This window comes from Bos javanicus, chromosome 25 (genome assembly GCF_032452875.1).
Source record: "Bos javanicus breed banteng chromosome 25, ARS-OSU_banteng_1.0, whole genome shotgun sequence".
NCBI classification, from domain to species: domain Eukaryota; kingdom Metazoa; phylum Chordata; class Mammalia; order Artiodactyla; family Bovidae; genus Bos; species Bos javanicus.
In genome coordinates, this window is record NC_083892.1 from 26,106,550 (window position 1) to 26,377,063 (window position 270,514).

Here is a 270,514-nt window from a genome sequence, read left to right on the forward strand (position 1 = left end):
CTAGAGCATGGATGGGCTCAGTAGTCATGGTCCACAGGCTTAGTTACTCTGCAGCATGTGGAATCTTCCCAGACCAGGGATCGAACCTGTGTCCCCTACTTTGGCAGGCAGATTCTTATCCACTGTGCCACCAGGGCAGTCCCCTTCTTCTCTTGATGATTAATGTCAATGACACATTTTTGCAGGTTGCATAATTGGATCTTTGTTCTTTAGAACGGATTTCTCAGGGAAAAATTCATCCCATATTTGCAAGACCATTCACCATTTTTTATGACCTATTTAGAAAACCACACTTTCTAACTCGGACTTTAACATTCATGAGGCATAGCAGGGTTAGCAATGTTTGTAAAACACCTCAAAACCAAGCACAAACCCAGGAAACACACCAAAGATTAAGAGATAATGCTGATGCTGAGTAATGCTAAAATGAGTGCACATAATTCCATCTGTTGGTTCAGGTGGAGTTGGCACGTGCTTTTTCTTGGTTACAGCTTGGCTTTTCCTATAAAGGTTTATGAGTTGAATAAGTAGAGAAAATTATGTGCTTTGACTTGAAATTAAAATTATGGTATAACATTGCAGCACGTATTCAGAGGCAAATGCTCGAAATGTTCACGATTCATTTCCACAGACTGTTGAAAATGGTGACCCCTGGACTGACAAGTATTGACTTTTCTACACTTTCTCTCACTGGTTCTCTCCTTTCATAAATGAGTTCAGTCTTAAATCTATTACATAACCTAAAAGTAGCTGCGTGTGTTGGTAAATGAGCTTCATATTCATGTTTCCAGCACTGCTAAGCCCTTGACAACATCTTTCTTTTCTTTAAAATCCACTTAGGATGCTCAAAGATCAGGTATAATCCTGACATCCTGAAACTCTACTTTTTCACTCATGCTGCAATCCAATGACATCACTAACACCAGCCCGGGAAATAGTACAAATTATCACATTTTATTTATATTTGTAAATGTCTTCATCAACATTGAATGTGTAAATGTTTTCTTGCAACACTCTGAAGCTGAGTGACATGATAAAATGCTTTCTTCTGGCAGAAAATCCAATCTTATTATCTTACTTTTCAGAATCTCATGTCTTATATTTAAGTCTATAAGCCATTTTGAGTTTATTTTTGTGTCTGGTGTGAGGGTATGTTGAAAGTTTCCTAATTTCATTGATTTACATGTGGCTGTGGGTGTCCAGCTTTCCCAACACCACTTGCTAAAGAGACTGTCTTTTTCCCATTGTATGTTCTTGCCTCATCTGTTGAAGATTAATTGATCATAGATACATGGGTTTATTTCTGGGCTCTCTATTCTGTTCCATTGATCCATATGTCTGTTTCTGTGCCAATACCAAATGCTGTTTTGACTACTGTAGGTTTATAGTATTGTCTGAAGTCTGGGAGGGTTATGCCTGCAGGTTTGTTCTTTTCCTCAGGATTGCCTTGGCAATTCTGAATCTTTTACGGTTCCATATAAATGTTAGGATTATTTGTTCTAGTTCTGTGAAAAATGTCATGGGTAATTTGATACGGGCTGCCTTACATCTGCAGACTGCTTTGGGTAGTATGGCCATTTTAATAATGTTAATTCTTCTAATCCAAAAGCATGGCATGTCTTTCCATTTCTTTGACTCATCTTCAGTTTCCTTTATCCATGTTTTTTAAAATTAATTAATTAAATAATTTATGGCTGCGCTGGGTCTTCACTGCTGCTTGCAGGCTTTCTCCTGTTGCAGAGTGGGGGCTACTCTAGTTCGCTGTGCGGGCTTCTCATTGCAGTGGTTTCTCTTGCTGTGGAGCGCAGGCTCTACGTCCACGGGCTTCAGTAGTTGCACCTCCTGGCTTCTAGAGTGCCAGCTCAGTAGTTATGGCACCCGGGCTTAGCTGTCCCACATCATGTGGGATCTTTCTGGATTAGGCATCGAACCCGTGTCCCCTGCACTGGCAGGCGGATTCTTTACCACTGAGCCGCCAGGGAAGCCCCACAGTGTTTTATAGTTCTCAGCCTTTCACCTTCTCGGTCAGGTTTATTCCTATTTTATATTTTTTGGATGCATTTTTTTTAAATATTTATTTTTGGCTCTGCTAAGTCTTCACTGCTGCAAGCAGGCTTTCTCTAGTTGCAGAGTGGGGATTACTCTCTAGTTGCGGTTCACGGGCTTCTTGTTTTTTTTTTTTATTTATTTTTAAACTTTACATAATTGTATTAGTTTTGCCAAATATCAAAATGAATCCGCCACAGGTATACACGTGCTCCCCATCCTGAACCCTCATCCCTCCTCCCTCCCCACACCATCCCTCTGGGTCGTCCCAGTGCACCAGCCCCAAGCATCCAGTATCGTGCATCGAACCTGGACTGGCATCTCGTTTCATACATGATATTTTACATGTTTCAATGCCATTCTCCCAAATCTTCCCACCCTCTCCCTCTCCCACGGAGTCCATAAGACTGTTCTATACATCAGTGTCTCTTTTGCTGTCTCGTACACAGGGTTATTGTTACCATCTTTCTAAATTCCATATATATGCGTTAGTATACTGTATTGGTGTTTTTCCTTCTGGCCTACTTCACTCTGTATAATAGGCTTCTAGTTGCGGTTCACGGGCTTCTTGTTTTGCTGGCTTCTCTTGTTGTGGAGCACAGGCTCTAGATGGTCAGGCTTCAGCAGTCATGGTGCATGGGCTTAGCTGCCCCATGGCACATGGGATCTTCCCAGACCAGGGATTGAATTGGTGTCCCCTGCATTGCAAGGTGGATTCTTAACCACTGGACACTAGGGAAGCCCTTGGATGCCTTTTAAAAGGGACTGTTTTTTACTTTCCCTTTCTGATATTTCATTTTTTTAATTTAAAATTTATTTATTTATTGGTTGTACTGCACAGCTTGTGGGGTCTTAATTTCCTTACCAAGGATCAAAACTGGGTACCCCGCAATGGAAGCACAGAGCTCTAACCACTGGATGATAAGGGAATTCCCGTGATATTTCATTGTTAGTGTAAAGGAATGCAACAGATTTCTGTACGTTAATCTTGTATCCTGCTACCTTGCTGAATTCATTTATCAGTTCTAGTGGTTTTGTATGGCATCGTTATTTGTATGGCATTGTTCTAGGGTTTTGTATGGCATCGTTATTCCTTAGAGATTTATACATTGGAGGAAAAACTATAAAGGCAAGCAAGAAGATGGTTTCATAGCACTCACAGTGGTCATTATAATTCCGGAGAAGGGACCAGCCTGGGATTGGACTTCTGGGAATACTGTCAATATTTTATTTCTTGACTCAGGTGATATATTTTTTTTAAATGTACATTTCTACAATAAAAAGACAAAATACTTAGGGAATGAATTAATGGGGCCCAACACAGTTAATGGAAACAGATCCAGACCAAGAATATTAGAACACTGGAGCCAGGGAAAATCTTCATAGGTTTCCTAACAATCATGAACCAGAATGGAAATGGATTTCTCAATGCTGACAACAGAAGCCAGAAGCCAGAGTTCTGTGTTCAAAATACCAAGGACAAATCATTTCCAATCTTAAATTCTCTACCCATGCTATTAAGTATGAAAGTAGAATAGAGACATTTTTAGACATACAAAGTCTCAAAACTGTATCCTTCTGTATCAAGGTACTAGAGAACATACCCACCAAAATAATAGATAAAGCAAGAAAGAGGGAGATATGGAATCCAGGACACTAGGAATTCAAAACGAGAGAGACATGAAGAACCAACCACTCCAGATTGAAACCGGTCAGAAGGCTACAGAGAGGTATCTTTTAGAAAACAAAACCAGAGACTTCCCTGGTGGTCCAGTGGCTAGGACTCTGTGCTCCCAATTCAGGGGCCCCAGGGTTTGATCCCTGTGTAGGGAACTGGATTCCACATGCTGCAACTAGAGTTTAAGTGCTGCAACTAAAGATCCTGCATGCTGCAACTAAGACCCAGCATGGCCAAATGCATAAATAAATATTTCTAACAGGAAAGAAAAAAAAAATAGAAAAGCTAATGTGTTTGAATGTAATGAGATATTTACACCTCAAGGTAGAGTTAAATCAGGAGACATAAGAGACACGGGTTTGATCCCTGGGCAGGGAAGATCCTCTGGAGGAGGACATAGCAATCCACTCTAGTATTCTTGCCTGGAGAACCCCCATGGACAAAGGAGCCTGGCGGGCTACAGTCCATGGGTTGCGCAGAGTCGGACACGACTGAGGTGACTGAGCACACATATAACACAAACAAAACCACAAAAAGAGGACACAATTATTAACTCAGTTGCGGGGGAGAGGGAGGAGCAAGAAGTACGGGAAAAGCAGTCATAGTAACTACATGGTTCACCTGTGGCTACACACAGTTACAGTGACGTGAACTCTGAATACGGAGGTAACCAAATGGTGTGCGATATAGTAACATGGCGGGAATGAAGGTGGCAAGTACATGAAAGATGAAAGAATTAAAACCCCAACTTCCAAAATAATCATAGAAAATGCCTAAAAGCGAAAATTCAAGAATCAATAATAGGGGCTACTTAGATTTATTCTATTTAGATACAGAGAGGAAAGAACCAGCTAACAGGGTTGAATCTAGTACCTCTGGGGAACATAATATGATTGACAAGGGAACCCATTTTTCATAATAAGCCTCACAGAATTCCTAAACATGTGCATAGGTACCTTTGGAAAACACACAAACAAACCTAATTGAGATGGAAGAGAATTCTCCCACTTTCTGTATGTCTGCATTTTTATAAAATGCATGTATATATACATATATATATGTGTGTGTGTGTGTGTGTGTGTGTATATATATATATATATTTTTTTTTTTTTACCAAAAGATGTTTTAAGTAATCAAAAGAAGAAATTGGTTGGAAAATATTTCTGGTCACTGACTGAGTAACCTTCCATCCAGGGACATACATTTCACCTTTATAAATAATTATCTGCAAAGCTGAGGCAGTTTTAAAATATGGCCCCCAAGTGTTTTTTTAATGACTTAAAACAATATCTATTCTCTTGAGCTTACAATTCTGTGGGTGGTGGAACAGTTCTTCTGAGCCATAAACTCTCTGACTTTCCTCCCATCAAGAGGTGGGGTCAAGGGAAGTTCCCTGTAGCCTGGTGGTTAGGATTCCAGGCTTTCACTGCCATGGCCTGCGTTCAATCCCTGGTCAGGGAACTGAGACCCCACAAGTCATGCAATGAGGCAAAAACAAAAAAAAAGGTGGAGGTCTCGTTTCCTTCCCTGAGTCAGAGCTGGCTGTGACTGCTTCAACAGAGTGTGGTGGAAGTGATGCTAGGTGACTTCCAAAGATGGGCCATTAAACGTCATGCAGTTTGCACCTTGCTCAGTGGAATACTTGTTTCTGGAGTTTGGAGCTTCCAGATAAGAAGTCTAGTTACTCTGCTTCAATCATGCTGGTAAGGACACCCATAGGCACTGTGGTAGAGCCTGTCCTTCAGCCAGCCCAGCCCAGGCCACAGTCATGTGAGTAAAGAAGCCATCTTGGGGACTTCCCTGGCAGTCCAGTCATTAAGGCTGAGCTTCCAGTTCGAGGAGCGTGGGTTCCACTTCTGGTCAGGGAATCAAGATCCCACATGTCTTGAACTGAGGCAAAAAAAATTTTTTTTAAAGAAACAAAGAAAAGAAGTCATCATAGAAGTGGATCCCCCAGTCCCAGCTGTTCCAACCCCAGTTATTAGAGTCGTCCCCAGCTGTTCAGGTCATTCAAGCTGAGACTCAGCCATCATGAAATGGAGTATAGTATATGCCTTTTCCAAATTACTGACCCACAGAATCAATGAGAATTTTTTTAAAAAATGTTTTATACTACTAAATATTGGACTGGTTTGTCACAGAGTAATTGATAAGTGAAATAAAAGCTAGTGACCGTAGCAACATATAATTATGTATTAATATACTCAACATGAAGAAGACAATGCCTACAACCATTACGATGCATAAATTAATCATTAAGTGCTAAATTAATGAATACGTATTTCATTGCATGTACTAAATAATTTTCTCTTTATATTCCAACACAAAACTGATATGTATAATTTTAACTATCAAGAATATCCAACCAAAAACAAAAAAAAGTCATTCCTTCATCCCGTTTGGATTCTGATGATGATGCAATGGGAGAACACTGAAAGGAACTAAGTTGTAAAGGAAATTCTACCAGAGAAGATAGAAGAGCTACCTACTCAGGGATAAATACGCAAGACTGGTATAAACCTTTAAGAATATTGTCAGAATGGGTGAGATTGTGAAGCATGCTACAGACAACAGAAAGGGCTTTGAAAGCTTTATCTGGAAGAAGAAGAAGGAAGAGATAGGCCCATTGCCTAGGGTAGATGGTGTAATATTAACAGATGACCAAGAGAAAGCAGAACCTCTCAACTTTCATTCGGTATGCCTTCTATAAAGAAAATGATGCTTAAGATTTTTAAATGGTTTAAGGTTGTGGTTCAGAGGAAACTAAAGCTCCCAAAGTAAAGAATAATGATAAGAGAACACTAACTCGATTAAAGTGTTCAAGAACCCAGATCTGCATGCAGGCTTCCTCAGGGTGCCTAAAGATACTGGAGATATGGTTTTGGAACCATTGGAGACAAACCTTGAGAAATTTTAAGAAATAAGTACTGGAGATAGGCAAACACTTTCAGGAAGTTTTAAAAAGTGATTTTTAAAATTATTAATCAGTGACTTTGGTACTAATCTCCTGGACCAGGTTCTAGATTCTATATCCTTCAGACAATTTGTGAGCACCAAGTAGTGGGGACAGTGAGAACTTCTCATGTTAAACAAAGCTCATTTCCCTTTTTCATAGGGTTATGATAGGGTTACCACACTGTGAGACAGGGGGACCCTTTAGCAACTGAATTGCCCTCTACCTTGATTTCAAGGAAGAAGCACAGTGTTTCAGGACACCGCTGCAGATCATAGAAAGGGACCTGGGCACAAGTTCAGGAATTCGGTGGGTCTGTAGTAGTTTGAACGTTAATTTAATTAAATGTTTATTTTGGTGATGTCAGAAAAAGGACCTATGAAAACTCACTCCTACATAAAATCAATAAAGAACCCAGCAAAAATTGTCAGAATCAACTTTTTAAAAACTCTGTAAATGAGCCGAAGGTTAACAGCAACTTGAAGAATGCTGATTCAAGAAAAAATGGCAGAGTCTTGGTGGAAACAGTGAGCTCTGTGACATTTTAATTCGCTTGAGTCCTGTCTCCAGCTCTGTTGCTATCTTGTAAAGTAACTCACATTTCCAGTGCAACCTGGCAGAAACTGGAGGGAATAGAAAGGAGCTGAAGGTCCTGACAAGTTTTTAATTTATTTTAATTGAAGTAACAGTTGAATTACAATAGTGTTTACTGCTATACAGCAGAGTGACTCCATTATATATATATTATTTTTAATATTCTTTTCCATTATTATTTATCAAAGTTCTTTCCAAGTCTTATTTCCAAAGAATTGTCATCATTGGCATTGTCTTGTGGTTCCTTGGGAGACCCAACTTACAAGGCTATCTGTATTTGACTTCACTTGGAGCTTGCTCAGTGTGAAAAATCCTCTTCTCAGGGGACATTTGTCAAAAACACTTAAAGGCAAGTGTTTTAACTTTGCAGCCACCTAAGGTAGTAGGTAGCTGTTAGGGCAAACAACAGACTAACCAAAAAGCTTTAGAGGAAATGCTAGGGGAGACCAAACCCTCTGAGATGACGGTGTGAGGAGGTCTTATATGCCCATTCCCCAGAATAACAAGTAAAATTGATGAAAATTATTTTTTTTTAAAATGTAGTTTCTGGAAATTGTCCTAATGGCACATAGCCAATGAAGAAACATTTATTCAAGAAAATCTACTAAAAGTTGGTAAAACTAGGAAGAGTCTGCAGCATTTGGGCCTAACTAATTCCCTGAAACTACCACAAAATTGCACTCATCTCACATGCTAGCAAAGTAATGCTCGAAATTATCCAAGCCAGGCTTCAACAATATGTGAACCATGAACTTCCAGAAGAACCACAGATCAAAATGCCAACATCCACTGGATCATCAGAAAAGCGGAAGAGTTCCAGAAAAACATCTACTTCTGCTTTATTGACTATGCCAAAGCCTTTGACTGTGTGGATCACTACAAACTATGTAAAATTCTTAAAGAGATGGGAATACCAGACCACCTGATCTGTCTCCTGAGAAATCTGTATGCAGGTCAAGAAGAAACAGTTAGAACTGGACATGAAACAACAGACAGGTTCCAAATCAGGAAAGGAGTATGTCGAGGCTGCATATTGTCACCCTGTTCATTTAACTTATATGCAGAGTACACCATGAGAAACGCTGGCCTGGATGAAGCACAAGCTGGAATCAACTGGAATCAGGATTGCCAGGAGACATATCAATAACCTCAGATGTGCGGATGACACCACACTTATGGCAGAAAGTGAAGAACTAAAGAGCCTCTTGATGAAAGTGAAAGAGGAGAGTGAAAAAGTTGGCTTAAAACCAAACATTCGGAAAACTAAGCTCATGGCATCTGGTCCCATCACTTCATGGCAAATAGATAGGGAAACAATGGAAACAGTGACAGACTATTTTGGGGGGGGGCCTCCAAAATCACTGCAGATGGTGACTGCAGCCACTATATTAAAAGATGCTTGTTCCTTGAAAGAAAAGTTATGACCAACCTAGACAGCGTATTAAAAAGCAGAGACGTTACTTTGCCAACGAAGGCCCGTCTAGTCAAAGCTATGGTTTTTCCAGTAGTCATGTATGGATGTGAGAGTTGGACTGTGAAGAAAGCTGAGCGGCAAAGAATCAATGCTTCTGAACTGTGGTGTTGGAGAAGACTCTTGAAAGTCCCTTGGACAGCAAGGAGATCCAGCCAGTCCACCCTAAAGGAAATCAGTCCTGAATATTCATTGGAAGGACTGATGCTGAAGCTGAAACTCCAATACTTTGGCCACCTGATGCTGACTCACTGGGAAAGATCCTGATGCTGGGAAAGACTGAAGGTGGGAGGAGCAGGGGATGACAGAGGATGAGATAGTTGGATGGCATCACTGACTCAATGGACATGAGTCTGAGTAAACTCCAGGAGTTGGTGATGGACACAGAAGCCTGGCATGCTGCAGTCCATGGGGTCACAAAGAGTCAAACGTGACTGAGCAACTGAATTGAACTGAACTGAATTCCCTCCCTCCCACCTTCCCCCAGCTCACCTTAAAGGAAATTCTGACCCAGGTTGGTGTGGCAAAAAGACAAGGCTCCCTTTCCCCTCAGCTCCCTATCAAACCTTACAGTATCTCACCATGAGGCACAGGCCACCAGCATTTTTTTAACCCCTCCAGCTCCAAGCTGAAGAGGCTAAATTTCTGGTGAGTGTGGCAGAGAAGTAGGGCATTCCCTTCCCCCATGCAAGCCCTACTCATAGGATGAAGGCTCCGTCCCTGGTGTGATGGTCCAAGGATGCCAGGGCCCCAATTGCCCTTATCCCAACTTGCCTGTAGAACAGAGATCCAGTGGTGGGAGAAACATGCCAAGAAGACCAGAAGCTACAGCAGCTAGTACCCAAAGTAGTAGCTGAGAGACTCTGCCCAGGGAGAGACAGCCCATAGAAAAAAAGAGACTTGAGATTCTCCCCAAAAGGAACTGACTTTATTTCAAACTTAGTACAGGAAAGCTCAAGCGTAAGCACACTATCAAAAAAAAAAAAAAAGCTTCTTAAGGACCACAAGGCCACTTAATTCACAAGAGAGAACCAGGGGAAGAGACAACTAAAAAGAGCCCTCCTGGGGTAAGAACAGACCACAAAGGCCAATCTTAAAACCTATCCCTGCCCAAATTTAACAGAATCAGACTGCTGAGCAATATATGCCCTGAAGTGAAGTGAAAGTTGCTCAGTCATGTCGGACTCTTTGCGACCACATGGACTATACAGTCCACAGAATTCTCCAGGCCAGAATACTGGAGTGGGTAGCCTTTCCCTTCTCCCAAGGACCTTCCCAACCCAGGGACCAAACCCACGTCTCTCACATCACAAGCAGATTCTTTACCAGCTGAGCCACAAGGGAACCCCAATATACGCCCTGGGCATTGTCAAAAACAACAGAGCAATCAGCCAGTAATCCGTGGAGGCTAACTGGCAGTGTGTATTATCAAATGAATCAGACAGCTTACCAGAGAAATAAAGAAAGTGACAAAGAGAACTTGCTATGACCCTCGTCATCCCAAGGTGACAAGAGCTGAAACAGAAAGGCAGAGTCCAAGGTTGTGCCCTCCAAGGCACAGGACCAAAGCTTTCACGCTGAGGGAAAACTAACTAAAATAGCCAAGTCAAGTCACAAAACAAACAGCAAACAACAACAAAAACAACCCCTGGGAGGCAGGGGGAGAAGGAATCAGTATTCAGAATTGCTATAATACCTAAAATGTCCAGTTTTCAACAAAAATTGTGAGACATGTAAAGAAAAAGTGTGATCTACACACAGGAAAAAAAGAAAAAAAAAAGAGCAGGCAACAGAACCTGCCCATGAGACAAACTAAATGTCAGATTTAACAGGCTTCAAGGTAGGTATTATAAATATGTTCAAAGAAGTAAATGAAGTATGCTTAAACCAAGAAAGTATGATGATGTATCATTAAATAGAGACTATCGAAAAAGGGATGGAAAATTTTTTAAATAACCAGTTGAAATTCTGGAGTTGAAATGTACATTAACCAAAAGGAAAAATTCATTATAAGGGCTCAAATGCAGCAAACTTGAAGATAAATGTATAGAGCTTATGGAATCGAAAGAACAGAGAGACAATGAAATTAAGAAAAGTGAACACAGCCTCAGAGAAATAGGGACACTTTTAAACATACCAACAAACATGTAATAGGGGTACCAGAGGGGAGGAGAAAGAGAGGAGAAAGGAAAAAACATCTGAAGAAAACTTAGACTTACCCAATTTGCTGGAAAATGTAAATCTATATCTCCACGAAACTCAACAAATCCCAAATAGGATAAACACAAAGAGATCAACACCCAGACATATCACAGTTAAAGTGCTGAAAGATAAAGAGAAAATCTTGGAAACAGCAAGGAAGAAAAAAAAAGGTTTATCACATGTAAGAGGGTTACGATATGATCAACAGCTAGATCTAATTGTAAGAACTAAAATGATAAAACCCTTAGAGGAAAACATGGGCATAAATCTTTATGACCTTAGAAAATACAACAGTTTCTTAGATAAGAAACCTAAGTACAAGCAACAAGAGAAAAACTACATAAATTGGCGTTCATAAAAATTAAAACACTTTGTGCTTATAGAAAATGAAAAGAATTTACTGAATGGCAGAAAATATTAATGAGTCATTTCTCTGATAAGGGTCTAATATTCAGAAGACATAAAGAACTTTTACAACTCAACAACAGGAAGAGAGACATCCCAGTTTAAAATGGACAAAGGACTTGAATAGACATTTCTCCAGAAAAAGATATACAAATGGACAGTAAGCCCAAAGCCATCAGAAAAATGCAAATAAAAACTACGAGATATCATTTTATACCTACTGCTACTGCTGCTGCTAAGTCACTTCAGTCGTGTCCGACTCTGTGCGACCCCGTAGACGACAGCCCACCAGGCTCCCCCGTCCCTGGGATTCTCCAGGCAAGAACACTGGAGTGGGTTGCCATTTCCTTCTCCAATGCATGAAAGTGAAGAGTGAAAGTGAAGTCGCTCAGTCGTGTCCGACTCTTAGCGACCCCATGGACTGCAGCCTACCAGGCTCCTCTGTCCATGGGATTTTCAGGCAAGAGTACTGGAGTGGGGTGCCATTGCCTTCTCCGTTACACCTACTAGGATGAGTATAAAAGTATAATAACAATAAAAAAAGACAATAACAAATGTTGACAAGGATGCAAAGAAATGAAAACCCTCACGCACAGCTGGTGGTAATGTTCAGTGGTGCAGCTAGCATGGAAGGAGAGTTTGACAGTTCCTCAAAAAGCTAAACAGAGTCACCATACGATGCAGGCTTCCCAGGTGGTGCTGGTGGTAAAGAACTCCTGCCTGTTCAGGAGACGCAGGTTCAATCCCTGGGTCGGGAAGATCCCCTGGAGGAGGACATGGCAACCCACTCCAGTATTCTTGCTTGGAGAATCACATGGACAGAGGAGCCTGGTGGGCTACAGTCCATGGGGTTGCAAAGAGTTTGATACAACTGAGTGACTTAGCATGCATGCACACACGTACCCCATGATGCAGCAATTCTACATATACCCAAGAGACTAGAAGACAGACATTCACATAAAAACTTGCACACAAAAGTTCACAGCAGCATTATGTATAATAATCTAAAGTGGCAACAGGACTTCCCTGGTGGCTCAGTGGATAGGAGTCCATCTGCCATGCTGGGGACACAAGTTCAATTCCTGGTCCAGGAGGATTCCACATGCCATGACGCAACTAAGCCCACGTGTCACAACTACTGGGCCTGCGCTCCACAACAAGAGAAGCCACTGCAATGAGAAGCCCACGCGCTGCAACAAAGAGCAGCCCCTGTTCGCCACGACTAGAGAAAGCCCACACAAAGCAACAAAGACCCAGCACGGCCATAAATACATAAATAAATATTTTCTAAATTAAAGAGGGAACAACTCAAATGTCCACCAACCGATGAATATATAACCAGTTATATAACCATCAGTTACAGTTATATAAATGGGGCATCCCCATGCAATGAAATATCATTAGGTCATAAAATAAGAATGAAGTCTGACATAGGCTAAAGCCTGGGTGACTCTTGAGAACATGCTAAGGAAAAGAAGCCAGCTGGATAACGGCCACGTAGTACATGGTTCTGTGCATATGAAATGTTCAGAAGAGGCAAATCCATAGAAACAGACGAGATCAGCTGTTGCCAGGGGATAGGGATGGGGGGAAGGGCAGTGACACAACCCTGCAAATATACTGAAAATCACTGCACCGTACACTTTAAAATGATGAATTTTATGGTATGTGTTATATCGCAATTAAAAAGTTGAGTGTTAATATGCATAAGAATGTAATTTAATCTAAAAATATACTAGGCATAAGAAGTCAAACATAAACACTACTTTGTGATTCCATTTATATGAAATCCTAGAAAAAGCCAAACTACAGTGACATAAAGTAGATAGAACAGTGCCTGGAGAAGAGGATCACTAGAAGGGGGCTTTTTAGGTTGAAGAAATTGTTATACATCCTGACTGAGGTGACTGTTACATAATTGTATGCAATTACTAGACTCCATCAAGGCCATATAGTTTAAGTTTTTAAAATATTTAGTTTATTTATTTGGTTGCCCCAGGTCTTAGTTGTAGCCTGTGGGATCTAGTTCCCCGAACAGGGATTGAACCCGGGCCCCCTGTGTTGGGAACTCGGAATCTTAGCCACTAGACCACCAGGGAAGTCTCTGTATACTTAAAACGGGTGGATTTTATTGAATGGAATTATAATTAATTTTATAATTATAATGTATTAATATATACTAATTGTAATATTAATTTTAAAACAACAAACATTTGATGTCAGATTAGGGAGTTACCTCTTATAATAAAAGACATCTAACATCTGTATTAGAGGAGCGAACGGCAACCCACTCCAGTTTTACTGCCTAGAGAAGCCCATGGACAGAGGAGCCTGGTGGGCTATGGTCCCTAGGGTCACAAAGATTCAGGCACAACTGAAGCAATTTAGCACGGATGCAACATCTATATACTTTTTTCAGTTTAAAACCTGCAGATTAAAAAGTCTCCCAGACTTTACTAAATCTCACTTTGTGAAGTAAACAGAATCCATTTACGATCCCAAATTTGCATTTGATGAAACTAAAGTTTAGAAAAGTTATGCCACCCACCCAAGTTCACACATAAAAACATTTAAAGCTCAACATGCCTACAGAGTAAGCAGTATACCCTCTTTTGCAGATGAGAAAACTGAGGAAGAAGTTAAGCAACTGATAAGTGACAACAGGATTCACTCTCCAGTAGTTTGATTCCAGAACCTGAATTTTTGTTCTGCTTTTATTTTTTAATTAAAGGAAAGCAAAATGACACAGGTCTGGTAACATACAACTGCAGGCTGAATATGACCTTGGACCACCGGTTTTCAGCCTCCAGTGAAGAATTAGATAGACAGAGGTGTCCTAGGCCTGACACTTATCACATGTGTGATCTCAAGGGTTTCACCCACGCTTTCCACCCCAGCTTCCCAGATGTGAAAAGATAATATTGGTGACACTGGTTTCACAAGGCTTGTGTAAAAATCAGAAAAGATCACTCGGCCTCCAAAATCTAGCACTTGGGAGGCACTCAGTTTCCCCCTTCAATTTAGCCCTTGCCTACCTAGACAGTGTATTAAAAAGCAAAGACATCACTTTGCTGACAAAGGTCCGTCTAGTCAAAGCTATGGTTTTTCCAGCAGTCATGTATGGATCTGAGAGTTGGACTATAAAGAAAGCTGAGTGTCAAAGAATTGATGCTTTTGAACTGTAGTGTTGGAGAAGACTTTTGAGAGTCCCTTGGACTGCCAGGAGATCCAACCAGTCCACCCTAAAGGAAATCAGTCCTGAATATTCACTGGAAGGACTGATGCTGAAGCTGAAACTCCAATACTCTGGCCACCTGATGTGAAGAACTGACTCATTGGAAAAGACCCTGATATTGGGAAAGATTGAAGGCGGGAGGAGCAGGGGATGAAAGAGGATGAGATGGTTGGATGGCATCACTAATTCAATAGACATGAGTTTGAGTGAACTCCGGGAGATGGTGAAGGACAGGGAAGCCTGGTGTGCTGCAGTCCATGGGGTTGTAAAGAGTCAGACATGACCTAGCGACTGAACTGAACGAAACTGATAGTTTTTCCAGTAGTCACGTATGTATGTGAGAGTTGGACTATAAAGAAGGCTGAGAACCGAAAAACTGATGCTTTTGAACTGTGGTGCTGGAGAATACTCTTGAGAGTCCCTTGAGCAGCAAGGCGATCAAACCAGTCAATCTTAAAGGAAATCAGTCCTGAATATTCACTGGAAGGACTGATGCTGAAGCTGAAACTCCAATACTTTGGCCACCTGATGCAAAGACCTGACTCACTGGAAAAGACCCTAATGCTGGGCAAGATTGAGGAGGAGAAGGGGCGACAGAGGATGAGATGGTTAGACAGCATCACCAACTCAATGGAAATGCATCTGAGCAAACTCTGGGAGACAGTGGAGGACAGAGAAGCCTGGCATGCAAAGAGTTGGACACGACTTAGCAACTGAACAACAACAAGCAGCCTGGCCCTAAGGTACTCAGCACATGTTGAAATAATATAACCGGAGCTTCTGCAGTTAATAGGAGTACACCTCATCTCTCCGCAGTTCTAGAAAGTGAATTCACAGAGGCAGAAAGAGAAGGGAACTTGCAGCCCCCACACTTCTAATTACAGTGTTCTATCACTTCACAAATGAATCTCTGACAAACTGTGATAAGTCTCACGAAAGAAAAAGGACACCACGAGGGAGGCATATGAACACTGTATATTTTAGAGGTTCAGGGAGGGGCTCTGTGTGGAAGAGAATAAAATATTGGACCAATACAAAGGAAGCAATACTCCTTTCTACTCCCACTGGTCAGGCTACATATAGAAAATGGTATTCTATTTTGGGTGCTGTGTTTTTAACAGGAACACAGTCAACCCTGAGCTCATACAGAAAAGCGCATCCCAGCTGACGAAGGGTGTGGAGGCCATTCCAGAAATACTTAATTCTCTCTTTTAACAAATATTTATTGAATGCAAAACACCTCTTGGTACTGGAGAGGGTTGAAAAGTAAAGACACTAACGTTCACAGCTTTCAAGAAATTTTACCATCTAGTAGGAAGAGCAAGATGAGCCCATAAATAAATATCATACACATTTGCTCTAAGACATAAGAGCTGCAGACGTAGCATGTATAGCAGGAGCATACCAGGAAACACTTCATAAAAGGGTGGTGTTTGAACTAATCCTGGAAATGGAAAGGAGTCCTCTTTTTTCTTTTTTTTTTTTTTGGCTAGATTACCATCCACAGGGTCTCAAAGAGTTGGACACAACTGAAGTGATTTCACGAACACACGCAGTTTCTAATACATGAAGAAGTGCCACAAAAAAATTAGTATGAGGTTTTTTGGATTTAAAAAAGAGATCAGTACTTAAATCTTAATAAATTATTCACTGTGTTGTGATGCCTATTTCTGAACACTTCCTCCCTTCTCAGTCTGTGCTGCAGAGCTGAGTTAGTTGAAACGAGACTGTTCATTTGTGTTGTTACTCTGGGCAAATTACCAACTGGCCTCTCCTGTGACCTTCACATCACAAAGAGATGAGAGCTGGTTTAAGATTTAGTCTAGGGACTTTCCTGGCGGCCCAGTGGTTAACACTCCATGCTTCCAATGCAGGTGGCACAGGTTTTACCCCTGGTTGGAGGACTAAGATCCCACGTGCCACGCTACCAAAAAATAAAATAAGACTTAGTCTGGCTAGATCCAGAGCTAGAGCAGCCATTAGAAAAACTTTAACAACGCGGTGAGCTGGAGGAAATGATTCTAAAGTTCCTTCCAACTCCACAGTTCAGTGAGCTGCTGCTTTTTTTTTCTGTTAAATGTTTATAGTATCTACTTCTAGAAGGACAGTCAGAGATAAGGTACATAATAGTGCCTGGCACAGGCTTCCTTGGTGGTCCAATGGTTAAGAATCCCCTTGCAATGCAGGGGACAGGAGTTCGATCCCTGATCCCAGAAGATCCTACATGCTGTGGAGCAACTAAACTTGTGTGCCACAAGTACTGGGCTCTTGTGCTCTAGAGCCTATGCTCTGCAACAGGACAAGCCACCGCAATGAGAAGCCCCTGCACCACAAGTAGAGAAAAGCCCTTGTGTAGCAGCAGAGATCCAGCGCAACCCCAAAAAATTAATTAAAAAAACAAGTGCCTGGCACAGGGAACTTAATGGTTAGGACTCAGTGCTTTCACTGCAGGAGCCCAGGTTTGATCCCTAGTCAGGGAACTAACATCCTGCAAGCTGCCGAGCACAGCCCCCAAAATGGAAAAAAGTACAATACTGACGTCTCCAACTATAAAAGAAGTGTCTAGCACAGAAGAGTTGTTTAGTCTCTATTGAGTACCAGTCTATGGAATAGACTGAGAAATCCCAATCCAATCTCCAGGAAAGTACCAACCTCAGCCACTAGAGGGCAATCTCAGTCACACGGCTCGAAATGAGACTCAGATACCGCTGAGGTGGCAGGCACCCCTCCGGATACACCAGCCTTTCCCATGCCGGGAAACTCACTCCTACTCAGGAAACCTGGCTCCACGCTGAACTCCATGGTGTTTTCTCTGAGTCACTATATTCTCCTGTAGTTGCAAAATGATCTGGCAAAAGTCCCTGAAAGGCTTTTTGCTGCTTACTGAGTAACATCCAAACTCCTTGTCGGAATCAGAGGCCTTCCTCAACGTGGTCCCAACCTACCTCTCCAGCCTAAACTCCCCTTAACCCTTCATAGTGCAGACATACTGGACAATTCGTGCTCCTGCCTCCGTGCCGTGGTTACCCTGCTCCTTCTTCTTGAAGCCTTTGCTTTATCCTGACCTTCTGAAACTCTGCTCCTTTTCAGCAATGCAATGCTACCTGCTCAATTATCCCCTCCTCACTTCTATAGAGCAGCAGTCCCCAACCTCTTTGGGACCAGGGACCAGTTCCATGGAAGACAATTCTTCCACGGACCGAGGGTAGGGAATGGTTTCATGATAATTCTCATAAGGAATGTGCAACCTAGATCCCTCGCATGCGTAGGTCATAGCAGGGTTCACGCTCCCATGAGAGTCTAATGTTACCCCTGGTGTGACAGGAGGTGGAGCTCAGGCAGTAACGTGAGCACTGGGGAGTGGCTGGAAATACAAACGAAGCTTTGCTCCTTGCTAGCCTGTCCCTCACTCCTGCTGTGCAACCTGATTTCTAACAGTTGCGGGAGATCCCTAGAGTGATCTTGCCCACCCCTGAGTTTACCCTACATATTACATCCACCCATTCTGGATTACAGTGATTTCTGTTTGTGCATCTTCAGTGGAAGAGAAACTCCATAAGTAGAAAGGCCAGTGGGGTAATGTGCCCAGGATAACCCAAGTGGCCTAAATGGGATTCTAATCCAGGCAACCTGACTCCAGAGAGCTCTTGCTCTTAACTACTAATTCACACTATCCGGTAATCTTTTATCAGCCCCAGTTCCTAGCTCAGAGCTTTGCACACAGTGCCAGTCAATAGCTTATCAAATGAATAACACCACCAATAAAAAAAAAAAAAACATTGATCTAATTAGCACATCTTGAACCTTCACTGACTTGTGGGTTACTGGGAACTAGCAACTCTCAGTGTTAATAATCTGAATTAGAATGCCTGACCATAGATCTAATTATGAGCAATTTCAGAATCATAATTACTGTTCCATTTTGTCTCTTGATCTTTAATGCATCCAAGGACCTACTCCCAGCTTCCAAGGAAAACAAAAACAACGTGAATACTTACTGAAGCCTAGGAGATGTGTTTTGTGAAGCTCCCAGCTCACATTTTCACTGTGAAGTGATGGAGATGGACTGGATGGTCTCTGAGGGCCCTCTCTTCAGTTTTAACAGTCTGGGAGACAGAATGCAATTAAAAAGAACTTCTGCCTGTGTGTCAGAAGATACATGTTAGTCTCAGCTCCTCAACTCTCAGATTTCCCATTCTGTAAAACTTGATTCACCTATTCCAAAATTTCTGAGTGTCTACGTTTGACTGTAGGGATGGGGGTGGGTGGGGGCTACAGCAATGAACAAGACAGACATGGCCCCCTGCTCATCCAGCTCAGAAAACCAGATGACACCCACACTGTGGGGTTGTTCTAATGAAGAAACTGACTTGGACCAAATGCTGTGTAAACTATAAAGTCTAGCACAGGAGCAAAAGATGATGATCTCGACAGGGTTCCAATTTTTGTCAAACCCAAGGACAACAAAAATGTTAGCTATCCTGCTGTTTCTGGGTAAAGCCTGAGAGTGTATTTTCACCAAATCCAGTCCACGAATCCCTCACCTCTTCCCTACGCCTCCGTGTAAAGGTAGGCTGGGATTATCTGTCCTCAGGATACAAGCACTGCCAGGTTGCTGAGGTCCGGTTCCCAGCCCACTTTGACAGGTCTCCACCCGAAAACCATTAGGCAGGGAGTCAAGAAGCCTGGGCTTTCCAGCAATCAAGTCACCTTCAGTTTCCACATCTGTGAAAGAGGCCACATGTGTGAGGAAGCCACCTCCCACGGCTACTATGAAATAAGCATCGTATCACTCAGCATTGGGCCTGGCTCCAGGAGGTTCCACCTCGAGCCCCGGGCCACTCCTCGGGCTGAGTGGGGGCAGCGGGGCCACGTGGCCCGGTCTGGGTCCCGGCTCCAGCACTCATTTGCTAGGTGGCTCTGGGTGAGGTCACCGGGCCGCCCTACAGGTCAGCATTCGGTGAGGGGGTGGGGGGAGGGTCTGGACAGTCTCGAGACTGCCCTGGGGAGCTTCTACGTTGACTGGAGCAGACGAGGCCGACAGGTGCCAGGGACCACAGCCCCAGCGACGGGAAAGCGGTGCGCGCGCGGCGGGGAGGGTCACGTGATGCCGCGGGGGCGGGCGGGGGCGGGGCCTGGCGCGCGCGGCTCCGCGGGTGAGAGGGCGGGCGGGAAGGGGCGGGGCCTCGGGCGGGGCCGCCGGGGGGAGGCGGGCGGGCGGGAGGGGAGGAGTGGAGATGGCGGCGGCGGCGGCGGCTCAGGGGGGCGGGGGCGGGGAGCCCCGGGGAACTGATGGGGTCGGCCCGGGGGTCCCGGGGGAGGTAGAGATAGTAAAGGGGCAGCCGTTCGACGTGGGCCCGCGCTACACGCAGCTGCAGTACATCGGCGAGGGCGCGTACGGCATGGTCAGGTAAGGGGCGTTCAGGGGGAGGGGGCGTCTTTGGGGAGGGGGCGGGGAGGGGTGCTGAGAGCTCTCTGGGCCTTGCGGACTCTGAGCATCCTGAAGAAGCTGGGGCTTCGGGAGGCTGAGGAGCGTCCCAGCCAGAGGGCCTTTGAGTGCTTTCTGGGGGAGGGGGTCACTGCGTAAGGTCTCAGGAGAGGAGGTTTGGGAGCTTTGAACCGACTATTCAATAATGAAGGGTAGGGCATCTGAGTGTATGTGGGGGAGCTCTGGGGACCTTGGGGACCCCATAGACACGGGGTGAGGAGAAGAGAATTAGTCTTCTTGGGGAGGTGATATCCTTAGTGAAGGAGGAGAGAGGGTCCCCTCACTGGGGAGAGGATGCCCTGGATCACCCCCTAGTGAGGCTTGCCAAGGAGTTTGGGAAAAAAGAGCAAAGCTCAGGGCTGGGCGGGGTGGGGTGGGGCTTTGGGCCTGGGGCCAGGGACCCAGTGAGCCATGAGGGGTCCAGGAACACCTTCCTGCAACTTTTAGGAGGGGTCTGTGAGTTCTCCTATCCGCACTGGGTGCTCTGGGCCTTTGTTCATCTGGACATAGCTCTGCTGCCCAGGAACCTCCCCCTGACACCCGCCCCGGCCCTGCCTCTCCCTTCTCTCCAGTCCCTCCTCCGACTCCCTCCTTCTCACTGTATTTGCCTCATTGTCCAGTCCTCCACATCTCCCACCCGCTGGACCTGTCTTGGCTTGAGGGAGCCCATCGTGGGAAGGGGAGGATGAGGGGTCAGGGCAGCTCAAATGGAAAGGGTTGAGGAGAGGGGAAGTCAGTGAGCGGTCAGTCTCTTCCTCTGTTTGTGAAGTCACCGAAGGGCTGCCTGGCTGGTCCCCAGCTTTCTCCCTGGAGATCCCAGGCCTTCACAGCAGGAAGGAACCAGCATTGTTTATGACTGGCCAGAGCCCTCTCCTGCTCCCTCCCCGCCCTGCCAAGGCCTGGGTGGGGCCACCAGGCCTGGACACCAACATCTCTCTGGCCCTCTCAGCTCAGCTTACGACCACGTGCGCAAGACTCGAGTGGCCATCAAGAAAATCAGCCCCTTTGAGCATCAGACCTACTGCCAGCGCACATTGCGAGAGATTCAGATTCTGCTGCGCTTCCGCCATGAGAACGTCATTGGCATCCGAGACATTCTGCGGGCACCCACCCTGGAAGCCATGAGGGATGTGTATCCTTCACCTGGGCCAGACGGCTGGCCAGGCCCAGCCTCAGAGCTGCGCTGGGAGAATGGGGGCTTGTTTTCTCTTCCCTTCTTCCCAACCTCCCTCCAAACAAACCCAGTAAAGGAAACTTTCCAGCGGTCAAGAGGCCACAGAGTAAGAAGGCAGGGAGGCCTCAAATGAATCCTGGCCTGCTGTGGCTAGGCAGTGTGGCCTTGGGCAAGTCTGTTCTCTCTATCTTGGCTTCGTAGGGGGCTGGGCAAGATGGGCTCTGTGGAAGCTTTGTCCTCTGACATCGGCAATTCTGTGAGGAGATCCAGCCTCTGCCCACAGTCAGCTCTTTTGTTTAACTGATGGCAATTCTTGTTTCTCTGGGTCCTCGGACTGGCAGGAAGGCAGGTGGGAAGAACACTGCCCTGTTTTGAGGGCCTACTGTGAGTCTGGTGCGGCTCAAGCCGAGTGCTTTGACATTTTCTATTCTAACTCCCCGCTGCCCTAGGAGATGGGTCTCAGCAGCTCCATTTCAAAGATGAGGAAACTGAGGCTCAGAAAACTGAAATAAAATCAAGTGCTTCTGTGGCTGCCTCTTCCCCTCCCCCAGACGAGAACCTGTCCCCTCTCTGGGCTTCCTGCTCAGAGTCCCACCCCAGTCACCTGTGGACTTGTACCTTGCCCAGGGAGGAACAGACCTGCCTTTGTGGCCACCCCCCACCCCCCCACACACACATTGCTCTCCTAGTTTATGGTTCACTTCCTGCCTGGCTCTGTTAGGAACTTATAACACCTATCAGCTCTCCCCTGCCCCACCCACCCCCACCATCCCAGTCCTCCACCCAAGTGTGGTGATCTGTACTGCACTGTCTGCAGCCCCCACCACAAACTGTGGGCAGGAAACTTCCACACTCACCCTCAGCTTGTCGTGTGACCTTAACCAAGTCACTGCAGCATGCCGGGCGTCTTCATCTTTAAGATAGCAGGGTTGGTCCAAGTGTTCTCAGAAGGCCCTTTTGAGGCTGACTCTGAAAGACAGCCATAACTGAGTCTTCCAGAAACAACCCACATGGCGTTTATTTGTTTATGTTTAATTCTTTTTTAATCTTAGAGTATAAAAGGACATTTACTCCTCTGTCTTCAGGTGTAGGGCCAAGCCCCCGGAGTAGGAGCGTGCCACTGGGAAGTTTCTCCTCATTCGTCTTGCACAAACCATCCCCATAAGGCAGGCATTTATTTTTAAGCAAACATTTATTGCCTGCCAGATGGTGTTCATACATAATCTCATTTAACCTTCTCAATAGCCATGTGGCTCAGGCTTTTATAACAGCAATACTAGTTCACGTTTGCCGAGCATTTACAACGTGCCAGGCACCAAGCTGGCTGCACTGCCTGGGTCATCTCTCAACTAATCTTTACCCTCACTCTCTAGAAAGGTTTTTTTTCCCCTTACTTTACAGATGAGGAAGAGAGGCGCAGGCAGGGCTTGAGTTCCTAAAAATGAATGAGCAGTGCAGGAATGGTTGACTCTGGCAGGTGAACTCCAGAGTTACTGCTCTTAGCTGGGACGTTCTCCTGCTTCCCATAGTTTATTATCCCCATTTTCTCAATAGGGAGACTGGGGCCACAGAACTGAGATGCTTTGCTCAGGGTCACCAGCTGAGATCCAGCAGAGGCCTTGAGCTCACCTGCTGAGTGTGGGCCTTGCCCAGCTCATGATATGAGCTGGCAGATCTGTTGAGTCCCAGGGGCATCAGCTGGAGGGATGTGAAACCTGGTCAGCAGAGTCTGTTCTTCTTAACCAGTTGCCTCCCACTGCCCCCACCTGGGGGCCCTCTGGCACCCACCTCAGCTACATCGTACAGGACCTGATGGAGACAGACCTGTACAAATTGCTCAAAAGCCAGCAGCTGAGCAACGACCATGTATGCTACTTCCTGTACCAGATCCTGCGGGGCCTGAAGTATATCCACTCCGCCAACGTGCTCCACCGGGATTTAAAGCCCTCCAACCTGCTCATCAATACCACCTGCGACCTTAAGGTCTGAGGGTTGCGTGCCTGTCTCCTTCTGCCCCTGGGGTCTCAGGCTTCAGGGTGACCAGTAGTCCCCTTCCCACCATGGGTAGGAGAGACATGGCGATATGATTAGTTGGGCCCAGGAGGCCTTGAGCACTGAGCTCAGCAGCCTGGTTTGCATTCTAGATCTGTGATTTCGGTCTTGCCCGGATTGCTGATCCCGAGCATGACCACACTGGCTTTCTGACGGAATACGTGGCCACACGCTGGTACCGGGCTCCAGAGATCATGCTTAACTCCAAGGTAGGGGGCCCACCCACCTGTGAAGGGAAGAGACCGGATACCGGAAAGCCCTGCAGCCACCTCTTGAGTCCAGCACTGACCCTCATGATGCAGGAAGTCTCCCCTCTGGGCCTTGTCACACTATTCTGGTCCTTGGGCTATGGAAAGAAACAGGATTCACTCCCCAGGCCTCTGCCCTCTGCTTCCCTGGCTGGTGTTGACCCTAGGGTCAGGGGTGCTGGCTTGGCCCAGGAGCCCACCACTTTCTCCTCCCCAGGGCTACACCAAGTCCATCGACATCTGGTCTGTGGGCTGCATTCTGGCTGAGATGCTCTCCAACCGGCCCATCTTCCCCGGCAAGCACTACCTGGACCAGCTCAACCACATTCTGGGTAGGGGGGATTGGCCAGCTGAGTGGGAGGGAAACTCGCTTACTGGAGGTGAGATTTCTATAGGGTCAAAGTTCCCAGGTGGCTCAGAAGATAAAGAGTCTGCCTGCAGTGCAGGAGACCCGGGATCCATCCCTGGGTCAGGAAGATCCTCTGGAGAAGGAAATGGCAACCCACTCCAGTATTCTTGCCTGGAAAATCCCATGGACAGAGGAGCCTGGCAGGCTATATATAGTCCGTGGGATCACAAAGAGTTGGACACAACTGAGCGACTTCACTATTTCAGGGTCAGTGAGTCTGCGGGAGTCAGGTCAGGGGGACCACCATGTGTAGTCCAGGAGCCCCTACAGCATTCACAGTGTTCCACTGAGTTACAGATACTGTCCCCATTTGATAGATGGGAAAAGCAAGGCTCCATACACCCCACACTTAGGAAGTGCTTGGGCCAGGATTTGAACCTGGGGCTGCCAGATCCAGACCCCCTGCTCTTCACCCCCATAGTATTGACTGGGAGATAATGGTTGGCCTGGAGCAGGTTGGTGGAGGGCTCTTATTCTTGGCTCCTTCTGTTTGCAGAAGGGAGAGATTGCTTACCACGTCACCTGCCTTACCCACAGGTATTCTGGGCTCCCCATCCCAGGAGGACCTGAATTGTATCATCAACATGAAGGCCCGAAACTACCTACAGTCTCTGCCCTCCAAGACCAAGGTGGCCTGGGCCAAGCTTTTTCCTAAGTCAGACCCCAAAGGTGAGAGAGACTTGGGAACTTGTGTGATAAAAACTGGGTGTAGAGGAAGGTACAAGAGCCCAGCAGCTGTCTGGGATACAGAGGCCTCTGGACCAATAGGCCTCTGAACACAGAGAAGCCAAGTAGTGCTTCCGAGAGCTTCTCTGACCTTCCCTTTGACCTCTGACCCCTGAACTTCCTAGCTCTTGACCTGCTGGACCGGATGTTGACCTTTAACCCCAACAAACGGATCACAGTGGAAGAAGCGCTGGCTCACCCCTACCTGGAGCAGTACTATGACCCAACGGATGAGGTGGGCCAGCCACTAGTGGCAGGGCTGACAGATGGACAGGGGTCTTCCCTCAGTCCCTGCCCTGAGCCACCTCACTTCTTTGCCACCGCAGCCAGTGGCCGAGGAACCTTTCACCTTCGACATGGAGCTGGATGATCTACCCAAGGAACGACTGAAGGAGCTCATCTTCCAGGAGACAGCCCGCTTCCAGCCTGGGGTGCTGGAAGCCTCCTAACCTGGCCGGCTGCCTCTGCTCCTGGGGCCTGGTGAGTGCCTCCCCTGCCCCTGCACAGATTCACCCTGAGACCAGAATGCCCAACGCCTCCGTGAGGTCACAAGCCTGCTCACATCCACGAGCCACGTGTTTGGTGGCAACAGAAGGGCTAGAGCCTGCCTCGGCCACAGACCTGCGGTCCCCAGCCCCGCATGTCTCCCCCATGTCAAAATCTTGCAGACTCCAGCCCCAGGTCACGAAGGGCCCCCCTTACCCACCTGAGGAAACGGAGCCAGGGTTTGGCTCCCCCAGGGCAGGCAGAGAGGCAGGGGGAGCAGTAATTGCTTTGGGAGGAGCCAGCAGCACCCAGCCTGACCCACATGCCAGGCTTCTTCTCACCTGGTGTCCAGGTCAGCAGTTCACACACCTGCGGGAACCTGGCTGGGGCTACACCCACACTGCTGTGCGGACCTCCTCTCATTTCCTGTCTGTCTTTGGCCAGCTGTAACCTGATAACAGCAAGGCAGACACACCCGGGTTCAAAGCCCAGCTCTGCTACTTAATAAGGGCTGTGTGATATTGTGCAAGACACCTCACCTTGCTGGGCCTCAGTCTCCTGGAGACAACCTGATAATGAGAGCAAACTCCTGCAAGACGTTTGCCTGTATCGATTCACTTAGTCCCGATAGCAGTACCTTGAAATGGGTATTAATATCACCCGCACTGACAGATAAGGAAAGCCAGCTGCATGCCACTCAGCCGCAAGGTGATAGGAGGGAAGTGAGGGTCGGGGCTCTGGCAGGTCAGCCACTGGTGCTAATGGTTCCTTTCCTGCCTGCCTTTTTGTCTAGGCCCTGCCTCCTGCCTGCCCCTCCCCTGCTGGACTGTTAGAAAATGGACTGTGTGCCCAGCCTAGACCCCCCCGACAGCCCAGGTCGGGGTGGAGGGCGGGCCTGGCCACCTCCCTTCGCTTTGCTCAGGCGTCCTGCCTCAGGCAGGCCAACACGCCCTTCCTTCCCTCCTCCCACCCCCACCCCCCTGCCCCGGACCTGAGGGGCTCAGGTGGCCCCAAAGCAAATTCCCCTCTGCTGCTCTGCCTTTGTCTGCCCGGCTCTCCCAGTCTCTGGTAGTTCTGGAATCCAAGGGCTCTGGTTGCCTCGGACTGACTGAGGGGCGGTGGGGGAGGGGCGAGGAGGACACGAGATGGGACTCAGGGTCAGCTCTGCCCCTCTGGCCTCGTTAAAACCCCACCCTGTTTTCCCTGAAGGAACATTCCTAAGGCTCAAGGGCTAGTACCCCTGAGGAGCGGGGGCCCAGGTCTCAACCCCTCCCCTACAAAGCTGCCACATCTAACATCCCTGCTGCTTCCGTGTGTGGGTGAACAGAAGTGGAGGTGGGGGCACGTGGAGCGCCCAGGGCCCCCGCCCACCCCTGTGCCTGTATCTAATATATAAATATAGAGATGTGTCTATGGATGGTCCTGGCTCTGTCTGTGTTCGCCGACACTCTGACCCTCACCCTTGCTGCCCTGAGCGCTGCCTCTCCAGCCCGATGCTCTACCTGGCATGGTGGCCTTCGGGTCCCCCACTGGCCAGGGTTGAGGATGGGAGTGGGATCTAGACTCCTGGACAGAGTGGGGTCTTGTTGTTCGGTCACTAATTCGTGTCCAGCTCCTTGCGACCTCAAGGACTGCAGCCTGCCAGGCTCCTCTATCTTCCACTCTCGCATGGAGTTTGCTCCAATTCATGTCTGTTGAGTCGGGGTCAGTTTCCCCCTTAGTCATTGTCCTGTCCCCTCTCTAATAGCTTCCTGTCTAACTGGCTGGAGGTGATTCGAGAGTGACTCAGGGACACCCTGCACACCCCCAGATTCTCTGGAAACGGCAAAGAGTGTATATATACTCTGGCAACAGGCACCAGCGGGAAGGCAGAGTGGTAGTGGACCTGCCAGGGGGAGGGTTGACTTGATTTCCCTGGTGTGGCCACGGAGACAGGGAGGCTGGGCTGTGCGAAGGGCCTGGGGTACGAGGCCCAGAGCTGCCTGGTCTCTTCTGCCTCTACCCCATCCCCAGTTCAGCCCTGCAGTCTGGCCTCAAGCCAGCAGCAGGCTCAGCAGGTCCCTAGGGGTGTGGTGGCGGCTGGTGGTGGAGCCAGCCTACATCAGCCAGGCAGTCAGTGAAGCAGCACAGTTCACCGGGAAAAGCTGAGTTCCACGGCTCCCAGAGCCTGGAGAGGCGGCGTGGCCATGAGCCCTCTGCTGTACTACGCCCTGCCCGCCCTGGGCAGCTATGTCATGCTGTCCTTCTTCTTCCTGCGCCGACCTCGCCTGCTGCACACACCCTGGGTTCCAGCCTTCCGTCCCCGCCTGGGGGCCCACCGTGGAGGTGAGCTGGGCTGGGGTAGGCACGGGGTGGCCACTCCTGAGGATGGAGTGAGGACTGCAAGGCAGGTGGACAGCAGAGAGGGGTAGGTCCCAAGGGCAGGATGTTAAAGGGAGGGCAGAGTTCAAAGTAGGCGGAGATAAGGATGGCAGGGCAAGAAATGGAATAGGGAATAAGAAGCCGTTCAACCTGTCCTGACTGGAAGTGATGAGACAGGGGACAGGGGATATGCGAGGAGGGAGGCCAGGCCCCAGGAACCCACGCTAGCTGCTCCACACAGGGTCTGGAGAACGCCTGGAGAACACCATGGAGGCCATGGAGAAGTGAGTCCACCTGCCTGGCTATGCTGCTGGGTAAGGTTGTGCCAGCTGTGTGAGGCATGATCCTAAGGGGTGCCATCCACTTCCTGATCTGGGTGACTGGAGCTCCTGGGAGTTTGCGCAGTGCACCACCTGCACATCCAGCCGGACCTGACGTTCCCCTCAGCCTCCCCACCACCCTGCCGTCTGGCTCATCCCTGTCCCCCAGCCACTTACTAAGCTTCGCTCTCATAGCTCCATGGCCCAGCGAGCAGACTTCCTGGAGCTCGACTGCCAGCTGACTCGGGATGGCGTGGTGGTGGTGTCACACGACAAGAACCTGTCCCGCCAGACAGGTGTGAACAGGGACGTGGGCAGCCTGAACTTTGAGGTGGGCTTTGCCGCAGCCCCCCACTGTGCCCAGAGAACCAACTCCCCTCCACACCCCTCCTGGTGACTTGCTCCCTGCCCTCCCTAGGACCTGCCCCTCTTAAAGGAAGAGCTAGAGGTCTACTTCTCACCAGGTAAGAGCGTGGGCTGCAAGCGCTGGGCTGAGCCTACTGGAGTGGGGTCCCGGCCTCAACCTCCTGCCCCCTCTTCTCCTCTGCGACCGCCCCCACCCCAGCAATCCTCCTCCCATCCTTCTCCCCACCACCCCCAGGCCACTTTGCACGCGGGGCCGACCGGCACATGATGCGTCTGGAGGACTTGTTCCGGAGGTTCCCACGGACGCCCATGAGTGTGGAAGTCAAAGAGCGAAATGAAGAGCTCATTCACAAGGTGGTGCTGCGGGCAGGGGTGGCTCGGGTCCAGGGCTGGACGGAGGCCTGACTCCCCCTCCGCTCCCCCTCCTCCTCCCAGATAGCATGCCTGGTGAGGCACTATGACCGCAACGAAATCACCATCTGGGCCTCGGAGAAGAGCTCCATCATGAAGAAATGCAAGGCTGCTGTAAGTCCCCATCCCGCTCTGCACCTCTGTGCCTCCCCAGGCAGCCTAGGCCAGGGGGGTCTGGGGATGCTGGAGGAGCCCTGAACAGGGTCTCCAGGGGTAGGGCTGCGGGAGGCAGGGGAAGTGTGTGAGCAGAGTCATGCCAGAGGGACAGGGCTTGGAACGCTGGGCCCAGATGTGGCTTTGCTCCTGCAGGTGGTAGGGTTTCCTGAATGTCAAAAATTGTTTCTCCCACAGCCCAAGCCTCCTCTCTGCTCCCCCTGGAGCAGATTGATCCCCCTTCTTACTTCCTCTTGTTTCCTAGAACCCTGAGATGCCCACCTCCTTCACACTGAGCCGAGGGTTCTGGGTGCTGCTGTTCTATTACCTGGGGCTGCTGCCCTTCATCTCCATCCCCGAGAAGTTCTTCATGTGTTTCCTGCCGACCATCATCAACAGGTACCTACTAGGTCCCCGTCTATCTTCCAAATTCTCCCCCAGGCTTCTGGCCCCAGAAACCTGAAATTAACGCATCGCTAATCAACTCTACTGTGATATAAAATTAAAAGTTTCAAAAAAAGAGAAATACCCACCACCTCAAACCTGATTGTGCAGGGTCCCATGTAGAGCAGGAGATCCCAATGTCCCCAGCTCCCTGACCACCCTCAAGGATCACCCACAGGGGCTTTTGAAGATAATGGTTCTCACCAAGGATTCGTGAATACCAACCCCCCAAAAAAAACTTCTCTGTAAATGTGTGATAATGTGGATGGAGTTTTAGGACAAGGGTGCATTTATTCATCCATTCATCCAACAAATGTATCTTGAATGCCTACTCTGTTTTACATGCACTTGCACTAGTAAATAAGACCAGCGTGAGTGGGGTAGGGCCCTCCAGGAGCTTACAGTCTGCTTGAGGAGGTGGTTATTAATTATAGCATCACTCTCTGATTCTCAAACAGAAAGGCATTTTCCTGCCTGGAGATAAGGATTAACAAAGTAACAGCTGAGCAAAGTAGCAGGAATTTGGATACTTGGCCAGCTCTCTCTCTGGGACCCTTCTATTGCCTTCTGAGCCCTCTCTGTAGCTGTCCCAGTGCTTTCTGCTCCCCTCTGTTGTCTTCAGGGAAGCTCCCAGCCAACCCCCAACCCCCACCCCCCATCCCACAAAGAGATCATTTTACTGCAGAACTTGGTGTATATCACGTTTTATCCAGGGTTTGCAAGGTGTTTTCACATCCTTTAGTTTATTTGAGCCTTACCTCTTACCAACCCCAGGAGATACAGGAATCATGACCCCACAGGACCCATGGAGGATCTGAGGCTCAGAGAGGTTCTGTAATTTGCCCAAGGTCACACAGCACACAGACCCTGCTCCTGAGCACTGTAGCAGCCTCTAAAGTCACCCCTAGAGTGGGGCAATCAGGGACCAACAGCTGACCTGTGAAGTGCTGTCTGGCCTTGAAATTGGTCAGGCCTAACCATGAGGAGCTCCAGACTGCCTATCCAGTTTGGGAATCTTGCTGGGTCGTGGCCCCAGCCCCACCATGGATGGGCTGTGTGACGTTGGGCAAGTCACTTTCATTCTCTTAAGTCTCTGTTCTTCTGTAAAACAGTGAGGGCAGAGGCATACCCTCAAAGCATGGAGTCAGGGTCACTGAGTAGTGGGTGACTTATTCCTCTGTGCAACCTCAGAGACTCTTCCAGAAGGAGTGGGGTGAGGCTGCTCGAAGGGTCACTACCACCCCACCCCACCCCACCCCTGTGACAGAGAGAGACCCAGGGGCTGACCACACTACCACCTCTCCACAGGACCTACTTCCCGTTTTCCCACCCAGGGCTGAATCAGCTGGCGGCTGTGGTTGCCAAATGGTGAGGTGGGCGAGAAGGCTGGGTGGGGTGTCCCCACAGAGACCCATCCCCGCCCTTCCCCTTAGTCCCCTCTCATCATGACCTTTGTGACCCTGCTGCCCTCCAGGCTCATCATGAGGAAGAGTCTGATACAACACCTGCAGCAGCGAGGGGTGCAGGTGAGCAAGTAGTGGTTCACAGCGTGGGCCTGCTGGCTCTGCTGCTGACTGGCTGGGTCACTTGGCAGGTCACTGTCTGAGTCTCGGTTTCTTAATCTGTAAAATGGGGATAATGGTGTTTTAAACTCCTGTGGATATGTAGGCAATACTTAGTAAGTGCTTTATAAAGGCTAGTCATTGTGATGATGATGGTGTATGGAACTGTCCCAATCCCTGATGAGGGGGCTGGGAAGAGACCACGGGGTCCAGGGAAAGGTCAGATCAGCCCACCCCCTCCTGTCCCCGAGCATCAGCTCTGACAAGGCCATTTAATTAGCAGACCTTGGATGAGAACTGACTGTGTTGAGACCACAGGCATTGTGGTCCTGGGGAAGGAGCAGAGAGTGTACCATCATGGGCAGGGGAGGAAAAGCAGGCATTACAGGGGCAGCCAGTGGGCAGAAAGGGGACAGAGTGCTGTTATCTGTGGGGCCAGAGAAGACCTAGAAGAAGTGAGCCGGCTCGCAGGGAGGGGAAAGGGAGAGTGTCTTGGCAGGAGGCTCAGTGTATGGGAAGGTCAGGAGAAGCAAGAGGCCAGCAGAGGAACTGAGGGGTCCCACTAGCCTACAGTCTGGAGAAAGTGGCACCAGGGACCTGGAGAAGGTAGCCCAGGAACCTCAGTGAGGAACTCAGACTTCAACCCAAAGGGAAGGGACGTTTTTGAGGGCCTTAAGCAGGGGAGAGACCTGATTCAATGGAGCCTTGTCGAGTGAGGGTCACGCCAGCCACCACGTGGAGGAGGGATTGTGAGGGCCAGTGTGGAGGCAGTCACTGGGTAGCTGATGCTGCCACTGACGGGACTGGGGCTTAGGTGGCAGCAGCGAGGATGGATGGAAGGGTTAAGTCACAGACAGGCCCAGACTCGGCCACTGATTGGATGTGGGGGTGAGTGAGGCCTGGGGATGACATAGCTCTTTCAGATTAGGCCTTCTGCTCTGCCATCTTCACCGTAACTCCGGACAGTTGGACTGTCATTCTGATTTGTCAAAATAAGAAACTGAGAGGTCCAGCCAGTGACTTAGCCCAGGCTACAAATACTGTCTCCACCTGCTTCAGTGCCTGCAGGAGAGGACTCAAGAGGCAGGGAAGATGCAGTCTGAACAGCAGCAGATAGGGGCAGGTTGGGAGATATGGGCAGGCTGGTAAATGTTCCACTACCAACTTGGGGGGCTAGGGGGAGGGGAGCCTTGATTTGAACATTAGGTAATTTCCTTGCTGTATACACGCCCACCTTGGTGGATTTCAGGTTACCAACCTGAATTCACTGAACGGAGTTGGGAAGAGATATATCATGTGGTAGCATGATATATTATATAGCATTTCCATGTTACACATTCGATAGAGGTAGGTGACTTCCAGAACATGGAATCAAATGTAGTAATCAGGAAGTGATGAGTTTTGAGTGTTGATTACCTTTGTTTTGAATATAATTTATTGAATTGTAAGTTTATATAATACTTAATAGTGATTGTGTTTAGACTTCCCTGGTGGTCCAGTGGTTAAGACTCGGCACTTCCACTGCAGGGGGTGTGGGTTCAATCCCTGGTTGAGGAACTGGAGATGCTCCCACCCCCTGCCAAAAAAAAAGGAGGGTGTGTTTAATAACCAGTTTGCAAAATTCCTGAAAATGTAGGGATCAGTTCCAGCATCTGGATACAAGGGGGAGTGCCCGGTAGTTGTTGGGAAACTTCAAGCTCCTCCTTCCCCCCAGGTGGTATTTTGGTGCCTTAATGAAGAGTCAGACTTCGAAGCAGCCTTCAACCTGGGGGCCACTGGCGTCATAACTGATTACCCAACAGCCCTGAGGTGCTACCTGGACAGTCGTGGACCACCTGCCCTGGCCTCCTAACCTAGAGGTTCCTCATCCTCTCCTCTGTTTCTCTTCTCCAATAAATATATTCTTCTCAGCCACATCTTTGTGCTTGGGGGGACGGGGTGGGGGTGGGGGGTAGATTCTAGAAGACTACAAAGATGGCAGCTTGTGACGGAAGAGGCCAGCTGAGGGCCACAATCTGAGGCCCTCAACCACCCTGAGCCACTGGTTCCACGACATTCCAGTTTGAGAGTAATGCCACACCCTATGCCAACCTGGCCTCCACTGTACTCAGGAATGTCGCTTGCAAGGCCCCCTGCACCTTCAGAGCCACAGACAATGGGTCCATTCTCCTGAGGACATTAAGAGCCCCAAGCACACAGCAAAGGACCTGACTTGCCCCAGCAAGTCCATCTGCCCATCTGCTACCTTAGCCATTCCAGTGTTCCATTCCCAGGTCTCCGACTCCAGAAGCTTCTCCAATTCCTCCACCCCCTGGAGCCCTACTACCCTATTCATTTAATGAATCACGTATTTCACAGATTATCAACTATAGGCCAGGCTGGGTACTGGGACCAACGCAAGGACCAAGACAAGTCTATATGGCAGACACATGTTTAAACATTTTCATTTTAAACCCAGTTAAGAGGTGAGAAAGGGGACAACAGTTAACCCAGCCTGATAACCCTGCAGGGCATCCGAGGAGGCTGCCTGGAAGAGGGGACACACAACAATAGGAATGGGCTTGTTCTGAGGCTCTGGCTCCCAGGGTTCTAACACGGATGGATACCTTTAGCTTTTCCCATCCGAGAGTCTGTCCCTAGTGCTATATAGCAAGAACCATGGACCAAAGTGAGAATCTCAACTTCTCTTTATCACCTGGATAAGCTCTGGGGAGCTGCTGGACCTCTGCGGACCTCAGCTCCCCGGGAAAATGGAAACAATAGCAGAAGCTACCTCCTCCGATTGCTGTGGGGTTTAAGGGAGTGGGCACGAGCGGTGGGTAAACGTTTGCAGATAATTATGACTATTGTTTTCCGGGGCCGTGCGTCCAGGCCAGACACCATCTTCCTCCTAATCCTAGGTCAGGTCAGGTATCTCAGATCCTCGCCCCTTCGAGGACCGCGGGAGGCCAGGTGGGCGACGAGGCCCGGGCCGTGGGGCAGGCCGGCTGGGTTTCGGGCCGCAGCCGCATTTCCGGGCCGGCCTGGGCCGGGAGCAGGGGGAAGGGCAGCCCAGGCCTGCGCTGGCCACTGTGTGACGCGCCCCCTCATTTGCATACTGCACGCCGATTGGTCACGGCGGCCGCCGGGACCAGAGGCCGGCCCCCTCCCCCTCCCGCCGCAGCGGCGGCAGCAGCTGGTCTCGGTGTAAACAAGTCGCGGCGGCTGCGAACCCGGGCCGGGGGGGACGGCGCCCACCAGGAGCGCCCCCCTCTCCCAGGCCAGGCCACCCCGGCAGACCGGACCCCCGCGCGCCCAGGCGAGGTGAGGACCGCATCGTCAGGGCTGCGCGTCGCCCCGCGCCCCCGCCCCGGCGGCGAGGACTGCCCCTTCCCTCGGCGCCCGCCCCCCACCCCTACTCCCCAGGTGAGCCCCGGGGTCTCAGGTAAGGCTCCGCGATGCAGGTAAGATCCCCTTGGCATAGGTAAGGCCCCAGCGCCCCCGGGTAAGAGCCCCTCCCCTCCTAGATGACCCTCCACCCTCAGTGAGGCCTCCTGCCTTCTCCAGGTGAGGGATCCTCTCCCCAGGTGAACTCTCTGGACCTCAAGGGAAGTCACCCCCAACCCCTGCAGTTCAGATGAGGTCGTAAGGACCATACAATCCCCAACCCCTTGCAAGCTACCCCTAAACGAAGAACTGACAGTCATCTATTCTGGAGCCCCTTCCTCCAGTTTCAATTGCTAGGTCAGCAGGGGTGAGGCCGAAAGCAGGTGGGTGACTCATCTGAGGCTCCTCCTAGCCTCAGTTTCCCCATTGATGCAACTTGAGGCCTCCTCCATGAGTCAAAACTGAGAGCTCTGGCCCCTGGAGAGGCTGCTGGCTCTGGGGAGAGAACACAGCAGCCAAGTGTGACAGAGAGAGTCCCCGTGGCCCAGGGCGTGCCTGCATGTGTGTAGCCAGGGTCCTGACAGCCCACTCCGTCCCCTGCAGGCACTGGGCTCCCTCTGCTCCCCGTGGGCCGCTCCCCGCGTGGGGCCACTGCCCCCGGCCCCCGCCATGGTGCGGATTTCAAAGCCCAAGACGTTTCAGGCCTACCTGGATGATTGTCACCGGAGGTATAGCTGTGCCCACTGCCGCGCTCACCTGGCCAACCACGACGACCTCATCTCCAAGGTAACCAGGTCACAGCTGGGGCTGGAATGGGAGACTAGAGGGGCTGCCTGGCAGCTCCCCACCAGTAGCCCTGACACCCCTTCCTCTCTCCCTCCCACCCTTTAGTCCTTCCAGGGCAGTCAGGGGCGAGCCTACCTCTTCAACTCTGTGTGAGTATCTACTCTCCCGTCTTCTTTTCTCTGACCTCTGTTGTGAGTTGTGACCCCTGCCATCATACTGAGACTCTCAAGAGTCTCCTGGTTTGGGTAGGAAGCTGTGCTCCCCCTTCTCTTGAGTGCTAAGGACAGATACAGTTGGATCCAAGCTAGAGGGGGGCTTTGTGATGGAGGGACCCTCCCTGGGACTGCTCCCGTGTCCCCACAGGGTGAACGTGGGCTGCGGGCCAGCCGAGGAGCGGGTGCTGCTGACAGGCCTCCATGCTGTCGCTGACATCCATTGTGAAAACTGCAAGACCACTTTGGGCTGGAAATATGTGAGTCAGTGACCTCTGACCTCAGGCTAGCCTTTGACCTGACCTCACATCACCTCCTCCTCACAGGCAGTCATCTGGTAATCTTTCAGGGTGTACAGGTCCAAGTCACCCAAGTCAAACTTGTCTTTTCTTCCCTTGACCATGTTCTCTCCTCTCACATCCTACAAGGGCTTTTAAGGTTTTTCTCTTAACTCATACTTCTCCTCGCAGCCACGAGCATTCCCATTTTTGAGATGAGGATATAATCACAATGACTGTTTATTGAATACTTATGTGCCAGGCACTGTTACATGCTTGGCATATCTTATCTCATTCACTCATTACAGCAATCCTGTAGGTAGTCTGTTATTATCTCCACTTTACAGAAGAAGAAAGGAAGGCCCAGAGATGTTAGGTAACTTCCCCGAGGTCACACAGCTGGTAAGTAACACAACAGGGACCAGAATCCTCATTTTCTCTCTCTTTTTTAAACTCCAAACCCTTGACCCCCAGCTTCGTATTGCCATTCAGAGGATCAGAGAAGTTGCCCCAAACCCCACAGCAACGTAGAGTTTGGGTCCATGAGCCTCCTTTTCCACTGCCCTCATCACCACTGCTGTTCTTCAGCGTCTGATTTCACTATCCTCTCATTTCCTTATTGGTAGTGGAAGATAAAGGGACCCACTGACACCCAAGGTTGTTATGGGGATCAGATTAGATGTAGCAAAAGGAGATGCTCTTGGGAAATTGCGAGGGACAGGAATCCTCGGGCATCTCTTGGAGCTGTAGTGCCTCTGGGAGGTGAATGCCCCAGGCAGAGACAGAAGCGTGCGGCCCTGCCATAGATTTGCTCTGTGTTCCTGGACAGGTGGTTTGCCCGCTCTGGACCTCTGTAAAATAAAGAAGTGGCCTAATCCAGAGGCCAAAAATTCAAGTGCTTGCAGAGCCAAGCAGATTCTGTGGATCTGCAAAAGGGGCAACGTAGATCTCCAGAGGGGGACATTCTGGCCAAATGGAATGAGCACGACCTTCCCCATGTTTTAGTATCTGAAAGTTATTTTTATTAAACTCTCTGTTGGTTGAACAAAACATATGCATAGGCCAAAATTGGTCCTGAGGCTACCAGTTTGTATTCCCTGGAACTTCTGAGAAGCTTCCATATCCTCTCTCTGTTGGAGCCAACATTAGTATTAATACTTGAAAAGTACCTGTCACTCAGAGAGTTCTGTCTATCCCCTATTAGTGAGATACCTGGCCCTGCCATATACCAGCTCTGTGTCTGTGGGCAGGTGGCTTGGTTTCTTGGGTGATAGTTTCCTCATATGTAAAATGGGGCCCATCATATTCACTCCCCAACCCCTACCCTTTTGGTTAGGCCCTGCCCTACCTCCAAGCATAACAGCCTCTTCCCTCCTTTCAGGAACAGGCCTTCGAGAGCAGCCAGAAGTACAAAGAGGGGAAGTACATCATTGAACTCAACCACATGATCAAAGACAACGGCTGGGACTGACCCCTGCTCCTGACGCATGTGGCGCCAGCCCGGCCTGGCCGCCAGGGGGCGCCACTGGCTTCCCTTCACCCGAACGGAGCTCTGGACCCTCAGGCCCCCTACAGAGGAAGGATCCAGCTCCTGTACATATATTTTATTGCATGCACTGTGACCTTGGGGGGAGATCGGAAGGTGGACAAAGTGGACGACACCCCCGCACCTCCCTGCGATCTGGCTGGCTTGGATCTCGTTTTTAAACCCCTTCCTACCCCGCCTGCCCTCTAGATATGGCCTGTGTGCTGCTCTCTTGGCCCCAGTGCACCATCTGCCCCGTGACGTTCTCCCACCGAGCCCCTCTTACCCTACGCGTGTCTGCTCCCCTTGTTCTGTAGCGTTTGTACATAATAAAACAATGGAGTGGAGACAGCCCCAGGCTCATGTGGAATCGGGAAGGGGGTACTCAGATGCGGATTCCTGCCTCTATAGACCTGTTCCCCTTTGAGTCCCGGAGGCATGGGGTAGGCACGGCGGTCAAAGGTGGGAGCCTTCGCTTCTGGGACTCAGCTGTCTTCTCTAGAACCCGCGACGGATCTCACTGCTGGCAGAGATCCCGGAGCCCTTTCTAGCTCGTTAGGCCTTGACCTCAGCTGATCGGCATCTTCTCAGCCTAAGCGTTTTGACGCCGCCTAGGGGCAGCTCTCCTGGGAGGCAACCGCGCAGCGGGTTTCACCGCCCACCTCGTCTCAACTACAGCTTCCAGCGGCCCCAGCGGCATCCGCCTGTCCCCTTCGCGCCGAAGGTCGGCGCTAAGCCTGCTGGGTAGTGTAGTTCCGAGGGTTCCCCAACGCGGGACCTTCTGGGAAACCGGGACGTCCGCGGTCAGAGACCGTCGAGCTGTGAACGTCTCTAAACTTTTGAGACTTGGCCGAGGCTGGAGGTTTTAGAGAATGGGAGCAGGGAAGGACTCCAGCGTTCAGGCCTCGGCTGCGGACTCTTCGAGGTCCCCAGTGCCCCGCGTAACAATAAGCTTAGGCCGCGTCCCTCCAGCCCTGCTCCTTCCCTCCAGTCATGCTTCCTCCCTCCAAGTCTCGTCCTCCAAGTGAAGTGGGGGGTCACCTGCCAGAAAAGTCTGGGGCGCCAAGGTCTGCCCTAGGATTCCAGGCTCCATCCCAGCGTCCAGGCCCCGCCCCTCAGTAGCTTATCCCTAGCCGGGGCTCCCCCCGTGGGAACGGGGACCAGCTGGCCGGAAGCGCCAAACTGCGTCCCTGTCGAGCCCCGGGGATCAATCAGGCCGAGGAGTTAATTATGTAATGAGGGGGCAGGGGGTCGGGGCTAATGAAGCCTGGGGGGAAGGGGAGGAGGGGAGGGTACCCAGGTATCCGGCCCCCTCTTGGACCCCTTCCAGGCCCCAGGGGTCTCCACCCCGGCCTAACTCCAGGGCCCCAAAGAGGGGAGGGGCTGTGATCCTGGATCTGGAAGGGGCTGAGCTGTGAGCTATAAAGGGGGCATCTCTCAGCACTGGGGCACTGTAGGCAGCGTGTCCCGAGGCCAGACAGGACTACTCCATGTACCACCCACGAGAGTTGTACCCCTCCCTGGGGACTGGCTACCGCCTTGGGCCCCCCCAGCCTGGAGCAGATTCCAGCTTCCCGCCTGCCCTGGCAGAGGGCTACCGCTACCCTGGTGAGCAGAGAGAATTGAGTTCGGTGTAAGAATTGGGGTGGGGGCTGTGGCCCTCAGCTGGCCCCTCATTCTCCTCCCATCTCCAGATCTGGACACTCCCAAACTGGATTGCTTCCTCTCTGGGATTGAGGCTGCTCCCCGAACTCTGGCAGCTCCCCCACCTCTACCCCCGCTGCCCCCAGCCCTGGGCACTGAGCCGCCGCCCCCTTCAGCCCCAGAGGGCCTTCATTCACTCCCTGGAGTCAGCCTGAGCCTGGAGAACCGGGAGCTGTGGAAAGAGTTCAACTCCGTGGGAACAGAGATGATCATCACCAAAGCTGGGAGGTGAGGGGGCTGGGCCAGGGTCAGAGAACCCAGTGTGTTCCTGGTGAGGGAAGGGCAGAGTTCCTGGGGATGGGGCTAGTGTGGGGATTTCTAAGGGGGCTAGACCTCTGCCTGAGTTCAGAGTGTGACTGTGGCCTGGGTCAGGGGTCATTCTGTGGCAAGGGTCAAGGGTCAGTCTGTGGTCTGACTGGTTTAGGAACTAACCTATGGCAAGGGTCCTAGATCTTTCTGGGCTAGGGACAGGAAGTCCAGCTGGGCTTTAAGTTAGTATGTAGCCTAGATAAGGGGTCAGTCTGCACCTAGATTCAAGATTCAGACTATAACGGGGGTCAAGGGCCAGCCACTGACCAGCATCAGGGAAATCTGGCCAGGATCAGGGGTCAGTATGTGACTAGTTCTGGGGTCATCTTGTTGGCAGGGGTATGGTCAGTATGGTCAGTGGGTCTTTCTCTAGCCCAGGGACTCAGGCACTAGCACGTGAGTCCTCTTTTTATTTTCTCTGAAGCAAGTTTGTCCAGCAGCTGTAGATTCTGGTGCTGAAGATGAAGTAAGGAGACCAGGGTGGGGAGCAGAAGGCTCCTGGCAAGATTTCTGGGGGGAAAGTGTGTCACTCCTGCTTCTGCAAGTGGGTTTGAGGGGTTAGGGGTCCAGACTCTGCTCCTACCCTGCTGTGTGACTCTGGTCACATCACCTGACCTGTCTGTCCTGTTTCTTATCTGTAAAATGGGATGAGACAGGGCTTACAGCTCTAAGATCCTGCCTTCTGAGTTCTGATTCCACGTTCCTCGAGTCTCTGTGACAGAACTGGATGAGCCAGTGACTATGCCACCTTGCTGGTGCTGTGCTCACCCCTGACTAGTGGGTAGCTCCAGGACTCTCTGGTCCCTTCCCCCATTCCAGGCGCATGTTCCCTGCTTGCCGAGTATCAGTCACTGGCCTGGACCCCGAGGCCCGCTACCTGTTTCTTCTGGACGTGGTCCCGGTGGATGGGGCTCGCTACCGCTGGCAGGGCCGGCGCTGGGAGCCCAGCGGCAAGGCAGAGCCCCGCCTGCCTGACCGTGTTTACATTCACCCGGACTCCCCTGCCACTGGAGCCCACTGGATGCGGCAGCCTGTGTCTTTCCACCGTGTCAAGCTCACCAACAGCACACTGGACCCCCATGGCCACGTGAGGCCCAGGCTGGAACACCCCCGCCCCCGCCCCCCCCCCCGCCCCCGCCATGAGGGTTGGAGTGGGACCAGGGTAGGGAGTCACTCCTCTTTCTTCCCTCCCAGCTGATCTTGCATTCCATGCATAAGTATCAGCCCCGCATACACTTGGTGCGGGCAGCCCAGCTCTGCAGCCAACACTGGGGGGGCGTTGCCTCCTTCCGCTTCCCGGAGACCACGTTCATCTCTGTGACAGCCTACCAGAACCCAAGGGTGAGTGACCCTGCTGGAGCGGGTGGCATCACCCTGCCCTGGCTGCAAGAGTCTTGATTCTGGGTGTACAGCATCCTCCCCCCACCCCCCACCCCCAGATCACGCAACTGAAGATTGCAGCCAACCCCTTTGCCAAGGGCTTCCGGGAGAATGGCCGAAACTGTAAGAGGTGGGCATCATTCACTCATTCAGTCGTTGTCATCAAATGTTTACTGGCTGTGTGCTGGGCACTGTGCTGGACTCCTGGAACCCAACGTAAGTAAACATGTGTTGTCACTCACTGATCTGACAAATACTTATTTAGTACCTGCTTATGTGCCGGGCACAGTTCTAGGCAGTGAAGATGCAGAACAAACCAAAGCCCCTGTCCTCATGGAACTGATACTCTAGTGGGCAGAGCAGACAAGTAAACAAGAGAAGTAAATATGTTAGGGATATATATGTGGGATAAGTTCTATAGAAAAAAAAAAGGAAGATCAGGACTGGAGAGATGAGTCCTGGAAAGCCCTCACTAAGAGGACGTTTGTGAAGACTCGGAGGAAGTATGGAAGGGAACCATGTGAGTATCTGGGAACATGCCAGGGGCCTGGGGTAGGAGCATGCTACAGTATGGCTGGTGTGGAGTGAGAGAGGCAATAGGGAGCCAGATTATGGTGGGCTGTAAAGGTTTGGTTAGGACATTAGCTTCTTCTAACTAACCCTAACCCCTCAGAGCTGGCCTTTGCCCTCAAGACACTTAGAGTCAGGCAGAAGAGATAGATATTAACTCAAGGATCACCCTGATGAATGTCACAGTCTCGCTCTTGACAAGTTATCAAGGTAGCCCAGTGGAAAGAACCTGTCTGCCAATGCAGGAGATGTGAATTTGATCCCTGGATTAGGAAGATCCCCTGGAGAAAGACATGGCAACACACTTCAGTATTCTTGCCTGGGCAATCCCATGGACAGAGGAGCCTGGCGGGCTACAATCCATGGGGTCACAAAAGAGTCCGACACAACTTAGCAACTAAACAACTGCTGTTTTCTAGTCATTTAATTCTCTGTCCTTCCATTCCTTCTTCTGTAAAATGGGTATAATAATGGCACCTACCTGATAGGGTCCCTGGGTGAAGTGCCTGGCACCTGGTTTAAGCGCCATTATTACCATCATCATCACCATTATCATCATCACCATCATCATCACTGTCCCCCAGGGAGCGAGATGCCCGTGTGAAGAGGAAACTGCGGGGCCCAGAGCCGGCAGCCACAGCGGGCTATGGGAGTGGAGGTAAGTGTCGTTCCGGAGGTGATGGGACCAGGCCTGAGATGCCAATCCTCCTTAACCCGCTCTGGCCCTTCTGTCTCCCCAGATGCTCCAGGTGGTCCCTGTGATTCCACACTGGGTGGGGATGTTCGGGAGTCAGACCCAGAGCAGGCCCCAGTGCCTGGGGAAGCTGCCCCTGCCCCAGCTCCTCCCTGCGGTGGCCCCAGTGCTGAGGCCTACCTGCTGCACCCTGCCGCTTTCCACGGGGCCCCCAGTCACCTTCCAACCAGGTGAGTGGGTCAGGGGCACAGGGCTGGGCTGTTCCGGGCTGAGGTGGGGGGAGGTTCCCTCTCCCCTGTCCTGATATCTTTCCGCTCTTCAGGAATCCCAGCTTCCCGGAGGCTCCAGACTCTGGGCGCCCAGCGCCCTACTCAGCCGCCTTCCTGGAGCTGCAGCCCGGGCCAGCAGGCTCAGGATACCCAGCAGCAGCACCCTCAGCATCCTTTGCCTCGCACTTCCTCCAAGGGGGCCCCTTCCCACTGCCCTACCCTGGGCCTGGGGCTTACCTAGATGTGGGCTCCAAACCAATGTACTGAGCCTTTGCTAAGCCCCCTGCCTGCCTCCCTCCCCATCTTCCAGTTCCCTTCCCCCAGGCCTGTTGCCCCCTCACTTCCACTACCCCTTCCCCCACACCAAATGGCTGCCTTGGGCCTCCCTCACCCCACTTCACACTTTGATTTCGCTCCCACCCCCCTCTGGCTTCAAAGCTCTGGCTAAGCCGCTGGGAGTCCAGCTGGGGCCAGCTTCCCCTTCCAGGCTCTCACCTCGGTGTGAATGGAGGGGGCTCTGCCTGGCCAAATGGGGCCTGGGACCAGCACTCCCACCCCCAGCCTCACCCTTGGGCTCTACAAGTCCTACCCCCTCTCCCCAGGGCGAGCCACACGGGTCTGTTCTCAGGTCCAGAGTATTTTTGTTAATAAAACTCGAAAGACATCAGTGCTCTGGAAACACTGGGCTAATGGTCTTTGGCCCTGAGTGGGGCTGGGTGAGCAGAGGTTTTGTGAGGAGACGCAGGCCCCAATCAAGACTTGTCATTTCCAGCTGCTTGACCTTGTGAATCTAAGTCAATGCTTGGGGTCTGCTTCCTCTTCAGAAAGATGGAGAAATCTGTCTTGACATGCCATTCTGAGAATTAAATGGGGCTGCCTGAGAACCCAGCCCTCTCTCTGGCACTCAGGAAGCCCCCAGGAGCGATCACTGGCACTGGACGGGGACCAGGAGGCTCTGGGCAAGCTGACTGGCTGAGCCTCACCTTGCTGGCAGGATTAGGGTTCTGGGGCATCAAAGTCCTGACACGAATCCCAGGTCCCAGGCTGCTCATACCCAGTCAACACCAACCGAAAGACCATTTTTCTTCTTTTATTAGAATTTTTTTCTTTTTTTTTTTGTTTTTCTCAAAATTTTTATCTAAAAACAAACCAAAAAAAAAAAAAAAGGAAAAAAACCCAAAATTATTGGAAACTTCATGGTTCAAGTGGGGAGACGGGAGGAGGAGCATGGAACTGAGGCTCCCAGCCTCTCCAGAAAAGTCCTCACCCTCGAAGTGCCCTCTTTTGCAGGGAGAGCAAAGCCGGGGACAGGCCCCCCAACGCCCAGCCTCCATCTGAAGAGGGCAGAGTCACAGTGGTCCGGGGGCCGGAGGGGGGCAGGGCCAAAGGGGTCACAGGAAGTAGTCGGCCACGGGCTTTTTGGAGGGGATGCCCCGTGTCTCTTGGGGAGCGGCCTCGAAGATGATGAAGTCTTTCTGGAGATGCTCGTCCAGCTCCAAGATGGCTGCCACATTCCCACAGCTGGAAGGCGGGGGAAGGCAGGGGCAGCAGTGTTAATAGAGTGGCTCAGCCTGGATCCCTACCTCAACCTCCCCAGCCCAGGCAGCTCACCGGTAGCAGTAGTTGGGTGCCGACCACACAGTGAGTACAGTCTCGTTGAAGTGCCACTTGTAACCTTCCATCACCAGTTGGTGGGCACGGCAGATCATGTCAATGTCGTTGGCTGCATTGAACTGGGCCACCACGTCACTGCCAAACAGGTAGCCGGCCCCACGGGGGCTCACGCCCCAGCCTGTTGTGTCTGAGGCAAGCAAGGGACAGGATGGTGAGAGCGCATCCTCAGGGCTGCCCACTGCTCTTCGCAGAATAGCCTGCCTCCCTCCCCCAGTGAGGCCTGTGCAGCAAGAACACAGGGCCCAAAGGTATTCTGAGGCAGCCTCGGGACAGGACAGCAAACGCTGAAGCGGATACGCTCCAAAGAAGAAAGAATTACCTGATAGTTGGAGCCGCCTGATTATCAGAGTGACCATCTAATTTACTGTCCAAACAGGTACATGCAAGAGTGAAAGGAGGTGCTGACAGTAAGCACGCTGGACAGCACCTGTGACTCAGGGCAGCCCAGCCAGCAGGGAGGTAGGGACAGGGCAGAGAGGGAGCGGAGGCTGGTGTCACATGTCACAGCACAAGAGGCCCAGACTGGTGCTGGGAGGCCTGGCTCTCATCTCGGCAATGCTCCATACTAGCTGATGCCCACAACACGAGGGCTCCTTGTGTGTACGTGCTAAGTCACTTCAGTTATGTCTGACTTTGTGACCCTATGGACTGTAGCCCACCAGGCTCCCGTCCTTGGGATTCTCCAGGCAAGAATACTGGAGTGGGTTGCCATGCCCTCCTCCCGGGGATCTTCCAGACCCAGGGATTGAACCCGCATCTCTTACATCTCCTGCACTGGCAGGCGAGTTCTGGGGGCAATCATTCTGGGAGCCTGATCCTTGCAGAAGCCCCTTCACATTCAGGAAGCCGATGATTCACATTCAACAAACCCCTGAAGTATGACGTACATGCCCCCCCCCGCCACCCCCTAGCTCAAAGCACCCAGCTACCCTCATCCCCGCTCCTTATAGAGGATGCCAGCCCATTGGCCATCAAGCACCAATGCCAGTGAAGACCAGCCCCGCTCTGCCCCAAACTCACCTGCCCGGGGCCATCCCTTCCAGGCACCTGATCTAACCACAGGACCCCCTAGGTCATTCAGCAAACTAAGAGCAGAGCTCTTGACCTCACCTTCAGGGTCGGACCAGAGCAGGTCACACATGGGCCCGTCGTGGGGCACCTCTTGCTTTCGGTCAATTGTCCGGATCTGGTCCAGCGTCTGGATGGAGGGGGAGAGCCCCCCATGCACACAGAAGATCTATGGGGAGAGCAAGACTGGCTCAGGCCCAGCACCTCTCCCAGCCCTCCTGTCCCCAGGGAGCTACGCGGCGGGCCTACCTTGCCATCGATGATGGCCGACAGGCTGAGGTAGTCAAAGATCTCAGTGCAGTAGCGCCACACGGTCACCGAGCCGTACTTGCGCAGACACTCGTCATAGAAGCCGTAGACCTGGGTGATCTGACGGCTCTCATGGTTGCCCCGGATCAGGGTGATGCGGTCAGGATAGCGAACCTGGAGGCAGTCACCGTGCAGGGCCTGTCCCTCCCTCCTTGACGTCCTCATGTCTGCCAGCCCCGCTCCATGCTCACCACCACCACCCTGGTCCAGATTCCGGTCATCTCTGCCCGAATCGTGCCACACTCACTTCACAGGCGCCCCGACCCGCCTCCAGAGGATGCAAAGTTGAATCCTCTCACACTCCCTCCCACCTCCCACTTCAAGTACAAACCTAACCGTCCCTCCTTCATCCACCAGGTACGGACCAAGCCCTTAGCAAGACATTTAGAGCACCTTGTCATCTGGCCTCTTACAACCTCTCTCCCACCAACGGATACTGTATCCAGCTGAACTCCACTCCGGGCCACTTTCTGAACAGGGTGAGCCTCTCTTCCTTCCCGCTATGATGCCGCCCCCACCTCGACCTCATCAGATGCCCCCAAGTCAAGGAAAGCTGCCTGACCACCCAAGCAGAAACGGTCCATCACCAGCAGCACAGCTCAAGAGTTGGGGGTGGATGGGGCAGGAGATGAGGGCAGAAAGGATGCAGGCAGGTCAGACCAGAGGTGACCCAGGTCTTGGCTCCAGAAGCCAGGGAGTCCCACCTTAAGTGCCAGCAGCAGGAGAAACGTTTCGACGCTGTAGAAACCACGATCCACAAAGTCCCCCATGAAGAGGTAGTTAGTCTCAGGGACATCGCCACCCACCTGGGGAGGGAGGAAGAAGGTTCAGCTTGGTCCTAAACTCTCCGCAACCCACTGCAGCGGCCCACTTCCAGTCAAGTTGAGGCCCTTCTTCCACAATGGGCCCACCTAACTAGAGGCCTCTGACTCCCAACCCTGTCACCAAAGTCTCCACTCTCAACTAAAGGGGTCTTGCAGTCACCCCCTGGTCGCCTTTCCTGGCGTTTCCCACACTCACTCTGAACAGCTCCTTGAGGTCATAGAATTGTCCGTGGATGTCGCCACACACCTGGAAGTGAGGAGGCAGGTCAGAACTCACAGTCTGAAAGCCCTACTGCCAGGGGCTGTCCTTCAAAAACACCCTACTGCTTTACTTGTTTTTAAATTTTGGCCTCATTGCATGGCACATGGGATCTAGTTCCCACCTGGGATTAAACCCACAAGCCCACAACTCCTGCAGTGGAAACACAGAGTCTTAACTACTGGACCACCAGGGAAGTCCTGGCTTCATTTGTTTATGGGTAAGAAATGGATTTATTTAGAGAAACACACTCCACAGACAGAATGTGGGCCATCGCAGAGGGCAAGAGCCACCTGGAAGTCCCTGTTTAGAAGATCCTTATCAGTCTCGGCCGAGCCAAGTGTGTGGACGTGCGTGCACGTGTGCGCATGTGCTCAGGCACGCCCGACTCTTTGCAACCCCATGGACTGTAGCCCACCAGGCTCCTCTGTCTGTGGAATTTTCTAGGTAAGAATACTGGAGCCGGTTGCCATTTCCTCTTCCAGGGGATCTTCCCTGGATTGAAAGCCTCTACTTCCCAGAGTCGAAAATCTATTCTCCCACCCCAATCCCCTCATCCCACTCTGAGTACCAACTATTCTGTGGGCAAGAGCTAAAGCAAATTCTTTCCAGCTAGACCTGCAGCTCCCAGAGGACCTGGCCTCCTCCTCTCCCTACTCCCTTCCAGGCACCCAGAATAAAGTCACTGATAACACACAGGAACATGTGGAGTTCACTCACTCACCAAATTAGAGTCCTTCTGCCCAGACCAAGAGCATCCCTCCAGTGACTCCAAAGACCATGCCCACAACTGCCATTTCTTCTAGCAAGGCTCTCTTGAAGATGGGGCTCCCAGGGATGAGGGTAGACCCTGGAGCCCACAAGACTAAGGAGGACGCCCACAGGCCTAACAGACCACGCTAGGCTGTGGAGGGACGGCGGGTACTCACTGTGACTGGGGAGTCCACCCTCTGCACGTTGCTCTCCTCCACCAAGATCTCTCTGGAGACAGAAGACCAAAGTTACCAGAGCTGGGCCAGCCCAACCCAATTTCTGACCTTTTCTGCAGGGCAAGAGAGGATAAGGCTTGAACCTCCATGGGCCAGGTCGGAGGTGCACAATTCCCCCAGGCGAGGCTGACCACAGCCCCCAAGTTCGAGACCCTTCTGTGGTTCCCTGCAGTCGACAGGCCAAAGCCCCAGCTCTTGTTCAGCATCCAAGGCCTTCCCAAGGAGTCTGGGACTTTCCTGGCCTTGACCCTCCTGGCTGCTCCCTTTCACACATCTGGCAACGACTCCCAAAAGACAGAGCTCCTCCTCCTGTCCACACAGTGCCTTGGCTGGGCTCTTAGAGCCCGTCTCTCCCCACCCCAGGGGCCTTCTTCCCCTAGAATGTTCTTGGGCACAAGAGTGGTGCCCTGGGCAGGCCAGCCATCGGATCCACCTTCAAGGCGACATGCTGTTGCCACTCTTCCATCATTCAGAGGAAGCGAGAACTCTGTTCCCTCTTTCCTTGCAGCGTGATCTACTTCTGCCTGAACGAGCTTGACACGGAAATCACTGTCCATTACGGACACCCAGCTTTAAGTAGCGCTGTGCTTTTAGATTTCGTCCTTGACGATCACAGGAGCCGAGGACACTGCAGTTCACACCATGTGCCAGGTCAGTAGTTAAAGACTTCTGCATGGATGATGCGGGCACTCAAGCCACCACCCTCAAAGGCAGGTGCTATGATGATTCCCACAGCTCAGATGAAGAAACCGGCTGTGGTCACACAGACAGGAACTGAACCAAAGCGGCCTGCTCTGGGGTCTGGCTCTTATCAAGTGAATCTGATGTGGGAGGCACCTGCTCAGCCATCACTCTCTCGGCCAGTCCCTTCCCACCAGACCAGAAGCTCCCTGGGCTCAGGGTGCACTGCGTAACTAAGGCAGCTCCAGGGAGGTGTGCCCTGGTTTCCAGGAATGGGAAGAGCCGCTGGTGGTGATCCAAGGGGCCAGAGAGCAGCCAGGCTCTCCCACCTGTCCTGCATCTTGTACCAAACATCCTCATACCACTGCTTACAATACTTTTCCAACTGACTTGGGAGGTTCTTTCCATCCTCATTGGACAAAGAAACTGAGGTTTAGAGAGAAAAGGGGCAGGATCCAGGTCACAAAGCTGGAGGGTGGCTGGAACTCAGAGAAGAGATCTCCTGAGACTTTATACCAGCCCTTTCCACAGACTCGGTCAAAACCTGCCTCCATGCCAGCAAGGCCTCAGCGCAATGTGGGAACCAGGCCCTGGCACCAGCCCTCTCAGGGCTCACGCTTGCTCACTTTCACTGCTGACCACTGACCAAAGAATGAGATGCTGTCTCTGGATATGCAGGATCTCATCTGAGCTCTGCAAGAATTGCAAAGACTTGGAGACTTAAGAGTGACTGGACCAGGGTCATACCATTTACAGATGACAAAGCTATACTTCATCCTGAAGACCACCTCATTCAAAACCTTCTGCTGTTCTCAACTGCTGATGTTTTTAATAGGAGCAAATGCAGCTCCCAGGCCTTTGCAGTCTCAAGGTCTCAAGTCTCGGTATCCACTGGGCAAGCGAAAGTTCTTGACACCACCAGTCTCAGCCTGGGGCCCTGGTTGGTCCCCAGGAGGCCACAGCCAGATGCTTGAGATGGGCCTCTTCCAGACTGGGCTTGGAATAACAGTGGCCATCTCAGGCCCGAGCCGAGTTCCTCCAAGCTCCATCTCATGAGCTGGACAGGGCCCTCCCACTCCTCAGTAGCACCCTGCTGCCATTCACAGAGCCTACATGTCTGCCAGGCTGTCAGACGGCTGTAGTGAGCGTGGAGGACAGTCAAAGACCTGGATCCAAAACCAGCTTCTCCTCCGATCAGTTGTGAGACCAGGGGTAAGAGGCTCAGTTTCCTCTTTTGTGAAATACTCACCTCTGCCCTGCCCACTGCACAGGGCTGCAAAGAGCAATGAAGACTGAACACATAACTTCTGTTGTTCTGAAAATCCCACACTATCCAAGCGTTAGCTATCATCACTGCCACACCGATCCAGGCCTTGTGAGAGGCATGAAACTTACAGGAAGAAGAACAGTGCCAGGCAGCAATGAGTTTAAGTTCCTAAAAAAAATGCCAATGAAGACTGAGGGAGCAGGGATATCTGAAAACATCTTGGGGCTACTCTGGTCAGGGAAATCTTGAGCTGGCAAAACATGAAGGATCACAGACGAGCATTTAAAAGGGGGCCCTGTATGTTCAACAAACCCACACAGGCCCTGCCTGGCCATGACAGGTCTTTGTGAAGCAAAACCAAACAAAGAGCTCAATGGCCACTTTATCGGTGGCCTCAGTCAAGTCACTGCCATGGCTTCCTATTCTGTAAATGGGGAAAATTATTCCAACTTTGTAGGACTGCTATGGGAAGGAAATGGACATAAGGTCTTTGCCAGTATAAGGCAAGGTGAACAGCGGGTCTGTTGTTAAAAAAAAAAAGTGAGGTAATTCTGCTGACCCCTTCCACACAGTTCTCCAGTGTGTAGAAGCCACAGACAGTTCCTCAGGATGCAGGTAACTGGTCTCCTCACAGCTGCCCACACCCTTTAGACCTCTATCCCTGTTCTCCTCCTGCTGTGAATGCCCTTCTTCAGTGGGCCTGCCCCCATCAGCCCTCCAAATTATTTTCAGCTTTCAAGGCCAGCTTTTCTAGTAAGTTCTGTCCTTATCAGCACTGCCCTCTTCCCACCAAGTAGGAACAATAACACCTAATGTTTGTCTAACACTGACATTTAACCAAAACCTAAACACATTCCAAGCACCAACATACTCTTTACAATCATCTTAGTAAGTACTATTATCTTGCTTTAATATCTCCAGAAGAAGAAACAATCTCAGAGACCTCAAGATCACCAACATGGCTAGGAGGTGGTAAAGCTGAGTCCAACCCAGTGCTGTCACATTCCAAAGCCTGGCTCTTAATCACTACCTCATCCTACTTCCCACAGAACCCTTAGTTGGGCCTCCCTTCACACCTTGCTTATTTCTCCTCTGGCTTATTTACTACTATTTCTTAGGCTCCCACAATCAATATGAGTAATCCAATCCCACTTTCTTGCATTATGGCCCGAAAAGGGACAAGACAGGAAAAACTGGCTTTAGGATCCATCCTTCAACTGTTGAATATGAGAGTCCTCACCGGTAAGATGGGATCAATTCCACCCACCTTTTAGGGCTGTTACTGGAATTAAAAGAATACTATAAACCACAGAGGCTTTAGCTTTCCTGCCTTGAACTCCTGTTCTTGCTGACACCTCCTTTTACCATCTTATTCTTCGAGATCTATCCCAAAGTTCAGTTCCTCCAAGAGACATTCTCTATTCCCCGCCCCCCGACAGGGTTGTTCCCCTGAGCTTCCTAAGTATTTTCTATACTTAACTCCACTGAAAGCACATCATCTAATACTTCAAGTATCTTTATCCAGGCCTGACCTCACCCAACAGGCTGGTAGCTCCTGGAGGGAAGAGGCCCTATTCTGCTCCTCTCTGGAAAGCTTCCAGGATGAGCCAGGCCCAAAGTTTTCAGCTGGGTTTACCCCAGGCCGAAACCCGAAGTCTCTCTTCCCCGGAGCCAGCGGGCTCACCTGGCTTTAGCGCACAGGGCTTTGACTTCACTCTCCTTGATGAGCTCGCAGCGCCGTAGCTGCTCGATCTGCCGGTCCAGGTCGCTGATCTCCGCCATGGCCCACCCCCCCGGCGCGGGTCAGAGCCGGGGCCGCCGCCCCCTCCGCACCGCACAGGGGTCTCCTGGTAAAGGCGAAGATGAACCCCCGGATCAGAGTGTTCCTAGGGGGCGCCGGGTCAGCGGGGACAACTCGATTCTGGAGCTGGCCCGGGCCCCCCCACCCCAACTCCCGCCTCCCCTCACATCGGCCCCAGGGCCCCCAGCGTCCCGCAGCCCGGGCCGCCCCCCGCTAACTCCCGTCGAACTCCGCGGGCCCGCGCTGGGGACGGTGGCCTAGAGGGTTCTCCGACGATTACCGCCGCGGCGACTCCGGCTCTGGCTCTCGGGCTCCCTCTCTTCCTCCTTCCCTTCGCTTTGGGCCGCCGCCACCGCCGCTTCTACTTCCGGCCCCGCCGCGGAAGCAGCGGGAGACCAGTTCCGCCCCGAGCCGGATGTGGCGTCATACACACACTCCCCCTCCCTCGCCGCGCCCTTACCCCACCCCCTCAAGCCTAAGACGGGCAATTAGCCCGAGGAACCGGATGTCGGCAACGAGCGGGCGGAAGTGGTGGTAGGCTAAGCTGATTGGCACCGGGAAGGCTGATAGGGACCTCAAACTCAGGGAGCTGGGGCACCGCCTTGTAGCTTTAGGTTACAAGTTTTTGTTTACCTGTTTTAATGGACCTCCCCCCTAGTAGCTAAGTGATAAAGAATCTGCTTGCAATGCAGACCTTGGTTCGATCCCTGGGTTGGCAAGATCCCCTGGGGAAGGGAATGGCAACCCATTCCAGTATTCTTGCCTGGGAAATCTTATGGAGGAGCCTGGTGGGCTACAGTGCATGGGGTCGCAGAGTTGGACACGACTGAGCTACTAACACTTTCACTTTCCCCCGTTACAATCCGTGAGAGATGGAACTTGGTCCTGTTCACACTTGCAGCCCATTGCTTACTTTGAACAAGGCTGGACCCAGTTGGCATACACAAGTATTTGTTCAGTGGGTGAAGGAATTCCAGTCTCTTTCCAGGGTCCCAGAGAAATCTCTGCCCTGGGGACCTCGGAAATTAGAAGCCAAAAGGACTCCACGTTCCCCACACCAAGTGTATACCTCAGTCAGCATGACCTCCCTGATTCCAGAATGGTCCCTTGAACTCAGCTGCTTATTGTCTGCAGTTTTGTTGGTTGTTTTGAAAGGGAACCTGGCTAAAAGAGGTTAAGTAACTTGTTCACAGTTGCATAGCTAAGAACTCTGGATTTGAATCAAAGTTGATTTGAACCCAGGAAGCTGTGTCCTGAGTTCTAATTTCTTCACCTTCTGCCACTTACTCTTTCTGGTGTTCATGTTGTCGTTATAATAAAAACACCTTATACTGGCATTGTAAGTCCTCTGCTTCCCTAGTTTCTTGCTGCAGGCAGAGGAAGTGACTGGTCTTTAAACAAACTTCTTGGTGCTAGAGGCCTTTTGGAATGTCCATTTTGCTATCTTCTATGGCCCCTCAATTTTTATTTGCTTTACTTCAGACTGTTTCACAGAGAGCTGAGTGAGGCTAGGTACAGCTGGCGGATTTGAAGGGACACTAGATACAGTTCGGTTTTGGATGTAGGCAACAGATGCAAACGTGCAGAGAAAAGGAAAGGACAAAGTTCTTAACTCCCAGGAGGTGCTAGGTTTCTATGTAGATGACTCTATAGGGCTTCAGTAGGCGCAGAGATCAAAAAGATGAAAATTTTTTTTCTTCCTCTAGAGTGGAGCTCAGACAGTATAGAGTTCACATCAGGAAATTTGGGCAGTGGCAGGACTAATGCAGTCCCTGGCTATGACTAGAATCTTTAATACCTGAAAAGATCTGATGTCGTAAGTGTACTCCACAGCCTGGGTGAATGGGCAAGGGTTCCCGGCATGACATAGGGTAAGTGCAGGACCCTCATTCTGGCTGCATTGAATGCAGAAGCCACAGAGGTTCAATTCTTAACCTGGAACCTGAGCGCCACAGTTCTGTTGGTACACATTTGTGTGTCTGTGTTGTTGATGTGGGTGTTAGGATCCCAGGTTCTTCAAGGGGTTCCACAGCTAAGAAGTCAGCCCTTCTCCTTTTAAAGATGGGAAGACTGATGAGCTCAACAGCATTAAAGATATGCATTCATAATCTTGTTTCAATCAATAAATTTCCCAGCAAGATGTCCTAAGGGAGAATTGGGAATAATAGCCTATTCCTTCAGAATACTTATCATGTTGCCCAGTTTACAGATTCAGGACAGCTTACTTTTTGTCAGTGGCTATTTTTTTGTGTATGTCACAGGGGCCTTCTATACCTATGAGTTCTGGGCCTAAAACTGAGGCTGAGGCTGCAGCCTCCTAAGAATGGCAGTTACACACACACTTCCTAACTGTAAAGGCCTTATCAGATGCTGCTGGTAGAAGGAGCAGAGCACTAGCTAGTTGGAAGAAAATCCACAAGCTTTTCTCATGAAGTCCCGGGTAAGCATCAAACAGAGTACTAAAGGAGCCCATCTCCTTCACCCACTTTTCTGCTCCAGAAAGAAGAACATAAAGCAAGGGCTCTTTCTTCTCTGAGCTCTGCCACCTCCCCCAGGCCTCCCCTGCCCTAGAGACCACAGACATGCACACCAGATTCCCCCTTAAATAGCTGTTTATTGGCAGTAGGCTGGAAACGGTGGAGTTAGCGTACACAGACAACACCAGGCACCAATGTCACAAGGAGGCAAGAGTGACGGGAAAGAGCAGCCCGGAGCCCCAGATGAACCCCCTCTTCTTCAAGAGTGAGTGTGGGAGGGGACGGGGCCTGGAGTGTTGAGGGGGCAGCCTTAGAACACGTCGGCTTAGTAGGCGTGGTTAGAGATGAAGAGGGACTCGCTGGCTGCAGCCCCTGCCTTACCACTTGGGGTGTACTTTCCTTGGCAGGCAAGGCTGTTGGCCTAAGAGGGGAAAGGAGCCAGAGTGAGAAGGTCCCTTCTCAGAATCCCATCCACCCCAGCACCCTGCCCGCCTCCTGACCCATCCTTACCAGGGCTCGCTTGACATATTCTTCCTGGGCAGCCTTCAGGTTCTCCTTCTTTCCACCCCAGGCCTTCAGGGCAGAGGCCTGCAGGGCTCGGCCATAAGAGAAGGTCAGGGCCCACGGCTTCAGCAGGGGGCACTTGTTGATGGCATTGAGGTTGATGGATGCCTCCTCCTCACTCTGGCCTCCGGACAGGAAGGTGATCCCTGTAGAATGAGGGGGTGACATGGGGAGAGGGGTTATAGTCAAGCAACCCAGGGGACTGGAAGGAGGCCCTAGAAGCTGACCTGAAAATCAAGACCACATGGGCACAAGGATCACGGCTAAGTCCATCTACCTCCCAGAGGTCAAGATGAGGAATGGGTCTCACCAGGGACAGCGGGGGGCACTGTGCGGCGCAGCGCCGTGACAGTTGCCATGGCAATCTCCTCGTGAGAATATTTCTGGGTGCAGGCGTGGCCTGGGGTTACCATATTGGGCTTCAGCAAGGTGCCTTCCAGGTAGATGTGGTGGTCACTCAGAGCCTTGTAGACAGCAGCCAGCACCTACAGCAGGGTGGGACCGAAGTGGGGTGAGGTGGAGTTGGGGGATGAGGGTCACCCCAGGGGCCCCGGCCCAGCTCCCTAGCCCACCTCACTGCCCAGGCAGGCAGGCCACCTACCTTCTCGGTTACATACTGACAGCGTTTCAAGTCATGGTCCCCATCAGGGAGGATCTCGGGCTCCACGATGGGCACAATGCCATTCTGCGGGGTGAGGGAAGGGTAGCAGTGAGGCCTCCTAACCCAGAGCCCCGCCTCCAGCCCTCCACAGCTATTCACCAAGATCTTATCCCCAGGACTCCTGGCTACACAGCCCTCCCCACTTCAAAACAGATTGGAGGAGATTAGCTGTCTCCACAGATCCACCCACATAATGCCTCTTCTGCCCTTCTGCTTGCAGAGCCCTTCGTGGACGCAAGCCTGGAGCTTGGTGAGGATTCGGAGCCTTGGGGTAAGCTGGCAGGTGGGTGGCGGGGTAAGCTGGCAGGTGGGTGGCAGGCCAGCTGCCACACTGGAATGGAATTAGGTGGGACGTGGCCTGCTGGGGACCTACAGGCCCACCTGCTGGCAGATGCTGGCGTAACGCGCCAGGACGTTGGCGTTTTCCATGATGGCAAGGGAAGAAGGGGTGTGCTCCCCGATCTTCAGCACGCAACGCCACTTGGCAAAGTCAGCTCCGTCCTTCTTATACTGGGCACAGCGCTCCGACAGCCCATCCAGCCCTGAAGAGGGGATGGAGGGGTCAGAGCCAGCCAGCGGAGGGGGCAGGTGGCTCCCACATGGCCTGGGCACCCAGAGGGGTACTGACCAGGGTGGGCTGGTTGGTAGGGCCAAGAGCTAAGCGGTTCTCACCTTGGGTGGTAGTCTCGCCATTTGTTCCTGCCAGGGGCACCACACCTTTGTCTACCTGCGGGGGTGGAGGGCAACAAGATAGGATGGGAGATGGTCTCTGGTGCCCTTTTTTCAATCTTTGATCAGGGAACTAGATCTCACACGCCGCAACTAAAGAACCTGTGTTCCGCAACGAGGATGGAAGATTCCGTGTGTCGCAATGAAGACCGAGCACAGCAGATAAACAGTATTTAAAAAACTACAAAAACTCTTGCTCTACAGCCTTTTTCTCCTCTGTAGCCCCACCCTGTCCCAGCTTTACTTCATCTCTCAAGTATCCTTCCTGGTTTGCCAGTGTTTCACTTAGCCATGGTATCTGGTCCCAAGAGGCAAGATACACACAGATAAGCTTGAATTCTACCACTTACTAAGTGTGAGCAAAGCACTTCATGGCCTTGAGCTTCTGGTTTTTCAATGATATAAACATAACCTGTGGCTTTTAAAGTCACAAAGATGAAAATGCCAAGCAAGTCCCATAAGTTACTGGCTTCTTACACACAATTTGGAGGCGATCAGGGCAGACTCCACCCAAGTCTCCCCACCCAGTTCATCCCCACCACGACCCCTGCCTGTTATCCTGGATTTCCTTGCCCCTCATCCATCTCACTGGGCTTCCCAGGTGGTGCTAGTGGTAAAGAACCCGCCTGCCAATGCAGGAGACACAAAAGACGCAGCAGGTTCAATCCCTGGGTGGGAAAGATCACCCGGAGGAGGACATGATAACCCACTCCAGAATTCTCGCCTGGAGAATCCCATGGACAGAGGAAGCTGTGGGCCATGGTCCATAGGATTGCAAAGAGTCGGACATGACTGAAGCGACTTAGCACATGCACATTCGTCTCACATCTCCCACCCCAAGGCCTAGCCCCCTCACCTTGATGCCCACGACGCCGCCCTTGGCTTTGATAACTTGGGGGAAGGGACGCCCATCATCGGCCTTCTGGTAGAGCGTCTCGTGGAAGAGGATGACGCCCCCGATGCAGGGATTCACGCGGTCGTCGGCAGTCAGCAGCAGTTGGCGGTAGAAGCGCCGGTTCTCCTCAGTGTTCTCGGTGCCAATGGACTGCAGTCGCTTGGCAATGCTCCCTGGAGGAAAGCATCACATGGGAATTAAAGGGGTCAGCCCCTCAACCCCACCCCGGACCCTCCTCCCCCTGTGCCCTGCCCGCACCAGTGGACTCATCTGCGGCCAGGATGCCCTTGCCCGGAGCCACAATCCGGTGAGCGATGTCACAGAGCTCCTTCTTCTGCTCCGGGGTGAGTGCTGGGTATTGGTGGGGCATGGTGCCTGTCAGTGCCTGGGCGGAGGAGACACATGGGGGAAGGCTAGTTAGTGGAGTCTTCCCCTGGTCTCCCAACCAGCAGGGCCCCTTGCCTGGAGGTCAGGGGAAAGGCTCCCTACCTCCCCTGCCCAACTCCCGGCAGGTATCGGGTCACTTCCTGCCCCAGGCTCTCCCTTACACCCAACTTCCCTATAGTAGGCCTGCCTCCTGTACCTTTCCTAACTCTGTTTGTTTCTGGGTGTTACCCAGCTGAGGGTGGGGTTGTATATTGGCATCTGGCCTAAAGGAATAGGCCAGAGCCATGGACAGGCAGGTCATGTGGAAGCTGGACCCTTCTGGCTTGCGCTGTGCCATGGGGGTCACCTTGCCTGGAAGCAAAACCAAACCGGAGTATTTTGGAATTAGAAGTTGTGCTGAAGGCAGAAGGCCCAACCTCCTCATCTGTAAGAAGCCAGAGAAGGGGAAAAGGCTGTTTCAAGCCACACAGCAACCCAAGGGCCTGATCTGAGATTAGAACTCAGATCTCTGGCTGCGACAAGAGTGTTCCTTCCAATCCACCTGAGATCCCAGGGCTGGCCCAGGCTCCATTGCCTCAAGGACACCCCAAGGTCAGGCTGCTCCCCCCAAGGTGGGGGAGGATGTTAGGAAAAAAGTGGTGGTATGGGGTGGTCCTCGGAAGCCCAGAAAAGGGCGGCGGAGGAAGCCTAGCCCGGGGTGAGGGTGGGGGGAGGAAAGGAGTGAGGGTTGCCCTCACTGCTCATGCAGGGTAAGAGAACGTGGAGGAGAGGCAAGCGCCCCACCCCTTCCCCTGAAAATGCTCCTGTCTGCTCCGCGGCTGCAGCTGTTCCAGGCTCAGAATCAAGGTCACCCGATAAGGAAAGATAGGGAAAGTGTTAATGGGGCATCATGCGCTGCCAAGGGATTTCCCCTCCTGGCCAGGGGCACCCGTCTCCCAGGACAGGGACCAACCACCCGCTTTTGGGAACCCTGAGGCAGTAAATGAGCTGGCTCCCACCCCTCGATGCCTCCTAGGATCCCTGCAGAGGCAAAGGGGCCATCATCTTTGCACCCGGAGTCCTAACAAGAAAAGGGGAGCGAGGAACGGCCCTTCATCTTGCCTGGCTTCCTTCCTCCCCGCTGTGACTCAGCGCGCGGAGCGGTCGCTACGTTGCGCAGCAAACCCAGGGAGCTCAGGCTGGAAGAGTCCGGGAGGCCCGGCTGGGAGCAAATGTGTGGGTGGTGGCGGAGGAGGAAGATGCTGGGGCCGCGTTGGGGGGCTCCGTGCGGACGCCCGACCCGCGTCTGCCCCCGGGATCCTTCTCCACGACCCCCTCCCTGACCTTCGCACGTGGCGAGAGGCGCTCACCTGGCACAGGAAAGGGGCGGGCTGGCGGGGCGCAGCGGTGGAGGGCTGGCGGAGTGGACTGAGGGGGCGAACGCGGCAATCGTCACCAGGACTCTGGTTCGGCGGCGCGTTCCAAGAGGAACGCAGCCTATTCTACTCCCGAGGCGGGGCGCAGGGGCGGGCGGGCAGGAGGTGGTTCCCGGCCTTATAAAGGCACCGCTCCGCCCCTCGCCGGGTTTTTCCCTTTGCAGGGGGCCGGAGGCGCCCAGGCGTCCAATGGCAGGCGAGGAAGTGTGCGAAAGGCCGCCCCCGAAAGGCGAAGCCGGGAGGCGGCGCTTGGGCGGGGACTGTCCGGCGAGAACCCGAGCCCTTCCCCCTCGTTCCCCCTCGGACGTGACTCGGGCCACATCCCGCGGGTCGCCAGGGCCCTCCCCTCCCTCCTCTCCTCTCCCGACCCCCCTCCCCTCCTCCTGGCGTGCTTCGGGGCGCCGTGACTCAGCCGATTTTTGGGCCCCGGAGGAGATGAGAATGGGGTGGGGTCGGAGGAAAAGCGGGTGGCAGAGCCCGAAAATAGCGAGGCTCAGCTTCCCTCCCGCAGGCCTATCGGGCGGCCCGGGGCAGCCCCAGCTTCCGGCGGCACTGAGGCAGCGAGTGTCACATTGTAACCGAATGCAGGGGCCCGGCGACTGCCCGCCCCGGCTCAGGAGAGGGCGGCGCGGGCAGGCTCCCGGAGCGCAAGCCGGCGGCAGTTCCGGGTGTCCCGCCCGGCGGGTATCCCCGCCGCGTCCGCGCTCCATCCCGGCAGGTCCGGCTCCCGGGATCGGGAGAGCCAACGTGGCCCGCGAGTGCGCACGCGCCCGCCGCCCTCCCGCGGAAGCCGGACTCGGCGGGAACCCGCTCGGGCCGCCACTCGGCCCGAGCAAGTCTGGGGATGTGAGACCAGAGTCCTTGCAAAATTCCCTGGCGCCGACTTCCCTCTCCAAAATCAAATCCGTCCCCGGCTGTCGGCCTCCCAGATCCTTTCTGAGCCTCCCCATCCTACCGGCCGGGTCTCCCCTCTTAAATCCCGGAGCCTTCAGCCCAATTCCAACCCTGCTCCGTCCGACTGGCGCCCACCTGTGAGGAGGAAGCCAAAGGAGCGGGCGAGCCTGGTCAGCAGCGAGTGAGCCAGGCCCCGCCCGGGCTGGGTTATAAGGCAGCTACCCCCTCCCCCCAACCGACCTTCTCCGGTGACCCCTGCCCTTTGCTCGCCATAGATCCCCTGGCAGGGACCTATATTTAGGGAAACCTGAAGCCCCTGACATTCAGGCCAGCGTGGGGCCTAAAGTGAAGGATGGGGAAGAAGCTTGTGGGCCTGCCTATTTTGGGGGTGGGGGGAAGGGCCCCCTGCCCACTCACCGGTACTTCAGAGATTTCTTCCTTGGAAATCCAGACTGAGGCCCTCAACAGGCTGTCGAGAGAAATAAATCTCTGGACAGCGATCTGTGAGGAAGGAAGGAGGGGTAAGAGGACTCAGACCTGTGGCCTTCCTTGCCTCCTCCTCAGATACCCCCTCCCCTGACTCTGGGCCTCACACGGGCTGTCCTGATTCTTCAGAGGCAGAGCACACAGGCAGGCACTACACTCACACCTCAAAATAACCAAGAGTCCATGGACAGGGTGTGCCTGGGGTAACCCTACATCCTGATAGTCAAGGCTCAAGTTTGTCCCATGCTCTGGATGGTGAGCAGTGTCCCCCAACCTCACCTTCAAATATGATCAGTTACTTGGGGAGGGGGAGTCAAGGGCAGGGGGACCTGCTGGAGCACCAGCCCCTCTCTCTTCTGGCCCTGCAAAGGGGCTGCCGTCCTGCTCGCCAAGGGCTCTGTGAGTCCCGCTCTGCAGGGAGCCAGGCTCTCCACTGCTGGTTCCCAGGTCGGTGAGCTGGGCAGGCCATTTGTGGTTCCAATGGCCTGGAGAAAGGTGTCCTGAGTCCCCTCAGGGAACAGGGCCTGTGGCCCCTGGGGGCTGGCCACTCTCCAAAGAGCAAGGACCCGGGATCGTCATCGGAGCTTGATCTCAAAGCAAAGGCAGTTGAGGCTCTGGCAGTCAGGAAGTTGGCACGCGCAGGCACAGTCGCAGAGCGGGCAGCAGTGAGGGCAGCGAGGGGCCCAGTCCTGCGGGAGAGGAGGGTGGGGTGAGGGAGGTGGGCGAGGGAGGGGGACCAAAGCCTGGAGCTGTTTCCTTTTCAAGGGAGAAGGGAACAGAGAGGCCTGGAAAGTCCCACTTGCCCAGTGGATCAGAGGGTACCATCCACCACTCATGGGAACAAATCAGCTCCTTGTGATGTTGAGAAATTAGCCAGGAGGCAATGTTCCTAACAACTGGAAGGAGCTGGAAGAAGCCATTTGTGGGGGAGGTCATTTCTTCTAGGCTTCCCAGTTGGCACTAGTGGTAAAGAATCTGCTTCCCAGTGCAGGAGACGCAGGAGACTCTGGACACTCGAGTTCCATCCCTGGGTTGAGAAGAGCCCCTGGAGGGGGGCATGGCAACCCACTCCAGTATTTTTGCCTGGAGAATCCCATGAACAGAGGAGCCTGGCAGGCTATATAGTCCATGGGGAAGCAAAGAGTCAGACCCGACTAAAGCAATTTAGCATGCATGCACATCCTTTCTTTCTTCCCATCTTATAGATGAGGAGACTGAGGACCAGAGATCAGTTAGCCCTGGCCCCACCCTTACACCCCAATGTTCAGCTCAGAGATGGTTCTATACCCTTACGACCTCATATAATTGCAAGTCATTAAGACAGGGAAAGCACACACACTCTATGATGAAAACCACCTGCTGGTTTTGTGGATTTCTTTCTTGGCCTGAGACCAAGCTGGCTGTCATTCACCCTCCATTTCTGAGCACCTACTCTGTGCCAGGCACAGACTGTGTCCATGAATGATTTTAAAGTCTTTCTAGTTTTCCTGAAAAATGGTAATTTTCATATTTAATTTTTTTTTTTACTATTTAAAGGGAGTCACATTTCTTTATCAGAATCTTGAGTAGAGGGCCTCCTTACAAAAGAGGAAATGAAGGTTCAGAGAGGGAGTGATCATGCAAAGGAATATATTAACTAGGGAAGGGGGCTGGGATAGGTCTGGGCCTGCCTGCTTCCAGCCCTGAGATCCCGCTTTGATCCCACTGCTTCCCAGGGCGGTGAATACCAACTTCTTTCAAGCTTGCCTAAGGCAGGGACAATTCACCTATCTCCACTGACCTACCAGGGGACTCAGGCTCAGCAGGTGCCTGAAATACAAATGAACGTTGAATGAATGAATCAATCAAAGCATGTCATTTTTCCCTCTAGGCAAAGAAGAGGGGAGGCAGAAAGTCTGCCTCTCATGGAATAGGAACAGCATGTCCTTAGAGACAGGAAGGGAGAACCGGTCTGCTCCAGTCCACTCCTCTCCTGCCGTGGGACACGGACGATCTGCCACTGCTCCAGGCATGGACTGGAGTCAGGCCAAGTGGCTGGAGTGGGTCACACCCAGGATGGGTGACAGAAGATTGGCTCCTTGAGGCCTGAGGCAGGGCTAGTGACAGTCACAGTTGCACAGCTCAATCAGACTCCGGGCCAAGCCAGGAATAGGGAAATGACCTTTAGAAGAGCTGAGGTTTTGGGGTGCGGTGTCAGATGACTGGTGAGATCAGATATCACTAGGGGCTCCGGTGAGGGGAGGGTGCATTGGCCCCTGCCAAAAGAATTCTCTAGGAGGAAGCAGAAGTATATCATGGCGGAGGGGAGAGAGCGAGGCGGCTTCCTTGTGTGTGATGGGGTGTGGTTTGGGGGCGTCTCTGGGGAGTCCTGCTCGGGGCTGAAGTCAGCTCTGTGGAATTTTGGAGGACTGCACCGTCAATCTGTGTGCAGAACTGGGGGCTGAGAGAGGCCACACTGCCCTCACCTCAGAGAAAAGGGTATTAAAAGCATTTCTTGGCTCTGGCCCCCTGGCAGGGTTTGGCTCTAGTCATTAAGAACTAGCTAATGGATATTTCGACTCTTGCCGGCAGCCCTGTGGCTTCTGCAAGGAACCTGCTTTTTAAGCCCTTTTTAAACAAGGGCTCTGCATGACCGTTAACCCTCGTATTTCTCTAGTTTTTCACTCTGATTTCTTTCACTCTGGGGTTGTAAAGGCCGGCCATCGTTACTGTTTGGAGCTCGGGGTTTGAATCTAATTCAGGCCCAGGTTTGGCCGATTTGTGATTTGACCCTCAGTTTTCTCATCTCTTGGAGAAGGGAATGGCAGCCCACTCCAGTATTCTTATCTGGAGAATTCCACGGACAGAAGAACCTGGCAGGCTACAGTCCATGGGGTCGCAAAGAGTCGGACACAACTGAGCAATTAACACACACACACACTTTTCTCATCTCTGAAATGGATTTAGGAAGTAGAACACCTCCTTCACAGGGTCACTTGGGGAATCAGTGGAAGGCATGAAGCATGGTGCCTGGTACACAGTGAGTTCTCACCAAGGGGAGCTCTTCTGGTCACAGCTCTCACCCTTGAGCAGTATGATGAATACATATGTTGCACTCTAACCCTGCACTCTAACCCTGGTGTATGTGTCTGCCATGTAAGAACTTGCTAAAGATTCGCAAATTTCAATCTCATTCCAAATCTACTGGGCATGGGGCCCGGATGCCTGGCTTTCTGTTTAAGTCTCATCCCTGCTTTTGATCACACCCGGCGCTTAAGAACCAGAACTGTCCCGGATTGCATCATTTCTCACACTCGAATGTCACTGCCTACTTATTTCTCTCTGTCCTTTGCAGGAATGTAAGCCCCATGAAGGTTAGGGCCACACCTATCTTGTTTCCACTGCACCCCCAGGGCCCAGCACAGTTCCTCAACAGTAACTTCAGAAGTCTTTGGTAGTGTGAAGTGTTAGTCTCTCAGTTATGTCCGACTCTTTGTGACCCGGTGGACTGTAGCCTGCCAGGCTCCTCTGCCTATGGAATTCTCCAGGCAAGAATACTGAAGTGGGTAGCCATTCCCTTTCTCCAGGGGATCTTCCCAACCCAGGGATTGAATCTAGGTCTCCTTCATTGCAGGTGGATTCTTTATTGTCTGAGCCACTAGGGAAGTCTCAACTCTTTGGTAAGTGGATAAATAAATGAATGAATGAATTAGGCCCTCATGACACACTTGTGAAAGATGTAGCGCAGTTGAGTTTCTCCCATAGAGAGAAAGAGAAACCTGGGTTTTTGTCTTGGCCCGGCTTGAGGCCTCTGTGTGCCCCAACTTCTACAGCTGTGAGAGGCAAGGGCTTTGGAATATTTGCAATTGCTTTTGGTACCATAAGGAAACTGAAGAATACAGAGGCCTTACTGTGCTTTGTGGAAAGACAGCCCAAGGATGGAATGACCCCACCCCACCATTCATTATTCTAGAACCTGTCCCGGCTCTGGCAGAAGCTGGGTAGGATCAGGCCCTGTAGTTCTCCTGGCTTGGATGCCCCGCAGCCCTGGAGGGGGCAGTGAGAGGAGTCAGTCCCTCCAGACAGCACACCTCATTCTCAGGGAGGAGGAGAAGCCCTTGACCACTCCCTTCCTACAGACAGAAGGTGAAGGGAGTGGGGTCCCCAGGGCAGGGAACAAGAAATCATTTGTAAATAAGCATTTTCTGTAAAATAGGAGGTTGGAGGACCCAGGGTCTTCTCCTTTTTCCCCTTGATCCCTGGAGCCCAAGCCCTGGGCCTCGTCTCTGCGCTACTCCTGAGAAATCAGAAGCAGATTATATCTGAAAGAGGAGAACTCCTTGCCCTGCAATTGATTTTGAAACTCAAAACTCCTTGCAGGAATTTGCAACTGCAGTCTGCCCAAGTTCTGCTTGGGCTTTTCCCCTCACTCTTACCTCCCTAGGGAAGGTCCCCATTTCAAGGGCAGGAGCTTTGCTGTCTAAATCTCTGAGCCCAAAATAAGCATGGCCTAGGAAGGTGGTCAGTGACACTTAACATCTTTAAAGCCACAAATGCAAAAACAGCCTGTCCTCTGTGAGCCAGGCTTCTCCCTGAAGGTTCTGTTTCAACACACGATGGAGCGAGTTGCTCTGCGAGACTGTCCTGTGGAACACTGGAGAAGCAACTAAATGCCCCTGAGCCAAGTTATGCCCCCTGCAAAAGGAGGTTAAAAGAATGGACGGGTAGCCAAGGTGTGATGTCAGGTTAAAAAGGGCAAGTGGCAGTTGGGAGGAAACAGTAGGTGTGGCATACATTTTGTAAAAAAGATTTATGTGGTTGCACCAGGTCTTAGCTGTGGCATGTGAGATCTAGTTCTCTGACCAGGGATCGAACCTGGGCCCCCTGCACTGGGAGTGCAGTCTTAGCCACTGGACCACCAAGGAAGTCCCTGTGGCATACATTTTTACCCACAGTGAAATACAACAGTGATATCACTGTATGTGTATTAGTATATAAGGGACACACACCAAACATAGTAACCTTGGTTAGCGGGCTGGCTTATAAAGTAACTTGTACTTTCTATGTATTTCTACATGTATACTTTGTAATCAAAAAACATATGTACATATGAGTTTTAAAAATACCCAGCTCTGGAGATTGTTAATGAAGTTGCACAGTATCTAGAACATTGTACTCACTCCAAGAACAGAAGGAGCTCTGTCTGCTTTAACTACCATTTTCAGAGGTCGCAGTATGCCCTGCATGTTACATAGGTCACCCTTCTCCAGCTACTGCCCTGTTCTTCTTTCTCCAAGTAGCTTTCGTTACCAGAAAATATCTGATATGTTGTTGTTTTCGCCTGTCTCCACCTGACCCAGTACCTGGAACTAGGCCTGGCCTAGAATAGGTGCTCCGTAATAAATTTTGTTGAACCGAAAAAGAAAAAAAAAAACGAATGCACTGAGAGTACCAGGATCAGGACTCAGGGGCCAGGGGCCAGGACGAGAACTCACAGCTTCGGCGGGCTGGGGGCAGCAGGCATCCAAGTAGCGGGCTGCGCTGGGCAGGGGGAAGTCACAGGCTTCAGCGCAGGTCTGGCAACAGTCTTGGGGCCTGGAGGCGCCTTGCTTCCTGCAGGGAGAGCTGCAGTCTGTGCAGCAGCCCTGGGCCTAGGAGAGGGCACCGCTCAGGATCCCGGCCAGGTGGCGGGTTGGGAGGGACAGCTGAGTCTCGGTTTTGGAGAGAGGAGCCAGAGAAGATTCAGCTGGGGAGAGGAGAAGAGGGTCTCCTGGCCCAGGTGAGAGGCCGATATGGAGACTAAATGGCAAAGGTGTCTCAGGGTAAGAGCCTGCAAATGGGGGGACAGGCTGACCTCTTCCCCTGTCAGGGCCCACCCTCCAGCCCCCACCAGGCCCCTCACCAGCAGGCAGTGCCTGGTCAGCAGCACAAGACCCAACAGCAACAGATAGATGCCCACGGAGAGCACGACGATGGCCGGGATGGGGAGCAGCAGGGAGGGGCCGCTGACGGGAGCCGGGGTTGGATTCCACGGGCTAGAGGAGGCCTGGACAGCACAGGAAGAAAGGGTGACGAGACGTGGAAGGGCTGTGGGGACACGGAAACACCAGGAGGGACAAAGGAGGTAGCTGGGAAACAGGGAGGAACAGCCACCATGTGGTGCGGAGAGAGTAATAGGGCTACACTGTCTGGGCCAGGAAGAGCCCCTGGAGAAGGACATAGCAACATGCTCCAGTATTCCTGCCTGGGAAATCCTATGGACAGAGGGGCCTGGTGGGCTACAGTTCATGGGGTCGCAAAGAGTCGGACACGATAGCAACTAACATCTTCATCTTCGTCTTGTCCCCAACCCTGCCTTTTCTCTCGTCATCCCCATTTCAGCGCCATCAGAGACCTGTTGGTCATTCTAGACTTTTCCAAGACTTATCGCTCTTCCTTTCAGAATGCCTCTCCAAACAGACCTCTTGTCTCTGTTTCCGTTGGACTACTCTACCACCCTTCAGCCCACAGTACTGGTCTCTGTCTTGCACTCTGCAGTTATGCTCCTTTCCATACCAGCTGTCCTTGAGTATCCCTCCCTCCCTGACAGTCCATCAGTGGCTCCCACTGACTCGGTCCAAACTTCTTATCTCAGTGACAAAGGCTCTAGTCTAGCTCTGCCTGCCTCTCCCTCTGTCCTCCATTATACTCCAGCCATACTGAAGTCCTGGCAATTCCCTGGCCTCTCTTTCACATCCACGTCTCTGCCCACGCTGTTCCTTTTTCCTGGGATGCTTTTCCTCCTTGATTTCCTAACTCCTCATCTTGCCAGAGTGTGGAGTGCCCTGCCTTGGCAAGGCCACCCCTGCACTCTTTCTGTCTCACAGCTCTTGTCCTGAGCTGGAAGGGTCTATATTGGGTAAAGAGCTCCAGTCCAGGCGCCAAGGAAGGCAACGTCAGGGTAAGTTAGGGGTGCCGAGGGGGCCGCGCCAGAGAGGAGTACGGGGCCTAAGACTCACGTCCATGGAGCAGGACACCGCCGGTCAGTCCAGGAGCTGCAGGGGAGAGAAAGTCCTGGGCCTCAATGACTGAGAGGGGCCATTGGGCTCGGGTGCCCGTTCTCCTCCTCCCATTTCCCCTTTGGGGAAACTGAGGCCCAACGATGGTCTCTGGTCCGAACAGTGAGGATCGCGGGTATGGGACAGCACCTTCTTCGAAGGCCCCAGCCCGACCCTCCGTTTTTCCCTAAACCCCGGGCTCCCTCCACCGACCTAACCCCATCACCTGCGCCCTCGGGGCCACAGGCAGGTCACGGATTCCGCGTCTTTCCCGCTCCAATCCGCCGTGGCGGCTGCACCGCCCAGAGGCCTCCCGCCGCTTCTCGCTGTTGCCATGGAGATGAGAGCACAGCTCCTACGGCGGCCGCCCAGACCCAACATTCCTTCTCCGCGCCTCGCTTCCCTCTTCCTATCTGTGGGCACCAATTCTTTGTAGTAGCGATCCGCTGGACTTTCCCGCACTTACTGAGTAGAAGGGGCGAGTTCCCGCCGCTACACGCCTGGCTCAGATCTACATCGTGTGCTGGGTCCTGCAGCGCCACAAAGGCCAGACTGAACCCCCGGGCTTTGCCGCCAACTGGCTGTGTGACTTCGGCCGAGTCACCGCGCCTCGCTGAGTCCATTTTCTTCTCTGTATAAAGAGGAAACGCCTGCCTCCCAGGGGTATTGTTAAAATCAGAGCTACTTCTTAATGGCATAGAATTATCTAATATTTTTTCAACCTGACCCCCGATCTTTATTGACAGTGCCCAAATTTAAGATTCATCAATCTGATCTCTTCACCCTTCATATCACTATCAGGGTGATTTCCTCCCATCCAGGTCAGATCTTGTGGCTTTTCAATTTTTAACCCCCCAAAGGGTTCCCCACTGACTCCAGGGTAAAGCCCAAATGCTTTAGCCGACTGTCCACACCATCCACTCTAGGTACTGTCTATCTTCGGTTTATTTACTTATTTATAATTAATTTATTTATTTGGTTCCACGAGGTCTTAGTTGGACAGCTGCACGTGAGATCTAGTTCCCTGACCAGGGATGGAACCCGGGCCCCCTGTATTGGGAGTACGGGAGTCTTAGCCACCAGACCACCAGAGAAGTCCCCTGTTGTTATTGTTTAGTCCCTAAGTTGTATCCAACTCTTTGCCACCCCATGGGCTGTAGCTCACCAGGCTCCTCTCTTCATGGGATTTTCCAGACAAAAATACTGGAGTAGGTTGCCATTTCCTTCTCTAGGAGATCTTCCTGACTCAGGGATCTAACCAGCATCTCCTGCTTTCTTTACCACTGAGCCACCTTGGTTTATTCATTCATGATGTATCCAACAGGGTCCCAAGCACTGCTCTAGGCTTTGGGACCCTAGCAGAGACTAAGGCACACAAATTTCCAGCCCTGGTGTTGCTTATTTCCACTGATCAGATCATTTGTAAACAAAATTGTTTTGTGCCCCATCAGCTCATTCATGTTTCCATCATTAGGTCTGCTCAAGGTTCCTTAACCGGTGTATAGGGTTTCATAGCCGCTATTCCCTCTACATAGAACACCCTTCCGTGGTCTCCCCTACCCCATTCCCCTACCACCAACTAACACCCTCATCCTTTGAACCACTGCTCAGTTTTGCCTCGGGGTGGTCTTCCTGCCTGCCTTAGGCAAAGGTGACTGCTTTGGGTACCATATACAGACGGCTGTTCTAGCACTTATCACAAGGTACTGAAATTCTTCATTTTACTGCCTGGCTCCTCAGTTAAGACTGCAAGTGCCTGGGTCTGATTCATCTTCATATCCCAAGGCCTAGCATTTAGTTTGGCTTTGGGGGGGCCTCCACTGAGTACTTACTGATTCTATGAATGAATAGAATCAAACCAATCAGGTAATGTTATCCAGATGCCCTGGTTCCCTTGGCTCTTCAGGCACTTTGACCTCCCACTTTCTTGCTGACCTTTTTGATTATCCACACGTATGCTGTGCATATGCACACACACATGCACACTCATGTAAGCACACCTCCCTCAAAGAGGCCTCAGACCTCACCCTTGGTTACTGCATCCTGGCATGTTCCCCTGAAAGCAACCCAGTACACCTACTTCTGTGCACATTCTCTGCCCCGATATACCTCACCATGGCTGCTGCCTGAGGAGTTTCCTGCACCAGGAGGCAGCCACAAAAATGGCCAGGGTCAGGACTTCCCTAATGGTCCAGTGGCTAAGACTCTGAGCTCCCAATGCAGGGAGTCTGGGTTTGACCCCTGGTCAGGGAACTAGATCCCACATGCCGCAAGGAAGTTCATATATCACAACTTGGGAGAAGGCAATGGCACCCCACTCCAGTACTCTTGCCTGGAAAATCCCATGGACGGAGGAGCCTGGTAGGCTGCAGTCCATGGGGTCACTAAGGGTCGGACACGACTAAGCGACTTCACTTTCACTTTTCACTTTCATGCATTGGAGAAGGAAATGGCAACCCATTCCAGTGTTTTTGCCTGGAGAATCCCAGGGACGGGGGAGCCTGGTGGGCTGCCATCTATGGGGTCGCACAGAGTCAGACACGACTGAAGTGACTTAGCAGTAGCAAAGATCCTGAATGCTGCAACTAAGATTGAAGATCCCACATGCCACAACTGAGACCTGGTGCAGCCAAATAAATAAATATTTTTTTTTAAAGGAACTTCCCTGGCAGTCCAGCGATTGGGACTTTGCCTTCCAATGCAGAGTACACAGGTTCAATCCCTAGTCAGGGCGCTAAGATCCCACCTGCCTGTTGGTCAAAGTGCCAAAACATAAAACAGAAACAATATTGCAACAAATTCAATAATGACTTTTAAAAAAATGACCCACATCCAAAAAATTTGGAAAAAAAAAAAAGAAAAGGAAATTGCCAGGGGAGAGACCTCCCTGGTGGCCTAGTGGCTAAGACTCCGAGCTCCCAATGCAGGGGGCCGGGTTCGATCCCAGCTCAGGGAACTAGATTCCACATGCTGTAAACTGAAGATCTCGCATGCCACAGTTAAGACCCAACAGCCAAATAAATAAATATTTTAAAAAGAGAGAGACTTCCCTGGCAATCCAGCGGCTAGGACTTTGCCTTCCAATACAGGGGGTGTATGAAATCACCAGGGTCTGTGCCCCTGGTTCCCAGGTCTCCCCTTACCCCTCGACCACACTGAGAAGGTCCCACTGGCTCTGCCACCCCAGCCCACTCAGAGAGAGCTTCAAGTCCAGAAAACCCAAGTCTAGCTGTTCCCAGTGTCACCTCTGTTGAATCTAAGTCTGGGTCAGACTGCCTGCTTAGGGCTGTCTTCTCGTCTGCCCTTATCTTTGCAGAATCCTGAGACCCAAGATGAAACCAGTTCCCACCTCAGACCAGGAAAAGGCTTCAGGTGACACAGGGCCCCGCCCTCCCTTCACCTCCTGCCAACAGAGAGATGTCAGCCTTGGCAAGACCTCTGGACACATCCATGGGCTGCAGTGGCCAAACTCGCCATGGATGGTATTCTGTTCTTACCACGGGCGCATACATTATGCAGGAGGGTGGACAGGGCACCAGGGCTGCTCTTTGCAAGGCAAGCCAGGAGGAGGGGGATGAATGCACTCCTTTGCCAGGGCCCCACTTCTACCCACATCACACCATTCCCTGGAGGCAGGGAGAAACTGACTTCACAATAGCCAAATAGCCATAAGACCTCCCTTTACCTAAAGTTCAAAGCTGGCAATATCAGATAGCCTCACCTGTAGTTTTACACTGGCCCTGGGAAAGACAGTAAAAGATTGTGTCCTTCCATTCACCGTGCGGTGGGTGGGGGACCTGAGATGCAGAGAAAACCCAGGCAATGAAAGACACCTCTGCAGACCTGGGCTTGGATGTGGGAAGGGAACCTAGCAGTTCTGATTTTTATCGAATACTTTCAACTCCCTCCTCTGGACATCAGATAATATTGCCTCCCAGAGATGAAGAAGGGGTTCATCAACCTCCTCATTATGAAAATGAAAGATCTATGCTTAATTACTTCTTATCACTGAGGGAATAAGAAGCTGAGCTGAGTTAGAGCATCAGTAGAGACCTCTTCACAGCCTTGGTCTTCTTTCATCCTAACAGTAAAATGAAAGTGGAAGAAACTATCATTTCCAAAGTTTCTAATGTTACAGATAGAAACAAATTAGGACTCAGTTGAAAAGGAATTTTAGAACCAGGCAAGATATAGGTTTGAATTCTAGTTATGTCTCCATGTGTCTAGGTGACCTTGGGCGAGTCAGTTGACTTTCCCAAACCTCAGCCTTCCCCTGGCAAATAGGGATTACATAAGAAACTGACAAGGTTCATTGTGATGATTAGAAGACAAGTATGTAGAGCAACTGATACAGAAGAGGACTCAAAAAAAAAAAAAAAAAACAGAACGACAGGGGGACTCCCCTGGCGCTCCAAAGGTTAAGACTCCACACTTCCGCTTCAAGGGGCACAAGTTCAATACCTGGTCAGGGAACTAAGATCCTGCGTGCTGCAAGGTGCGCGCATAAATACATAACTAAGTGAACAACAGAACCATTAACGACTGTCACAGTGAATATTTACAGTGCCACACTGGAACTGTGTTTCCATACATCTCATTCAGTCATCCCCGAGCCCTGTGTAGAGGGCTGCTCTTGTCCTCATTTTGTAGATAAGAAGCCTGAGGCTCAGAGGAGTTCAATCACTCACATAGGTTCTCCTGGTTAGTAAGTGACAGAACTAAGATTTGAGCCCAGGCAATGGGACTCTGGGTATTCAACTGAAGCTCAGAGAGGTTCTGACACTTGATGAAAATCACACAGCCAACCCATGAGAGGAAAAAAGGGTCTGGATGCTTGATTTTCTCACTTTATCTCACCTGTTGTGCCCTTTTCTATTGTACAGATGAAGACTGGGACTGAACTTGCCTGAAACTAACTTGGGACAGATACCAAAAAAAAGCACTAAATAATAAATGATCTGGCATGCTGGCCAGGACGCACCCCAGAGCACAGGGAGGGGGAATTGAACCCTTTCCTGGGTATCATGTGGGAAACAAGCTTATCGTTTACTTATTCACAGGCTTTGATGATAATCACACCTGCACACCTCCGCAGGGCCGAGGCGGCACAGCACCCAGGCAAAGAAGATGTGCGAGTCAGCATATGGACTTAAAGGAGGCTGAAAGAGCGGGGAAACGGTAAACTCCAGGTCCAGGGTGAACTGTGTGACAGGTGTGTGAGGTCCCCTTGGGGGGTGAGAGAGAGACTCACCTGAGGGGCCAGGCTGGGGCAGGAAAGCTGCGGCTGAAGTCGTCGGAGTCTTGATGGGCACGGTGGCAGTGCCACCCCTCGCTGCCCCTCTCCCTGAGGGCGCTGCCAGCTGCTTCCAGAGGCACTGGTAGCTTGGGACTGCACCCCCAGCCAGGACTGGCTGGTATGTGGGCCTTCCTTCTCAGGATGTTCAGATACTCCTAAAACTCCCAGACAGGGGACCAGGGTGTGTGGAATGCGTCCCATCTTGGGTTTATTTTAGATCACGAGTCCCCAACCCCTGGGCCACCGACCAGGTACTTCCCATCAAATCAGTGATGGCATTAGATTAGAAATATTGTGCACAAACATATAATGAGCTGGAATCATCCTGAAACCACCCCGCACCCCTCTAACCCACCCTATCCTCCCCCGCGCAACCCACTCTCCCCCTCCACCTCCAACCCCCTGGTCATTGGAATAATTGTCTTCGACCAAACCAGTCCCTGATGCCAAAAAGCTTGGGGACTGCTGTTTTAGATGGTACACCGGTCAGAAAGAAAGCGTGTGTGCACAGGCACACACACACACTCACCTGAAAGCCATTCTCTTTCCAGTTCTCTTTCAACACGTCTGATTATTCCAGGACAAAGGCTCCTTTTGCTGCCAGAAGCCCTTTAACACCTCTCTATCCTTGCTTGTCTTGTCTTGTTTTTAACAAAGAGAGAGAAGGCCTCGGGCTCAGAATTCTGAGCGTGGGATGATATCTAGCGAGAATGTAAGAACAAGTTTTTTCATTTTATTTTGTTTACCTTATTTACAACAAGTGATATTGGTTTTCAGTTTTTTCAGTACTGATAAAATGTTTCCTTTCAACAGACGTGGTTAAAAGCAGGTACTCTGGAACCCAGACTATAGGTTCAAATCCCAGCATTGCCACTTCTGACCTGTGTGACCTTAGGCAGGACACACGACCTCTCTGTGCCTTGATTCCCTCATCTGGAAAAGGAAATTAATAATGACATCTCTAATGGGACTTCCCTGGTGGTCTAGTGGTTGAGACTTCACCTTCCAATGCAGGGGGTGAGGGTCAGATCCCTGGTGGGGGAGCTAAGATTCCACGTCTTGTGGCCAAAACAAAGCAAAACATAAGACAGAAACAACATTGTCACAAATTCAATAAACACTTAAAAGTGGTCCATATAAAAAATTTAAAAAAAATAGTATCTCCCTCTTGGATTATTGTAAGGATTATATTAGTTAAAATATGCGAAGGGCATAATAGTGCCTGACATCTGGTATATACTGTGTGTGTGTGTTAGTCACTCAGTCGTGTCCAACTCTTTGCAACCCCATGGACTGTAGCCCGCCAGGCTCCTCTGTCCATGTAATTCTCCAGGCAACAATACTGGAGTAGGTAGCCAGTATAAATGTTTGTTATTATGAGCTTATATGTGGGGGAGGACCTGAGGCTTAATGAACACTTCTTTGGAAATCTCACCATTTCCCACCTGAGAAAGTGAAGCCTTGGAGAAGATGATTAAGCAGCTGAGCAAGGATCTGGGTTGGTCTCTGGATTCCTAATCCATTTACCAGCCATCTCAATCTTTGATAATTAATATCACCTTGCAGCCTCAGCTTATTCATGGACAGAGTGGAACTAGTACTATCTCAATGGATGTTGGGATGCTGTGTGTAAAGATGGTTCAGACAATGAGTTGCTATGATATCTCCTTGAGAGTCCCTTGGACTGCAAGGAGATCAAACCAGTCAACCTTAAAGGAAATCAGTCCTGAATATTCACTGGAAGGACTGATGCTGAATCTGAAGCTCCAATACTTTGGTCACCTGATGAGAAGAACTGACTCATTGGAAAAGACCCTGATGCTGGGAAAGGTTGAAAGCAGGACAACAAAGGAACGACAGAGGATGAGATGGTTGGATGGCATCACCGACATGAGTTTGAGCAAGCTCTGGGAGTTGGTGATGGACAGGGAGGCCTGGCATCCTGCAGACCATGGGGTCACAAAGAGTCAGACACGACTGAGCAACTGAACTGATGATGTCTCCTGTGCATTCTCAACAGAGATAAGAGGGTAGAAATTGGTTCAGGGGTGGGGATCTTTTAAATATTGATATTCTGGAATGGATAGCCATTCCTTTCTCCAGGGGATGTTCCTGACCCAGGGATCAAACCCTGGTCTCCTGCATTGCAGGCATATTCTTTTCCATCTGAGCCACCGGGGCAGCCCTATATAAAGCACAGATATATAGGTGCCTACAAAGGTCCACATAGTCAAAGCTATGGCGTTTCCAGTAGTCACGTACAGACATGAGGGCTGGACAATAAAAAAGCCTGAGTGCCAAAGAATTGATGCCTTGAACTGTGGTGCTGGAGAAGACTCTTGAGAGTCCCTTGGACAGCAAGGAGATCAAGCCAGTTGGTCCTAAAGGAAATCAACCCTGAATATTCATTGGAAGGACTGATGTTGAAGCTGAAGCTGCAATACTTTGGCCATAATAAGAAGAATTGACTCATTGGAAAAGACCCTGATGCTGGGAAGGATTGAAGGCAGGAGGAGAAGGGGTCGACAGAGGATGAGATGGTTGGATGGCATCACCGACTCAATGAACATGAGTTTGAGCAAGCTCTGGGAGTTGGTGATGGACAGGAAGGCCTGGCATGCTGCAGTCCATGGGTTCACAAAGAGTTGGACACAACTGAGCAACTGAACAACAAATACAGTATATCTATGTTATCAAAAGTTCATGAAAAATGGTCATTAGGAAACAGAATGTCTAAAAAAGGGTGGGGAAGCAATAGTGAAAAGAAGTTGAGAAATACTGCCCTTAACCAGCAACTCGGGTTGCTACTCATAAGTGGGTTGTGAAATAGGCTTAATGGGCCATGATAAGCAATTTGGGAGATAAAAAATGATAAAAAGGGAAAATGATACAATATAGTGTGCCCTGCACATAATCAGAATCTGAAAGTATTGTGAGAAAGTTTGGCATGTGTGTGCATGTGCTGAGTCATGAAATGTGTCTCTCTGTAAAAAAATGGTGAAAGCCATTGCTCTAAACCACGGTTTTTCTTTTTCTCCCCTCCTTACTTATCTCTCTCAGGCAAGCCCATGCAGCCTTGGACTGTTTTACTCTGAACAGGAAGAACCTGATAAGGAAAGAAACGTGGAAGAGAATGCCCAGATTCCAGTGAAACTAGGGCCCAACCTTTACCAGCTCATGGACTCTCCCCTTCCTCAGTCTCTATTCCAGGGTAAGCCCATGGCTGCAGAGGGCGACGACTGGCCCTCCGCACCAGAGGGGAAAATGGCTTCCTCTTCACTGCCTCCCCTAATATTCCTCCCTCTGCCTCCCTTGTCTCCTTTCCTCTCTGCTCCCACCTTGGAGGGCAGCAGTCCTGTTGACCAGGGTCTGAGTCCCAGCGCTGCCATTTACTGCACAATCCCAGAACAAGTCATCTAACTTCTCCGAGCCTCAACTGGACAGCTATAAAATGGGGGACATTTTTCAAAAGACTGCAGTGATGCTTAAATGGGATAAAGTATATTAGTATTTTAGTGCCTTGTGTTCAGTGAGTGCCCATGTAGCTAACAGGCTCTGAACCCAGGTTATCCATGTTATCTCTATTTAATCCTTGAAATGAGCTTACACAGGAACAGGGAAGGTGACAGGGCAGACTTGCGTCAGGCTATCTGGTTTCAAACCTCAGTTCTGTATCTTTCACATAGTTCTTTCTTTGTGACTGCGGTGTGTCCCTTTTTAAAAGGTGCCTTCCTCATAACCCCACATAATGATTTCAGTTTACATTATTAAAGTGGCCAGCTGGGAAATATAGTTTTTTAAGTAAGTACACTTCAGTCTCCAGCAAAATAAGATGTTAAAGATGGATACCGGTTAGGCAACCAGAGTCTCATTTTCAACAGTTTTATCTTGCTCTTGATTTAACCTTTAATTTTCAAAGGCCCATCCAGAGGAGGAAATATGGAGTAAACAAGTAAGAACTGTTAGCAGAGATAAGCTCTGAAAATGTGGATGACATGTCTAAATTGTGTTCAGTGATGTTTTGTTCCTTTTTTCTCTTAACCTTTCAGTTTCTTTAGGAAAATGAGTTTATGAGTTTTCTATATCCATTTAACATGAGAGACCAATACATTCAGAAAATATGGTTGAAAAAAACCATATTGCATAACCTTGGAAAAGGTACCAGTTCTCTCCATGCCTCTGTTTCCTCACCTGTAAAATGGGTACAATAATACTCCCCATCTGCAACGTTGTTTTGAAAAAATGACTTAATATTGCTAAACACTCAGATCAGTGTCTGTATAATTAGCATTTAATGAGCTGGCATTATTATCCTAACTTCACAGATGAAAGAATTGAGGCCCACAGAGATTAGCCAACCACCACTCAGGGAATGGAAGAGCCTAAATTTGTTTAACGTTTTAAAAATTCTAGGAATTTCCCTGGCAGTCGAGTGGTTAAGACTCCGTTCTTCCACTGCAAGGGGTAAGGGTTCCATCCCTGGTGGTTAACTAAGATTCCACATGTCTCTGGGCACCATTAAAAAAAAAAAAAATCCAGTTGACCTTAAAATGCACATAGGAGGTTTATGTGTAAATGCCCACGATCTATATAAGGGCATTCCCAACCCCTCAGAAGGCTCCCTGAGGTCTCTTCTCAGTACATCCCACCAAGTTAAAAGCTGTTCAGATTTTTCACGGAAGTTATTTTGCCCATTTGCAACTTCGTCCAAATGGAGCCATACGGTATGTTTCTTTTATTATCCATTATCCGTGGACTCTGAATTTGAAATTCAGATGCTCCCACCCTAGGACCTGCCATCTTAACTGTTATCCTATACCGCCTGTTAAAGCACTGACTGCTTGGGCTGCTCTCATTTCCCCCACCTCCTCTTCCTGTCCCCTCGTTCAGCTCTACCCTTGAATCCTAGTTGTCCTTCAAACCATCAACGAATTCTAATTGATCTGTTCTGTGTTAGACGGTTTCGCCCCCTCTGCCCCGCCCCCAAGCAGGCCCCTCTGCCATGAAGCATACGATAGGGCACATGTGTCAAGAAGTGGGCCAATAGGAAGATGGCATTTTCCAAACCGTCCACCAGTCCACCAATAGGAAGGTGATGTTCCCGCCCCCTCCAACTGCCTCTGTAGAACTGCCTCCACCTCGTGCCCTTGCAGTTTGACGCCTTCCTTGTATCCTGAAAGGGTCCCCTCAAAGCTGCTTAAGGGGTGCAGGATGGCAGGCCTTTACTCTCTTCATCCTTCCTGGGCCTTTCCCACCCCTCCTTTCCCTGGAGTGGATGGGAGAAGAGGCTCTTCCAGACAAAAATAACATATATGTAAATGTTTTCAAAGGTTTTCCTATTGTTTGTTTGCTTTTTAAATGGGATAATACTTAGAGTTTTCCTTTTAAAAGAACTTTTTTTTTTTTCTAATTTCGGTTATCTTTACAGTCTAAACACCCGCCTCCTCCTTTTTTTCCAATTTCTGAGTGCAGATGAAAGTCACCAGCCTCCCTCTCTAGCCTCCACCTTGCCCTTCCCAGGTGAGGACCTAGGAGAAGGGAGAGGAGACACAAAGAGGTTAGGGTGGGAGGATAGAGCTTGGATGGGGTGAATTAAGAAATCACAGGCACATACTTAGAATCGAAAGAGAAAGAAGGAATTTTAAGGTGTGAGATGGGCTGGGAGGTATAGACCAGCTTCTTTGATTACAAAGAACATAAATTAATGGAACTGGATTGATAAGACAAAATTAGGATGTCCAGTTGCTCAAGGATGAGGCATATTTAAAGTGCAATAAGGATCTCAGATCAGGAAAGAGCTATGCCTGATGGATTTTGATGGTTACAGAAAAATGCATCCTATAGGCCACTGAGTTATAGGGATTGGCGGGGATGTGGTCTGTGAGTCTGAGGGACAATGTGCTGAGGTGTTCTCCCAGCCATCTTACCTTCTCTACCCCAGACAGGCATGCCTCTGCTCTTTGTCCTGGGCTGTATCTTCTTCCCGCTGAGCTTTGCTGTCCTCTGCTGGGGTCTGCAGAACCATTCCAACCTGCGGATGGAGAAACAAGAGGCTGTTTTGGTGGCATCCAAGTAAGAGGACAGGGCAAGGACATCCTTCCTGGGGCCAGGGCTGGGGAAGCTGGTCTCCTACTTCCAGGAAGAGTTAGTGATGAGAGCAGAAGCAGGCTGTGTGTGTATGTGAGGGTGGCTGGGTGGGCGTATAGAATCGAAAGACACTCTCTATGGGATCTCTGGTTTCCCAGGTGGTTCAGTGGTAAAGAATCCGCCGGCCAATTCAGGAGATGCAGGAGACTCGGGTTCCAACCTCGGGTCAGGATATCTCCTGGAGAAGGGAATGGCATCCCACTCCAGTATTCTTGCTAGGATAATCCCATGGACAGAGGAGCCTGGCGGGCTACGGTCCATGGGGTCACAAAGGAGTCTGACACAACTTATCCACTAAATAGCAACAACAATGGGATCTCTTGCAAGCCACTTAACCTCTCTGAACTTCAGAGTCCCCATTAGTAAATGGATTTAACAAGAATACTCACCTTCCATTCTTCATGGAATGTTGTGCGAGGGTAAGGTGAATTCACATCTATAGAATAGGGCTAGGGAATTCCCTGGCAGTCCAGTGATTAGGCTTCAGTGCTCTCATTGCCAGGGGCCTGGGTTCCATCCCCAGTCAGAGAACTGAGATCTCATAAGCTGAGCCACCTGGGAAGCCCTGCATGGCCAAAATAAAAATAAAAATAGTTGTTGCAAACTCCTTCAAGTGACACAAGAGATATAGGCTCTGTGCGGACTGCCTGAGCCAGAGGACTACGTTTATCCCAACGGGGGCAGCAACTGCTAGGCTCCAGCCAAGCATCATGGAATTAAAGTGTGGCCCCAGTGTTGTCTGATCTTCTCATTTTTTCTTAAAAGTTGAACTTTTTATTATTATTCCTGGGTCAGGAAGATCCCCTGGAGGAGGGCATAGCAACTTACTCCAGTATTCTTCCCTGGAGAATCCCATGGACAGAGGTGCCTAGCAGGCTACAGTCCATGGGGTCCAAAGAGTTGGACATGATTGAAGTGACCTAGCATGCATGCACACTACAAATTTATGGTCTATTTGACAAAGATTAGTAAAACACTGGTGAACTATCCCCAAACCTTAGGGAGGAGGAGGAGCTGGCAGAAGGCAGAACTTATAATAGCTAGGTGTCTGAAAGACCCCCCCAAAAAAAAAAAAACCCTACCTGTTTTAATCTCTGCTATCCAAAGTGAAGCCACAGCCCCTTCACCAGGTCGGTGGTCCTCAACCCAGTAGTCAGGGTGGCTCGCTGTCACCTGTCCTCGCCCGAACGCAGCACCATCCTGAAGCTTTGCCCATCTTTGGCTTTGGCCCTATGCAAACATGGGTTTGAAAGCCAGCTTTGCCAATTCTCATAGCTGTATTATCTTGGGCAACTTTTTTGTCTTCTTTTTTTTTCTTAAATGTCTAAACCTCAGTTTCTTGTTTGTAATATAGACAAAGATGCTATAATCTGGGAAGGTTAAATAAGAATAAATAGAAACCACTTCACCCCGCGCCCAGTACATAGTAAACACTCAGGAAGTTGGGTCCCTTTTTCCTTTAAGTGAAGCCCTGAAGCCAGGAAGCTAGGTCCACTGTTGACTCTTAACTTCTTAACTTCTGCTGCCTAAGGCCAGAGACTTCCCAGGGTCTGTTTCCACAGCAAGCCACTAGAGGGCAGCACAAAATAGCAAATCCCAGTCCTTTGGTTAGGCTTTGGACAGGGAGAGGCAAATCGTACAGTTGCTATGGAAGCATATCTTAGGGCAGACTTGGAAACCAAAGTATGGTTTTGGTAGCAGGACCCCACGTCATGCAGAAGTCTACGGGGAGGTTGAGTTCAGGATGAGAAGGCCGAATTCTAGGGAGGCGGCATGAAAGTGTGAGAAGCTGCTCAGAGGCCGGTGTAGTTCTGGCTGAGTCTCTGAACTGCAGCGAGACCGTGGCCAAGGCACTGGGCCTCAGTTTCCTTGCAGTGGACTGAGGGGCTCAAATCAGGGGCCTTTCCCCCATGGAAACTGGGCTGTGAAGTTGCAGAGGAAGGGGAGCTGGGACCATCATAAACCTGACGAGGAAGAGAGTGACCAGGGCCTTGAGGAAGCCAGGCAGCCTGAAGGACACAGGCAGGGGCATCCTCGGGCTTGAAGTGAGTTTTCGGAGACACTGTGCTTCCTCTTCAAAGCCTGCCACCCAGTATGAGAGGGCTCCTGTCTTCTTAGCTACCTGGTCTTAGGGAGAGTCACTGAAAGCCTCGGGACTATTGCTTGACCTGCAAAAAGGAGATACATGCAGTTACCTCAATGCTGTTACAGTAGTTAGAGGTGGTCACGGGACAGTCTCGCAGTGGAGTTGGGACCCAGAGGCACCTCATGTTAAAGTATGTGTTGTTTTGTTTTTAGTCGCTAAGTCATGTCTAACTCTGAGACCCCATGGACGGTAGCCCCACCAAGCTCCTCCATCCATGGGGATTCTCCAGGCAAGAATACTGGAGTGGGTTGTCATTTCCTCCTCCAGGGGATCTTCCCAACCCAGGGATCGAATCAGCATCTCCTGCATTGGCAGGCATGTTCTTTACCATCTGAGCCATCAGGGTCTTATACCTCAGAGTTTTGGAGGTCTCTGAATCTGATACTGTGTTAAGGTGTATTTTTATTCCCATCCATTCCCTAAACTCAACTTTCCGAGACAGCGAGCTGCACTAACTTCTGGTCCCTTCCCAGGGAATCTTCTTACTCTCTGTGGGAATGGGTGCCCCTAAGCTGGGACCCCAAGGCAGCTGAAGAATAAGTATTGAGAGGCCTTGGCGGAGGAGGAGATGGCAGGCATTTGCAAACTGCTGGTGGGAAACGGGCTCAGGCCCATCTTGGGGCCCAGGGCCACCCTCCCAGCTGGCCAAGGAGCCCCAGAGGAGAGCAGTCCCGCCCTTGGCCCTTGTCCTCAGCAGCCCCCTGTGCCTGCCGCAGCGGCTGTCTCTTTAAGGGCCTCCCCCTCCCTCTTTCTCTGCTCCCCCCATCTCTGTCGCAGCCACTGCTGTGGCTCAGAGCTGCATGGGGAGACGCCGCTGCAGGTCCGGTTTCTGGGTGTCTGGTCGGTGCCATCAACTCCCTCCTCCTCCCCCCGCCCTCCCCAAGCTGGTGATTTCCCCTCCCCCCGCCCCCTCCCCGCCGAGGGGGCAGGGGGCTGGGCCCGAACTCTCCATAATGCCCCGGGGCTGCCTCTGGGCCGGGCCGCGGGCACTCTGGTGGCAGCGAGAGGCGGGAGAGCGGTGCTGACCGCTGACCGCCTGCCCGGCCGCTCCTCGGTCTCCCTCCCCTCCCTCCCTCCCTCCCCTCCCCTTCAGAGCTGGCACCACAGTCCCACCCCCACCCCCACCCCGCCCCCTCGGGCCCTCCCAGCCTCTCCACGTAAGCCCCCCCCCCCACCTACCTCGCTCCCTCCCCTCCCCCATCCGCAGCCTCCTCGTCCTGTCCCCTCTCCCTCTGTCCTCTCACCCAGTCCTCTCCTCCCCGGCTTGCTCCCAACCCTCTGGCTGGCTCTCTCTGGCTCCCTTGCTCGGATCCTCCCCTTCCCCCAGTCTCTCCCATCTCCCCAGTCTCCATCTAACTCCCTTTCTCTGATCCTGGGCGGGTAGGGCTCTCCAGTCCCATCCCCTCCCCACCCTGTCTGTCCCCTTTGTGCCCCTTTCTCTTCTTCTCTCTCCTTCCCCGGCCTGGCGTCCCTTCTCCACCCCCATAACTCCCTTCAGCTCGGTCTCCCAGCCCTTTCCCGGTTGCTTTCGGGCTTCCTGCTGGAGGGCTGAGCCACCATGCTGACCCCCATGGTGGCCGGGGGGGTGGTGTTCCCCGGACTCTTCCTCCTCTCCAAGAACACGCTCCAGCGGCTGCCCCAGCTGCGCTGGGAGGAGGCCGACGCGGTCATTGTCTCAGCCAGGTAAACTGCCTGCCTTCCCTCCGCCCCCTCCCCTTCCCAGGCTGCATGGGGATGGAAGGGACCCTTGGCCGGATAGGGACCAGGGGCTCCTGAAGTGGTCGGTGGGCTCTGCCTCCAGCTTCCTTCTCTCTGCGCTGCCTTACTCACTGTCCCAGGAGACCTCATCCAAACCCAGCCATCTGGTCTACTAGGATTCAGTCTGCTCTGCTTCCCTTTGCCATTCAGCCTCCTACCCTCCAAAACAGGGCTGGCATGTGACCAAAACATTCCTATAGGATACTAGGGAACACAGGAAGGAGCCATGTATCATTGGGGGGGGGGGAGTTGCTGTGTCTGGGGCAATGAGGGACAGATAAGTGAACGGTGGAACTCTGCACAGTCCTGGAATGCGGGCCAGAGTTGGGGAGGGGAGTGTGGTGGCTGGCAAGCAGAGAGCGGGAAAGTAGCTGGGAGGGGAATCAGGGGCAACCGAGGGGCCAGGGATGACCCACGATGACTAGGCAGCTGAGAGGTGTAAGAACAGGCCCAGGGCTCCCCCCACCACCCTGTGCTGTTACCCCCTGACCCCTGTCCCTTCCCTGGAAGGGACCTTGTTATCTGCCACTGGTTCTCGGCATTGTCTCACCTCACGATGACCTCCTGGGTGTCCTGAGAGGAAGGCAACTCCGTAGCAGTCCTGGAGGCTGAAGTGGTGGGGCTGAGTCCCAGGCGAGGCAGCCTGGGGAAAAGATGGGCAGGGAGCACCCGAGAGGCACAGAAGCTGGACAGTAAAGAGGAGGAACCAAGGGGCACATCTCCCTCCTTTACAGCTACTTCCTCTTCCTCCTAGGCTAGTGTCCTCTGTCCAAGCTGTAATGGCCTCCACTGCTGGCTACATCGTCTCCACCTCCTGCAAGCACATCATAGATGACCAGTAAGTGCCATGAGACCACCACTTCCCCCATTCCAGCAGCCTATATGCATGTGACCCTTGAGTGGGGTACAGATCATCCGGGGGACTCCCTCAGTGAACTCCAAGCCCTTAACTTGGGCTTGAGCAAGTTAACTACAATAGCTGCAACTCAACACCCCGAGACAAATTTATCCACATCCTGTCCTTAAAGGTCAACACCAGGAGGAGGAGAAGTGGGGAGCAAAAAGGATTCTCAAGGCAGCTCCTAGGTTTCCCAGCCTCTTGGATCATAGTAGGTTCTGAGTGTCATTTCCTCCCCGTCCTCCTCCCACTCTTTCACCCCCTCAGACCCCATTTCCAACCAGTACCCAACTGGGGTGCTTCCCTACTCGTTCGTGCCAGGCTCACCCCTCATCTCCTCCCAGAATCCAGGTGTCCAGTGCCAGCTCCGTGCGTGAGAGGGACAGATGACACAAAACAAGGCCACCAATGGTTAGACAGTGGGGTGGGGAGTGAAGGGTGAAGAGGCCAAATTTTGGCACTCAGAGCCGATGCAGTGCCTGGTGCTTGCCAAAAGAGCCCAGGCCGGAGACGTGGGGCAGGAGGAGGGAGGAAAGGGGCCCTGTCCGTGGTGCTGACGGGCCAGCTCAAGGTGGACCCAGGCTGTCATTGCTGCGAGTTGCCTGGGAGGGTGCTGATGATGCCCCATGCTTAACTTCTGATCCTGTTCCTCCTCTCTGGTGGCTGCTGAGCCCTGGGGACATGGTCTGGATGACCTGACCTAGAGGTGTCTCCTCTTTCCCTTGAATTCCTTCATCTGCGGAGTGAGGTCCACCCCTATCTGGAAGGGCTGCTGCAAGGAGGAACTGACTTTGTGTCAGAAGCCTACAGCAGTCCTGGCCATACAGAGTGGATGCTAAACTTCTTCAGACCCCCCCCCGCCCCGGGGACTTGGCTTCCTCCTGCCCTTTTCCCCCATTTCCCCTCCTGAGTCCAAGAGGAGCCTGGATCCTCCCCCACCCCCACGTTCCCTTCTCTCACCTTCTCACAGAGGTCACCTTCCACCTCTTACATGTTCTCCTCCCCGTCCCCCTAGTCCGTCCTTGTCCCTCCCCACTTAATCCTCAGGTAGGTGGGAGGATCAGGGTTAATCCAGGGGCAACAGCTGTTCCTACCTCTGAGCACCTAATTGCTGAAGAGGGTGGGGATGGGTTTAACCCTTCACACCAGAGCCCAGTGGTGTCACCATGTCTGCTGTGGCTGACTCCCTAGGCCACTCTCTGCTCTAACTTCTCTCAGGCCATTTGGACCCCTTTCCACCTTCCTGCCTTTCATCTCTAACCTGGGCTGCCGCTTCCTCTCCTCTCTCTCTCCCTCCCTCGCTCCTGGTCACGCACTCCAGCATGGCTCTCTGCTTCTTTTTTCCCCCAAAATCACCCCTTCCAGGCCAGCCTTCCCCAGGGTTCACCTTCTCCTTTCATGTCAACCCTGGTCCTTAGCTGGCCCACCCCCAGGTCTCACTCCACTTCTCCCTTCAGCAGCCCCTCTTATTCAGTCCTCATATTTGCGTGCCTTCCAGCTGACTTTGTTTTCATCTATCTGCCAAGCCTGGGGAGTACCGCTGGGTTTGCCTCTTAGACCTCCCGCCCCCACCTTGAACCTGTCACAGGACTACAGACTTCTGAGAATGCACTCCATGTGCTGACTCAAGAAGAAAAGTGCAGTGTTGCATATTCATGCACTTTTCATTTTTGTTTACTCTCAAAGCACACGGAACTTTCTCTGCTCTTGGCTCCTTTTGCTCAGCGTTTTCTTCTTAATGCTTAGCTGTACCTGAAAAAACAAGAGGTGGGGCCACATTCGGGCAGAACAAGCAGCACTGACAGCATCACCAGTTTCCATCCCAAATCTTCTAGAGGGCAGCAGGGCTGAGAGTGAGGGCTATGGAGCCAGACTTCTCATGTTCATCCCTTGGTCCGGTGACCTAGCCTCTCTCACCTGTAAAATGGGGTGACAGTCATACTTACTTTTCACAGGCTTTTTGTGGGAAGTAAATAAGTTTGTGCTTGTAAAAGATTTAGAGTATTGGAATAGGGCCCTCGTGTAATAAGTAGTCGATTAATGTCAGTCAAGGCTTCCCTGGTGACTCAGACAGTAAAGAATCCGCCTGCAATGTAGGAGACGCAGATTTGATCCCTGGGTCAGGAAGATCCCCTGGAGGAGGAAATGGCAACCCACTCCAGTAGAATTCCATGGACAGAGGAGCCTGGCAGACTATAGTCCATGGGGTTGCAAAGAGTCGGACACATGACTGAACCACTAACACTTTCACTTAAATGTCAGCCAGTATGATCTCTCCCCACCATTCCTACCACTTCTGCTGTAATTTGTCCTGATCTCTGCTGTCTCTTAGAGCTGGTCTGGCCTGTTTTCTCACTCTGTCTCAGCCCTCAGTTCTGTGACTGTCTTTTGGTCTGTCTGCCTTTTTCTCCTAGCACATTGCAGAGAGACAGAATATGAATGAATTAATATGAAAAATGAGTGAGAGGCTTCCCTGGCAGTCCAGTGGTTAAGACTGCTTGCTTCCACTGCAGGGGGCACGGGTTCAGTCCCTGGTCAGGGAACTAAGGTCCCACTTGCCATGTCGTGTGGCCAAAAAGAAAGAAAGAAAAAAATGTGTGCATTCTGAGCTCAGTCCGGGTTTGAACCCCAGCCCTATTGCTTACCAGCTGAGTGATCTTGTGATCACTTGGGCAAGTTTCTTGCCCTCCACCTTGGGATTCCATTGTGTCATTTGAGAGTCTACTTCTGTCTCAGGGTTCTTACAAGTATCACTGGAGATTTGACTCCTGTGATGCATCCAACATAGCCCCCAGCACTTGGCAGCTGCCTGTCCATCTCCTTCCCTTATTGACCCCACCCCTCTCTCTGCCCGACAGACACTGGCTCTCTTCCGCCTACACGCAGTTTGCAGTGCCCTACTTCATCTATGACATCTATGCCATGTTCCTGTGTCACTGGCACAAGCACCAGGTCAAGGGGCACGGAGGGGACGAAGGCAGCACCAGAGCCCCGGGCAGCACCTGGGCGGTGGCACGTGGTTACCTGCACAAGGAGTTCCTCATGGTGCTCCACCATGCCGTCATGGTGCTCGTGTGCTTCCCGCTGTCGGTGGTGAGTGGGGGCTGCTGGGAACTAGGGCCCTGTGTCCTGCTTATGCTGGTACTGCAGGAGCCTAAGAAGCCCTGGGTCCAGGTCCCCGCAGGATGAAGTGCCCCAGGGAGGGTTTCCTGAGCTCCAGCCCGGCCCCAAACAGCAAGAGGTTAGATCATGCCCAGCTGTGATGTTTTGGAGCTGGTAGCTCAGTTGGTAAAGAATCTGCCTGCAATGCAGGAGACCTGGGTTTGATTCCTGGGTCAGGAAGATCTCCTGGAGAAGGAAATGGAAACCCACTCCAGTATTCTTGCCTAGAGAATCCCATGAACAGAGGAGCCTGGCAGGCTACAGTCCATGGGGTTGCAAGAGTCGGACACGACTTAGCAACTAAACCACCAACCACCACCACCACACACCACTGCAGGCTTCCCTGGTGGCTAAGATAGTAAAGAATCCGCCTGCAGTGTGGGAGACCTGGGTTCGATCCCTGGGTTGGGAAGATCCCCTGGAGAACGGAATGGCAACCCACTCCAGTATTCTTGCCTGGAGAATTCCATGGACAGAGAAATCTGGCAGGCTTCAGTCCATGGGGTCGAAAAGTATCAAACATGACTGAGTGACTTTCACACACATGTACACACACCACTGCCTCTGAGACTCAGGGCTTCCCAGGTAGCACAGTGATAAAGAATCTGCCTGCCAGTGCAAGAGACACAAGAGATGTGGGTTCAATCCCTGGGCTGGGCAGAGCCTCTGGAGGAGAAAATGGCAACCCACTTCAGTATTCTTGCTTGGAAAATTCCATAGACAGAGAAGACTGGTGGGCTACAGCCCATGGGGTCACAAAGAGTTGGACACAACTGAATGACTGAGCACACACACATGCCTCTGAGACTCAGTATCCTCATCTGTAGTATCATGGATATCATCTCACCTGCAGGAAGGTTGGAGGGATACGGGGGGTTAGTGCTCCCAGATTTGATACTGTTCATCTGTGCTCAGACTTTCAGAGTGAAGCATCTCCAAAAGGGACAGAGAGGAGACAGGGAAGGAGGACAGGTGTTGCCAGGAATCCAAGCTCAGGCCAGGCTGTTTCCTTCTCCTCTCAGGTGTGGCGTCAAGGGAAGGGAGACTTCTTCTTAGGCTGCTTGCTGATGGCAGAGGTCAGCACCCCCTTCGTCTGCCTTGGCAAGATTCTCATCCAGGTGAGAGGGCGCTGAGGGTTTACTAGCTTGAAGGGAGGATCAGGGAAGGGTTGGGCGCTTTTAGGAACCGATCTGGGATTATCCCCTGGTGGCTTAGTGATAAAGAATCCACCTGCCAATGCAGGAGACACGGGTTCAATCCCTGGGTCGAGAAGATCCCCTGGAGGAGGAAAAGGCAACCCACTCCAGTATTCTTGCCTGGAGAATTCCATGGACAGAGGAGCCTGGCGGGCCACAGTCCATGAGGTCTCAGAAGAGTGGGACAGGACCTAGCAACTAAAAAACAACTGGGATTTTTTAAAGGACAGGTGGAGTCAGGTCTGGGAGGGGCTATCAGGTAGGATATAGGGGAGCTGTCAGGGCAGAGGGAGAGGGGGAGAGGGGGCGGGTCCTGGGGCCCCTAACCTGGCCCTGTCCCAAGGAGGGAAGGCCGGTAGGTGGGCGGAGGGGGAGGTGGCCCAAGGGGCTGAGTAGGGGGCGTGGCCGGAGGCCCTGACTGCCCGCCCCGCCCCCGTGTGCCTTCCCCGCCCCTCTCCCCGCCCCTGTCTTCCCGCCCCGCCCCCATGTGCCTGCCCCTCCCCTGTCTTCCCGCCCCGCCCCTCACCCCGCCCCTGTCTGCCCGCCCCACCCGCAGTACAAACAGCAGCACACCCTGCTGCACAAAGTGAACGGGGCCCTGATGCTGCTCAGCTTCCTTTGCTGCCGGGTGCTGCTCTTCCCCTACCTGTACTGGGCCTACGGGCGGCACGCGGGCCTGCCCCTGCTCGCCGTGCCCCTCGCCCTCCCTGTCCACGTCAACCTGGGCGCCGCGCTGCTCCTCGCCCCGCAGCTCTACTGGTTCTTCCTCATCTGCCGCGGGGCCTGCCGCCTCTTCCGGCCCCGGGGCTCCCGGCCGCCCTCTCCCTGTCAGACCCAGGACTGAGGGTGGGGCCGAGGGCGGGGGACCCTCCCCATCCCACCCCCATCCCCACTGCGTGGGAACAGGGCTCTGGGGCCGCTGGGCTAGGAGTGGGAGCCAGGGGCCTCTGGCCCTGACAGCCCCCCGGAAACTGACAGATGGACTCCGACGGGGTCGGGTCACGTCCCTTCAGGGGCTGGGGGCCGGGACCAGGGGAGACCGAAGGCAGGAAGAGGGGACCTCTCCCCACAGTGCCTGAGCCGAGGGGTCGACCCCCTCCTGCATACCCCTTTCTCCATCACGTCCCCTGGGCCCTGGAGAAGCGAAGAGGAAGAAGGCGCACCCCTTCCCATCCGCTTAGGGCTTTTGAGGCTGTGGGGGGTCTGAGGGGACCAGGACTCAAAGAATTGTGGGGGAGGCCCTGCTGCCAAGGCCGTCCCAGCCCCCCTGCTGCAAACTCCTCTGGGAGGGAGGCGACACCCCCTCTAACGTCCCTGGTCTAGTCATCTCCACAGCTTCTCTCCAAGGGAGGCCAGCCTGAGGAATCTTATTTATTTTATTTATTTATTCAAATTTGTTGGGGTGGGGGGAGGGAGGTGGCTGCTACCCCCCAGCCTTCCCAGTGCTGAGCAACCCCGGGGGGCAAGTGGGAGAGCACCCAGCCCCTTCCCTGTTAAGCTGACATCTTGCCCCTGGGCCCTGGCATGTCCCTGGTGCTACAGACTTCTCGAGGCTTTCTCCAGTCTGGGGTCGGGGGGACCCTGGGAGGTGCTTTACAGACTGCTAATAAAGACATCAGCGTGAACGCCACCAAGGCCCTGTCACCCAGTTCTTTGGGGTTGGGGAGGGATCAAGAGTCTGGGGGCAGACAGCGCCATAACAGGTTGACTGTGGGACAGGGCAGGTCCCCCCAAGCTGAGCAGTCAGGGAGAAAGAAGCAAGGACTCTTATTACATCAGCAGGAGAGGAGAGCAGGCATGGGTGCCCAGGGCAGAATCCAGGGCTCTCCTCTGGCTTTTTAGGCCCCTTTCTCACAGCTCCTGTCGGGTGTGGAGATCAGAGGTTGGTGGTCACGCTGCCTCCCTGGGCTTTGGGTCCCTCAGCCTCTTCCCTGCAATGCTCTGGTGGGCGGTGGGTGAGGGGGTGAGGGATAGGCCTTACATGTGAGTGCAGAACTGGAAAAGCAAGAAGAAGAAGGCCACCAGCAGAGCACCGACCAGGATGTGATGGAAGAGCCTGGAGTCAGAATCTGCTCGACAGTGACGGGGAGACAGGGGACCCTGGACTTGACTCCAACCGAAGGGCCAAGGGCGGACATCCTCCAGGCTCTGGCCAGGAGGACAGCCCCTTCTCAAGCTGGGTCATACCTGAGTTAGCAAAGATGACCGGTTTCTCTCCAATGAACTGGGCCACGGCCAGGAGCCTGGCTTGGTCTGAGTCTGGGTAATCAAAGAAGTCAGGTCTGTCTAGGAAGAGTGGAGATTCTGCTCCCCGGCCCAAGGCCTTGGCACTCTCCAGACTGGGTGCTGGGGACACAGAGCGAAGTCTATGAAAGAGCCAAGCAGAGCCCTGAACCCCACCCAAGAGGCTGAGACAGACCCAGGGCCCTGCCAGGCCACACAGCCTTCATGTAGCTGTGGAGGGCCTTGATTTTGTTCCCAGAACTTCTTAGGGGTTGGCTGAGCCCTCCATGAGAAGGCCTGTGCTGGGCAGGGAGGATGGGATAGAAGTGTGGAGAACAAACAGAAGAGCCGAGGCGTGGCCTCCCAGCCTCTGGGGGCGGGGGCCGGGGTGTGGGGGTCGGTGGCGGCATTGACCCCGATCCCCAGCCTTCCTCCTCCCCACCTGATTCTAGGGGCCCCAGCCTGAGCAGCCATATCCACACCCACACCCACTGCCCTGGCCTCATCACCCCTCCACTCCTGTGAAGAGGTGAGAGTTCTGTGATGTCACAGCCCAGAGCCATTCTGATTACACAGTCTAGGGTGAGGGGAGAGAGGAAGTGCTAGGATCCAGGACCCTCCCCCACAAGCCCCTGGATTCAGAGGGGAGAGGTTGGGGCTCAGAGAGTCTTCGGGTTGATGCTGTTGATAGAACAGTAAGAGTGGAAGCCCCAGGATTTACAAATGAGGAGCTTGGTGGGACAATTTGCTGAAAGCCAGAACTGAGGAAAGCAGCATTTGTATAGCAGGCACAGTGGATTGGTGCGGGGGGGATGGAGGACAAGGCTAAACATCTCCAGTTACCCCCTTGGATCGACCGCAGATAGCATTTATTGAGCACTTGCCACGATGCCAAGTACTTTTCATGGACTGACTCATTTAACCATCATAACATCCTCTAAGGTAGGTACTATGTCCTCATCTTACAGAGGAGGGAGCCAAGACAGAGAGAGGTGATGTAGGCACCACACACTTCCAAAGGGCACCTATCTTTTTCCCTGGGCCCCCTCCTTGCCTTGTGTCCTCAAATGCAGGGGCCCAGGGATCTCCCGCATGACCCAAACTCCACCTCTTGGTGCTCCGCTGAGGACAACGCTGGGGTTAGCCACCTAGAGAAACAACAAGCATCTCCACTAGGTGGCAGCAGTGTCTATGTCTGCCTGTCTGTTTCTCTCTCCTTACCTAAGGAAGACACGGCTCCCAGTTTCCAAGCCCTCCCTCATCCCATCAGGTTGCCTCAGGGGGAATGGCAGGCTTGGGGGTGGTCAGAGGAAGTCCCCTGACCCATCTCGGGGCAGGTCTCTGGTCACGCCTAGAGGCTTCACAGACTCCCCGTCTCTGGGTAGGCTCCCCCACGGTCCATTCTGTTTTCCCTTTCTGGTTTCTTCTTTTCCTTTATATGTCACTTTCCAACAGTCACTTTCACTCTTGTGGGCTTCCCTCAGCGTAATAGTTAGCTTCCCTTCGATTGGCAGGTAGGCCTGTCTGTCAAACATCTGTCCCGCTCCATCCAAGCCCAGGGAGACTTCAGGGTCTTCTTGGTTTTGCTACACAATTGCCTGTTCAGCAGTGTCTGACAAGTTCTGTGACATGCCCCAGTCAGACATGTGTCTGCGGTGTGTGAGGTCCTCTGTCCTATGGAAGGAGGCTCCTTCCTCCACTGGATCCCCACCTTCATCTTTCCGACCCTCAGGGACTACCCACCTATTCTCCTCACAGCAACCCTGGGAGGTACTTGTCAGGGTCAGCTTCTACTTCCTAAACAAGGAAAAGGTGCAGAGAGAAAAAAGAGGGGAAAGGAGGAGGCCGACTAACATCTACGGGGCCTTCTGGGGAACTGGCTCTGTGTCTATGTGCTCAGTCATGTCCCACTCTTTGTGACTGCATGGACTACAGCCTACCAGGCTTCTCTGTCCATGGGGTTTTCCAGGCAAAAGTACTGGAATTTGTGGCCATTTCCTTCTCAAGGGATCTTCCTGACCCAGGGATTGAACCCTACATATATCTCTTATCAGAAAAAGGAAGTGACTTGCCCAGTGTCATGTGAGGGGCATCAGGGACTCAGCCTGATTCCTAGCTCTGGCCCAGGGCTCCCTCTGCAGGCCTGTAGGCAGTTGTCCTCCAGGACTTAGCTGGGAGAAGGGGTCCTGGGAGAAGGGATCCAGACTCTTTATTTAGCCTTTGGAGTGAATTTGACAGTTTCCTGAGTTGCCTCAAAGGAACACAGCTGCCCTCTCTGCCAGAAAAGGCCCTTTGGACACAAGCAGTGAATTATCCATTCATTTATTCATCCAACCATTAAATAAATGTATCGAGCTCCTGTTATGTGCTGGACTCCATTTATGGCTTAGATAGAAATCACCAGGGCATGGTCTCTGCCCTGGGGGACCACAGGGGAGAGAGAACTCAGGGATGCACATTATTTGAGTGTAGACAGACTAACCCTAAGAGGCTGTCTACACTTGCTGTCATTGCTCACTCAGCTTTAATGTATCCTTCAAACTCTTCACAACTGGCTTCATCCCCACCACTCCACTGAAGTCACTTTCGGTGGGTGCACCAAGGACCCCATAACTTGCCAAATCTAACCCTCACTTCTCTGTTGGTTCTGACTGTCAGCAGAGTGCGCACATTTTTGCCTCTAGGCACTCACCGATTTTCTTGACTCCTCCCCCTCTAAGCTGCTCAGGCTTGGACCTTCTCTTTTCTATCTATACCCTCTCTCTCTAGGTGATCTCATCCAGTCGCATGGCTTTAAATACTATCTATATGCTGGTGACTCACAGATGTATATTTCCAGCCCGGCCCTCTCCTCTGAGCTCCAGACTCCCCTACCCAACTTCCTGCTTCATGGCTCTGTCCAAAAACATCTCAAACTCAGTAGATCCCAAATACAGCTCTCAATTCTCCTATCCCAAACCTGTGCCTTCTTCCCATTGCAGCAAACAAGCTCGCTGTTGCTCTAGATGTTTTGCTCAACATAAAAACTTAGGAATTGCCTCAAACCCTTCCCTGTTTCTCTCCTGATAAACCCATAATCAAGGCCTGTTGCTTCAGGACTTCCCTGGTGGTCTGGTGGCTAAGACTCTGCGCTGCCAGTGCAGGCAGCCTGGGTCTGATCCCTGGTCAGGGAACTAGATCTTGTGTGCTAAAACTAAGAGTTCCCATGTAGCAACTAACAACAACAACAAAAAATCCAGCATGCCTCAGCTAAGACCCAGCACAGCCAAATAAGTAAGTAAAATATATATATTTTAAAAAGAACTGTTGGCTCAATTTCCAATCTAAATCTCAAGTTCATCTACTTCCCTCTTCTCATTCAAGCCAACCCCATGTCTCATCTGGCTTATTGCAACATTTTGTGGACTGCGTCATCTCTATTCACTCTTCCCCCATTGAGAACAAACCAGAACATATGGAGCCACTACTTAAAACTCTCCAGTGGCTTCCCTTGAGCTTGTTACCCTGATCGGTGAGTCTCTTGTCTACCTACCCACTTCAGTTCTTTCCCAGCTTCCCTTCCTTAGCATACCCCAGCTTTTGCATACACCTCTGCCTCCCACTCTCTTGCCCCCTACTTGGCCCAGAAATTCTTCCTCATCTCCCAAGTCTCAGCAGAGACAACACTTCCCCTGGGAAGTGAACTTGAATTTTCTGACCGTCCCCCATCACCACATCAGTCTCACTGCACTGGAGTTGTCTGTGTATTTGTCTATTTCCCCTACAAGCCTGTGAAGCTAGAGATCATCGATCCTGGTCATAGCCATAGCACCACAATATAGAGTAGGTATTCAATAAATATTTATTGGCTTAATGGATGGATGAAAAGCCTTTCCACCTCTAGACATACCAGGGCTCAGCACTGTCTGCATGCCCCCTACAACCAGCCAGAGCTCCAGCCTCATCCTCACCTTCCTGCAACAAGGCTTTCTGGAGGAAGCAGGTGTGGGCTTCTCGCCCAGCTTGCCCCTCCTCTCACTGCAGACCTAGGTCTGCCTTTCCTCAAACTCACCAGCTCTGATCATGGATAGCATCTCCCTTAGTCCTGCCTCCTTTCTTATCCTGGAGAAACTCAAAGGAAGCCTTATGGCTGCTTTTATTTTAAAAAGATATTATTTCAGGGTTTCCCTGGTGGCTCAGTAGTAAATAATTTGCCTGCCAATGAAGGAGACACAGGTTTGATCCCCAATCTGGGAAGATCCCACATGCCGTGGAGCCACTATGCCCGTGCACCGCGACTATTGAGCCTGTGCTCTAGAGCCCAGGAACCACAACCACTGAGCCCACACCTCAGCTACTAAAACGCAGGTGCCCTGGAGCCTGTGTTCCACGGCAAGAGAAGCCTGCGCACCACAACTAGAGAGTAGCCTCTGCTCCTTGAAACTAGAGAGAAGTCCAAGCAGCTGTGAAGACCCGGCACAACCAAAATAAATAAATAAAATTATTTTTTAAAAGATGCTATTTTAGTGTATTCTTTTGAGTAGGTAACATACGCACATGGTACAAAATAAACATTTCCTATTCCTGCCCTCACCTGCCTCATGACAGCCTCCTCAGAGGTCACCATAGCTACCATTTTCCTGTGCAGCCTTCCATAAATTTATGCACAAATAAACAAACATATATAAGTTCTCTCTCTTTTTTTACTCAACGGCAGTATTCCATTCATGCTCCTCTGTAGCTTACTTTTTTCAGTTACCATGAGATTGTGATGATGATTCTGTATAAGTACATAAAGAGCCTGCTTGTCATGGCTGCATGCTATTTCATTGTGTGGAACTGTGACATGACTGATTGAATCAGGTGGACATTTAAGCTGCTTCCAATCTTTTGCCATGACAGATAGGGTGCAGTTAATAATCTTGAACTTCTATTATTTTGCTCATGGGCCAAATCCTAAAAGCGGAATTACTGGATCAAATCTAACAGTGGTTACAGAGATGGTACCCATTTATCCACAGCCTCATCAACATTGTGTGTTAACGTTTGCTTTGATGGTTACCATGTGATCAGTGACAAGTGGTATCTCAGTGTAGTTTGGTTTAACATTTCCTTTACTTAAAAAAAAAATGGGGTAGGGACTTCCCTGGAAGTCCAGTGGTAAGGCTCCATGGTCCCACTGCAGAGGACATGAGTTTGGTTCGGCAACTAAGATCCTGCATGCCACACAGCACAGCCAAAAAAAAAGGGGGGGAGGGCGTAAAAAATCCATATATGAATAGTTATACTGGGTTGGCCAAAAAGTTCATTAGAGTTTTTCCTTAAAATGTTACAGAAAAATACGAACTTTATGGCCAGCTCAATATCTTAGCCATTTTCAAGCACCAGATTCAGCAATACTAAGTATATTCACATTGATACACAACCTAAAATCACAATAGTTAATGATGACAACCTAGTGCCAGGCCCAGCTTGGGACAGCCTCTCTCCCTCAGTGGTGGTGAAGACAGAAATGTAAACAGGCATGACATACCAGCATCACCGGAGCTGAGGCTGTAAGAGCTCAGGAAGCTGGGGGCTGAGCTGGGGGTGTGGGGGATGTGTCTTAGGAAGAGGGGGTCCAAGGTGCCCTCTGAAAAAAGGAAAGATCTTCCAGGCTGAGGAACTTGGGTGAACAAAGTTCTGCCTGACTGAGACCCAAGTATGTTCTAGGAACTGCAAGTAATGTTCCTGAAAGCCAGCAAGATGAGTAAGGGGGATGAGATGGGAGAAGTCACAGTCTTAGGCCTTGAAGGTCACTGTGAGGACTTTGTCATTGGGGGTTGGCAAGTTTGGGACGGAAGAGAGCCAAGATCAAAGACTGGAGTTAGACTGACAGGTAGGTGCTGGGCTCAGGTGAGAGAAGGAGAGGAGAAGGAAGGCCTGCAGGGATCTGGGGCATTTAGAACGAAGCCCTGTGCCCCTTTGCACTTGAGGGTCAGACTGCAAGTGGGAAGGTGAGAGAAAGTGGATTCCCAAAGGAGATGCCAGCCCTAAGAAGCGGACATGGATCCTCGGGAGCTGGGTTGGGTCCAAGGAAAGAAGCCTGACCAGTCAAAGGATAGAAGCGTGAGGTGAGCCACAGCCTCGGGCCTCAAACTGTGAGGTTTCTCAGCCGGCGGCCGGGACGCGAGATCGCAAACCAGTGACCGCAGGCGGATCAGATCCCCTTCCCCAGCCCGCTCCTGGGTCATTGCGGTTCTCTAAGCCCCGCCCCACAGGCCCCGCCCCTACGGATATTGATAGGGGAGGCTAGACACCCTCCCCCCTCCTCTGCAGGGGAGGGGCGTGAGGACTGGAGTGGTGCGGGGTGGGGGCACTGGTAGGATGATCCGGCGTCGCCATGGCAACTAGGCCGGTGGTCTGCCCTGGGCTCGGGTCTCCAGGGAGGAGTTGGGGAACACCGGGCTGTTCTCGCTGAGGGTTCCTGGTGGCGCAGGTTGTCCGTGTGTTTGCAAGCGTGTGTCTGCGAAGTTCTCCGGGGTAAGTGTGCCAGCGCGTGTCTGGGTTTGTGCATGACTGTGAGCGTGCGCACGTGGGCACAGGCGTGTGCGCGGGAGTGTCCGTGCAAGATGCGTGTGCCAGCCTGCCCGTGAGTGTGTGTGCACCCGGGTGCGTTCCTTAAGTGTGCCCGGGCGGGCGCCGGCGGGAGAGTCCCGCCCCCTCCCCAGCCTCCGGCCGCCCCTCCCCGCCCCCCGCCGCCCGCGCTGGCTGCCTCCTAGCTTCCACCTCGCTCACCCCCTCCTCCCCGCACTTTCCCCGGCTCTCCCTCCCGCTCGGCTCAGACTGCCGGACTCGGCGCTCTTCTCGCCGGCCGCCCTGGGAATCGCCGGCCGCCACCGCCCAGCCCGCACCCGCTGGCCCCCCAGTGCTTGGGCACCTGTTGGAGGCGCACAGATAGGTGCTGGGGGCTGGGCTGCCGGGGACGAGAGGGTGAGGGTGAGCGTGTGTGTGTCAGCCTGTGTGTGCCTCCGGGGGGTATTCGGCTCTCCGGAGGCTGCAATTCCTGGCTCCGCTGGAGATCCGATCTCAGGAGGAAGCATCTGAGGTGGGGGTCCCCACCTTGGGCCGCAGGGGATGGGGGACCAGCCAGCAGGCAGACCCTGAGGTTGAATGAAGGGACTGTGGGAAGTGAGAACCTAAGGGGCGGGTGACACCCAGACCAGACCAGCGCCTGGTGCAGAAGGATGGCCAGAGCCTCAGAGAGGGAGAGGAGGGGGCCTACGGGGGCCGCTTGAGGGGTCGGCAGGGCCCAGAGCAGACAGAAGCCCAGAATGAGGGGCAGGAGCTGGGACAAGGACAGGGGACAGTCTAGAGGTAGGTGGGCAAGGCTGTGCTGGAGCCAGGACCTCTCTTCAGGGAGTGGCTGCCAGCCTGGCCCCTGGGGGAGCACAGCTCAGGGTCTGGAGGTCCCAGGCCTCCTTGCTGCCCCTCGGCTGGCACAGGCTGCCCTCTCCCTCAGTGCCCAGGAAGAGAGGCCAGTGAGGGCCCTCAGACCCCGGTGGTTGCTGCCTGGCCCTCAGCCAGCAGATGGGAGGTTTGAGGACTCAGCCAGCCCAGGGCTCACGCTCTCTCCCTCCCCAAGCTAGGGGTGCTTCATGAGGGGCCGCAGGGGCGACCGCATGGCCATCAACATCCAGGAGCACATGGCCATCAACGTGTGCCCGGGGCCCATCCGGCCCATCCGCCAGATCTCCGACTACTTCCCCCGCCGGGGACCCGGCCTCGAAGGGGGTGGCGGGGGCTTCGGAGAGGCCCCTGCTCATCTGGCCCCCCTGGCCCTGGCCCCCCCGGCGGCCCTCCTTGGGGCCACCACGCCCGAGGAGGGAGCCGAGGTGGACAGCTACGACTCGGATGATACCAGTGAGTCTGGGGGCTTGAAGGGCCCAGGGCACTCCTGGGGGCCTCCAGGCTGGTGGGAAGGGCCTGGGCTCTGCTGGGGGTGGGGAGGCGGCGGGCACTGCTGCCACAGCTGCAGTCGGAGTGGAGATTACAGCTTCAGCGAGGCTCAATATTCAATATTTCTGCTGAGACACTCAACCACCCACACAGCCCCAGTTGCAGCCCAGCCAGGGACCCAGACGCGCACAGGCTCGCGGGCTGACAGCCGCAGACATGCACACACCTTCACAGCTGGTGCACAGACCGGGGCTGCCCGCCCGTCTCACACACACCTTGTCTTTGCGCACTCACTCAGGTGAGCTCTTCCCTCTCTTCCTCCAGCCGCCCTGGGCACGCTGGAGTTTGACCTTCTCTACGACCAGGCTTCCTGCACTCTGCACTGTAGTATCCTCAGGGCTAAGGTGGGTGCTCCCTGCCTCCCCCTGCTGGCCTCCTATCCTGAGAGGGGCGGGTTTCCATTCTCCCTTCCCTCGTGTCCGACTCTTTGCACCCCATGGACTCTAAAGTCTATGGAATTCTCCAGGTCAGAGTACTGGAGTAGCCTTTCCCTTCTCCACTCCCTTCCCTTCCCCAGGCCTAATTCCTGCTCCTCCCCTCCAGCCCCTAAGTGTCCACGCTGTAGAGAGACAGAGAGGGAGAGGGTAGGTGGGTTGGCAGGCCTGGAGCTCACAGCCGTCTCCCCTCTCATCCTCCCCAGGGCCTCAAGCCCATGGATTTCAATGGCCTGGCTGACCCCTATGTCAAGCTGCACCTGCTGCCTGGAGCCTGCAAGGTACTGGCTGGCCTCTCCCCTCCCCTAGTTCCCCAGCTTGTGGGTTCCCAACCTTCTCCAGCCTCTGTGAGTCTGGAGGACATGTACTGTGAATCCTTCATCCCCTCACCTAAGGCCAATAAACTAAAAACTAAGACTCAGAGGAACACGCTGAATCCTGTGTGGAACGAGGACCTGACGTATAGCGGGATCACAGTTGATGACATCACGCACAAGGTGCTCAGGTGAGGGGTCCATCCTCCTCGGTCCCGAGCATTCCAGCTCAGCACCTCCTTGGGGACAGCTGTCATTGGAACCTTCTTTGGTTGGTTGACCCACCTCCCCTTAAGCCCTCAGATGCTCCAGAACCATCAGTGATTCCCCAGCCCCTTCAGGAACAGGCCAAAATGTTTCCCTGACTTTCCTGCCACCCCCCTCCCCCAAATATCTCCTACTGCTCCTCCATGGACTGCCCTCTTGTGAGGGTTCTTCACTCCTGACCTTTGTCTGCTGTGCCTCTTCCTGCCTCCTCTCTCTGCCGGCCTGAACCCCACTCATCATCCAAGGCTCTGCCTCCTCTTGCAGTCTTTCCCTGGACACTGGGATGCCTTCTCAGTGTCCTGACTCAAGTCAGACCTATGCAGCCCACTGTTGCCAGTGTCTCCCTCGTCTCTAAGGAGTGAGGTCTCAAGGGACAGGAATGGGAATGAAGTTCAGGGAGGTTAAGTGCTCAAGGTCATGCTGTGGCTGTGTGGCAGAGCTGGGAACTGAACATTCCTACAGGATAGAGCTGCTCAAAAGCATCACAGCTGAAGACAGGGCAGGGGGCTGCAGAGGGGGATGGATGGAAGTAAAAGCAGTATATTTTTGTTAAGTTATTTGGTTCTGTCAGGTCTCAGGGGAACTTAGTTGCAGCATGTGGGATCCAGTTCCCTGACCAGGGATGGAACCCAGGCCCCCTGCGTTGGGAGCATGGAGTCTTAGCCACCGGACCACCAGAGAAGTCCCAAAGCAGTATCTTTTAATTCCTGGGCTCATGAGTATCTTTAGGCTGGCTCCTGCTCCACAGAGTAAAGGACAAGGGCTCTGCGGGGGAGGGGTGGGCTCCTGGTCCGACTGCGCAAGGCTCCTCCAGGCCCTTCTGGCTCTGACGTCCTGGTCTCGTGACCCATATTCACCAGTGCACACCCTGTGCACGTTCAGTTGGATCCTGTCCCCAGGCCCTGAATGGAGGCAGTTATGTGTGTGTAGGGCAGAGGGGGCAATGTTCCCAAGATTTGTGAGGGTTTCCTCAGCAAGCTGAGCAGGTCCTGATGGGCAGGGGCAGCCTGAGCAGCTGGAAAGCAAGGGGCTGAGGCACAGGCAAATCAAAGTACTCTCCTCAAGCTCCAGGGCTGGTGCTGGAGACAGCTGTTTTACAAGTGAGGGGTTTGGTGACTCAGACAATAAAGGATCTGCCTGTAATGCAGGAGACCCAGGTTCAACCCTTGGGTTGGCAAGATCCCCCAGAGGAGGAAATGGCAACCCACTCCAGTATTCTTGCCTGGGAAATCCTATGGACAGAGGAACCTGGAGGGCTACAGTCCATGGGGTCGCAAAGAGTAGGACACAACTGAACAACAGTATTGAGGGCAGAGCTGGGACCAGTCTCGGGTGCTCAGAATTCAGTTGGGGACCTTTCCCACCTCGGAGTGGGGCTCAGGTACCCCAGGGGGCCTTGACCCTGCAGTTCCCCACCAGGATCTCTGTCTGTGATGAAGACAAGCTGAGCCACAACGAGTTCATCGGGGAGATCCGAGTACCCCTCCGCCGCCTCAAGCCTTCACAGAAGAAGCATTTTAACATCTGCCTTGAGCGCCAGGTTCCGGTCTGTGTGGGGCGGTGGGGTACCACGGCAAGGGGGCTCAGGGGAGACCAGGTTTCCAGAACTTTCTCTCCGCCCCCTCAGCTGGCTTCACCCTCTTCCATGTCTGCGGCACTGAGGGGCATCTCCTGTTACCTGAAGGAGGTGAGCCACCCGCGGGGGACTTGTGGTGGGAGGTGATGGGGGTGCCGCTGACCCCCGTGTCTGCCCACAGCTGGAGCAGGCGGAGCAGGGGCCGGGGCTGCTGGAAGAGCGTGGGCGCATCCTGCTGAGCCTCAGCTACAGCTCTCGGCGCCGTGGGCTGCTGGTGGGCATCTTGCGCTGCGCCCACCTGGCTGCCATGGACGTCAACGGCTACTCTGACCCCTATGTCAAGACGTGAGCTCCTGCCCTGTCCTGAGGCCTGTCCTCCCCTCCCCAGGGACCTGCCCCCAGCCCCATCCTCCTCTGGGGTCTGGCCTGTCCCTGACCTACCTGCCCCCCACCCCCCCACTCCCATTCCCCCCCGCAGGTACCTGAGGCCAGATGTGGATAAGAAATCCAAGCATAAAACACGTGTAAAGAAGAAGACTCTCAACCCGGAATTTAATGAGGTGAATGGGACCAAGACCAGAAATTGAGGGGGGAGCTGGGGCTGGGGACAGCGCCTCATGGAAGGTGTGACCTGCCCTGTCTCAGGAGTTCTTCTATGATATGGAGCTCTCCACTCTGGCTACCAAGACTCTGGAAGTCACAGTCTGGGACTATGACATCGGCAAATCCAATGACTTCATCGGTAAGGAAGGAGCCTGCTGGGTGGTGCCCAATGGAGGGCAGCCTAGCAGCCAGCCAGGCCCTGATCTTGCCTGCCTCTGCTGCTCCCCAGGTGGCGTGTCCCTGGGGCCAGGCGCCCGGGGAGAGGCCCGGAAGCACTGGAGCGACTGTCTGCAGCAGCCGGACGCGGCCCTGGAGCGCTGGCACACTCTGACCAGCCAGCTGCCCCCCGCGGCTGGGGCTCTGCCCTCAGCCTGAGCGGCCCCCTTGGGGCCAGGTCCAGTACCCAACCTTCGCACGAGTGTATTGCACGTTTACACGGGGTGGATGCCCCACCCTGCACTACCTGTCTTATTTCGTGAGAGTCTCCGTGACCGTGGGTCTGTCTTCTTGTGAGGGACTGTGGAGATCTATATTCACATATGCAAACTTCCTTCTGCCTGACTCGCTACAACCTGCAAATATGCAAACCACCCATCCTGAGCACACCTGCGGGAGGGTCCAACAGAGCCCCGGCCCGGCTGCTGCTTCTCTCTCCTGCCTCTCCAGGCTGCCCGTTCCCCTCCCCTACAGGAGGAGGTCGGATTAGGTGGGGTTTGGAGGAGAACGTTTCCAAAAAAAGAAAAGGACAAAAAACAAAGAGCCACTTCTTTAATACACAATCTTCATTTAAAAAACCACACACATATACACACACACACACACACACACACACACACACACACAATACCTAGCCCTGTACAGCTGCCCTTTTAAGCGGGGGGCCACCGCAGGGTCTCTGCCTCTCTGAGAGGTGACAGACGGCCCTGGCCACTCCTTTAAATAACTGTCCTCTGGATCGGGCTGGGATGTGAGGGCAGGACCCCTGCCCTCCCGGGAGAGGGCCCACCTTCTGGGGGGCATTCGTGCATGTTTACGCCTTTTCTGATTGTGTCCGTGGCCGCAGCATGGCAACTGGGCATCAATAAACTTCTCTGCGGAAGCTGGGGGCTCGTGTGTGCTGGCTCCAAGGGGGCTGGGCAGGGGGTTGGGCAGAGGGGCTCACTCCGGGATGTCGATCACCAGGTCATCGTCCCCGTCCAGGGCGTCATCCCCGCTACCCGCGTCGCTGAACATCTGCCGAGGGACGGCACTCAGGATCGTAGGGGGGGGCATCTTGGGTGGGGGTAGGGGGGCCAAGGCTGCCCCCACCCCAGCCCCAGAGCCCCGGCCTGGGAAGGTCAGCGGCCCTCCCACAGGGCAGTCGGGGGGTCCCACCGCCATCTGCAGCAGGGGGAGAAACACAGGGAGGGCTTATCAGGGAGGCACTGGGAGTTCCAGGGGGCTGGCACTGCCCCTTAAGACAGTTCTAAGGGCCAGGGAAGGGGGCAAAGGCTCATTCAAGGGGCAGTGGACACACCAGGTCAGCCAAGGCTGGAGTCAGGGAACCTGCCCCACCTCAGCCCCTTCAGAGCCTCAAATCAGCAAGTGCCTGGGGGTGAGGGGTGGTGATGGAGGTGGTGATGAGGGTGGTGGTGGAGGGGGTCTCACAGGAAACCAGGAAGGAAAGGCTGGGCCTGGCCCTGGCCAGTAAGGCACCGTGGCTGCCCCTGTAGTAGCAGTCAGAGCCAGACAGGAGCCTGTCTGCCCGCCTCTGGGCACCTGAGTTATTGCTGGCCTCCTCTCCCTCCTCCTCTTGAGGGGCTCATTGGTGCGGTGCAGGGTGTCCAAGGTCTTCACCCCCCCGCCATTTGAGGCTTCTACCTCTTATGTCTGGGACGGGCCCCTCTTTGGGATCCCCGCAGCCACTGGCCTGGGCCAGGCCCTCCTCTCAGCTCACCTGGGCTATGGGACCAGCCTCCTAACTGGAATCCCTGCCTTCAGCCTCTCCCAGATCCAGCTCGTCCTCCGCACTGCAGCCAGAGTGAGCTCTCTAAAACACAGACCTGAGTGTGTCACTCCTCTACTTGAGGGCCTCGCGGGACAGGCAGCACCTGAGAACAGGCTGGTCCCTCCACCTGGAGTGCCTTTTTCTATGGGTCAGAAGTCCGGCTTTGTGCTGAGGCTGGGAAGCGGCCTCTATCCAGCTCAACCCTCCAGCTGCCCCCCTGCCCCAGGTCCTTCTGAATCCTCCCCAGAGCTCTGGGGGCCTCATGCTTTCATGCTTTGCCCGTGGGCACAAACTGAACACCTACTATGTGTGAGGTGACTTCCACTAATGACCTCTGGCCATTCAGACCACCCTGGAAGGGAGGAGAGGTCATCAGCCAGAGGAAACGGAGGCTTGGAGTGGAGGTCTGAAGGCACAGGCCTCCCAGGTTCCCACCGGGCAGTGTCCAGTCTGGCCCCGGGGTGGGGGCAGGGCAGTGGTCTTCACGGTGGCCCTTCTGATTGCTTTAACTCATTCGGGCCCCAGGGGCCTACTCTCTGCTTCTCAAGGCATCCCTCCCACTCACTGCTGTTCCTGGGGTGGCATGGAAGGCCAGAGGGGATCTGTACCTCAGGGGACAGGAGTCTGCCAGGACCAGTGCCCTCGCACGCAGTATCAGGCACCCATGTGCACACACGGAACTGAGAAAGCCAGCGGCATGGCTGGCCCCTCCTCTGGCCACAGCCTCTCGAGTTCCTACCTAAGTCCCCTCTGCTTGGATTCACCCCATGGCCTCCTCAGCGTGACCCACAGCACCAAATGTTTATCTGTGGCCTGCCAGGGGCCAGGCACTGGGCTAAGTGTCTTCTCTCTGTTGACTCATTTTATCCTCACAGTGACCCCACTGAACAGAGAAGCAAGCAGAGGTTCCCAGAGTCAAACAATCCACCAAAGTCACACAGCGCATGCGTGGATGAGGCCCAGGCTCCTGACTGACCTGCTTCAGTCTTCACAGCATTCCCTCTCCTCCTCAGATCTGCCCCTCCTGTCTCCTCACACCACACATCCAGAAACTTCAGTGACCCCTCACTCTCCTTGCAGAACATCCAGCTGTCTACGACCCACGCCCCCATCTTCTTTCTGATGTTCTTCCCTCTCACCACTCAAGCTTCAGCCCAAACAACACTTTCACCAGGCCCCTGCCTCCTTTTCACCATTGCCTCAGCCTGAATACCCAAATCTCGTTCACCCTGGACTCAGATGTTACCTGTTCTTTGAGGCCTTCCCTGATATACCCTCTCCCCCATGCAGTGATCCATCTGGGCCCCTCTGCCCTGCATGTCTAGAACGTAGCTTCCTGACATACCTCTGCTTCAGGACCCAGAACCTCAGAGCCTCGAACTGCCAAGCCCACACCACGCCTCCACCCTCTGCTCCAGGTTTCAACGGCTTGAGCCCTCTCCACCAGCCCACCCCACACGCCAGAAGCAAAAACCCTGCTGAGGAGAGTGAAACAGAAGCTGGGCACTCATTTTCCAGGCTCAAAGGCCAAGGTCATACAGAAGTAAGTGGCAGGGCTGGGCTTCAAACTCCAGAACCCACACTCCTAACTACCACAGGCATGGCTCCCGTTTCACTTCTGGCTCCAGAGCCTCAAATCTACAGTCTACCCAATGGAGAGCCATCAGACCAGTCCCTATATCACTTTGGCTCAGAGCTGGAAGGGCCCTGTGCCTTCCATGTCCTCATCTCTCCTGGCACTCAGGGTGCCAGCCTCTTCTCTCCATCTACCTCCCTGCCCGTGACTTCCAAATATGCACCCCATGTGGCCCAGGCTCACACTACCCAGTTGTCCCGTCCGCATTTCCAGACAGCATCTCAACACGTCCAAAGCCAAACTCACCTTCCCTCCCAAACATGCTCCTCCCACAATCCTCCCTGACTCAGCAGGGCCACTCCACTTCTTCAGCTCCTCAGGCCAAACCGCCTGGAGTCACGTCCTTGCCCCTCAGATACTGCTCTGACTTGCACTCTGGTCACTCTTTCTCACTTTCCTCTGACCACACTGGCTTGCTTCCTAAATGAAACACCTCCCAGACAGCCAAAGGGCTGCTGCTCATTCCCTTTTAAATTTCTGACCACCCAACTGTAAGATGGATTCTTTACCTGAATCCATTTTTCTACACTGTTATCTAATTATCTTGCTTATTTTCCACCTATCCCTTCAAGAACGTGGGCTCTGAGAAGGCAAGGATTTTTGTTGTGTTCACTACTGTATCTGTAGCACCTAGAATAGTGCTTGGTACACAGGAGGCGCTCCACATTCTTGCTGATTACATGTGGCCTATCACTCCCTTCATACACACACAATCTGAGACCTAGAAGGTCAAGGTCACATGGTTTTTAAGGGGTGCAGCCTTGACTTCATTCTAGATTCCACAACTCCATCCCTCCTCGGTGGCACCCTGGGATCACAGAATACCTGTAAAAAGGAGCTCGGCCCCCAGCAGTCTTTACTCTGCATCCCCCGAGGCTGGGCTTGACTGGACTGGTATTGCAGGAGCCAGGACTTTTGGGACCCACCCCTCAGCACCCAGCCCTGGGCTGGGCCCCTGGGAGCAGTCCCACATGAGTCCTTCATAGTTCTAGGCCAGGCCCCCAGCCTAGAGCCATCTTGAGCCTCCCTCAGATGGCTGTCCTGCCGTTCTGGCCCCTCCCTAGCGTCCCCCAAACAGGGTACCTTGAGTTTCCGGGGCAGGCGGGGCCGTTTCTCCCGCTTGGGCCTCAGGGGGCTGGGCTCGGGCAGCTGCAGGGCCAGGTAGTCAGAAGGGAATGGGGGGTAGGTGGGGGAAGCCAGCTGCAGGCAGGAGTGAGGGGATGGAGATGGGAAATGGAGTGGATGGGGTGGGGGTGGAGGGAAGAAATGCAAACAGGAGGAAGAATGGAAAAACAAGAGATGGTGATGAGTATGGCTCCTGAGAACAGACAGGAGGGGACAGCAGCAGGACTGTGTCCTGGAGTCTGCTCTCCTCAGTCACGCCTGTCCCCCATTCCTACACCAGAGAGGAGCGGGCAGCCCCAACTCACACCCCTCCGAGGGACGCCTGCTGGCCAGCCCCAGACAGATGTCCTTGGTGCTGGGCTGGCTTCACCCTGAGGCCCAGCCCCTCTGCCCAAATGATGCCCACCTTTTCCCAGGCATCGGACCATCTCCCACCCTTGACCCCAACTCACCGAGCTCAGATATGGGGAGGGGGCCCTTGAGGCCTGAAGGGGAAACCCTGTTGAAGGAGGCAAGGAGAGGCTGGAGGGGGAGGGAGCACCCCCCAGCGGAGGGCTTCTTTTCCTGGAGAAAGGACAGGAGAGGGGGTCAGAGGCAGAGAGGTGGCCTGTAGCCTCCCCACTTCCCACCTCCTAAAGAATGATGACTTGTCTCACCTCTTAGGGGCAGGTGTGTCTGACAACTTGGGTGTCCCCTCTGTCTCACTGTTGTCTGAAGATGCAGTGGCGTCAGAGTCTGTCGAGGGGAAGGGCTGGTCAGTAGGGAAGTTGGGGGGGTTCCCTATCTACCCCAGAGAGGTGTAATCTCAACTCTACAGAAGGGCTCTGGGAACCTGAAGGGTACACAGGTGTTATTGTGGAGAGGCCCGCAGCTTCCCCAGCTTCTTAAAATGCCCTTTACACCCTAATTCCTGGCTGGGCACCTCCATGCTAACCCATTGTCAAGTATTTCCTATGTGCCAGGTTCTGAACAGGTGCTTGACATCTGCTGCCTCTCATTGTCTTCAGAAGTATTCCAGGAGGAAGAGGAGAGTGTCACCTCTGCTTTCCAGATGCAGTCCCTGAGGCTTGGAAATGAAGGTGTGGGGCTGGAGCTTGTACCCAGGTCTCCGGCTCCTGACCATTTTATGCTCTTATTTGCTTCTGAGCTGTCTAGCACTTACCTCTACTCCACTCCCCACATCCAGGCTCCTGGTAACGTGCACCTTAAATATTACCTTCACCTACTGCTCCCCATTCCAACTGACACCAGGCCAGGCCACCACCATGTCAAAGCCACCTGCTCAGGACTCTCACCACTCCTGCCAGTCTGTCCTCCCCAACCCCAGCATGACCCAAAATGTAAAATTCATCACATCCTTACTGAGCTCTGCCAGCATCTGAAATGCTTCTTATTATGGCCTCAACTTACCTTTCTGGTCTCCCAACCACATTGTATTCACATCACACCAACCTGTTTTCTCAAAGCTGAAAGTCATTCCCCAGGTTGGGTCTCTATCAAGAAGGCCCATGGTTCACTTAACAAGTAACTACTTACAGGTGAAATATACTATTCCCACTTGCTCTGCTCAGATATCCTTTAAGCAGCAGATTAAATGCCACCTCTCTGAGAAGTCTCCCAGAATCCCTCAGGCCCAGCTGATGGCTGATTCTTCCGTAACTCTCTATTCTCAATAGTCAGGGCCCTCCTTGCTGTGCCAGGCAGTGTCATGTGTGGGTGTCTCCCTCACCACACTGTGGGCTTCTCTGAGGCATAAAGGTGGCTTATATCTCTGGCTCTTGCTTCTCAGATATATCCCACTCTGACCATGAACATGCTGGGTTCCCTCATGCTGCCTATCCTGAAGTCTCCCTCGACAGGATGTTAATTGAGAAGTCTCCCTCAACAGGATGTTAACTGAAAGACCTCCAGGAAGGAACAGGAAGGCAATGAGAAACTAGAATAAAAGCGGAATGTTTTGCCACGAGGTACATGGGCTGGCCCGATTCTACTTCTCTGACCTCATCTACTGTTCTCCTAAAATACGTAAATGAATGGGTGCTGCATGTTTGAGCAAGGTATTATTTATAAAAACAAGCAACCTGGCTGGCTGTTTGCGGATCCCTGCTCTAGACACCATGGAAACGTGACTGCACGTGACTTGGCTAATGACAAAAAACAGGGCCACAAAGGCCAACCTTAGGGCTTTTTCAAACGGTGGGTATCATACCTAATAGTGGATCACAAACTTAACACTTTTGAGGAAAAAAAAAAAAATCAGTCTAAAAAGTATCAGAACTGTATATGGGCATCTTACTGTTGTTTTATTCAATTGTCTCATAAGGAAGTATGTGAGGATCCATCATGATGTAAAATACATTACTAATTGTCAAGAGTGCTCAAAAAGTTTGAGAATACTTCAAAAGTTTGAAGTTAGGCTTCAGCTCTTCAAACAATCTGGTACAGTCTTACCTCAGAGAATTTGCATTTGTGACTCCCTCTGCTAGGAAATCTCTCACTCATCTTCACAAGATAGGTTTCTTCCTATCTAGGTCCCAGCACAAACATTACTTCCTGAAAAGACTCTCTATTGAAATGTTTCCTGCCATCTGCTTTTGTATGCTCTATAAACTAAGCATGGCTTTTATATTTTTAACTTGTTGGTTAGGGAAAAAGACAAATCCAAAGAAAAATATCTCATGATGTGAAAATTTTATGAAATTCAAATTTCAGTGCTTATAAAGTTTTATTGAAACATAGCCGTGTTCACTTATTTATACAACACCTATAGCTGTTTCGGAACTACCACCGCAAAGCTGAGTAGGTGCAATAAAAATGGTATGTTCTGCAAAGCCTAAAATACTTATTACTTGTTCCTTCACAGAAAAAGCTTATCAACCCCCGCTCTATTCCAATGACTACCACTTAACCCTGATTTTATTCCCTTCCAATCTAAAATTCTAATATATTTCTTTGCTTATTTATTCCTGGCAACTAGAATACAAACTCCAAGAAGTTTCGTCTCTCTTGGTTACCACTGCATCCCGTGTGCAAATCTCAGTGTCTGAAACACAGTAGATACTCAGTAACACTTCAGTGAAAGAAGAGCAGAGGAAGAGGACCAGCAACTAGGCTGCCCTGGCCTCCAAGGCCTAAAGGGAGGGCCCAGGAAACTTGCTGGAGTGCCAGGAGCATGTCCTCCACCAATTTTTCATGACCTTGCTCACCAGAAGAGTCTTCATCCACGTTCTCGTACTGCAGAAGTCGGTCTAGGAGGAAACTGAGGGAAGAGACCAGGAGAACAAGAGTGGTTATTCCCATCTCTGCAGTGTCCTCCGGGCCCTCGCCTCATCTAGCCGGCCTCATGCATTTGTGGCCCACTCCAGGATGGGGTCCGAACGCAGAGCCACAGGAGCCACATCACCCTCTGGCTTCCCTCCTTCCCTCAACGTGTCTCACCTCTTGTCCCGGGACACTTTCAGCAATTTCCTCTGCGCCTTCCTCAGTTCCTCCTGGAAGCACTCGTGTTCCTGTACCACGGGCAAGATGCTCGCTGAGCCAACCACAGTAGTAAATTGGGCCTGGAAGCCGACCACAACTCACCCTGCTCCCTTTACACACAGGTAAACTGAAGACCTACCGGCGCCAGGCCTCAACCCCCCACCACCTTCCCACCCCGGCACTCACGTAGATGAGGAATTTGAGTTTTCGCTTCAGATTCCGGTATTTCTTCTTGTAGTCCACTTCACCGTCTGCCGGTCCGTTCATGACCGGCTCCGGGAGAAGCGCCTCAGCTGTAGTCCCTACGCCGAGCCGGTTCAGCCTGGCCTCTCCCGCCTCAACTTCCGGGGACTCGGCAGGGCTGGGTCCGCTGGCACTACAACTCCCGGCGTGCTCCGCGCTCAGGGATCTTAACCACACGACCTGCTCTCCGGAGCAAAACCGAGAAAGGAACGTTGCTTCCAGGCGAAAGATGGCGCCGAATCGAAGCGTGATGTCACAAAGATGGAGGACGCTGGAGGGCGCCCTTAACTGATTCGAAATGTGCTTAGCGACTTGAAGTCACAAGAAGACATTCCCCCCTGAGATTCCTAGTCTTCAGGCGAGGACGCCCTTTTTCGTCTGTCTTTCAAAGTCACAGAGGCCTAGTTGTTGCCCGCGACCACGAACGGAGGGAGCGTCGCGGTTTGATTACGTTACTCAAAGGTGTAGCCGGCTCCGAATAGGTTTCTAACGAGAACTTTAAAAAGCGATTCCTTCTAAGAAAAGGGAGGGGCCACGAGACCCTCCAACTGCCCGGCAAAAACAAGTTTTGTCTGGCAAATTCAGCCCAAGCGGCGCGCTACCGACCCGCAACGGTGTCCTGCCTCACGGCGTCACGGCACTGCGCGTGCGCAACCTCCTGTCAAACGCCTGGACGGAGGCCGGGAAGAAAAAAGGCGGGAGCCGCCAATATCAGGTGGAGCAAAATGGCGCGGGAGAATGAGATGCAGGAGTTCACCCGTAGCTTCTTCCAAGGCCACCCGGACCTCAGGTGCACCGGAGGTTGGAGTTGGGGTTGGAAAGGGCAGGGGCGGGACAAGGACTCCGTCTTGACACGTGTTTCCGCAGCACGCTTACGCACTCCATCGTGCGGCGGCGATTCTTGGCTCACGCGGGCCGCGACCACCTGGAACCTGAGGAGAAGCAGGCACTGAAGCGGCTGGTGGAGGAGGAGCTGCTGAAGATGCAGGTGTGGGCGTGACCCTGGGCCGCCGTGGGCGGGGGTAGTGGCCAAGGAGGAGGGGCCTAAGAGGGGTGCGGCAGAACCTTCCTTGGCGTACGTTTGGCTCTCTTGACCACACACAGGTGGATGAAGCGAGTGCGAAGGAAGAGAGGCTCCACGTTGGCAAAAAGGCGAAAAGGTCTCCTGCCCCTTGCCGTGACCCAGAGAGAAAAAGGTTCCGTTTCAATTCAGAGTCAGGTTAGTGCCTTCTGAATAGTTGGTTCATTCAAAAAGTATTTATTGGACATGTTACGTTTCCCGCGTAGCTCAGTCAGTAAAGAATCTGCCTGCAGTGCTGGAGACCTGGGTTCAATTCCTGGGTCGGGAAGAACCCTTGGAGAAGGAAATGGCAACCCTCTCCAGTATTCTTGCTTGGAAAATCCCATGAACAGAGGAGCCTAGCAGGCTACAGTCCATACGTCCCAAGAACTTAGATAAGGGCGCGTGGCCCAGGAGTCAAGAACCAGAAACACGGTAAACCGAGAGCTTTTTCCTACTGCCCTTCCTTCCATCCATCAAAGCAGGATTCGAGGCAACCTGTCCCAAGTGGAGGGGGAAGGGACAGAAAGAACCCGTCCCAACCTTCTCTTTTCTCCACTTTTCAGAGCCCAGCTCTGCAGCCTCCAGTCCAGACCGCCTCAACCCCTCAGCAAAGAATGGGATGGCAGCAGATGTCACTCCAACCGAGGATGAGAGTCCAAATCAAGCCTCAAAGAAAGCAACTGAGAGCAGTGATGATGAACAGCAGAGGGACCTGACTGCAAAGATCAGATTAGAGAAGGAGGTGGTGAAGGAGAGCAGTGAGGAGGAGGAGGAAGAGGGCTCTGCCAGAAAGAGAAAGGTCTGGAAAGAAGAGAGCAGTGAGGAGGAGGAGGAGGAGGAAAAGGAGTCCAAGGGCAGGACTAGGAAGAAGCCTGGGACAAAGACCAAGCAGGCACCAGGCAAGGCCTCAGGCAGTAGGAAGCAGGCTAAGGAGGAGAGTGAGGACAGTGAGGAGGACCCTGCCCAGGGGCGGGGAAAGAAAGGCGCTAAGAGCCACCAGGGAAGTGCAAAGGAGAGTGAGGAGGAGGAGGAGACAGTAACCAAGAATAAAGCGAACAGAGAGGAAGAAGAGGATTGGAAACCCATAGACCAGAGCAGTGGAGGGAAAAGGTCAGTTCGGGAGGAGAGGAGCTGTAAGCAGAAAAGCAGGGCAGCACGACTGCTGGGAGAGCGGGGGGACAGAGAGGAACAGAAGGAAAAAGCCGCAGCAAGCAGTGGCGATAGCAGTGAGGAAGATGAAGTGCCCCTAGTACAGAGGAAGCGCAAAGACAGGACCCAGGGGAAGGATGGGAAAAGGCAGAGTGGAAGCAGCGAGGAGGATGGAGAAGACAGCCCGAGGAAAGTGAAGCCAACTACTGGCAAGACAGCCAAAGAGGGCAGTATCAGTGGTGAGGCAAGTGACTCGGAGAAGGAAGTGAGTGATAGCGAGGCAGAGGGGAGCCCCAAGAAGGAGAGGAAGAACCGCTCTTCCAAGAAGAGCTCCAAGAAAGGCAGGACACGAAGTTCCTCCTCCTCTTCCATAGATGGCAGTCCAGAACATAAAGGCAGGAAGGTAAGGGTTGAAGATGGGTGGGAGGCCACCCTCAGGGAAGAGGCAGACCCTGACTCCAGCCCAGAAGGCTTGGCCTTCAGCTGCTGTCTTCCATTGCCAGGCTGGCTCTGGTCGCTCTGGTGAGGACCACCCCGCTGTGAGGAGGCTCAAGCGCTACATCCGGGCCTGTGGCGCCCATCGAAACTACAAGAAGCTGCTGGGTTCCTGCCGCTCACGCAAGGAACGCCTGAGTGTTCTCCGGGCAGAGCTGGAAGCCCTGGGCATGAAGGGTGAGGCTGGCTGTGCCCTAGGGGCTGCAGAGAGGGGACTTGGCTGCCGGGGAGGGAGGATCATGAGCTGCTTCTGCTCCAGGTAACCCTTCCTTAGAGAAGTGTCGGGCCCTGAAAGAGCAGCGCGAAGAGGCAGCCGAGGTGGCTTCTTTGGACATTACCAACATCATCAGCAGTTCAGGTGAGGGGCTTCCTTCTACTCCCCAGGATCAGGTGGGACGCAGACTTTGTCCAGCAACTCCTCTGCTGCTTTCTCCTGCCCTGTAGGCCGGCCACGCAGACGCACAGCCTGGAACCCTTCAGGAGAAACAGCCCCACCAGGGGAGCTATACCGGAGGATCCTGGACTCAGACGAAGAGCGGCCCCACCCCCCGCCCCCAGACTGGTCACATCTGCGGGGCATCATTAGCAGCGATGGCGAGAGCAACTGAGCTCCCCCAACCCCAGGAGGGACTTTACTCTGGTAGAAAGCATATACAGCATTCCTCTCACCACAGCCCCCAGCTCTGCCTACGGAGCAGAAGCAGCTTTCTTCAGAGGACCCGCAGCCCCCACGGACACAACCTGTTGGGATTCTACTTCTCAGTCTCACATTCTCAATTTAAGGTGTTTACAGGGATTTAAAGACTCAATAAAGGAGTGTTTGAATCACCTTGTCAAAACTGGTCCCCACTCTTAACCCCTGTCCAGGAAGCTGAGGAGCAGCCAACTGTCCCCTGGTCTGATTCCCTTTCTCTGATTTTCCAAAAATCCCAGCCTCCAGACCCTACCATCCAGTCTTGACTCGAGGAGTGTGACTGCTTCCTCCAGCCTGATCAGTGGGCCCCTCTGACCACCCTGCTTTTTAGCTGTCTGATAACCTAACGCCTTGCTGGGAGGAGGATCTGAATAACTGGCCTTAAGAAGAATGTGAAACAAGAATGAAAGGACTGGGGAACAGCTGTTGTTTATGTCTTTCTTCTCCCTCCTGGAAACAGCCACTTAGTTCATGGGCTGACTTTCAGTCTTTAAAGGGGTGGGTACAAGATCTAAACCTGACCAATTGGAGCACCCGAGGCCTCTGGCTTCAGATCAAACCAATGGAGTCACTTCAGGACTGCTGGAATTCTTACTGTTGAGGTTGTTAGTAAGCTGTAAGCCTGGAGCTGCCAGGGGCTTGTGGGTGAGGTGAACTTTCTGAAGCCAAAGCAAAGGGAAGCAGAGGTCCAGGGACTGATTGCTTCCTCGGAAGACCTAGATTCAGTCATGTCCAAAGTCAATGAAATCACTGAAATTTTTAGTTACACAGTCCAGTGAGTTCAAGTAACACTATCACCTGCCACCGAACATTCCTTCACACACATTAAGACAGAAAAGGTGAGAGTCCTGGGATCTGTCAGAATAACCAACAGTTTATTAAAAGCTTGCTGTAGGGCTCTGTGCCAGCCCCATAGCTGGGAGGGGCTCTCATGACTGCCCCCAGGCCCGGGAGCAGCCCCTTCCAAGGTTCTTATCTTGTTCACCTGCCCCAGCTCTGATCCCAATTAAAAAAAAAAAAAAAAAGATAAAAGGACAAGACGGCACAGGACTTCAGACAGCAACGGGGGAATGGAGAGACCCAGGCATCCTGACCCCAAGACCCCATCCTGATCTCCTTTCAGGAAGGCCTTTTCCTCCCATTCTTCCCTCCCAGGCCCCAGACCTGCTCTGCCACATCCCAAGTCTGGGGGCCTGGCGTCCCCAGTCCATGGCCCCATTCCAGGGGGTAGTATAGTTCTCTTTATATAATATATCTAGACCCACCCTTCCCCCTCCCCCAGGGGACTAGATAAATATTTGACACACATATCTCCCTCCTTTCCCGAGGCCGTGATGGAGAGAAACCCTGGCACCATGGTGGGGAGGCAAGGGCTCCCGGCCAGCCTTGAGGCACCTATGCCCAAGCTGGCCTTGGGCCGCTGGCCAGCCCAAGAAGCTCATGAGATGAGGTCTGAGGGGAGGAGCTGGAGCCAACATCCTATCCCCCACCCTTGGGTGGACCTCAGGCTTACAGCCCTCCAGGATCAGGCTCCACCCACCCCTGCCTCATTCATCTGCTCATATCCACCTTGTACTTCAGGAATAGAAGTGGGAGGAACCATTGAGGATGTGGGAAGCAACACTGGTGCTGCGGCTCAGAGGCCCAGGCACTGCAGCAGCAGGCGGGCCCACACTGTCACTGCCACTGCCCCCTGAGGCTGCTCGCCGCAGGGGCTGGGGGCTGTTTCTTAGCAGCAAGAGGGCTCCACCACGGGGTGTGCCGCTCTGTGCCGGGGGCCCCAGCCAATTTGGGGGACCTGGGGGAGCCAAGAGAGCGGGCTGACGCCAGGCCGGGGGCGGCATGCCTGGTGGAGGAGGGCCATGGCTCCAGTGCGCCCCTGAACGGGGAACTGGCCGGGAGGGCCAGGCGGGGGCAGGGGGTGGAGCAGGATAGCCCTGGGCAGCAGCCTCAGCTGGGATGCCCCCCAGAGCCATACTGGAGAAGCCCAGCCTCATGCTCTCAGCATCGAAAGCCTCGATCTCACGGGCCTGCCGCTCAAGCAAACTCCGGATTCGCTCAGAGCGCCCTGTCTGCAGGGCCAGCAGCTCCTCTTCCACCTGGGGTACCCAGAAGAGAGGTTAGAGGGTCCAGGATGGGGGCTGCCCTCCCCAGCCCATCCTGGAAGCCCAGCCCTCTCACCCGCTGCTCCAGCAGGGCCCGCCTCAGGGCTACTCTCTGCTCCAGCTCCCGCAGCTCCCGTTCATGCTGACTCTCTGTGCGGATCTTGATCTTGCTCTGGTAAGCATTGAGCAGCTCCAGCTCTTGTTGCAGCTGCTGCCGAAGGGCCTGGAACTCTGCTTCCTGGGTTTCATCAAGCCGCAGCTAGAGATCAGGAAGAACAAGTTTTAAGGGCCTCCTCTCCAACCCCCACAATCCTCCCCTGCCCCAGTAGGCCTGGGCCCTAAGGTTTCAAGAAAGCAGCCAGTCTCAACATCTATCAGAATGAAGGTCATCATACCCTGTGACACAGCAATTACACTTCCAGAAATTTATCCCCCACGTATACTTGCACATGTGCTCGAAGATGTTCACTGAAGCGTTGTAATAGCAAAATACTGGAAACAACCTAAACATCCACCAATAAGGGATGGGTTAAATAAATCATGGTACATCCATACCATGGGAAATTCTATGCTCTTAAAAAATGAGACATGTACTGACATGGAAAGATGTCCAAGGAATATTAGGTGGAAAAAGAAGTTAAGAGGACAGTTTGCAAAGTGATTCCATTTTGGTTCATGTTTTTAATATAATTTCCAAATATGCATAGGAAAAAAATCTAATACAATTCATTTTTAACAATTACCTCTGAGAGGTGGGATTAGGTGAGGGCATGGCAAATAAATAAGGACACTTTCACTTTTTATACTGTGTTAAGTGGCCCATTCCTGTGTCATGTGATCGCTAACAGCAATCTTCAAAACCCTCCAACTGGCCTGAAGGCCACACTCATTTTGATTTGCTCCCTGTTCACACATTAAACTAACTCAGGCCCAGGAAAAAAGTACAGCCATTCTTTCCTTGGTGGTTCTTGGTGGAGTAGGCAGGCTGGCTTTGTCAAGACCTTAAGAAAATACTTAAAGAGAAATAATAAAAACTGTTGCAGAGACTCCCAACAGTGGGAGAGTATCTGAGTTTCCCAAGAACAAAAAGCCCCCCGTCTCTCTACACTCCCCACTTCCAGTGTTCACAGCTAAGCTGGAAATATAAAGGCCAACCTCCACCATGCTCCCTCCCTGGACCCCAGGCCTCACCGCCTGTGAGCTGAGCATCTCTGAGATGGACTGGTCGTACTGCTCGGCTAGGATTGCCAGCTTGCGGGTCTGTTCTTCCTTGAGCCGCTTAAGGAGGCTCTTGTGCTGAGCTTTGGGCGTGGTCTCCAGCAAATGGGCCCGCAGAGCCTTGTACTGCCGAGTCTGGATCTTACACGTCTCCTGGAACTGCTTCTTGATCTGCAGCTCCTTAGACTATGCAGTGGACGGACCAAAGGGAGATGGGGGCAGGGGGAGGAGGAGGAACAACCAGGGGAGAGGGGGAGAAGAAAGAGAGGAGGAGAGGAGACAGCAGCAGAGACAGGGAGAGGGAGAGAAACAGAAAACATGTTAGACAGAGGGGGCGGGGGAGCTGTATACAGACAGACACGGAGAGATGGGGTTGTGTGGAGAGAGATCAAGAAGATGCTCAATGGGCAAGAGACGCAAAGAGAACAAGAGAGCTTCCAAGAGCATGTTCAGAGTTGGGTGGACAACTCACAAGAAACATCAGGAGAGTTCATGAAGAGGGAACTGAGAATCTTTCAAGTACTGAGTGCACACAAGAAGTTTTGACCATGCAGAGGAGGAAGAAAACATGACCTGGAGATAGATGCCTGTGAGCAGATACAGAATATACACGAGTGAGAAAACAAAGTCACTCAACACACCCATGGAAGACAGCAACAAAGCTGAGGAAAGAGAGGAAGCCCCAGGTTCATCACCTCAGGGTGGGAGGGAGGGAAGAAGGATAAACACCAAGCCAAGAAATGGGTAAGAAAGGGTGGCCCCATTTTGGGTCACACAAGGGAAAGGGGCAAAGGCGGTGGCCAGAAAGGGCCTGACAAGTTTAACAGGCCAGCAGCTGCCACCCTGACCAGACCTCCACATTCCAGCCCGGCCCTTGTGCACTCAGCTCCCACTCCAAGCCCACAACCAATCCCATTTCCACGGCCCCCACACTTTTGGGCCCCCAAACTCACCATCCCCTACTGGGGAGGGTTTGCAGTCCCATCCCCCAGCCCTGATGCCAGGAGAGAAACTCAGCTCCCAGACAGAAGGGAACCACATAGGGAGTGGATTGGGAGAAAAGGCAGTGAATGAGGACGAAAAGGACCCAGGACCTGAGCACTCTCTGGGAGGAATCCACATACAGGGGAACCGTGGGACCAAGCAGCTCAACAGGGACCCAGCCCTGCCGAGCTGGTAGTGGTCATGGTGCAATGAAGCTATGAAGGTAGAAAAGATGAGGCTGAGGAAAGGGGTTGAGATAACGTAGATGGGGTGAAAAGGTCATGGAACTGGGGGCCAAGGGTCCAGACTGGGGGCATACCGGGGAGGCTAGGCGGCAGGACAAAGCAGACAGAGGCAGCCTGGGCCAAAGGTACAGTTCCGCTCAGATATTTTATTTGTGTTTGTCTTTTTCTTTTTTTTTTTTTTGGTGGGGGAAAGGGGACAGGTTGGAAGGGAGACAGAAAAACAAAATCAAAGAGAGAAAAAAAAAAAAAAAAAACATGACTCTTCCCACCCATTGCCACCCCTGGCCCCAGGCCTGAGTCGATGAGGGTGAGGATGAGCACACACACAGCGGGAGAACAGCAATAACTTAGGGTGGGGAGGAGCATCAGGAGAACACAAAGTATCGTCTCCAGACTCCATGGCGGAGGAGGCTGCCTGTCTCGAGGCTGAAGGGCTGGGGGGTGAGGTGTGGGGTGAATGGGAGGAGAGGCCAGGGAATGGAGAAACTTCACTGAGTAGTGGGAGATAAAGTGCTCAATGCTCTGGATTCAGGCTTGGGAGGAGCTGGAATTGGTCACCTCCAGGGAGGCAGGGCCCGGGACTGGCGCACTCGGGATCTCCGCCCACCGAGCATCCCTGGCGGTGGCTGGTGGGAGGCAGGAGGGCCCAGCTGGCGCTGGCTGCGTGGAAGCAGCCGGGGGATACGGCTGGGCCGCTCACCCCGAAGCAGGCCCCAACTGGCCAGTGTGTGGACAGCCCAGGGGGGCAGGCAGGTGGCTAAACTTTGGCTGGCCCGGGCCAGGCGCCAGTTCCAGCCCTTGCACAGGGCCCAAAACCTGGCCAAAAGGGCTAGTGGGTGTCGGGCAGTGCGAGGATTACCCCTTCTGGGCCCAGGGACAGGAATACGGCTGCGGAAACCATCCTTGTTGGTCTTGGGATACAGTGCAAATAGGCCCCGGTCCCCCACGGCTCCGCAGCCCTGCAGGGCCCGGAAGACCATGGGTGATAGGCGCAGCAGAGCCCGCAACCAGAGTCGAGAGATGCCCCGGCGCATCCGGGGGCCCTGCTGTCGCACCCATTTGCCCCCTGCCGCCAGAGCTGCCAGAGGTAGAGCCAGGCCTGGCCAGGCGAGGAGCCAGGCAGCCCCAAGGCCCAGAGGGACGCCCAGGAGGCCTCGGCGCCAGCTCAGACTGAGGACGGCCCCCAGTGCGGTGCCCTGAGCCAGGAGTAGGAACAGACTGGGGGGCAGGTGCAGAGCTGTACAAAGAAGTAGGTAGGAGGCCCCCAGGCCCACCAGCCCTACCTCAAGGGCCAGCAGGGCTGCCTGCAGGCCACCCCCACCCTGGGCCGCCAGCAGTGGGAGCAGCAGCAGAAGTAGTAGGGGCAAGAGGCCTGAGGAGGACCCCACTGCAAAGGAGAGTCCAGCCAGGAGGCCATGGGACAGGAGTCCAGGGAGCTGGCTAGTAGTGCCTGGCCTCAAATGTGTTGGAGGGGGTTCCGGGGGGATGTCTGGTGAGGGACAGCCATCTCCAGGATCCCTTGGGGTCCTAAATGGAGCCCCCTCCTCCTCTTCCTCTTCCTCCTCAGGGACTGGGGTCAGTGCCGGACCCTGGACCCAGTCAAGCTCAAACTCCTCACCCAAGAGGCTGCCATCCTCCTTCCCCCACAACCTCCATTCCACTGATGCCTCCTGGCCCACAATGCTCCTCTCCTGAGGTGCTGGGGATGGCACTCTAAGCTCCTCTGTCTCCTCCTCAGGTAGCCCCCAAACCTCCTCATAAACCAAACTCTCGTGGTTTTGTGGACTGGGGCTAGCGGTTTCTGACTCTTCCCCCAGTATCCTCTGCTCCTCTGGCTCCAAGGCAGCCCCTTCCTTCCCCAGAATCCTCTCTGGAACTGCTTCCTCCTCCTCTCCCAGCATTTTTTGGTCCAGGACTGCCTCCTGGCCAGGTGAGCAGGGTTGCTCTTCTCTAGGGGTGCCTGTGTTAGGTGGTCCCACAGCCCCAGGAACGGGGAGCGGGAGGCCCGGGGGACGCTGGCCTGCACGTACTTTGAGGCTCTTGGGCTGCTGGCGAACCTGGGCCGCGTGCTTCTGCCGCAACTCCTGCTCACGCCGCTTATTGTACTCCAGCTGGTTGCCCAGCTCCGTCTGGTGCTGCAGGCGGGTGAGCTCAGCCCGAGTGCGCTGCACGGCCTGCAGCTGCCGGAGCTCCAGCTCCCGCGTGGCCTCATGCTGTCGCAGAAGCAGCGCACACTCCAAGTCCTTCTGTGTCTGTTTCTTGTTCAAGTCCTGAGGCAAAAGGGAGGCAGGGGCCAGAAAGCAGTTAGGAAGCCTTGTGAGTGTCAAGAAAACGAGAGCCCCAGGATTTCTTGGCAAGGGAAGTGACGGTGGGGAGATGAGGGGTATGGGTGAAAGGGAAAAGGGTGCCAAGCTCCTGGCAGGTTGGGAACACACTTGGGGTCTGGTGGGCACGAGAAGTCAGAGAGATACTGAAAAGAATCCAACCCACAACATGAATGAGGGCAGAGAGGAAAGATGGTCCCAAGTGAGGCAGATTAAACAGGGCAGGAGCCTGGGACCTGGGAGGCGACCAGGGGAGGAGGAGGCCTACCTCTCGCAGCAGGTCCTGGTCTAGGCTGTGGCGCGCCAGCAGCATTTTGCGCTTGTACTGGCGACACTGCAGCTCAAAGTACTGGCGCTGCCGCCGCAGCAACCCAGCCTCCTCCTCTGCCTGGCACTGCTGTAGCTGCTCCTTCTGCCGCAAAAGCCACTCAGCCTTCTCCCGCTTGGGGGTGCTGGGGTTCTCCTGGAGTTCCTAGGAAAGGGCAGTGGGAGAGCCAGGGGGTCAGGGCCTGCCTCACTCCCCCACCAACCCCACCCACAGCTGTGGCCCAAACCCACCTCCTTCAGCTGCTCCTTCCGCAGTTTGTAGGTTCGCTTTTGCGCCTCCAGCAGGGCGGCCAGCTCCTTCTTCTGCTGCCCAAGGATGTGCTGCTGGAACTTCCGCTCCTCGGCCTGAGCAGCTCGCGCCTCCTTCTCCCCGATGGCCTGGTGCCGCCGGGACAGCTTTTCGGCCTCAGCCCCAAAGCCAGCCCGCTGTGCCTCGAGCTCCCGCTGCAGCCGCGCACTGTGCTCCTCGCGCTCGCCCCTCAGCCGTGACTCCAACGCCAGCAGCTGTTTCTGGTGCTGGCGTCGCATCCGCTTATAGCCACTCAGCTGCTCCCGCAGGGCTGAGTCCTGCTCATGCTCCTGAATCTGGCGGCTGACCTGGGGAGGGAGAAAGGTGAGGAGTGGGGCGCAGCTCTGGCCCCGTGTTAGTAACACACACGCCGTCTTCGTGCTGTGTGGGCGAGAACCTGAGTTTTAGATGCATGGGTTTAATTCTCATTTGGCACCTTCCTCACTTAACCTCTCTGAGCCTGCCACCTCCACTGGAGAATGGAGACATCATCTCCCTCATGGGTTGGTGTGACCGCATCAGACAAGAAAAGGGACTGAACACGGGGTCTTGCCTAAAAGTAGGGACAATTCAGATTGATTCAAAAGAGTAAAAGAATCAAGACAGACCTGGGCCCAGATCCCCAGTTCTGCCACTTTCTAACTATGTGACTTCAAGAAAGTTAATGCTGCTAAGCCTCAGTTCTGTTACAGGAGACAATAACACCTCCTCATAGGGGGCTGTGGAGATTAAGTTTGCTACCTATGTAATAGTATCTAGAATACTCTGAACTAGAAAGTGATTGTTCCTTCCCCTTCAGCAAACACTGAAGACCCTTTACAGCTCAGGTATGGAGGCAGAATACAGACCATAGGATGCTGGATAACAAGAACACTGGACCTGAACGCCCTCATCTTAAGTTTGAACTCAGATCCCATTGTTCAAAGGCTACGTCAATGGCCCCAAACTAGTTCAGATGGCCAAATCCCTAAAAGTCCCAGACCTCTCTCACGGTATCACAAAGCACCAAGCATCAGAGGGTCTTTAGAGTTATCCTAGCAGAACAACCAGTCATAAGGAGAGGCTAAAAGAACACAACAGACCAACCAATGGCCTCCAAGAGGACTGTCAACACAGCTAAACAAGAATGTAATCTAAACGTCTACTAAAATTATAGACAAAAAAAACTGTATCTTATGAAAACACAGTTTTCCTATCAACTGAGGGGAAAAAAACCCCAAATGCCATGCCTTTATTTTAGGAGAGGACCAAGGTACTGGTTACAGAATTTGAGAACTACTAAAGGGAGCCCTTTTGAGTCACAACTGTGTCATCTCTTAAATGGAATCATATCCTCACCCTCCCAGAAAAGTTGGAAGGATTAAATACAGGCAGGTGGGGGGCCGGCAAGCCAATTACTGGTACAGGCAGATACCTATATACCATCTCTGTTCTCTAGGGGCACAGAATCCAGCAAACCTGTCACAATGCTGTTCAGGAGCACCAAAGCACAGGACACGAAGCACCTGGCTGGCCAGGAGCCTGGGAAGACACACCAGGAGATGATATTTAAGTCTAGTCACAAAGACAGGGTGAGAGTTGGGCAACATGACCAAAACAGTCTACTGAGAGAAGGGAGGCGAGAGGGGAGGATTTAGGTGAGACAGTCGAGGTAAGAAGGAAGTGACAGCAACAGAGTCTGGAACCTGGACTTAATCACAGCCCACCGGGAGAAAGCCATTTCTGAACTTAAATAGTCTGGGGGACCTAGGATGGCTGTACTTACCAGGGAGGCAGTACGGATGGTGGCAAAGTGGTCCCTGTTGCGGCAGTAGGCCCGTCGGCGGGCCGAAGAGGTGGCAGAGGTGGGAGCCGGGGCTGCAGGTGGCTGGAGAGGCCCTGGGGTCATCTCTGGCTGGTAGGGGTCATCATAGAGGTTATCAGAGCCCTAGAGGAAGAGAAGGTGGAAGGAATGCCCGAGTCTCAGAGGTCAGAGGGTCCAGAGAGAGTTCCCTGAAAACCCAGTCAGACCTGGAGCAGGGCCCTGTGGCTGTCAAGCCTACTCAGGCACAGCTGCATACCGGCAGCCGGTGGATGATGGAGCTGTGGGAGGTGACTGTGTGCTCCCCTTCCTGCATCATGGCCATCTCCCGGGCTTCAGGACCTTCTTCCTCCTCCTCCTCCTCTTCCTCCTCCTCTTCCTCCTCCTCATTATCAGAGGCATCTGCCAGGCTGTTGACTGAGCTGCTCTGGCTGGAGGCGCTGATGGACATGCTGGGCACTGAATGGCTACTCTCTAGACTGGTCAACGTCCCGGCCCGGTGCATGTAGGGCTCTGCCTCCTGTGGACAGGACGTGGGCTGTTGGGCAGGGAAGGCGAAGGGCAAGGCAAGCGCATGTGGAAGTAGCACACGGAGACAGAGAGTATGAAGAGGGGTGGGGGAGCGGGACCAAGCAGCTGCTCGGAGGCAAGTACAACATGGTGGTGAAGATGGTGGCAGGGCACCCTGGGTCACCTCCTCCTCCTCTGGGGCCTCCGCGCCAGGGCCATTGGGCGCCTCCTGGAACAGGATCTTCTTCATCTTGCGGTACTGCAGGTTGTCCAGCTCCCGAACAGCATCCTTGGTCCTCTGGATGAGGTCCATGATGACTGTGGGTGGCCGCTCACGGAGCACAAAGCGGTGCTGGGGGAAGAGAACACTGAGACCTGCTGCCAAGCACCCCCGCACCCCAACATCCCATGGATCCTGCATTCCCTCTGGCCCGAGGCACTCACTCCCCTGGGGCCTGTGCCCACCATAGCCTGATGCTGGCCTTGTCCCAAGCCCTCCTCCCACATTAATTTTAAACACCCAGTCTCTACTCCCCAGACACCTTTGTTCCTCCAGGCACGGCTGACAGGCAAGAATAGCCAGAGATCTGGATTCTAGTCCAGGTCTTCAAAGTGCTCTGTGCCCCTGGACATGTCATGAGGCTTCTCTGGGCCTCACAAGGCATCCCACAGTTATTAAAATAAGTGGATCCAACTAGACAGTTCCCAACTAGGGGTCCCAGGGCCCCCATAGATCTCTGAAGGAATGTGGGCCTCTCTACTTTTGGTAACTTGAAAAACACCTAGGGAAATCATACATTTACCCATGACAAGGTTACATAGGCTTTTGGCTTGAATTACATTAAGATCAGTGTGGCAACCCTGGTTATCGCATGCTGACCAGAAGCTCTGACTTGTAATTATATGTCTTTGATTAATGGAAGATGTGAAAACAAACTATTACTTGATAAAGGCAGTCTCCTAGACAAACTCTTGCAAAACAGAGTCCACTGGGCACTGGGGATGGGTATGGGAATTCATAAATGAAGTTCTTGGTAGAGGAAGAATCAGGAATCACTACTTTCACTGAGGGGTTTCTGTGATTCCAACAAATTTCAGTTCTAGGAGAATACTAGGTCAGTGAGCCCTCACCTTCAGAAGAACCTCTGAGGTTGGTCTGTCTTGAGGGATTTTCTGAAGGCAGGAGTCGACAAAATTCCGGAAGTACTCAGACCTAGAAGTCACAGGAGGGTAAGGGTGGGGTAAAGAGGACATGAGTCAGGCAGCCTTACCCCTATGGCCTAACCCCTGGGCCCAGAAACCCTAGTCCTCACCAGTGTCCTGACTGGAGCACGGGGGACTCGTTCTGTGCAATGTGGTATAAGGCACTCATCGCATTCATGTTAAACAGCGGTGGTTTCCGTTCCGCTACAGAGAAAGGTCAAGGGGGAGAAGGTGAGAGGTGGCAGGTGGGCAGAGGAGACTGAAATTGCAATCAGAAGACTCTGGTCCACACCCCCGCTCCCCAACCCTAAGCAATTCCCATAACCTCAATCAATTCCTTCCTCTCTAAGATGCAATATCCAGCCTTTCTGCTGCACGTGGGTAGAACAGGGATCAGAGACAACAACACACGCAAAAGCACCAACAAAGGCAGAGGGAAGCACATTCACTTGCCAGCCCAGTTAATATTTACCAGGTGCCCAATGAGAGCAAAAAACTTGCTTAGGTACTGAAAAAGATAAACAGACAGGCCTTGTCTTCAAGGAATCTCCAGTCTAACAGAGAAGGTTAAATGAGACTGAACAAATAACATCAAGTTCAAAGTGCTAATAACTGGCCTAAGAACAAAACAGTAAATGGCTGGGAAGCCAGGCCTTCAAGTTGGTCCACTTGCAGCGGTTTCAGAGAAGCTTGTTTGGAAAAACGAATAATGGAGGTAGGCTTTAGTTCAGAAGTTGCAAGCCAGAAGCCCCTTGTGGTCCAGACAAATGTTTTGTATTGTTTTGGTTTGGGCCTCGACAATGATTTTTAAATTCTGACACTAGCAACGAAATAACCTAAATTTTCAGTTTCTTTTTAAAAAAATTAGATCTGGTGAAATGAAGCCTACATTCCTGCATAACAATGGGCTGGAGCTAAACAATAGCTCCCTGTTCTCCTGGGAACAGCAACCTCCAGTTTGCCTTAGTCTCCTCCATACTGCTTCTCTGACACCAACTGAGCATCAGTTGCCATTTACAATCAAGATTGATGTTTTTTGTCTATAATAGAGAAATAGTTTTCTGAGCACATTTCTGTACCAAAAATTAACAATAAGATGGATAGCTCTAGATTTTTCTTATACTGGCCTGTTTCACATACTTCCATTGCCTATCTGTTCATGGCCTTAAACGGTACATGTGTAGACAGAGGGAAAGGCCAAGTCCAAATCTCCAACATCAGGCCAAGGACACGGTACAAAGGTAATTAAGAGGAAATATTCATAGCACACTTAGGGGTGGAGCTTGTAAAGGGGAAAGCCAGCCTTTAGGAAGCAAGAGCCTTAAGCTTGGTGTAAGTAAGAACAGGGATGGCTTCAGTCTTGAAGGCAACAGGGAGGCTCTGAGGAGGAGAGAAAACAACAGGACATCTCTGATGTAAAAGAGAATGGAAGGAAGAAGAGACTGGCAGTGGGAAAGATCACGACAGGAAGTTGTTGGTAAGAGTAACTAAAAGCATCTCTTTCTTGGGCACCTATTTTGTGCCTGAACTTGTGTGTGTGTGGCGGGGGGGGGGGGCGGGGTGCTTACAAACATTTTCTCCCTAAAACAGTTGTTGCAATAGCATTGGCTGGCAGAAAAGAGAACCTCAACATGGCTTCAAGACTTCATGAACTCACTGAACCGAACTCTTGGGCCTTATCACTCACTGCTCTTTGCTACTAACTAAAGCTAGTCTTAGTTCCCCAGGCCTGCTCCTCATTCTGTGTCTGTAATGCTTTTCTCTACAAGCCTTCCAACAGTTACCTATCATTTGTTGTGTGGTTCTGTTTAGACATCTCTGCTATAAGAAGACCTTCTTCAGCCCCTAACTAGGTCAAGTCCCTTGTTTTCTGGTTGTACTGTTACTATATCATTTCCATTCAGCTTTTTTCACATAGAGAGAAAAAATACCTACTTACCCCACTTGAATTTAGATTCCAAGAAAGCAGGAACCTCATTCACTGCTATACCCTCAGAATCTACTAGCACAGTGCATGGCACACAAGTGGGCACTCAAAAAAAAGACTTAGAACTAGAGTAGTGGACAGAAAAAGATGAATGCTATGAAATCTTCTGGCCTAAGAAATGGCAGGGTTTGACAGCTGCTTGTACTGGGAATCAAGGGTCCTCAAAATGGACAGGTGCCTGGAAGCCTCAGAGGATGGGACAGTGTAGGGATAAAGTAAGAAAAAGAGAAAGGAATGGAGAGAAGAGGGTAAAGGAGCAGAGAGACAAATGTCCTTACCCAGCTCGATGCAGGTTATGCCTAAGGACCAGACATCCACCTTGCCATCGTACTGCCCCTCATCCATCGCCAGGATCACTTCTGGAGCCATCCTGGGAGAATGGTCAGGAGAGAGAGGCTAATCACCCGCCCAGACCCTGCCAACTCCTGCTCCCAACATCCCAGGAGCTCTCTCCATTCACCACCACTCCCACTCACCAGTACGGGGTGCCCACAAAGGAGTTGGCAGGTGCCATGATGGATGCAGAGCCGAAGTCCCCCAGTTTCACCAAGCCTGGCTCTGACAGCAGGATGTTTCCAGCCTTCACATCCCTGCCGAAGGCAAAGCACAGGGGTAAGACATGCATCTCAGAAGGTTGGGCAGGGGCTTTGAGCAGGGGCTTTGGCCAAGAAGACTACAGCCCAGCACAAGGAGGGGTGGTACACAGAACACCAGCTCCCTCCCAGCCATCACCAGTGCTGCTTGTACCTATGAATCATGTTGTGGGAGTGCAGATAAGCCAGGCCCTGAAGGGCCCCGTGGGTCACAGCTGCAATCTCCACCTCCTGAAGGGGCTTCTTGTGCACTGGGGAGTAAGGGAAAACGATCAAATGAGGGAGTCCAGGGTGGGGCTGGAACTACTTCCCCTTTACCCATCCCCTACAGCTTCTCTGCTCTTCTCCCTTCTCCCACTTGTTGGCCAAAGAATCACTTACCTTCCAGAAGGTCAGAAGCTGAACCCAGGCAATACTCCATCACCAGCTATAGAAGGGTCAAGGGTCAGAGATCAGCAGACGTGGCCACCCCTGGCCTAGCTCGCTCGGGGAGAGATCCAAAACAGAGGGCTTCCTTGCCTAGCCACTACTCAAGCAACGCCCCCCAGGGCAATAACAGGGAGAAAGAACAACCGAGAAAACAAAAAGGTGGAGGAAGTCCCTGGAGTTAGGACCTTGACTTCACTGGTGGCTCAGACGGTAAAGCATCTGTCTACAATGCGGGAGACCTGGGTTCAAGCCCTGGGTTGGGAAGATCCCCTGGAGAAGGAAATGGCAATCCACTCCAGTACTACTGCCTGGAAAATCCCATGGACAGAGGAGCCTGGTAGGCTACAGTCTATGGGGTTGCAAAAAGTTGGAGACGACTGGGCCATTTCACTTTCCTTTCCTTTAGAAAGAGCCCAAGACGTCACTACCACCAGCAGCTGAATCCCATCATTCAATCTCCTGCTCCTCCAGTCCATGTGCCCCACTTCAACTGCTAACAGGCTACGTCACTCTTCAGCCTCTCCTTCTGGATGAATAATATGACTTATGAGTTTGTTTGAGGACTAAAAAGGTTGGGAGAAATTTCCTCCCTCCCAAGATCTGCATGACAACACCCTGAACAGGGCCCACCTCGGAGACTAGACCAGGATAAGGACAGGCCTGAGTACTGGCAAAGATGATGAGGGCAGAGTCGGGGGCTAGCTCACCCAAGCTGTGTGCTCCCTCAGGTAACAGCCCCGGTACTGAATGGTATTGGGATGCCGAAGCTTCTGTAGGAACCGCACCTCCTTGATGATGTCCTGCCATTTCTGAGAGAAGGTAAGAAAGGGGAGGAGAGCTTTACTTAGCCTGTATCTTAAGACTGGGGTCCTCGGCATCCTACCCAGTCTGTCAAGCTCAACCTACCTCATTTGACTGCTTTCCACTGTAGGACATCTTCTTGATGGCCACCACCTCACTATTCCGGACATCCCGGGCCTGAGGACCAGACCAGAAGGTAGTAAAGGTCCCCAGAAAGCATTAGGCAGCAAGAAGACTTGCTGGCCCAGTAGGAGAGGGCAGGAAAGACTGGTGTGGTGGAGAAGAGGAGCATACAGGGCTGTTTGGAGGTCCACAGTGGGGAGACAGTCCCTACCCCACCCTCCCCAGCTTTAACTCACAAAGTACACAGCTCCAAAGCTGCCATGGCCAATCTCACGGAGGTCAGAAAAGAGCTTTTCTGGGTCATCCTTGAAGAAAAGCTCAGCCACATCGGGGTCCTTCAGGCTCCCGGCCCGGCCCCCAGCTGGCATGGTGGCCCCTGGGGGCCCTGAGAGTGGGGCTTGACCTGGCGAAGAGAAGGGACCCTTAGAACAAAGACCAGGCCCTCAGAGAGAGAAAGGAGCTAGCCCCTCAAGTTTCTGCTTTCTCCCGTAGTTCTGATGAGGGGGAGGCACTACTAAGGAAGGGCAGGGGGAGATTAGGAACAACATCAAAGCTCCAAAAAAAAAAATATAATGAAGTTGCCCTGGCAACCAGAGTACGGGGGGCTGGGTCCCTGGAGTCCCTAAAACTGCAGGAAGACTGGGAGTTCAGCATCCTCATCAACACTCTCAGCCCTCAACAAGTTTCATTTCCCCAGAACCCCTAAATCTCCCCTCAAGAATAAAGATTCTGCCTCCCAGCTAGAGCCCCATGTCCCCAAGTGTCCTGTCCCACAAGTCCCATGCCCCAAATATTTCCAGGCACCTTCCCATTCCCCTTGGCGTGGAGGCCCCCTCCTCCCTCAACCTCTCACACCCTGGAGGAGAGCAGGAAACAGCCAGGCCGGAGGCAGTGGAAATCCGGCCATTGTTACAAGTGGGTACTGGCCCAGAGGGGCCAGGAGGCTCGCGCTCAAAAAGGGCCAGGGATGCTGTGGCAGGCAGGAGATCCAGAATGGGAGGACAGAGAGAAATGGCATCTGGCTCTGTGGGCTTGCAATCTGGGCTGCCTCACTTGTCCAGTCCGATGGCATACCCATCACACACGTACAGGACATTGGCGGCACAAAGAACATGTACTGAGCATGTGTAGTAAGCACCTTCTGTGCATTATCTCATTCAATCCTCACCACAACCCTATGAGGTGTTACTATTACCCCTATCTACTTTAACAGCCCTATAGAAGAAGACGGGAAGGATCGTTATCACCATTTCACAGATGAGATCGCTGAGGCATAGAAAGGAAAGACTTCTCCAAGGCCAGCGAACAGGCTCTTCTCTCCAGTCAGGTCTGTGTACTCATTTACTCTCTCAAAAACTCACGCCAAGCTCGGTTCCCTCCTGCAGAAAGCCTCCCCTGACCACCTCAGCTCTTGGGGAGAGCTTCTAGAGCCCACAGTCAGAAAAATACTGAAAACTCCAGCAATGCATCAGTCAAGACCCCTACCCCCCAGGGGATTCCAGGCTAGGCGCCTGGATAAGCACTTGTTGGAATTTAGGTACAAAGGAGTTTTCAGTGGCACTGGACTCCCAGGGCAGAGTTCTAGCTCCTTAAAAGCACCTAACAATTTAACATGTAATTATATTCTGTTGTGCATTGTTTCCTGTTGTGTTGTTAATTTTGTCTGCTCGGCCCAACTGGAAGCTGGAGGGCAAGAAGTAAGCCCGACTCTCTGGTGGGCCCCCAGGGTGCAGAGGGCTGAGAATAGCCTGGGAGATTGATTGACTGCCCTCAGCCCAGCCCCAAGCAGCTCCCAGGCCCTGTTCTCCATTCTCCTGCCAGCAACCCTGCCAAGCACCCCTCACCCCCACCACACACCCACACACAAAGGCAGGTGCTCACAACTTGCCAAAGAAATCTTCTTGACCTCTTTACCAGCACCCAGCCAAGAATGCCAACCGAGGACCCCAGGTCACATATAAGAAATGCCAGCAAACACCACAAGGGGCCTCTTCCTCAAATTACAAACATCTGAGTGATTACCAAGGTTTGTGCTAAATCGTAACTATCTTCTAAAATGACAATGTTACCTCCATGCTATAGACGAGGAAACCCAAGCCTGTCGACCCTAAGCTACACTACCAATGCATTTCATCCACAGAGGACAGCAACAGGGCTTTGAGTAAGTTCCTTAACACTTGGTCTTCTCTTCAGTAAAATGGATTACAGTGTGGAGCTGTTGTGAAATTTTTAATGAGATCTCATACTTAGGAACATTATGCAGACACTCAGCATATGGATTTTTCCTTCCCTGCCTCCAGAGTCATCACCACAAGGCTTAAATACTTTGGGGATCATTCTACCCCCTGGCAGCTTGGCTTTAACTGTTAAGAGACATCACTATCATTTGTCGGAAGACACAGTCCTCTTAGGAACCCAGGCCAAAGACGGGGATCAGGGTAAAGATGAAGGTCACAGTAGAGACAAATCCATGAGGCAGAAGGCAGGAGCCAGAATCTCCCATCAGGAAAGGTTCTGAGAAGAGCCCTCCTAAAAAGGAAGCTCTCCTCCCTCCCATTCTTCAATCTCACCCCAACCCATTCTACTCTGGACCCCTGGCTAAATCTAGGAATGGAAGAAAAGAGATGACAAGAGACAGGTATGGAGCAGGAGCAAGACTTGATCAAGGACCTGAGTTGAAATCCTGATTCTGCCACTGTGTGACCTTGGGCAACCTCTCTGGGCCTCAATATGCTCAACTGTAAAATGGGAAGACAGCAATAAAACAGCCCCCCACCACATGAATGGGAGGAGAGATCACATGAGAGAATGGACCTAAAAAGCACTTTGTAAATGACAAATCTTACGACAAATGAGATTACTTATACCATCACAGCAAGAGGTTGGAACGTAACAATAGGTGAGGGGAAATACTGCCAAGAACCCCCAAACACAAATGTACACATACACTTCCTTGAAAGGACAAGAAACCCAACCAGACCAAGCCTAAAGAACAGATAAGCAGACCCACCACGGGGAGCAGAGGTCTGGGAATTAACACCCCAAAGGAAAGAGAGTTACAATCATGAAGGAGTAGCTGTGAGGGGCAAAGTGAACAAGGAGATGACCAGAAGGGTGCAAACCCTTCTGATTAGCTCAAGGACTGTAGGGCGTGACCCCGGGTGACATGACAGACCCTGTCATCTGAGGTCCCCCATCAACTAGATGTAAGGAGGGGAAGAGAAAGGGGAAGAAGGTGGCAGCAGAAGCCAAGACTAGCCAGAGGCTGACCACTGGCTCAGCTGGCTTCCCCATCCTGAGCAGAGAGTCTACCCAGGCCCAGCTTCCCAGGAAGAAGCACCCTTTCTTCTCAATCTAGATACAGGGACCCGCGCCCCTGCACCCCGTGTCTCACCTGGTAGGGGTCACTGTGGTGCCCCAGCGCTTCCGCTTCTTCCTGGGGTCCTCCAGCGGCTCTGCCAAGCAGGGAGAGGGGCAAGGAGACCTTTCCCCTCGCCACCTCTTCCTCGCCTTTCGCTCTTCCTGAGGGGCGGGCCCGGGAAGCCTCCCCTGGAGGGGAGGGGGTGACAACCTGATCTGACCTCGCGGTCCAGTCCTCCTCCTCGAGGGCGACAGTTGCTGAATCCCGGATTTCTGATTGTGGGGTCTGAACCCCAGATATGTGAACGGGGGGAGGCTGAATCTGATATTTGAATTCGTGGGGAATGACCCCTGGACACTGGTGCGCACGGGGTCCTGAACCCCAGATTTTTGAAATCCTATGAAACAGAGCCCCAGGTTTAGAGAGGTTGGGACCCGAGTCCCGGATATCTGGAATCTCAGGGGCTGATACCCGGATATCTGAGAAGCGTGGGGTCAAGCCCGGAAATTCGGGACCAGGGGACTGAGCCCCAGGTCTTCGGCCACCGACAGGGGGCCTACCCGAGGACGTCCGACCGCACGGCCCCTCTCACGCCGGGGTCCGAGGGTGACAGCCCCCACTCCCGCCCCAGCCCCCTCCCTTTCCCCTTCTCTCTCCCGAGGATAGCTGAAAGATTGTAGCGAAGGGCGGTCCCCGTGCCCTCTCTCCCTCTCCTCTTCTCAGTCTCAGCCTCTCTCCGCACCACAGCCCTGGTCTCGTCCCGGTCTCCCTCTCCCTCTTCCTCCCAATTCCAAGATGGAGACCGGGCGGGAGCGCGCAAGCGCGGTAAGGACGCCGGGCCAAGGGGGGCGGGGCCCCAAAGGAAACAGCCCCGCCCCTCTTCCCTTACCGCTGCTGCCAGAGAGCTGGGCAGCAGCCCAGCCAGAGTGCGCGCGCGCCCCGCCACGCGGACCCTGGGTGGGAAGAGGCGGGGAGAAGGGTTAGTCTTAAGAGAGGGAGGAGACCAGCGCGCTGTCCGACAACTGGTGGTGGAAAGAGATGCGGCGCATGCGTTCGCCCCGCCTTTGCGCGGAGCCCGAGCTTGTTGCTAGGGGAAGCTTTGAGGGGGCGCGGGTGGAAGGAAATGAGAAGCCGTGATCTGCGCCTGCGTGCAGGGTAGAGGTTGGGAGGGGTTAAGGGAAGACTGCCGCTGGGAGCGGGAAAGGCGGGAAAACGGACTGTCCTGGTTAGTAACTATCCAGCCTGGGCGTGGGCTCCCAAGTTCGAGGAATCTTTGCTAGGAAAACTCAAATCCCATCAGGAGACTGAGGATGACCTGCACAAGGTCACACTGCATTTATGTCAATCCATTTCCACGACCACACTCAAAAACTGCAGTCATCTATGCCTTAAACCCGTTCCCTAACCTAAAGAGTCAACAAGGAAAAATACCCCAAACCTCCCTAGCCTTCCTACCCTAAAATTCCCACCTCAATCCAACCCCCAATCAACACCCCGGAAAACACTGAGCAAAAAAGCCTTTTATTTCCTCCCACATTCCAGCTCTCCACTTTTTGTAACATCTCTTCCAACTCAGAATCAAGTCCCAAGAAGTTGATCCACACCTGGAAAGAAAGAAAAAAGACGGCAGGTCAGAGGGCCCTTGGAGGAAGCTCTGGGATGGTTGCAGAAATTGAGGAAGGAGCAGAGGAAGTGACAACTAGAGATAAGCACAGGCATTTATTCCAAGTGAGATGGCCTCTGGACCCCAGGACCTGCCAGGAGCCAGAAAGCCTTCCTTTTCCAATCTGCTCAGATCTAAGAAAGGCTGAGAGGGTTTCACCTTTTCCCAACCCAAGTAGGTGGCTGCAGTAGTCAGGCCCAGCCCTAAGCAAGATAAGCAAAGTTGATCGTAAAGGTCGATCCTCTGGTTAGCGCTCTTCCTTGGGCCTGGGCTGTTTCCTGTTCTCCCACAGGGACTTCCTAGGGCACAGCAGCCAGCAGAAGCTGAAAATAGTTTAAGAGCTAGGTACACAATAAAATGACTCTCAAATTATATACGAGACTCACCTGAAAAGATAAGATTTTTTTTACAGAATTTTTTTACTTTAATGAGCGAGCATACTAACTAGCCAGCCAATATGTCCCACCCTCACTTTGGGGGCTGTGTCCCTCCAAAGATCCTGTTGGCAGAACTTTTTCTAAATGCAATGATGGCTAATGTAAAAGAGAAGGTGCATGTGAAGTACTTGGGCACATAGCATGTGTCTAGTAAATGGGCATCATCAATCCTTTTGAGGAGCTCAAGATGAATTTCACAAAATTTACATCATAAAACTGGCATCAGAATTTCATGAAAAAAGCAAGACAAATAGGATTTATATCCAGGGCACATCATCAAATTTCAACCTTCTTAATTCACCACTGTTGCCAAAAAGCTTGGACATGAACTACAGCTATGAATCTTAAAGTCAGAGTATTAACTGAAAGAAGTCAGTCACAGAAGAATGTGTATGATTCCATCTGTATAGAGTACAGAAATAAGTAAAACCAAACCGTATTGTTTAGGAATGGCTCTGTCTCAGAACTGGCACCCCCACCTCATCCCCTATTCCTATAGGACTGAGTCAAAGAACCTTACCTGAGAACAAGACAGGAACTAGGCCAGAGCCCTCAGAGCCGGGTTCTAGACCAGTGGGACTCCCGGCGCGGATGGAAGCATGCAGCAGTGAGACAGCAGAGGCCACAGAACAGAATCAGGAAGAAGCCCAAAACCAGCAGCCGAGAGCCACACAGAGTCAGCTCCTCCTAGGAGTGGGGATGGGGAGGGGAGGAGGAATGATGGAGAGGGTCTGTGGAGGATCTTCCCTGGGGAAGAAGACATCTTAGACGCCCCCAGCCCAAGGGCTATAGAGAGAGCCTTCATGGGGGAAAAGGATCTCCATATCCAGGGAACAACTAAAGGGAAAACGTTATTTTTATTTATTTTTGGCTGTGCTAGGTCTTTGTGACTGCGTGGGCTTTTCTCTAGTTGCAGAGAGTGGGGGCTACTCTAGTTGTGGCGTGAGGGCTTTTCATTGAGGTAGCTTCTCCTGCTGTAGAGCACAGGCTCTTAGGCATGAGGGCTTCAACAGTTGCAGCACGTGGGCTCAGTAGTTGTGGCACAGGGGCTGAGCTGCTCCATGGCATGTGCGATCCTCCCGGTCCAGGGATCGAACCCGTGTCTCCTGCATTGGCAGGTGGATTCTTTACCACTGAGCCACCAGGAAAGCCCTCTATTTTTATAGAATTTAACACTTGTCTACTTTCTTTCTCAAACATTAAGTTGAATACTGTAATGATGCCAAGAGACAGGGAATTCACTACTGTCTATGTTTTGAAATGTGTAAGCAGGGCCAGGTCTGGAAACCAAGACCTCTGGATTCCAAGCTCCCAGGTCATGTTCCTCACCAGGGTCTTTACAAATCTGAGGGAAGTGTATGCAGCAGCCTCCTAACTGTCTCTCTCCTCCACTTAGCCAGTCTTGTCCACCCAGCACCAGGGAATCCTGTGACCTGCAGTTATCAAATCATAGCATCTTAGCCAGGCATCACGGTGCATCATGACCTGGCCCCTGCATCTCTTTGCCTCTTCCCCTAAGTCATTTCTAAGCCCTCATCGTGGAGTGCCCCCGAACACTGAACACTTTTCAATCCCCAGGCCTGTGCTCATCCTAATCCCTTTGCCTGGAACGTGTCTCCCTCCCCTCTCCCGAAACCTCTCTATGGCATTCCTGGCCCAAGTCTTCCTCATTCTGCAAGGATCACCCTGACAGGGCAGAATGAGCCTCAGACTTGGAAGTCAGACACTGCAGGTTTCAATCCTGGCTCTGCCAACTTAACCAGTTGTATGGCCTGGGGCAATTCACTCCCTCTGTTTCCTCATCTGTAAAATGGGATAATAACAGCTACCTCAAAAGGCTATTTTAAGATCAAATAAGATAATGAACCTGAAAACACTTTGTACATTATAAACTACTGTAAACAATTCCCTTTCTTAAGTGCCACCTTCTTGGTGAAGCACTCCCCATAAACGTGCAAGTTAAGAGTTAATTGGTCCTCACTCTGTTTGAATAACACTTTGCTCACATCTCTCCGATAGCAATTAGCCCATTCTGCCTTTTATTACTGCTTCTGAACTCCTTTGAGGTTAAAATCATGTTTTATTGTATCTAAAGACAACTGTTAATAGTAATAGCTAACATTTATCCAATCTATTATGTACCAGGCATTGTACTAGGCACTTTACATTCATTCTCATTTATCCTTATTTGTTAGTACTAGGAGATAGTATCCGGAGAAGGCAATGGCACCCCACTCCAGTACTCTTGCCTGGAAAATCCCATGGACGGAGGAGCCTGGTAGGCTGCAGTTCATGGGGTCGCTAAGAGTCAGACACGACTGAGTGACTTCACTTTCACTTTTCACTTTCATGCATTGGAGAAGGAAATGACAACCCACTCCAGTGTTCTTGCCTGGAGAATCCCACGGTCGGTGGAGCCTGATGGGCTGCCATCTATGGGGTCGCACAGAGTTGGACACGACTGAAGCGACTTAGTAGTAGTAGTAGTAGTAGGAGATAGTATCATGTTTGCTATTTTACAGATGAGGAAGCTGAGGTTCTGAAAGGTCCACATGCTTGCTCAAGGTCACACAGCCTCTGCGGCAAGATTATAAAGCCTGTGCTTTTCCCCCTTGGTAAAGCTACCTCCAGGGGCCTTCACAACACAGCAGTCAGCACGGCAGTTTATGAAAGCCCGACAAAGTTTACTGAGGCTCTTACCGAGGTGAGCAACTTGGTGAGCACAAGACCTTCGTGGCTCCAGACACCGACACACTCCTCAGACATTCTAGGGCTCAGGGTGGCATTTCCTGCTCCCTCCTCTGAGCAGGGTATCGGTGGCTGGCTGGAGGGCAGGATTTCTGGAATAGCACTAAAATACAGGCAGGTTCCTGGGGTCCTTTCTGTGGTCACCCTGGCCGTAACGAGGACCAGCTCTCTTGCAAAAGATCCTATGAGAGGCACAGGGGAGGAGATGTTAAGAAAATTCTGGGAGGTATCCATCTTTAGACATCTATTCATTTCTGTAGGCTTCCTACAGTACCAGGTATTTTGGTATTGATTGTATTCAAGAAAGTCCTTTAATACCATCATTTATGTCACTGAGAAATGAAAACAACTGCGTACCAATATAAACAAAATTTAAGTTAGCTCACAATCAATAAACGGTCATACCAGTTCTCAGAAGGCTGCAGTAAAACTGAGATAGATACACACTGCTGCTATCAATTTCTATAAACTAGTTTGTTCTTCTGAAGAAAGTTTTCTACTAGGTACCCAAATCCATTAAAAAGTTCACATCTCATTTCAAATTAGTAGAAAAAGAATGGCCTACTCAGTCAATGGCCCTGGGACAATTTCCATTTGGAAAAAAAGTTAGACTGTTACCTGACACTATAAAGTCCAGATGTATTAAAGAGCTTTTGTAAATAAACTAAAACAAAAAAAAAACCTAAGTAGGTATTAAAAGAAAACAGAGAAGAATATTTTCTCATTTTAAAGTGGGAAACAAAGGCCTTCCAAAAAAAGACACAAAACTTAAAAGCCTGAGGACAAGAGCAATAAATTTCGTAAGAATTAAAGGCTTCCACACAATGAAAGGTAAGTTTTAAAAAAAGAAGTAACAGAATGACTGAAAATACCTATGGCATATTTAATTGGCAAAAGTGTTTACTATCCAGAATGTATAAAGATCTTAAAAAAATCATAAGATAAATATCTTGAAAGAAAAATAACTAAAGGATATGAACAGGAAATTCAGAGAATACATGAAAATGGCCAATAAACCTGTACGAAAATTGCTCAGCTTCACTAGCAATCAGGAGAAAGCAAATTAAAACAATCAGGTAATTCCAGGAACTTCCCTGGTGGTTCAGTGGTTCAGAATCTACCTTTCTAATGCAAGGGATGCAGGTTCAATCCCCAGTCAGGGAATTAAGAGCCCACATGCTGCAGAGCAACTAAGCCCTCACACCACTGTTAGAGTCCTCATGCTGAAACTAAGACTGGAGGTGGCCAAAGAAATTAATTTTTAAAAATCAGGTAGGAGTGGGAAGGAGCTTCAAAAGGGAGGGGATATATGTATACCTATGGCTGATTCATGTTGAGGTTTGACAGAAAACAGCAAAATTCTATAAGCAATTTCAGTTCAGTTCAGTCGCTCAGTCGTGTCCCACCCTTTGCGACCCCATGAATTGCAGCACGCTAGGCCTCCCTGTGCATCACCAACTCCCAGAGTTCACCCAGACTCATGTCCATCGAGTTGGTGATGCCATCTAGCCATCTCATCCTCTGTCGTCCCCTTCTCCTCCTGCCCCCAGTCCCTCCCAGCATCAGGGTCTTTTCCAATGAGTCAGCTCTTCACATCAGGTGGCCAAAGTATTGGAGTTTCAGCTTTAGCATCAGTCCTTCCAATGAACACCCAGGACTGATCTCCTTTAGGATGGACTGGTTGGATCTCCTTGCAGTCCAAGGGACTCTCAAGAGTCTTCTCCAACACCACAGTTCCAAAGCCTCAATTCTTTGGTGCTTAGCTTTCTTCACAGTCCAACTCTCACATCCATACATGACCAATGGAAAAACCATAGCCTTGACTAGACGGACCTTTGTTGGCAAAGTAATATCTCTGCTTTTTAATATGCTATCTAGGTTGGTCATAACTTTCCTTCCAAGGAGTAAGCGTCTTTTAATGTCACGGCTGCAGTCACCATCTGCAGTGATTTTGGAGCCCCCCAAAATAAAGTCTGACACTGTTTCCACTGTTTCCCCATCTATTTCCTATGAAGTGATGGAATCAGATGCCATGATCTTAGTTTTCTGAATGTTGAGCTTTAAGCCAACTTTTTCACTCTCCACTTTCACTTTCATCAAGAGGCTCTTTAGTTCCTCTTCACTTTCTGCCATAAGGGTGATGTCATCTGCATATCTGAGGTTATTGATATTTCTCCCAGCAATCTTGATTCCAGCTTGTGCTTCTTCCAGGCCAGTGTTTCTCATGATGTACTCTGCATATAAGTTAAATAAGCAGGGTGGCAATATACAGCCTTGATGTACTCCTTTTCCTATTTGGAACCAGTCTGTTGTTCCATGTCCAGTTCTAACTGTTGCTTCCTGACCTGCATACAGGTTTCTCAAGAGGCAGATCAGGTGGTCTGGTATTCCCATCTCTTTCAGAATTTTCCAGTTTATTGTGATCCACAAAGTCAAAGGCTTTGGCATAGTCAATAAAGCAGAAATAGATGCTTTTCTGGAACTCTCTTGCTTTTTCCATGATCCAGCGGATGTTGGCAATTTGATCTCTGATTCCTCTGCCTTTTCTAAAACCAGCTTGAACATCTGGAAGTTCACAGTTCACGTATTGCTGAAGCCTGGCTTGGAGAATTTTTGAACATTACTTTACTAGCGTGTGAGATGAGTGCAATTGTGCGGTAGTTTGAACATTCTTTGGCATTGCCTTTCTTTGGGAGTGGAATGAAAACTGACCTTTTCCAGTCCTGTGGCCACTGCTGAGTTTTCCAAATTTGCTGGCATATTGAGTGCAGCACTTTCACAGCATCATCTTTCAGGATTTGAAATAGTTCAACTGGAATTCCATCACCTCCACTAGCTTTGTTCATAGTGATGCTTTCTAAGGCCCACTTGACTTCACATTTCAGGATGTCTGGCTCTAGGTGAGTGATCACACCATCATGATTATCTTGGTCGTAAAGATCTTTTTTGTACAGTTCTTCTGTGTAATCTTGCCACCTTTTCTTAATATCTTCTGCTTCTGTTAGGTCCATACCATTTCTGTCCTTTATCGAGCCCATCTTTGCATGTAATGTTCCCTTGGTATCTCTAGTTTTCTTGAAGAGATCTCTAGTCTTTCCAATTCTGTTGTTTTCCTCTATTTCTTTGCATTGATCGCTGAGGAAGGCTTTCTTATCTCTCCTTGCTATTCTTTGGAACTCTGCATTCAGATGCTTATATCTTTTCTTTTCTCCTTTGCTTTTCGCTTCTCTTCTTTTCACGGCTATTTGTAAGTCCTCCTCAGACAGCCATTTTGCTTTTTTGCATTTCTTTTCCATGGGATGGTCTTGATCCCTGTCTCCTGTACAATGTCACGAACCTCCATCCATAGTTCATCAGGCACTGTCTCTATCAGACCTAGTCCCTTACATCTATTTCTCACTTCCACTGTATAATCAAAAGGAATTTGATTTAGGTCATACCTGAATGGTCTAGTGGTTTTCCCTACTTTCTTCAATTTAAGCCTTCTGCTGCTGCTGCTGCTGCTGCTACGTTAAGCCACTTCAGTCATGTCCAACTCTGTGTGACCCCATAGATGGCAGCCACCAGGCTCCCCCATCCCTGGGATTCTCCAGGCAAGAACACTGGAGTGGGTTGCCATTTCCTTCTCCAATGCAGGAAAGTGAAAAGTGAAAGTGAAGTCGCTCAGTCGTGTCTGACTCTTCGCGACCCCATGGACTGCAGCCCACCAGGCTCCTCCATCCATGGGATTTTCCAGGCAAGAGTACTGGAGTGGGGTGCCATTGCCTTCTCCGATTTAAGCCTGAATTTGGCAATAAGCAGTTCATGATCTGAGCCACAGTCAGCTCCCGGTCTTGTTTTTGCTGACTGTATAGCGCTTCTCCATCTTTGGCTGCAAAGAATATAATCAATCTGATTTCAGTGTTGACCATCTGGTGATATCCGTGTGTAGAGTCTTCTCTTGTGTTGTTGGAAGAGGGTGTTTACTATGACTGGTGCATTCTCTTGGCAAAACTCTATTAGCCTTTGCCCTGCTTCATTCCGTACTCCAAGGCCAAATTTGCCTATTACTCCAGGTGCTTCTTGACTTCCTACTTTTGCATTCCAGTCCCCTATAATGAAAAGGACATCTTTTGGGGGTGTTTAGTTCTAAAAGGTCTTGTAGCTCTTCATAGAACCGTTCAGCTTGTTCAGTGTTACTGGTTGGGGCACAGGCTTGGATTACCGTGACATTTAATTGTTTGCCTTGGAAACGAACAGAGATCATTCTGTCGTTTTTGAGACTGCATCCAAGTACTGCATTTCGGATTCTTTTGTTGACCATGATGGCTACTCCATTTCTTCTGAGGGATTCCTGCCCACAGTAGTAGATATAACGGTCATCTGAGTTAAATTTACCCATTCCAGTCCATTTTAGTTTACTGATTCCTAGAATGTCGACATTCACTCTTGCCATCTCCTGTTTCACCACTTCCAATTTGCCTTGATTCATGGACCTGACATTCCAGGTTCCTATGCAATATTGCTCTTTACAGCATCAGACCTTGCTTCTATTACCAGTCACATCCACAACTGGGTATTGTTTTTGCTTTGGCTCCATCTCTTCATTCTTTCTGGAGTTATTTCTCCACTGATCTCTAGTAGCATATTGGGCACCTACTGACCTGGGGAGTTTCTCTTTCAGTATCCTATCAGTGTAAGCAATTATCCTTCAATAAAAAATTAATTAATTAATTTAAAAAATCATGTAGAAGGAAAGGGCAACCCACTTCAGTACTCTTGCCTGGAAAATTCCATGGACAGAGGAGTCTGGTGGGTCACAAAAACAAAAGAGCTGTACACAACTTAGTGACTAAACAACAACAAAAGTCAAAGTTCACACTCTTTCCTGTCTGCTACTGAGTCCAGCCAGTGAGTTTCTAATTTTGGTTGTGGTGATTTTCAATTCTAAAATTTGCACTTACATCTTTATGTTCTCTATTTCTTTACAGACTATTGTTAGCATTTAAGACTGTTCTTGATTGAGCGTTTTTATAATGGCTGACTTAAAATCTTTGTCGAATAATTCTGTCATGTGTATTCTATTTTGACATCTATTGATCATTCTTTCCTGTGCAAGTTAAAATTTTTGTGGTCCTTATATGGTGAATAATTTTGGTTGTATCATGACATTTTAAGGATTATTTACAAGATTCTGAACATAGTCTTGTTTAAATTCTATGAAGAATGTTGGTCTTTTTGTTTTAGCAGGCAATGGGACCGTTGGGGTTCAGCGTAAAAAAATTTCAACCTGGGGCTCTGTTTTCAATGTCAGATTGAGGCAGGCGGTAGATGTGCCCAACTTCACCGGGTGAACAATTGGGAGTTCATTCCCTGTGGTCAGCAACTCCAAAATATTCATAACAGGACAATCAAGAGAGGCTAGGCCCTACCCAGATAAGAGACCACATATTCCTCACTCGTTAGGTCACGGAGACCTTCCTGTCTAGAAAACTCCTTGGAGGTCAAAAAGGGAGTGATGCTAAACTACCCACAGGCCTTTTTGCTGGAATCCCCCTTGGCTTAGAGATGCGTGAGCATACATGGGAGGATCCTGTGATATACCAAATACGGACTTAGGCAAATCAAAATGACTGGCCAGTGGCTAGCCCAGGTCGCCAGGGGCCAGCGCAGGTCGCCAGGGGCCGAGGGCTCTGGCCAGCACGCGGGGATGAGCAGGTCCCTGGGCCAGGTGGCAGCAGCTCTGCTCCACTGTGGGCGCGGTGCAGGTAGCGGCCTGCGGATCCTGGGCGTGAGGGGCAGAACGCTTGGGTGGCAGCGGCTCTTGGGAACACCTGGACGCATTGGTGAAGAAGGACAAGGTGGTGCTCTTCCTCGGGGGGACGCCGGAGCAGCCCAATGTGGCTTCAGCAACACCGTGGTGCAGATCCTGCAGCTCCACGGCGTCCGTGACTACCTGGCCTACAACATGCTGGACCATCGCCAGCTCCAGCAAGGTATTAAAGACTATTCCACTGTCCCGCAAGTGCACCTCAACGGCGAGTCCATGGAGGGCTGTGACAATGCACCACAAGGACCTGGTAGAAGAACTGAAAAAGCTGGAGATCCGCTCCGCCCTCTTAGATGAAACAAAAGACCAAGACTCAAGTGAGGGAGGGGGGCCTGGGCGAGGAGCCGTTGGTGTCAAGAGTCTCACCACCAGAGAAGCCTTACCCATTCGGGTTCCCACTCTTCAGATGACTGCTTGCACTGCTTTCTCCAATTTGTAAGCAGCTGGGTGATTTTAGCCTGTCTGGTGTTTGGGCAAGGAATATCCCATTGTGAACATAATCGTAACCACTGCACTGTCATAATCGATGTCATATTATGATGTTGTAAACAAAATTCCTTCTTGTGTTGTCCTTTGCTCTTTGCCTGATCCACGAGTAAACCTAGGAGCTTTTGAATCATTGTTATTTACGGGTCCTCCGCAAATATGTCAGTCTGCAAAGATAATATAACCCCCTCCCCAGTTTTTTGCAACTTGTTCTGTTAAGAAAAATGATGGACAAGGAAGAAAATAAGACAACCAGGTTTTTAGTTTTTTAAAAAATAAACTGCCAACCCAGGAAAGAGGAAACCCAAAAGAAATGCCCCACACAAGTGATTTAAACTACCACAAGGGTATGACTCTCTCTCTGAGTTTGCCTATGCGTCACAAGTGATTTAAACTACCAGAAGGGTATGACTCTCTCTGAGTTTGCCTATGTGTCTATCCACACGTACTGTACTCTTTTTTCCTAATAAACACTTTACTTGTTTCACTAAAAAAATAAAATAAAAATCAGGTAGTTCCTTGGACCATTAAATTGGTAAAAATTAAAAGGAGTGATAATAACAAGAGCTGTTGAAATGTGGAGAAAGGGGCACTCTTCACTGGTGACACTTTTACAGGACAATTTGGTTGTTTCTGTTGCAATGTTAAATGGAGACAGAGAAGGACCGAGAGGATGCCCAGCAAACTGTGGACTCTTCAGGGGAGGTAAGGAAGAGTTTTACATTTGCTCTGTACATTTCTATGTAATCTGATTCCACAACAAAATGAATTTGGGTATTTAAAAAAATGTCCATACTTTGACTCAGTAATACCACTTGTAGAAACTAAGAAATCCTAAGAAAAGGATTCAAAAGAAAAATGCAAAGTATACCAAGTGTTTATTGTAATTTCATGAAAAATATCAAAAAATAGAAAACAAAAATGTTTATCAATAGAGAAAGCATTAACAAAGATTGGTCTAACCAATTAACAGATCAATTTATATCCATTAAAATAATAGTGTTCTGGCCATTCAGTAATATAGAAAACATGATGTCATAAAGTGAAAAAAAAAAATACAAACCAGTATATACATCATAATTGCAACTGAGAAACACATTTGTGAAATTTATAAGAGAATTCCCCTTTCTTCTACGTTCCTCAAATCAAATCTCTCACCAAATCCTATCCATCTTACACTTCTATCAACTCTCTCAAATCAGTCCCCCTCTTTCACACCACCGTCTTAGCTCAGTTTTTCTTATCATCTTTTTTTGGGGGAGCTGTGTTACACTGCAAGTGGATCTTAGTTCCCTAACCAGGGAATGAACCCATGCCCCTGCATTAGAAGTGCACAGTCTTAACCACTGGGTCAGCAGGAAGTCCTTATCATCTTTTTATCACAATCACCTCCTAACTGGTCTTCATGCACCTTGACCCATTCCTTCCAGGCAGTCAGCCAACAGAGTATGATCTTTTAAAAAGAACAAAAGAACAAAATTCTACTATCTTTCTGATTAAACTCATTGAGTAAGCCAAATATAATAGTTAAAAGTCCAACTACCTTGGCTTGGACAAGGGACTCTTCATGGAATTCTGCCTGCTGCTTCAGATCCATCTCCTGCCACTCATCAATACTCCTTTCCCTGCAACAAACTGAACCCCTGGAAGTTCCTAAATGTGCCATTGTAATCCCCGTCTGCCTGCTTTTGCATATGTTCTTCCCTCTGGGCTTCCCGGGTGGCTCAGCAGTAAAGAATCTGCCTGCCAATGCAGGAGATGCAAGAGACACGGGTTCGATCCCTAAGTCGGGAAGATCCCCTGGAGGAGGAAATGGCAAGCCACTTCAATATTCTTGCCTGGAGAATCCCATGGACAGAGGAGCCTGGTGGACTACAGTCTACAGTGTCACAAAGAACTGGACACAACAGCAACCGTGCCCACGTGCACGCACTGGCCGAAAGGGCACATTCTTAGGCCTCCCTCAAGCTTCAGTTCAAGCCCTACTATATCCTTGGAAAGGCCTGTCTTCACCATCCCTGCTTGATAGACTTAGGAGTTCTCTCGCTGTACCCTGTGTTCTGCTGCACATGCTGAAAGGTATTTACTTCTGTTCACATCTGTATCCTTGCTAGATTGTGAGTGATTTGAGGTGAGGATCCGTATCTTACAGACTGCTCGATTCCCCGTGCTTGGTACATAGTAGGTGTTCAATAATTACTGCTTAGATGATGCAATCATATGTGATTACTTTTTACTTGGTCCAAAACAATCTTGAATGTTACAACTTTGTTTCTAACCATGCAGAAGCAGAAACTGACAAGCTGATCCTAAAAATAACATGAAAATTCAAGGGATCTGCAATAGCCAAAACAATCTTTTTTTAAAAAAAAGAACAAAGCTGGAGAGTTCGCATTTTTTTCCATCCAAGTATTAACCAGGCTCCACCCTGCTTAGCTTCTGAGTCAGGGTGGTACAGCTGTAGATGAGAATTCACATTTTCTGATTTCAAAACTTACTACAAAGCTACAGTGATCAAAACAGTGTGGTACTAGCATAAGTAGAGACATAGATCAATGGAATAGAACTGAGAATCCAGAAATAAACCCATATGTCTGTGGTCAATTGCTTTCAGTAAGAGTGCCAAGGTTATTCAATGAGGAAAGAATAGTCTTCTCAACAAAATGTGCCAGGTCAACTGAATAGTAGCTGCAAATGAATAAAGTTGGACTCTATCCTCACACCATACACAAAAAAATTAACTAAAAATTGATCACAGATCTAAATGTAAGAGCTAAAAATACAAAATTCTTACAAGAAAACAACAGTAGTAACCTATATTTAGTGACCATGGGTTAGGCAAAGTCTTGTTGGATATAATGCTAAAATCACAAGCAGTAACAACAACAAAAATAGAAACTGGACCTCATCTAAATGAAAACTTTCGTGCTTCCAAGCATACCATTAACAAGGTGAAAAGACAACCCAGAGATGGGAGAGAAAATTTGCAAATCATACATCAGATAAGAATCCTGTATTTAGAAAACAAAAGAGACTCTTACAACTCAATAATTTAAAGAAAAGTTATCCAATTTTTAAAATGAACAAAGACTCTGAATATACATTTCTCTGAAGAAGATACGCAAATGGCCAAATAAGCATATGAAAAAAATATTCAATATCATCAGTCATCAAGAAAATGGAAATCAAATGATGCAACTGATAAGGGCTGAATTTCCAAAACATACAAACAACTCATACAACTCAAACAAACAAAAAAACCCAACAAAATCAAAAAATGGGGAGAAGAACTAAACAGCCATTTCTCCAATGAAGACATAGATACGGCCAATAGGCACACGAAAAGATGCTCATCATCGCTAATTACTAGAAAAATGCAAATCAAACTATGAGGTACCACTTCACACTGGTCAGAATGACCATCATCAAAAAGTCTAAAAATAACAAATCCTAACAGAGGTGTAGAGAAAAGGGAACCCTCTTACGCTGTTGGTAGGAATGTAAACTAGTGCAGTCTCTACAGAAAACAGTATGAAAGGTCCCTAAAAAATTAAAAATAGAGTTGCCATAGGATCCAGCAATCCCACTCCTGGGCATATATCCAGACAAAACTATAATTCAAGAAGACACATGCACCCCACAACAGCCAAGACCTGGCAACAACCTAGATACTTACTACTCAGCCATAAAAAGAGTGAAATAATGCCATTTGCAGCAGCATGGATGGACCTAGAGATGATCACACCAAGTGAAGTCAGAAAGAGAAAGACAAATGCCATACGATATTATTTATATGCAGAATCTAAAATACAACACAAATGAACGTATCTATGAAACAGAAACAGACTCACAAACAGAGAGAACAGACTTGTGTTTGCCGAGGGAAAGTGGGGGCGGGGGCGGGTTGAGAGTCTGGGATTAGCCAACTATTATATATAGACTGTATAAACAACAAGGTCCTACTGTATAGCACAGGACATTCAATATTCTGTAATAAACCATAATGGAAAAGAATATGAAGAAGAATATATATATGTATAACTGAATCACTTTGATGTACAGCATAAATTAACACAACACTGTAAATCAACTGTACTTCAATAAAAAAAGAAAACGCAAATCAGAAACGTAATTAGATATCACTTCACACTGACTAGGATGGCTATAGTCAAAAAACAGGCAATAACCAGTGTTGGTGAGAATGTGAAGAAATTAGAACTCTTATACACTGCTGGAAGGAATATAAAATGGTACAGTCATTTTGGAAAACAGTCTAGCAGTTCCTTAAACACAGAGTTACTATATGACCCAGAAACTCCACTTCTAGGTATATACTCAAAAGAAATGAAAACACAGAATAATGCAATAACTTGTACATTAGTGTTTACAGCAGCATCATTCATAACACATAAGAAATGGAAACAATTCAAATGCCAATCAACTGATGAATGGATAAATAAAATGTGGAATATGCATATACTGAATGCCTTTCAGCAATAAAAAGAAATGAAGTACTAACATATCATACAATATGGATGAACCTTGAAAACATTATGCTAAGTAAAAGAAGCCAATCACAAAAGACAACATATTATATGAAATGTCCAGAAAAGGTATATCTTCAGAGATAGAAAGTATTACTGGTTGCCTAGGGCTGGAAGGTTAGGAGAAAAAGGGAAGTACATGCTAATGGGAACAGGATTTCTTCATCAGGTAATGAAAACGTTCTAGAATGGACAGTGGTGACAGTTGCAACATTTTTTTTAATATAAAAAAGCCATTTACTTGTACATTTTAAATAGGTGTGTTTTATGGTTATGTGAATCTTTTATATTTATATATATATTTTACATAAAAAGAACAGGAAAAAATGTTCCAAGTCTGTATATATCATATACATTCCTTTACTCTTGCTCTCTGATCACACACATGTACACCTGACAATAAAAAGACCTACTCTCACCTGGCAACATATGTATATGTGTGCCTCCCTACAAATACACATATTGATTCCATGGAGAATCTTAGAACGATAGTGTTGGAAAGGACCACAGAAGTCTAAGAATTCCACTTTTCTCTCCTCCTCCTTCATTTCCACAGTCTTTAGATAAGGAACTTGAGGCCAAATCTCACCCAGGAATGAATGGCACCCCCAACTCACTCTCACTCGTCATTTTCCCAGAAAACTTGGCAATTTGGGAATGGAAGATGCCTAATTTTTCTGTGTACTTCATAGCACACAGAGCTCACAGAGCTATCAGGCACTGTATCAAGCATGTATCAGGGACTAAAGACACTAGGTTAAATAAATAGAACATGCTTTTCTGATATCCCTGAGGAATAAAGAAGGTGCCTTTAACAGAAGCCTCAAGGGGTGAAGAGGACTGAGAAAGAACTTTAGGTCAAATCTTGCCAATCTCACCACACCTCCAAGGATAGAATCAAAGGACCCTCAAAGCTGGAAGGGGACAGAGAAAACATTTATCGAGAATATACACAGTGGGCATTGTGTTCACTGAAAATATCTAGTCCTATTATAGCAGAAGTGATTAAGGCCCAGAGATGTGGCCAAGGTCACCAGGATGGTGAGGTCAGAGGCAGGGCCCCACCCCTGAGTGTTCTGATATCCAACCCCACAATTCCTCCTTGGTCTCACCTTTCAATCCCATCTGACTACCCTGGACCTGGGCTTGGAATGTCTGGGTCTTGTTCCTGTCTGGACCATCTCCGAAGTTCAAGGTGGTCAGTAAGCCCACGATATGAGACCCACGCCCCTTCCCTGTGACTGTCCCGTTCACGGGGCACAGGGTCAGCTGGCCAAAAGATCTCAAGAAGGAGACCCAGTCCTGTGTGCAAAAAGAAGGTTAGGAGAGGTGAGAGGAGGTCAGCAGCAAGAAGTGGCCTGCAGGGGATGGATGAGCAGGAGGGTGAGTACTCACCTGGGGGATGTCAGGGCTGCGCAGGTCAGTCCTGTGGGTGAGGAGGAAACCACCAAGACCCAAGCCAGAAAGGCCAAGAAGCAGCAGGATCAAAGTGGCACAGACCAGAGGCGGGTGGTGGGCCAGGCAGAAATGCAGGTAGTGCCCTGCCTGGCAGCTGCCCATGGGGAGCAGAGGGGTCTGAGCCTCCGGAAACAGCCTGCGGGAGGACAGGAAGGGAGAACTGGACAAGAGCCTGCCAGTAAGAAGGCACTTACCCATTTCATTCAAAGGGAAGTTAAAGCATCGGGAAGAGAAGGGACTTGTCCAAGGCCACACAACCAGTGTGGCAGAGCCAGGACAGGAATCCGAGGCTCTTAACTCCGAGTGTTCATCTCCATGCACCACTCAATAAATGTTTGCTGAATTTCATTTCTGAAGTAATCAAGGCGGAAGCAGAGCAGAGTACGCTGTGCTGGAAAAAGGAACTCAAAAAGGAGAATTCTCCAGGGGAGAAATTCAGGAAGCAGCTGTTCCGGGGCTATGGTCTGGCCAGGGTTCCAGCTCAGAGTCCAGACAAGTAAGCGTCGGACCAAAAAAACTCCACTTTGGAGCTAAACTCAACTGAAATCCTCCTCTGCCGGTCACTGGCTCAAGGAGACAAATCAGCGAACCTGTGTGAGTTTAAGAAATCTGTGAAATGGGAGTTCTAGGAACATCAAATAGGGAGGACTAAATGAGGCAGATAAAAGTTGCCCTAGTACCTGGCCTTGCAAGAACTGAACAAATGTTCATTTCCTTTCTATTTCTCTGGGTCACATGGATCTTCAAAACCAGGTGGGACAAGGCAAAAATAACTACGGGGAAAATTGAGGTTCGGGCACTTTAACAAAGGAGTGGAAGGGCCAAAGTCTGAAACCCGGCTCCTCTTCCAAGTGAGTGCTCTTTCCCTGGCGAGAAGTGACAGCCTGATGAAAAGGAACATCTGGAAGGTGAGATAAACAGATGGGCTGGGGGAGAAGGAGGGCTCCAGGGAAATGCAGGTGTCACCAAGGCTCAGCCCCGGCCCTGTTTCCCGTCCTGGCACATCTGGAAGGACGGAAAAGGCAGGAAGGGGGAGGGCAGAGCCAGAGGTCGGCGGCTGGTGGTGCCCCTAAGCCTCCCCTCCCCCGCCAAGCCCCTCCTGCAGAAACTCAACACCCGCATCCCTTCCCGCTCTAGCAGCGTCAGATCTGCCCGCCGCTCGCTCTCACCGCTCGCAGCCGGGCGGAGGCCGGCGCCCCCCGCGACGTCACGCGTGGAGTCGCGAAGGGGCGGGGTCCGTGCTCCCACCCAGCCGCCCCACCCGGCCTCGGCGGGATTCGCATGCGCAGTGCTTCTGCGAGGGCGCCTCGCCCCTCCCGGTCCGGGTTGGGGCGTACCAAAAGAACATCCAATGCAGGGGCAAAGGGAAAGAAATAACGCCACGGGAGGTGAGTAAAAGGGAGAGAGGCATCGGAGGTAATCCTAGAGGCATCCAGAAATAGGAATCTGTCCATCCGGGGGGATCATGGAGGCATTTCAACGAGAATCTCGTCGCAGGCAATTTTCTTCTGCTCGTCTCCCACCCGTGCCAATAGCACAGCCCAGCCGCGCCCTAGTTCCGGGTAAAACTTGGGGTCCGCCCGGGGGCGGGGCTCTGGTCCCGGGACTCTGGTCTTCCGGCCGGCATTGGAGCATAGGCTTTTTTTCTGCAATTTGAAGGCAATGGCACCCCACTCCAGTACTCTTGCCTGGAAAATCCCATGGGCGGAGGAGCCTGGTACGCTGTAGTCCATGGAGTCGGACACGACTGAGCGATTTCACTTTCACTTTTCACTTTCATGCACTGGTGAAGGAAATGGCAACCCACTCCAGTGTTCTTGCCTGGAGAATCCCAGGGACGGGGAGCCTGGTGGGCTGCCTTCTCTGGGGTCGCACAGAGTCGGACACGACTGAAGCGACTTAGCAGCAGCAGCAGCAGTAGTGTCTAATGGAACGCCACTCCAGTACTCTTGCCTGGAAAATCCCATGGACGGAGGAGCCTGGTGGGCTGCAGTCCATGGGGTCGGGAAAAGTCGGACACAACTGAGCGACTTCACTTTCACTTTTCATTTTCATGCATTGGAGCAGGAAATGGCAAACCACTCCAGTGTTCTTGCCTGGAGAATCCCAGGGACGGGGGAGCCTGGTGGGCTGCCGTCTCTGGGGTCGCACAGAGTCGGACACGACTGAAGCGACTCAGCAGCAGCAGCAGCAGCAATGTCTACATCTCAGGCTTGGTCCATGGCTTTTACTGACCCCTTGATGCATCGGATCCTACAGCTGCAAGGCTGCTCAATAGAGACCATCTGCTTTCACTTCTGCTCGCATTTTAGAGATGAGAACAGGAGGTCCGTCTTAACCCAACAGGACACATGGAACCAATAACTTTGGGTTCAAATCTTGACTCTGTTCCTGCCTCTACGTAAAACATAACCGTGCTCTTCTGGGGACTGAGTTTACTTCTCTGTTAAAGGGGATCATCTTATCTGTCTCACTGTTTGAATGGGAAAATTAAGAGATAAAGTGTGGGAAAACGTGCACCCACTGAGCACACAACCAGCACTGGACAAATGCTGTATGAAACAGAAACCGAGTATTCAACTCTGCTGAGGCTTCCTTAAAGCAGAAACCATGTCCTTTCTGTACCACCACCCCCAAAAGTTTATAGCTCAAAATCCTCTCGTATATGTTGTTTAGTCCTTAAGCCATGTCCAACTCTTTTGCAACCCGATGGACTGTAGCCTGCCAGGTTCTTTTTGTCCATGGGATTTCCCAGGCAACCAGTACTGGAGTGGGTTGCCATTTCCTTCTTCACGGGATCTCCTTCCCCCCACACGGATCCAACCCTCATCTCCTGTATTGGCAGGTGGATTCTTTACACTGAGCCACTAGGGAAGCCCCACATATATATAGTCAAGTAATGTTCAACAAGGTGCCAAGACCAATCAGTGGAGAAAAGCCTGTCTTTCCAACAAATGGTTTTAGGAAAACTGGATATCCACATGGAAGAGAAGGAAATTAAACTCATACTTCACACCCTATGCAAAAGTTAATTCAAAATGCATGAAAGAACTAAATGTAAAAGATGAAACTATACAGATGTTGAAGAAAACATAAGAGGAAAACTTCATGATACTAGATTTGGCAATGATTTCTTCAATATGACACTAAAAGCACAGACAGCAAGAGAAAAGAACAGGAAAATTAGACTATATCAAAGTTTAAAACTTCTGTGCATCAAAAGGCACAATCAACAGAGTGAAAAGGCAGTCCATGGAATGGGAGGAAATATTTGCAAATCATGACTCTGCCAAGGAGTTAATATCTAAAGTATATAAAGAACTCCTACAACTCAACAATAGCAAAACCAACTTGATTTAAAAAGTGACTTAAATAGATATTTCTCCAAAGAAGATATGTAAAATGACAACACATGAGAAGATGCTTAATATCACTAAGCACTAGGGAAATGCAAATCAAAATCACAGTTAGATACCACTTCATAGCTATCACGATGTCCACTCAAAAAAAAAAAAAATAACAAAGGTTGACAAGGCTGAAGAAAGTGGAACCCTTATGCATTGTGCAGAGAAGGCAATGGCACCCCACTCCAGTACTCTTGCCTGGAAAATCCCATGTACAGAGGAGCCTGGTAGGCTGCAGTCCATGGGCTCCCTAGGAGTCGGACACGACTGAGCGACTTCACTTTCACTTTTCACTTTCATGCATCAGAGAAGGAAATGGCAACCCACTCCAGTGTTCTTGCCAGGAGAATCCCAGGGACGGAGAAGCCTGGTGGGCTGCCGTCTATGGGGTCGCACAGGGTCGGACACGACTGAAGCGACTTAGCAGCAGTAGCAGTATGCATTGTGGGTGAGGATGTAAATTGGTACAGCTACTATGGAAAACAGACCAGTGTATCTTTCAAAATTTTTAAATAGAACTACCATATTATCAAGCAATTTCACTTTTGGGCATATAGTCCCCAAAACTGAAAGTAAGGTCTCAAAAAGATATATAAGTACCATGTTCATAGCAGCATTACTCAAAAGAGATAAGAGGTGGAAGCAACTCAGTGTGTCCATCGACAGATGAGTGGATAAAAAACAAATGGTATGCCATACAATAGAATATTATTCAGCCTTTAAAAAGGGCATTCTGACACATGCTACAACATGGATGAACTTTGAGGACATTATGCTAAGTGAAATAAGTGAGTCGCAAAAAGACAAATATTGTATTATTTGTCTTACATAAGATATTCAATACAATAAGTAGTCAAATTCATAGAGACAGAAAATAAAGAGGCAGGAGAGAGGAGAATGGGGAGTTACTGTTTAGTGGGTTCAGAGTTTGAGTTTTCCAAGATAAAAAGTGTTCTGGAGACAGATGGTGGTAATGGTTACACAACAGGGTAAATGTACTTAACACTACTGAACTATATAATTAAAAATGATCAAGATAGTAAATGATGTGCATTTTGCCATGATTAAAAATAATGATTAAGAAACCTGGGGAGGATTTATGGCCCAGTCTCCTAGGGTATTAGTGGGTGTTTTTTAAATGCCGTTGGTTGTTGCAATTCCAAGTATAAGAAGTATTTTCTTCTCAAAGGAAAAAATAAGTGTGGCTGTCAGAATTTTAGATTCTAGGAATTGGAAGGCACTTAATAACTGAACAACGGGCTTCCCTGGTGGCTCAGATGGTAAAGAATCTTCATGTAATAAGGGAGACCCGGGTTCAATCCCTGGGTCAGGAAGATCATTTGCAGAAAGGAATGGCTACCTACTCCAGTATTGCCTGGAAAATTCCATTGACAGAGAAGCGTGGCAGGCTACATCCATGGGGTCACAAAAGAGTTGGACATGAACGACTAACACTTTAATAACTGAACAGTTCAACAATACCACCACCCTCCTTTATTTTCTAAAGGGGCTAAAATTGATGTCTGGAGAAATTAAGGGACTTTCTTGCCCCAAGTCTTCCAGCCAGTTGAGCCTCAGCCAGAACTAGAGCCCACATGTCCCAACACTGAATCCAGCCCTTTCCCACTAAATCCTTTCTCAGTTCTGCCAAAAGCTCTCTCCTGAAAACCTACAAAAGTCTCTGTGCGTTCACTGGTAGTCACGTCCAGCCCAGTGTGGGCCAACTAGGTAAACTTTCTCTAGTTTTGACCTAGTCTCCCTACCTGCACCTCAGCTCTTAGAGTACCATGTTCTCACAAGCCCCAGGTCTTTTCATAGTTTGAGCACATATTATTTGCTCAGTAAATATTTATTGATGAATTTACTAAAAACATCTCCATACAGCCCAGTTTCCCCAAGAACTCACTGATTTTCAGTCTCATTTTATGGTTGGGAGCATGTCTACCCAGGTTTGAATGTTTGTGAAATTTAGGTTAAAATGTAACAGAAAGTTTATTCTGTCAACAATCATTTTTTTTAAACGCCTGCTATGGTTCAGGTCCAAAATTAATATCCACATAGCAAAAATTTTGTTAATGCTTTGACTTAATGACAAGTCTAATTTGTAGGGTAAGATGACATGGAAGCACCCAGTAGTGCTGGTGTACAGTAGAAAGTCAACAATTTTCCCCCATTATTCTTGTGCCTCAGAATAATTAGGCATATTTGGACAGAAGTTTCTGTCAATGACCATAATTGATATTTACTTGCCAAACCAAGCAAATCCTATGGACCAACAGAGGCAAACTGGTTAGAGCAAGAAAATTCCTTGAGGTCTGCGAATGAGAGTAAACGGATGTGAACAAATGTCTTAAAAGGTGGAGGGGAGCCAATGAAGACACAAAATTGGTTGTGAACTGTAATGCTCTAGCATTACACCAATATTCTGACTTAATCTACTCATCAGGCCCTCAAAGGATGTTACTGTGGAAACCTGGCCCTAGACATGTTTAATTAATTCATTAATTAGTTTATTTATTTATTTTTGGCCATATCATATGGCAAGTGGAATCTTAGTTCCCTGACCAGGGATCAAACCCTGCCCCTTGCACTGGAAGTGCAAAATCTTAACCCCTGGACCACCAGGCAGTAGGTGACGGAAGCTGGCTTATGATTCAGGCTTGTTTACAGCCTATCATATGAGGATCAGAAAGCTGATGGAGAAGGGAATCAACCAGTCCCTTGAAAGGAATTTAAAGAGAGATTCTTCAATCACTCCACAGTGATAAGTTCCTCTCAGACCTCTGACTCAGATAAAGCCTCTCTCAGAGAGCTGTTTTATTTTTTCCCTTCCAAATTATTGAGTCTTAAAACTTGGGGAGACTAAAGACCCTTTTGAAAATTTGATGAGCTTTTCACTCGGTCAACCAGATATTCATTCAATAAATATGAGCAGAAGGCTCTATTCTGTGAGCTAAGAATACAGTGGTGAACAAAGATTCAAGATCCCTAGCCTCCTGGAACTACAACCTGCTTCTAGACACTCTCCTTGGAAAAATGCACGTTCATCTAAACATCCACATGCAGTTTAAATCAGTGGAACCTCAGTCCTCTTGGAGCTCATCCTGAGAAAGAACCCCTGGACATTAGCACTTACTAATGTTCCTTCTATACCTAGTTAAACCTCACTTTTGTGTTTAGTTTTCTATCAGAACTGCTTGATGAGATTATTGCTTTCCCACTTTATGATGTGGTTTCATCTATTCCATCAACTAAATCATTCATTCAACAAACATCTGAATATTGCTAACTGCCAGGCACTTGGGTAGAAGCAATACTTTTGGCTGTGCTCTGAGGCATGTGGGATGTCTCCCCAACCTGGACATCCCCAGTGAAAATGCCAAATCCTAACCACTAGGCCACCAAGGAACTCGCTGGGTTCCTTGGGAAGCTACAATGAGGGAAACCATATTTCCTATCAATGAAAAGCCTTAGTGAAAGAGGCAGATACACAAAAAAATTATAAGATGTTAAATACCGAGATAATCACATAACATAATAACAATAACTACCCACTACTGAATAACTTCTAAATGGGTCAAGCATTTGATGGCCTTTAAATGTTCCCTTGTTCAACCATGTCAATATCAAAATAAAATTGGTATTATCCCTACTTTACAAATGAGAAAACAAAAGGTTAGCAATGTTAGGAAACTTGCCAATGGTCTCCAGATATCGGTAGCTACATGTAATACATACACATGTGATAAAAATATTGGGGAAAAAAGGAAAATATGTTTATAAGCCTGCCTGGGATAAGACATACTTTCTAAAGAAAGACACATGTATGTATAGAAACCCTAAATGAAAAAATTGATATGCCTTTTAAAAGTTTCTAAATGATTAAAAAAAACATACAAGTGAGAAGTAGGAGAAAATAACTGCAATATATATTAATAGTCAAGAGATTGTCAGTTTCTCCTTTTATGTCTGTTAGTGTTTGTCTTATGTATTGAGGTGCTCCTATGTTGGGTGCATAGATATTTACAATTGTTATGTCCTTGGATTGATCCCTTGATCATTATGTAGTGTCTTTCCTTCTCTCTCATAATAGTCTTTATTTTAAGGTCTACTTTGATATGAGGATTGCTACTCCAGCTTTCTTTTGCTTTCCATTTGCATGGAATGTATTTTTCCATCCTCTCACTTTCAGTCTATATGTGTCTTTAGATCTGAAGTGGGTTTCTTGTAGACAGCATGTATATGCATCTTGTTTTGTATCCATTCAGCCAGTCTGTGTCTTTTGGTTGAAGCATTTAATCCATTTACATTTAAAGTAATTATTGATATATACATTCCTATTGCCATTTTCTTAATTGTTTGGTGTTTGTTTTTGTAGATCTTTTTCTTCTCTGTATTTCCTGACTATATAAGTCCCTTCAACATTTGTTGTAAAGCTGGTGTGGTGGTACTGAATTCTCTTTTCTTTTGCTTGTCTGAAAAGCTTTTGATTTCTCCATCAATTTTGACAGTAACACAATATAATAGGAGACTTTAACACCTGATTTACACCAATGGACAGATCATCAAAACAGAAAATTAATAAGGAAACACAAGTCTTAAATGATACATTAGATGAGGTGGATCTCATTGATATCTTCAGGACATTCCATCCAAATGCAGAAGAATACACCTTCTCAAGTGTACATGGAACATTCTCCAGCATAGACCACATCATGGGTCACAAATCAAACCTCAGTAAATTTAAGAAAATTGAAATCATATCAAGCATCTTTTCTGACCACAGTGCTATGAGACTAGATATCAATTACAATAAAAAACACAAACACATGGAGATTAAACAATACATTTCTAAATAAAAAACAGGTTACTGAAGAAATCAAAAGGGAAATAAAAAAATTCCTAAAAACAAATGACAATGAAAACACAACACCTCAAAACCTATGGGATGCACCAAAAGCATTTCTACAAGGAAAGTTTATATCAATACAGTCCTACCTCAAGAAACAAGAAAAACATCAAATAGACAACCTAGCTTTACACCTAAAACAACTGGGAAAAAAAAAAAACAAAAAAACCCAAACTTAGCAGAAGGAAAGAAATCATAAGGATCAGAGCAGAAATAAATGAAAAAGAAATGAAAGAAACAACAGTAAAGATTAATAAAACTAAAAGCTGGTTCTTTGAGAAGATAAACAAAATTGACAAACCTTTAGCCAGACTCATCAAGAAAAACAGATCAGATCAGATCAGATCACTCAGTCATGTCCAACTCTTTGCCACCCTATGAATCACAGCACGCCAGACCTCCCTGTCCATCACCAACTCCCTGAGTTCACTCAGACTCACGTCTATCGAGTCAGTGATGCCATCCAGCCATCTCATCCTCTGTCGTCCCCTTCTCCTCCTGCCCTCAATCCCTCCCAGCATCAGAGTCTTTTCCAATGAGTCAACTCTTCCCATGAGGTGGCCAAAGTACTGGAGTTTCAGCTTCAGCATCATTCCTTCCAAAGAAATCCCAGGGCTGATCTCCTTCAGAATGGACTGGTTGGATCTCCTTGCAGTCCAAGGGACTCTCAAGAGTCTTCTCCAACACCACAGTTCAAAAGCATCAATTCTTCAGCGCTCAGCCTTCTTCACAGTCCAACTCTCACATCCATACATGACCACAGGAAAAACCATAGCCTTGACTAGATGGACCTTTGTTGGCAAAGTAATGTCTCTGCTTTTGAATATGCTATCTAGGTTGGTCATTAACTTTCCTTCCAAGGAGTAAGCGTCTTTTAATTTCATGGCTGCAGTCACCATCTGCAGTGATTTTGGAGCCCCCCAAAATAAAGTCTGACACTGTTTCCACTGTTTCCCCATCTATTTCCTATGAAGTGATGGGACCAGATAAAATGATCTTAGTTTTCTGAATGTTGAGCTTTAAGCCAACTTTTTCACTCTCCTCTTTCACTTTGATCAAGAGCCTTTTAAGTTCCTCTTCATTTTCTGCCATAAGGGTGGGGTCATCTGTATATTTGAGGTTACTGATATATCTCCCGGCAATCTTGATTCCAGCTTGTGCTTCTTCCAGCCCAGCGTTTCTCATGATGTACTCTGCATATAAGTTAAATAAGCAGGGTGACAATATACAGCCTTGACGAACTCCTTTTCCTATTTGGAACCAGTCTGTTGTTCCATGTCCAGTTCTAACTGTTGCTTCCTGACTTGCATATAGATTTCCCAAGAGGCAGGTCAGGTGGTCTGGTATTCCCATCTCTTTCAGAATTTTCCACAGTTTATTGTGATCTACATAGTCAAAAGCTTTGACATAATCAATAAAGCAGAAATAGATGTTTTTCTGGAACTCTCTTGCTTTTTCCATGATCCAGCGGATGTTGGCAATTTGATCTCTGGTTCCTCTGCCTTTTCTAAAACCAGCTTGAACATCTGGAAGTTCACGGTTCATGTACTGCTGATGAGCCTGGCTTGGAGAATTTTGAGCATTACTTTACTAGCATGTGAGATGAATACAATTGTGTTGTAGTTTGAGCATTCTTTGGCATTGCCTTTCTTTGGGAGTGGAATGAAAACTGACCTTTTCCAGTCCTGTGGCCACTGCTGAGTTTTCCAAATTTGCTGGCATATTGAGTGCAGCACTTTCACAGCATCATCTTTCAGGATTTGAAATAGCTCAACTGGAATTCCATCACCTCCACTAGCTTTGTTCATAGTGATGCTTTCTAAGGCCCACTTGACTTCACATTCCAGGATGTCTGGCTCTAGGTGAGTGATCACACCGTCATGATTATCTGGGTCATGATGATCTTTTTTATACAGTTCCTCTGTGTATTCTTGCCACCTCTTCTTAATATCTTCTGCTTCTGTTAGGTCCGTACCATTTCTGTCCTTTATCGAGCCCATCTTTGCATGTAATATTCCCTTGGTATCTCTAATTTTCTTGAAGAGATCTCTGCTGCTGCTGCTGCTAAGTCGCTTCAGTCATGTCTGACTCTGTGCGACCCCACTGACGGCAGCCCACCAGGCTCCCCTGTCCCTGGGATTCTCCAGGCAAGAACACTGGAGTGGGTTGCCATTTCCTTCTCCAATGCATGAAAGTGAAAAGTGAAAGTGAAGTCGCTCAGTCGTGTCCAACTCTTCGTGACCCCATGGACTGCAGCCTACCAGGCTCCTCTGTCCATGGGATTTTCTAGGCAAGAGTACTGGAGTGGGATGCCATCATCTTCTCCATGAAGAGATCTCTAATCTTTCCCATTCTGTTGTTTTCCTCTATTTCTTTGCATTGATCACTGAGGAAGGCTTTCTTATCTCTCCTTGCTATTCTTTGGAACTCTGCATTCAGATGCTTATATCTTTCCTTTTCTCCTTTGCTTTTTGCTTCTCTTCTTTTCACAGCTATTTGTAAGGCCTCCCCAGACATTTATGATTAAAATTCTTCCAAAAATGGGCATAGAAGGAAACTACCTCAACATAGTATAGGCCATATATGATAAGCCCACAGCAAACATTATTCTCAATGGTGAAAACCTGAAACCATTGCCCCTAAGATCAGGAAGAAGACAAGGGTGTCCACTTTCACCACTATTATTCAACATAGTTTTGGAAGTCCTAGCTATAGCAATCAGAGAAGAAAAAGAAAGAAACACAACCCAGATTATAAAAAAAAAAGAAGAAATGAAGCTCTCACTGTTTGGCAGATGACATGATACTACATATAGAAAACCCTACAAATACTGTCAGAAAATTACTAGAGATAATCAGTGATAGCAAAGTCACAGGACACAAAATAAATACACAAGTCACTTGCATTTCTATATACTAACAATGAAAAATCATAAAGTGAAACTGAAGAATCAATTCCATTCACCATTGCAACAAAAACAATAAAATATCTAGGTATAAACTTAAGGGGACAAAAGAACTGTATACAGAAAATTATAAGACACTGATGAAAGAAATCAAAGATGACATAAACAGATGGAGGGATAGTCCATATTCCTGGGTAGGAAGAATCAATATTGTGAAAATGACTATAGTACCAATGCAGTCTACAGGTTCAATGCGATCCCTATCAAATTACCAATGGCATTTTTCAGAGAACTAGAACAAAAAAAAATTTACAATTCATATGGAAACACAGTCAGTCAGTCAGTTCAGTCACTCAGTCTTGTCTGACTTTTTGCAACCCCATGGACTGCAGTATGCCAGGCTTCCCTGTCCTATCTTTTTGCCTTTTCATACTATTCATGGGGTTCTCAAGAATATTGAAGTGGTTTTCCATTCCCTTCTCCAGTGGACAACGTTTTGTCAGAACTCTTCACCATGACCCGACCATCTTGGATGGCCCTAAACGGCATGGCTCATAGTTTCATTGAGATAGACAAGGCTGTGGTCCATGTGGAAACACAAAATACCCCAAATAGTCAAAGCAGTCTTGAGAAAGAATAGAGCTGGAGGAATCAACCATCCTGACTTCAGATTATACTACAAAGCTACAGTCATCAAGACAGTATGGTACAGGCACAAAAACAGAAATCTAGACCACTGGAACAAGATAGAAAGCCCAGAAATAAACCCATGCACCTATGGGTACCTTATTTTTGACAAAGGAGGCAAGACTATACAATGGGGCAAAGACAGCCTCTTCAATAAGCAGTGCTGGGAAAACTGGACAGCTACATGTAAAAGAATGAAATTAGAACACTTCCTAATACCACACACAAAGATAAACTCAATATGGATTAAAGACCTAAATGTAAGACCAGAAACTATAAAACTCTTAGAGGAAAACATAGGCAGAACACTTGATGACATAAAGCAAGATTGTCTATGACCCATCTCCTAGAGTAATGGAAATAAAAACAAAAGTTAACAAGTGGGACCTGATTAAACTTAAAAGCTTTTGCACAGCAAAGGAAACTAAAAGCAAGGTGAAAAGACAACCCTAAGGATGGGAGAAAATAATAGCAAATGAAACAACTGACAAAGGATTAATTTCCAAAATATACAAGCAGCTCATACAATTCAATACCAGAAAAACAAACAACCCAATCAAAAAGTGGGAAAAATACCTAAAAACACCAGGCATTTCTCCAAAGAAGACATACAAGTGGCTAACATGAAAAGATAGTCAACATTGCTCATTATTAGCGAAATGCACATCGAAACTACAATGAGATATCACCTCACACTGGTCAGAATGGCCATCATCAAAAAGTCTACAAACAATAAATGCTGGAAAGGGTGTAGAGAAAAGGGAACCCTCTTGCACTGTTGGTGGGAATGTAAATTGATGCAGCCACTATGGAAGATGGTATGGAAATTCCTTAAAAAACTAGGAATAAAACCATCATATGACCCAGCAATCCCACTCCTGGGCATATACCCTGTGGAAACCAAAATTGAAAAAGACACATGTATCTCATTGTCTATTGAAGCAATATTTACAATAGTTACAACATGGAAGTAACCTAGATGTCCATTGACAGATGAATGGATAAAGAAGTTGTGGTACATACATATACACAATGGAATATTACTCAGCCATAAAAAGGAACACATTTCAGTCAGTTCTAATGAAGTGGATGAACCTAGAGCCTATTATACAGAGTGAAGTAGTCAGAAAGAGAAAGACAAATATAACATACTAATAGATATATACAATCTAGAAAGAGGTAGAAAGACGGTACCAAAGAATTTATTTGCAGGGCAGCAATGGACAAACAGACATAGAGAACAGACTTATGGACATGGGGAGAGGGGAGAAGAGGGTGAGATGTATGGAGAGAGTAACATGGAAATTTACATTACCATATGTAAAATAGATAGCCAATCGGAATTTGCCATAAGTCTCAGGAAACTCAAACAGGGGCTCTGTATCAACTTAGAGGGGTGGGATGGGAGGGAAATGGGAAGCAGGTTCAAGGTGGGGTGGAATATATATATATATATAGAGAGAGAGAGAGAGAGAGAGAGAGAGAGAGAGAGAGAGAGAGAGAGAGAGAGAGAGAGAGAGACAGAGATCTATAGCTGATTCATGTTGAGGTTTGACAGAAAACAAAAAAATTCTGTAAACCAATTATCCTTCAATTTAAAAATTAATTTAAAAAAGAGATTAGTAGCAGGTGATATGTTTCCCCTTGAGGTAAAATTTATATATTGTGAAATGCACAGACCTTAAGTATAAAATTTCATACATTGTAATTTATGAAAGGTAATGCCCATTAAAAATACCTCAATCTAGATATGAAATGCTTCCAGTACTCTGGGAACTTCCCTCATTCCCCTTCCAGTTACTCCCTGTCTTCTCTGTCCAAAGGCCATCACTATTCTGATTCTATCACTGCAATCTTTCTTTTTTTCCTTAAAATGTCCAAATTCTCTCACTAGATTGTAAGTTTTCATAAAGAAGAATCTGCCTGATTCTTTTTCTCCCTTAGGGTGTGTATGTGTGTGTGTGATACAATATATACAACATAAAATTTGCCATTTTAACAGTTTTGAAGTGTGCAATTCAGTGGAATTAGTTATATTCACAGTGTTGTGCAACCATCACAATTTACTTCCAAAAAAACTTTTATCACCCTAAACAGAAATTCTGCAACCATTAAGCAATCGTATCTCCCTTGACCCAGACACTAATAACCTCTTGTCTACTCCCTATCTTTATGCATTTGCCTATTCTAAGATATTCCATATAAGTGGAATCATAATATTTGTCTTTTTTGTGCCTGGCTTATTTCACTTAGCATCATGTCTTCAAGGTTCATCCATTCATAGCATGTGTCAGAATTGCTTTCCTTTTTAAGGCTGAATAATATTCCATTGCATAAACACACCGCATTTTGTTCATTCATATGTTGATGGACAGTTTTTTTCCCACATTTTGGCTGTTATGAATAATTCTGTTAGGAACATTTTGGTGTACAAGCGTCTGAGTCCTTGTTTTTAAATCTGTCTATGACTGGGAGAGGAATTGGCTTGGTCATATGGTAACCCTGTTTAACTCTTGGAGAAACTGCCAAACTGTTTCCCACAGCAGCTGCACCATTTTACATTCCCAACTGCAATGTGCAAAGGTCGCAATTTCTCCACATTCTTACCAACACTTGTTATTATCTTTTTGATAACAGCTATCCTAGTACATTTCACTGTGGTTTTTATTTGCATTTCCCTAATATTAAAAAGCAGAGACATTATTTTGTCAACAAAGGTCCATCAAGTCAAGGCTATGGTTTTTCCAGTGGTCATGTATGGATGTGAGAGTTGGACTGTGAAGAAAGCTGAGCACTGAAGAATTGATGCTTTTGAACCGTGGTGCTGGAGAAGACTCTCGAGAGTCCCTTGGACTGCAAGGCGATCCAACCAGTCCATCCTAAAGGAGATCAGTCCTGGGTGTTCATTGGAAGGACTGATGTTGAAGCTGAAACTCCAATACTTTGGCCACCTGATGCAAAGAGCTGACTCATTTGAAAAGACTCTGATGCTGGTAAAGATTGAGGGCAGGAGGAGAAGGGGATGACAGAGGATGAGATGGTTGGATGGCATCACCGACTCAATGGACATGGGCTTGGGTGGACTCTGGGAGTTGGTGATGGACAGGGAGGCCTGGTGTGCTGTGGTTCATGGGGTCGCAAAGAGTCAGACACGACTGAGCGACTGAACTGAAACTGGAACTGAATGACTAATGGTGTTGACAGTTTTCATGTGCTTGTTTCATATTTGGTGAAAAAAAGAGAAAGACAGTAAATTGTCTAGGAGGGGACACAGGGCCAGTATAACTACTTTAGGGAGGTAGGTGGCAATAGTAATTTTGCTTTGTCCTAAAAAGGAATTTGTTACTAATGTAATTTGAAAACAACTTCTTTTTCATCTGTGGCTTCAGTTATCATCTATACACTGATGAGTCAAACATCCCTACCTCTAAGCCATATGCTGAAGTTAAGTTTAATGTTCCTATTTTAATATTTTTACTATGAAGCTCCATTCATTCAACATACATTTGTTGGGTGCCCACTGTGTGCTATGGACTGTTCTAAGTGCTATGGACTGTTCTAAGTGCTGATCCAATAGTGAATATACCAAACAGATCTTTAGCCTAAAGAATTTATATACTTGTTTACACTTGGTGTGGTACAGGGACTTAATTTAGTATGTTCAAAAACTGAACTCATGGAGTGACATCAGCGAAAAGGATGGAGTTAGTACCTCCAGTTGCCTCTACTTCCCCAGAATTACCAAAAAAAAAAAAAAAACCAGCAATAACTTTCAGAACGAACATGACAGAGTTCCAGGAGATATTCTGGACAGGTACTTCATGTTCAGTGATGCTGAGCAGAACCTTAGCTCCATCTAAATAAATACATGAATTTAAAGTTAGGTTCTCCAGACAGAGGACAGATATTATGTGATATTGCTTCTATGTGGAATCTTAAGAAAATGGTACAAATGAACTTATTTACAAAACAGTAATAGAGTCACAGATGTAGAAAACAAGCCTACGGTAACCAGCGGGGACAGGGGGAGGGATAAATTGGGAGATTGGGACTGACATATACACATAACTATATAAAAAATAGATAAGTAATAAGGACCAGGGAACAGTACAGCACAGGGAACAATACCGTGTAATGGCCAGTATGGAAAAAGAATCTAAAAAAAGTGGATATATATATTTGTATTAGATTCACTTTGCTGTACACCTGAAACTAATGCAACATTATAAATCAACTATACTCCTATAATTTTTTTTAGATTGCGCTTACTATCTTTCCTTAATATATACTCCTTTTACTGCATCTTCATCTCAGGTGACAGGATCACCATCCACCCTATCTCCCAAGTAAGAAACCTCTGAGTCAGCCTTGACTCCACCCTCTTCCCTTATCCCACACATTCCATCCATCATCAAAATTATCTCTGGTACCCTTCCCCTCCTCTTCATGCCTACTGCCTTTGATTATTTCAGATTCTCATTCTCTCTCATCAGGACCAATGCAGCTATCTCCTAACCTTTTTCACTGCCTCCAGTTTCTCCTCCTGTCAATCTATCATGCATGTCACCTACTCAATTAGCTTTCTAAAATAGCAATCACAAGCTTCTGCTGCCCTCCTTAAGACCTCTGCTGGACTTCCCTGGTGGTCCAGTGGTTAGGACTCCACCCTTCCAATGCAGGGGGCATGGGTTTGATCCCTGGTTGGGGAACTAAGATCCCACACGCCTATACGGCTCGGCCAAAAAATAAACATTTAAGAAAACTAAATAAAATAAATAAAAATAAAAATGACCTCTACTGGCTCCAGGAGAAAGTTCCAGCTCCTGGGACATCCTTCACAACTTAGTCTCAACCACGCAGCATCATCTTTCCATTTTTCACTCCAGCCACATAAAGATCTTGCGATTCTAGCTATTCCACACCACCATATTTTGGGCTAGCATTATGCTCCTCATGGAACTCAGTTACTTACTTCTACCATACACATACTTTGTCTTCAAGACTAACCTCAAAGGTCACAGTCTCTGTGATGTTTTTCCTCCACTCTCAGAACTGAGCCTCCACCCACATCATGCTTCTGCAACACTCCTTATATTACAGTAAAGAGCACCCTGCATTTTACCTTTTTGTGAAGAAATCTGTCTCCGTTGGAATGTGAATTCCTGAAAAGCAGAGAATGTGTCACACTCTCCTCGTCTCTATAGCCTCAACACTCAGCACAGTACCTGGCACATGGGAGTCTCAAAATGTTGGAGAGTTCCTTCTTCCCTTCCCCTCAGCAACTGTTCTAAATCTCTGCCACTCTCCTCAAATCCTTTCCCCAACTTCTCAGTTCAGTCTATCTGAACTGTCAGCAGATGATCTCACCAGAGAGGCCGTCACTTTGTTGCTCTTCAGTTGCTAGGTCGTGTCCGACTCTTTGTGACCCCATAGACTGCAGCATGCCATGCTTTCATGTCCTTCACTATCTCCTGGAGCTTGCTCAAACTAATATCCCTTGAGTCAGTGATGCCATCCAACCATCTCATCCTCTTTCATCCCCTTCTTCTCCTGCCTGCTATCTTTCCTAGCATCAGGGTCTTTTCTAATGAGTCAGCTCTTTGCATCAGGTGGCCAAAGTATTGGAGCTTCAGCTTCAGCATCAGTCCTTCCAATGAATATTCAGGACTGATTTCCTTTAGGATTGACTGGTTTGATCTCCTTGCAGTCCGAGGGACTCTCAAGAGTCTTCCCCATCATCACAGTTCAAAGACATCAATTCTTCAATGCTCAGCCTTCTTTATGGTCCAACTCTCACATCCATACATGACTACTGAAAAAACTATAGCTTTGACTATACAGACTTTTGTTGGGAAAGTTATGTGTCTGCTTTTTAATATGCTGTCTAGGGTTATGATAGTTTTTCTTCCAAGGAACAAGTGTCTTTTAATTTCATGGCTGCACTCACCATCTGCAGTGATTTTGGAGCCCAAGAAAATAAAGGCTGTCACTACTTCCATTGATTCCCCATCTATTTGCCATGAAGTGATGGGACTGGATGCTTTGATCTTCATTTTTTGAATGTTGAGTTTTAAGTCAGCTTTTTCACTCTCTTCTTTCACTTTCATCAAGAGGCTCTTTAGTTCCTCTTTGCTTTATGCCATAAGGGTGGTGTCATCTCCATATCCGAGGTTATTGATATTTCTCCTGGCAATTTTGATTCCAACTTGTGCTTCATCCAGCTCAGCATTTCACATGATATACTCTCCATATAAGTTAAATAAGCAAAGTGACAATATACAGCCTTGATGTACTCCTTCCCCAATTTTAAACCAGTTGGTTGTTCCATGTCTGGTTCTAACTGTTGTTTCTTGACCTGCATACAGGTTTCTCAGGAGGAAGGTAAGGTGGTCTGGTATTCCCATCTCTTTCAGAATTTTCCAGTTTGTTGTGATCCACACAGTCAAAGGCTTTAGCGTAGTCAATGAAGCAGTAGATGTTTTTCTTGAATAATCTTGCTTTTTCTATGATCCAACAGATGTTGGCAATTTGATTTCTGGTTCCTCTGCCTTTTCTAAAACCAGCTTGAACATCTGGAAGTTCTCAGCTCACATACTGTTGAAGCCTAGCTTGGAGAATTTTGAGCACCTTGCTAGCACGTGAGATGAGTGCAACTGTGCCATAGTTTGAACATTCTTTGGCATTGCCTTTCTTTGGGATTGGCGTGAAAACTGACATTTCCCAGTCCTGGGGCCACTGCTGAGTTTTCCAAATTTGCTGGCATATTGAGTTCAGCACTTTCACAGCATCGTCTTTTAGGATTTGAAATAGCTCAACCAGAATTCCATCACCTCCACTAGCTTTGTTCATAGTGATGCTTCCTAAGGCCCATTTGACTTCACACTCCAGGATATCTGGCTCTAGGTGAGTGATCATACCATCATGGTTATCTGGGTCATTACAATCTTTTTTTTTTTTTTTTTTTGTATAATTCTTGTGTATTCGTGCCACCTCTTCTTAATATCTTCTGCTTTTGTTAGGTCCATACTGTTTTTGTCCTTTATTGTGCCCATCTTTGCATGAAATATTCCCTTGGTATTCCTAATTTTCTTGAGGAGATCCATACATGACTACTGGAAAAACTATAGCTTTGACTATACGGACCTTTGTTGGCAAAGTGATGTCTCTGTTTTTTAAAACGCTGTCTAGGTTTGTCATAGCTTTTCTTCCAAGGAGCAAGTGTGTTTTAATTTCATGGCTGCAGTCACCGTCTGCAGTGATTTTGGAGCCCAAGAAAATGAAGTCTGTCACTGTTTCCACTTTTTCCCCATGTATGTGGCATGCAGTGTTGGGACTGGATGCCATGATCTTCATTTTTTGAATGTTGAGTTTTAAGCCAGTTTTTTGACTCTCCTCTTTCTTCATCAAGAGGCTCTTTAGTTGCTCTTCACTTTGCGCCACTAGAATGGCCATCACTTGTGAAATCTTTTATCACCTACCCTACAGACACTGCATACCAATCTATGCTTTCCTGCTTGCCTCAGCTCACAGAGGAAGATGTGTCCCTTGTCCACCCAAGACCAGTGCCGGCACTGTGCTCCAGATCTCCTCTCATCTCCTCAGGGTTTCCTCAATCATCCTTCCCTCCTTTTCCACCCATATTCATTCAGCAAATATTTACAGAGCAACACTGTATCTGGATGCTGGGGTTATAATGGCAAATGAGTTAGATATAGTTAGTTATGAGTTAGACCTCATAAAGCTTCCACTGTAGTGAGAACAACAGACCAAAAAAATTGAAATGGATGTAAAGGAAATGAATAGGAAGATAAGGGAATAAGAGACAGGTCACTTTATTTTTGTTTCGTTTTTTGGTATTTTTCCCAGGAAACATGATTTGTTGTTGTTGTTTAGTTGCTAAGTTGTGTCCATCTCTTTTGTGACCCCATGGACTGTAGCCCGCCAAGCTTCTCTGTCTATGGGATTTCACAGGCAAGAATACTGGAGCGGGTTGTCATTTCTTTCTCCAAGGGATCTTTCCGACCCAGGAATTGAACCCGTGTCTCCTGCTGGATTCTTTACCACTGAGTCACCAGGTCACTTTAAATAAGGAAGTCAAGGACTTCCCTGGTGGCCCAGTGGCTAAGACTGTGTGCTCCCAATGCAGGGGATTGGGGTTCAATCCCTGGTCAGGGAACTAAATCCCACATGCCCAATGAAGAGTCGGCATGCCGCAACAAAGATCAAAGATCGTGTGTACCACAACTAAGACCTTGTGTAGCCAAATAGATAAATATTAAATAAATATATAAAGCGGACAGAGGAAAAAAGACCTTTTTTTTCGTGGAGGTGACATTTGAGCTGATGCCTTAAGGATGTAGATGTGAATAAATTTTCTGTGTGAAGTTCTGGGGGATGAGGAGTCCAGGTAGAAGGAACAGTGGTATGAGGATCCTGAGAGAAAGAGAAAAGCCAAGGTTGTCTCGATGGCCTATAAGGCCCTCCAAGCTCCAGGCCCCCCATCATCTTTCTGACCTCATTTCCCACTGCCCTTCCCCTCCCTCAGTCCACCGACCTCCTTGCTACTTTTCAATTATGTCATGTGTATGCTCACCCTAGAGCCTTTGTTCTGGTTGTTCTCACTGCCTGCAAAGTTTTCCTTAGATATCTGCTTGGCTAACTTGTTCACTTCCTTCAAGTCTTTGCTTAAAAGTCACCTTCTCTACAAGGCCTACCCAACTACCCTACTTAAAATTAGTATTCACATCCCCTCTGCCATGAACACTCCTGATCCCCTTATTCTACTTTGCTTTTACTTTCTTCTTTTGGCTGCATGGGGTCTTCATCGCAGCACACAGACTCTGTAGTTGTGGCACACAGGCTTAGTTATTTCACGGCATGTGGGCTCTTAGTTCCCCGACCAGGGATCAAACACACATCCCCTACATTGGAAGGTGGATTCTTAACCTCTGGACCACCAGGAAAGTTCTGCTTTTTATTTTTCTATAGTGCCTTTCACCTTGTAACATACTACATAATTTACTTATTCATTAAGTCTACTGTTTATTGACTACCCCCTCACTAGAACATAAACTTCACGAGCGTAGGAATCTTTTGGTCACTAGTGTGTTCTAAGGACTCTGAAGAGTGCCTGGCACAACGTGGGTGGTTCACACAAATTTATTAATTAAATTAATTCTTCAGAACTCATCTCAGATATCAGGTTCTTCACAAAGTATTTCCCAGCTGTGAACAAGCCCCACTTTCCCCAAAATTAATTCCCCCTTCTTTGGGCTACCTTTGTATCTTGTACCATTGTTGGATTTTCCAGATAATATTGTCGTTTTTATGTCTAGATTATGAGGGCAAAGTTTGGGGCCCATCTGATATATTTCTACATTCTTGTAGAATTATTATTCTTGCCATCTCAGGGCCTGACAATAGTATACATGTATTATTTTGATAAATAAACTAGTAAAGCCACACCAAGATCAAAAGTCTGAAATATTCTGTTGGTGACCGTGTGGGAAACAGGCCTGCCCAGTGTTGACAGGAGTGTAAACTGACTGACTTACGCTCCCTGCAGGACAAAGTAAAAATATCTATCAAGTTAAACATTTACTTTCAGAAATTCTGCTTTTAAGAATGTATCTATCAGGGCTTCTCCTCTGGTGGTCTAGTGGTTAAGAATCCACCTGCCAATGCAGGGGACAGGGGTTCGATTCCTGGTCTGGAAAGATCTGCATGCCAAGGGGCGACTGAGCCCCTGTGCCACAACTACTGAAACATGCACAGTGAGAAGCCTGCGCTCCACGACGACGAGCAGCCTCTGCCCGACTGCAACCAGAGGAAGCTCGTGCACAGCAGCCAAGACCCAGTGCAGCCATAAAGAAAGAAGTAAAATTTTAAAAAAGAATGCATCTGTCATATTTACTCATTCAAGTATTCCAATATACAGAGATATTCACTGAGACATAGTTAATGATAAATACATACATATATATAAAACTTAACTGTCCCACCAGTAGGGCCTTATACAAATGATAGTATATCCATAATAGAATACTCTATGGCTGCTATTGTATGTACATATCTGTATGTACAAACACGGAACAAGCTCTGAGATGTATCAGATAGAAAGAACATAATGCAGGTAAACATGGAGTATGCCAATATGTGTATTTCACAAAAAGGAGAACACTAGATACACATGCTTATATGTTCACAGAGTATTTTGGAAAGATAAACAAACTCTGAACAGCGGCTGCCTCTAGAGAGGAGGACTGGAGTATCAGAAGTCAAGGTGAGGGGAACACTTATTTTACACTGTATACTCCATTAGTTTGAATTTTTTATCATGTATATTACATTTCTAATAATAATTTAAAAAATTTTAATGATAAAGACTCAAAATTGCATATTAGGAAAGGATGGAGAAGGATTCAACCCTCCACTGTGCCTTAGGTGACTGACAGAAAAGTGTCACATCTTTTTTAGGAGTCTTTGTCTTCAGTCTGTCTCTCAATGAGAAAGGGAAAAGGAGTGGAACTGGAGACTTGGATTAGGAACTTGATCTTGCCACTGAGCCACTCCTGGAAAGATAGTGGCCATCGCCCACTGCACAGTGTCCAGAGCATCTTGATTAGGGGTTAAGATCCATATATTTATTATGTGAGAGGCCGTGAGAGTTTCCCTGGGGTGGCTATATTCAGAATGGGGAAGTAGTCAGTTTCTTCTACAACAAGGCCCAGCCTGATATTCTGAGCACAGGAAGACTGTCTTGACTTCAAGAATCAGCATTGGCCAGGGAAGTATGGGCTGCCAAGGGGTTGGGGCTGGCTCCCTTCCTAGGGAAACTGTCCTGTCATGCAGGGAAACTGAGACAGAAAACTTGGCCCATGAAGCAGAGGAAATGGAAGAGGCAGGGGTTTGGTGGGCTTAGGGTTCCCCAGAGTTCACCTCAGGCAGTGAAAGGTGGGAAAGGTCCCTGGGCTTTTGCAGAACAGAGTGAAGGACATATGATGTGGGAAATGGCAGGCATACAGAAAGGGAAGTGAGTTAGCCAGGTTAAAAAAAAATTACTCAGCTGTTCTGTTCCTTTCCATCTTCACAAGCCAAAGCAGATATCATAGAATTGAATCCCTTGTTCCTATGATTCCAGGGCTGGAAGAGTCCTTAAAGATATTTTAGCCAACGTCCTCAGTGATGCTAGAATCCTTCTATGCTCTAGGCTCCATTCATACACTCACAGAACTAGCAATGCCTCAGACACCACAGGACCTGGTATACAAGGCTCTTCTGCTTTCTCCTCAGGAGAAGCAGGCCTGGAAGGATCTTTCCCCACAGGCTTTCTCTGCCTGGCCCAAGTTCTAGCTCCTAGGAAGAAGCCCATACCTGACATAGCTCCACTTTCTTCCTCTCCAGGGCCAGCTTAAAGTCAGGAGGAGGCACAATGCTGAGAAGCCCAGAAAGTTCACCAGATTCCTCTGTGATCAGGTCAACTTCATTAAAATGAACTATGTTCCCCGAGGATTTGATCGTGGAGGTGGTGTTGATTGCTGTATCACAGTTCCTATGGCTACAGGCTCACAGTGAAAAGGGAACAGGTATACATCAGCATCTTCCTGTAAAACTGGGATCTGACCTCCTTTATAGTCAAACATGCAGCAGGCCACCGTGCAAATGGCACAGCATGAATAGAACCAAGATAGTCCTGAATGACTTAAGTGGAAAAGAACACTAAATGAAGTGATGCATGTGAAAGGATGTGTTCTATCCTTGGTTCAGCTTGCATCCGGCATAACTGTTCACCATTCATCTTTTATACCCAGAAGGGAGATCATCCAACTGCAAGGGTTGCAAACTGGCAGCCCCCAGGCCAAATAAAACCCACAAACCTATCTGGTATGAGTTCAGAATGTTTAAAACATGTTTTGAGTCAACTTTTAAAAAATCCGTTATCTTTTCAGTGAAAAAAAAAAAAAAATCCAGTTTCCAGTGTCAATGCCCTCCTGTCAAAGGCTCTCAAGAACAAACCTATAATTGAACAAACTTGGGTTTATTGACTCATTGCAGAAGGAGACCACACAATATGTGAAACCGTGAGACATCTCAGTAAGAGATGCTGTAACCGACTTATTGTAGGACTTGAACTTGTATTAGGTTTCTGGGGAGGATTCAAGGAAATGGGCTGACTCTGATTTAGATGCTATGAAGAAGTGAGGAATAATTCTATGATTGGTATCTTAACACTTTTAATCTAACTGATAGGAAGACTAAAGCTATCACTGATTAAAGAAGGAAAAGTAATTTATATTAGGCAGGATTGGGTATTGGGTCATTTCTGTTGTTTGGATAATGTTCTTGCTTTTTGTTCGTTTACTATTTATTTATTTGGCTGTGCTGTGTCTTAGTTGCAGCATGCAGGATCTTTTAAGTTGCAGCATGTGAACTCTTAGTTGTGGCATGTGGGATCTAGGTCTCTGACCAGGGATTGAACCCAGGCCCCCTGCATTGGAATCTCAGAGTCTTAGTGACTAGACCACCAGTGAAGTCCCTATTCTTATTTTGACTGTGTTCAGATATAATGACATGGTGGTCTTGTTTTTGTTTTGATCCATCACAGTTGACAGAGTGGCCCTGAATCTATGATACTGGTGTTCTGTAAAATCATTTACACTTTATCAAGAGAAAACAACATCTAGCTGTGAGTTCATACTGGCTCCTATCAACACCAAGGCTGAGATGATAGTGCCAGCCAGCTCCAGGCTGTCAGAGGATGCTTTCTCTTTCTGTCTCCCTCTTGGCCAAAGGCAGATGGAGTCATGCTTCAGGATGTTAGCTTACCATCCAGCTTTTCACCATTGCAAAGATTTTGTTCATCAGGAAACTGTCAAGAGAATATCTATAGTTAGACTAAGGTTAGTCTTTCCTTCTCCTTTTGTTGCCGAATGAATTCTCAAAACCTCTGATACAACGATGGTTACACAACAGCATTTAAAACCGTGACCAGGACTTCCCATGTGGTACAGCGGATAAGAATCGGCCTGCCAATGCAGGAGACATGGGTTCGATCCCTAGTCCGGGAAGATTCCACATGTTGAGTAACTAAGCCTGTGCACCACAACTACTGAGCCGAAGTTCCAGGGCCCATGAGCTGCAAATACTGAGCCAGTGTGCTGCGATAACTAAAGTCCACATGCCTAGAGCTTGTGCCCTGCAACGAGAAGCCACTGCAATGAGAAGCCTGCACACCACAACGAAGAACAGCCCCCGCTATTAGTAGTTCCAAAGTCAAGCTTGTCTTTTTTAGTAATTTATTTTTTTTAGCATAGTCACAGGCTGCTCAAATTGACCTGTATTTATATAGGTGCTGCAAGCCGTGTTTGCCAAAACATGATTTTCCCTTTAGTTAATGAATTTAAATGTAAATTGGTTGTTGGGCTTCTAAGTAGCCGTTGTCATTTACAATGTCTGCTGAGGTTACAGACAAGATCTGGATCACCTTTTCCAGTAGTATGACCCCTCTCTGGCAAGTATAGCTCATACAGCATGCATGATAATGGAGTAGGTTATCCCTCCTGGGAGTTTTCTTGAATAGCCTATTCTTAAACAGTCTGCCTCATTTTGGAGATTTCTGGAGAAGTGATAGTTTAAAATACTTTAAAGGCCCTTAACAATTACCCTGAATACACAGGATAAGTTAGTGTGCAGCAGGCAAGTAAAAGCCTGTTGTCTGCATGAGAAGTTAAACCCAGGACTTCCCTGGTGGTCCAGTGGCTAAGACTCCGCCCTCCCAATGCAGGGGTCCCAGGCTCAATCCCTGGTCAGGGAACTAGATCCTACATGCTGCAACTAAGAGTTTGCACGCTGCAACTAAGACCTGATACATCAAAAAAGAAAAAACGCTGGACCCTACTGAGGCATCGATTGTGGCTGCTGCTGCTGTTGCTGCTAAGTCACTTCAGTCGTGTCCAACTCTGTGTGACCCCATAGACGGCAGCCCACCAGGCTCCCCCGTCCCTGAGATTCTCCAGGCAAGAACACTGGAGTGGGTTGCCATTTCCTTCTCCAATGCAGGAAAGTGAAAGTGAAGTCGCTCAAGTCGTGTCCGACCCTCAGCAACCCCATGGACTGCAGCCTACCAGGCTCCTCCATCCATGGGATTTTCCAGGCAGGAGTACTGGAGTGGGGTGCCATTGCCTTCTCCATCGATTGTGGTTAGGAGTACCCAATTTTGGGGACCCTTGAGGTAGACAGACTCCTTGAGTGGATTACATGGTGCTTTCAAGTTAAGTTGGAGTGTCTTAGAAGAGAATAGCAAGGAGAGCCCCAATCTTAGTTCCTATTCCTGATGACCTAGATTTTATAAGGGAGAATCCCTTGGACAGAGAAGCCTGGTGGGCTACAGTCCATAGGTTCGAAGAGAGTCAGACACGACTGAAGTGACTGAGCACCAGCATGAGAATAATGACCTTAGCAAAAGCATTTCATTCAAGTCCAAGTTTTGTTAAGACCGAACTTTGGAATTAATTATGTGAGAAAAACTTAAGACCAGAGGGACTTGTTTTGAGTATCTACATTGTGTGTTAGAAGTTACTACATTTTTGGTCAACAGGATTAGATGGGGAGGCAATAGTTCCAGGAATAAGGTCAATTCAGAGCAATACCTACGGTCTGAAAAATATGCACCATACTATTTTTTCTCCTTAAGCAGCAGAAGGAGACCATAAGAGTCAAAAGTAACAAGATGAAAATAGGTAAGACATATTAAGAAAACTTTAAGGGGCCCTCCCGAGCGATCCAGTGGTTAAGAATCTGCCTTGCAAAGCAGGGGACATGGGTTTGATCCCTGCTTGAGGAGCTAAGATCCCACATGCCAAGTAACAACTAAGCCCTTGTGCCACAACTAGAGAGTCCATGTGCCAAAATGAAAGATCTTGCTTGATGAAACTAAGACCTGATGCAGCAAATAAATTAAAATGTTTAAATTAAAAAAGAAAACAATTAGTCAAAGAGGATGTTAAAGACAATAGGCAAGATTACTAGGAGAACAAAAGGGAAGCGAAAGGGTACTGAAGAATCAAAAAATTAGTCTTTTTCTGCAGAATCTGTTCATATGTGCAGTTATCATCTTGACCTTTCATCTTGGACAGAAGCTGCCCATAGTGTTCCGTAAAAGACATAAAAGTAGCTTCTAGAAATTCTAAGAATGCTCAGTTTGAGGTCTCCCAGTGGCCTAGAGGCTTGGTACCCTGGAGAAAGCAATGTATGTCATTTTACTTAGGAAATATGAGCCGAAAGATCAACAACATGGGGTTTTACTGTTGTGTCAGTTATCTGTTAAAAGTCCTTTGTGTAGAGACTCAAGGGCAGTTTTTTCCTGATTCTTTTCCAGAAGACCAAATCTCCAGTTTTCAGATCATGCAGAGCTACTTAGGTGGGTGTTTTGGAGATGCTGTTTATATCTGTTGGTGATAAATCTGGAAGTAATATATGAAACATATAAATTTATAATGGGGTCAAAGATTGGAAGTGATTCTCAAATGCATGAGGCAGTTAACTCAGAAAGAGATAACCTGTGGGTCCTGAGGAGAGAGAATTGTTCTTATTGTCAAGGGCAATGGCAAAATTTTTGGTTTCTGCAAGTTTTTTTAAGACCTATTTTTCATTTATTTTATATTTTTTGGGCTGCACTGGGTCTTCATTGGGGCGTGTGGTGGCATATGGGCTTTCTATAGTTGTGACATGCAGGCTTCTCTTGTTATGACACACTGGTTTGGTTGCCCCCATGGCATGTGGGATCTTAGTTCCCTGATTAGGGATCAGACCCACATTCCCTGCACTGGAAGGTGGATTCTTAACCACTGGACCAGCAGGGAAGTCTTTTTCTGCAAGTTTTAAAATTTTTTACTTATTTGTTTTTGACTGCCCTGGCTCTTCGTTGTTGCGTGCCAGCTTTCTCTAGTTGCAGAGAATAGCGGGTACTGTCTAGTTTCAGTGCACAGGCTTCTCACTGCAGTGGCTTCTCTTGTGGCAGAGCCAGGCTCGAGAGCATGCGGGCTCAGTAGTTGTGGTGCACAGGCTTAGTTGCTCCACAACATGTGGAATCTTCCTGGACCAGGGATCAAACCTGTGTCCCCAGCATTAACAGGTGGATTCTTAACCACTGGACAACCAGGGAAGTCCCTGTCTATGAGTTTTTTTCATTCTTTTAGTTCTATTTTTGCTGAAGATAGTGGATGATATGAACAGTGTGCTTTCCAAGTAAAGGTAAAGCTATACAGAATTTTTTTTAATGAAGGTATGGAAAAAATAAATTGCAATGTCTTTGTTACTGCAGAGATAAATTGAGACTTCTTTCCTCAATGCTGGGAATTTAAAAATCAAGCGATTTTCCCCCCACCAATATATCCGTAACTCTCCAGTAGGATAAAGTCTCAATCTACCCTAAGAATAAAGAAGAATATCTAAAATGTACTTATTGTTCATATGGAGGTATTCAAAAGGCCTCAAGGCCTTGGTTCTTGTCCATGTTCCACCTTTGTAGACTTGCCAGGAATATGTCATTGGTTGGTAAAACATGCATTGAGAAACCCTCAGCAATACCCTTAAAATTACATCCACCTATATTGGTTCAATGTTGTGAACTTGTCTCTGCTATTTGGGCAATATCAAGATGCATTCTTGGGACTTTCCTGATAGTCCAGTGGTTAAGAATCTGCCTTACAATGCAGGAGATGTAGATTTGATCCCTGGTTGGGAAACTAAGATCCCACAGCCATCAAACAACTATGCCTGTGTGCAGCAACTAAAGATCCCACATGCCACAACTAAGACTCAACACAGCCAAACAAATTTTAAAAAATTTTAAAAAGAGAGAAAAAAAGGAGCATTCTTGCTATACTCCATTTTTACTATGTCTTGTTGTTCAGTCTCTAAGTCATATTGACTCTGAGACCCCACCGACTGCAGCACACCAGGCTTCCCTGTCCTTCACTGTCTCCCAGAGTTTGGTCAAATTCAGGTCCATTGAGTCAGTGATGGCATCGAACCATCTCACTCCCAGTGCAAATTAAAGTCACAAATAAATGGAAAGATATTTGTGCTCCTGGATTGGAAGAATTAATATTGTTAAAATGTCCATGCTATCCAAAGCAATCTAGAGATTCAATGAACCCTAATCAAAAATTCCACTGTCATTATTCACAACGACAGAACAAACAATCCTAAAATTTGTATTGGGGAGTTCTCTGGTGGTCCAGTGATTAGGACTCCATGCTTCCAATGCAGGGGACATGGGTTCAACCCCTGGTTGGGGAACTAAGATCACACATGCCAAGACAGAGCCAAAAATAAATAAATAAATTTTGTATGATACCACAAAAGATCCCAAATAGCCAAAGCAATCTTGGGAGAGAAGAACAAAGCTTGAGGCATCACACTTCCTGATTCCAAACTATATTGCAAAGCTATAGTAATCCAAACAGTATGGTACTAAGGAGAAAAAGAAAGTGTATATTTTTTTAAAAAAGTGTATCTTAAAAGTCTTATCAAAAAAATGTTTTGTAATTATGTGTGTAACAGATGTTAACTAGACTTATTATGATGATCATTTCACAATATATACAATATTGAATCACATTTTACAACATAATGAAACTAATATAATGTTATATGTTAGTTAAACTTCAATTTAAAAATTAGGGGCAGACTTCTTTAGTGGTACAGTGGATAGGAATCCACCTGCCAATGCAGGGGGCATGGGTTCAATCCCTGGTCTGAGAGGATTCTACATGTCACAGAGCAACTAAGTCCTGTGTGCCACAACTACTGAGCCTGCACTCTAGACCCCGAAAGTAGCAACTACCAAGCCCGTGTGCCACAGCTGCTGAAGCCTGCACGTCTAAAGCCTGTGTTCCACAACAAGAGAAGCCACCGCAATGAGAAGACCACACACCACAAAGAAGAGTAGCCCCTATTTGCCACAACTAGAGAAAGCCTGAACACAGCAACAAAGACCCAGTGCAGCCAAAAATAAATTTCTAAATATTAATAAAATAAAAATAAAGAGTAAAACTTCCATTTGCTTTTAAAAAAAATTAGGGACAAAGAAAAAACAGACACACAGATCAACGAAACAAAAAAGAGAGCTCAGAAATAACCCCATGCATATATGGCCAATTAATTTACAACAAAGGAGCCAAGAATATACAGCGGGAATAGGATAGTCTCTTCAATAAATGGTGCTGGAAAAATTAGAGACCCACATGCAAAAGAATGAAACTGAAGTGCTGTCTTACACCACAACAAAAATGAACTCAAAATGAATTAAAGTCTTGAATGTAAGCCCTAAAACAATTAAAGTTCCAGAAGAAAACATAGAGGCAAGGTGAGTTCTTTGATATTAGTCTTCACAATGATATTTTGGGTTTGATACCAAAAACAAAGGCAACAAAAGCAAAAATTAACAAGTAGAACTACATCAAACTAAGAAACTTCTGCACAGCAAAGGAAACCAACAAAATGAAAAGGCAACCTATGAAGTAGGAGAAAATATTTGAAAATCATACATTTGATAAGGGATTAATATCCAAAATATATAAAGAACTCATACAACCCAATAGCAAAAAAAAAAAAAAAATCCAATTTAAAAATGGACTGAGAATCTGACTAGGTAACTTTCCAGAGAAGACATACAAATGGCCAACAGGTGCATAAAAAGGCATGCAACATCACTAATCATCAGGGAAATACAAATCAACACCACAATGAAATATCACCTTACACCTGTTAGAATGGCTGTCATCAAAAAGACAAGAGATAAGTGTTGGAGAGGATGTGGAGAAAAGGGAAGCCTGTGCACTACTGGTGGGAACGTAACCGGATATAGCCACTTTGGAAAACAGTATGGAGGGTCTTAAAAAAATTAAAAATAGAACTATCCTATGATCCAATAATTCCACTTCTGGGTATACAGACAAAGGAAATGAAACCACAATGTCTAGAAGAGGTATTTGCACCCTTATGTTCATTGCAGCATTAGTTAAAATAGTCATGATATGGAAACATCCTAAGTGTCCACTGACAGATGAATGAATAAAGAAAATGTAATATTTATTTATTTAGTATTTGTTTATTTCAGCCATAAAGAAGAAAAAAATCCTGTCATTCGTGACAACTTGAATGGACCTTCAGACTATTATGCTAACAGACATAGAAGTGAAAGTCGCTTAGTTGTTGTCCTACTCTTTGCAACCCCATGGACTATACGTCCATGGAATTCTCCAGGCCAGAATACTGGAGTGGGTAGCCGTTCCATTCTCCAGAGGATCTTCCCAATCCAGGGATCAAACACAGGTCTCCCACATTGCAGGCAGTTTCTTTACCAGCTGAGCCACCAGGGTAGACAGAGAAAGACAAATATTTTATCACTTATAGGTGGAATCTAAAAATTCAAACAGAGAAACAGAGAACAGATTAGTGGCGCCAGAGGCTGGAGGTAGGAGTTAGGGAAGTGGATGAAGGTGGTCAAAGGGTACAACTTCCAATTATAAGTAAGTTCTGGCGATATAATGGACAGCATGGTGAGTATTTTTTAAAATTTCAAAAGAAATCATATATGAAAACTTAAGATAATTTACTTATAAAATACAAAAAATAAAAAGGTTTAAGTCGTGAGAAAACTAACCCTTGTATAAACCAAAATATTGTGCTGGCATTATTTTTACATAGCAAATTAAAACGCAAAAACACTGGATCATGCTAAAAGCTCCTTTTATCTTGGAATTCAGCCCATTTGTATCTTATCTGTAACTATACAAAACCTATTACATAAGTATTACTTTTCACTGCTCACAAAGGAAACATATATAGTTTAGCAATCCTTTCAGACATTTTTGATTATCGTTGACCCTTGAACAATGTGGGAGTTAGGGAACTTAAGGAAATAACACTCCTCAAAACCCCACTCTCTAGGGCACAACTGACTCCCTCCTCAAATTTAGCTACTAATAGCCTTACTGATAATATAAACAGTTGATTAAAACATACTTTTTATGTTATATGTATTATATACTTACAATAAAGTAAGCTAGAGCAAATGCTATTAAGAAAGAGAAAATACACTTAAGATACTGATTGTATTTGTCAATACTGATACCATATGTTAACATAATCATGTCAGTATCTACGTCAATACTGTCTTATATTACACAAAACATTGTAGTTAGTAAATGTCCTACTAATATAACATTGTATTAGTCACTCAGTCATGTCAGACTCTTTGGAACCCCACAGAGTGTAGCCCACCAGGCTCCTCTGGCCCTGGGATTTTCCATGCAAGAATACTGGAGTGGATAGCCATTTCCTTCTCCAGGGGATCTTCCTGACCCACCCAGGGATCAAACCTGGGTCTCATACATTGGCAGGCGAGTTCTTTACCACTAGCACCACCTGGGAAGCCTGAGTACTACTAACACTGAACATCAAGAATGAAAAAATAGGGAATTCTCTAGCCATCTAGAGGTTAGGGCTCCACGCTTCCACCACAGGGGGCATAGGTTCCATCCCTGGTCAGGAAACTTAAAATCCTGCATGCCGTGGTGCGCATGGAAAAAAAAAATAGTGTGAAAAAGAAATTCATGTTTATTTACAGATAAAGTGATTCATATACTGATAATGAAGCAGCAATATGATCACCTTCTGGTAACCTTGTGTAATCAGTAGTGTCATGAAGAGTCTGTAAATGTTTGTGTATACAAGTTTTGATAAATTTTCACTTTTTATAATAGATCTGTGTATATTTTATGGTTGAGTGAGAGTGAGTGAGTGAAGTTGCTCAGTCATGTCCGACTCTTTGCGACCCCATGGACTATAGCCTACAAGGCTCCTCTGTCCATGGAATTTTCCAGGCAAGAGTACCAGAGTGGGTTGCCATTTCCTTCTCTAGAGGATCTTCCCGACCCAGGGATCGAACCCGGGTCTCCCGCATTACAGGTAGACACTTTACCGTCTGAGTCACCTGGGGAAGTCTTTTATGGTTAACAAATGACAAAACACACTAGCATCTATTTATATTTTATGCATTCATAATATACCTAACTTTTTCTTAATTTTTTGATATTTTTAGGCTACATATTTTTTCAAATTATTACAAATTCCCCCTCCAATTTTTCCAATATATTCGGAGTTCAAACCCATATCGTTTGAAGGCCAACTGTACTTAACTGAATTGTGCACACTCAACAAAATGTTTTTTTGATTAAGCTTTAAACTTTTCCAAGAGAGAAAAATGGACAGGAAAAAATGAGAGAAAGCTACTTCAGACAAACATGAAACTATTACCAAAAAAAAAAAAGAAAAGCTAATCTGTATTACCCCTGCAGGAAAAGATAAAATGGTTTAAGTCCAAAAAAGAAACTGTTTAAATGCAAATTCCGCCCCCCCCAGATTTTGATATATATTAATACATACACACAAAAGGAGTCACGTTCCTCCTAATTTTAAAACATATCTTAAGCGCTTGACAATAGAGCTATATAATTTAAAAATCATTATTAAATTAAATATTTAATTTAATATTAATAAAATATTAAATATTAATAAAATAAAATATTAAAATTAATAAATTTAAAAATTTATTAATCTCCAAAGTACAGAAATGATATATCACCTATGTTAAACAAAACAATCTCTTTTTGACTAACATGACAATCCCCTCATGAGGGTCTCTTCTCTTTTTGTACCTTTCAAATAAAGAATCTTCTTCTTGTCCCAAGTTCCCCAAAATGGCCACTGCAATTCTAAATGGTCCCTAAGGAAATTATGTCAGAAAGATAAGGATACAAGCCAATGTGACTGTAAGAAAACATGAAGGAATCAGGAATTTGGCCCAGTTTTAGCTGAGACAAGAGTTCATAAAACAGTGCTGTGCAACTTGTATCTCCAGAACTTGGCCAAAGACCAATTGTCATTGATCAGAAGCCAGAGCAAATGACCTGATTCTGGGCAGAAGTGAAACAAAGCAGTTCTCACGGACATACACACAGAACTGAGACAGAACTCCTTACAAAGGTTTGGAATGGCGACCTGAGGCAAAGTTTATTCAAAGCTCCCTGGTTTGAGGGTCTAAAAGCCACAGTCCCCTGGGCTGGCTTATTGGGCCTTGGTTGATGAAGTAATTTGTCTGGTTAACTTGGATAACAAATGACACTCCAGCATGCTAACTGACCCCCAAGTGGTTGGCATACCCAACTTCTTAGAGGGACAAATGATGTTCAGCCACCAGATACTGCAAGAAAGTCTTTGTAATGTTCTTAGACACCCAGGGCTGCATACCCATCTTGTTCCTATATACTTTTCCTCTGACAAACAATATCCAATGGAGGGTCCTTTGGAGCAGACAGATGTAGAAAGTCAGAAAATAAATTCCCCAAGGGAAAATAAAATCTGATTAGATAACCCAAAAACTGAAGAGGATCTCTTTTTTTGGCTACACCAGGTCTTAGTTGTGGCATGTGGAATCATAGTTCCCTGACCATGGATAGAACCTGTACCACCTGCATTGGCAGTGCAGAATCCTAACCACTTGGACCACCAGGGAAGTCCCTGAAGAGGATCTGATTCCAAGGAAAACAAACAAAATAATTCCCAAACTCAAGGGTTTCAACAAAACATCAGAGCTCAGTTCAGCAAGAACTTACCTCCCAGCCATGGGCAGGATGGCACCTCAAACAGTTAGAGACACAAGGGGTCTCAGATGTGCACATTATTACTAGAGTCAAGGATCCCAATCCAGGGTACTGAGGGCTTCAGTTGAATCGCCATGGAGCCTCCATTTCTGACAATGCCCTCCAGGCAAAGACCACCAGGAACACACCTGTAGTTGAACAAGGGAGCCTGCATATATCATGGGAACCCACGCTGGGCACCTCAGCAAGTGCATAATAAAGATGGTTTATTACAGGATTGGGCTTCCCTTGTAGCTCAGACCGTATAGAATCTGCCTGCAACATGGGAGACCTGGGTTCAATTCCTGGGTTGGGAAGATCCCTTGGAGAAGGGAATGGGTACCCACTCCAGTATTCTTGCCTGGAGAATTCCATGGACAGAGGAGCCTGGAAGGCTACAGTCCATGGGGGTCACAAAGAGTTGGATACTACTGAGCGACTTTCACTCACTTGGTATTTCAGGATTGGAACTTATGTTAGATGATTTTCTTGGAGGGCTTGAGAAAAGGGAAGGTTTACTCTAAGTTGGATGGTGTCAGAAAGTGGGGATAGTTCTTTTTGCTTGTCTTGTTTTTTTCATTTTTAAAAATATTTGGACGCACCAGGTCTTAGCTGCAGCATTCAGAATCTTTAGTTGCGGCATACAAACTCTTAGTTGTAGCATGTGGGATCTAGCTCCCTGATTAGAGATTGCACCCAGGCCTCCTGCATTTGGAGCATGGAGTCTTGGCCACTGGGAAGTCTCATCTTAGTAATTCGTATCTAGAAATTATGAGAAATGGATCAGGGCTAAAACTGTACTCAGTGAAGGAATAGCAGTCACTCAAGCTCTGGAGGAGAGGGTTGTTTGGTCATTTTTGTGGTCTGAGCAATGTTTGGGTTCAAATATGATCATGGAATGGTCTTTCAACTCCTAAGAGACTGGCTTTGTCTGATGTTGGTGTTCTGTAAAATTGTTTATGCTCAACAGGGCAACATCATAGCCTAGTTAATAGGGCCAGGCTCCTTCCTAGCAATACTGAGGTTTCTGAAGGAAGACTGTAAACTAGCTCCCAGCCACACCTTTTTTCTCTTTTTCATCAGCTACATTTGAAAAATGAGAATTGGCAGTCCTTTCATAAAGCATGGACTTTGCAGGTCACCACCAGCCCCAGGACTCCCTAGTACCTTGTAACTGGTCCACTCCACTGCTTTACATTCCTACCTGTTCCCTGGCAGTTAAATTTGCACCCCTCACTAAGCAGAAAAGGAACCAAATAAGCCCAGAGAAAAGTGACTTGCCTAGGCTCACTCAGTGAACTGGTGGCAGGGCGCAAACTATTCAACTTTCTCATTTTCCCTCCAGCGGGCCCCCCACTAGACATTCAGGTAGACTGCTAAATCTCTTGAGGTGTCAGCCCATCAAGTGAATACAGATGGGGTCCTATAAAAACACTTCTCACCGAGCTTTATCAACATGTTTCCAGCTTACTTTTTCCCTCAGGGGTTGGGAGTCTTAAGACATCGACTGGGATTCTAAGACCTTTGCTCCAGCCACCCCTGACCTTTTCTGCTTCTCAACTATGTCCACTGAGTTCACGCCTGAGGGTCTCTGCATTTGCCTGTGGCTCTTTTTGGAACCCTCTCCCTTCACACCTGCTCATGGCCGCTTCTTCTGAGCTGCAGCTCAGTATCACCTCCTCAGAGAAGCCCTCCATGACGACTTACCTCCTCACACCCTGCCTGCTCTAGAAGTACTGCCACCTCCTCTGTGAGGCCACCCCCTCTATCTCCTTTAAGAGCTTCTATAGCGCTTTGCTCGAAGCTCCTGTCAAATGCGCGGGGCTGGGAGGCGGCGAATTGTTTCCAGTCCCCTGCCTCTCTGGGCCAGTGTTCCCTTTGTGCTCACGAAACGCTCTGAGAGCAGAAACACGCGGCAGGGACGACGCTTTCAACAGGCAGGTGGCCAAGAGCCTCCTACTTCGGGACCCCAAAAGTAGCGACCAGAGGGCACATTGCTCGGCAACCGACTCAGCCACAGCCTAACCCAACGGCCCAAGCCTACTACGCATGCTCCGCACTCCAAGCCACGCGAAGTCGGGGGCGGGGCCTTGACGCGCCTGCGCAGGTGCTCGCCCGGCTTCCGGGAGGTACCGGCGCGATGGGACAGAAGGCCAGTGTCGCTGAGTAGCGGCGGCGTAGGGGCGTGCGGGCCAGCGGTCCGGTCCGAGGGCTCAGATCTCGGTCTCTGGAGCGGCCAGGGAGCGCGAAGAGAACCTAGGGTCGCTGCCCGCCGCCACTACCAGGCATGTCCGCCGAGGCCTCGGGCCCGGCGGCGGCCGAGGCGCCGTCCCTGGAGGTCGCTAAGCCCTCGGATCTGGAGCCTGGCTCCGCCGCCTACGGTCTCAAGCCACTGACCACGAACAGCAAGTACGTGAAGCTGAACGTGGGCGGCTCGTTGCACTACACCACGCTGCGCACCCTCACCGGACAGGACACCAGGCTCAAGGCCATGTTCAGCGGCCGCGCGGAGGTGCTCACGGACGCCGGAGGTACGCGGGCTGCCCTTGCTTACTTTCCTGCATCCTCCAGATCCCGCCTCCCTTTCGCCTAGTCTGTCGTCGCCCAGTCTTCTCATGCCCCTTTTCTCCTACCGTCCAGTCAGCTCGTTCTCACCTCCTCCGGCGCCCACATCCCATCTCATCTCCCCTTTCTCATTCATTATCTCCCTCCTCCCCCGGTCTTTACCCCCAGCAGTAGTAACCAACATTCATGGACCACCCGCCACCCCCCGCCCCTCCAGCTACTCTGCCAGGAGCAGTGGTAAGTGATTAAACATGTCAGCTGAGAATGTTCATTGCTGCGTCCCACCGACCCCTTCACCCCTCAGCTCAAAAGACTTGGGAACCCGCCATGCTGGCAACAACATCCTTCCAGGCAATTTTCATCAGTTTCTTCCACTTGCCGAGCCTTTTATTCCGCTCTCTTCCTCAGCGCTGCCAACAACCATCCCGGAGTGTTAGAGGATTTTGTCTGTCTCTGTTCCCCTAACGCAGGTCCCTGTACAGTCTAGGAATCTATCTATACAGACTGTAGAAGGAAGGGGCTGCTTTTGCTTTGCCAGGGACGCCAGAATGGAGAGTGGACAGTTCTCCTCACCAGGTGAACCTTACCCTCTGGAAGTGTTGCATTCAGCTCCGTCCCCCATATGCCGAAGGGGAACTTTAAAGTTTGATGGGGAGAGGGGGAGGTGATTCAGAAGGGGTTACGAATTATGAAGGCCGGCAAATAAAAATTGGGGAGGTATCGCTCAGCCTTCATATGCCTAAAGGTGAATAATTTTTTTATTGAATAAATATTTGTAAAATGCCAGTTAGTGTTAGAAATGCATTGGAGAAGGAAATGGCAACCCACTCCAGTGTTCTTGCCTGGAGAATCCCAGGGACGGGGGAGCCTGGTGGGCTGCCGTCTATGGGGTCGCACAGAGTCGGACACGACTGAAGCGACTTAGCAGTAGCAGTGTTATAAATAGTTTGGTAAACAAATCTGGTAAGATAAGTCTTTCAGAGTTTTGCTTTTTTCCTATGTGTGTGGGGCGGGTGGCGGGTAGGGGGAGAATAAACAAACATACAAAAACGAGAGCAAAGCGTGTGATTTCAGATAGTAGTAAGTTCTATGAAGTTTATAAAGTAGTGAACTGGTGGGTGCAGTAGACATTCTTAATAGGGTGGTCAGAGTTAGCACAAGAGGTTAGGGGTTTATTGATAAGGTTATCTGTAGGTACTTGCTCATGATGAAAACCTCAGTGTAGACCATACTTGGGAGGGAATTAATTCTCTGTGGCTGGATGTGTTTAAAAAATAAATAAATAAAAGGCCCATGGGAGAACTCACTGGAGATGTTTTAAAGGGATTTTCATGGATATGGCAGAGGCCTGAGACAGATTAGTATTCAGATTTGTGGCTTTGGAATCCTTTTTTAATAAATATAGTAGTTCTGTGGCCTTCAGCAAAGCCATCCTTTCTCCTGCCTCTCCCCACCCCACCAGGCTGGGTGCTGATTGACCGGAGCGGCCGCCATTTTGGTACAATCCTCAACTACCTGCGGGACGGGTCTGTGCCTCTGCCTGAAAGCACCAGAGAACTGGGGGAGCTGCTGGGCGAAGCCCGCCACTACCTGGTGCAGGGACTGATTGAGGACTGCCAACTGGCACTGCAGGTGAGCACCCCTTCCGCACCTCCTGAGTCCCACCCTGATGCCTATGTGCCTGGGAGAGCTGCCCAAACAGTTAGCTGTTAAGATATTAAAGAAAAAAGGAAATATGGCGCCGTGACTGGAATGTTGCCTCTGGCCTGACTCTGACTGGCCGTGACCCCAGCGATTTCCGGGGTCCTCTGCGTTTCTGCTATCCCACCACCACCTCATGCCAAGACTGCTGCTCTGGTTGAATGACTTCTTTCTCTGCTTCTTGCTGTTTCTACCAGCCAGTCCAACTGTTACACTGACAGTGTAACACGGAATAATGATCCTTAAACACAACCCCAATTTATTCTCTCCTTTGCTCAGCAATCCCAAGTAATGCCCTTGTCCCACTAAGTTAAAAAAAAAAATTCTAAATTTAAATTGTAATGTAATGACCTCCATGATCTGGTCCTAACCTGGGAGGCAGCATTCCATCACGTTCATGGCTTTAAGTAACTTTTTTTTCTAGCAGTGAAATACTGAAGAAGCAGCCCTTCCTGATAAAACAGGGATGGGGGTGCCAGAGCCCCATCTGCTGGGCTTCTCTTCTGGGGATCTCTTAGAATTCTGAGGAAAAGAGGTTGGAAAGGACAGCCAGGAGATATGGGTTAATGTCACCTCCCCCACTGCTGACTGAGTGACCTTGAGTGGGTCAATTCCTACCTCTGGCATTCTGTTCTCATGTTCCAGAAGATAGGGAAATGAGGAAAATACGTGCGATGTAGTGAGTTTCACAGAAAGTCTTTTATTCTGTTCTATTTTTACGATGTTAAAAGTGTCCTTTCTTTTATGATATAATATTAATAGCTTATAAGAGTTTCTTTTTTGATGCCCTTTATATATTAAAAAGTGGCAGCTATGAACAACTTTCTGTTGTCTTGGGGAATACTTATTGGTCCTTGAAATCCAAAAATATAAAATTCCTTTGGGCAATAGCTGTGTTTGTTTTTCAAGTTTTTTGACTGCATCTCATAGAGAAAATGCATTTTTTATATTCATCTTTATATAACCGAGGGCTTCCCAGGTGGCTCAGCTGATAAAGAATCCGCCTGCAATCCAGGAGACCTGGGTTCGATCCCTGAGTTGGGAAGATCCCCTGGAGAAGGGAAAGGCTACCCACTCCAGTATTCTGGCCTAGAGAATTCCATGGACTATATAGTCCATGAGGTCACAAAGAGTCAGACATGACTGAGTGATTTTCACTCACTTATATAACTGAAGTGAGAATTCTATAAAATGATACTTTTAGTGAAATACACTCTGATATATTATGCTTTCTTTCTTTCTAATGCTATTTTGGACCCATTAAATTTATTTCATGGCCCATTATGGGTTACCACTTGCAGTTGAAAAAACATTAAACTAGATGATTTTGGAAGTGCATTCCTATTTGGTAGCTTTACATGTATCTAATGTTATCTCATATCCACTGTGGGTAGGGTCTGTTACCTCCTTGTATATTTGTTTGACATAAAAAGAAACATGAGGGAAGCTGGGGATACATCCAGGGTCAAAGAACTGTTTAAGCAGCAGAGCTCCAAGTCAACCCCAGTTTATCTGACTCCCAAGTACAGTACTTTTTCTTCTGTGCTCCAGCTGCCTTCTTTCAAAGTTTTCTCAAGGCTGTTCCCATCCCCAACCCACTCAGCTAGAATATGTGTGTGTGTTTGGAGGTTTGGGGTTTTGTTTTTAAGATTCAGGTACAGAGTAGTGAGTTCATCATACTTCTCAGTGTGCACTTAAACATCTTTAGTCTCTGCAAATCTTTTCACTTTTCATTTTTCTTTCATTCTCGATCCCCTGCCCACTTCCCTTGCCCTCATAGGTACCCCTCCACTTCTAACGTTTTAATATGTTTGCTTGGATTATGTTTGTACCCTTGAAAAACTATAAAGTGTTGCTTTGTATATATAAACATTTTAAATTTCCATAAATGGCTTTGAGCTATGGATTGTGTGTTCTGTTTCTTAATTCAGCACTTTTTCCAAGTTTCGTTCATGCTGCTGTACATACATTTAGTTCTTTGCTTCTGACTGCTGCATGGGAATCTGATGTGCATTCGTAATATTTTGTTTATACATTCCCCTGAGGTTGGAGACCTAGATTGCCTCCTGCTTCCTGTCCCCACAAACAATGCCACAATGAGCATCTTTGTTCCTGTGCCCTCGTGGGTCCTGGACCAATGTTTCACATGATTGTGGCTGGGATTGGAATTGCTGGGCCACAGGACACATACAGATGAATTTCAGCAAGTATCATCTGATTACTCTCCCGAATGGCTGTAGCACTTTATATTGTTGATGAGCAGTGCATAAGGAATCTCATTTCTGCATATCTTCAACAACTCATGGCATCACCCAGCATTCTAATTTTGCCCATCTGATTGGTATAGAGTGATCTAATTTTAATATGTATGTTTCTAGTTACTAAGTAGATTTAGCATCTTTTTATATATTCACTAACGTTTTTGGTTTCCCCTTCTGTGAGTTGCCAAGTCATATTCGTTACCAAATTTTCTATTGAATTTGCTTTTTCTTGTTGCTTTGCTGGAGATTCTTACATAGTTTAGTTCCTAGAGAGAATTAAGCCCTATTATTCTAGGGCATATACTTTACATAATAAATTAACTTCTCCTGTGCATATAGAATGGTACTATTTATCTGACATTTTCAGAAGAGTTGAGAAAATAGTTACTCAGATTATTTGCTGGGTTTTGATATTCAATAAGGAACCCCAGTTGAGAAAGTCTGTTTCAGATAATAATTTCTAGTCAGTTTTAGATGTTGCCAGTCATTTCACTTAGAATGTCATCTATCTGTGACATCTGTTGTCGAACAGAAATTGTTGATTTTTAAAATTATACATAACCATTTATTATTTTTAAAGCATATATAAGTATTGTAGAAATTTAGAAAACAGAGATAATCAAAAAAATAAAAGCACCAAATACTCTTCCGGGTCTTTTCCTGTGTGAGTGTGTTTGTCAAAATATGATTATGGTGTATGTGCTGCTTTGTAATCTGTTTTTTTTGTTTGTTAATAATTGCCATCTTTCCATGTCAGTGAAATTTTATCTAACATCAAGGGAATATACAAATTTCTCCATTTGTTCCAGAAATGTCTGTCATAGCTGGTTCACGTCTAAACCAGTCCAGTCTAGATCCTTGCATTACATCTGGTTATTATGTTATTTTCCCAACCCAAAGCAGTTCTTTTTATCTCATAATACTGACCACCAGTTGTCCTGCACAATGACCTACTTTCCAAATCTGCCAGATTTGCTTTGTTAACCCTCATCCTATCTTGAGTTTCTCTAAACTAGATGGTAGATTCAAAGGCTTGATATGAAAAATTTTGATTAGAAATATTTTAAGTAATGTTGCATATTTCATACTGTGCTATATAAAGACCTATAGTATTGTTAGTATGGCCCATCATTATTGATGCTCAGAATTGGCCACTAGATTCAGGTGGTGATGGTTTGATCCTTCATTGTAGTTCCATTCCTTTGTTGCCAACTATAAAGTAATTCAGGTACTTTATGAATGGAAGTTATCTATCAACCACACAATTGTTAATTCTCACCAGAATCAGTAATTTCATTAGTGTTGTAGAGTAATTATAATTCATTCAACATTACTTGGAATTATTTATAAAATCATGCTTTTCATTGTCAACTGGAGAGACTCTTGAATTTAATATATTCAAATTCCTCTTTTTTTTTCCCCCACAAGATCCTTTTTTGTTTAAGTTTATTCTGTATTTTTTATTAGCTTTATAGTTTTATCTTTTGTATATGGAATTCACTGTAGTAATGTGAATTATGAAGGGATTTATCTTTTTTGTCCTCCATGGAGGGGACAGTGCCATCTGCTACACAATCTGTGGTAGCCAGTGTCCAAGAGAGCCACCAGCAATTTTTTTTTGCCTCTTGCTTTTATTCAGGTTCTTGTTCAGTCCCTTCCCACACTGGATAGAGCTGACCTATGTAACCAGTAGGAGATTGCAGAGGTGATAGTGTGTGACTTCTAAAGCCAGGTCATAAAAGACATAGCAGCTTCTGCCTCTCGGATCACTCACTGTGGGGAAGCCAGATGCCTTGTGAGCATACTCAAGCAGCCCTAGGGAGACATCCACTTGGTGAGGAACTGAAGCCTCCTGCTCATGGCCAGCACAAACTCTCAGCCAAATGGGTGAACTATCCCAGAATTGGATCCTCTAGGCCCATTTAAGTTTTTAGAGAACTACACCCTGGTCAACAATGGACTCAAACTTTACAAGAGACCCTGGGCCAGGACTGCCTAACTAAGCCAAGCTCAAGTTCCCGACCCACAGAAACTGTGTGAGATAATCAATGTTTATTGTTGTAAGCGGCTAAGTTTGTACTAATTTATTACCTAGTAACAGATAACAGATTGTGGTATCTGGAATGCAATTCTGCCAAAACAAAATCTAAAATGTGGGAGTGGCTTTAGAACTGCAGAGTGGGCAGAAGTTGGAAGGACTTTGAGAAGAGTATTAAGAAAAGCCTAAAAAGCTTTAGAGTATTCATAGAAGTCTGATGACCTTTGAGGAGGCTGCAGTGTGGAATGTGTTTCCTGGAAAGTGGTGGAAAGGGTATCCTTGTTATGTAGTGGCAGAAGTAGCAACACTGTCTCTGATAGGAATATATTAATAGAAAGTAGAAAACATACCTAATGAACTGGGTGATCTAGCAAAGAAATTTCCAGACAGAATGTTAGGTGCCACAGGTTTCTTGTTGCTTATACTAAAAACAAAAGAAGAGAGGGTACGCAGAAGGAAATTGAACACAAAGGAGCCAGTAATTTGGGGCGGGAGTTGGGAGGGAGGGGTGGCGCTTGAACATTTCCAGCCTTTCAAATAACAGCTGATGTTAAAATTAACAAATGGCTTCCAGGCAAAGAAAAAATACAGGGCGTTCTCAATATGATATGGTCTAAAGATGAAGCTGAGGATGCGATTGTAAAATCCTTTGTTAAGACCTCAGAATATCCAAGAAGATGCCTCAGAATGATTCAGTCAAAGGATAGCTCTTCTAAGAAGCTTAAAGCTATTGTCAGGCAGCAGTATCAGCATAAGCTCAAAGTAGAGAAGAGCTCATCTCACAAAGTTCTGTGGGTGTGGTTTCTGTCTAATGAACTGAACCCCGGACTCACAGTTCAGTTCAGTCACTCAGTCGTGTCTGACTCTTTGTGACCCCATGGACTGCAGCACGCCAGGCTTCCCTATCCATCACCAACTCCTGGAGCTTGCTCAAATTCATGTCCATCAAGTTGGTGATGCCATCTGGTCATCTCATCCTCTGTTGTCCCCTTCTCCTCCTGCCTTTAATCTTTCCCAGCATCAGGGTCTTTTCCAGTGAGTCACAAGACACCCATTAAGTTTTTAAGGGAATTACATTGGCAGAAACACTGCCCGCTTGGACTTAAAGAGACAGAGACAATACAAGAGGAAAAGAAACCTTTGGCCCTGCAAAAGTTGTACGGGCAAAAAGCGGGCTAAAGAAACTATAGAGCTGCACTGAAATGATCACAACATTGTTAATCGCCGAACTCCAATATACAAGAAAAAGTTAAAAAAAAAATTAACAAACTATGGAGCTGCAAACATGGATTGTCTTTAATGGAAAAAGAAGGATGATGGCTCAGGTCAGAGCCAAGAGCCATAAAGAAGAATCACCAACTTCTGTGCATCAGCGCTGTAATGGAATGGGACTTTGGGGGAATCTTAGGAAGAAGTGGTGAGTATGTTTTGCATATGGGAGGGATTTGAATCTATGGGGGCCAAAAGGTGGATTGTGGAGTCATCCTCCAAGGCAATCCTCAGCATTATTCCCTAGCATTCATTCCCTGGTGGTGTTCCGTTCCACATTGAATAGGGCTAACAAAACTAGATCATAAAAGACTGTGAGGAGATTTCTCTGGTGGCCCAGTGGTTAAGAATCTGCCTTGGAATGCAGGGAACAGGTTCAATCCCTGGTCAGGGAACTAAGATCCCACATGCTGCAGGGCAACTACTGAACCCAAGTGCCACAGCTCCTGAGCCTGTGTGCCAGAATGAAAGATCCCACGTGCTGCAACTAAGACCAATGCAGCCAGATAAATAAGTATTTTTTAAAAAAAGGCCTCTACTTTGCTCTCCCTCGGATTATTTGCTCTGGAGAAGCCAGCAACCATATTGTGAGGACACTCAAGTAACCCATCACAGAGGTCCAAATGACAGGGATCAAATATTTCCGGCTAATAGCCAGCATGAACTTGCCAGTCATATGAACAAGCTTTCTCAAAAACGAATCCTCCAGATGAAGACAGCCTCAGATTATTGCAACCCCAGCTGACTTACTGTAACCTCATGAGAGACCCCATGCCAAAAGCATTCAGCTAAGCCATTCCTGAATTCCTGACCCACAGAAATGGATAATAATATTTGTTGTTGATTTATGCTTTTTGATTTTGGAGCAGTCTGTTACACAGCAGTAACTAATACACACTTGCCCTCACTGATCTGTGATGTTCTCTCTGTAAATGTCAGTCTTCATTTTATATATAGATAGGTATCTATCAGTCTGTTTCCAAGTTCTCTATTGTATTTCATTGTTTTTGTTTCCACACAAGACCTACACTGTTTTCATTGTTGTGGCTTTGTAAGATATTTTAATATCTGGGAGGGTCAATCTCCTCTTTCTTGACTCTTTTAAAAAATTGACCTAAGTAATAGTAGAATTGTTCTTCCATGTTAATTTTAGTAAAAGTCTTAGGTGTTTCTAAAAAAGAAATTCTGGAATTTGTATTAGAATCGCACATCTAGTTTTTAGGTTGGGGGAGGTGAGAGGGGTTTTGGCATGAGGATTCTCAAAGGCAGAGAAGAGGAAAGAAACCTCTGTGTCTGGCTCTAATTCTCCCTCCAGCCTCCCACCCAGCCCAGTTCATTCATTCACCAGATACTTATTGAGCATCTGCTGTATACTAGGTACTTATTCTCTAGAAAGAGACTATGAGCAAATATACCAAAAAATGAGAAAATGTGAGGACCTGAGTGCCATGAAGAAAGTGAATGGAGAGTGTGAAAAGGAAGTAGTAGAGGTGGCTACTTAGCCAGGGAGCCCAGGGAGGAGGCCTGGTACCCTCCTAGGGGCACTAATTGCATTGATATCTGAATAGCATGAAGGGGCCAGCCATGCAGACAACTGAGTGCTGGCCTTTGCTGGCAGTGGCAGCAGCAAAGGGCCCAGGGGGCACAAGCTGGGTGCAGAAAGGAACAGCTCAGCCAGCAGGCAGGGGAGAGTGGCAGAGCCGAGATCAGAGAGTTCACACGTGGACCACTGAGGAGTCTGGATTTTTTTTCCCAGAGGCAACAAGCAGTGTTGGAAGGCTCTTAGGGGAGCGAGTGACCTTTGGTTGTGCTGTTAATCACCTTCCGCTTCTTCTCCAGCAAAAAAGGGAGAACGTGTCCCCGCTGTGCCTCATCCCCACGGTGACATCTCCCCGGGAGGAGCAGCAGCTCCTGGCCAGCACCTCCAAGGTGAGGCCCCTGAGCCCTGTAGGGTGGAGGCTGGGCGCCTGTCCCAGCAGCCTGACCCCCACCCTTCTCCACCCTCTTTTCCCCAACAGCCCGTGGTGAAGCTCCTGCACAACCGCAGTAACAACAAGTACTCCTACACCAGGTGACCCCCTTGGAGGTGGGGAAGTGCAGTGGGTGGAACCCTGGGCTCAGCATAACCCATGGGGAGGGTTATGGCCACACACGGGGTGTGGAAAGAATCCTGCCTGGATGCAAATTCCAGCTTTGCCACTTATCCCCTGGGGACTTTGGAGAGGTCATTTTCACTTGTGAGCTTCAGGTTTTGGGTTGGGGTTTTTTTTTCTGAGCTTCAGTTTTATCAGTAAACTGGGGTCCCAATGAGGATTAGCATTTCCTAAGTGCTTGCTTTATAAGAGGCATGGCTCTAAGTACTTTACATATATTTACTCACATGAACCTCACAGTCGTTGGAAGTAGTTATTGTTGTGATCTCCATTTTACAGATGAGGCAATTGAGGGAGCAAGAGGTGAAGTAATTTGCTCAGTGTCACTCAGTTAAAAGGGGCTGGAGCGAGGATGTCTGGTGAGGCCACTTGCCTCCAGAACCTGCACGGGTAGATCCCTCTGCTGTGCTGGAACTTGCTGAACAAATGCTGCTTCCTTTCCAAGGCCTGCTGGGCACCAACCTCCTAGGCAGGACTAGAGTGCCGGGTCTCAGTGCCCCTAAAGCTGGGGTAAGGGGGGTGGGTTGCAGAACAGAGGGAAGGAAGCCTGTCGTGCTGAGGCCTCCTGGCCCCCCTGGTCCTCAGCACTTCAGACGACAACCTACTTAAGAACATCGAGCTGTTTGACAAACTGGCCCTGCGCTTCCACGGGCGGCTGCTTTTCCTCAAGGATGTTCTGGGGGACGAGATCTGCTGCTGGTCTTTCTACGGGCAGGGCCGCAAAATCGCCGAGGTGTGCTGCACCTCCATTGTCTATGCCACGGAGAAGAAGCAGACCAAGGTCAGATGGGGTTTTGGGGCCTGGTCAGGGAGGGCTGTGGCGGTGGGCAGGATCAGCACCCTGGACAGAGGCAACTCATCCAGTCAGGCCTGGGAATTCCATCAGTGGGAGTCAGGAGCTGGAGTTTCAAGTTCTGGGGGTCTTAGCTCTGTAACCTTGGGCAAGTCATCTTAACTTTCTGTGGGTCTCTGCTTTAGCTGTGAAAGGAGGGTGTTGGATTACAATGGGATTCTTAATGTAGGCCAATTGAGTTTCAAGACTATCTTGAAAGAATATGTGGTTTGGGGTTTTGTGTGTGCATTTTTCTGTGTAGAAGGACTGTATCTGTCTTTAGACTCTCAGAAGGATCTAATGACCCAGAGTAGGTTCTTAAAACTTCAAGTATTTGGAACAAACTGAGATCGTAGGCCTTGAGTTATTACTGATGATTGTTATGGCATCCATCATCGGAGACTTTCTAAGCACTGCAAGAGGCTTGAAACCAGGGTAAATGAGATGCTGAGTAAAGAACAAGCCCTCTGTCATGACATCTGTCCCTGAAGATCTTACCACCCTGGTCCCTCTGACCTTGACAAGAAGGGTGTGCCTCAGATACACAGGAGATCTTGGAAGTCTCTAAGCACCCAGTGCTATTTCACACCTCACTGCCTTTGCACACACCATTCGCTCTTAGGATTATGTTTCCTCATTCCTGTCTACTTGTGAACTTGTGCTTAATCTTTAAGACCTAAGCCAAACATCACTTTCTTTGGGACAACTTAGTCCAAGAATTTTCAAGACAACCACCCCAGAAAAGTTGATCCTACCCCCCTCACAGCTAAACACAGCGTTGATTGTAGTCTGCTGGGGATGGGGCTGTGGAGGGTGTTTACTTCAGCAGCAAGGGGTTAGCTTCTTGAGAGCAGAGCTGTATCTTTTTCCCCCTATCTCTCTAGCACTAGCCAGGCTTTTATCACACTACAGAAGCTAGGAAACATTTATTGAATGCATGAATGAATGAATAGCCCAATTTCCAAGTAGCTTCCTCTGTAGTTGGGAAGACAGGAAGATAAACAGTAATGAGATTGCAGCTCATTCAAGTTTTGTTGTTTATATCCCTCCAAGTCACACAAAGGGAACCCTTAACTACCTCTTCATCCCTTTCTACTCTTCTTCACTCTGCCTTATTGCTTTGGCCTTGCTGCTGATCTAAAGATACACTAAGCACACTCCTGCCCCAGAATTCTTAGACTTGCTGTTCTCTTCTCAGACTGATCTTTCTCTAGTTCTCCGTCTGGTTCCTTCCCTCCCTTCCTTTGGCTGTTGGTCAAATGTCACCTCAGTGAGGCCTTCTCTGAGCTCTGTCTTTAAAGTTGTAACATTCCTCCCCTTTTCCTGCTATAACTTTTCCATAATACTTATCATCATCTGACACTTTATATCTTATTACATGTATGTCTGGGTCCTCATCCTAGAATGTAAACTTCCCGTGGACAGGAAGTTTGCCTGTTTTATTCACGGCTATATTCCCCAGTGCCTCGAATAATGCCTGGTACTGTGCAGTCACTCAGTAAATATTTGTCAAATGAAAAAAAAACAAACCAAGAGACCTAGCAACAAAGGACAAAGCAAATAACTCTGCCTGACTTCAGAGCTGGACTTCACAGCACAAGCATGACTTTGCTGAGTACAGACATTGCAAAGAGGACAGTCCAGGCTCAAGGAACCTGTGACTGTGGAGGCCAGGCGACTGCACAAGCTAGGAGGCTGCCAATGCAGGAGCAGCCTGGGGGAGGGGATGGCTGTATAGTCAGGCCAGGAGGGAGCTGGGGGTTGCTGGCCTTTTGCAGGTGGAATTCCCAGAGGCCCGGATCTTTGAGGAGACCCTGAACATCCTGATCTACGAGACTCCCCGAGGCCCAGACCCAGCCCTCCTGGAGGCCACAGGAGGTGCAGCTGGAGGTGGTGGAGCCAGCCGAGGGGAGGATGAGGAGAACCGAGAGCACCGTGTCCGCAGGATCCACGTCCGGCGCCACATCACGCATGATGAGCGTCCTCACGGCCAACAGATTGTCTTCAAGGACTGAATTTTACCCTGAATTTTCCTCTAGCCACTGGGACCCGAGTCCCTCTCTCTTTTCCTCCTCCCCTTCCCAGATCTTTGCCCCGGCTTTGCTGGCCAAGTCGTGGGTCTCCCTTCCGTCCCTTCATCACATGGTACAGTTCACTTTGGCCCTTTTCCATCCATTCCCACTTCATTGCTAACCACACGGTACATTCCAGCCCCTCCCCTCAGAGGCCTTCAGAAGGCCTACGTTCGTTCTTCATCCCCATCCTTGTCCTGCCCTCTCCCCTCACCAGCGGGTTTAGAAGGATTTAGAATTCCCTTTCTCTTTTTTAGTACATCTACACGCCAAAGTGTCAAGCCACCGTGATAACACCCACCGCGTTCTGAGCCGCCTCCTCACCATTGCGCAGGGTTGTTTGCTCCCTCCTCCTCCCCGCCACCCTCCCTACTTCCTTAATACTAGGCTGACCTGGGCCTGCACCGGCTCAGCATCTTCCCAATTTGTTTCATATTATTTATTATTTTAATTTTCTATTAAATTATTGGAATAAAGTCGAGTTGAGGGTCTGCTGCTGGCTCCCAGGGAGATGGCTTGTTTAGGGAGACACCTGGATGGGAGAAGACACAGACCCTTGCCCCCAGCCTTTCCCTGGGCTGCCAGCTGGGAAGAAAGTAGTCAGGAGAGCATTTAAAATCTGTATTTCAGTGTTCCCTGGCCAGTTCCCACCCTCAGCCCCACCCCATCCCCTGCAGTGGAGAGGCGGTCCTGGCTACCACTCAAGCCATCCCTGAGTGCAGCCTCTCTCCAGCCCAGATGTTTGAAAGAAGCATTTTCCTTCAAGGGTCTGGTGCGAAGACAAAGTCGAGGGCCTGGCGTTCGGCCCCAGCCACGTTGGGATGCCAGAGGTCCACGATGAACACCACTCGAGGCCCATCTTCGGGAGAGCCTAGGGCACGTGGGGGTGGAGAGAGCAGAGCAGCTGACATTAAGTACTTACAGGCCAGAGCACTTATCAAATACTCAGGCAGACACTATGCATATAAGTGCCAGACACTGTTCTGATCCCTTACGTGTATTAGCTCTTAATCATCAAAACAAACTAGGAGATAGTACCATAAGCATTCCCATTTTATACCCAGTAACTGAGGCACAAAGAGGTTAAGTAACTTGCCTGAGGTCACACTGCTAGTAAGTGCCAGAGGGAGGACAGGAACCCAGGGGGTCAGGTCGAGGGTCTGGTGCCACGAACCACTTGGGTGTGCACCTACATTAGCTTATTTAATCCTTACAGTCACCTGACAAAGAAGGGGGTTGCCCTGTTTTCCAGGTGATTGGAGAAATCATGTGACTTGTTCAAGGTCATGCAACTGGGAAATAGTGGTGTAGGACAGGAAGCCAGCTGGGTCCAATTCTGCAGCCTCTATAGTCTAATCCCCTTCACTCTTCAGTCCCTCATCCCTCCTGGCAGAATGGGAGCCCCATTACCATTATGAGCCACTGTGTACAGGAAGGAGTCATCCACCAGAAGACAGTGTCCCTCAGCCCAGCACTGGGGCTCACCCCCGACTACCAGCTCACAACCAGGGGGAATCTTCAGGCCTGTATAAAGAGATGCAGACCTCCAAATTCCTGCCTCCGTAGAAGAGGCCCACCCCCTTGAGTCAAAAAGCAGAATCTGAGAATTTTACACGCCAGGTTCTATGGTTTTATGACCACCTGATGCAAAGAGCTGACTCACTGGAAAAGACCCTGATGCTGGGAAAGATTAAAGGCAAAAGGAGAAGGGGGTAGCAGAGGATGAGATGGTTAAATAGCATCACTGGCTCAATGGACATGAATTTGAGCAAACTCTGGGAGATAGTGAAAGACAGGGGAGCCTGGCAGGCTGCAGTCCGTGGGGTCGCAAAGAGTCGGACACGACTTAGCGACTGGACAACGCAACAACAAATGGTGTTCCCCTAGCTCTCTAGAAGGTGACCTGTGTAAGATTACAATACAGTGGTGGATGGGAGGAAATGCTAGGAGATGGGAAACACAGTGCAAAGCACAATCAGTTCTGTTTCAGAGAAAAGGGAAGGGTTTCTAAAGGAACCAGCCTCCCTTCTTGGGTTTCTGTCAGTTTAACTCAAGAACCCTCTCTTGTGTTAGGTCCTCTCTCCCCAAAAAGTATAAAGCAAAGGGCTCCATCCTGCCGAGGACCACACAGTGGGGTGCAGAAAACTGAGGAGCCAACTTAAATAATGGGAAATAGGAGGACATCCCAGAGGAGGTGTGACATTTGAAAGTGTGAATTGTGAAGGCTAATTAGGAGTTTCCCAGGAGGTGATAAACGGGGAAAGGCATCCTAGGTTAAGAGCATGCATGTGGCATCTGCCAGGACCAGCCAGAAGGCCTTCATAATTTAGGGTGTGGTGGAAGGGAAGGGAAAGAAGGGAACAGGTGGGAGAAGAGAGAAAAGAGCTGAACTTGATCCAGGCTCTTCAAAGCCAGTGTGCTTTAAAGTACAGAACACATTCAACTGGTAGCACAGGAGATGACTGTAGGCAAAACGAGGTCATAACATTAAATAACTTATCAATCAGAAAATGAGGGATTGTTTTTCTCCTCATTTTCTTTCAACCTTTAAAACATTGAAAAGAAAGTCTGTTTGATGCTATCATAACTTTAGCAACCCTACTAACATTGCTGCTTTTTATTTTTTTATTTTGGACTGCACCATGTGGCTTGTGGGGTCGTCGTTCCTCTACCAGGGATTGAACCCAGGCCCTGGTGGCTCAGTGGTAGAGCTACTGCCTGCCAATGCAGGAGACATGGGTTTTACCCCTGGGTCAGAAAGATTCCCTGGAGAAGGAAATGGCAACCCACTCCAGTATTCTTGCCCGGGAAATCCCATTGACAGAAGAGCCTGGCAGGCTACAGTCCACGAGGTCGAAAAAGAGTCGGACACAACTTAGCAACATTTACAACCACTAGACTGCTGGGGAATTCCCAACATTGCTCCTTTTAAAGGAGGAGAATGTAGGCTTCAGTCTCAGACTAGAATATTTTGCTAGTTTTCAAGCTTTTTTTTTTTTTTAAGTTTAAACTTGTCTTATGAATAACTTCTATTTAGGGCAAGTAATACTGATCATCATTGTTCTACACAGATGCCTTCTAATAAGTAAAACAAAACAGGGGGAGTCAATATGAAGAAAGGACAGGTGATAAATGACTATGGGAACCTTGTGAAGATGGCTTTCTGATCATTGAAACTCAGGAAATGCTGCTGTGGGCAATAGGGAGTCACGGAAGATTTCTGAGAAGGCACAATCAGAATCACAGTGTAGAAAGCTATGATGGCAAGGACAGAGTCTGGAGGGGAAATCGTGGAGGCAAGGAGGTGGTCTATAAGCAGCATCCACTTACCCAGATGACATCTGACGCGGGCATTGGTGGGCCCACAGCGGCCCTCAAGCCGGGCGCCAGGCAGGAGGACGGAGAAGCCAGCATTGCCGAAGGTGTTAGCACTCATAAAGCTTCGCAGCCCCCTCAGTGCCCGATAGGCCCCCGGGCACCGGCGGCAGTTGCTGGGTTGGCAGCGGCCTGCTTGGTATAGCAGGAGCTGGTAGCACCCAGGGGCCAGGGGTGGGGACCAGCCCCGAGGTGGAGGAGTCGTCCCTGAGAAGTCCCAGCTCACAGCCCCAAAGTCCCGCAGGATAGCAGGGAAGCTGCTCTCCAGGAGCTCCACATCATGCCTCTGGGCCTCCCGGGGCACGAAGGGGGCAGAGGGCAGGTCTGGCAGGAAAAGCAGGCCTGGGCGCTGGATGCCCAGGACCCCTGGCCCTCCCCCCGGGCTGGGGCCACCCTGAGCTGCCCGCCTCACCCTACCCATCCCTGCCCAAGAGTAGCGCCTGGCATAGGCGCGAAGGCGACGGCTCATTAGGCCTTCCGTCCTGGGTCCTTCTCCGGACTCTCCAGAGCGGCCTGGACTTGGCCTGCCCGCTTCAGAGCACCCTCCAGGCCTACCACCAACAGCCCCAGCCCGACTTCCAGTCCCCAGGGCCTGCATGTCTTGGGAGCCCAGGCGGTAGCAATACCAGAGGAAAAGGGAAGTGAGGGCTCCAAGGAGCAGGGTAAGGGCAGAAGAGGCCAGAGGCAATGGCCATGCAGGCATGATGGGCAGGGAGGCCCTGGCTAAGAGACCTGGGGCATCCTCCAGACCCCAGTTCCCCTGTCCCCCCAGTTCTCCACCGGTTCCCTCCATGGCGGCTCCCTGGCTACCCCCTGCGCTGCTTCCTCGCCACATTCCTACTCTTGATTCTCTGTCCTGAGATCCTGTTGCCACCGTGTACCTCCTCCTTTCTCCCTCCCTTCATGTACCTCTAACCCTTCTTTTCTCTCCTTCTACCTCTCTCTCTCTCTTCTACTTCTTTCTCCTTCCAACTCTCCTCTTTCTATTTTGCCTCTTTCCTCCTTTCTCCTTCCGGCAGTTTCCTCTTTCCGGTCAGTCTCTCCTTTCTCCCCTTCTCCGTTCCTCTCTCCTCCTCCACCACCACCCCGCCCCCACCCCCACCCCCACCTCTTTTCGCTCTCTCTTTTCCTCCCTATCCCCGCTTTCCTTCCAGCTTCCCCAGACAGCACTTCCTACCCTACTTGGACCCGCAGCCCCGGGAAAGGAACGCAGTCAGCCGTCCTCTGCAGCGACTTCTCTCTCCTTCCTCCCCCTTTTCTCCTGCCTGCCCTCGCTTCTCATTCGACCCGACCCACGGCTTCTCTCTCTCTCCCGCTACCCCCTCCCCACCTCTCTCCTACTCGCTCCTTTCTTGGCTCCCACTCACCCTGACGTCACCCCTCCCCACAGTCCTCTCAGCTTGGCGACCCCCGCCCTCGCCCAGTGGCAACCGCAACTCAGCCGGGTTGGGGTCGGGGGGCTGAGGGGGGTCCGTCTCCGGATTTGCCTCCCCCGGCCCCTACGGGCCGCCACGTGGGGCGCCGGGGGCACAGCGCCAACCTCCAGTGCCCCGCAATGCGAAAAGAAAGGGCGGGGCCTGAGAGGGGTGTGGCAAGCTAGGGGGCGGGGCGAGGGCGAGGACTGACTGACAAGGCGGGCGCTCGCGGACTGCGGACAGGGATGCTGCGGCCTGTCGGTGGGTCAGCCGATCCCCAGACCAGTCGGCCTGTGACTCCACCTCCCCCTTCGCCTTCACGAGAGCCAGCCCCCGGCGGGAGCCAGATTGATACTGAAGGTGGCCGCAGCCAATCGCCCGCCGCGCCGCGGGCCAGGCCAGCTTGGGCGGGGCCGAGAAGAGCTGTCCTTTCTGGTGGTGCTGAAAAGGGCGCTCCGGAGGCCTCGAGTGAGGAGGTCAGGAGAAAAAAAATAAATCAAAGTTGAAGCCGCCAGACAGCTGGCTGGGGTCCTGTTGTACGTTAGAAGGGGAGGGTCTCCCCTCCCCAAGTCCCACCCTGTCACCCCTTAGACTTCTCACAAACGTAGGAACCTGTCATTCTCCTGGAGGAAGGGAAAGCCCATTCCACATAAGCTCCTCTGAAAGGGTCTGGAAGTAAGCCGGGGGCATACTGGGAGGCTGAGCAAGCGCGAATCCAGCTACGCTGCCCCCCTGGGCACACCAGGAAGAGAAGATTCAGCTTTCAAATATGCTGGAATGGTTGGGGGAGGGGGTATAATTACTGCTGGGACCAGAGTTTCCTTCGCTTCCCCTAGGGGCCGCGGGAGTGAGGATTACGACCCTGGCTCGTGTGGTCCCTCCTTCCTCCATCTGCACTTCCTCCTCCTCCCTCCCCCCACCGCCCCCAAATAAATCCCAGGCCCCTCCCTTCGCCCGTCCCCAGGATCTGACGTGGGCTCGACACCTTTCTCAGCTTCTCTCTCCCGCAGCTCCAGTGCCCGAGCCTCAGCTCTCCAGGTTCTGCAACCCCCTCTCCACCCCTCCCCACCAAGCCCCACTAGAGCACAGTAGGGACCCTCCCTATTTTCGACCCCACCCTAGGTCCCCGGGACCTGTTTTGCCTCGACCCTCTCCCCCAGCTTAGAATCCAGCCAACCCGGGGGACCCAGGCGCCTGAGCCAGAGGGTAACCCAGGCGACCCGGCTCCTTCGCCCTTCTCGGCCCCACCCCCTGCAGCCGGAGCCGCGCCCCCTCTCCCACACACTCGGCAGCAGAGGACAGAAGAGATTGGGCAAAGAAGGGTGGGCTCCAGGCGACCCCCTACCTAGTTCTACCTCTCCGTCCCAAAAGGCAGAAAATTTGTCTCCCTTACTAACTGCTAGTAAGGGGTAAAAATTAACAAGAAAGATAAAAGGAGACGGAGGAAAGGTGACAGCTAGATTATTTAGGAGAGTCGCAGAGGAGAGAAATTGGTGTGAGTCGCCATGGGGACTCCCAGGGCCCAGCATCCGCCGCCTCCCCAGCTGCTGTTCCTATTTCTGCTGAGCTGTCCCTGGATTCAGGGTAAGGACATGGGTGCGTGGCGGTGGGCCCCCCGGGAAGGTCCCCCTGAGGGGGTTCTATATCTTTCTTTCCCAGAACATCCTGCGTCTTCTGAGCTCCTGGGGGAGGGGAGGGGCACAGCTGACGGACGTAGTAGGGGGGCAAGCCAGGGCTTTCTGGCTTGCACCTGGATACCCTAACCCCATATATTGAGTTGGGAAACGAATGAGGGGAGCTTTTAGCAGCGTCTCAGGGGTTAAATCCAGGGAGAAGGGCTGGGGAAGTTGCGGGTGGGGGGCTATCTGCGGAGGCGGCAGAAGCAGGCAGGGTACCTGGGTGGGAGATGGAGGTGATGGGAGAGATGCCAGGCACTGCACACACAAATATTCTTGGACGTATGGACAAAGACAGATGAACAGAGGCAGTGCTCAGAGACCAGATATTTACTCCCCCACTCTGACCCTCTAGCCAGACTCCAGTGAAGGGGGCAAAGACTGCAGAGAATGAGGGGGGGTGGGGGTGGGTAGCGCCGAGAGAGAGAACCACACTGCAGACAGAAACCCAGAGAGAAAGCTAAGCACTGCAGAAGCAAGGGCTGGGAGGTGCTGCCAGACCCTCCGCAGAGCCCCGGGGTTGCGGGGAGCACCTCTAAGGGGAAAATGAAGGTAGCAACCCGCCGCTTCTCTGCCCTCCTGGCGCTGTCCAAGGTGCTTACTGAGGGCCCACACGGCCTAGGGGAAAAGGGAGAAAGAAAGGGCTAGGGGGTGTGATGGGCAGCGGGGAGCCCCTCCTCCAGCCTTGGCTCTCAGCCCAGTCTGGGACCCTTCGAGCTCCTGCTGGCCCAGCTGACTGGGGAGGAAGAGCTCTGGAAAAGATCTTTCTGGAGAAGGAAGGCGTGTGGGGCAGTGGAAGAGCTCAGATGATTTCATCTCCTAGGTCTGCCCCTGAAGGAGGAGGAGGCATTGCCGGAGCCTGGAAGTGAGACTCCCACAGTAGCCTCTGAAGCCTTGGCAGAGCTGCTCCATGGGGCCCTGCTGAGGAAGGGCCCAGAGATGGGCTACCTGCCGGGTGAGGCCCCCAGAGTGGCAGAAGCTGAGAGGCAGAGGGAGGGACATTAACTCAGGGAGATGGGCAACCAGGCCAGTAAAATACAGAGAGAGACAGAGAGATGGTTCGAGAGAATCAAAACTGGACGTATACAGAGAGCCAGAATGATCAAGAAACAGAGCCAGACGGAAAAGCAGACGATCAAAGAGAAAGACAGATGGAAACTCAGACCAGAATCAGAGATAGAGTGGGACAAAAAAAAAAAAAACACAGAAAGAGAGAGAAAAGCAAGGATTAGTAGATTTAGAATCATAAAATCAGAGAGGGGTAAGAATATTAAACAGAGATCAAGAGTTCTAGAGAGAGCAAAAGAAAAAGACAGAGGAACAAGAAAGGGGTAACCAGGAGAGGGAGCCAGATCTGAATGGAGAGACAGAGATGCTCGATGAGACTGTCAGAGTGGAAGGGCCTGGACACAGAGAAGAAAAAGGGTGGAGGGCAGGATGTGGAAGGCTTGAGAGGCGGTGGGAAGCTGGGGTGGGGAAGGGAGAGGTGGGGGATCTGTGCCTTGTGGGGGAAGTCTTTTGGTCTCAATGGGAACTCTCAGTTTCCCTGAGCCCTACTCCCCAACCAAAGCCCACCAATTTGCTCCTCCTGTTCCCTGACTTCCCTTGCCCTATCCCAGGATCTGATCCAGACCCCACACTAGCAACCCCTCCAGTCGGCCAGACTATTGCAGCACCCTTTCTGCCTCGGGCCACTGAGCCGGGCACAGGGCCTCTGACAACCGCCGTAACCCCTAAAGGGGGTAGGGGGGCAGGCCCCACCGCGCCAGAGCTGCTGACCCCGCCCCCAGGAACCACAGCCCCGCCCCTTCCCGGTCCCGCCTCCCCAGGCCCACCCCTGGGGCCCGAGGGAGGAGAAGAGGAGACAACGACCACCATTATCACCACGACAACTGTCACCACAACAGTGACCAGCCCAGGTGAGACGATTGATGGGGGATGTGGGAGAGGAGCAGGGCGTGGATAGGGGAGAGGCTGCTGCATATGTGTGGAAGAAGGGATCCAGATAGGAGAGGGTCTTCTGCTTAAGAGTAATCATAAAGGCTAGCATTGATCTATGCTTACTATGTACCAGCGCCGTTCTAGGTTTTTATCTGAGAGTTGGGGAAGGGAGTTCTGGGCGCCCGTGGAAGAGTAAGCATTGGATTAAGTTATTAAGGGTGCTGGGGAGATGATGGATGGGGACCCCCGGAGTTGCTTGGCTGGGAGGGCACGAATGCAGAGAATCTCTCAGTCCCGGCGCTTCTGTCTCTTTAGTTCTTTGTAATAACAACATCTCCGAAGGCGAAGGGCACGTTGAATCCCCAGATTTAGGGAGCTCAGCCAGCCGCACCTTGGGGCTCCTGGACTGCACGTACAGTATCCATGTCTACCCTGGCTACGGCATTGAGATCCAGGTAACTGCATTAGGCATCCTATTGTGAAACCTCCTAACCCTTTCCTCTGGGCCCAGGGGTGTGCGCAGGTTTGGCCTAAGAAACCTGTTTTTCTCCGATGAGAACTTGTTTTCTCCGATGAGCCTGGTTTCTGAGGCTCTCACAAACTCTCCTAGAGTTCTACAACTTGGCCAGTGTCACTGTGATGTTACATACAGTGAAAAGGGTGGGGGGCTTAGGGGGTTACCACCTTGGCTGACTTGCCCTGGCGGGTCTGGATCTGGCTTCTTTAGGTGCAGATGCTGAACCTGTCTCGGGAGGAGGAACTTCTGGTGCTGGCTGGTGGGGGGTCTCCAGGTCTGGCCCCCCGACTCCTGGCTAACTCCTCCATGCTGGGTGAAGGACAGGTCCTTCGGAGTCCCACCAACCGGCTGCTCCTGCACTTTCAGAGCCCACGGGTCCCCAGGGGTGCTGGCTTCAGGATCCACTATCAGGGTGAGGAGTTTGGGGTCCTGGTGGAAAGGCAGGGGCCACACTGGGCTCAGGGGACATCTCATAGGCCTGCTAAGCTCACAGTGATGTCAAAGCCTTTTCCTCTTGCCTAGGATGGTGAGGGGCAGAATCCTCAGAGGAGACCTTCTTATTGTTTAGTTGCTAAATCATGTCTGACTCTTTTGTGATTCCATAGATTATAGCCTGGCAGGCTCCTCTGTCCATGGGACTTTCCAGGCAAGAATACTGAAGTGGGTTGCCATTTCCTCCTCCAGAGGATCTTCCCAAAGCTGAGATCAAACCCACATCTCCGGCCTTGACAGGAGCTTTCTTTACCAGGAGCCACCAGGGAAGCCCCAGAGGAGACCTATACACACTTATCTCACACAGAGATCTGTGTCTGGGTGTGCACCCATCCAAGGGACAGTTCATCCATTCCCTCAATAAATCTTTATCCAGAGCCCACTTCATACCAGCCCTGGGTTATCCTTGAGGAGAAGACTAAACAAGCCAAATGTAAAGGTAACTCAGAATCTAGGTAGGGAGATGGGCAAATAATCAAGATGATTATAATCCAGTGAGATAACGACCCCAATCCCTATGATGAAAGGACAATGGGCAAAATGTCAAAGGGACCTAAATTTCCTCTGTAAGGAATATAGGAACACCTCCTTGGAGGAGGTGATGACTAAGTTGACACCTGAAATGAGTTAACTAGGGAAAGGGTGGGAGGGACAGAAAGAGAAAGGCAGATGTCTAGATGGATCAAAAAACATATCCCAAGACCCAAAGGGGAGAAAAAAAAACTGTGACACCCACCCAGAGGAGTTGAGGTCACTCAGCATGGAATATAGAATTGTCCTGTGTGACCTGGGGTGAGTTACTTAACCTTTCTGGACTGCATCATCTTAACTGAAAAATGAGGATGATGTTACTTACCTCATCACATTATTAGGAAGGTCAGATGAATCCATACAAGTGCTTAAAACTGTCTGGTGCCTAGCGAGGGCTCAAAAATGTTGATCGTTGCTATTACAGGAAAAGCCCAGAAAGTGGTAGGGAGACTAGACTGGGAGGTAGGTCAGATTTGGATCACAAAGGGCCTTACTAGCTTCAGTGAGGAGTTCTCAGACTACATTATCCTTACAGGGGAGGAGGAGCCACTTCAAAATGTTTTAAGCAAGATAGTGACAGCCTCAGATTTGTGACCTAAAAAGATCCTGCTGACTTCCGGGGGAGCAGGCAAGAAAGAGGGGACGTGTTTGCGCATGCTTGCATTCTCCAGCACCCGCCCACAGACAGCCTACACACACGTGTTCATCCATATTTGCCTGTGTGTATGGAAACCTTCCTACGATGCAAGTGCATGTTCTAGCATACATGTGTGCATGAGGCCAGGGGCCCAGCCCATGATCCTTTTCTGGACATTGCTGCCATCTCCAAAGTCCCTTCCTCGGCTCAGAAACAGAGAGGGAATTGTGTCCCTTCATGTCATTTCATGGCTTTGCTGCCCCCTTGTGAGTTCTGCAGACCCTGGATCCCTTGTGACTTTATCCAGGACACAGGCAACCATTATCCCTTCCTCACACCCTCTCCTGCAATCTTTCTTCTGGACCTGCCCATGGGGTCAGGTGTGCAAGGTGGAGTCAGCAAACCTACCTGTAGAGAGACCAGTGAGTAGGGGTACATGTAGTTGGTGGTTAGGGCCTGGTTGTTGGGGAGCAAGGGCAGGCCTTGAGGGCCCAGGGCTGAGGGCTAGGCCTCAGATATTGTAAAATGGCTCCCCACTGGCTCCTTTAAGCAGCCACATCCCTAGTGCATTGAAAATAGGACTCGTTAGGCTAAATGGAACATCTGGGGAAGCAGGGCTACTGTGTAAATGGGCCTTCATGACCTGCCTCAGTCTTCCTTGTTCTGCAGCTTCTCCTGGCCCCTTTGGGACTGAGGCCCTGTTTAAGCCCTTGCCAGTCTCCACTAACTGGGCCTTCTGATCCACAGGGTCCCCATTAGCTTCTCTGGATGGTCAAAGGCTCCATCACCCCTCACCCCAGGGCCAACAAACGTTTCCATTTACGAAACCCTTTCACCAACTCTCCTTGCCTCCCCTTCTCACAGCAGCCCTGGGGGTGGCCATTGTCAACTCTGTCTCTGAGAGGAAGACAAAGCCTCAAATCTTACAAGGATGGTTTGGCCACTAGCAAATGCATTGCAGAGTCAGAAGTCAGATCCCCAAGTCCCTGACCCCCAGTCGTTTACTAATTGAGGCTGAGGGGCAAGTGATTAACATTTTCTGAGGACTTTCTAGTTCCAGGTGCTTGGTGTGTTTTTCTTTAAGGCCAATCCTCAATGATAGGAATTGTCATCTACAGATGAAAGGCCCAAGAGGCAAAGTCACGTGTTCGAGGCCATACAACAAATAAGTTGTGCAGCTGGAATTGGAGCTTAGGTCTGCCCATCTCTAAATTCACTGCTCTTTGCACTGCTCCACATTGACTCTTGGTGGCATCAATTGATCAGCAAGGCTAGGTTTTTAGGAGACAAAATAAAAACTGTTTGGTTCAGTCTCACAGTGGCAATAGGCAGGCATTAATGTGATGATAAACTTATGCATGTGGTTTCTGTATGGACCAAAAAAAAAACACCTAACTTTATTGAAAAGGGGAGTGGGGGGTCAGGAAAACTTCCTGGAGGAGGTGGTACTTCAGTTATTCCTTGAAAGATGAGGAAAAGTAAGACGAGAGCCTTGCAGGTAGAGGAAATTATGTGAAAAATACATGGAATTGGGACCATAAGGAGTCACAAAACTATACCTTGGGCTAGACCCAGTTGTGGAAGGGGCTTTCAAGCCCCTTCAATCTAAAGTATTCAGGCTTGAGTCTGTCAGTCATAGGCAGCCATCACAGAAGCTAAAGTTTATTGAAATTACAGTGTTTGGGGGGTTTTTTTGTTTTTTTCTTTTTGCGGGAGGTGGGGGATGTGTCTTGTTTTGGCCACTGTGTGACTTGCAGTATCCCCTACCAAGTATTGAACCCTGGCCCAGCAGTGAAATTGCCAAGCCCTAAGGCTGCAGTCCATGGGGTCGCAAAGAGTCAGACATGACTGAGTGACTTCATTTTCACTTTCATGCATTGGAGAAGGAAATGGCAACCCACTCCAGTGTTCTTGTCTGGAGAATCCCAGGGACAGGGGAACCTGGTGGGCTGCCGTCTATGGGGTCGCACAGAGTCGGACATGACTGAAGCGACTTAGCAGCAGCAGCAAGGATGCTGAAAGCTTGGCTTCTCTATACACCAGTCCTGAATCGAATCTCAGAGACAGAGTTTGGGGTGATGTAGAAAAGAAGAGCTTTGTTACTTTGCCAGGCAAAGGGGCCCAGAGCTTGCTAATGACGTCAAAATAATGTGTCCCAACTTAGAGAAAATGAGAAGTCTTATAGTAATTGTTCAAAGGGGGACTGATCAGCTCGTGGATATTCTCCTGATGGGTTGGTGGTGAGATCAGTAGAAGTCAGCATCATCAACCTTCATGTCCAACTGGTCTGGGGTCTATAAACTTGTGGGCAGCACGCCATCATTAATTTTTGTTAGGGCAGGGGTTTCAGCATCTACAAAATAGCTCAAAGATATTGTTGTGTGTATCCATTGATGGGGAAATAGGACTGTGTCCTCGGGGTGCACTATTATTTCTCTTTTTAAAACAAAATATTTATTTGGCTGCTCTGGGTTTAATTGATAGTTCTAGCACTGGGGATCTTTGTTGCCACATATGGGATCTAGTTCCCTGACTAGGGATTGAAGCCCAGCCCCCTGCATTGGAAGATCAGAGTCTTGGCCACTGGACCACCAGGGAAGTCCCACTATTGTTTCTCTTGACTCTCCCTGGTCTCAGCATCCCACCCCCCCTTCCCTAATTAATAGCTGCTAGAAGCTGCCCATTAGAACTGAGGGAAAGTCATAGAGGCTGAATGAAGGCTGTTTCCCATAACCAAAGAAATGGGGGACACAGAAAGGCTTTGTGCTTAGAAGCCCCACAGGGCCCTGCTCAGTGTCACTAACCACTGGACCACCAGGAAATGCCCAGATCCTATGCTCTACAAGAAGAAGGCAATGGCACCCCACTCCAGTACTCTTGCCTGGAAAATCCCATGGATGGAGGAGCCTGGTAGGCTGCAGTCCATGGGGTCGCTATGAGTCGGACGTGACTGAGCGACTTCACTTTCACTTTTCACTTTCACACAATGGAGAAGGAAATGGCAACCCACTCCAGTGTTCTTGCCTGGAGAATCCCAGGGACGGCAGAGCCTGGTGGGCTGCCGTCTCTGGGGTCGCACAGAGTCAGACACGACTAAAACGACTTAGCAGTAGCAGCAGCATGATCTACAAGGTCGTATTTGTGTCGATCTTAGTAGACCATGAACTCCTGAAGGCAAGGCTTTAGTCTGTTTCACCTCTGGCCCTCGGACCCAGCCAAGGAAATGCTTGTTGAATTTTGAAACACGGAGAGACTAGAGTCTCTAACAGAATCGCTCAGGACTGGAGAGTCAGAAAAAGCAAATGCCTAGACAAGCTGGACCCTCTGCTAACCACAGCCTGCCCCTCCTACAAGATCCAGCTTTGAGGTATTTCCTCCAGGAAGCACCCCTGCCAGCTTTTAAAAATTACTACATTTTATTTTATTTTATTTATTTGGCTGTGTCAGGTGTTAATTGCTGCAGCACACGTGATTTTCACTGACTCATCCAGGATATTCTGTTGCAGTACACAGTCTCTCTAGTTGCAGTGGCGTGTAGGATCTTAATTCCCTGACCAGGGATGGAACCAGCGTCCCCTGCATTGCAAGATGGATTCTTAGCCACTGGACCACCAGGGAAGTCCCCAGGAAGGCCTTCTTGATGAGCTCTGCTTAACCAGACATACAGAGCTCTGTCAGGATCAAGTTCAGAGTCCATCATTGACTACCAATGCACTTTCTATTTATTTGTTTTATCTCATATGACTGCAAGAATTTCAGGAGGCTTTCAAAAAAAGACCACAAGCAATAAAATTAAATAGAATAAGTAAGAAAAAAATTGGCATCAGGTAATGCTTATTAAATTTGGGGGAAAAAAAGAATGTGGATGGAAATTCCCTGGTTGTCCAGTGGTTAGGACTCTGTGCTGTGTCTGCTGAGGGCTTGGGTTCAATCCCTAGTTGGGGAACTAAGATCCCAGAGGCTGAGTAGCATGACTGGAAAAAAAGAATGTGGATGGACAAGCCACTGTTACTGGGAGCAAGTCTCACTCCATCTGATTCTGAGCTTCCCAGCAGCCAGTGCAAAAAGAGAGATTCCAGAGCTCTCATGACAGGAAAGAAGACAAACCAGTTGCTTAGGGAAAGCAGAGCTTTCCCTAGCACTTTACTTTCTGTGGAAGACTTACTCAGAGGGTACTGAGTATTAGAGTCTTTAATGGCAAAATACTTTCTAAAGGAGCTCATTGTGACTCCTTTGGATGAGAGCTGAGGATATAATACCACAGTGCACCTCAGTGGAAGGAAGTCTGTGGGTGTGGAGGGGAGAAAATGATATGAGCCACTTAATAACTCGGAGCCTCAATTTCTACATCTAGAAAGTGGGTCACAGCCTTCCTCCTCAAAAGTGCTGCATGAACTCATTTTGGAAGCTGAGTGGGCTCTGCAAATACCATGTGTTATTATTAGAGCTGGATGGGGTTCAGAGTGGTCAACTGATTTGCCTGAGGTCACACAGCCAATGAGTGCTAGCTAGGATCCAGAATTTCTTTGAGTCTCAGGTTATCATCTCATCTGTAAAATGGAGGCCCAAAGCGGGTAGATTACAAAGATTAGGGGACATCAGGGGTGTGGAAATTACCTCCTCAAGAGAAAATGTGTCCACGTAAGGACTCCAGTATGAAGCCAGTGTGTGCCTCTGGGGGTGGGGGGGTGGAAAGAGGGGAGGAAGTGCTGGGGGGTCAGTGAGAGAGGGTGGCATGGGAAACTGAGGTCTTCTCCTTCTCTGCCTGATCCAGCCTACCTCTTGAGCTGCGGCTTCCCTCCCCAGCCAGCACATGGGGACGTGAGTGTGACAGACCTTCACCCTGGAGGCACTGCCACTTTTCACTGTGATTCGGGCTACCAGCTGCAGGGAGAGGAGACCCTCGTCTGCCTCAATGGCACCCGGCCAGCCTGGAGCAGTGAGCCCCCCAGCTGCATGGGTGAGTCTCCTGCTCCTCTCCGTCCCAGGAGCCCCGCTGGAGGGGCCTGTCTTTGGGGATCTCTATCTTTGGGGAGCACCCATCTTGAAGGGTTTTTTTTATCCTGAAGAGTCCCTATCCTAGGGTCTCCCTCTGGAGCTCTTCACCCTAAGGGTCTCCATCCTTGGTGTCTCCATTCTTGGAAGGTCTCCATCTGGAGAAATCCCATCTGGAGGGTTTCCAGATCTTAGTTCCCTGACTAGGGATTGAACCCACGCCCCTAGCAGTGGAAGCATGGAGTCCTAACCACTGGACTGCCAGGGAATTCCTGGAGGGCCCCCACGTGGGGAGTCATCATTCTAGAGGTCCCTGTTTTGGATAATGCTCATCCTAGAGGAAATCACTTTTGGGGTCTGTATCTGGAGGGTCTCTGTACTGGAGAGCCTTCATCCTGGGAGCCTATCCTGAGTATTCGCCATCCGAGAGCTTCAGTTTGGGGGCACGTGCATATGCGTGTGTACTAAGTTGCTTCAGTCATGTCCAACTCTCTGCTTCCCTATGGACTGTAGCCTGCCTGGCTCCTCTGTCCATGGGATTCTCCAGGCAAGGATACTGGAGTGGGTTGCCGTGCCCCTCCTCCTTGGTGGGGACGATCCCCACCAAGGGATTGAACCTGCATCTCTTACATCTCCTGCATTGGCAGGCAGGTTTTTTTTTTTTTTTCTTTTTTACCGCTAGTGCCACCTGGGGGGAATCCCTCATAACTCCCCACCCCAGGGTGTCCACATCTGGGGAGTGTCCATCCTGGGGGCGGGGTGTCCAGCCTGGGGTCTTTGCATTCCAGAGCTGGTTCCTTACCTGGGTAGTGGCATGGAAAAGTCCTGGGGTGAGCCTGTAGGGCAGAGGTCATCCCAAGGCCAGGGCCCAGGCAGAGCTGTGGGCGCAACAGCTCTGAGGATGGGACAAGGACAAGTCGCCTTAACCTGCTGCCCCTCTGCCCACAGCATCCTGTGGGGGCACCATCCACAATGCTACTCTTGGCCGCATCGTGTCCCCTGAGCCCGGGGGAGCTGCAGGGCCCAACCTTACCTGCCGCTGGGTCATTGAAGCAGCCGAGGGACGCCGGCTGCACCTGCACTTCGAGAGAGTCTCGCTGGATGAGGACAATGACCGGTGAGGGTCTGAGCCTTGGGTCAGAGGTTCCCCCTTCAAGGAAATAGGAAGGCTACCACAGGGAGGCAGCAGACTAGGGGCATCCCAGTTGGGATCTATGTTAAATGGAGATCAGTCCTTCCCCTTTCTTAGGCAGTGTAGCTGTGAAAACTGAGACGATCACTTAACCTCTCTGTGCCTCATTTTCTTCATCTGTAGAATGGAGATAATAGTAGCTCCCTCTTAATGTTTCTGTGAGGACAAATGAATTAAAAATAAGTGAAATTCTTGGAGTGACCAGCACACTGTAAGCACTCTAAATGTGTTTACCATCATCATTATCCTCAGTCTTTATCTAATAAACTGGTACCCCAGGTCTGTCACTAGCTGCTCTGTGATGCTGGACAGGTTACTTACCCTTTCTGTGCCTCAATTTTCTCATCTATAAAATGAGGGATAATAATAGTATCTGACTTGAGGGTTCTTGTGAGAATTCAATGAGATAAAATGTGTACAGGCTTAGAAGAGTCCATGGCATATAGTTAATATTTGAAAGCAATAGCTATGAAATTAAGTTAGAGCAGGCAAGAGGTGAAGCAGCTTCCTAGGGGAAGCCAAGCTCCTGACCACCTCTATTCATCCCAGGCTGATGGTACGCTCAGGGGGCAGTCCCCTCTCACCAGTGATCTATGACTCGGACATGGATGATGTCCCAGAGCGGGGTCTCATCAGTGATGCCCAGTCTCTCTATGTGGAGCTGCTTTCAGAGACACCTGCCAATCCCCTGCTGCTAAGCCTCCGATTTGAAGGTAACAGCCTTCCCCCTGGGGCCCCAACTCCCCCACTTTCCCTTCTTCCTGATGCCCAGGCATGGTCACAAGCACATATTCCATCTCTGCTCATCTCCATGTTTGGATTCCTCTAAACTGACTTGCCTCCCGATCCCCAAGTGACAAAGATTCTGTCTAATTTCCTGAGGTGGCCTTTCTACTTAAGCTTCAGGTATGGCTGGATCCAGGTACAGCTGGTCTCAGGTACACAGCCAAGAGGCCAGTTGCTTTCATCTCTCCTTTCTTCCCTCTTGGCTGGCTTCATTCTTAGGCAGACTCTCAGCCTGTGTACCTAGCAGTTCCAGATTTACATACCACCAGCTTTAGTAACTCCATTAAAAAGAGGGGAAGCATACCACTTTTCTAAGAGCTTCAGCAAAGATGCCAGGAAAGGCTTTCAATGTCCTGGCTTAGGTCAGATGTCTATGCCTGAGCCAGTCACTGTCAGGTGGTATAATGTTTGGCAGATCCACGTCACACGTCCATTCCTAGTTGGCCCCAGCTGAACCTCATGGACTGGAAGTGGGGAGGGCATGAGACCCAAAATGAAAATAGGAGTGCTCTTAACAGAGGGAGGAAGACTGGATGCCAAATAGGTAGAAGCAAGGAAGTCAGTGATCATAGGAGGAGTCATTTGAACTAGGACTTACAGGATAGAGAGAACTTTAAAAGACAAAGATTGGAAATGAGCATCAGATAAAAGAACAGTGTGAGCAACAGTAGAGAGGTAGAGAAAAGCCTGATATGTCTGGGATACAGAGAGTTTCCCTGTGTCTCAAGTCGAGGATTTATGCAAACAGTAGCAGGAAAGAGACAAAGAAAGTGAAATGTACAGCGATGAAAGGGGCTGGTTTCTGATATGAATCAAGGGAGAAAGGGAATTTGCACTGTGCCCTGATGGGTGCATAGGATTTGGACATCACACCTTACCAGGTTAAGTAACAGTGAAATAGAACAGTGGATCTGATAAATAAATTGCATATTAGATTCTGAGACTGCAAAGAGAATTTCTAGGTCTGAGGCCTGCCTCCATAATTGTGGGTCACTATTGCTCCATGGGCTTCAGACTCTTTCTGTATCTTTCTGAATCTTACCTGAGTCTTTGCAGCTAAGATATGATCAGATGGGTAAAAACTAAAATGCTCTACAAATGTTCATTTTCACTGCCTTAGCCCAAAGTTGAATAAGTAGCTTTTTGTATTTGCCTCACTTTTGGATTCCATCCACAGTATGGATTATCAGGGATGATCAGAAGTCAACTGTTATTTTTGAGGAGTGAGCACACCTACATGAGCCAAGTCTCCAAAGGCACCCTTTCCCCCTCAGTCCATTGCAGCTTCCAGAGCCAAGCGTCTCTGGCTGGGAATCAAGGAGTCTGGGCTTAAGAATGTCTGGTTCTGCCACTGCCCCACCCTGTGACATGGGGCAAATGGCTTTTTGTCTATGGACCTGGTGTCCTCATCTATAGAATAGTGGCTGGGACTTGACTGGTCTCAGCCTCTGTCTAGAGGCCAAGGAGCTAACATAAATGTGCCAATGAGGAATGTTAAGGTTTGGGGGAAACTGGAGAGTGAAAGCTAAACCCAAGGGCATTCAATTTTAAATAACCCACTGGGGGGCCAAACCACACTGGAATTCAGCCCAGTTCCCCAGTCTGAGATCCCTAGAGGCCTGTCCTATTGTGTGTGTGTATTTAAAAAGTATTTATTTATTGGCTACATGGCATGTGGGATCTTAGTTCCCTGACCAGGGATTGAACTTGCAGCCCTTGCATTGGAAGCACAGAGTTTTAACCACCAGACTGCCAGGGAAGTCCCTGTCCTAATGTTTACTTCCTGTGACTGACTCCTCTCTAGCCTTTGAGGAAGATCGCTGCTTTGCCCCCTTCCTGGCACATGGCAATGTCACCACCACGGACCCTGAGTACCGCCCAGGGGCACTGGCCACCTTCTCGTGCCTCCCAGGATATGCCCTGGAGCCCCCTGGTCCCCCCAATGTCATCGAATGTGTGGATCCTACAGAACCCCACTGGAATGACACGGAGCCAGCCTGCAAGGGTGAGCCCTCCACCGCCCTAGACTTCCTTCGGTCCACAGGCTACCTCCTGATCCGGGGAACCTAGGAAGGCCATCAGAAAGGAGAACCTAGTAAACTCAGGCCTTGGATCAATCCCTGTCCTTTTCAGAGGCTCAGCTCAGTTTTCTTAGCTAAGTAGTTGGTGGGCTTGTTACAGAATTCAAGGATCATAACACAAATATCTTCAAGAACTAGGGCTGGAGTTGGGCTAAGTCAGAGATTGGGTGGTGATGCATCAGCTGGTGAATGGGCGGGGTGAGTTAAGAGTGGGGCTGGGGATTGGACACAACAGGACTAAGCATAGCAAGAATCAGGTGGATAATAGATAATAGAAGTCCGGGAGGAGGTATGGTGCGCAGAGTTGGGAGTGGTGAGAATGGTGGTGAAATATAGACTGTATGCCCACCTGATCCTGAATCTGACACCGTTTCTCCCCTAGCCATGTGTGGAGGGGAGCTGTCAGAGCCAGCTGGTGTGGTCCTCTCTCCAGATTGGCCCCAGAGCTATAGCCCTGGCCAAGACTGTGTGTGGGGTCTGCATGTCCAGGAAGAAAAACGCATCTTGCTCCAAGTTGAGATGTACGTTTGGGTACCACAGAGGGTTCGATGGGTGTGGGCTCAGCCATGTGATATGACAATGCACTGCCCTGCTTTCTCAGGGCATGTGAAAGCTGTCTTGAGCTTTTTCACATGATTCGGTGGATATATGTTCAGATTAAAAGGGTGTATAAGGATTCAGGATGGGGGTGTGGGACATCAAGTAGACCTAGGGACAAATCATGTATTGGGTGGAAAACCTTGGAGAAGCAAATGGGGTAATGCAGCCTTCCTCAGGGGCTATTGTGAAAAGGGGGCTCTGGCCTGGAGTCTCACTGTTTGACTGTTTCCAAGGCCACCTGTGGAGTGATTTCCAGGGACCCAGGCCCAAGTGTTGCATCAGCAGCAGCACACAAGATGAGTATAGGTGTGGGGGAAATCCAGTGAGCTCATTTGATGTGAGGTGGTCATGTGCCTGGACAAAACTAGAGTGGGCATAGCTCAAAAAGCAGGTACTCAGGCGGGGCCTAGAATTGGGCGGGGTGGTAATGAGCATGGCCTGTGGTTGGTCAGAGCTGGAGTTGAGCATGGCCTGTGGTTGGTCAGAGCTGGAGTTGAGCCTGACCAATCACAGGCTTTTGGAGTTAAGCATCACCCGGTGATTCAGAAGGGACTGGGGAGTAGAAGGCGTTAGCAGTGAGCAGGGTTGGGTACTGGGAAGCAGAAATCGGGAGAAACCAATGGAACCTGGAGCGGCTAGCATGGAGAAACCCATAATTGATCCAAACCTGAGGCATGGGATAGGCAACTGGAGAGTAGGTAAGGTTAGTAATGAACCGAGTTAGGATTGAGCAGAACTGGACGGGAGGAGCTGATCATAACCCATGCCCCACTCTGCAGCTTGAATGTGCGCGAAGGGGATATGCTGACGCTGTTCGATGGGGACGGTCCAAGTGCACGAATCCTGGCCCAGCTGCGAGGGCCTCAACCGCGCCGCCGCCTCCTCTCCTCTGGGTCCGACCTCACGCTGCAGTTCCAGGCACCGCCCGGACCCCCCAACCCGGGCCTGGGCCAGGGTTTCGTGTTGCACTTCAAAGGTACGAAGGCCTAGGGTCCCGAGATGGGCAGGGGTCCCGCAAGTCAGAGAGGCCTCCGAAGCTGGAAGGGCGCCCTGGGTCTCAGGACAGCCTCCAAACTCGCTGTCTGTCCCCTGCAGAAGTCCCGAGGAACGACACGTGCCCCGAGCTGCCGCCTCCGGAGTGGGGCTGGAGGACGGCCTCCCACGGGGACCTGATCCGGGGCACAGTGCTTACTTATCAATGCGAGCCTGGTTATGAGCTGCTCGGCTCCGACATTCTCACCTGCCAATGGGACCTGTCCTGGAGCGCAGCGCCGCCCGCCTGCCAAAAGAGTGAGCCCGGACCCCGCCCCTGCCACTCATGGCCCCGCCCCTGCCCACCTGTGTTTCACTGCTCTGCTTGGGCCCCGCCCATCCCCTCTGCGCCCCGCTTGGTCCCATCTTGTCCCCGCCCCTGTTTTGTCTGGGCTCCACCCCTTCGCTCTAGGTCTTGCCCAGATCTTCTTTAGGCCCTGACCATATGTGCCCTGGGTATACCACTCCTCTGCTCCTCGGTGTCCCGAAACTGTCCTCTTTGCTCCCCAGTCTCAACTTCCCACGGCTACATCCCTTCGTCTCGCGCTGTCCTGGGTCACGACCCTGGTCCTCTGGGACCCGCCTCATCTTTTCGTGGCCGCGCCCCCACAGTCTCTTAACCCCGCCTCTGCTCCGTCTGAGTTCCACCCCTCACCTGGCCCTTCTCCAGTCTCTCAGTCCCCAACGCTTGACATTACGGGGAGCCACTTTGCTGGGGCCTAAGCTCGTCAGAGAACTTGGTTAATTTTAATGCAGTCAATAAAGTGCCATGCTGGGTTGGGGCTGGGGTTGTACAGAGAGGTTGGGAACCCTACCTACGGAGACAGAGCTCACAGCTCACAGTCTCGGAGAGGGACAGATATTTAACTCAAGATATTACAGTGCTAAGTGCTGGGTAACTTCAGGCAAGGTACTTAACATCTCTGAGTTTTTTCATCCGTGAAGTAGGAATAGGGTGTTGTGAAAAGCAAATGAAAAGTTTTTCACATTAGTACCTGGTGATAGTAAACAGTAAGTACTAGCTGCTGTAAGTATGAAGAAGGGCTGTGGGAAAAGGGAGGGTGCATTACCCCACAGATAGGGCTGAAGATTTCACAGAGGAGGCGGCATTTAAAGGAGCTGGGAGTGTTTATCTTTTAGAATTGAAAAGAGGGGTGGCATCTTGTCACTTTCACCAAATTTTGGGAAGCCTGTCATGAGGATATGGGGCTGTAGGTCTTTCATCTGGAACGCAGGAGGAACAGTGGGACCAATGAGGATAAGTTTCAGGAAGCCAGATTTCGACTGGACACCAGGAAAACTTTCTAGTTGACACAGGTCCCCTTTCCTTGAAGGATTCACAGGATGTCTAACCCAGAAACCAGATAGGATGGAGCAGGGACAGGAAGAGATGAGAGCAGGGCCCAGAGGGGATAGGGTCTGACCCAGCTGCCCAAGTCTAAGGAGAGGACCCGCCCCAGGCCTCACACTGAGCCTTCAGCAGAGCTGAGACCCAGGTCTCTGAAACTCAGCTCAATGCTCCATGGCTGTGACCCTGAACAGTTCCAGCTCTGCCACTTTCTGATTGAGTGACCATAGGCCAGTCATTTGACTGCCTTGAACTCTGAGCCCCAAGGGAGATGACAGTGACCTTGATCCCTCATCAGGGTATATGATATTGTGTTTGTAAAACATTTAGCAGGGTGCCTTGCACAGGTCTGTATATAGGAAATGGCTTTGCCTGGGACTCTTTCCTAGCATGTCTGTGAACAGATACCCACAGGGGCCAGGCAGGCAACATAAGTGAGCAGACTGGGCTAAGAATGAGGGAAGCAGGAGGGCTGGACCCCTCTTCTGCTGATGATTTGCCAGGCAGGGCTGACACAGCGGGCATTTAGCTGGTTTGCTCTGGCTAAGTGGTTCACTATTTCAAATTTCACCCTGGGATGGGGGCCCAGGTTGCCCCACACAGTCGGTCTTCTGGAAGAAAAGTGTCAGCTCCGCTCAGTCATGTCTGACTGTTTGCGATCCCATGGACAGTAACCCACCAGGCTCCTCTGTCCATGGAATTCTCCAGGCAACAATACTGGGAAATCTGATATGTACAATGCATTGAATTTTTAAAGTTTTCCCAATTCCTGCTCTCTTCATTCTGAGGAAGGAGAGGGAGGTGGTGGAGGGTGGGGGTCTGCCCCAAGGAGATGGCCTATGGCTCAGGGCTTTCCCAGCTCTCAGCTTCTAGGAGATCTTTTAAGGCCCCGGCTCCCCGTGACTTTGCTCTCTTGTCAACAGTCATGACTTGTGCCGACCCGGGTGAGATCACCAATGGGCACCGTACCACCTCCGATGCTGGCTTCCCGGTTGGCTCCCATGTCCAGTACCGCTGTCTGCCCGGGTACAGCCTGGAGGGGGCGGCCGTGCTCACCTGCTACAGCCGGGACACGGGCACGCCCAAGTGGAGCGACCGGGTCCCCAAGTGCGCCTGTGAGTCTGGGGACACCCTGGGACAGGTGGCTGGGTGGCCTGCTCACAGTGCAGCTGGTCCATGGCTGACCTCTTCCCCGCAGTGAAGTACGAGCCGTGCCTGAACCCTGGGGTGCCAGAGAATGGCTACCAGACACTATACAAGCATCACTACCAGGCTGGCGAGTCTCTGCGCTTCTTCTGCTATGAGGGCTTTGAGCTCATCGGCGAGGTCACCATCACCTGTGTGCCCGGCCACCCCTCCCAGTGGACCAGCCAGCCTCCACTCTGCAAAGGTGCCTGGGCATGCAGGGCAGGAAGGGGCATAGCAGTGTCTGGGATGTGACAGGGCAGGGAAAGTTAGGTAGCACATTCGAGACTGCTGAGTTTTCCTGTTCACCTCCCATGGGCTGTCATCCTCAGAGGTAGATCCACAAGCCCTGGGGAAGTTCAAGGTCATGGACTCATCCTAAGGGAAGTAGGACAGGGGGCTTTGGTTTGGCAGTCCCTTGCCCTCTGGACTGGTCTCAGTTTCCTTATTTTTGACAAATTCTACAGCCCTGGTGGGTTTAGACTCCCCAGGGGTCTGGAGAAGGACGACCAAGGCCCTGCCCCCACTGAGGGAAGGATCAAGCTAAGGTTGAGCAGAGGGCAGAGAAACCAGGCTGTCCGACCCAGCCCCACCGGGCTCCCGGCCCTCTCTGCAGCCTCCTTCCCTCCCTGGCTCAGACCCCGTCCCCTCCCCCTCCTCTCCCTGCAGTGGCCTTTGAGGAGCTCCTGGACAACCGAAAACTGGAAGGTCAGTGAGGGCACAGTGGAGACCCAGGCCTGGCCGAGCTGGGAGGGCAAGGCAGAGGCCGGGGGCAGGAGGCCAGATCCCCGGCGGGGTGAGGGCCCAGGGGTTCAGGGCCCAGGGCAGGAGGCTGGGAGAGCCCAGGGTGGGCCCAGCGCCAGCTCACTGGCCTCTCCTCCTCTCTCCAGTGACCCAGACCACTGACCCGTCACGGCAGCTGGAGGGTGGAAACCTCGCCTTGGCCATTCTGCTGCCCCTGGGCTTGGTCATCATCCTTGGGAGTGGTGTTTACATATACTACACCAAGTAAGTACCTGACTCGGGGAGCTGCTGGCCAGGGCAGACGTCCTGCCTGCCTGGCACAGAAGCCTGGGTGAGGGGGGGTTGGGGGCTCACTTCTCGATAAGCCCCTCTATCTCCTTCCTTTCCCAGGCTACAGGGAAAATCCCTCTTCGGCTTCTCGGGCTCCCATTCCTACAGCCCCATCACGGTGGAGTCAGACTTCAGCAATCCACTGTATGAAGCTGGGGTGAGCCTTTCCCGTACCCTAGAGTGCCCCACCCCTCTGCTCCCCTGGGACCCTATACGCTTCTCTCAAGGTCTCTGTAATACCAGTCTTGGGAACTGCAAACTCAGCTGCCTACAAAGGCCACATCAGTGAACAAAGCAAGTCAGTGGGCTAATAGGGAGTGGTGGGGACTGTGGCTAATTGGAAAACGTGTACTCCATCCACTTTGTGGTGGAATTGTTGTTCAGTTGCCAAGTCATGTCTGACTCGGTGACCCCACAGACTGCAGCTCACCAGGCTTCCCTGTCCTTCACCATCTCCTGGAGTTTGCCCAAGTTCATGTCCATTGAATCAGTGATCGCACCCAACCATCTCATCCTCTGGCAGAAACCTAGGCTCAATTGCCAGATCTTCCAATTGTCCGAGAAGATCCAGAAATTTCAATTTTTATGTGATTTTAAGATACTGTAGAGTGAACCAAACATATCCATTGGCCAGATTCAGCCCAATTCATATCCCATGGCTGCCAAACTCCCAGTGATCAATGTTATTTGAAAAATACAGTCTTGGATGTCCTTGGAAGCCCAGTAGTAAAAACTCTATCATTTGATAGACAATGTATTTTGCTATTTAAAGGCAAAGTTTTCTTATACAAGGGGTATTTAAATCAGTTAATTTATTTGGTATTCGACCAAAGAAAAGCCATTTGCTCCTGTGCTGAAAGAAAACAGGCTGTGTTGAACTACATCTGAGACCACACCATTCTATATTTAACGGGCAATTTAAGGGAACTTCAAGGGTAAATTTAGTACCAAGGGACTGGGAATTTGGCTCCAGCATGAACTGGAACTCCACACTTTTAATGCAGGGGCCATGGTTCAATCCCTGGTCGGGAACTAAGATCCTGCACTCTGTGGCCAAAAAACAACAAACAAACAAACAAATGCAGAGTCTTTCCCCTTCCTTGTGGATACCTATTTTGCTGTCTCATCCACCTCCATCCCACTCCAGCAGCTGATACATCTCTCTGTTTCCAGGATACACGCGAGTATGAAGTATCCATCTGAACACCAAGACAAAGGCTGCAGGACGCCCTTCCTCTCCTCATTCTGGGCAGGAAGCAGCACAGGACCCGGTCTCTGGCTTCCTTCCTCCCTGCTGTGTAAATAGTCTCCTGGTCCCACAAGGGGGCTTTGATGGCCCTGGGGACCCTACAGTAAATAAACCAGCATCCTGTGCCCAAAGCCTCCTCTTCTCAGTTGCCAAACAAGGGGCCTGCCCCACCGACTCTACCTGCTTTTGGACCCTGGGAGGGGAACTCAGTCCCGGCTGCAACTCCTGGGGCGCCTCCAGCCCAGAGCACCCCACAGGGACTATACCCAAGAGCTCTGCTGTTCCCTTGGCCAGGAAGGCTCTGTCCTTCCCAGTTGCTTTGGCCCTGGCCTAACCTCTAACCCTAGAGGGTCAGAAGAAGAGGGATGAAGCGGAGAGCTGGGACAAGACCCCTACCCCTTTCCTGCCATGCCCCCTTCCCATGGTGTCCCCGCCTTTGCTTCTGGATTTTTGGTTTTGAGCAATAAACAGAAAATCACCATTTGTAACTGGGCTGGTGGGGTGTGGGAAGGTGGGTCACAGAGCACTGGAGATGGCGAAAGTGGTCTCTCTGGAGAGAGGGCTGGGGAGAGAGGAACAATTTTGGGGAAAGATGGCAGTTTACGTTTGCAAACAGGGCAGTGTTGAAGAGGCTGGCCTGGGATCAAAAAGCCTGGCTTTAGGCTCAGACTCTGGAGGACCAGCTGGGTGCCCTCCTGGCCTCAGCTCTCTCTCTACTGGGCTTGGCATTTCCAGGCTCTTCAGGATGGGCCATAGCTGGCAGTAGGTGCCGCTCATCTCTCACTGTTTGCGTCCATGCATGCTTGCTAAGTTGTTTCAGTTGCGTCCGATTCTTTGCGACCCTATGGACGGTAGTCCGCCAGGCTCCTCTGTCCATGGGATTCTCCAGGTAAGAATACTGGAGTGGGTTGCCATGCCCTCCTCCAGAAGATCTTCCCTACCCAGGGACTGAACCTGTGTCCCTTACGTCTCCTGCATGGGCAAGTGGGTTCTTTACCACTAGCACCACCGGGGAAGCCCACCTCTTAGTGTCTAACAGGTGGAAAACAGCGCTCAATTTGTTTCACGACCAGTTGCCCTAAAAGTTGGCCCCTTCTTGAAAATTCTTGTAATAAACCCAAGTGTACCGTTCTTTTTCCCCCCAATCTTCTTGGCATTTCAAGCATATCTGCTATTACATGTATACCAAGTATTAGATTTGCAGCCTTTCCTAAACAATGAGCTTGTTTTGTATCCTATGGGTGTCCTTTTCTTTACTCTTGGGCATTATAGGGAATTTATAACCAGTTTGTCTTAAAGTCTCTCTCCAAATCAACTGAATTTTCCTTAATTAAAATTTTATAACTAAATGAAATATTTTTAGAACACTCAAAGAGGACTGAATTTTAGGAGAACAAGAAGCAAACTGACCTTGATAAATGCTTAAGTTTGGGGCATTGATTCTGGGCCAGGCATTGTGATGAGCTCTATGCATACAATTATGTTTTTAACTCTCACAAGGTCCTTGTGAGGCAGGGACAATTATTTCCATTTTTCAGATAAGGAAACAGGGGCTTGGAGATGTGAACTGACAGGAAATTCCTCAGGAGGCTCCAAAAAGTGGCCAGACTGAGATTTAAATGCAAATTTCACAAAGCCTCCAGCACTGCCTTCCACCAAGATGTGTTCCAGAGCCAGGAGGCTCCAAAGCGCAGAGACCTCAACAGTGACGCTGGTGGCAGGGACGGAGTCTCTCAGATGTCACAGGCCTAGACCTTACGATGCAGGAGTCTGGCTGGGAGGATGGATCTGAACCTTTGAACTCATCTCTGCCAACAGGCTGATGGATAATAGGTGGATAACTGCCTGAATTAAAGCCATTCCCATAATATGGAATATGCCATTCCAATAATATGCCCACACATCTGGCAAAAGGGGGCAGGGGTGCTCCTTTCACATCACCCCAGAGAAGTCACACAAGAGCACTGCCCAGGCTGAGAGGAGGGGAGGATCTCTGTCTCTTTATTAAAGCTTTTCATTGCTGGTGGTGTCCTTGCCAGTTGAGGGTGGCAAGGTGTGTGATGGTTTCGGAACACTTTGGAGGCTTCAGGGGTGATGTTGCTCACGACCAGGAACGCCCCCAGAACCGAACTGTTGAATGAGCGGTGAAAGAGGAGCTTTGACATGTTGCAGAGAGACAGAGTCGGGGGAGGGCACGAGAGGCCAAGAGCAGCACCAAAATTGGGATCATCCTCCAGACGTCAAGTTGGTAGGGAGAGGTCCCTAGAAAAGAATACGAGTCTTGATTTTAGATCCAAGGCTCATGTCTCTTTATTCTTCCATCCTTCACCTATCCATCCAATCCCTACCCTCAATCATTTATCCACTCACCATTTCCCACCCACCCACCATTCTCTTTCCATCCATCCATCCATCCATCCATCGATCCACCCATTCCATCCATCTATCCACCCATAAATCTATCCATCATTCCCCATTCATAACAGACACTCAATAAACATTTGCTTAGTTCCTTCTCTGCCTTCTTCATTAACCCCTCTGTTCTCTGCCAACCTCTTGAAGAGATTCTTCAGGGTTCCATCCTCAGTGCCCTTGTCTTTATCACTCTGCACAAACCCTTCCACCCCCATTGCAGGGCAACTGCACACTCTTTAACTGCCAACGCTCTCCTACACCAGATCTCTAGCACCAGCCCAGACCTCACGAGTGAGCTTTGAAGCTGCATTTCCAACTGTATACAGGGTATCTCCACCTGGAGTTCCCCGGGGCCCCTCAAACACAATCTGTCCAAAGGTGGCATCATGCCTGCGATGCCCCAGGAAGATGAGAAGGCTGGCGAGACGGGAAAGGGGAGCAGTCAGGGACAATGAGGTCAGACAGACAATAGGGTTGGGGAGGAGAGAGATCACGTAGGACTTTGTAAGCCATTGAAGGCCTTTGGCTTTGACTCTGAAATGGAGACCTACTGTAGACTTTTGGGCAGAAGCATGGCATCATCAGACTTAGGTTTCCCAAGTCAGAAAACTAGGAACCCTCTGATTCCTTCTTTTTTCCCCTACCATTTCTAATCAATTACCAAACTCATTCTTCCTGGTCTTTATTACTCATATCTACCCTTTCTCTCATCTCTATTATTACTGTGAATATTCAGGACCTACTCATCTCTAGTTTGGTCTCCAATTCCTAACTGGCCTTCCAGCCTCTCATCTTTCCCTTTCCAGTTCACTCTCTCCACTGACCACCAGTGTGATGGATCTAAAATCCCAACTTCCCCTGCTCAAAACTCTTCAATGACTCCTCACCTGCAGGAAAACATCTCTGGGTCTTAATAAAACACACATAAAGTCCCTTGATGAGTCGCTGGGTGCCAGGCCTGCACAGTCCAGCAGTACAACTGCTTCTGGCCCTACTGCCTCCCCTGCCCTAAAGGACCCACACAGAGGGGCTTCCCTGGTGGTCCAGTGGCTAAGACTCTGTGCTCCCAATTCAGGGGGCCCTGACCAGGTTCAATACCTGGTCAGCAAACTAGATCTCACATGCCTCAACTAAGACCTGGTGCAGCCAAAAAATAAATTAATTTCAACAAAAAAGAATACACACTTATACCCATGGTCATCCTCCTGAGACTCACCTCTTTGTTCATACAAGTCCTACCACTTGGAATACCCTGACCACCTCATTTTTCCCTAGAAATTTCTTTCTTTCAGTGTCACCTCCTCCAGGAAGCTCCATGATTCCTTTCCTTCCTGTCCCAACTGCGGCTGCGAGTAAGTGCTCTTCTCGCTGTTTCCATTTCTGTCGTGGGCACTTAACCATATTTGTTGTAATTAGCCATTTACTTGACTGGCCCCACACTAAACTGTGACCTTTTCAAGGGCAGAGACTGTGTCATTCATTTGTGTCCCAAGTTCCTAAAACAGGGACTGGTATATCATGTGAACTCTAACCGTAAGGTTATTCTGAATGGCCTTGTCATCCCTGGATCCAGCGCATACCTTCTCACGAGGGGATGGCAGGAGATGTACCTTCGTGCGGGTACGGTTTCTGTCGGAGCTAGAGATGGCGGAAGGGAAAGGAGAGAGGTGAGAACTCAAGCCAAGGATTGGAGCAATCCTTGGAGCAGAACAGAACAGGACTATGTGGTGTAAAATCCCCCTACCCTGCTGGGATGTTGTCAAACCCTGGCTCTCTCCTCTACAGGCTCCTCATCCTTCTCCCAAGACAAAGGGCATCTCCTGTGAAGCCTCACTCACCGGGTATCAGTGCCTCGGGTCTTGGTGAAGAACACTGGAAATAGAGGCCCCAGTCAGAGAAAGTACTTATCCCCATAGCCAGAAAGAGATGAGGAAGGGGCTAAGGAGATTCCTGGTCAGGGGTGGGGGATGGGGACTGGGTTAGTGGGTGGGGAGGCGCTGTGTGGTCCCAGGGCTGCTGTGAGCCGGGGGGAGCTGGGGACAGACCCCTGGAGAGGTCAGTTGCGGGTGGGTTGGGGGGCTCAGGGACTGGAACTGGGGCTATGAGTGGGTCTCTGGACACAGGGATCCTCAGGTGGGGAGTCACCGTGTTTGGATATCTGAGTCCCTCGGTCTTGTGTCTGTTTTTCCTTGATGGGCACAGGATTCATGTGGTAGGCAGCAACAAACAAGGCCTCGTCAGTGAGTTCCGTGCTGATCTGTGTCAGGAATTCCTCAGAACGAGAAACCTTCTGGAAAACGGAAAGTTGGGGGGTTCAGCCTTAGAGTTCCCACATGGAAGTGCAGGGTTTGGAGGTTTCCAGGCTGGAGGCTCTGGGCTCAGGGTTGAGGCCGGAGTCTGAAGGCTGGCAGTCTCAGTGTCCTCAGCCTGAGCACACTCCACCTCACTTCACCCCCACCCCAAGAACCCCTCCCCAGGGCTCACCAGATCGCAGCCCAGTGAGGTTGCAGGGGTTGTGGGTTGGGATGGCCGGCTGCCCTTTTTCTCCTCATTCCTGGCAAGAGTGGATGACATTCCCCTGGGGACAGTGGGAGCCCGAGTTAGGCTGCAAAACCAGCCCACTTCTCCCAACCCCAACCCACCACCATTCCCCGGGGCCTTGGAGAACTGTGTCAGTTCTCTCTCTGAAGAAAAAAGAAAAAAGGGGAGGGGGGAGAGAAATAGTTGCTTTAAATCTTCCTAGGGGAGGGAGGAGGTAGGAGGCCCACAACACCCACCTCTCCTACCCCTTACTTCGCCCAGCAGGGGCCCTCTCTTTCCTTCTTCCCACCCAAGGCCCTTCCCAAGACAAGGCAGCCCACTTGCCGCCCCCAACCTGGCAGACGTGTCGAAATCTTGGGCTACTCAGCAGGAGGGGAGACGGAGAGGTCTAACGAGCCCTTTTACGGGCCGTGGGGACGGGGGATTTGGGAGTTGGGGAGGAAGGCTGGAAAGAGGGGAACCCGGGAAGGCGCCGTTGCTATAAAAACCTTGGCGTCTGAGGACGTTCCGCAGCCCCGTTGCCAGGAAATTAAGGATTCTAGAACCAAATGGGGGAGGGCATTTTCCCAGCTGGTCGCATTCGCTTCCCCGGCTTCTCCACCCTCTCTGGGTCCCTCCTTGCGGGCACTGACCCCAGCGTCAGTGGCTTGAGAAACTTGGGAAGATCACGGACGGTGGACCTTGGCACCTAATCCTCCCACCACTAGGGGCAGGCGAGAAACAACCCCTCCCCAGGCCGCCTTCCAGCCTCTCTGGACGTCATCTCTTTGCCTGGAGCCTGCGACAGCAAATGAGAGCCGAGAGAGGGGGCGGGGAAGGGAAAATGTGGGCTGTACCAAATAACTTTGCCTTTTGGGGGTGCAAAGACTCTGGATGGCGGGATCTTTTTGCCATTATGTCCAGGAGTAATATCCTCCGCAGAAAAGAAAGTAGAGACATTTATCTAGACCTCGTTCTCTTTTGATCTGTCCTTTTAAGTCCCTTCCTTTGCTCAGCGTCGATGATTCTTTGCCCCCTCTCCTCCCTCTGTACTTTGGTACGAATCGATGGAAAGGGGCGGAGGGAAGAAAAGGAAAAGGAAGCGGGCAGATCTTAAAGGGGACGCATCCATTTCTTAAGTCTCGTTCCTTTCTCTAATTTTGCAAGGACAAACGCAGAAAAGTAGGTTCCGGAAGCCGAGCGCAGCTGGAGCAGCAGGGGCCGCAGCTGTAGGCGGGAGCTCCCGCGAGGCAGGCGGAGGCCAGCGTCTGCCCATAGGAAGGGCGGGGTGTGCGCGCCCCCTGCTCCCGGCGCACAGCTGGGTCGGCCCATGCTCCGGCCGGCAGCGAGCTTGAACATCTGGGACCCGGCAGGGACCTGCACGCAGTGGGCGTGGCTGATGCGCCGGGCTGGAGAGTGAATCTGCACCGGGGCTGGGACAGAGTTGGCACCTCCAGTTAAGGCCCAGAGCGGCCAGGGGACCTCCGCGATGGCAAGCGAAAATATCTTCCTGTTTGTGCCTAACCTCATCGGTGAGTGCTACCCGCGGCTCCGGGCGGAACGGGAGGGCCAGGGGCCTTGGGCAGGCTCCCAGATCTGCCCTGTCTCACCCTGTCTCAATTCCAAGGTTATGCTCGGATTGTCTTCGCCATCATTTCTTTCTACTTCATGCCCTGCTGCCCCCTCACGGCCTCCTCCTTTTACCTGCTCAGCGGACTTCTGGACGCTTTCGATGGACATGCTGCTCGAGTCCTTAATCAAGGTGACAGACATCTCTAACAGCCTGTCCCACAACCCTCTGCCTCCTTTTTCCTGCTTCCTCAGGACCTCGGGGTGGGCGGGTACTCGGGAATCCGAGGGCTGTTATTCCCATCTCTGTAGAAGACAGTCTAGAATGACCTGGTTTTGAAGCAGAAGGGATTGAAGCTCCCTGTTGAGAACGAGCGCGACTGGGCATGGCAGTGGCAGTGCTAGAGGCTTTTCTGAATAAAAAGCCTTTCAACAGGTTATTGGGCATCTGCTGTGTGCCAGACACAAGCAATCAGCATTCCAGAAGGCATGTTTAGAGGGAGGATGGAGAATGAAGGGAGATAGTTTCTGGAGGGTTGACCTCATTTTTTATAATCTGTTCTTCAGACCGGAAGAACAGACTTCCCTAAGACTTCCTAAGACTTCAAATCTTCTTGAGACCTGGACCTTTGGTTATGGATTGATGAGTTGTAGAGCTAGCTAGCTTTCTCACGCCCTTTTACAATGTTGTCTCCACTCTACTAGGCTTCCCCCTTTTATGGTATGGTGACCTTTGCCCTTTGACCTTTACACTCCAGCCAGAGCAGTCTGCTTTCCTCTCCCCTAAGTGGATGGTGGGCATTTTCACTCTTAGACTCTGCATCAGAGTGATACACCAAATACGGCCCCTGTCACAGCTCCATTGTCCCCTGACAGCCCCTTTCCACCATTTTTCTCAGGGACCCGGTTTGGGGCCATGCTGGACATGCTGACAGACCGGTGCTCCACGATGTGTCTGCTGGTCAACCTGGCCCTGCTGTACCCTCGCGCCACCCTTCTCTTCCAGCTCAGCATGAGCCTGGATGTGGCCAGCCACTGGCTGCACCTCCACAGGTCTGCAATTCTGGGGATATGGACCGGTGGAAGAAGAGGCTACATGGGGAGGGATGAGACCTTCTCAGGGGGTATCTTCAGGCTTCTGGGGAGGTCTCCTTTTTAGCTGTGCTTTGTTAAGGGAGTCCGGCGAATCTTCTCTGACTCAGCTTCCTATTTTACAGTTAGCTCAGTAATCTTTAAAACTCTTTTGAGGATTCCAAAGAGATAACATCCCTTCGGAAAGGGGATGGGGCTTTTGAATCCTGATTTTGCTTCCTCCAGCTACCCAGCTAGACTGTGACTTCTGGCCCAATGGTCCTCAGCTGTGCCCCAGTCCCCACTCTGTTCAGCAGAGGCAATCCCAGTACTTATGTAATGGGGGTTGCATTGAGGATTTGGTGGGCATTCCTGGTGATGCACGCTCATGGATTCCCCCTCTACTTTCTCCCTAAGTTCTGTAGTCCGAGGCAGTGAAAGTCACAAGATGATCGACCTGTCTGGAAACCCCGTGCTTCGCATCTACTACACCTCCAGAGTGAGCCTTTGCTGCCCCTTCCTATTTGCTTAGGGCAAGTCCTGGCCCCAGCACTGGGCCCAGGGCAGGATTGGTAGGGAGGGTGTGTGTGAATTGCTCAGGCAGCAGGTGTGCGCAGGAGGGAGGAACTGAGTGGCTTGAGGGGTGAGGGAAGGAGGAAGAAGCCAGAGAGGTCTGCAGAACCAGCTCTCTAAAGGCCTTAGGCCATAATCAGGAGTGTGGTCTTCCTCCTGGGTGGGCTGGACGGTGTTAGTACCTCCAGGTAGGACAAGGAGGGTGAGAATTGCAGCATTGCCAGGTAAGAATATCTTCCTCTTTTTGCGTGTCCTTATGGTGAGTGCTGCCCATGGCTCCAGGCTGAAGGGGAGGGTGAGGAGCCTTGGGTAGACTGATCTGCCCTGTTCCCGACATCTTCTCCACACCACCCTGCACCCCTCTCTCCCAGTTCCTGGTCCCCTGGCCCTTAGTTGGAGGATGGGAGCCACTGCCCTGCCATCTTGCTCAAGCAGCCTTTTTGCCGTTTGTTTAGCCTGCTCTGTTCACCCTGTGTGCTGGAAATGAGCTCTTCTACTGCCTCCTCTACCTGTTTAATTTCTCCGAGGGACCTTTAGGTAGGAGATGAGGGACTGGGCAGGAGGATGGGAGGGGGTCTGGCCTGCCCGGGGAGACAAGACCCCTGCCTCACCTGCATCCTGTTTTCTCTGGCTCACCCTTGATCCCTTCTCACAGTTGGCTCGGTGGGTCTTTTCCGAATGGGCCTCTGGATCACCGCCCCTATCGCCCTGCTCAAGTCTCTCATCAGCGTCATCCACCTGATCACAGCTGCCCGCAACATGGCTGCCCTGGACGCGGCAGATCGGGCCAAGAGGAAGTGACCGTGGAACCTCCAGCCCCTGGTTGCCCACCTGCCCTGGGAGTCTCACAGTGCCACGTGGCTCCCCAGTCTCTCCCTAGGGGGAGGGCCCAGGCTCACATCTTTCCAATTGTGTCATCCAAACTGCTGGGAAGGAGGGGTGGGCATCCTCTTTGGTGATATGATGTTCTCCGTAATCCTGGGGACCAGTTCTCCCACCCCCGTAATTGCCAAGGACCTGGACTTCAGGAAGGATGCTCAGGAGGCCCCACCCACACGGGCAGTGCTTTGGGGGCCCCAAGAGAGCTGGCTGAAGACTGGGCATTTTCACACCTGCTGGATCAGCCCTGGGATCTGGCTTGGCCTGAGATCTTAGGGATTTGAGTAAGGGAGGTGGGATAGGGGCCAGGGTTCCCAAGAGGCAGGGATTCAGACCTCTGCCCTTGGCTGGAGGAAGCCTGTGGGTACCGTGGCTGGGCGAGAAGGGGCTGTCAAGATCCCCATTGCAATCTCCTCTGTCCTGGCTCTGAAGGCCTTGATAATAAAGGAGGGGATGTCACTGTTCTGGAGTTGGTTGCCTTGGAGATACTCTTGGAGCAGGGCCTGGGTTGAGGGGAGAGGTTGGGGGGGAAATGATGATCCATCTGGATACTAGCTTACTGGCTGGCTCCTTCCTGTCACTCCTCGGTGACCTCAGCCCCTCCCTGCCACCCAAGCTCATTCTGTGTCCTCTGCCTACTTTATTTTCTTTACAACACCTGTCACTGGCTGTCTACAGTTACTTGTGTACCTGATATTTTCTACTTACTAAAAATTAAACTCCGCAAGGGCACAGACTTTTCTTATTCTTTCTCTGTCCCTACAAAGAAGATTATTCTTGACCTGGCATATCATAGCCACTTAGTAAAGACCCATGAATAGATGGGTTGGTTTCTGAGAGTGTGGTTCTTTGAGCACGTATGGGGTATTTCTGGAAAATTCAGCTTCTTGGACCCTGCACCAGACCTCCAGAGTTGGGAATTAAGGGATAGGCCAAGAAGTCTGGGATTGTAATAAACCCCAGCTGATTGATTCTTTTCCCCAATTACATTGAGAATCACTGACCCTTCTTAAACATTTTGTGGGTACCTACGAAAGAGTCAGACACAACTGAGCGACTGAACTGAACTGAACTGAACCAATAGGAGATATTGTTCTGGGCATCTGTCCCTAACAGCTTACCCCTGTCATCTGAACAGAAAGCTGCCTGGCATCAGCTTTGACAAGAAAGACTATATTGAGCCAGATACCATATGCCAGATCCTGTACTGGGGATTCTTTGCAGATATAACTTATTTTACCCTTATAAGAGCTTAACCAAGAGGGGCTCATGTCTGTTATTGTTGCTTAGTCGTGTCCGGCTCTGTGACCCCATGGACTGCAGTACACCAGGCTTCCCTGTCCATTAGCAACTCCCGGAGATTGCTCAAACTCATGTCCATTGAGTTGCTGATGCCATCCAACCATTCTCATCCTTTGTTGCCCCCTTCTCCTGCCTTCGATCTTTCCTAGCATCAGGGTCTTTTCCAATGAATCAGCTCTTCACATCAGGTGGCCAAAGGATTGGAGCTTCAGCATCCGTCCTTCCAGTTGAATATTCAGGGTTGGTTTCCTTTAGGATTGACTGGTTGGATCTCCTTGCTCTTCAAGGGATTCTCAAAAGTCTTCTCCAGCACCACAGTTCAAAAGCATCAATTCTCTGGCACCCAGCCTTTGTGATCCAACACTCACATCCATACGTGACTGCTGGAAAAACGATACCTTTGACTATATGGACCTTTGTCAGCAAAGAGGCCCTCATGTCTGAGGGCTGACATTTATCAGATGTGTACTGAGCCTCAACTCCTGCTCTAGGTTCAGGGGATTCAGTGAGAAGGAGGCCACTGGCTAGCCAGGGAAGAGATGATGCCATTAGGAGGGTGCTTATTGAAGGGTGGGGGTAGAATGTGCTGTAGCACTTTGGGTGTCTTAAGAAGAAAGCTGGTAGTAGTAATTGGGGAGGGAAGGGTTAATGCAGAGGTAGATTGATTCTCAACTGACTGAGTGGGAAGGTGGCCTGAGAGCACCCTGGGCAGTTGCCAAAGGGAAATGGAAGCAGGTCGATGTGGCTGGAACACTGAACGCTGGGGGCTGGGAGCTGGAGAGCTGGTAAAAGGTAGGGCAGAAGCCAGCAGCAGCCTGATGAACCCAAGAGAACTTTTGGACTTCACCCTGAGGGCCATGTGGAGGTGCTGTAGGAGTCTTTTAAAATAATAGGTACATTATTCATAGGCAAAAATAGTAAGCTGCACACATTACCAAAGCATGACGAAGTCTTCCTGCCACTTGAAGCTCCCAGTTTTCCCCTGAGGCAACCACTGGTATTCACTGCTTATGTATCTAAATGAATTCTTCACATGTACCCATATTCTGTATTTTAAAATTCAGTTTGTATATTTGCTGGTCTGCTAATGAAACCCAGCGGGACTTTGTGGGGCTCCTGAGTAAAAATCCTCTCTGTGTGCCCCATTTCTTGTTCATAGGAATAGGCTTCCTTCAGCCTCCTTGACCTTCCCTGAATTCCAAAGGGCAGGTTCAAACAGTTGCTAATCAGAGAAAAGGAGGGGTTGGAGAAATAAGGGAGGAGCAGTTAAACAGGGCAGCCTCTATACAGTAAGAAGGACAAGTCTTGGAGCTGACTGTGACTCAGATCATGAGCTCCTTACTGCAAAATTCAGGCTTAAATTGAAGAAGGTACGGAAAACCACTAGGCCATTCAGGTATGACCTAAATCAAATCTCATGATTATACAGTGGGGGTGGCAAATAGATTCAAGGGATTAGATCTGGTAGACAAGAGTACCTGAAGAACTATGGGCAGGGGTACATAACACTGTACAGGAAGTGGTGGTCAAAACCATCCCCAAGAAAAGGAAATGTTAGAAGGCAAAATAGTTGTCTGAGGAGGCCTGACAAATAGCTGAGAAAAGAAGGGAAGCTAAAGGCAAAGGAGAAAGGGAAAGATATACCTAACTGAATGCAGAGTTCCAGAGAATAGCAAGGAGAAATGAGAAAGCCTTCTTAAGTGAACAATGCAAAGAAACAGAGGAAAACAATAGAATGGGAAAGACTAGAGATCTCTTCAAGAAAATTAGAAAAATAAAGAAAATTAGAGATACCAAGGGAACATTTCATGCAAAGATGGGCACAATAAAGGACAGAAAAGGCAAGGACCTAACAGAAGCAGAAGAGATTAAGAAGAGGTGGCAAGAATACACAAAAGAACTATACAAGAAAGGTCTTAATGACCCGGATAATCACAATGGTGTGATCACTCATCTAAAGCCAGACATTCTAGAGTGCAAAGTCAAGTGGGCCTTAGGAAGCATTACTACGAACAAAGCTAGTGGAGGTGATGAAATTCCAGTTAAGCTACCTCAAATCTTAAAAGATGATTCTGTCAAAGTGCTGCACTCAATATGCCAGCAAATTTGGAAAACTCAGCAGTGGCCACTGGACTGGAAAATTTCAGTTTTCATATCAATCCTAAAGAAGGGCAATGCCAAAAAATGTTCAAACTATGGCACAATTGCACTCATCTCACACTCTAGCAAATTAATGCTCAAAATTCTCTAAGCTAGGCTTCAACAGTACATGAATTGAGAAATTCCAGATGTACAAGCTGGATTTAGAAAAGGCAGAGGAACCAGAGATCAAATTACCAATATCCATTGGATCATAGAAAAAACAAGTGAATTCCAGAAAAACATCTGCTTCATTGACTACGCTAAAGTCTTTGTGTAGATCACAACAAACTGTGGAAAATTCTTAAAGAGATGGGAATACCAGACGACCTTACCTGCCTCCTGAGACACCTGTATGCTGGAGAAGAAGCAACAGTTAGAACCAGACATGGAACAATGGACTGGTTCTAAATTGAGAAAGGATTACGTCAATGCTGTATATTGTCAGCCTCCTTATTTAATTTATATGCAGAGTACATCATGTGAAATGCTGGGCTGGATGAATCAAGAGGGAATCAGGATTGCCGGGAGAAATATCAGCAACCTCAGACATGCAGATGATACCACTGTAATGGCAGAAAGCAAAGAGGACCTAAAGAGCCTTTTGAGGGTGAAAGAAGAGAGTAAAAAAGCTGGCTTAAAACTCAGCATTCAAAAAATCAAGATCATGACATCCAGTCCTATCAGGGCAAATAGATTGGGAAAAAGTGGAAACAGTGACAGATTTCATTTTCTTGGGCTCCAAAATCACTGCAGATGGTGACTACAGCCACAAAACTAAAAGATGCTTGCTCCTTGGAAGAAAAGCTATGACAAACCTAGACAGAGTATTAAAAGCAGAGACATCACTTTGCCAACAAAGGTCCATATAGTCAAAGCTGTGGTTTTTCCAGTAGTCATGTACAGATGTGAGAGTTGGACTGTAAAGAAGGCTGAGCACCAAAGAATTGATACTTTCAAACTTTGGTGCTGGAGAAGACTCTTAAGAGTCCCTTGGACAGCAAGGATATCCAACTAGTCAATCCTAAAGGGAATCAACCCTGAATATTCACTGGAAGGACTGATGCTGAAGCTGAAGCTCCAGTACTTTGGCCACCTGATGTGAAGAGCTGATTTATTGGAAAAGATCCTGAAGCTGGGAAAAATTGAGGGCAGGAGGAAAAGGGAGTGACAAAGGATGAGATGGTTGGATTGCATCATTGACTCAATGGACATGCGTTTGAGCAAACTCCAGAAGATAGTGAAGGACAGGGAAGCCTGGTGTGCTGCAGTCCATGGGGTTGCAGAGTCGGTCATGACTAAGCAACTGAACAACAAGTACAGCTTTGGGGCTGGGTCCTGGTTCCTCCTCAAGGAATATACAATAACAATATCTTTGAGGTCTTCTGTAGAACCAAGGCCCCCAGTCAGGTGGAGGATGGTGACTTCTGGCTGAAGCACAGCCCTGTACCTCACTACCAACCAATCAGAAGGAAGTCACACACCTTGCAATTGTCACCCCACATTCTAACTGTTAAAACCTCCCCTCAAACTGTTGGGGAGTTTTAAGCAGGAGCCACCAAACGTTCTCCTCCCATGGCCTTTTCATAACCTTTTCGTGCTCCAAACTACAACGTTTCAGTTTATTTGACCTCACTATGCTTCGGGTACACACATGTGTGTTCTGTAAAACTAACACAAGCTGTTACACAAGCTTTTTGTGTGCATTACCATTTCACCTCACATCTGCGCTCTTCTGTGTACTAAATACAATAAGCCCATTTTCCAGAGAAGAAATCTAGGACCTAGATGGCTTGGTTCCAGAGCTGGCGCCATTAACCTTTACCACACTGCAGTCCATGTCAGCAGTCTTCTTTTTTTTTTTTCAGGAGTCTTCTCAACGGTGGCATGGAATTCCATGGTTTATTTGTTTAAGCAGTTCCTGCCACCTCAAACAGTGTTTGACTCACCTGAGCCCTCTAATTGGGGTCACCTGTAGGATGAACATTGAAGGGCTTTAAGCAGGTTGATGGCAGGGACCGACTTGTACTTGAGGAAGAGAGTGGTTCACGAGCTGAGCAGCCCCTCCAACTGCAGGCGTTCCCCTGTCAGCCTGTTCCCAGGCAGGTGGGAGGCTGAGCAGTGGTCCTTCATCCTTCATGAGTCAGCTTGATGCCGAAAGCTCAGCTTCTCTGTACACCTGTCCAGAATTGAATCTCAGAGACAGGGTTTGGGGTGAAGTAGAAAAGGAGAGCATTATTGCTTTGCCAGGCAACGGGGGCCAGAGCAGGCTGATGCCCTCAAAACCGTGTGTCTCCCCTTGGGGAAGAAAGAAGTGTTATAGTAATTGTTCAAAGGGGGCGTGATCAGCTCCTGGACATTCTTGGGATGGGTTGGTGGTGAGGTTAGCAGGAGTCAGCATCATCACCCTTCAGGTGCAACTGGTCTGGGGTCTACATACTTGTGGGCCGCATACCATTGTTAATTGCTCTTTACTTCTTCCTCCTGGAGGGGGTTTCAGTATCTGCAAAATAGCTTAAAGATATTGTTTGTATCTGTCGATGGGGCAACAGGAGCCTACCCCAAGGCTGCTCTCTCTTTTTTAATGCAATTTTATGTGTCTGTTTTTGGCTGTGCTGGGTCTTCGTTGCTGCACTGGCATTTCTCCAGTTGCAGCGAGCAGGGGCTACTCTCTAGCTGCGTGCGTGGGCTTCTCATTGCCTTGGCTCCTCCTGTGGGCCATGGGCTCTAGAGCACAGGCTCAGTAGTTGTGGCGCACGGGATTAGTTGCTCCGAGGCATGTGGCATCCTCCCGGATCAGGGATCAAACCTGTGTCTTCTGCATTGGCAGGCAGATTCTTTACCACTGAGCCACCAGGGAAGTCCCCCAAGTCTGCTCTTGACTTTTTCTTTCTGATCTCACATCCTCTCTTGAACCTGCCCGTTGGAACTCAGGGAAGGTTATGGAGGCTGTTTCCTATAGTCAAAGAAATGGGGGATATGAAAAGGCTTTGTGTCCAGGAGCCCCACAGAGCCCTGCATGGCATTAAGATCTCCCTTCTGACCAGATGAGTCTTCCAAGCACTCACTCCAGCCCCACAGCTCTGACTGGTTCCTTGGCTCTTTGGCCCTAACCATTTATACAGACATCAGATATGTCTATTCATGTAAACTAAGCAAGTGTACTACGGTGTTAGTACTCAGTATGTCTGACTCTTTGCCACGCCATGGACTGTAGTCCACCGGACTCCTCTGTCCATGGAATTCTCCAGGCAAGAATACTGGAGTGGGTTGCCATTTCCTCCTCCAGGGGATCTTCCCAATCCAGGTACCAAACCCAGAAATCTTGCATTGCAGGCAGATTCTTTTCCATCTGAGCCACCAGGAAATTCAGCAAAGTGGGAACTAAAAAAGAAAGGTGGGCACAAGTGTGGGTATCTTTCTCTCAAGTAGAATGTGTCCATGAGGAACCAGCACAGAAGATTCTGAATCCCCTCCCCTGTTGGGGCTGGGAGCAGCGTGGGAGGCGGGGAGCCTGCTGCCTTTGGTCCCATATCCAGTGACTGGACAGGGCCCAGGAGGAACCTTCAGGATGGTTCTGTGTCCTGGAGGATGAGGCTAGGGACCGTCAAGGCTGAAGTTGACCAGTGGAGTCACATCATATGTTGTTATGGTCAATGTCTGTGTGTCTGAAGACTTTATGACTGATGTGATGGTGTTTGAAGGTGGGGCCTTCAGGAAGAGATAAGGTTATGAGCCCTCACATGCTGGCTCTGAAGCAAGAAGAGGTGTTTTTGTTTTTTACCAGGTCGGTGCTGGTGCCTTGATCTTGGACTTCCAACCTCTGGAACTCTGAGACAGAAATTTCTATTGTTTCTAAGCCACCTAGTCTGTGATATTTTGTTATAGCAATATGAATGGGCTAAGAAGTATGTGCAGTAGTAACTTTCCAGAATTCAACTCTGTGTTCTCAGATTAAATAAATAATCACCATGTAGGACATGCCATGTGTTCTGCAGAGATGGGCACAATAAATACAGTTCCCTCAGGTGGTCCTGAGTCTGCTCTCACCCCTAATACTGTGATTTAGTGAGTGAGTGAGTGAGTGAAGTCGCTCAGTCGTGTCCGACTCTTTGCGACCCCTTGGACTGTAGCCTACCAGGCTTCTCCGTCCATGGGATTCTCCAGGCAAGAATATTGGTGTGGGGTGCCACTGCCTTCTCCAGGGGATCTTCCTGACCCAGGGATCGAACCCGGGTCTCCCGCACTGGGGGCAGACGCTTTAACCTCTGAGCCACCAGGGAAGCCCAAGGTAACCCTAACTGCTGTGAACAACTTCAAGATGCACAGTGGCTCAAACAAGGCAGGTTATTTTTGTTGTTGTCATTGTTTAGTCGCTAAGTTGTGTCCGACTCTTTGCAACTCCATGGACAACAGCCCACAAGTCTCCTCTGTCCATGGGATTTTCCAGGCAAGAATACTGGAGTGGGTAGCCATTCCCTTCTCCAGGGGATCTTCCCAACCCAGGGATTGAACCCGTGTCTCCTGCCCTGAACCATACCAGGTTAAATCCTAATTCCAGAGATTAGGGACTCAGGTGCCTACCGATTTTCAACGCAGATCTTCCAAGCGGACCTTGCTTGCTTGCATCTCACGTAGGCAGAGGTGCAGTGGGAGGACTGCTCAAGGCTGGTTTATTGGATGGCAGGGAACTGGCACCAGCTACATCCACTCCCATCGATTGGCTGCCAGTCAGTCATGTGGCCACTTCTACATGCAGAGGAGGTTGGGAAAGAGATTAGTTGTGGGCCTAGGAGGAAGAGAAAATAGATTTGGTACACAAAGTCTTTTGCTGTTTAAAGACCATTTTTTCTTCTACAAGGGATACGTCAGTCAATTTATTTGGTATTTAACCAAAGAAAAGCTATTTGCTCCAGAGCTAGAGGAAAACAGGCTGTGTTGATCTACATCTGAGATCACACCATTCTGTATTTAACGGGCAATTTAAGGGACCTTCAAGGGTAAATTTAGTACCAAAGGACTGAGAATTTGGCTCCAGCGTGAACTGGAACTCCACTATATTTCCAGCAAGGCCTGCTTTCCTATCATAGAGATGTATCTTGTCTTCCCACTATATAATCAGTGCTTGGGAGACAGTGAAAACCCATCTTCACGTGTACAGTTTAAAGAGCAACTTCGATTACCTTATTGGATTTCACGACCTTATGAGGTGTATGTAGTCAGGAGAGGCTAGATTATACTGTGGTAAAAAGCTCCCCCACAAACCGCAGTGAGTTCACACAGGAAACGGTGCTCACTTCTATTGTATGTCTGCTGTGGGTTGGGTGTGGCTCTGCTTCCCACCATTTTTCTCTGGGACCCAGGTCGATTTTTGAATATTGCTGGTTAACATGGAAAAGGAAAAAGTGTGGTGATGTCATTCCCTCCTGCATTTCACTGGCCAGAAGAAGTCATAGGCCAAGCCCAGTGGCCATTGGAGATCTGTGTGGTAGAGGCATCAAGTCATCAACTGGAAATGAGCTTAGAGCTCAGGGGTGAGGTCAGTGGTGGAGAAATGGATTTTTGAATCTAAAGCCAGGAGACTGGCCAAGAATGTAGCCTTGTAAAGGAACAAGGTTCTGGGAATTCCCTGGTAGTCTGGTGGTCAGGACTCCAAGCTTTTGCTGCAGAGGACACTGGCCAGGGAACTAAGGAAGATCCAGTAAATCACATTGAGTGGCCAAAAAAAAAGAAAAGAGCGAGAAAGAGAACAAGGCTCAGGGTGACTCACGACTTAGCAGCTGAGCAGAGAAAGTGGGATTGACCAAGTAAACTGAGGCACAACCAGGGAGGTGGAAGGAAAAGCAGAGCAGGCTAGGCGATGGGAGCCTGTGGTAGGAGGCGGGCGGCCTCTGAGCGGAAGGATGGGAGGGGCTGAAGGAGAGGACCTAACTTCTGGGTTTAGCAACGGTATTGTGATGCTGAATAGAGCTGTTTCTATTAAGCAAGGGGTGGAGACAGAAGTTAATTGGTGTGGTTTGAGGAGATAATGAGAGATAAGGAGTGGAAACTGAGAACTTTGGCTAGGAAGGAGGAGATAGGGGAGCTGGAGGGAACCAAGGGCAGAGAGAGTTGGTTCTCCATGGAAAGGAGCAAAGCACATTTCTAGAAACAGATGGTGCAGGAGATAAAGGCGGTGGGATGGGGGAGTGGACTCCCAGGAGGACTTGGGGGGAAGGGGGTGAGCCAGGCTCAGTGGGAAGAGGAGGAAGGACACGGTCCAGATGGGGTCGTTTGTTAGATTTGATGCTGGAAAGGGCCTTCCTGCCCAATGAGTTTCTATTTTCTCAAAGAGGTGAGAGAAAGTGGGCCGGGGTGTGGGAGGTGGAGAGGAGAGGGGGTGTGAAGAGCTGCTCTGAAGGGGCCCTCACACAAGAGAGCTAGAGGAGCAGAGTCAGAGGCCGTAAGGTCTCTCGAGATTCGTTGCCATGAGTTTCAAATGAGATCAGTCTGTAGGTGGGTGTTCCTCCTCCAGGAACAAGCAGCTGGTCAGGGCGGGTAGAGGGGGCGGTATCTGGTTTAAGTCAGGATGGAGCTTTTTCCACTGAGTATCATGGGAGAAGAGGAGAGGCGAGGAAGGAGGGTTTTTTTGTGTTTTTTTTTGTTTGTTTTTTTCATTGAAGTATAACTGAATTACAATGTTAAGTTTCTGCTGTACAGCAAAGTGATTCAGTTACACATTTATATACGTTCTTAAAAATTCTTTTCCATTATGATTTATCATGGGATAGTGAATGCAGTTCTCTGTGCTATACAGTAGGAGCTTATTTGTCCATCTTACATTTAATAGCTTACATCTGCTAATCTCAGCCTCCCATACTGTCCCTCCCCCAACCCCTCCCCCTTGGTAACTACAAGAACATTCTATGTCCATGAGTCTCTTTCTGATTCATAGATGGGTTCATCTGCGTCATATTTTAGATTCCACATATGCGATATTGTATGGTATTTTGTCTTTCTCTGACTTCACTTAGTATGACAATCTCTAGCTCCATCCATGGTGTTGCAAATGGCATTATTTCATTCTTTTTTTACGACTCAGTAGTATTCCGTTGTGTAATATATACCACATCTTCTTCACCCATTTATCTGTCAGTGGACATTTAGGTTGCTTCCAGGTCTTGGATATTGTGAATAATGCTGCTATAGACATAGGGGGGTGTGTATCTTTTCAAATTAAGAGTTTTGTCCAGATACATGCCCAGGCATGGGATTCCTGGGTCATATGTTAATTCTGTTTTTTAGTTTCCTGAGGAACTTCCACACTGTTTTCCATCTGTCTGCACCAACTTACATTCTCACCAGCAGTGTAGGAGGGTTCCCTTTTCTGAAGGAAGTTTTGAGTGAGAATGAGTGAATTACAGAATAGACAACAAAATCTAGGCTGGGCAAGATTGAAATGAAAAGGGTGAGGGGTTCACCATTGAGAAAGTGGTTGAGATCAAGGTCACTGAACCCTGGAGTAGAGGAATGGTTGGCAGAAGGTGAGAAGGAGTTGATTTCAGAGGTGGTGTGGTTATTAGTAATGACAATGTCAAGGGATGGCCATGGGAGCCATGGCCAAGACAGGAAGGAACTTACTCTTCTTGGGTAACCTTATCTGCTGTTACTTCTCCCCAGAGGCCCTTGGCTATAAACAGTGTTAACACAGCATGTACCAGGTACTGGATGAAGAGCTTTGAGTTAGTTGCCTCTCCTCAGGGAAGATGCGGAGAAGGCAATGGCAACCCACTCTAGTACTCTTGCCTGGAAAATCCCATGGACGGAGGAGCCTGGTAGGCTGCAGTCCATGGGGTCGAGAAGAGTCGGACACGACTGAGCGACTTCACTTTCATGCATTGGAGAAGGAAATGGCAACCCACTCCAGTGTTCTTGCCTGGAGAATCCCAGGGATGGGGGAGCCTGGTGGGCTGCCATCTATGGGGTCGCACAGAGTTGGACACGACTGAAGTGACTTAGCAGCAGCAGCAGCAGCAGCAGGGAAGATGTAGGGGGTTTGTAGGAAGGAGGGGTGGATGAGCTGACTCGCTTGCCTGTTCTACCAAGACCGAGACAGCACCACCAAGTGCTATGGGCTAAACAGACAGCCCCACCCCCAACCAGCGGAGACCTGAGTGGGGCCATTGGTTACCAATGCAACTCAAGGCAGGAGACAAGAGCTCATGGGACAGGGCCCAGTGAGGGGAGAGGAATAAGACTCTAAAAAAAAAAAAAAAAAAGCATCATAAAGAATCTCCCTGCAATGCAGGGGACTCCAGTTTGATCCCTGGGTTGAGAAGATTCCCTGGAGAAGCGAATGGCAACCCACTCCAGTATTCTTGCCTGGAGAATTCCACGGACGGAGGAGTCTGGTGGGCTACAGTTCATGGGGTCTCAAAGAGTCAATCGTGTCTGAGTGACTAACTGCTCAGTAGAGGAAATGCTGGCTCATTTCACAAATGAGGAAAAGATCAGGGAGGTTGGGTTCTCTTGTAGCACAGCTGGACACCCAAGCTTCTCTACCTAGGCATCTTTTTGCTTCCTCAGCAGAGACCAGGCAGGCCTGGCACCTCCAGATCTACCTGTGCAGGAGGGCTGGTATACCTTGCAGCCTGTACCTGTGTGCCCAGATTAATTGTATCTGGATCCTTCCCCCAAATAAGGGCTCATTAACGGTCGTTGGGGAGGGTGAGAAGGGGGCACCCCTTCCTTGATGCTCCAAAGAACCCAAATCAGAAGCCCAGGGAGGTGGCTCCAGTTCCTAAGGCCCACTGCACCATCTTCCTCTCAGATCTGACGCCCCCATCTGACAAGGGATGGGTGCACAGCGCCATGCGCAGGTGCATAGTTTGACCAGCAGGTGGCGCCGGATAAAGCCTCCCAAGTGCAGGAGGTGGGGAAGCTGGGATGGATACACCCACAGACGGAGGGTTAAGACTCCAGAACGCCCTGGCCAAACTGGGCTCCTGGAGGAAATGGTAGTGAGAAGAGATGGCGCAGAAGCCACCCAGCCACCCCAAGAGGTACAGGCTTCATCCTCTCGCCTGTGGCATCATCTCCCCCCACGGGCACCTAGGTGAGCTGACTGCTGAAGGGATAGTCTGGCTGCTGAGAGGGACTTTAGGTCCACCTTCCCATCAGCCTGACTTTGGGTTAGTCTTCTCCCTGTCTTAAGTTTCCTCTCCATTTCAAGATGAGGGTGGCCTGTAGTAACCATCAAGATTTCAGAGGATCTCTTCCCCACCACCATTAAGCTCCCTTGTGATAACAGACTGAAGGTAACAGAAGAGGGTTTTAAATGCCCAGAAGTGTCCGTTTTATTTGTCAGTGCAGTACAGAGCTAAGGCACAACCTGGTTGTTTCCAAGAGTTAGGGGGGCAGCAGTGGAGATGGGAAGCAAGCCCTCTTGGACGCTGGGTCCCCCGGTGGGCTTCTTGGCTGGGGGCTGGGCCTCAGCCCCGAGCCCCAGCAAACCCAAGGCTGTGTTGAAGAGGTTGATGGGCGTGGAACCATCGGTGATGAGGGTGGATTTTAGGCCCAGGCTCTGCAGCAATTTTACCTGGAAGGAGCAAGAGGCGGGTGAAAATGCAGTCAGAACCTAGTCCCTTCTCTCGTCCCCTCGGCCGCCTGTCTGGGAGGGGGGCTACCCTGTTCTCGGCCCTCACACGGCAGCTGCTGCCCAAGCCATCCTCAGGACTATTCAGTGACAAGTGAAGACCATTAAGAGGAGCCTGAAGGTTTCATCCTCTCCCAGGCCTCAAGAACCTTGAAGCTCTGGCTGGTGCCTCCGGGAGCTCTGCACTCCCCGCCCTTCACCTGCCAGGTGGCAGCCATCCAGACCTTTCTGTTCCTTAAACACACCTTGGAGTCTCTACTGGAAGCCCTCATCGACTGTGCAGAACTTGAGTATCCCCTCTTCAGAGGGGCGCCCCCTTACCCAGCTAACCTGCAGCCTCTCCTCCCCCTTCTCCGTATTGCCCTGTTTGACTTCTTTTGAAGCAACTTGTCATGGATTGACATCCCATCAGTTTACCGCCCTCCCAGGAGCTCACTGAATCCAGTGCAGTGCCTGATATGACCCCATGCTGGAATGACATGGGTCAGAACACAGGATACATGGAGAGTCCAAGCCACCACCTCCTCTTGTCTCTCTGTCCCCGACATCTCTCTAGAAGTATTTGCCTCCCTGGCTCTGTCTTCCTGGTTCCAAACATGGTCCCAGGACACACATCCACACGCACAGACATCCACACACGCCCACACCTGAACTCTCTCCCCCACTCTCACCTGCATCTCCGGCCCTGCCACAGCCATGTCTCTGATGGTGCTGGGCCCCAGGGCCTCTGTCATCTGCTTGAACTTCTTCACCTCCACCTCAGCCAGCTGCTGGGCCTTGCTCACTTCCAGCTCCAGCTGGGCCCGGGCATAGAGCAGCTCCAGCTCTCGTACTTTCTTTACTCGCTCAAGTTCGGCTTCCTGGAAAGGGAAAACCCAGCATTCTTTTGATTGGGTGGCCCCTAGATGTATCTAGCAAGTCACCTAGCCAGATATCCTGAGAGACCTCGGATGGAAAGGATGGAATAGGAAACTTATCAGTTAGGGGTGAACCCTGGCTATGCCAATTTTAACTAGTGACCCCTGTGTATGTTCAGTCGCAAAGTGGTGTCTGACTCTTTGTGATGCCATGGACTGCAGCATGCCAGGCTTCCCTGTCCTTCACTATCTCCCGGAGCTTGCTCCAATTCATGTCCACTCAGCCTCTGCTGTCCTCTTCTTTTGACCCCTGGGAACTCCTTAATCCAAGACTCAGTTCCCTCTGTAAAATGGAGAGAATTCCTACCCATAATGGAATTTCAAGATCTTGCCTGTAAAAACAACATACCTAGCACAAAGCTGGCCAGTATGGGAATGCCTGTCTGTAGGATGGGTAATTATTATCCTTACCTTCAAAGCAGGTATTAGGTGAATGGAAACAGGGCAAAGGACTCCACAAACCCCAACACACTTGAATGGGGCTTTCTGTTAGGGTGCTTGGTGTCCCTCGTGGCTTCAGAGACCGGGCCTCTTCCAGACCCCAAGGCCACACCCTTTCACAGGCATCTCCCCCACGCACCGTCTCAATGGCCAAAGCCTCTGCCTTGAGCTTGGCCTGGAGCACAGCGCCTTCTCCCTCGATGCGCGCTGCCTCAGCTCGGGACTCGGCCTCCGCCTTGGCGGTCCCGGTGCTCTCCACCGCGGTGCTGAGGGTGGTGTAGAGAAGTCAGGGAGGCCCCTGAGGAAGCCCAGCCCCGCCCTCCTCTACCCTTGACTTGTGCTATCGCAGCATGAGTGAACACACACGCACACATACACACACACACACACACTCCCCCCATCAGCTGCTCTTCCAAGACCCTCTGCCATCTTTTCTGCCAGTTCTCCACCCCACCTCAGAGCCTCCAGCTCCAGGAGTTCTCTGCGAGCTTTCTCAGCTTCCGATTGGTCTAAGATCTTCTGCCTCTCAAGCCTGCCGCGGGCTTCTTGTTCTAGTCTCTGAGCCTCGTGCCTGGGTGGGAGAGGGGACAGGTAAGACGCTGGGAGTGGGGCCAGAATAGGAACTCCAAGGGCCGGGAGCACTGGCCGAGGAGAGGCCCTTGACATGCAAATGAAAACGCAGCATGGATATTACGTAAACCAGGGGTGGTTCTAGGTGCAGTGCACATGGCCATGACCCTGCATTCACACGACTCACCTTCCAGTGGGGGAAAAAACAAGTGAACCAAGATTTCAGACAGTGACAAGCTCTTTGAGAAATGGTTGCTACGATAACATGACTGGGCAAAGAGGGCGCTGCTTCAGCTGAGGTAGAAAAAGGGCTCTCCAAGGAGGTGAACTCTGGAGGCCAGAGGAGGAACCTGCCCTCAAGTGCAGAAGAACAACTCTGGGCAGAGGGAGCAGCCAGTGCAGAAGGCCTTCAATGCACAGCCGAGTTCCCACCTTGAGGAGCAGAAAGGAGCTATGGGCCTGGAGCACATGAGCCCTGGGAGAAGGCAGGAAGGCGAGGTGGGGGAAGCAGGGCTGGACCCCAGAGTGCCTGGAAGGCTGCGGAAATGAATCTGGGTTCCAGCGCCAGCAAGGTGAGAAGCCACAGAAGCAGAGGTAGCATCTATTCCACTTTCAGTGGCCCAGGCTCTCTGCTGGTAAGGGGACAGCAGGCTGACCACCGGGGGTGCTGTGTCACTGGGGTCCTGGCAGTGGGCAAGAGGCGGGGACCTGTGAGAGGCGGGGCCCACAGTGGGCATCGTGGTCAGCCAGGCCCCTAGGCCTCACTCACTTGGCAGCTGCCTCCTGGGAGTTGGTGGTGATCTCAATGGCCAGCTGGACGCTGCGCTGCAGGGCGTCCCGGGTCCTTTGGTCCACGGGCTCCACCGACTGCACATCCACACTGCTGACCACCAGCCCGTTCTGGGGAAAGACGGCCCGGTCCCGGGGCTGGGGCAGGGCCATGGTGTCAGGCCCCTTGGTTTCCTGGGTCTCAAAGCCAAAGACAGCAGTGCGAATGATGCGGGCCGAGTTCTTATGGAAGTCATCAAAGGTGACGGAGGCCACGGCCCCCCGCACCCGAGATGCGATGGCCTTGCAGGCGTCACCCACAAAGTCGGGCACTGAGAAAAGCTTGGCCGTCTCTTGGGGGTCCTTCCGGTCACTCAGCTCGAAGTGCCTGTGAGCAAAGACAACTTTCTCGTCTTCAAAAATGGACATTGACACCCACCTTCTGTGGTTTAGGCAGGGTCTCATGACAGAGAATGCTAATTAGCATCTGCTATGTATCAGGTAAAGTCCTAAGAAACTTACACATTCCCATTTCATTCACTCAAACCACCCTATTTGGTGGGAATTTTTATTTTTTAGACAAGGAAACTGAGGTCCAGAGAGGTTAAGTGACAGACTCTAAGTCATACAGCAGGTCCTCCCAAGCCAGAAAGTTGAACCCAGGTGGTATGGTTCCCGGGACCAGGCCCCCTCGGTTTGTCAGGTTGCAGTGGCTCCAAAGATGCCAGTGTCCAGCTAGCTGCTCTTGTCATGTCCCAGGCACTCAGCCAAGAGGTGAGGAGGGTATGCTTGGGAGTTGTCAAGCACTGCTTCTGGGTCACTGTTCTAGTTCTCATAGCATCCTGTCCACAGGCCCATGAGACTGATGGTGACGCTGTTATTTTACAGCCTGGGAATGTGTGGAAAGCACCCAGTGCTTGCCCAGCCCGTGGCTAGCAAGTGGTATACCTGTTGGCCTCAGAGCACTTGCTCTCGACCACCTGATCATCCCAGCACACACATAGACACACACACAGTCTTTTTAAAACCTTGTTTGGCTGAATTCCCAATGGGAGTTTAGCTGGTGAGTGTCTTCCACACACGTCCCTCCAAATCCTGCTCCAGGAGAGCCCACATCTTCCCTGTCATTCCCCTCCGGCATCAGACTGCATTTGCATGAACCCCTGGGTTTGCCCCTTGACCACAGCATGGAGCTGGGTGCTCTGCCCTGATTGTGGGCTCAGCACTTGAGGAGGCATCTCTGCTCCTCACGGTGCCCCCCCCGGGGCCCCTTACCAGTTGTAGGCAAGCTGCAGCTGGAGCCTGGCATGGTCTGCTGTCTCGATGGTGATGACGTCGGTGAAGAAGTCGGGCCCCAGCAGCAGGCAGAGCGTGCGGCGGGCGTGGGGACGCTTGGGCCGCCCGGCCGAGAGGGACAACACTGTAAACTGCTCTTCGGGACCCAGCAACACGAGCTCTGGCCCGAAGACCACGCTGCAGAGAGAGCCGGGGGTCAGAGGCCTGGAGAGACCCTCCCGCCACAGCCCCCTGATGGCACAGCCACCCAGGCCACTGCTCACCGGGCTTTCTTCTCCCGGTAGTCATACACCTGCACTGCAGCATTGTGCGGCACGCGGTAGCTGACCACGCGGGTCTTATTCCGGGGAGTGGAGAGCTTAGGGGTCTTGGATGTCTCCTTCTCACCCCTGTCGGCCAGAGGATCCTGCCCCTTGTTCAGCAGCTCCTCCACCCCTGGAGGCAGCTCCTTCTCCCACAGGACTTCGTCCTGGGTCAGCATGTAGGTGCTCCCAATCACAGCTCGCACCTGGAAGATAAGGAGGGATGTCACCAGCGAGGGGAAAATGGAAAGAGACCCACCTGGCAGCCCTAAAGCGGAAGTGATCCAGGAGGCAGGGCAGCATCCTGGTTAAAGGTGGCCTCCGGAAGGAGGCTGCGTTCAAGTTCACACTCTGTGAGCTTGGTCATCTTGGGCAGCTATCTGCCCCCACTGCCCCCACCACCCTGTGTCTCTCAGCTCCTTATCTGCAAAATGGAGGGTAGGGGTGAGGAATGAATGATATCTTGCATGTCTAGTGCCAAGAATTTGGTATATGGTTATGTTCCAATATTGTTCTTGAATTTTCCTTCATAGGGCAGCTTGGAGGGCACCCCAGGGACAGATGCAACCCTAGGAAATAGTTCACACACTAACATTTCCTGGGATTCTGAACTCTACTTGTAGGTTAGAGTCCTAAAAGAGGCTGGAGATGTGGTCCTCAGTCAAACCAAGATCAAGGTTTAGGTGACAAAGAGGGATTCCACCAGGAAAAGGGTATGTGAAAAGGGTATGATCCTATGCATCCCAGTCAGACCTTTATGCTGGAGGCCAGATCTAGATGCCTTGGGGGTTGAGTCCCCATCTTCAAATCTGGTTCATCTTCTTGCTCAGGAATGCTAACATTTAAAATTAACTAAGACAGGGGCTTCCCTGGCGACTCAGTGGTAACGAATCCACCTGCCATGCAGGAGATGTGGGTTCGAGCCCTGGGTTGGGACGATCCCCTGCTCCAGTATTCTTGCCTGGGAAATCCCATGGCCAGAGGAGCCATGGTGGGCGACAGTCCATGGAGTCGCAAGAGTCGGACATGACTGAACAACTCAACCACCATTTAAGGCAAAGGGAAGGCAAGAACTCCAGAAAACGCCCTGGTCTTTTGCAGCCAGCTGGCTCAGATGCTGCCAGCAACGCTGTGGAGCTCTTCTGTCACCTCCACTGCCCACCGCCCCATCCGCATCATCCCCTCGCCCAGACCAGCCGCCACCACACCCACCTGGCAGTGACAGTGCCCACCCCTCCACAGTTACCCTTCCGGTCTTGACATCCTGCACGTAGATGCCCTCGTTCTCATCCAGTGGGATGGCCTGACGCTCTTCCACCACCTCCACCTTGGCGGGCGGCACATACTCCAGGGGTCCACGGATGAGCCAGTGGTCACCAGCCTGGTGGGAGACCTTCTCCTTGCCCTCCCCCTCCTCCAGGGGCTGCAGGGCCCTCAGCAGCAGCCCCTGCTGCTCCGACAGCACGTATACATTCTGGATGCCTCGTTCCAGCTTCTCCCCGGGCTGGAGGAAGAAAGACTGCTCTCCCTGGTAGGGAGAAGTGGAGTCAGGAGCCGTCGCCTCCCAGGACTGTGGAGCCCTCTGATGGTACCTCCCTCAGCCCTGGGTGATTGTGGACTTCTGTTGAGGACAGAAGCCCCTGCACCCCCCCACCAAAGTCCCTTCCCCACCTCATCATACAGCAGATCATTTATTTAGACTGAGACTCTTCACAAATCCCTGTAGATGTGATCAAACCTGCCCTGGAAAGATTCTGTGAAGTGTCAAGGTCTGGGTTCTCACAAGCTCAATAGTTAAGAATTAACCTATTATTGCTTTATTTCTCCCACATTTTATTCCCTTAGGGTGGTGTAGTACAGAGTTTCCCATCTCTGACCTTTGGACCAAATCTGGCCTGCTGACTATTTTTTAATATAACATAATACAATATAACCCACCTATTATAAAACATGTGCCCATGTGCTAAGTCGCTTCAGTCATGGCTGACTCTGCAACTGTATGGACTGTAGCCTGCCAGGCTCCTCTGTCCATGGAATTCTCTAGGCAAGAATATTGGAGTGGGCTGCCATGCCCTTTTCCACGGGATCTTCCCGGCCCAGGGACTGAACCCATTTCTCCTACATCTCCTGCACTGGCAGGTGGCTTCTTTACCACTAGCGCCACCTGGGAAGCCCATATTACAAAATACACCTATTTAAAGTATAAAATTCAGTTGCTTTGGAATATCCCGAGTTGCCCAACAACACTACTCCCTAATCCCAGAACATCATCATCCTGAAAAGAAACCCTGTATCCAGTAGTAGTTACCGCCCATCCCCGCCCCAACAACTGTATGTGGATTTACCTACTCTGGACATTTCATGTAAATGGAGTCATACAATCAGTGGTCTTTTTATGCCTGGCTTCTATTGTCTAGCATAATGCTTTCAAGCTTCTCCATGTCGTAGGACATATTAGAACCTCATTTTTGATTTTTACCTCTTTGAATTCTCTCAAGAACATGAGTGTCCGCCACCCCAGAAAGACTATCTTATCCTTTTGATTGACATGCCATTGAATGGATATACCATATTTTTCAGTTATTCATCAACTGATGGATATTTGTTTCTATTCTTTCTGCCTCCTGTTTTTGCAAATAAAATGTTACAGGAACACAGCAGTACTGGTTCACTTACAAGATGTCTACACCACACAATATTGTAAAGCAATTATCCTCTGATTTAAAAAAAAAAAAAAAGACAATCTACACTGCTCTCATGGCACAACAGCAGAACTAAGCACAACAGAGACCATACACCTCACAAAGCCCCACATATCTATGACTGTCGTAGGAGAGGCCTGCCCAGCTCTAGTAGTCCCACATATAGTTCAGAGAAGGGATGAGGTAGAGGATGGGGAGAAGGGCAAACCAAGAGATTTGTTTGATGCAGGATGACAAAGCTTCCAGAAGAGAGAGATGTGAAATATGAGAGAGAGTTTCTGGGTCTGTATTCACAGTGGTCAGGGAGGCGCTCCCAGGAGAGACTGTGGGTAACCTGAGGTCAGGGATTGCCAGAAAGATCAGTGACACTGTATTCTCAAGAGAGAGAGACAAGTGTGCACAGAGGGAGCCGAAACCAGCTTGATGTTTCTAGAACGTGTACCTGGGGTGGGAGGAGGGAAGGGACAAGGGTCCAGGGCCTCAGGCCATTCCCCTCTGGGTGAGGGGCAGGCACTTACCTTGAACACAAGCTTTTGCCCCAGCTGGTTCTTGCCGTCTGGTCCGACCGGGTCGAGAATCACACAGTAGTTGTGGGGGCCCAAGGTGGTGACAGACACAACCCCCATCACCTCCTCATAGACATCTGGCACGTGGGCCTCCGTGTCCTGCACGGTCACCAGCCACTCCTCCCCAGTGCGGCGGGTCACCCCTCTCACGTCTCGGAAGTTCTGCCGAGCTCGAAGGTGCAGGGCTGTCTGGAGAGCAAGATGTCATGGGGTTAGGGGGGTTTCAGTAAAGCCACCTCCAACTAACTTCCTTGGGGAATCTGGGAACCCCACTGGTCACTAAATGCTCCAGGTCTGAGTCCCAGTGTCTACCAACCCAGGAGGATTTCTTAAATCCTTTCCAGTGACCCAGGACACTCCTCAGGTGATCTTATTTTCTGCCACAGTTCTCTGCCCCTCCGAGAATCTCCCACCCAGGGCCCCCCAGAGCACAGACCTTTTCCGTAAGGATCACAGCATCCACCACATCCAGAACCTCCTCAAACACTGCTGGGAGATAGGCACCCACGGAGCGGACCAGCCATTCTTCTCCTGGGCCGGGGAGGAGAGGCAAAGGTCAAAAGTCACCCAGCCTGCTCCCCAACTGCCCCTTCCCGCAGCCTAGATAAAGGGTACCTGCAGGGCTTCACACACCACTTTGAGATCATTGCCCCCAGGCTCAAGAGCCTGACAGAAGTCCTTCTTTTCCTTTTTTGAGGCCAGAGGAAAAGCAACCCCTACCTCAGATAGATTAAAAAAAAAAAAAAGGTCTTCCAAGCATCCAAGTTGTTGCTATGCCAGTACCCTGTAGGCCTTCTCTAAGCTCCAGAGACTAGCTTTTTTCTTCTTTCCCTAAAATGGGCAGAAGGGCTTCCCTGGTGGCTCAGAGAGTAAAGAATCCACCTGCAATGCAGGAGACCCAGGTTCCATTCCTGGGTCGGGAAGGTCCCCTGGAGAAGGGAATGGCTACCCACTCCTGTGTTCTCACCTGGAGAATTCCATGGACAGAGGAGCCTGGTGGGCTACAGTCCAAGGGGTCACAAAGAGTTGGGCATGACTGGGCGACTGGCACAAAGTGGGCAGAACTGCGGCATTACAGCTTAGAGGTCGTTCAGCCTACTAGAGAAGCAAGAGTGCTGGGCACAAGTTCCAGCCTGGCTCTTTCTGGCCATAAACCCAGGCTTCAGTTTTGTCATTTGGAAAATGGGAGCTGTGGTGCCTCAGGGTTACAGGAAGACCTAAGGGAACTGCGGTCAGTAAAACTTTTGAACCACACCTGGCTCCGTAAGCATAGCCTTTGTTAAGACCTTGTTTTGTTTAATATAACAGGTCTGTCAAACAATTGCTAGTTGCATATAAACATGGGAAGTCCCAATGGTTCGAGAGGTAAAGAATCTGCCTGCAGTGCAGGAGACCTGGGTTCAATCCCTGGGTTGGGAAGATCCCCTGGAGGAGGAAATGGCAACCCACTCCAGGATTCTTGCCTGGAACAATCCCATGGACTGAGGCGCCTGTCGGGCTACAGTCTCTGGGGTCGCAAAGAGTCAGGACTGAGCATACACAGGCACAGCAACAATATAAACACCTGCTTTGTTGGTCTAGAGACAGACCTAGCTCATGACAGAGTCAGAGGAAGGGAAAGCCATGTCAACAGGATCCGGGTCAGGTTAGTGGGGGAAGCAGCATGAGGCAGCCCCCAACAGCTGACAAGAGATACCAGGGAAGCACTTCCTCCAGGCTACAGGTGGCCAGCCCCCAACCTCCCCCACTTACCCCCACAGTCAAGGCTCAGCCCACCCTACCCCCGTGAACACTTCAAGACTCCACCTGTCACCCGCTCCTTGCCATCCCTGTCTAAGCATTCCTTGCGAGCCCTCAGCCTCAGGGCCTGGTTCTGCTTGATGACTGTGGCCTGAATGATCTCGATGACTTCCACCTCCTTCTGGGGGATATATGTGCCTGGGAAGGGAAGATGGGGGAGGTAGGGTTTGAAGGTCAGAAGATATGAAGGCCCTAATGAGAAGGCAGGAAGCCTCTGACTCCAAACCCGGCTGGATAGAAAAACACTTACCAGGCCCTTCAAATAGCCACTCATCCCCTGCTACCACCTTCTGTCCGTTCTTATCCTCAAAATCCAGTAGCGCCTTAAGATGGAGGGCGGTGTTGGGTAGAACCACCTGCAGTGGGGTGATGTCCTAACAGGGGAAGCAGGGGGGAGTCATGGGGTACTCAGAGCTGTGACCCCTTGAGGCCAACTGAGATCCTCAAGGTCAGAGTCCACAGCATCAATCTCTCCACATCCCCAAAGATGACCCCAAGTGGAATGTACAAGATAGGGGTGGTCCCAGAGCCATCTGGCCTGAAGAGCTGAGACGGGGTTGACAGAGCTAAGAGTTAAGATGGAGCTGATGCCACGGCTGAGGGCCAAGGAAGTACTTTCCTCTGCAGAAGTGCTCAGATCCTGTTTAGAACTAGAAATCCAGGTGGGAGATTGGGTAGAGGGCTTGCTGGGCATTGTGGGAGAAACATCAGGGAAGCTGAGTAGGTGAATATCTCACAGCCCAGTGTGCACTGGGGCACTCAGGAAACAGGAGGTGGGAAGGTCTACACTGCTCTGACGGGCATATCTGAAGTGTGAGGCTTTGTCTTCAAGGTTGCCTCATGGTCACCAGACCCAGTGCAGAAGAGAAGCAGCAGCATTGTTTGGTAGAGGGGACTCCTGAGGGAAGTGAAGGTCAAGAAATGTCGCAGAAATGAAGGTGTCCTCACTCTCAGACCCAGGGCCGGAGGGCAACACGGACGAGGGCCCAGCTGGTACTTCAGGCCTGCAATGCCTTCCCGTGGAGCGACCACAGGCACCTGGGCCTCAGCTGGTCCACCACAGCTGATCCGGCCCACTGGCCGCCGAGACTGTCTGAGGGAATGAAATGCTTACTCTCGGCACAAGTCACTGAGTGCCAGACTGGCCAGGAGCTTCGGGCAGGCTCTGGAGCCTGGAAGGTTAGGTGGCGAGATAGGCCGACAGCTCTCAAAGGTCTGACGTGGGCGTATGAAGAGGAAGAGGGTATTTGGGGAAGGTGAGGGAGGGGGCATCCAGTCAATTCTGTCCCAGTGAGAACCAGCAAACGTCCCCTACCATCCCCACCCCCTCCCACCACCCCAATTTGTTTTCCCTCCAGAAAGCAGTGCTGAGCCCTAGGTCAAGGCGGCAGGACACAAGAGAGTGGGTATAGGGAAGGTGAGCCGGGTACCTTCTCCAGCACCTCCCCTGGGAACAGGGGGAAGGGATCCTGGGCCAGCCGGATCTCCAGGTCCGCGTGGCGGAGCCGCACTTGTCCTGTGACATCAAACAGCACGGTGCCCTGGGCATCCCGGGCCACCGGGTTGGCCACCATGCAGTAGTGCCGTGGGGGGACCGTCAGCATGCGCACGGGAGCGAACAGGATCCTGTTGGAGGGCGAGAAGCAGTGTGAGGACTCAGACCCCTGTCCCTAGTCCCGAAGGAGGCAGCGAAAGGGAGAGACAGCTTCCTGTGACCCGAGCCAATGCCAGTCTTGCTCAGGAACGGGAAGGAGGAGATGGGTCATCATGCCAGCCAGACTCCCAGGCCCTCCTTGGCCCCAGATGTCCCCACGGCCCAGTGCTGGCCACCCACCTCTCATTGTCCTGCCGGATGTAAGTCTTTGGCCCGACCTCCACGCGGGACACATTGCTGTTCTGGTCTAGCACGTGGATGTAGTGGTATGGCGGGATGCGGATGATGGACTCTTCCATCGACATGGTGACTCCTGAGCCCAGGGCAGCAGAGTGACACAGAGGTGGGCAGAAGACAAAAGGTGAGTTCAGGGGGCTTGGGATGAGGCTGACGTAAAGACTGCCTGGGGTGATAGGGGAAAGGGCCCTTGTTCCTTCAGCTCAGGCTATTCCATCCTTTACCAACCCCCACTCACTTCTTTCTTTCTTCCCACCCAGGGCAGCCCATCCAGACCTCATCCCTATTGAGAGATGCTTGATGTAGTTAACCACAGAAGCCCACAGCTTTCTGCCAACTCTTTTCCCTCATTCCCATCAACTTTACCTCCCTCAAGCTTCCTATGCAGCGCAGCTTGTGGGATCTTAATTCCCCCACCAGAGATAGAACCTGGGTTCATGACAGTGAAAGCACCAAGTCCTAACCACTGGACCACCAGGGAACTCCCCTGGAGGTGGCTTCAGATCAGAACTTTCCCGATGTTCAACCCCCAATGTGGAGGAGGCAGAAGTGCACCGAGCTGGGAAAGGTGGTCAGCCTCTGGCGGAGCTGTGGGGGTTCCCCCCCAGCACGGTGCAGAGGGCAGAGGCTCTGAGGAGCTCCCTGGATTCTCCAGGGGGCAGGCTCCTTTATTTCAGGGGATCCTGAGGGCCCCAGCTGTATGCAAACATTAGCCCACATCCTGAGAATATTTGCATGGTAGGCAATCCTGATGAACTGTTCAGATATGAGCCACCCCTCGAGGAAGGGACCCCTGATGGAACTGATGCCGGATTAGCAACACCAAAGTGTCTAGTCCTTTCCCACTTCTCTCTGGTCTGCTGCCACCCATGACTCCCTGCCATCACAGGTAGGGGTGGGTGGGAAGGAGAAAGGGAGTAAATGAATACTCCATCCACCCCCACCCTACCTGCTTCTGAATCCTGGGTGGTTACATCCAGTGCTCAGCCTGTTCAGGAATGTCACACCGCCTACCTAAACCCCAGTCCTGCCTCCCTCCAGCATGCCTTGAACTTTGGCCATGTCCCCTGGAATCACACAAAAGGAATCAAATTTACTAGGGAATTCAAAGCCTTGCCCTCTGAGACTTTGGTCCAACTTAAAATATTTTTGGCCACACTGTGCAGCATGCAAGATCTTAGTTCCCTGACCAAGGATCAAACTTGCGCCCCTTGCATTGGAAGGGAGGAGTCTTAACTACTGGACCACCAGGGAAGTCCCAGTCCAACAGTTTTGAAGCCACCACCAAAAAAGGAGTAGAACCCATCTACTCCACCATTCATCTAGCTTTCAACCTGGGTGAGAAAGAAATGGGAAGTGAGAAAGAGGAAGGGAAAGTGGCTTGACACAGGAAACAGAGGCAGGAGCCACAAAATTATGGGATGAAGGTGAGGCCCAAGGGTTTTACTTGATCCACACAATCTGAAAAATTTCTTCTGTTTAGAAAATTGTAAGTTTTTTTTATAAATTCCCGATTCCTGCTTCTCTTGACAAATGAGGAGCCAGGCCATACATTCCCACGTGACAAACTGCTGAGCGCCAAGTAGCTGCTGAGCTCTTTAGATGGGTCACAAGCTTTCCTGCTTAACCACAACCCCCACCACTCCCCGTTGTCTTACACCTGTGCCAGTGCACTCACATCACCTGTGTGGTTCCTGTTTAAAACCTTCCAGGACTTGCCTGGTGATCCAGTGGTAAAGAATTCGCCTGCCAATTCGGAGCACATGGATTCAATCCCTGGTCAGGGAAGATCCCACATGCTGTGGAGCAACTGAGCCACAACTGAGCCGGTGCGCAGCAGTTACCGAAGCCTATGTGCCTAGAGCCTGTGCTCCACAACGATGAGTAGCCCCCGCTCACCACAACTAGAGGAAGCCCAGGTGCAGCAGTGAAGACCCAGCGCAGCCAAAAAAATTCCAACTCAGCATCATCTGATAGAACTTTCTATAATAATGGAAATAATCAGTGTGGTCTTTGGACTGACTGCACATGGCTACCAAACTCTTGAAATGTGGCAGTGTGACTGAGAAACTAAATTTTTTTTTTAAGAGGTGGATTTATTTAGAGAAACACTCCACAGACAGAATATGGGTCATCTCAGAAGGTGAGAGTGTCCTAAAGTTTTAATTAATCACATGTAGCTAGTTGATCCCCATATTAGATAGACAGTGTAGTTCTAAGTAACTGAGTCCTAGGTAGGGAGGATGAGTCGTTCAAGGCCACACAAGTCATTGGCACCATTAGATTCTCATCCTGATGGAATACCTGGTCCTGTGTCTCTCCAGTGGCATGCAGTGCAGTGCTAGGGGCACGGATTCAGCCAGACTGCCAGGGGTCACTTACAATTCTGATCCGCCACTTTCTTGCCTGGTGAAGTGAAAGTCGCTCAGTCGTGTCCTACTCTTTGTGACCCCATGGTCTATACAGTCCATGGAATTCTCCAGGCCGGAATACTGGAGTGGGGAGTAGTTCTCTTCAGGGTATCTTCCCAACCCAGGGATCAAACCCAGGTCTCCTGCATTGCAGGCAGATTCTTTACCAGCTGAGCCACCAGGGAAGCCCAATGTTCTAATGTCTTACCTCATTTTCAAAGGTTACAGTTTTCATCTGTTTTCTTGGTACACTTTCTGTATCCTGAGGGCTATGATTCTCTGCTCCTTTTTCTTGCAGCTTTGTATGGGATTTGATCTTGATACTTTTCTGTTGCCTGTTTGTCAGGTTGATTACCCTTAACTTTCCTAACATCAGAGCTCCCTCTTCTGTTGATTTCAGGTAGTGTGTGAAAAACCCAGTGTGGGCTTTCTGCTCTCCCCATTCTTACCCTGGCCTTTGCTTTCCTTCTTCTCTACTGCCCATCCTGCTCAGCTGCGCTTCCATTCCCTGGGACAGGGCCCCACAAAAGCATCCCCCCTCCGCTGGCTAGGACTGCCTGGATCTTGGTTCTAAGTCTCACTATGGATGGGTGATCTTAGACAAGTCCCTTGCCCTCCCTATTCCCGTGTCCTGGACTTTGAACTCGGGATGGATAGGGCATCAGCCCAAGTCTATGAGAATGGAATTTATTATGAAGCACTTGGAATAGAGCCTGGCTCTGAGAAGCACTGTGTGTAGCTTGCAGCTGAGGCCCAGCCTCCCTATCCAGTTGGAGGATGTGACCTAGAACTATGGTGGCCCCTTATCCCACCCAGCATATCCGCTTTAAACGTGTTTACTGATCAGGAAGGTGACAGGTTTGTGCGTCACCCAAGCTGTGGGCCTAGAATAGCCAAGGGGCATCTGACAGCCTAGGGAAGCCTCTTCCTGGTTCTCTGCACAGTGGAAGCCTGGCCAGAAAGCCAGATGGGGGAGAAGGGAGGGCTAGGGCTGCAAGCGGAGGGGAGTGCAGGGCTCTGGGAGGCCCCACAAGACTTGAATTCTAGAAGGCCACACAAGGCTGGGAAGCAGGCTCTGGGAACAGCCTCCAAAGGCTCCTTTGGACGATCCCTCACGCCCTGCAGCTGAAGCCTCTCCACCATCTGTCACCCCAGTTGGGCCCAGTTGGGGGGCCGAGAGCCTCGCCCAGCTCAGTGACTCAGCTGAGAATCATCCTTGAAGCTAATCAGGCTGGGTTCCTGTCTTGTTTCAAGGCCAAGCCCTTGTTAACTACTCTTGTTTCAGTACCGGGACTCTGTCTCACCTCCCTGGTCAACCACCTCCTCAGCCCCAAAGCTGTGCCTTCCACCTAAGATCACCTGCTAAGTTCACCCAAGTACAGGCTTTGAGGACTTCCCTGGCAGTCCAGTGCTTAAGCCTCTATGCTCCCAGTGCAGGGAGCACGGGTGGATCCCTGGTTGGGGAACTAAGATCCTGCATGCTGCACAGTGCCACCAATGCACACACTAAAAAACTCCACCCCCTACAAAACAGACTTTGCCTTTTCCATCTTGCCATCCCCGAAGTAGACGTGAGCCTCAGAGGGTCTCTCAGGGATCCAGGGAAACCACCTGACTAGGGCAGCATGTTTGTGTATCAAATACAGGCTTTTGTGGTTTGCCAGATGACGTGTACAGTTAGAGCATTTTACTTTCAATATACCAGGGCCCTCAGAAGACAATTTTATGTTGAACTTTAGAAAGTCCTGCCCAAGCCCCGAGTTTGGTCCCAACTCCCTAAATTCACTGAGACTTCCTTTCAGTGTCTGCTTCCGATATCTGTGCCCTAGGCTGCTCTCTGGATACATGTCCAGACTGGCCTGATCACACTGACCCTCATGTCTCATGAGGCTCCTGCCAGAACCAGTCACTTTCACCCAAAGTCTCAGAGACCAGTCTCCCCCAGCTGCATCCCACAGACAAAGGAGGGAGGGGCAAGTGTTGCACTAGCAGAACATGAAACAGCCTGTGAGAAGAAACTGGCTTTATCCTCCAGTTAAGAGGTAATTTCTTGACCCCTTTTGGCTCAAGAGTAAACATGCTATAGCAAAATTAAATAAATGAGTCATCGCAGGTCCGATTTTCAGGGTCAATTGTGAATGACTGACCATGAATCTTAAATAGCAGATGCCTGGTCGACCAGCCACATGAGGTATGGGGCTGCAGCGAACAGGAGCAACAGCATCACCTGGAAGCTTGTTAATAACGTGGCATCTCGGGTTCTCCTGATCTGTTGCTGAATCAGTCAGCTCTTGAACTAGATCCCCAATGATTTGGGCATAAAGTATGGAGCAGCTCTGCTCTGTAATAGCCTCTCAACCCTGCCTGACTGTACATTAGAATCACCTGGATATTAAAACCACCCATCTCTGGAGATCAATTTAACTGGTCAGGGGTGGGGGTCCAAATATTGCTATATATAAAAGCTCTTCCATTGACTCTAATATACAGAAAGGACTGAGGTCTGTCTCTGCTAATAGGATCCTGGGCCACTTGCTAGCCTCTGAGCCTTACTCTCCTAGACTGAAGTGGGAATAAAACTGACTGCTTCCTGGGGTTAAAGACTGGGTTATGTCTAATGGACGAAGGGTGGCTAGGAGAAGGAAGGTAAATCCAGATGGCAAACTGTTCCTCAAATACAGAAAGTTTCATGTATTTTCCCAGCCCCTCACCCCCAGGTCCAAGTAGCCCCCCTGCCAGCGCTCAAGTCCCCTGGTCCCAAGCCATGGGCAGGCCTGAGGTTGGAGGAAAGGGTGGAGACAGCCTTGGTACCCACCGCCCCCACCTCTATCAAGTTTTGTTTGTAGTGGATTTGTTGTTTAGTTGCTATGTCGTGCCCAACTCTTGCCTGCAAGACGCCTCTGTCCATGAGATTTTCCTGGCAAGAATATGGAGTGGGTAGCCATTTCCTTCTCCAAGGCATCTTCCAGACCCAGGTATCAAACCTGCGTCTCCTGCTTTGAAGGTAGATTCTTTACCACGGAGCCACCACGGAAGCCCTCTATTAAGCTTAGGTTTAGGAAAAAAACACAGAAAACTCAAGCAAAAACATAACTCATCTTTGCAGCTTCCCTTCACTGATTTTAAACATTCTAGTCTTTGTTTAGATAATTCAAGAATCGCATTACTCAGGGACTGCAGAGAGGTTGTTTTTACCAAACAGCTTCCCTATTTAGGGAGATTATTTCCTGTTTTAGGGGACTAGAGTGGAAATTCTTGAGGATTTGTCTCACATAAGCCACTTCTTTAGTAGCAGCAAAGTTTTTAGGAAATTTTTCTTCCGAGGAAAATCTTCTGAGCTCCGGCCCTGCTGGGCCACTTTTGGGGAGCAGCAGCTTGTTCTGGGGACAGAACAGCTCTGCCAGCTCAGGCTGATGCTGATCCTGTTTCTATCCTGCCTCCCAGATGTGGGCTTCCCTGGTGGCTCAGGGGTAAGGAATCCGCCTGCAATGCTGGAGACCTGGGTTCCATCCCTGGGTCGGGATGATCCCCTGGAGAAGGAAATGGCAATCCACTCCAGTATTCCTGCCTGGGAAATCCTGTGGACAGAGGAGCCTGGTGGGCTAGTGTCCATCGAATTGCAGAGTCAGATACAACTCAGCAACTAAAGAACAACTCCCAGATGTCAACAATTAATGCCAGTCATTGACAGCAAAGATCAGCTAGATTGGAAGTGAGCTAGGAACCAGGCTTCAGAACCCCTGATCCAGATCAACATTTGCTAAAATCGCCCAATCATAGGACTCAGTTGGTCATCTTGATGCCTAGGCCTCACCCCATACCCACGGACTAAGGTTTCCAGGAAATCCCACAGACAGAGAAGCCTGGCTACAGTCCAAGGGGTCGCAGAGTCGGACACAACTGAGTGACCAACACTTTCACAAGGTTTCCAGGAGTGAGGTTCTGGAATTTCTATCTGTGGGAAGTGCCTCTCACTTCCCCCTGTAACAGCTCCTACTCATTAATAACTTAATTTGGGCCTGGTATTGTGGTAAATGCTTTTAATCAACTCATTTAATCCTCCTAAGAACCTAGAAGTTAAAGAATTTGCTCAGAATCATACAGTGATCAAGAGATGGTGGCTCAGACGGTAAAGCATCTGTCTGCAATGCAGGAGACCTGTGTTCGATCCCTGGGTCAGGAAGATTCCCCTGGAGAAGGAAATGGCAACTCACTCCACTGCTCTTGCCTGGAAAATTCTACAGACGGAGGAGCCTGGTAGGCTACAGTCCACGGGATCATAACGAGTCAGACATGATTGAGCAACTTCACACACACACAAAAAAGAAGTTAAAGAATTTGCTCAGAATCATACAGTGATCAAGGGATGGAGCCGGAATTCCACCCCAGGTACTGTGTCTGCAGAGCCGCCAAACCAGGAAGTAGTGTGGGTTCTCAAGCAGAAATGTCAGTAGATTCTAGAGTCAGGACTTCAGGACCCAGGTGGGGCTGGGTACTCTTTAGGAGATAGTGCCAGTGCGGTTCAAAGGTATTCTCTGCAACCCAGGAAGGCAGCACCCAACAAGGAGGCCTGAGTAGCCATTCAAGGCGGCTGCCCTACGTGCTCATGGCTTTAGAGAGCTGCTCTGCCCAGAAAGCCTCGCCCCCAGGGCAGGTTGGGTGTCCTGTGTGCCAAGGGTGGCGACAGGCAGAAGCTTCTGGGAGTCAGTTGGCACCCTAGTGACTGCCAGCCCTTCTCCTCAAAAAATCTGGGGGGCCCACCCGGATATGGAGCAGAGAAAAGAGGGCACAACCTACTACTACTCCCTCCCGCCCCCCCCCGCAACCCTCTGTGCTTCTAAGATCCCCAGAATTACAGGCCAGTGGGTCCAAAATAGAGCTTCCTCTTTTCAGTTTGGTCACCCTGTCCCCGACCCCGTCAAAAACAAAAACCAAACAGAGCCTTGCTCAGCAAACTCTGTGTCTTCTGGAAATCAAGACTTCCTTAAGATTACTCTGCCAATGATTTCTCAAATGATCCGTAAGGCCCACAGCTGGCACAGCCCTGAGCAGGGCAGAGGGGAAAACCTCGACGTCTGCAGAGCTGGGGAATGTCAACAGAGGAAAAAAGATTACATTCTAAGAGCTCAAGGGGACAGGCAAGATAAATCTGGCAGGGACCAACCTCACTCGAGGAGGGAGTCTAAATGGATCCCTTAGGTTTCCTCTGCCCCTACTGCCGATAGGGGAGCTGGAGGTCAGAAAGGCCTGAGATTTCGGGTCTGGGGGTATCGGCAAGGTGACAAGTTCATCTACCTTTACATCAGAAGCCAGAAAAAGAAAAAAAACAAGGAAAGCAAACCCTCCCAAGGCTAAGCCGCCATCCATCTTCTCCTAGTTCTGGTTCAGGGACCACTTGCCCCAGCTGAAGCCCCAAGAAGGCACAACAGAGCTGGAGAGGGACTTGAGGGCCACAAGGTCCCACTCACTGGTTTGGGGATTTGGGGCCTTTATGAAGTACTTACATCCAGAAGTGTGGCTTGGCTGCAACAGACTCCTCAGTTCGGGGAAACTCCAGCACCCAGCCCAGGGGATCACTTCCCGACAGGGCAGGCTCAGGGGTGGGGCTCGGGATTTAAAGGGCCCTCGCAGCTGGTTCTCATTTCTTTTTTTTTCTCCACCTCTAGGCGGCTTCTGACTTCCCAGGTGATTCAGTGGTAAAGAAACTTGCCTACCAAGTCAGGAGATGTGGGTTTGATCCCTGCCTGGGTCAGGAAGATCCCCTGGAGAAGGAAATGGCACCCACTCCAGTATTCTTGCCTGGGAAATCTCATGGACAAAGGAGGCTGTCCATGGGGCTACAGTCCGTGGGGTTGCAAAAGAGTCAGACACGACTGAACAACTAATGAAGAACAAGGTGGCTCCTACTACAGCTGAAGGCACTGGGCTCATTCAGCGGCAGGGAATGCCCGCCCCACAGCCAGCTGGCAGCTGGGACGCACACTGGGAAGGGTCCACGGCCCGAGGCAGGGGGCAGGTGCTGACTGAGTTCACTTCTACCCCATCTGCCTTCAATTGCCCAATCGGGGTGAGTACAGTCCTGCTTCTCCACAAGGGTTTTGGCTTCAGCTGCAGCCTCTCCTCTAAGAGAAGGTAACTTGCTTTAAAAACTTTTTTTTATTTTAGATTCAGAAAATTCGGCTCAGGTCTCCCAACAGATGTTCAAGAGAAAACATACACACACACACACATCAGTCCTCCTTCTGGCAAGGTGTTGTGGTGGGAGTCTGGGAGCATCTCTCCTCTTGCCCAAGGCCCTGGGTGAGGGAAGGTGGGCCAAGGCTCCAGAAGGCAGACTCAGCACCCTCAGTACTTCCGCTGCCGGGGGAAGAGACTGCCCGAGGACCGGAGTGGGGGGCTGGCGGGGCTGGCGTCCTCCGAGTCCAGGCTGAAGAGGTCCCTGCCGGTACGAAGGATCTGCTCCTCTAGCTTCTTGTGTCGCTTCATGTCTGAAAGGACCTTGTCCAGGCGGGCCTCCCGTTTCTGGCTCCGGGCTGAGCTTCCTGAAGAAGGGGAAGATGAGAAAAGTGGAAGGGAGTGAGGCGGTACGTGCCAGACCTGCCTGGGTCTTATTAATCACTTGGGGAGCTTATTAAACAAAGAGATTTCCAGGTCTGTTGTGAAGGCACTTTTTTTTTTTGGATATTGTCACATTTTAATTTTTGGTTTCATTTTGGCACATTCAACTCACACTCAAAGTTTCAGAATTAGAAGCACATTATCTTTCTATATGCAGGGTAGAAAACTATTTGTAAACCATGTAAATTTTTCAATTCATTCAGACATAATTGCCATAGACGTCATGAAGGTTCTGAGATTTAGGGTTGGGGTCTCAGATGGGGTGGGTAGTGAAGCTTTGAATTATAAGAAGAGGCCAGAAATATGAAGATCAAGGAGTGTCCCAGGCAAGGGACAGGCAAGTGCAAAAGCCCCAGGGAAGGAACACGGAGGTCTGTTTAATGAGAAATGTAGAGCTAGCAGAGACAGGAAAGACAAGGCCAAAGAAATGACTTACAGGCCATGACAAGGGGTCTGGATCTCTTAGTGTACGTGGAAGCCTTGGGTGGGGGAGAGAGGGGCTTGGACTCTCAATTGACATGCTCGTCCACCCACCCCAGCCCCCGTAATTTGGAGGACTGAAAACAAGAGAAGTGACACAGCTTACATTTTGAAACATAAATCAACTCTAGCGCTGAGACTGGTGGCAGGAAGACCAGTTAAGAGCTACCACAACTCTCCAGGTGACAGAGATGGTGGTGGCTTGAATGAGGATATCGTGTTAAAGGTGGAGAGCCGAACATGGACATGTGGAAGCAGAGCTAACAAGACTTGCTGCTGGCTTGAATGTTGAGGTGAGAGAAACCGAAATCAGGAATGGCTCCAGGACTTCCCTGATGGTCCAAGGGTTGTGAGTCTGCCTGACGACGCAGGGGACATGAGGTCGATCCCTGATCCAGGAGGATCCCACATGCCCTGGAGCAGCTAAGCCCGTGTGCCACAACTACAGAGCCCTTGCTCTACAGTCCAGGAGCTGCAACTACTGAAGCCCGCGTGCCCTAGGGCCCATGCTCCGCAACAAGAGAAGCCACTGCGATGAGACACCCAAGTGTCAAAAAGCGGTACCTGCTTGCTGCTACTAGAGAAAGCCTGTGCACAGCAACAAAGACCACCATAGCCCAAACTTTTTTAGAAGATGGCTCCAAGGGGACTTTCTTGGTGGCTCAGATGGTAAAGAATCTGTCTGCAATGTGGGAGACCTGGGTTCGATCCCTGGGTTGAGACGATCCCCTGGAGAAAAGCATGGCAACCCACTCCAGTATTCTTGCCTAGAGAATCCCCGTGGACAGAGGAGCCTGGCAGGTTGCAGTCCATGGGACTGCAAAGAGTCTGAGCAACTAAGCACAGCACAACAGCAAGGGGACTTCCCTGGTGGTCCAGTGGTTAAGACTGTGCTTCCACTGCAAGGGCACAGGTTCAATCTCTGGTCAGGAACTAGGAGCCCACGTGCCGAGCAGCACAGCCCAAAACAAAACAAAACAAGAATGGTAAACTCTAGGAAGGCACACAGGATGGGAAACTGGGTAAGATTAGGACATGTACCCAGCAGTGTGGGTATGCGGATCTAGGTAATAATAGAAATGACTTGGACTTCTACGATGACTGAGATCAAAGTAATGAGAAGCATGATGAAATTATCTGTGATAATCTTTTAAGGGAAGATAGAAGGAAATGGCACCCCACTCCAGTACTCTTGCCTGGAAAATCCCATGGACAGAGGCAAGAGTACTGGAGTGGGGTCGGCTACAGTCCATGGGGTCACAAAGAGTCGGACACGACTGAGCGACAACACAACAGGGGACCACGGAAGCTGGAAGGCCGGCACCACTGGGAGCATCTCTCTGCTGAAGCTACCAAGGCACCAAGTCAAGGCCTCTTTTAGGGAGTCACTTTATGAGTAAGTGGGAGCAGAGGCTCTTCACCCCACCCCCCCATCTCCCCCTACCCCCCGCTGCCCAGTACTCCCCTCTCGTCTGTACCTGGGGTGCGCCTCCGGTCAATTAGGGAGTCCTTTGGTGTCGTTGGCTCATCATCAAAGTCAAATTCTGTAGGCATATGTGGTCTGGGGCAGGGGGACAGACAGTGAAGGGTGAGGGTGGTTCCCCTCCCACCCCCAAACAACCACACTTGTCCCCAACCCCCTGGCTCTTCCTCTCCCCGTCTCTTCCCTCCCTTCACTTCCCATGATCCTGGGTCCCACCTTCCCTCCCTATTTCCTCCCGGCATCAGGGGAGGAGCCCCAAGGACAAGGTGCCAGGGTGTGCCCTCACTTTTCCTCTTCTTCCTCTTTGGCCTCTGGCTCCTCATCGGATCTCTCCTCTTCACTCTGGGCCTCAGGCGTGGGTGGCCGGCGGGGCAGGATCTCAGCCTGAAGCTCCAGGGTACCGTGGGCAGCCAGCAGTTCATAAAGCCGTTGGATTTCAGAGGGGGGTGGCATCCAGGACTGCCCATCTGCGGGCAGCTCCACCTCTTCATCGCTGCAGGGCACGCACCAGTCCTCGGATTCTCCCTTGGCACGCTCCTCCCCCTCAGGGCTGGGGGCTTCTCCCTGCACCTCCTCGGCCCCGGACCCCTCATGCTCAGCCTCCTCCCGGCCTCCTTCTCCCTCTTCCTCGGCTTGATCGGCCGAAGCAGAGGGGCCTCCGGTATCCTCCACAGCCAGAGCCTGGAGACCGGAGGTCACTTCCCCTTCTTCAGACAGAGGCGCCGCCGTGGTGGCTGCAATGTCTCCATGGCCCCGGACAAGGGACATATGCCACTAGGGAAGGGGCCCTGCGATGACAGGAGATGGCAGGAGTACTAAGCTAGGGATCCCCCACCCACGCCTCCGCGGGTAGGGCTTCCCGTGGCTTCGGGGAACGTCTGTCTAACCAATCAGGCCCCAACAGCAGTCCCTGCGAACAGACCCGCCGGTTCCCAGAAGGGGGCGCTCAAGTTCCCCCAGGGACCCCGCCCCCACGGATCGAGATCTGGTATTTCGACGTTCCCAGGGACCCACAGAAACTACTTTCCAGGCCGGAAAGGGGCGGGCCCGTTCTTTTCGCCTTCACGCCACCCCTCTCTACACCTGGATCCGGCACCCTCTCCTCACACCTCGAAGTTTCGCCACCTCAGCTACCGTACGCACCTGGAGCTAAGACCCGCCTCCCGGGCTGCGCAGGGTCACAGTACGCAGGCGCACCGAGATGGCGCGGGAGGCTCCGCTTTAGTCTAAGCTACTTTGAAGAGGAAAGCGAGGGAAGGCTTGCACATGCGCAGGTAGGCGCTCCGGAATGATAGGCTTCGGCCCACAGTAAAGATGGCCACCGGTGCAGCGCATGCGCAAACCACGCACTAGGGTCTGCGGAAGAGGAGGCAGTACCTCCGGCCCCCGCAGCGCACGCACGTAAGGATAACTGAGGCTAGAGACGAGTCTCATGCAGTCTCCGTTTATTGGTGTCTCAGACCCATGCAGCATCGGCATACAAAAAGGGAGAATCAGATTGATGTATCCTTTTTTTTTGTTTGTTTTTAGACTTTTAGGTTTTTTCCCTTACACTTTTTTTAGGGGAAAAAAAAAAAACCCGCCAACTCCGAACCGTGTTGGGGCTCGGTCCCCGCCTCCCCAGCGGACTGTCGCGTGCAACAAACCTCTCTCGTCCTCTTAGAAAATAATAATACACCTCTCCGCCCTTCCCTTGCTCCCTGCAGCTGGGAGCTTTGGTCCTGTTTTGGGGATTCTTTTTCTTACAAAGTACGTGAATGACCCCAGCTCCGACGAGTTCGCTGACTGGGTTAAAAAGCCCAGATGGGGCAGGTCAACTCAGGCTGACCAGGGAGGGTCAACAGCCGTGCCCCTCCGTTCTCCCAGGTGCGTGTTCGGAACACGCCACCCCTGCATGTCTCCAAACGAGGCCTGGCTTGCCAGCTCTGCGACCCCGAGGCACCCTGGGGGTCGTCCGGACCTGGGTGGTCCCAACAGAGAACAGTCGGAGCCCGGGCGAGAGAGCCCTCTCCTGACACCACTCCCCTCCCCCAGCCCGATCTAAGTGCTGGAGTTTTTGTAGAATAAACGGTGGAGGAGGGTGGAGCAGAGGATGCAGGAGGAAGATGAGGAGGCAGGAAGAGGAAGGGGGCGGAGGGTGTGGGGAGGGAAGTGGCGGTGAATAAGGTGGGGAGGAAGAAAGGGATGGGGGGAGGAAGCTGAGACAATGAATGTTGGGAAAGGGAGACCAGGATCGAGGTGCAGGAAATTTGGGGAGGTTGTAGTGCAGGAAGGTTGGGGAGAGATGCAGGGAGGCTGAGAGCACAGAGAGATGGGGAGATGTTTAGGGAGGATTCCAAAAGTGCAGGAAGTGCAAGGATAGGGAAGCCGAGAGGCTGGAGGGGGTGCAGGCAGAAGTGCAGGGAGGTTGGAAACAGTGCAGGGAGAAGGGAGGCCTACTGTTGGCAGAGGAGCCTGGCAGGATGCAGGAGCAGGAAAGAAGCTGTAAACAAGGCCGCTCAGGCTCCCTTGGTCCCTATGGGTGCGGGCCTGGGCCATGGATTGGGCTCCCCCCAGGGGAGGATGGGCCCAAGGCAGCTCCCAACAGGAGAAAAAGTCTTGGAATGCAGGGCAGAGCCCCTCACTTATACACTGTGGGAGAGGAGAGGGAGGGACAGACAGAGACGGTGGGGCAGGGGGGTGGGGGGAGACAAGGAGAGACAAAGAAGTAGGGAGGACAGACAGGAGAGAGCAGGGGCAGGGGTTAGTAAAGCCGCCCTTGCCAACCCTTCCATTCCTCCCAGCCTGTCCCAGACCCCCACTCACCGCCTAAGTTGATGACGCAGGAGGCGATAATGATGAGGATCCCCCCTACCAGTGCCACGATGCTTAAGAGCTTGGCCACACGACCCAGACGCTGGGCCCCATCCACGTCCCCCTGTTGCAAGCTGTTTCGGGACTGGGGTTAGA

The 270,514-nt window shown here is 50.0% G+C and overlaps 22 protein-coding genes, 1 long non-coding RNA gene and 1 pseudogene across 70 annotated transcripts in view; 11 read left to right on the forward strand and 13 right to left on the reverse strand.

Moving 5' to 3' along the window:
- The first annotated feature begins 19,806 nt into the window (after positions 1 to 19,806).
- On the forward strand, positions 19,807 to 26,584 carry MAPK3 (mitogen-activated protein kinase 3). The gene is made up of 9 exons (XM_061401576.1): positions 19,807 to 19,994; positions 21,022 to 21,204; positions 23,040 to 23,229; positions 23,391 to 23,507; positions 23,764 to 23,878; positions 24,493 to 24,624; positions 24,807 to 24,916; positions 25,008 to 25,161; positions 25,961 to 26,584. The coding sequence occupies exons 1-8, from the start codon at positions 19,822 to 19,824 to the stop codon at positions 25,128 to 25,130; spliced, it is 1,143 nt and encodes a 380-aa protein (XP_061257560.1). The 5' UTR covers positions 19,807 to 19,821; the 3' UTR covers positions 25,131 to 25,161; positions 25,961 to 26,584.
- Positions 26,585 to 26,687: 103 nt separating this feature from the next.
- Positions 26,688 to 32,694, forward strand: GDPD3 (glycerophosphodiester phosphodiesterase domain containing 3). 4 transcript variants are annotated; one of them, XM_061401577.1, is made up of 10 exons: positions 26,688 to 27,492; positions 27,770 to 27,812; positions 28,044 to 28,179; positions 28,267 to 28,312; positions 28,450 to 28,568; positions 28,650 to 28,739; positions 29,044 to 29,177; positions 30,531 to 30,590; positions 30,697 to 30,748; positions 32,499 to 32,694. In XM_061401577.1, the coding sequence occupies exons 1-10, from the start codon at positions 27,354 to 27,356 to the stop codon at positions 32,634 to 32,636; spliced, it is 957 nt and encodes a 318-aa protein (XP_061257561.1). In that variant the 5' UTR covers positions 26,688 to 27,353; the 3' UTR covers positions 32,637 to 32,694. The 4 variants fall into 4 exon arrangements, with proteins under 4 accessions (XP_061257561.1, XP_061257564.1, XP_061257562.1 ...); XM_061401579.1 differs by having other exon boundaries at positions 27,437 to 27,492; positions 27,770 to 27,842; XM_061401580.1 differs by lacking the exon at positions 32,499 to 32,694 and having other exon boundaries at positions 30,531 to 30,595.
- Positions 32,695 to 33,936: 1,242 nt separating this feature from the next.
- On the forward strand, positions 33,937 to 37,303 carry YPEL3 (yippee like 3). Its single transcript, XM_061401602.1, has 5 exons — positions 33,937 to 34,189; positions 34,754 to 34,936; positions 35,042 to 35,085; positions 35,300 to 35,408; positions 36,808 to 37,303. The coding sequence occupies exons 2-5, from the start codon at positions 34,820 to 34,822 to the stop codon at positions 36,895 to 36,897; spliced, it is 360 nt and encodes a 119-aa protein (XP_061257586.1). The 5' UTR covers positions 33,937 to 34,189; positions 34,754 to 34,819; the 3' UTR covers positions 36,898 to 37,303.
- Positions 37,304 to 37,406: 103 nt separating this feature from the next.
- TBX6 (T-box transcription factor 6) lies at positions 37,407 to 42,544 on the forward strand. The gene is made up of 8 exons (XM_061401570.1): positions 37,407 to 38,559; positions 38,646 to 38,883; positions 39,784 to 40,051; positions 40,159 to 40,305; positions 40,404 to 40,474; positions 41,499 to 41,572; positions 41,655 to 41,838; positions 41,931 to 42,544. The coding sequence occupies exons 1-8, from the start codon at positions 38,442 to 38,444 to the stop codon at positions 42,142 to 42,144; spliced, it is 1,314 nt and encodes a 437-aa protein (XP_061257554.1). The 5' UTR covers positions 37,407 to 38,441; the 3' UTR covers positions 42,145 to 42,544.
- Positions 42,545 to 42,951: 407 nt separating this feature from the next.
- On the reverse strand, positions 42,952 to 51,135 carry PPP4C (protein phosphatase 4 catalytic subunit). Of its 2 annotated transcripts, XM_061401582.1 has the most exons (9): positions 51,030 to 51,135; positions 50,633 to 50,795; positions 46,941 to 46,992; positions 45,949 to 45,999; positions 45,633 to 45,734; positions 44,869 to 45,042; positions 44,662 to 44,788; positions 43,489 to 43,678; positions 42,952 to 43,398 (listed from the first exon to the last, which is right to left on the reverse strand). In XM_061401582.1, the coding sequence occupies exons 2-9, from the start codon at positions 50,728 to 50,730 to the stop codon at positions 43,269 to 43,271; spliced, it is 924 nt and encodes a 307-aa protein (XP_061257566.1). In that variant the 5' UTR covers positions 50,731 to 50,795; positions 51,030 to 51,135; the 3' UTR covers positions 42,952 to 43,268. The 2 variants fall into 2 exon arrangements, with proteins under 2 accessions (XP_061257566.1, XP_061257567.1); XM_061401583.1 differs by having other exon boundaries at positions 50,633 to 51,124.
- Positions 51,136 to 53,343: 2,208 nt separating this feature from the next.
- On the reverse strand, positions 53,344 to 59,266 carry ALDOA (aldolase, fructose-bisphosphate A). Of its 4 annotated transcripts, XM_061401572.1 has the most exons (10): positions 57,812 to 57,901; positions 56,659 to 56,813; positions 56,334 to 56,460; positions 56,037 to 56,248; positions 55,124 to 55,178; positions 54,833 to 54,993; positions 54,392 to 54,475; positions 54,101 to 54,275; positions 53,737 to 53,936; positions 53,344 to 53,647 (listed from the first exon to the last, which is right to left on the reverse strand). In XM_061401572.1, exons 2-10 carry the CDS (start codon positions 56,797 to 56,799, stop codon positions 53,552 to 53,554), a joined length of 1,251 nt encoding a protein of 416 aa, XP_061257556.1. In that variant the 5' UTR covers positions 56,800 to 56,813; positions 57,812 to 57,901; the 3' UTR covers positions 53,344 to 53,551. The 4 variants fall into 4 exon arrangements, with proteins under 4 accessions (XP_061257556.1, XP_061257557.1, XP_061257559.1 ...); XM_061401573.1 differs by lacking the exons at positions 56,659 to 56,813; positions 57,812 to 57,901 and adding an exon at positions 59,189 to 59,266; XM_061401575.1 differs by lacking the exons at positions 56,659 to 56,813; positions 57,812 to 57,901 and adding an exon at positions 58,907 to 59,014.
- On the reverse strand, positions 56,404 to 77,586 carry LOC133238455 (keratin-associated protein 10-6). 6 transcript variants are annotated; one of them, XM_061401594.1, is made up of 11 exons: positions 77,497 to 77,586; positions 72,099 to 72,270; positions 71,525 to 71,724; positions 66,740 to 66,923; positions 66,235 to 66,270; positions 65,139 to 65,282; positions 64,732 to 64,887; positions 59,537 to 59,946; positions 59,189 to 59,272; positions 58,833 to 58,906; positions 56,404 to 56,460 (listed from the first exon to the last, which is right to left on the reverse strand). In XM_061401594.1, exons 5-8 carry the CDS (start codon positions 66,238 to 66,240, stop codon positions 59,833 to 59,835), a joined length of 420 nt encoding a protein of 139 aa, XP_061257578.1. In that variant the 5' UTR covers positions 66,241 to 66,270; positions 66,740 to 66,923; positions 71,525 to 71,724; positions 72,099 to 72,270; positions 77,497 to 77,586; the 3' UTR covers positions 56,404 to 56,460; positions 58,833 to 58,906; positions 59,189 to 59,272; positions 59,537 to 59,832. The 6 variants fall into 6 exon arrangements, with proteins under 6 accessions (XP_061257578.1, XP_061257579.1, XP_061257581.1 ...); XM_061401595.1 differs by lacking the exon at positions 77,497 to 77,586 and adding an exon at positions 76,435 to 76,537; XM_061401597.1 differs by lacking the exons at positions 66,740 to 66,923; positions 71,525 to 71,724; positions 72,099 to 72,270; positions 77,497 to 77,586 and adding an exon at positions 66,500 to 66,591.
- On the forward strand, positions 71,347 to 88,506 carry TLCD3B (TLC domain containing 3B). Of its 7 annotated transcripts, none has more exons than XM_061401591.1 (7): positions 71,347 to 71,451; positions 74,630 to 74,780; positions 77,511 to 77,641; positions 82,375 to 82,458; positions 85,377 to 85,611; positions 86,703 to 86,798; positions 87,433 to 88,506. In XM_061401591.1, the coding sequence occupies exons 3-7, from the start codon at positions 77,517 to 77,519 to the stop codon at positions 87,718 to 87,720; spliced, it is 828 nt and encodes a 275-aa protein (XP_061257575.1). In that variant the 5' UTR covers positions 71,347 to 71,451; positions 74,630 to 74,780; positions 77,511 to 77,516; the 3' UTR covers positions 87,721 to 88,506. The 7 variants fall into 7 exon arrangements, with proteins under 7 accessions (XP_061257575.1, XP_061257568.1, XP_061257572.1 ...); XM_061401588.1 differs by lacking the exons at positions 71,347 to 71,451; positions 74,630 to 74,780 and adding exons at positions 76,843 to 76,883; positions 77,042 to 77,089; XM_061401590.1 differs by lacking the exons at positions 71,347 to 71,451; positions 74,630 to 74,780 and adding exons at positions 76,863 to 76,883; positions 77,042 to 77,089 and having other exon boundaries at positions 77,515 to 77,641.
- On the reverse strand, positions 88,244 to 92,100 carry C25H16orf92 (chromosome 25 C16orf92 homolog). 3 transcript variants are annotated; one of them, XM_061401600.1, is made up of 4 exons: positions 89,542 to 89,643; positions 89,064 to 89,222; positions 88,858 to 88,945; positions 88,244 to 88,736 (listed from the first exon to the last, which is right to left on the reverse strand). In XM_061401600.1, the coding sequence occupies exons 1-4, from the start codon at positions 89,603 to 89,605 to the stop codon at positions 88,715 to 88,717; spliced, it is 333 nt and encodes a 110-aa protein (XP_061257584.1). In that variant the 5' UTR covers positions 89,606 to 89,643; the 3' UTR covers positions 88,244 to 88,714. The 3 variants fall into 3 exon arrangements, with proteins under 3 accessions (XP_061257584.1, XP_061257583.1, XP_061257585.1); XM_061401601.1 differs by having other exon boundaries at positions 88,607 to 88,736; positions 88,858 to 88,871; positions 89,542 to 92,100; XM_061401599.1 differs by lacking the exon at positions 88,858 to 88,945 and having other exon boundaries at positions 88,492 to 88,736; positions 89,542 to 89,648.
- A 3,271-nt stretch (positions 92,101 to 95,371) lies between these two features.
- DOC2A (double C2 domain alpha) lies at positions 95,372 to 100,761 on the forward strand. 7 transcript variants are annotated; one of them, XM_061401617.1, is made up of 11 exons: positions 95,827 to 96,018; positions 96,703 to 96,980; positions 97,341 to 97,420; positions 97,717 to 97,791; positions 97,906 to 98,015; positions 99,511 to 99,637; positions 99,719 to 99,778; positions 99,849 to 100,012; positions 100,146 to 100,227; positions 100,313 to 100,409; positions 100,500 to 100,761. In XM_061401617.1, the coding sequence occupies exons 2-11, from the start codon at positions 96,716 to 96,718 to the stop codon at positions 100,643 to 100,645; spliced, it is 1,206 nt and encodes a 401-aa protein (XP_061257601.1). In that variant the 5' UTR covers positions 95,827 to 96,018; positions 96,703 to 96,715; the 3' UTR covers positions 100,646 to 100,761. The 7 variants fall into 7 exon arrangements, with proteins under 7 accessions (XP_061257598.1, XP_061257600.1, XP_061257597.1 ...); XM_061401618.1 differs by having other exon boundaries at positions 96,707 to 96,980; XM_061401614.1 differs by lacking the exon at positions 95,827 to 96,018 and adding an exon at positions 95,372 to 95,600 and having other exon boundaries at positions 100,313 to 100,761.
- A 263-nt stretch (positions 100,762 to 101,024) lies between these two features.
- On the reverse strand, positions 101,025 to 108,769 carry INO80E (INO80 complex subunit E). 4 transcript variants are annotated; one of them, XM_061401631.1, is made up of 8 exons: positions 108,685 to 108,769; positions 108,457 to 108,527; positions 108,225 to 108,277; positions 105,675 to 105,753; positions 105,471 to 105,582; positions 104,977 to 105,093; positions 102,207 to 102,299; positions 101,565 to 101,650 (listed from the first exon to the last, which is right to left on the reverse strand). In XM_061401631.1, exons 1-7 carry the CDS (start codon positions 108,763 to 108,765, stop codon positions 102,228 to 102,230), a joined length of 585 nt encoding a protein of 194 aa, XP_061257615.1. In that variant the 5' UTR covers positions 108,766 to 108,769; the 3' UTR covers positions 101,565 to 101,650; positions 102,207 to 102,227. The 4 variants fall into 4 exon arrangements, with proteins under 4 accessions (XP_061257611.1, XP_061257612.1, XP_061257615.1 ...); XM_061401627.1 differs by lacking the exon at positions 102,207 to 102,299 and having other exon boundaries at positions 101,025 to 101,650; XM_061401630.1 differs by lacking the exon at positions 101,565 to 101,650 and having other exon boundaries at positions 101,657 to 102,299.
- Positions 108,770 to 109,447: 678 nt separating this feature from the next.
- HIRIP3 (HIRA interacting protein 3) lies at positions 109,448 to 112,276 on the forward strand. The gene is made up of 7 exons (XM_061401611.1): positions 109,448 to 109,531; positions 109,609 to 109,729; positions 109,846 to 109,960; positions 110,368 to 111,356; positions 111,457 to 111,625; positions 111,708 to 111,806; positions 111,893 to 112,276. Exons 1-7 carry the CDS (start codon positions 109,467 to 109,469, stop codon positions 112,054 to 112,056), a joined length of 1,722 nt encoding a protein of 573 aa, XP_061257595.1. The 5' UTR covers positions 109,448 to 109,466; the 3' UTR covers positions 112,057 to 112,276.
- Positions 112,277 to 112,996: 720 nt separating this feature from the next.
- TAOK2 (TAO kinase 2) lies at positions 112,997 to 131,290 on the reverse strand. 3 transcript variants are annotated; one of them, XM_061401604.1, is made up of 19 exons: positions 130,476 to 131,281; positions 127,318 to 127,484; positions 127,064 to 127,135; positions 126,865 to 126,966; positions 126,110 to 126,155; positions 125,883 to 125,979; positions 125,612 to 125,725; positions 125,414 to 125,505; positions 123,259 to 123,352; positions 123,077 to 123,158; positions 122,130 to 122,297; positions 121,695 to 121,955; positions 121,400 to 121,561; positions 119,577 to 119,942; positions 119,287 to 119,490; positions 118,725 to 118,964; positions 115,439 to 115,651; positions 114,324 to 114,506; positions 112,997 to 114,241 (listed from the first exon to the last, which is right to left on the reverse strand). In XM_061401604.1, the coding sequence occupies exons 2-19, from the start codon at positions 127,447 to 127,449 to the stop codon at positions 113,720 to 113,722; spliced, it is 3,150 nt and encodes a 1,049-aa protein (XP_061257588.1). In that variant the 5' UTR covers positions 127,450 to 127,484; positions 130,476 to 131,281; the 3' UTR covers positions 112,997 to 113,719. The 3 variants fall into 3 exon arrangements, with proteins under 3 accessions (XP_061257588.1, XP_061257589.1, XP_061257587.1); XM_061401605.1 differs by lacking the exon at positions 115,439 to 115,651 and having other exon boundaries at positions 130,476 to 131,282; XM_061401603.1 differs by lacking the exons at positions 112,997 to 114,241; positions 114,324 to 114,506; positions 115,439 to 115,651 and having other exon boundaries at positions 116,821 to 118,964; positions 130,476 to 131,290.
- Positions 131,291 to 131,878: 588 nt separating this feature from the next.
- Positions 131,879 to 148,874, reverse strand: TMEM219 (transmembrane protein 219). Of its 5 annotated transcripts, XM_061401626.1 has the most exons (6): positions 148,757 to 148,868; positions 147,525 to 147,723; positions 147,242 to 147,431; positions 135,243 to 135,472; positions 133,063 to 133,229; positions 131,945 to 132,046 (listed from the first exon to the last, which is right to left on the reverse strand). In XM_061401626.1, the coding sequence occupies exons 2-5, from the start codon at positions 147,687 to 147,689 to the stop codon at positions 133,095 to 133,097; spliced, it is 720 nt and encodes a 239-aa protein (XP_061257610.1). In that variant the 5' UTR covers positions 147,690 to 147,723; positions 148,757 to 148,868; the 3' UTR covers positions 131,945 to 132,046; positions 133,063 to 133,094. The 5 variants fall into 5 exon arrangements, with proteins under 5 accessions (XP_061257608.1, XP_061257609.1, XP_061257606.1 ...); XM_061401624.1 differs by lacking the exon at positions 133,063 to 133,229 and having other exon boundaries at positions 131,879 to 132,046; positions 148,757 to 148,873; XM_061401625.1 differs by lacking the exons at positions 133,063 to 133,229; positions 148,757 to 148,868 and adding an exon at positions 148,268 to 148,722 and having other exon boundaries at positions 131,879 to 132,046.
- Positions 140,921 to 141,734, forward strand: LOC133238468 (glutaredoxin-related protein 5, mitochondrial-like; annotated as a pseudogene).
- A 29,692-nt stretch (positions 148,875 to 178,566) lies between the features above and the next one.
- On the reverse strand, positions 178,567 to 184,260 carry LOC133238470 (uncharacterized). The gene is made up of 3 exons (XR_009733533.1): positions 183,909 to 184,260; positions 182,175 to 182,350; positions 178,567 to 178,918 (listed from the first exon to the last, which is right to left on the reverse strand). It is a non-coding gene; the product is annotated as an uncharacterized LOC133238470 (long non-coding RNA).
- A 25-nt stretch (positions 184,261 to 184,285) lies between these two features.
- Positions 184,286 to 197,573, forward strand: KCTD13 (potassium channel tetramerization domain containing 13). The gene is made up of 6 exons (XM_061401621.1): positions 184,286 to 184,732; positions 186,229 to 186,398; positions 193,875 to 193,964; positions 194,054 to 194,106; positions 194,774 to 194,969; positions 196,799 to 197,573. Exons 1-6 carry the CDS (start codon positions 184,489 to 184,491, stop codon positions 197,033 to 197,035), a joined length of 990 nt encoding a protein of 329 aa, XP_061257605.1. The 5' UTR covers positions 184,286 to 184,488; the 3' UTR covers positions 197,036 to 197,573.
- A 126-nt stretch (positions 197,574 to 197,699) lies between these two features.
- ASPHD1 (aspartate beta-hydroxylase domain containing 1) lies at positions 197,700 to 202,041 on the reverse strand. The gene is made up of 3 exons (XM_061401619.1): positions 200,423 to 202,041; positions 198,503 to 198,616; positions 197,700 to 197,963 (listed from the first exon to the last, which is right to left on the reverse strand). Exons 1-3 carry the CDS (start codon positions 201,300 to 201,302, stop codon positions 197,854 to 197,856), a joined length of 1,104 nt encoding a protein of 367 aa, XP_061257603.1. The 5' UTR covers positions 201,303 to 202,041; the 3' UTR covers positions 197,700 to 197,853.
- A 796-nt stretch (positions 202,042 to 202,837) lies between these two features.
- SEZ6L2 (seizure related 6 homolog like 2) lies at positions 202,838 to 223,701 on the forward strand. Of its 4 annotated transcripts, none has more exons than XM_061401608.1 (18): positions 202,838 to 203,466; positions 204,382 to 204,513; positions 205,178 to 205,477; positions 205,815 to 205,954; positions 206,227 to 206,428; positions 212,451 to 212,636; positions 213,620 to 213,788; positions 214,413 to 214,576; positions 216,454 to 216,654; positions 217,113 to 217,251; positions 218,110 to 218,306; positions 218,426 to 218,620; positions 220,634 to 220,825; positions 220,909 to 221,100; positions 221,565 to 221,603; positions 221,786 to 221,903; positions 222,005 to 222,126; positions 223,143 to 223,701. In XM_061401608.1, the coding sequence occupies exons 1-17, from the start codon at positions 203,388 to 203,390 to the stop codon at positions 222,117 to 222,119; spliced, it is 2,760 nt and encodes a 919-aa protein (XP_061257592.1). In that variant the 5' UTR covers positions 202,838 to 203,387; the 3' UTR covers positions 222,120 to 222,126; positions 223,143 to 223,701. The 4 variants fall into 4 exon arrangements, with proteins under 4 accessions (XP_061257592.1, XP_061257591.1, XP_061257593.1 ...); XM_061401607.1 differs by having other exon boundaries at positions 202,840 to 203,466; positions 222,030 to 222,126; XM_061401609.1 differs by lacking the exon at positions 221,565 to 221,603 and having other exon boundaries at positions 202,840 to 203,466; positions 222,030 to 222,126.
- Positions 223,702 to 225,192: 1,491 nt separating this feature from the next.
- LOC133238469 (putative protein T-ENOL) lies at positions 225,193 to 229,139 on the reverse strand. 7 transcript variants are annotated; one of them, XM_061401636.1, is made up of 7 exons: positions 228,807 to 229,139; positions 228,663 to 228,712; positions 228,118 to 228,211; positions 227,779 to 227,923; positions 227,472 to 227,505; positions 227,214 to 227,271; positions 225,193 to 225,480 (listed from the first exon to the last, which is right to left on the reverse strand). In XM_061401636.1, the coding sequence occupies exons 3-7, from the start codon at positions 228,205 to 228,207 to the stop codon at positions 225,445 to 225,447; spliced, it is 363 nt and encodes a 120-aa protein (XP_061257620.1). In that variant the 5' UTR covers positions 228,208 to 228,211; positions 228,663 to 228,712; positions 228,807 to 229,139; the 3' UTR covers positions 225,193 to 225,444. The 7 variants fall into 7 exon arrangements, 4 of the variants coding, with proteins under 4 accessions (XP_061257620.1, XP_061257619.1, XP_061257618.1 ...); XR_009733531.1 differs by lacking the exon at positions 228,807 to 229,139 and having other exon boundaries at positions 227,378 to 227,505; positions 228,663 to 228,798; XR_009733530.1 differs by lacking the exons at positions 228,663 to 228,712; positions 228,807 to 229,139 and adding an exon at positions 228,509 to 228,656 and having other exon boundaries at positions 227,378 to 227,505.
- Positions 229,140 to 229,257: 118 nt separating this feature from the next.
- CDIPT (CDP-diacylglycerol--inositol 3-phosphatidyltransferase) lies at positions 229,258 to 232,714 on the forward strand. Its single transcript, XM_061401632.1, has 6 exons — positions 229,258 to 229,685; positions 229,781 to 229,915; positions 230,622 to 230,775; positions 231,211 to 231,292; positions 231,822 to 231,903; positions 232,022 to 232,714. The coding sequence occupies exons 1-6, from the start codon at positions 229,643 to 229,645 to the stop codon at positions 232,165 to 232,167; spliced, it is 642 nt and encodes a 213-aa protein (XP_061257616.1). The 5' UTR covers positions 229,258 to 229,642; the 3' UTR covers positions 232,168 to 232,714.
- A 12,282-nt stretch (positions 232,715 to 244,996) lies between these two features.
- On the reverse strand, positions 244,997 to 264,597 carry MVP (major vault protein). Its single transcript, XM_061401638.1, has 15 exons — positions 264,489 to 264,597; positions 256,517 to 256,649; positions 256,113 to 256,308; positions 254,933 to 255,056; positions 254,689 to 254,820; positions 253,319 to 253,413; positions 252,835 to 253,071; positions 250,861 to 251,142; positions 249,576 to 249,820; positions 249,292 to 249,489; positions 248,018 to 248,404; positions 247,133 to 247,249; positions 246,818 to 246,944; positions 245,992 to 246,180; positions 244,997 to 245,263 (listed from the first exon to the last, which is right to left on the reverse strand). The coding sequence occupies exons 2-15, from the start codon at positions 256,639 to 256,641 to the stop codon at positions 245,045 to 245,047; spliced, it is 2,673 nt and encodes an 890-aa protein (XP_061257622.1). The 5' UTR covers positions 256,642 to 256,649; positions 264,489 to 264,597; the 3' UTR covers positions 244,997 to 245,044.
- A 524-nt stretch (positions 264,598 to 265,121) lies between these two features.
- PAGR1 (PAXIP1 associated glutamate rich protein 1) lies at positions 265,122 to 268,333 on the reverse strand. The gene is made up of 3 exons (XM_061401650.1): positions 267,852 to 268,333; positions 267,561 to 267,643; positions 265,122 to 265,526 (listed from the first exon to the last, which is right to left on the reverse strand). The coding sequence occupies exons 1-3, from the start codon at positions 268,331 to 268,333 to the stop codon at positions 265,330 to 265,332; spliced, it is 762 nt and encodes a 253-aa protein (XP_061257634.1). The 3' UTR covers positions 265,122 to 265,329.
- Positions 268,267 to 270,514, reverse strand: part of PRRT2 (proline rich transmembrane protein 2) — a 4,480-nt gene continuing 2,232 nt past the window's right edge. For 2 of the 4 annotated variants that reach the window (XM_061401649.1, XM_061401648.1), the window contains 2 exons: positions 270,371 to 270,503; positions 268,994 to 270,196 (listed from right to left, as the gene is read on the reverse strand). In XM_061401649.1, coding sequence (XP_061257633.1) covers positions 270,186 to 270,196; positions 270,371 to 270,503 — 144 coding nt within the window. In that variant the 3' untranslated portion in view covers positions 268,994 to 270,185. Of the gene's footprint in view, positions 268,354 to 268,993; positions 270,197 to 270,370; positions 270,504 to 270,514 lie in introns of those variants that run through there. The other 2 variants (XM_061401647.1, XM_061401646.1) reach the window with 2 other exon arrangements.

Coding starts and splice junctions, on each gene's coding strand:
- KCTD13 (XM_061401621.1), top strand. CDS start 184,489: ATGTCCGCCGAGGCCTCGGGCCCGGCGGCGGCCGAGGCGCCGTCCCTG. Junction 186,399..193,874: donor ACTGCCAACTGGCACTGCAG/GTGAGCACCCCT, acceptor CTTCTTCTCCAG/CAAAAAAGGGAGAACGTGTC. Junction 193,965..194,053: donor TCCTGGCCAGCACCTCCAAG/GTGAGGCCCCTG, acceptor TTTCCCCAACAG/CCCGTGGTGAAGCTCCTGCA.
- C25H16orf92 (XM_061401599.1), bottom strand. CDS start 89,605: ATGAGGCCAGGGCAGTGGGTGTGGGTGTGGATATGGCTGCTCAGGCTG. Junction 89,223..89,541: donor GCTGGGGCCCCTAGAATCAG/GTGGGGAGGAGG, acceptor CTGTGTCCCCAG/CACCCAGTCTGGAGAGTGCC. Junction 88,737..89,063: donor GGTCATCTTTGCTAACTCAG/GTATGACCCAGC, acceptor CACACCCGACAG/GAGCTGTGAGAAAGGGGCCT.
- LOC133238455 (XM_061401592.1), bottom strand. CDS start 65,525: ATGAACTGTAGCCCACCAGGCCCCTCTGTCCATAGGATTTCCCAGGCA. Junction 64,888..65,138: donor TGACCAGGCACTGCCTGCTG/GTGAGGGGCCTG, acceptor GCCCTCTCCTAG/GCCCAGGGCTGCTGCACAGA. Junction 59,947..64,731: donor GCCCCCAGCCCGCCGAAGCT/GTGAGTTCTCGT, acceptor CCTCTCCCGCAG/GACTGGGCCCCTCGCTGCCC.
- MVP (XM_061401638.1), bottom strand. CDS start 256,641: ATGTCGATGGAAGAGTCCATCATCCGCATCCCGCCATACCACTACATC. Junction 253,414..254,688: donor TGGCAAGGAGCGGGTGACAG/GTGGAGTCTTGA, acceptor TCCCCGGCCCAG/GAGAAGAATGGCTGGTCCGC. Junction 245,264..245,991: donor TGGCAGGGCCGGAGATGCAG/GTGAGAGTGGGG, acceptor TGCTCCTTCCAG/GTAAAATTGCTGCAGAGCCT.
- TLCD3B (XM_061401584.1), top strand. CDS start 76,845: ATGGGAGAAGAGGCTCTTCCAGACAAAAATAACATATAT. Junction 77,642..82,374: donor GCTGTTTTGGTGGCATCCAA/GTAAGAGGACAG, acceptor TCTTCCTCCTAG/GCTAGTGTCCTCTGTCCAAG. Junction 85,612..86,702: donor TGTGCTTCCCGCTGTCGGTG/GTGAGTGGGGGC, acceptor TTCTCCTCTCAG/GTGTGGCGTCAAGGGAAGGG.
- PPP4C (XM_061401582.1), bottom strand. CDS start 50,730: ATGGCGGAGATCAGCGACCTGGACCGGCAGATCGAGCAGCTACGGCGC. Junction 46,993..50,632: donor GCCCTGTGCGCTAAAGCCAG/GTGAGCCCGCTG, acceptor TTCTGTCTCCAG/AGAGATCTTGGTGGAGGAGA. Junction 45,043..45,632: donor TCCTGCTGCTGGCACTTAAG/GTGGGACTCCCT, acceptor GACTGCCTCCAG/GTTCGCTATCCTGACCGCAT.
- SEZ6L2 (XM_061401607.1), top strand. CDS start 203,388: ATGGGGACTCCCAGGGCCCAGCATCCGCCGCCTCCCCAGCTGCTGTTC. Junction 217,252..218,109: donor ATCTTGCTCCAAGTTGAGAT/GTACGTTTGGGT, acceptor CCCACTCTGCAG/CTTGAATGTGCGCGAAGGGG. Junction 218,307..218,425: donor TTTCGTGTTGCACTTCAAAG/GTACGAAGGCCT, acceptor TGTCCCCTGCAG/AAGTCCCGAGGAACGACACG.
- CDIPT (XM_061401632.1), top strand. CDS start 229,643: ATGGCAAGCGAAAATATCTTCCTGTTTGTGCCTAACCTCATCG. Junction 229,686..229,780: donor GTTTGTGCCTAACCTCATCG/GTGAGTGCTACC, acceptor CTCAATTCCAAG/GTTATGCTCGGATTGTCTTC. Junction 231,904..232,021: donor TTTCTCCGAGGGACCTTTAG/GTAGGAGATGAG, acceptor CCCTTCTCACAG/TTGGCTCGGTGGGTCTTTTC.
- HIRIP3 (XM_061401611.1), top strand. CDS start 109,467: ATGGCGCGGGAGAATGAGATGCAGGAGTTCACCCGTAGCTTCTTCCAA. Junction 109,730..109,845: donor AGGAGCTGCTGAAGATGCAG/GTGTGGGCGTGA, acceptor GACCACACACAG/GTGGATGAAGCGAGTGCGAA. Junction 109,961..110,367: donor CCGTTTCAATTCAGAGTCAG/GTTAGTGCCTTC, acceptor TCCACTTTTCAG/AGCCCAGCTCTGCAGCCTCC.
- PAGR1 (XM_061401650.1), bottom strand. CDS start 268,333: ATGTCCCTTGTCCGGGGCCATGGAGACATTGCAGCCACCACGGCGGCG. Junction 267,644..267,851: donor AAAGAGGAAGAAGAGGAAAA/GTGAGGGCACAC, acceptor CCCCTGCCCCAG/ACCACATATGCCTACAGAAT. Junction 265,527..267,560: donor TGACCGGAGGCGCACCCCAG/GTACAGACGAGA, acceptor CCCCTTCTTCAG/GAAGCTCAGCCCGGAGCCAG.
- TAOK2 (XM_061401603.1), bottom strand. CDS start 127,449: ATGCCAGCTGGGGGCCGGGCCGGGAGCCTGAAGGACCCCGATGTGGCT. Junction 125,726..125,882: donor TCCCACAACATGATTCATAG/GTACAAGCAGCA, acceptor TGCCTTCGGCAG/GGATGTGAAGGCTGGAAACA. Junction 121,562..121,694: donor CCATCATCCACCGGCTGCCG/GTATGCAGCTGT, acceptor CTCTTCCTCTAG/GGCTCTGATAACCTCTATGA.
- MAPK3 (XM_061401576.1), top strand. CDS start 19,822: ATGGCGGCGGCGGCGGCGGCTCAGGGGGGCGGGGGCGGGGAGCCCCGG. Junction 23,508..23,763: donor AGATCATGCTTAACTCCAAG/GTAGGGGGCCCA, acceptor TCTCCTCCCCAG/GGCTACACCAAGTCCATCGA. Junction 24,625..24,806: donor TCCTAAGTCAGACCCCAAAG/GTGAGAGAGACT, acceptor TGAACTTCCTAG/CTCTTGACCTGCTGGACCGG.
- ALDOA (XM_061401572.1), bottom strand. CDS start 56,799: ATGGCACAGCGCAAGCCAGAAGGGTCCAGCTTCCACATGACCTGCCTG. Junction 56,461..56,658: donor AACAAACAGAGTTAGGAAAG/GTACAGGAGGCA, acceptor TCCTCCGCCCAG/GCACTGACAGGCACCATGCC. Junction 54,476..54,832: donor ACGCCAGCATCTGCCAGCAG/GTGGGCCTGTAG, acceptor CTCACCCCGCAG/AATGGCATTGTGCCCATCGT.
- INO80E (XM_061401627.1), bottom strand. CDS start 108,765: ATGAACGGACCGGCAGACGGTGAAGTGGACTACAAGAAGAAATACCGG. Junction 105,583..105,674: donor GACACACCTGCCCCTAAGAG/GTGAGACAAGTC, acceptor TCCTTTCTCCAG/GAAAAGAAGCCCTCCGCTGG. Junction 105,094..105,470: donor CCTCCCCATATCTGAGCTCG/GTGAGTTGGGGT, acceptor TCCTGCCTGCAG/CTGGCTTCCCCCACCTACCC.
- TBX6 (XM_061401570.1), top strand. CDS start 38,442: ATGTACCACCCACGAGAGTTGTACCCCTCCCTGGGGACTGGCTACCGC. Junction 38,560..38,645: donor AGAGGGCTACCGCTACCCTG/GTGAGCAGAGAG, acceptor TCCCATCTCCAG/ATCTGGACACTCCCAAACTG. Junction 38,884..39,783: donor ATCATCACCAAAGCTGGGAG/GTGAGGGGGCTG, acceptor CCCCCATTCCAG/GCGCATGTTCCCTGCTTGCC.
- TMEM219 (XM_061401622.1), bottom strand. CDS start 147,785: ATGGGTAAGTGCCTTCTTACTGGCAGGCTCTTGTCCAGTTCTCCCTTC. Junction 135,473..147,241: donor TAGTCAGATGGGATTGAAAG/GTGAGACCAAGG, acceptor TGCCTCTCATAG/GATCTTTTGCAAGAGAGCTG. Junction 132,047..135,242: donor TCACCAAGTTGCTCACCTCG/GTAAGAGCCTCA, acceptor CTTTCTTTCCAG/GTGTGGATCAACTTCTTGGG.
- LOC133238469 (XM_061401635.1), bottom strand. CDS start 228,207: ATGTCATCCACTCTTGCCAGGAATGAGGAGAAAAAGGGCAGCCGGCCA. Junction 227,506..227,778: donor GACTCAGATATCCAAACACG/GTGACTCCCCAC, acceptor CTCTATTTCCAG/TGTTCTTCACCAAGACCCGA. Junction 227,272..227,471: donor ACCCGAGGCACTGATACCCG/GTGAGTGAGGCT, acceptor CGCCATCTCTAG/CTCCGACAGAAACCGTACCC.
- ASPHD1 (XM_061401619.1), bottom strand. CDS start 201,302: ATGTGGCGAGGAAGCAGCGCAGGGGGTAGCCAGGGAGCCGCCATGGAG. Junction 198,617..200,422: donor CCGCGTCAGATGTCATCTGG/GTAAGTGGATGC, acceptor CTCTTTATACAG/GCCTGAAGATTCCCCCTGGT. Junction 197,964..198,502: donor GTACACAGTGGCTCATAATG/GTAATGGGGCTC, acceptor CACGTGCCCTAG/GCTCTCCCGAAGATGGGCCT.
- GDPD3 (XM_061401577.1), top strand. CDS start 27,354: ATGAGCCCTCTGCTGTACTACGCCCTGCCCGCCCTGGGCAGCTATGTC. Junction 28,313..28,449: donor AGAGGTCTACTTCTCACCAG/GTAAGAGCGTGG, acceptor CACCACCCCCAG/GCCACTTTGCACGCGGGGCC. Junction 30,591..30,696: donor GCGGCTGTGGTTGCCAAATG/GTGAGGTGGGCG, acceptor GCTGCCCTCCAG/GCTCATCATGAGGAAGAGTC.
- YPEL3 (XM_061401602.1), top strand. CDS start 34,820: ATGGTGCGGATTTCAAAGCCCAAGACGTTTCAGGCCTACCTGGATGAT. Junction 34,937..35,041: donor ACGACGACCTCATCTCCAAG/GTAACCAGGTCA, acceptor CCCACCCTTTAG/TCCTTCCAGGGCAGTCAGGG. Junction 35,086..35,299: donor GCCTACCTCTTCAACTCTGT/GTGAGTATCTAC, acceptor GTGTCCCCACAG/GGTGAACGTGGGCTGCGGGC.
- DOC2A (XM_061401614.1), top strand. CDS start 96,716: ATGAGGGGCCGCAGGGGCGACCGCATGGCCATCAACATCCAGGAGCAC. Junction 98,016..99,510: donor ATCACGCACAAGGTGCTCAG/GTGAGGGGTCCA, acceptor GTTCCCCACCAG/GATCTCTGTCTGTGATGAAG. Junction 99,779..99,848: donor TCTCCTGTTACCTGAAGGAG/GTGAGCCACCCG, acceptor GTCTGCCCACAG/CTGGAGCAGGCGGAGCAGGG.